This window comes from Bos javanicus, chromosome 8 (assembly GCF_032452875.1).
Source record: "Bos javanicus breed banteng chromosome 8, ARS-OSU_banteng_1.0, whole genome shotgun sequence".
Classification (NCBI taxonomy): Eukaryota; Metazoa; Chordata; class Mammalia; order Artiodactyla; family Bovidae; genus Bos; species Bos javanicus.
Window position 1 is genome coordinate 104,448,556 of NC_083875.1, and position 239,823 is coordinate 104,688,378.

Here is a 239,823-nt window from a genome sequence, read left to right on the forward strand (position 1 = left end):
CTTTCTTTTCCTGGATTTAAGATTCTTAATGCTCTGTTCCCCTCACCTCCCCCCACGCCCTGGCTCAGGTCTTCACTTTCATCTTTCCAAACATCGAAGTTCACCACCTTGTACTCCTATCAGCTTGTGTCTCTATTTCCCAGATTTGCCTGTTTTGTTCCCCTCTTCTGAAATACCATTCCCGCCTCTTCTTTCCCTTTGACTCTCAGGAAGCTCAAGCACCAGGAAACCTTCCACCACATCCCCCCAAGTTGGTTGCCAGATTTCCCAGTGCTATTGTTTCCAAATCGTGGTCTGCTGTGTGAAGCGACTGCTTCTGTGCCTGGCTCCCTGGCTAAAGTTGAAGCCACCTGGGGGCTCTTGCATGTTACTCATGTTGGCATGCTCTGTGTTTTAGCACAGACAGCTTCCTACATCTGCGTGGGCTGTGCGCTGCATCTCTATAGGGCTGCTGCCTGCCCCGCTGTTCATCAGGGCCCCGAGCACCAAATCGAGACCCGCGTAGGCGAGCAGTATTGTGCCCTCCAGCTCCAGACAGGCATTGCCACGTCTATTTAGAGCTGCCCCTCACGCTGACCAGCCTCTCCCAAGCCCTTCATCAGGTGGGTGAGGAGTGACTGAAAGTGCTTTAGAATCAAGCCTCATTTCCTTGTTGCTTTCTTTTACTTAGTTTTTTTTTTTTTTTTTAAATAATATGCAGTAGGTCCTTCATGGTTATCCATTTAAAATACAGCAACGTGTACACGTCCCTCCCAAACTCCCTATCCCTTCACCTCATCCTTCCTCTACCCCAGCAACCACAAGTTCGTTCTCTAAGACTGTGAGTCTCTGTTTTGTAAGTAAGCTCATTTGTATAATTTCTCTTTAGATTCCGCATTTAAGGGATGTCATGCAACATTTCTCCTTCTCTGTCTGACTTCACTCGGTATGACAATCTCCAGGTCCATCCATGTTGTTGCAAATGGCATTATTTCGTTTTTTAATGGCTGAGTCATGTTCCCTTGTATATATATGTACCACATCTTCCTTATCCATTCCTCTGTGGATGGACATTTATCAAACCTCATTTTGTAATCAGGGATGCCAGATTCTAATTGTCCCCTACTGAAGGGGATCTCAGAAACAGGGCTGGGAGAGGGGAAAAAAAGAGGAAGAACACAGGCCTACGATGCAACTAAGGACTTTAATTGGAGGCAGCTCCTAATGGTTTTTCCAGGAGCTGAGGCGATTCTTGCTGGTGGCACAGGGATGGCTCAGACATCACCTGCTCCTCTTGGAGAGTTTCTGAATCAGTCTTCATGGTCCCTGTTCACCACCCTCTTCCTCCTGGAGACACTCTAGTGACCGTGCAGCCTCACACGCATGCAAGGGGCTGCCATCTATACAAATCAGGGTCTCCCAGGAACACACTTCTTCAACGCAAAATTGTTGAAGTGATGGTGATGACGATGTTGGTATCTCGTTGACATATTATTTCTTTGAGGGTTTGCATTCAGATCTGGAAGAGTGGAGGAAAATATTTATCCTGGGTAAAGGCTTTGAATTACATATGAATAAATGGTCTTGGTCATATCCTCCTTGGGATATTTGCATATTATTAGTGACTTAAAAAAATATTCTGCTTGCTCAAGCTACAGATAACCTCAAATTGGGTTAAGGAATTGAGATCTTAGAATTTCTTTGTCACTTTAGCACAGCCTGTCTGGCCCTGACTCTGATGGATACACAATTACCATCTACTGAGTGCCGGAGTGGGGCTGTAGTCATTTATATACGTCGCTTCATTTCATCTTCCTAACAGCCTGAAAAGCAGGTGGTATATTCTCATGATCCTCATTTTGCAGAGAAGACGCTGAAGCTCAGAGAGAGATTCAGAGACATGCACAGTAAGTAGCTGAGACTGAGCTCTGACTGGTGTGTAGGACTTAAGTCCGTCATCAGTTCAGTTCAGTTCAGTCGCTCAGTCGTGTCCAACCCCTTGCAACCCCATGAACCGCAGCATCAGGCTTCCCTGTCCGTCACCAACTCCTGGAGTTCACCCAAACTCATGTCCATTGAGTCAGTGATGCCATCCAACCATCTCATCCTCTGTCATCCCCTTCTCCTCCTGCCCCCAAACCCTCCCAGCATCAGGATCTTTTCCAATGAGTCAGCTCTTCTCATTAGGTGGCCAAAGTATTGGAGTTTCAGCCTCAACATCAGTCCTTCCAATGAACACCCAGGACTGATCTCCTTTAGGATGGACTGGTTGGATCTCCTTGCAGTCCAAGGGACTCTCAAGAGTCTTCTCCAACACCACAGTTCAAAAGCATCAATTCTTTGGCGCTCAGCTTTCTTTATAGTCCAAGTCTCACATCCATACATGACCACTGGAAAAACCATAACCTTGACTAGACAGACCTTTGTTGACAAAGTAATGTCTCTGCTTTTTAATATGCTATCTAGGTTGGTCATAACTTTCCTTCCAAGGAGTAAGTGTAATAATAATAACTGATGTAGTTTTTAGCTGTGCTGTTATAGGTTTGAATAAAAAAAAATCCCCTACCACACCCCCAAAAGACTTGAAAGAAATCTGAAATGACCCAGAGCAGAAGCTGGGTGGGGAGTCAGAAGTCCAGAGAAATGATTCTGTCTTTTTACCAAAGCACCACAACACCCATGCGTGGAACCTACCGAAGGTCCGTGGGTGACGCTGTTGGCAGGCATTTTGACTGTGGGAGCTACCTGTGGTGGAAGACCCCTCATCAGGGCAGCAGCAACAAAAGATCCTTGACACCATGCTTTGGTGGGTGGTGGGAAGAGGAAAGGGCACTGCGGTGTCTGGTTCTGGGCCTCAATCCAGAAGCCCATTGTTATTTAAGCAGTGGGTCATACTGGACTAGCCTCCCCCAAGATATCACGCCCCTCTTCTCTCCCAAATCTCCTGTAGCGCCAGCAGATCCATGCCCTCTTCTGCCCAAAATTCACTTAACCATGGGAAGTACTGCTTCTGCTCTGCCAGTCTTTACCACGTGTGTGTGTGCTCAGTGGCTTTAGTCAGGTCCGACTCTTTGAGACCCCTCTGTCCATGGGGATTCTCCAGGCAAGAATACTGGAGTGGGTTGCCATGCTCTCCTCCAGGGGATCTTCCCGACCCAGGGAGGGAACCCTCGTGCTCCTGCACCCCCTGTATTGGCAGGCGAGTTCTTTACCACTAGCGCCACCTGGGAAGCCCAGTCTTTACCCCAGGGTCGCCTTATTGAAATCAGCAAATCTTAGAGTCTGGCCCAGTTCTCTGGACAAGGCTGTTTCCTAAATGAATAGAAGACTACAGCCAGAGAAAGCCAGTCCCTTCTCTGCCAGGACTTTTGGCAGCGCCCACAGGCCAGCCCATGCTTAGGGGTCAGATCTGTCTTTTGCTTTCTAGGTCTGTGCTCTTGGGTGGATTCTGTAATCTCTTTGAGCCTCACTTTCCTGCCTGGAAAACACTAGTGTTGAGTGGTACCCACCTTAAAGGAGTAAATGATTAACTATGCACGGTGACCACTGGGGTGGCAGGTGCGTATAGATGCTGGCTCAGCACGCATTCTTTTTCCAGTCCCACTGGAATAGGTAACTTAGCTCAGCCTTGCTCCTTCAACTCTTGCTTCCATCACTCACTTGCTCAGTAGCTCTGAGTCCAGGCTCCCGTCTGTAATAGGAGGCACTTGGGCTGCACCTTCTCTCCAGGGATCCTTCCGGCTCTGATGACACAAGCTGCAAGCCCTTGTCTCAGTCCCAGCTTCTCCTTTCTTTCTCCCAGATGCCTGGTCATCTCCTGCCCTTGCTCCCTCTTCCCTCTGGCCAAAGCCCCACTCTGGGAATTTCCGTCTTGGTGGCTGTCTTTACTAACATCACACTGGCTTCATTTCCTGGCCTCACCCGTGGGTGCCGGCTCCCCACCCTTCCCAGCCAGCACCATCTCTCACCTGAATTATTGCAATGGCTTCCTGGCCTCTCCCAGCCCAGTCTCCATTAGTGTCAACACAGCTGAGAGTGTAAGTCCGATCGTGTCACCCCTCTGCTCCTTGGCTTCTCGTGTGAGGTCGAGGAAGTGCTGAAGTCCTTCTCTGGGACTTCCCTCAAAAATTCACAGTCTCACTGCTACCCCTGCGGTCTCCTCTCATCCTTCGTTTATCCAGCTGCACCCAGCACCCCACCACGACTGCCTTTGCACATACTCCATGCTCCACCTTTGGCCTGCAACGCCCTTCCTTAGAGATCCGCAAGCTCACCCCTCCCTCCTTCAAGGCTGTGCTTAAAGGTCATCTTTCTGGTGAGGTCTTCTGGCCAAGTCACCTGAATTATTTACCCTATTTAAATGGCCCTCCCCCTCCCCTGGCAGTCCCTGTTCATTCTTCTGCAGAGCCCTTGGCGCATTCCAACATATCCTAGAGTTTATCTGCATGGGCTTTGTCTTCGCAGGAGAAATGCTGGCTGGGGTGGGGTGGGTGTGGTGTTCCTTGCACTACCAATGACAGCCTCTAGATGGAAGCAGGAGCTAAAGAAAAGGGCCGTTGGTTTGCCCCCAAGTGGGCTGTGAACTTCAGGTCTCCCGTGACCCCACAGCACTTCAACCAGAACGAGAAAGATCAGTGAGGTCAGAGGGGAAGACTCCTAGAGCTGGAGGAGCCCTTAGGGGTCATTCAACACAGGTGGGGAGATTGGGACCCAGGGAGAGAAACACTGGGGTCATGGGAAGAGTAATGGCGTCTGCTTCCGGAGCAAAGTGGATAGGTGCCTAGGAGTGATGGAGATGTTGTCGTTTAAATACAGAAAAGTACTCTTCCTGCTCTCAGGCCCAACCTTTGAGCCCCTCTCACCTGCAGCTGGCAGAGCAGAGATGGGACTGTCTGTGATGTCACAGAGCCTGAGAACCAGGGAATGTTGGGGATAGAAGGGTTTGACTGGACCACAGAGTTAAAGAAGGGGGAGGAGGTTTACTGACCCTCTGTCCCGTTGACCTTCCCTCGGTTCATGATGCCATGGCGTCTGCCCATGTTCATCAGGCTGGCTGTGGTGGTTCTGCCTCATGTAGCTCCTTCCTTGGAATAGGTTGCTGGGGCATGTTCTTCTCAGGGGGATTCTAGAGGCATGAGACAGCAAGCCCTACTGTGAAAACACATTTCTAAGCTTCTATTGGTATTCCATCTACTAGGTTTCCATTGGTTAAAGCAGGTCATATGATGAAGTTCAAAGTCAAGGGGGAGGAAAGGACACTTCACCCAAGAAGATTTGGCCAAGAAAGGTGAAGAACTGGCTAATAGTTTGCTGTGCCACAGGTAGATGTCATTGCTGTACCCATTTTACAGATGAGGAAACTGAAGCACAAAATTTATTAGGTATTTTGGCTAAAGTGATACTGCTAGTAATTGGCAAATGAAGTGATCAGAGGTGGAATTTTAAAAGGTTCAAATTGCTTTACAAGTGGGTTATACCATTTTAGTTCCTTCTCTGCTGGGGTGGCAGTGCTACTGCTACTTCCCCTCCTGTCTTGGCCTCTGTGCTATCATGGCAGTAACCAATTTAACAAGAAATTTGCAAAATGTATATGAAGAACATTGAAAAATAGCCCTGAGAGACAAAAAAGTAGGTTTGAACAAATGAAAAGCCATTTGTATGTGGATGGGAGGAGTCAAAATTGTAGAGGTGTTCGTTCTTCCTGTGTTAATTTATATTTTTTTCCTAGGTTAATTTTAAAATTTAGTACTAGTTCCAGTTCAGTTGCTCAGTCGTGTCCGACTCTTTGAGACCCCATGAATCGCAGCACACCAGGCCTCCCTGTCCCTCACCAACTCCCGGAGTTCACTCAGACTCACGTCCATCGAGTCAGTGATGCCATCCAGCCATCTCATCCTCTGTTGTCCCCTTCTCCTCCCGCCTCCAATCCCTCCCAGCATCAGAGTCTTTTCCAATGAGTCAGCTCTTCGCATGAGGTAGCCAAAGTATTGGAGTTTCAGCTTTAGCATCATTCCTTCCAAAGAACACCCAGGGCTGATCTCCTTTAGAATGGACTGGTTGGATCTTGCAGTCCAAGGGACTCTCAGGAGTCTTCTCCAACACCACAGTTCAAAAGCATCAATTCTTTGGTGCTCAGCTTTCTTCACAGTCCAACTCTCACATCCATACATGAGCACAGGAAAAACCATAGCCTTGACTAGACGGACCTTTGTTGGCAAAGTAATGTCTCTGCTTTTCAATATGCTATCTAGGTTGGTCATAACTTTTCTTGCAAGAAGTAAGCGTCTTTTTTAAATTTAGTACAGTCACAATAAAATATCAATTCTTTCTTTCTTTTTTTGGCTGCACTGCACAGCATGTGGGGGTCTTAGTTCCCCAACCAGGGATCAAACTTGTGTCCCTTGCTTGGGAAGCACAGTCCTAACCACTGGACCGCCAGACAAATCCCCCAAAATATCAATGTTTTTTTTAAATGGATCTAGACAAATAGATACTAATGTTTATATTTTAAAAAAATGGAGGAATGTGGGGAGGGAGATGGGAGGGAGGTTCAAAAGGGAGGGGATATATGTATACCTTTGGCTGATTCATGTTGAGGTTTGACAGAAAAAATTCTGTAAAGCAATTATCCTTCAACTAAAAAATAAATTTAAAAAAATGGAGGAATAAGACGAGGTGGTACCAGACCGACTTACAGTGGAATAAAATAGAAATTTCAGAAAGAAAGCAAAATACATATGAAATTTTTGTACACGAGGATAAAGGAGTCATCGCAAATGATTGGGCCAAAGATGGTCTTTGAAATAAATGTCCAAAAAGATATGGATCCATACCTAATATATATAATGATAAATGTGAAACGGAACAAGGATCTAGATGTAAGAAATAAAGGCCCACAACATGTAACAAACATGGATGAACTCCTCTATAAACTGGATGTACCGGTAAGGGGGAGGGGAGAGAGGAGGTACACAGTCCTGTGACGTCACCAAAGACTTTAATTGGAGGCAGCTCCTCCCAAGTGGCTTTTTGGGGTCTGAAGTGACTCTTGTTGGCGGCACAGCGTTGGCTCAGACGTCTTCTCCTCCTGGAAGGGAGTTTCCGAATCAGTCTTCATGGATCTGGTGCACCGCCCTCTTTCTCCTGAAAACTCTCCGCAGCTGCGCAGGCTCCCAGACCTGCGAGGGGGTTGCCGTCTAGAATGATCAGGGCCTCCCGATGAGGCATGGTTGGTACGGCCAGTGATCCTGGGAGTAGCGGCTGAGCCTTCTCTTGTGAAACCCTCTTTTGGAAACTTGTAAATTTACATCTGAAAGGAGAAAGGGAAGAACACTGAGCGAAGACTCTGCTTTGGGCCTGGATGGACTGTTGCGGTCACCTCCATCCCTGTTCAGGATCAGATTCTGGAATAGTCTGTAAGTCATGTGCCCCCCGCCCCCCCACCTCCACTCCCGGTCTGGGACGTGTTGGTACTCTTATCGGAGCATGAAGTGACAGCAGTTTGTCTTGTGAAATGCACTGGCCTAGAAAATAGAAGAACTGGGCCCAGCCTGGTTCTGACATTACCACCTCTCTCTGCTGAGCTTACCCACTCCACTGTTCTTACCTGGAGAATCCCAGGGACGGCGGAACCTGGTGGGCTGCCGTCTATGGGGTCGCACAGAGTCTAGCACGACTGAAGCGACTTAGCAGCAGCAGCAGCTGCTGAGCTTTGGGAAAGCCCCTTCCCACTAGGGACTGAAGCCTCCTCTATACAATCAGAGATGGGCTTTTAAACTATGCACCATGGAGCCCTGTGGGGGGAGGGGAGCTAGTGGGGCACCCAGACACTCATGCCCAATTCAAGCACAGCAGGACCTCTTTGATTTTTTATAGGAATTGGACTTTGAGATTTTGGTTGCAAGGAGGGTTTAGCTGTTATGAGAATTTTGTTTGTTTCAAATGTGGAATCTTATTTATCTTACATATATATGATATGTAATTGATGTCCTTTATAATTCTGTGTATTTTATTAAATGCATATAAATACATTACTCCGAGAAGGGGTTGGTAGCCTTTTCGTTGTTGTTTTGACTGTGCCCCGTGGCATGTGCGTGGCATGTGGGATCTTAGTTTCCTGACCAGGGATCAAATCTGTGCCCCCTTCGTTGGAAGTGTGGAGTCTTAACCACTAGACTGCCAGGGAAGTCCCTGTTGCGAATCCCTCTGAAGTGACTGGGCTGGAGGACCTTTACCTCTCAACAGCCAGCCTCATGGGGTGGTTGTGAGCTATGTGAGGTCACCCGGGCACAGCGTCGGTGCCCATCAAGGGAGCCACATTTCTTCTTCCTGGATATGGCTACAGTCCAGGACTCAGAGGCATCCTCCTCCACCTGGAGACTCAATGCACAGGCGTTTTTTGGCGTGTTTATCTGCTATGAATCTGGTTGAGTTTGGAGGAATGACACTCATGTAGGCCCTGCCCTCCTGGAACTTACCATCTAGAGGCTGAAGCAGACATTACACGAACACTCACACACTGTACACATGTAAGACATTGCTACGGGGACTTAGAAGGAAAGTATGGACGTGTATTCTTTCCTCTCAGGGCTCCTGCTCCTCATGTAATTCCCATGATCATCGGAGGATCATACAGGCAGGTCTTTCTCTGGGCTCTGTCTGGTGTGTTCTAGAATGTGACTGCAGCATCCTAAAGGGAGGAGTCCCGCCACTCCTGTCATCCCACTGAGCTCAGTATCGAACTCGGGTTTGGACATGAGGACAAGGCTCCCTACCCAAGAGGTTCCCGGTCAGCGTTAGGGTCCCGGTTTCGAACTCACCATACTCACTGCTGCTGAAACAAGAAGTTGTCTTTTCTGAGGGGAGCGTGGCTTTCCCCATACTCATGCAGGGTGCTGCATCACTGTGCTTGAGGCTTTGTCTGTTGAGCTCATCCTTCTGCACACCTGGCAATGGTAATTCCACGTGGTCATGCGGGGTGCTCAGAGGAGGTCACGGAGGCCAAAGTGTTTTGTCAACTCTGGAGCGCACACATGGACCGGCGGCGATACTTATGGAATGAGGTGTACCTGAATCATCATGGCTAGTCTTCTAAGTTCTCCCCCCTCATAAGCAGGTACTGGATTCAAAATATGTATTTCTTTACAAGCATTAAGTTTACTTTTCCCCATTTATAAGTATAATTCATATACATTATACAAAAGCTTAGGAAATATTGAAGAATATGAAGTAGGAAAAAAATGCCCCAAACACCACTTCCCTCAGATATGATCACAGTTCCAGGGTTTGCCTATGGATGTTCTTAACAGAGTTGGACCATAAAGAAGGCTGAGCACTGAAGAATTGATGCTTTTGAACTGTGGTGCTGGAGAAGACTCTTGACAGTCCCTTGGACAGCAAGGTGATCAAACCAGTCAATTCTAAAGGAAATAAGCCCTGAATATTCATTGGAAGGACTGATGCTGAAGCTGAAGCTCCAGTACTTTGGCTACCTGATGCAAAGAGCTGACTCATTGGAGAAGACCCTGATGCTAGGAAAGCTTGAGGGCAAGAGGAGAAGGGGGCAACAGAGGATGAGATGGTTGGATGGCATCACCAACTGCATGGACATGAGTTTGAGCAAAATCTGGGAGATGGTGAAGGACAGGGAAGCCTGGTGTGCTGCAGTTCATGGGGTGGCAGAGTCGGACACAACTTAATGACTGAGCAACAACAATTTTTACATAGTCCATCACATCCTATATGTTATGCATGCTTTTACTTTCTGTGTATCATAAGCTGTTTTCTTATGTCAGTAAGCTTTAAAAACAATGGTTGCATAATATTCTATGGATAATTCAGGATTTATTTAACCAATATTCTATTTTTGGGTGTTTAGACTATTTTCAAATTTCTCTACCATAAACACCACTGTGATGCACATTGTATATAAGACTTTGTTTATATACTCCTAGATTCTTGTGTAACACAGTCTTGTCAACAGACTAAGCAGTGTTCTATAATAAACAGCTCTGTTCTTTTCTAGCTGCCTACCTTGAACACATTGCTTCATCTCTCTCTGCCTCTGTTTTCAGAACTGCAAAATAATACATTCATTCTGGATAATCAGATCCACTTCTTAGAGTTATTATGGGAGTTAAATAAGACCACTTTTCTAGTGTTTAAGTTCTGAAACAGTCAGGGACTTACCTGGTCACAGCTGGGTCCCTGTGCCTAGACAGTGCCTTGCATCTAACAGGGGCTCAGTACTTACTATCATCTTGGAAAAAGGAGCTCACGCTTTTAAGATTCTTCTTTTTTATCATGAAATTATTTGGTTGGTCAAAATCCAATGGAATAAAATACATGGGAAACCCTGAATGAACTTTTTGGCCAATCCCATATTCCCAGGGGAAATGTTTTAAAGGCTCCTAGGTATGGATTTCTGGCAAAATATGCCATGAGAATTTTTTTCCTGCCATTGAACTGCCACGTCTCCCAGTAGGACCATGCCACCACTCACCACTCAGCTGTGTGTTAGTCCTAGCTTTGCCTGATCTTGACAATAATGCATATTTTTTTGGGTCTGAAATTGCTGATTTTGACCCCAGGTCTTCTCCACTATCATCTTTTGTCCTAGATCATTAAGAAGGATATAATTACAAACTGAAGGCCAGGATGCCTTCTTTCTCTCTTCCCTCTTATACCTGATAGTCTTGGAAACCGTGTGTTCCATATGCCTTGGCTAAAGGTGAAAAATAATATGTAACAGACTTTGCATGAGCAAGAAATACACTTCTGTTTTGTAAACCATTGAGATTTAAAGGCATGTTTGTTGCAGCAGCAGAGCCTGTCTTCTCCTGACCAATACCTTATACTATAGTCTTCATTTGTTGACTTTTGTTGAATTCCTACTCTGTGCAAGCCCTGTGCTTTTTGCTTCTATACATTCCCTCTTTTAACCCTCCAAGTGATTCTGAAAAGCAATAATACAGTATAAGTATCCCTGTTTTACAGGTAAGGACACAAGCTTGGAGTGAGAGGGTACTTGACTTGTCCAGTTCTGTAGCAGAGCTGATTGAATTTAACCTCAGCCCCAAAGGCAGGGCTCTTTCTGTTGATTTGTTTATAAAAAACAAACTTTTATAAAAAATCATAAAAAAACTTTATAAAAAATTAAATTTATTTATTTTTAATTGAAGGATAATTGCTTTACAATATTCTGTTGGTTTCTGCCAAACTTCAACATGAATCAGTCATAGATATACCTAAGGCAGGGTTCTTAAGCACTATCTTGATAGTCTTTAGACAAGTGATTCTCAAACTATGATATACATTCAGGTTTCCCTGAGGTCATATTAAAATAATGGTTCTGACTTGGCAGGTCTGGAGTAGGGTCTCAAAGTTCAGTTCTAACAAACTCCCCGGAATGCTGATGTTTGCTAGTCCAAGTATCCCACTGTAAGTATCAAGATTTTAAGCTCTATTGTTTATCAGTTTTGTTACTTAGCCGGTCAGTCTTCACCTCATTTTAGGTTGACATTATTCACTCAAAAGCTGAAGGAAATCTGAGGGCATCTCAGCAAGAGGGGGATGAGCAATATGAGGTCTCCCGAGGCCGGGCAGGGCATTCTTGCCTGGTACCTACCATGCTTCAACAGCTGAAGCTCTTGGGTTTGATTGGGGATCTTGGCGTCATCTGCAGCATCAGGTTTCTCACAGCATTTGCAGCATGAAGAGAAGATCTTCGAGGCCAGGTTTTGGTGAGCTGCTAATATGAAGAAAAAGGAATGGGGGCCCTTGGGATCCAGGGCCTGAATTCCAGATGCCCCGTTGGAAATTCACTGTGATGGCAGGGAGGAGGGGGGTCATATAGGCTCAGCCTCCCCCAAGGTATAATAGTCTTCTCCTTTCCCAAATCTTTTGTAGCTCCCCCATGGAGCTACAGTGGGGAGTGTAGTGGTTCTCTTAAAGTCATTTCCCCTGTTTTATACAAAATTTTCTTACCCATGGAAAGGAGTTGAAGCCTCTATTCTTTCAGCATTGCTTGCAGGGCTGCCTTTTTGAATCAGCTGATCTTTGAGCCCAGTTTCTTGGGCAGGGCTGTTTCCTAAATAAACATAAGACTGAGGATGAAAAATGCTCATGCTCCAGGTCGGACGTCACTGCAGCAAAATGCTGGGCCATGCAGAGATGCACAGAAACATGTTTGCAGACCTGTATTCTATTCTGTTTCTAGGTGTGGGTTCCTTAACTTTCTCGAGCCTCAATTTTATCCTGTGGGAAATGGGAATCGCAGTGCCTGCTTTGCGAATGGAAAGGTTTGCTGCTGCTGCTAAGTCACTACACTCGTGTCCGACTCTGTGCGACCCCATAGACGTCCGCCCACCAGGCTCCCCCGTCCCTGGGATTCTCCAGGCAAGAACACTGGAGTGGGTTGCCATTTCCTTCTCCAATGCATGAAAGTGAAAAGTGAAAGTGAAGTTACTCAGTCGTGTACGACTCTTAGCGACCCCATGGACTGCAGCCTACCAGGCTCCTCCATCCATGGGATTTTCCAGGCAAGAGTACTAGAGTGAGGTGCCATTGCCTTCTCCGATGGAAAGGTTTAAACATACACAAAGTGACCTCTGTGGCGCTGGGTACTCAAAGTGCCTAGTCAATGGTCATTCCCTTCATGTAGCTCGTTGGCTACAAAACTGTTCTGCTGGTCTGGGTCGCAGGAGAACATGGTGATGAAGCACACTCTTACCAACTTGCTGTGTGGCTTTGAGTAAGTCCTTGCTTCTCTCTTTGTCTCAGGCTCCTCACCAGTAATAAGAGGAAGTTAGGTTGCATGATCACTTGAAGCATCTTCCTAGTTTGGACAGTCCAGAAAAAGGCCTTGTTTTCATCCCAAAGTTCTTTCATTGTGTACCAACTTTTCCAGGTTTCTGGATGCTTCCTGTTCTCCTTTCCCTTTCAGTGGTAAAACCCCCTTGTAGAAAATTCTTCTCATGGTATTGGTTAGATGTCCCTCACAATACTCAATTCAGTAGATGAGTTGTCTCATTCGTAGGCATTTCTGTCTCACTTTCTCCACTGTGATACCAAACAAGCCACCCTGAATTATGGCAATAGCTTTCTATTAGTAAAGTGAAAGTGAAAGTTGCTCAGTTGTGTGTGACTCTTTGCGACCCCATGGACTATACAGTCTAAGGAATTCTCCAGGCCAGAATACTGGAGTGGGTAGCCTTTCCCTTCTCCAGGGGATCTTCCTAATCCAGGAATCGAATCCAGGTCTCCTGCATTGCAGGTGGATTCTCTACCAGCTGAGCCACAACTGACTTCTTAATAATGAATACAGAAATCTTTAACTTCTTGCACATAAGCTATTCAATATGTTGATAGCATCCTTTATATATTGTGGCTAGATACCCTCAGCAGACTAAACACATACAGATGTCTCCACTATGTGGGATCCTTGGACCAAGAAGGGTACTTTCTGGGCCCATCTAGACTCCAGTGTTCTTGCCTGGAGAATCCCAGGGACGGCGGAGCCTGGTGGGCTGCTGTCTATGGGGTCGCACAGAGTCTGACACAACTGAAGCGACTTAGCAGCACAGCAGCTTCAATCTCTGATAGTCCTTTGGATCTGCTGCCAATCGAGTTTTCTGTCATAATTTGAGCTGTGACGTATTTCACTGACTCTTTAATGAATTTGTTTTATTTTCTTAGGATTTATAAACAAATGGACGTTAATATGAGGCAATCAGATCTTTTGTTTTGGAGATGCATCATTTAGCAAATACGCTTGCCGTTAATACAGATTCTTCTGCTGCTTGCTGTAGTTTCAGTTCTCTTCATCTACTTATATAAACTCTTGCTTCATGGGGTTTTTCTCTGTTCTAGATTACCTCATGTATGTGAGTGTAGAAGGCAGTGCTTCATAGGAGGGAATGGAGGCTTTAAGTCTAGCCAGCCACCCCCTCCCCCCACCACCCCCCACCACCCCACCAGGCAGCCCTGGGATCTAATGGTTGGAGGTCTGTTAGACTGGTGGTCAGTTTGTAGGAAGGGAATTGCTAAAGTTTTGCCTTGGGTATCTCCAAACCTTCATAAGCACATGTCTATCTTGTTAAAGGGGCTTCCCTGGTGGCTCAGAGGTTAAAGCATCTATGAATGGTCACTTTTCTCAGCCTGTATTCTGGAATTAGTGATTTCCAGGGCATAGATCATATGAACTCTTTAAGGTTCTCCTTGGCCAAGAAATTCAAGATGCCATGCAAAGTATAAACTCTTGACTAACTGTAGTGTATTCTTTTGGGCTTCCCTGGTAGCTCAGCTGATAAAAGAATCTGCCTGCAATGCAGGAGACCCTGGTTTGATTCCTGCATTGGGAAGATCCCCTGGAGAAGGGATAGGATACCCACTTCAGTATTCTTGGGCTTCCCTGGTGGCTTAGATGGTAAAGAATTTGCTTGCAATTGGAGAGACCTGGGTTCAATCCCTGGGTTGGGAAGATCCCCTGGAGGAGGGCATGGCAACAGACTCTAGTATTCTTGCCTTGAAAATCCCCACGGACAGAGGAACCTGGTGGGCCACAGTCTATGGGGTTGCAGAGAGTCAGACATGACTGAGCTACTAAGCAGAGCACAGTGTATTCTTTCCTGTTTCTCATGGTCTCATCTATATGAAATTGCCGCCTCTTTCCAGAAAAACTCTTGCTTTGTATATATAGTCTCATTCAATGTACTCTGATGTGTTTATCTTAATGACAAAAATTTTGCTAGATGACTTAAAATGACAATGTCCATTATGGCAAACTTTCAGTGTCAAAAATAATAGATTCAAGAGGCACAGTAGAAAAGAGAGAAGACAAAAACTCAGATACTTAATAGAAGGCTTCTTTGATTGATATACTCTGACCCCAGAAAGAAGAAAAAAAATCTTACTCCTTCTCAAACCTGAAACTTGCTTCATTTCATCTCTCACTCTTCCTCCACGAAGCATTATCTTTGTGCACATGTTAATAGTGCACAAAGAGTCGTGTCCGACTTTGCAACCCCATGGACTGTTGCCCGCCAGGCTCCTCTGTCCATGGAATTCTCCAGGCAAGAAGACGAGTGGGTTGCCTTGCCTTCCTCCAGGGGATCTTCCTGACCCAGGGATCGAACCCAGGTCTTCTGCAGTTTGGGCAGATTCTTTACTGTCTGAGCCACCAGGAGAGCCCAGGTTTATCTTTATCACCCACTTAAACTTCTCTTGTTCCTTTCCCTAACTGCTTACATAAACTTTCTTTACGGGGCATTTCTATAGAAACGAACAGTCAACATTGCACAATATTCCTCTAAAACTCCTGTACAAGAAGGTGGGTCCATAGAGGTTGAATTTAAAATCTGATGAGAGCTGAGTTGAGGAGAAATATTTAGAATCATGCCAAATTTCAGAACAGAAAGTTGCAGTCCAGTTCAGGGTTCTGTTATTCAGCTACTATTGCCCTGAATTATCACACTTGTATCAGTTAGTTCACTTAATTGTTAACCTTCAACATGGGGGACGGAGAAGGCACTGGCGACCCTCTCCAGTACTCTTGACTGGAAAATCCCATAGACGGAGGAGCCTGGTGGAGCACTGGAGTGGGGTGCCATTGCCTTCTCCGCCCAGGTGACACTAATGGTAGAAAACTCGCCTGCCAATGCAGGAGACATAAGAAATGCAGGTTCGATTGCTGGGTTGGGAAAGTCCCCTGAAGAAGGAAATGGCTACCCACTCCAGTATTCTTTCCTGGAGACTCCCATGGACAGAGGAGCCTGGTGGGCTACAGTTCATGAAGTCACAAAGAATTGGACACAACTGAAGCAACTTAGCACACATGCATAATTCCTAAAAGAGTCAAGGGCTTGAGAAGTGTAGAAACAGAAAATATGCCACATAAAATTATTTCAGAAGCTATTAAAAAAAGAATAAAAACTTTTCTCTTAAGGGAAAGGTAGTTTGGACAAAGATTCAGAATTGCAAACAAAACCAAGATGAATCAATAGGAGACTGAATAAACTTCAGGACATTCTGGGGTAAACCGACAGCTTAAGGGAAACTTTTCTTTTCTTCTTGCAAAGGACTTAGACCTGAAATGTGGACTTCGAGACAATAAATTGGAATGAGAAATGTCAATTTAGATCTCTAAGTTATTTTCAAATAGTCCTAAAATATTAACTAGAAATCAAAATGACTTAAGACCTCCTAGATAAAACAGTTGGTTTCTGAAATAAAAACAGGACCAAAATTTCCTCTGTTCTTAGGGAATATGGATTCTATGGATGAAGATACTTGCATATACTTTGAGCAGAAAGACCATTAGAAGAACTCATGTTCCATTATGGCCAAAGGTCAAATGTCCAGACTTGTCTAGTGATGCCATTCTAAGGAGCCTTAGCACTCAACACCTGTCTGTTCTTCCTCTAAACTTGCAAATAAAGTTGATGAAAGTGGACAATGATACTGCTTTATTGGTGACATGGTTTATTTCTTGTAGGAACATCAGAGTCTTCAATGCTAACTGCGACTGTTTTTCTTTTTTTGATGACTACATGGACCTTTCCAAGTGTCCAGTTCCCCGGTAACCTCCGTGGACTTACACAGTGTTGGAAAGGAAAAAACGTCTTTATGGAGTTATCAATACCCTAGACTTTTGAGGACAGTGAGCCCTCCAAAGGAGGTGGACAGCACAAAGTGCTCATTTTCCTTCACGTTTACTGACATAGTACAAAACAGCTCACACCCTGCTGCTGCTAAGTCACTTCAGTCATTTCTGACTCTGTGCGACCCCATAGATGGCAGCCCACCAGGCTCCCCTGTCCCTGGGATTCTCCAGGCAAGAACACTGGAGTGGGTTGCCATTTCCTTCTCCAATGCAAGAAAGTGAAAAGTGAAAGTGAAGTTGCTCAGTCGTGTCCAACTCCTAGCGACCCCATGGAATTCAGCCCACCAGGCTCCTCCAGCCATGGGATTTTCCAGGCAAGAATACTGGAGTGGGTTGCCATTGCCTTCTCTGCTCACACCCTAGGGCACAAACCACCAATTGAAAATCCATAGCTCACAGGTTTGAATTGTCTTAGTCATCCATTGCCTCTTGTCCAGAGAGTTGAATACTTCTATGCAGCAACTGGCCCGATATATGGTTCTGCAGATAATTTAAGGACAGAAACAAGAAGACATCAGGCTGGTTGATGCTCAAACTGAACACCAGATCCCTGTAAGTGGAAAACTGGAACTGTGTCTTTAAGGAAAGTCAGTAACAGTGGTGAAGATCTGTACAATCCCCAAGAGTATCTCCTGCAATTTTGGTTTGCTGCTGCTGCTGCTAAGTCGCTTCAGTCGTGTCTGACTCTGTGCGACCCCATAGATGGCAGCCCACCAGGCTCCCCCATCCCTGGGATTCTCCAGGCAAGAACACTGGAGTGGGTTGCCATTTCCTTCTCCAATGCATGAAGTGAAAAGTGAAAGTGAAGTCGCTCAGTCATGTCCGACTCTTAGCGACCCCATAGACGGCAGCCTACCAGGCTCCTCTGCCCATGGAATTTTCCAGGCAAGAGTACTGGAGTGGGTTGCCATTGCCTTCTCCGGCAATTTTGGTTTAGGAAGGGCCAAAAGGGGGAGTTCCTACACTTCTAAGTGAAGACCAATCGCTCTGTAACCTTGATAACAGATAATCACCAGGACCTGTTTAAAGCCTTCAATCTGTTAATGAACTTTTACCTCAATGACCATTCTCCTGAAAGTAACAGACAGTAGTTAACACTTTCATGGCCGATGGTCTGCCATCCCTAGGCACTCCTGCCTCTGAAATACCACAAACTCAGCGCCTTCACAAACCCTTAAGACACCAGCCATTGGTTTTGCTCAGAGACTTTGTCATCAAAGCTTAGGTCTCCCTTGTGTAACTAAAGTCAGATTTTGTTCCACACACTGAATGGAACAAAATGGAAATCTCTTCTTCTAAAGCAGCTTATACATACCCAGTGTCTTGAGGATCTCTCCGTAGTAGCAGCACAGCAAAATTTTTCAAATATAAGTTTATCTGAATCTAATACTGATGATTTTCGTATTTTTACTCCCCAGCAGTTCACTGAGGAGACATGTAGAAGAACCACTTTCTCCTCTAAGTGTTTATAACTAAGAGTTTTGAACTTTTGAACCCTCTTCAGAAATGGAGAGGATCTTAGGAAGGGCATTGTAGCAATTACAAGCACATTTTTGGGGGTATAATTCCTAAGGACTCACTACTTATTAGCTATGAAATTTAAAAGAATATAACTCTCCTGAACCTCTGTTTTCATATCTGTAAGCTGGGAATGATAATAGTATCTACCCTTGAATGTGGTCTTGAGGATTGAATAGTAATGGGAGATGCTTAGCACAGCTGTCTGGCACATTGGAAAGGCTCAGTAATTGTAAAAGCTGATTCTGATGAAAATGTGGGCTTGATTTGGCTCCGTGGGCTGGGTGTGGTGTTTCTTGCACTGCCAATGCCCTCCTCTAGATGGAAGCAGGAGCTAAAGAAAAGGGCCATCAGGTTACCCACCCCGCCACCCCCGCCCCTCCCTGCTGTGACTGTGAACTTCAGGTCTCCAGTGACCCTGGAGCACTTTGACCAGAACAGGAAAGATTGATGAGGTCACACTTCTGTGTGATGAGGAAGACTTCTGGAGCTGGAGGAGCCCTTGGTGGGGGGTAGGGGGGGGTCATTCAACACAGGTGGGGAGGCTGGGACCCAGAGAGAGAAGCAGTGGGATCAAGGTAAGAGAGATGGCCTCTGCTTCCTGGAGCAAAGTGAAAAGGCGTGATGGAGACGATGTCCCTTTAAATAGAGAAAAAATGCCCCTCCTGCTCTAAGACCTAACTCTTGAGCCTCACTCACCTGCAGCTGGCAGAGCAGAGATGGGGCTGTCTGTGATGTCACAGAGCCTGGGAACCAGGGAATGTTGGGGACAGAGGGGTTTGGCTGATGGTCAGTGCAGGAAGGGCGAAGGGTGTCTGCTGATCCTCTCTCTAGTGGCCCTTCCCTCCGTCCACAATGCCATGTCCTTCGGGCACTTGGGATGGAAGTCTTGGTGCCTCTTGTGAAGGCTTCTTGAGGATGGCTGGGCAGAAGGGGGCAGTAGAGCACTGGATGCAGAAGACCTGGGTGCAGGTTCTGTCTCATACCCAGCTGGGGGGTAACCTCAGGCAAATGTACTTTGCATCTCGGTTTTAAAATGGCAATAATTATTATTATTTAATTGGAAATTATAGTTTTAGGATTAAATGGGATCAGGTAAACCTTTAACACGGTGCCTAGGTATAGTAAACATTCAAGAAATGGTTGTTGTTAATGATAGGTGCAAAAATAAAGTGGCATTCTCTTCCCAATCTATCTTCTAGGAAAAGGCATATTTTATATTTGAGCCCTTTGGGGGGCACTCTCAATTCCTTCATTTGGAACAACCAAGTTCTATTTGGGGAAGCCAAATTAGGTTGAAATGTTCTCAATCAGTGCTATCTTTTGATGCTTCTGGAAGCCACCTGAAACAAAAGGAACAGAAAGGAGCAAAGATTCCGCCCAGTTTTTGGTGTCCTGGTGGAGGGTGGCTAGATGTTGTTGTGGGAGTGGGAGGTGCCCTAACCGAAACAGACTTTTAAACCTCATTTGTAAAGAAATCCTCCTAAGTGTAGTAATGTTGACGGTTCTCAACTCTGGCTGTAAAGTGAGATTCATCTGAGATATTTTTAAAATGTAGAAACACCCTGGGGCTTAATTCCAGATAAATTAGAATCCTGGTTGGGGGTGGGGAGAGATGGAGCAGTGGGTGGACCCTGGCATAAGTATTTTTAAAAAGCTTTCCAGGTGATTCTCATATGTAATCAAGACTGAGAACTACTAAATTACGTTGTGGAGATTGTTTATTATATACGTAAGTGGTGATTCTTGCAAAGGCTGCAGAAGTTTTAAAAATGTCAAGCTTGGAAATTCCCTGGTGATCAGGTAGTTAAGACACTGAGCTTTCATTGCAGGGGTTGCGGGTTCAGTCTCCAGCGAGGAACTAAGATCTCACCCGCTGTGCAGAGTGGCCAAAAGAACAATGCCACGCCCAGTGCCCACTTTACAGGCCAATAAAATCACTATTTCTGGGCAATGGGAATTTTAAAAACTCCCCAGATAATTTCTCCCCACCACCCTTTAAAAAATTGAGATATAATTGACATATAAGTTTGTGTAAGTTTGAGATGTACAACAGTGTTTGTACATTTTGTATCAAATATACGGTTTGATATATTTATCTACCACAATATGATTACTAGGATAGTGTTAGCTAACACATTTATCACTTCACATAATTATTTCCTTTTCCTGTTGAGAACAATTAAGATGTAGCCTCTTACCAACCTTGAGATTTATAATATAGTATGACTTTAAAGTTGCAGCCAGCATCGAAACTACTGACTTACAGAACAAATATTAAAAACCTAACTTTTGTTGATGCTTGTATAAATGTATCTTTTAGCTTTTCAAGGACAGTATTATTGATGGGGTCAAAAGGATTATTTTTAAAATAGCTTAGAAATGAAGACAGTATACTCTGGAAACCTCTGTTAGATGAAAATTTTATGAAAATTTTAAGGATACTAATGTTAGAGATATGTGAGAAGTATTTGAATGAAATCGTTTCAGAAAACGGGAGAATGAGAATAGCAGTATTTCCAAGTTAATAGATTTTATATTATATGCCATTGTATACAAACATCCTATATTGAATCCTTGTATTGAATTAGGCAAAAATTTCATTTGGGTTTTTCCATAAGACATTAAATAAATGCCTGGTTTTTTTCACTCATAGCACTAAATGTTTATATATTCGAGTTGCCCAAAAGACTTAAAAAAATCTTTGCATGGAGAAATTGGGAGATTGTCTTCTGTTTGGGATGGTTTATCGTTCAAGAATATATGGTATGGTTGCTTCTTTCCTCTTGGATCTGAGATAGGAGTCTAATCAGCAGGCTCCTGTACTACTTCCTAGTCCAGGAAGAGAATAATGAACTCTTGAACTAAGGCAATGGCCTAAGATGAATGGGTGGATTTTGAACCTGATGATTCCAGAGGGTGTGGGCTCTGGAGTTGGGCTGCCTGCATGAGAAGCCTGCCATGGTAACTTACCCCTCTCATCCTCAGTTCTTTTACCTTTAAAATGGGAATTATAAGAGTGTTCATGTGAGTACTGCCTTAGACCATTCATGGAATGTTGTAAGTATATAGTTGTTCCTCTGTATCTGAGGGAGGATTGTCTCCAGGACACCCAAGGGTACCAAATCTGAGGATGCTGAAGTCCTTATATAAAATGGTGTGCTGCTGCTACTGCTAAGTCGATTCAGTCGTGTCCGACTCTGTGCAACCCCAGAGACGGCAGCCCACCAGGCTCCCCGGTCCCTGGGATTCTCCAGGCAAGAACACTGGAGTGGGTTGCCATTTCCTTTTCCAATTCGTGAAAGTGAAAAGTGAAAGTGAAGTCACTCGGTAGTGTCTGACTCTTAGTGACCCCGTGGACTGTAGCCTTCCAGGCTCCTCCGTCCATGGGATATTCCAGGCAAGAGTACTGGAGTGGGGTGCCATTGCCTTCTCCAAAAATGGTGTAGTATTTGCATATAATCTAAACACATCCTCCTGTATACTTTAAATTATTTCTAGATTACTTGTAATACCCAACACAATGTAAATGCCATGTAAATAGTTGCTAGAGAGTGACAAATTCAAGTTTTGCTTTTTGGAACTTTCCAGATTTTTTCTTTTTCTCTTTTTCTATTATGGTTGCTTGAATCTGTGGATGTGAAACCCTTGGATATGGAAGGCCAACTGTAGTGCCTGGTAGAGAAGAAGCATTCAATAAATGTGGCCTGTTTTTATTATTATTGGATATGGAGAGTGAAGGTTGAGTCTGGGCTGATGGTGTCACAGCTGTGGATGTGGAATTAGAGAATTCAGGAAGACTATATTTTGGATAAGGATAAATTTAGGTTTTAAAACTTTATTTTGAAATAATTACAAATTCCCAGGAAGTTGCAAAGAGCATAGTTTCCATGAATCCTTTACTCAGACTCGTCCAATGTTAACATCTAGTATTACTAATGATACCAAAACCGGGAAATTAACATTGGTGCAATCCACTAAGCTCATTTGATGTTCACCAGTTTTGTATATACTCATACGTGTATGTATGTATATGGCTATGGCTGTCACTTCAGTTGTGTCCGACTCTGTGCGACCCCATAGACAGCAGCCCACCAGGCTTCCGCCCGTGGGATTTTCCAGGCAAGAGTCCTGGAGTGGGGTGCCATTGCCTTCTCCAATGTATGTATACAGCTGCATGCAATTTTACCACATGCGGCTTCATGTAACTGCCACCACAACCAAGACGTAACTACCATCACGACCAAGTTCCTTTGTGCTGCTGCTTTATAGACACGATACTCCCTCTCCCCACCATCTCTAACTCCTGGAAACAATTGATCTGTGCCCCATTTCTAGAATTATGTCATTTCATGAGTTTTCACAAATGGAAACACAGAGTATGCATGTATCTTTGTTAGTCTTTTTTTCACTCAGCATAATTTCCTTGAGATTCATCTAAGTTTTGGCGTGTATCAATAGTTTATTCCTTTTCATTGCTGACTCATAATGCGCAGTGTGAATGTGCCACCGTTTGTTTAAGCAGTCGCCAACTGAGAAACATTTGAGTGGTTTCTAGTTCTTGGCCATTACAAGTGAAACTACTGTCAACATTCATAAACTAGTTTCCGGGTGAAGGTAAGTTTTTTTACTTCTGTGGGGTAAATGCCCAAGAGCACAATTTCTGGATTGTATGGTAAATCCATTTTTACTTCTACAAGTAAGTGTCCAATTGGTACCAGCTTACCCAAGTTGGTCCCCAAACAAGGGTCATCCTGCCTCCAATAGAATGAGACTGATTTGAGTTCAGAAGCAAAGGAAAGGCCACCACACCTCAGGCATGGCATGTAGGATCTTAGTTCCCTGAACAGGGATCAAATGAGTGCTGGTGCTTCCTGCAGTGGAAGCATGGGTTTTTAGCCACCGAGCCACCAGGAAAGTCTGTGAAAGTTTTATTCTTGGATCAAAGAATGCCTGCACTTCCACTTCAGGGGGTGCAGGTCCCATCCCGATCAGGGAACTAAAATCCTGCATGCCATGGTGGCCAAAAAATAAACAACAACAGCAATAACAACAACAGCAGAAGTGCCAGCTCCCACTTGGGAGTCCATGCTCTCTGCGTGCCCCTCAGGCCATCAGGACGCGCTGCTTTGTAGGGAATCGCTCATCTGTGGGGGGAGGGTCAAGCACAGCTTTACTGCGCATGCTCCAGAGCGCGGCACCAGGCACAGCCTCTCTGCGCACGGCTCATAGCCGCCATCTTGAATTGCAGTGCCGCGTGCAGTCCTAATAAACGCGGCCCCGAGCTGCAGTGTCGGGTGCCGCCATGGTTTCTCACTAAGAACTCTGCTGTGAAGTGCCCGGTGGAGGCCTCTGTTAGTGGTAGCCTGTGAGAAAGTAAAGCTCCATGAAGCACAAAGGAAAAGGAAAAAAGGTTAGATTTTATTTTGTTACCCAGATTCTATTTTTATTTCTTGGGAATTGTGTATGGGCTTTGCTGGTGACCAAATGATTTTCCAGAGAGACTGTGTCAGTTTATATTTCTCGCCTCTTCTCCAGGTTTTTTTTTTTCCCACTTTTTAAATTTTAGCCATTCTAATAGGTGTGACCTGGTATCTCATTGTGCTTTTAATGTTCATTTTCTTAATAGCTACTAATGTTGAACATCTTTTCACATGCTTGTTAGTCACCCACATATCCTCTTTGGTGAAATGTCTTCATGTTCTTTACCCACTTTCTGATTGGATTATTTTTTAAAATTCAGTTTTTAAAGTGATAGCTTATTGAGATATAATTCATATGCTACAAAATTTGTTCTTCTATGATGTACAAGTCAGTAGTTTCAGTATGTTCACAGAACTGGGCAACATTGTCTAATTTTCAATATTTGCATCACCCCGAAAGGAAACTCCATACCCATGAGCAGTCACTCTCCATCCCTCCTACTTTGCAGCCCTTGGCAACCCCTAATCTGCTTTCTGTCTCTCTGGATTTACCTATCCAGGACATTTCATATAAATTAAATCATATAATGTGATTTATCTTCTTAAGGTTCGTCCAGGTTGTGACATGTATCAGTTCCTCATTTCTTTGTGTTGTCAAATAATATTCCATTGTAAGGATATACCACATTTGTTTACTTGTCTATTGATGACATTTTGGTTGTCTCCAATTTTTCGCTCTATGGAAAATATTGCCACGAATATATGCAGGTTATTTTTTTCTGTGGACATGTGTTTTCTTTTCTCTTGGATATATATACCTGGAAGTGAATTTGTTGAATCATATAGTAAATTAGTTTTAACCTTTTAGAAATAGCCAAACTGTTTCCAAAGTGGTACTACTCTCAGCAGTGTATGAAGATTTCATTTGCTTTATATTCTCAACACACTTGTTATTGTCTTTTTTTTTATTTTAACCATCTTAGTGAGTATAAATAGTATCTCATTGTAGTTTTGATTTGTGTCCTAATGACTAACCATATTGAGCATCTTTTCATGTATGTATTGGCCATTTGTATATCTTGTTTGTAGATATGTCTGTTAAGCCCCTTTACCCATTTAAAAACTGGATTGCCTTTTTATGGTTGAATTTTAAGAGCTATTTACATATCCTGGATATTAGACCATTGTCAGATATATGGTTGGCAAATATTTCTTGCATTCTGTTGATTGTCTTTTCACATTCTTGATGGTGTCCTTTGAAGCACAAAATTTTAAATTTTGATAAAGTTCACTTAACCAGTTTTTCTTTTGTTGCTTATTTTTTTTTAATATAAATTTTTTTTATTTTAATTGGAGGTTAATTACTTTACAATATTGTATTGGTTTTGCCATACATCAACATGAATCTGCCACGGGTATACACGTATTCCCCATCCTGAACCCCCCTCCCACTTCCCTGTACCATCCCTCTGGGTCATCCCAGTGCAACAGCCCTGAGCATCCTGTATCGTACATCGAACCTGGACTGGCAGTTCATTTCATATATGATATTATACATGTTTCAATGCCATTCTCCCAAATCATCCCACCCTCTCCCTCTCCCACAGAGTCCAAAAGACTGTTCTATACATCTGTGTCTCTTTTGCTGTCTCACATATAGGGTTATCATTACCGTCTTTCTAAATTCCATATATATGTGTTAGTATACTGTATTGGTGTTTTTCTTTCTGGCTTACTTCACTCTGTATAATAGGCTCCAGTTTCATCCACCTCATTAGAACTCATTCAAATGTATTCTTTTTAATGGCTGAGTAATACTCCATTGTGTATATGTACCACAGCTTGCTTATCCATTCATCTGCTGATGGACGTCTAGGTTGCTTCCATGTCCTGGCTATTAGAAACAGTGCTGCGATGAACATTGGGGTACACGTGTCTCTTTCAATTCTGGTTTCCTCAGTGCGTATGCCCAGTAGTGGGATTGCTGGGTCATAAGGCAGTTCTATTTCCAGTTTTTTAAGGAATCTCCACACTGTTCTCCATAGTGGCTGTACTGGTTTGCATTCCCACCAACAGTGTAAGAGGGTTCCCTTTTCTCCACACCCTCTCCAGCATTTATTGCTTGTAGACTTTTGGATTGCAGCCGTTCTGACTGGTGTGAAATGGTACCTCATTGTGGTTTTGATTTGCATTTCTCTGATAATGAGTGATGTTGAGCATCTTTTCATGTGTTTGTTAGCCATCTGTATGTCTTCATTTTACGTTTTTGATGTCATATTTAATCAATTACCTAACCTAAGGTCATAAGGATTTACTCGCATATTTTCTTCTAAGAATTGTATAGTTTTAACTCTTACATGTAGATCTTTGATCCATTTTGAGTCTTAGTTAGATGTTACCCACTCTGTAATGCCTACGGAAAGTTGACAATCTCCCTTTAATAACAAAAAGAAAATGGCACCCTCAGAGTTTTTGCAGGTGACAGCATCATACCAGAATCTCAGCCCGTTATTTTGTTTTTATTCAACTTTTTATGTTGACTTATCCTCTTATGGTACATTTGTTTTAGTGTAAAATAATGAGATGGCTTAAAGAAAAATATAAAGGAATACTAGATAATAGGCAGATCCAACAATGATATTTGAATAAATGGAGTCTAGGAAATACTGATTTGATGTACATCATGATGTCTGTGGCCTATATAATAAATATTAAGAACTGGATTTATGTTTATTTTCTAAGCATCTTGTAGAAGGGCATCATTTTAGATGTAAACTCATCTCTTGCCCATACTATTTGAGCCCAAAATTGGGCTTATTCTTTCAGAATATTTGGGCTTCTCAATTTCCAGGAATCTCAACCCCTAGACTTCCTTCAAAGCCCCAAGGTGATGGTCACAAATAAAATCCTTTTGTGGCTCTTACATAATTGTTACTTTGGAACCTTTTGGAAAAATCCTCCTCTGTAATCTCACATTCTAAAAATAGGCTTGACTTTTGTATTGCTTCTAAATAAAAACATATTTTTCGATTACACTGGGGACAAAGAAAAAAAATTTCCAGTATCGCTTTGAGACTTGTGGGAAAACGGAGAGACTCAAAGTTTCACTGTTCTCGGTGAAGGTCTTGGCACTGAAATTTTGTCATGTTGGCTGACTTCTGAGTGCAGTGGGGGTGGGGATGGAGGAAGGGTAAACATTGTCACCAGTCATTTAATATGTCACTTATTACTCAGATCTGACACTAAATGCAAAGGCTGTGGCAGGAAGACGAAGCTCGCATCACTGTACATGCTGTGGTCCAGGAGAACATCTGAAATGCTGCGGTTTCTCTGAGTAATGCCTGAATCATCTCTTTATTACACTGAAACTTAGCAGTGACACTGTTTGCTGTGGAGCAGAACCCGAGGGCTTCCTTCTGGGGCTTCTTGGGCAGCAACTGAAAAGGACTGGCTTCCAAAGAGGCGATGCATACTCCTACACATGTCCCTCCCACCTGAGCGCAGCCTACGGGACAGTGCTACAGTGTAGGCCAGTTCTCGAGAACTCCCTCTTAGTGCTGAATTTTGTTCTTCCTCCTCTTTTGAAACAGTGGCTAGAAAAGAAGGAGCTATAGGCAGCATAGGGTGGCGTCTAATCCAGGGTTAAAATGTGGGCTTTCCCTATTCATTCAAGGGTGTTTTCCTTTTGTACCAAATCATTTGCTAGATCCATGGTCTGAAAGATTACTTACCCTTATGTGGATTCAGCTTTCTGCCTTTCCACTCATGGCAAGTCATTCACCGTCTTTGAGTCTCATTTGCTCATCTCTGAAATGGGACCCACAATTCCCACCTTGCCCAAGGCAAAAAGAATGAGCTTCTATAAAATTGCTTGGTGAATCGCGCTGTGCGGTGTATTTTGGAAGGACACTGTACATTCCCCAAGGTCTTACCAGGCTGCCTTTATGTGGCCACCCACCTCTCTGTGCTCTCTTCTTGAGCTTTTGTGCTCACAAAGCACCTGGTCCAGATGGTGATGGAGTGACAACTGGATGATAAAGGCAAGCTTGAGACCTCACCTTTTCCCCACCCCCCGATTTCTGAATATCAGTGTTGTTTATTGTGTGTCTTTATAGTACGGATCCCAGCAGAGTGCCATTTATACATGGAGGATGGTGTATAAATACACTTTAATAGCATTTGAGTAAGAAACTATATGGGGCTTCGCAGGTGGCTCAGTGGTGAAGAATCTATCTGCCAGTGCAGGAGCTGCAGGAGAGACATAGGTTGGATCCCTAGGTCAGGTAGATCCCCTGAAGGAGGAATTGGCAACCACTCCAGTATTCTTGCCTGGGAAATCCAATGGACAGAGGAGCCTGAAAGGACACAGTTCATGGAGTCACAAAGAGTTGGACATGACAGCATGCATGCACACAAGAAACTATATTTATTGTTGCCTTGACGCTTGAAAGAAACAGAGGAGACGTCAAAAAATGTATAGTGTCAAGCAGTAGGGGGATAGAAAAGAAGCATGTTACAAGACAAAGAACAAAGTCTTATGGAGAAAAACATTAAAAGAGTTGAGAAAGAGAGATTCAAGTTTTCTAAATCAGTGGATTTGGACAGTCTACTGGTGTATCCACATACCTTCTTCCAGTATTTTCTCTGGTCTACTGTTGGGCCAAGTTGCACCATTAGAAGTGACAATACATCTGTGTGTAACATAGAGCAACTCTTCCATTTCTAACACCTGACCACCTGAACTCCATCAGGTGTCTCTTCAACTAGATAAATTAGAGGTTGCTCCTTATAAAGAAAGATTGGAAAGTATCAACTTAAGACTCTGTCCTTTTCATGGTGATTTTTCGCTTAGCCTTATAACCAATTTCAGGACAGTTTGCCAACTCCCCAGGCATATTGAGATTAGTAGGCTTATTTTGGAAGAAGAGGTTCTTATACCTGTCAGATGGAAGAGGCTTTTACTCTAAGATTTGAAAGCTTTATGATATTGTCCTAACCCAGAGGGAAGTGGATAGTTTCTTTCATCACAGAATTGTAAGGCTTTAAAAGATGTGAAGAAGACCTTAATTAGACTCTGATCAAAGGTTTACTGTCTCTTTATAAAGTGCGTATCAGTTCAGTTCAGTTCAGTCACTCAGTCGTGTCCGACTCTTTGTGACCCCATGAATTGCAGCACGCCAGGCCTCCCTGTCCCTCACCATTTGATGGTGGTAAATTAAAATATGTTTGTTCTCTCTTCCCGCTCTAAACAGAGTCACATAAATGTTGCCTGGCTGGGTTTTGAATATCTAACTGCTCCTGTCTCAAATCCTTTTGGATCGTATAGCTTCTTTGCCCTGGATATGGGGCAGGAGTTGAGTGGTATAAATTGATCTTTGTTCTCTGACCACTACTAGGTGCCTGTGGGTTATAGCTAAGGTCAGACTTAGAAGCTTCTAAGCTCCCGAGAAAGCCACTTCTATGCAACTCGGAAAGCAGCAATGAGAGTACTCAGGTAGATCTCCCTCTTTATCCAACACAGGTTTATATTTGGCATTTTTCCTTTTGTTCACTAAGTGCTTTCAGACCCAAGAGGAAATGTCACCCAGGTTTATAGATAGACATATTTATAAATATATATTTAAATATATTTATATACCTATTTATAAATGGATGGCTAACCTGAGGATGGAAGGCTAAGCTGTTCAGAATCTTCAGTCTATGATTCAGGAAAGGGAAGAGGCAGAAAGAGGTTAAGAGGCCATGCAGACCAACTCTCTCCCTTGCCCTCATTCTATAGACAGGAACACTAAGGCCTGAAGAAGGAAAGAATTTTCCCAAGTTTATAAGTTGAGCTCTTCCTGGCTGAACCATGGATCAAACTAGGTCTGTTTGAGCCCAAACCTGTTTGGACTTGCAGCAGAAACTACCAGTTGTTTTCCAGTTTCCATCTGCTGCTTTCCCCTTATTAACAGAACCTCCAGTTTGTGGCTGAGCATATAACTTTCTGGAATAAAGATTTATTTTTTAGTCTTCTTTGCAGTAGAATAGTCAGGTAGTCAAGAAACTAAGTTCTGGCCAATAACAAATCCTGTACGTCTTCTGGAAACATTTCCTTGTTCTTCCTCCACCTTACTGGTTGTACTGTGGAAGTGATGCTGGAGCTTGAGCAGCTTATCTTGGATGATGAGGTGAAAGCCATGTGTTGAGCATGGGGGAACATCCAGATAGCAGAACCCTGGATGCCTAACTTTACTGAACACTATACCAGCCCTGAAATGCCCATCCCTGGCCTTTTTATATTACTGAATTGTTTTTTAATATTTCATTTGCATCTGGAGCTAATCTTTACTGATACTCTACTACCTCATTCTGCCTCCAGATAAATTTTCTTGTTGTTAGAGGATAGAAGTTAGGTCTTGGGAGTTCTGCAGGGGGATGGTGAGGTAAGATTGTCCTACACAAAGAAAGAGATATTCTGTGTGTCTATTTCAGAAGCTGGGATCCCTATGAAGGAGGACCATGACTGAATTTTCTCTGTGATTCAGGATTCAGTGTAAGACATAGAAGACACTGGTAAATGTTGTTGGACCTTACATCAGTTATTTGTTGCCAAAATAATGCTGAGTAACAAATAACCATAAAACCTTGGCATCTTATGACAATGACTATTGCTCATGTGTCTGGGTGGTCAGCTAGGCACCTCTACTGAACTTGGCTGGAGCTGATCACACATCTGGGGGAACTGGCTGGCTACTGGATGATCTAGGGTGGCCATGGCTGGGACGACTGGCTTGACTTGGCTCTGCTTCCCATGCCTGTTATATCCTACCTAGCTAGCCTGTGCCAATCAAAGAGGCCACAAATGAAGAGTAGAACATTCAGGTAATTTTTCTTGCCTCTGCTTATGTCTCATCTATTAACATCCCATTGGCCAAAGCAAATCCCGTGGCTGGACCCAGAGAAAGAGTGAGAAGAAGCCTGACTGTTACACGGCAAAAGCACTGGAACAGCGTGAACCGAGAACCAGGGCCTTAGTGGATCCAGTCTACTGCAGGTGATGACTGGATGGATGGAGGGATAGGTGGAAAGGGGGAGAAAAAGAGGCCGATGGGATCGGAAGTTCTGTTCACTGAGTCCAAAATACAAGGGCTAGGGAGGCACTAGGGGGGAGTTTTTCAAGTCTCTGAGGTTAGCCGCTCTGGGTTTGGGGACTGCCCATGCACACGGGGTCTGGACCTTTGGCACAGACCCACGCTGAGGGGTGTTTATATTATGACTTACATCTGTGCTGGGGAATCTTTGCTTCTGAGTGAGTAATTACGAAAGGCTTCAGAAGCTTCACCCGGTGCTTGGGAAGAGTCTATTTTGGAGACAAGACACTTTCAGAGAGAACTAATTCATAACATGAAGACTGTTGTGTTGTGGCCTGAGAACTGAACTGGGAAGCAAGGGGCCTTAGTTTCAGTCCTGCCTCTGCCAAGTCAGGGAAGAAAAACACCATAAATATAAGCTTCTCTTGGGCAACTTCTAAGTATTATAGTACTTGTTGGAAAGATAAAAAAAAAAAAAAGAAGTTTCAAAGAATACATTTTCCCCCAGTCTTCATGGTTGTTTGAGTTCCTATAAATAATATTATTTAGGAAGAGGAAAATTCTCTAGTGCTAATAAATTTGATAATTTAGTTTTCCGTTATATATTGAGTTGGCCATACGGTTCATTTGGGTTTTCCTGTAACATTTTTGGAAAAACCTGAACATCCTTTGTGGCCAACCCATATATTGAAGATCCTTTTTCATTTGTTGTTTCAAATGCATTCAAAATATTAGATATTTAAATGCTTAAATATTTATATGCCATAAAATGATGACTAGGGTAAACATTAAATCATAAAGTGTTGGGTAGTATGAAAATTAAACATTACTAATGTGGAAATCAATATCGATTCTAAACTTCATAACAGTTGATGTGAGAGATTTAGTAGCAAATGTAACCAAGTGTTCCTCAAAGATGGGGAAAAAAATTCAGGCGGTTTATACAGTGGTAGGATGAGCAATTCACTTGGTCATTTTCCTTCTGTTTTAGAAATGAAAGTGATTCTGGCAATTTTGCAGAATCTTCAACACAAAATAAAATGCTTTGTTTGCTTACTCAGCTTAAATGAAAGGAAAATTAGCTCCAATTCCTTGGCAGCTGCCGATCCTGCTGGCTTTTCAGGGTCAGTGACAAGAGCAGCAAAGAAGGTCACTTTGTAAGGGGCTGAATTCTGGAGGCCTGAGTCAGGTCTTTCTGATCCTCCTTTTGATCCTTCCCCTACCTTGAAATTCCAGGGCATCATGAGGCCTGGAAGGGGAAAGAGATTTGCCTATGTGAGTTTCAGAGGGCCACTAGGAATACTGGATCCTCATGTTGGTTCTCGTCATGTTCCCTAAGATCATGTCCTTCCATCCTACACAGTGTGTGTCTCTTTAAATGGTGACTTGCCGGTTCCCAGATGCACAAATTCAAAAGGTGTTTCTCTGCTTTCAGAAGAGAACAAACAATGTTGTATAATGTTGCCCTAGAGGAACGAGAAGCAATAGCTATTTCATTTCCTCATTACTTGAGCATACTCAGCCTAAACCCCACAAGTTTGTTAAGTAGATCCAGGGCCCTTCTCAATCCTTTTTATCCCTTTCCTCCTTGGCTTGCACTGAAATATAGAAGAAATGCCTTCTTTTTCCTGGTGCGTGTGATTTCACTTCGTTAGGAATTCAGGATAGGCAGGAGATTGAAGGCACCAGCACCAGGCACTGACAGCTGTGAGATGCAAGGGTTCCCGGGGCGTCTCACATTTCCCTCAGTCACAAGCCACATAGATCTTAGAAGGGCTTCTGCTCCTGCCACTTTGATTCCTGTGGCCTGTGTACAGAATGATGGCTGCATACAGGAGATGGTCTTGCGACTTATCTGCTGATCCCTTGAGTCAAAACCTCGCTGCTGGAGTCTTGCTTCTTTAGAGGGCAGCAACAGCCACCACCTCCCTTGCTGACAGTAGCCAGGATTCAGTGTGCCTCTGGTATCAAGATTCATAGCTACTTGTTTATATTTTCTGTTGTTCCAAATAGGATGAAAATGACCACCTCCAGACTATTGGCTTGGAAGGCACCCGGGGTCCTAGAGTTTTGAGTGAGTTTTCAGAGACCCTAAAATCCTATGGTTTTCTCACTGGAGTCTGTAGAGTCATTTTCCCTTCTCTGACCTCAGTTTCCCTGCCATCAAAATTGATATCTGTGTAGAGATCACCCCAGGGAATTAAGGAAAAGCTGAGCAGAAAGGACCCTGACCGCTTACATAGGCTTCAGACAGAGCACTTCCATTCTTAATTTATTGAGGATACATGTGAGTTGGTGTTTAAACAAAGGGCTCTGCTATTGCAAAAGAGGTTTGAGCACTTCCTCACCTCTTTTACAAATCCCTGCTTGACATCTGAGAACGTCTGTTTTAAATGCTCCCAGGGACAGGTTGGGTGGCAGTAGGGAAACATACTTCCACAGACTCTCTATTGTCTTTAATACCTCAGCAGTGAGCAGACTTTTGCAGTATTTTTTTTTTTTTTTTTTGTCCTCTTTCATGTGAATACTTTCTTCATATCTCTGATTGTTAGTCCTGAATTGAACCCCTGAATCCTCCTGACTAGTGATTAGCTTTGGGAGTGGGTTCATCTGATCCAAGACACTGTTGTATGAGCTGGGTGTCACACTATCAATTTACAGCATGTATAAATAAAAAAGCTGTCCATTTGCCTGTTATTATATGATATGAAAATACTGATTGAACTTAAAGATTTTGCCTTGGATGGAATAACCTAAGTTTCTGTGTCTGTATTAATTTTTTTTTTTTTTTTTGCTTGATAATGCTGCATAATAACTAATCCCACCTACTTAGCCTCATATCAGTGATTTATGATATCATGTATCTTTCTTACTCAGATTTTCTGGTCAGGAAAATGTGTTTGTACTGGGCTTAGCTTGGATCAGCAGAGCTTGGCTGTAGGATGCGGGTCAGCTCAGACTTAACCTCACATATCTGCACTTTAAGACCTGAACTGAAGGGACAGAAACTACTCGGGGGAAGCTTTTATTATGGCAAAGAGCAGGAGTGCAGGAGAGGTGAGCAGAAGCATGTGATGCCTCTTAAAGTCATTGTCGGAACTGGCAGTTTGTCACTCCCACCCACGTCCCACTGGCTAAAACAAGTCTTATGGCTGAGTCCAGTGTTGATGGGCTTGGATATACACTTCATCTCTTCTATTCAAAGAGAATTCAGTAGATTGCCAACTCACAAGGCAAAAAGGAGATGTAGTTTACTGGAGAAGGCAATGGCAAACCACTCCAGTACTCTTGCCTGGAAAATCCCTTGGACCGAGGAGCCTGGTGGGCTACAGTCCATGGGGTCACTAGGAGTCGGAGACGACTGAGTGACTTCACTTTCACTTTTCATTTTCATGCATTGGAGAAGGAAATGGCAACCCACTCCAGTACTCTTGCCTGGAGAATCCCAGGGACAGAGGAGCCTGGTAGGCTGCCGTCTATGGGGTCGCACAGAGTCGGACACGACTGAAGCGACTTAGCAGCAGCAGCAGCAGTCCTTTTTACAGGGCAGGAAAGGACTGGGAATAGTAATTCGGTCTGCTACAGTATTCTTGCCTGGAAAATTCCATGAACGGAGGAGCCTGGCATGCTGTACAGTCCATGGGGCTGAGAAGAGTCAGATACAACTGAGCGACTGTGCATAGATAGACTACTGCAGAGGTTTATGTTAAATTCACTTAGTGGGGGGCACTGGGGAGCAGGTGAAAGATACAATTGTTCACCTCTGAGAGGAGTTAAAATGGAATTACAGTGAGATCCCATGTTATGCTAACCTTTACAGTCTGTCCCATAAGACAGCAAGCAGTGGTTTCAAACATGAGCTCCACGTTGAAAATCACAGTGATAAGCAGGTAGATAAGTATAGGTACTGATTTTCAGGTGAGCTGTTTCCCACCACATGGCATCTCTACGCACTGTACTCCTGGGTTGGTATCACCAAGTCCCAACTGAATCCACACTCAATCTATGAACTTTGGCTTTTCAAAAAAAATGTGAATTCTTGTAAGGATGGCAGCTCTCATGAGTTTTATGTCCATTTGTCTTATTTTCATTCTCAGGGTTCTAGATTTGACTGTTTCTGTCACTTTCATACCCTGCCTACAGTAATGCTGCTCAATGTAGGAGAAAAGGCAGTGAAAATAGAGTTCAGACAAAGATAGGAAATCGAGAGTGCCCAGTCTACCTACAGTACTCCTGCAGACACGGTAAACAAAGGTCCTCTCCGGCTGAGCTCACGGGCACCCTCAGTCTGGTAACAAAGAGCTCCACGAAGCCACTGCCTATATGTCTGCCTGGCAGGAAAAGGATTTGGCATCTTTCCCTAAAAGGAAAGGCCCATGATGCCTCAGACAGCATTTGTCCTGAGACATTGCCACGGAGAGAGGCAGAGAGGTGGAATGAAAAGAGCTTTGATTTACGAGGGACACAGGTTCTAGCCCCAGCCCTGTAGGTGACCTTCTGTGTGACCTTAGGCAAATGGTTTCCCCTGCTCTCACCTCAGTTTCCCCATTGCTCATTGATACCTGTGATGAAAGTCGTGGGTTTTAGTCCTGACTCAGCTGCATGGCCCCAGTCAACTCATCTGGGCTTTCACAATCCTATTTTTCTCATCTGGTAAAGTACGGTCAAATGTTCTTCAATAACTAGGACAAGAAAGTGACCTGTCAATTCCGAAGTGTCAGAGGAACGTGAAGGGCTTTCATCCAAGGGGCTACTTGATCAGTCCTCGAAGAGCCAGGATTCTCCCTGCAGTGGCTTTTTTCAGTTGACCTGGTAGGAGGGAGAGGACGGGGTCCCAGAAGCTTTGAGGGTCCCTTCCTGCCTGACCTGAATGCTTTTGCAAACTTTCCTCTCCTTGTTACATGCTAGTGAGTGTGCATGTTGGAAAACAAAACAAAACAAAACCCCACCGCTTTCTAGCCTGGGCCTCTTCTGAATCTCTCTGCAGAGAGAAATCAGGGATGCCCTGAAATTGAGAATGTGGCAGAGAACTGAGACCAAATTGCTCACAGCAGGGTTATGTGACGGATGCTCAGTCATATCAGGACCCAGGAGATGCGCAGAACCCTGCCCTGCGGGCTGTTTGAAGGTCACACCGACTTGGCCTTGCTGGGAAACGAACTCAGTGTGTCTGTTTGCGGGTTGTCTATGCTGAGGGCACAGTTCGCTGGGGCTGTGCCTCCTCTATTCCTACTCCTGCCCGACCGTCTCTACCCACCAGCCTCTGGCCTCTGCCCCAGAGCCCCTCCTGGTGAATTTTCAACTTAATTATTTTTGAACTGTCCTCCTCTTTGCTGTGTTTTCCTCAAAATTTGTTATAAAGGGGCTAACATGGCACCGGAAATGCAGCTGTGGCCTGATACCAGTCCAGTCTAATTGAATCTGGGCCAGAAAGAAGCTCCTGACTCATTTCAGGGTAGAAGCTTCGGTCTTTGTTTCGTTGCCACCCTCTGGGAGAGTGAAAGCAGAGTGGCCCCTGTGACTGTCCTCGAGTCACAGGACCACTCAGGACAGTGAGGAGAACGGTTTCTGTGGAGCACTGGCTATGAGGCATTTTTTCCTATGTAAACCTCACAGCCCACAGCACAGGGAGGGAGGTATTATTACTCCTGTTTTGCAGATGTGACTCAGGGAGGAAAAGAACATATCTATGGGGAAATGAGTAGCCCCTTGGCACCTCCTTTTTCAGCCTCTCTGCCTTAAAAAGTGTGTGCTGTGGAGAAGAATAAGGTGTTATTCCATTCTGTTCTGTGTCTTTAGAAAAAACCCTTTTCTCTCCAGGCTTCCGTTTATGCTTCTGTAAAATACAGTCCTTGACATTCGACCTCTTTGATCTCAAGAATGCTATATTCCATGCCCTCTCAGCACTTCCCTCAATTCTCCTTAGCTCCAGAGCAGACTGGATAACTTCCCGGGATGTTGGCATCCATTTCAAGGAGTGGTCCCACAGACAGGTGTGGATCCAGTATTTAAGGTGATAGAGGTACCTGCCCCAATGTTGTAGGGAAGGGAAGATGGTGAATGGCTGTGACGTGGACTGAAAAGATTCCTAGATGTCGTCAGTGGAAAAATAGGTGTTTCTATGGGGCTGTTGTGATTTTCATTGCCTCTGAGCTACTTTAGAACTCTGTAAGTTGTAGATAACAGAGCAATGCAAATGGCTCATGTTCACAGATACCCAAATGATTTTTTTTCCAGTGGAAGTACAACTGGTTTAGCACACCCCTGTGGAATAAGCCACTTGAGCATCTATTTGTAGTTTCATTTCAAAACTTCTTATTGTTTGTGTATATGTGATTCTTTAAACATCTTACTGGTTCCCTTGCTAATTAATGACCTAAATAAAATCTCTGATACACACTTATTTTATATTTCTATGAAGGTCATGATTATACCCAATTTTAAGTAAACTATCTTTTAACAATATATGGCAGCTGCAACACAAATCTGTTTAGCATTGTTGATGGGTAAAGGGTTGAAGGTGTAGGTATATAAACCTTTGTACTTTCAGGCTAGAGGCTGTTTTTCTGGTCCAAACTATTTCCTATAAAACTCTGGCCCCCTGAGTTTTTCTTTTTGCATTTCCTGCAAAGGGACCCATTCTTCCTGACTCCCTACTTCAAAACTACTTTAGAGGCTTGCTAACCTACTGCCTACTTCTTTGTTTGGATTTGACCTGTCATGACTGCGGGGTGATAGAAATACTCCCCCTGGAACAGAGATGAGGACTAGGTTAGGCTGTGTACGTCTGAGGGTACTGATCTGCAGTCATTTCGGGTACCAATTGAGCTGGCCACTCAAGGGATCCATGTCTTGTGCCTGCCCCAAGTTTGTTCATGAGAATTGGGCTCCCTAAGCTCCAGGCCACCCCTCTCCCTGCATCAGGCCCTTAGCATGGTTGGTGGAACTCTCTGCCATTAGAGGTGAAATCGGGGCCTGAGGAGCTGACCAGACCTGGATGCGAGGTGCTTCTCAGACCAGGTGACAGGACCTTCTGAAGCCTTCAGTCTTTCTAGGAATGACCTTCTCCAAGATTTCCTCACCAGCACTTTCCTATTGACTATATGTTATTTCCATCCATTTGGAGCCGAGCCCTAGAATAGCTCCTTGAGCTAGGCTGGAAGAGTTTGATTGTTCCCCACTTTATATATGTAAGACATGAACTTCAGAGAGAGGAAGTGACTTGCTGAAGGTGAGTGTGGTAGGGAAAAACCCAAGCCCGGACAAGGCAGGCCCTGGACCACTGTCTTGACACTTCATTTTGACGCTAGGTGTCCAACTTTCCCGAGCCGTAGCTGTCTTAGACTTTCGTGTCTTTGACCAAAGAGAGGGTCTGAATGAGGGCGGGAAGGACTCTCTTCCACCCTTCCCTTCCTCTTGGGATATTCCTCTACCCTGACGTTAGCTACTTAACTGTTCTTTGAGATGCAAATAAGATAGGGTTGATGGCTTGAATATTATCCCCTAGGCAGTGGAGGCTCTGGGGCTGTCCTAGTCTCTCTCCCTGGGAGTATCAGTTAGAATGCTTTTGGCCCCAGTCAGGTGGCCTTAGTGGTAAACAAGCCGCCTGCCTATGCAGGAGATGTCAGAGATGCAGGTTCAGTCCTAGTGTTGGGAAGATGCCCTGGAGGAGGGCATGGCAAACCACTCCAGTATTCTTGCCTAGAGAATCCCAGGGACAGAGGAGCCTGGTGGGCTACAGTCCATAGTGTCACAAAGAGTTGGACACAACTGAAGCAACTTAGCATGCATGCATGCATCAGAAAACTCAATTTACAGTAACTTAAAAACTAGAGGTTTCTCTAGAATAATGGGCAGCTTGGAGATAGATGGCTCAGCATCAGAGTCAAAGCTCCTATGATTCTGTAGTCTTAACTGTCCAGTAAGGTAGCCTCCAGCCACGTGTGGCTATTTAAGTTTAGATTAATTAAAATTTAATAAAAGTTAAAAAGAATGCAGTTCTTCAGTCATACTAGCAACATTTCAAGTGGTTGGTGCCTACTGCATTGGGCTAGTACAGGCACAGAACATTTCTGTCAACGCAGAAAGCTCTATTGGACAGCAGCGGGATGTTCCCTGCAGTCTAGGAGTGCGTGGACAAAGAGAGGAGAAAGGTAGAACATGATGGTGCTACCACATTTTTCCTTTTTGTCAAGAATGAAACTTTTCCAGAATTCCCACAAGACTTCTGTCAGTGTCTTCCTGACAATGCCCAGGGCCCTTCCCAGCTGCCAGGGGATTTTCTGATAGCAAGAAGAAGGGGGCATGATGTTGGGCAGGCTTATCTTTTCCTGGTTACACCTCCTCTGAGATCCTGTCTCTGCTTAATGTGTTCTAAGTCCTTGAGTTGCTTCTGTGTATGTTGACACATACACAAAGTCTACCTCACTTTCCCTAGCACCTCTTCTTCAATTTGCACAAAAAACAGCAATACAGATGCTCATAGAAGTCAACTCTAGCAGAGCCCAGGGACTTGAAGGGACCTTAGATCCTATTTATGCAAATCACTTAGCACTAACACTGGGCATTCTTGGTTTTGCCAGTCGGTATGTGTATCACACTGTCACGCTATCCTGTTTTTCCCCTCTATGTACCCATCATTAGGAGCACCATCTCTTAGGCCATCTGATTCACCTCCTTTTACTAAGTAGAGCAATTTAGGCTGATTATACTTGCCACGTGGCCTGGTGGTGGGGTGGGGGTGGGAGTGGTGGTCTCTTTGCACAATAAAAAATGCTGCAAAGCAATGGCAGTCTTCTTTACCCTTCCTCCCCCAGCCTCTTGCCTTTTCACTAGTGCTAGAGAACCAGGAAAAGGTTTTGAAATTGTCCATCTATTCCTTTCTCTCTCCTTACCAGCTCTGCCAGACTAAAGATGTATCTTCATGCTGATGGAAATAATTTCTCCTGTCTTTGCAAGGCAGAAGCAACCACAGCTAGTTTTGATTTTAAATAACATTTGTTCTTCTATTGCACTCATCCACAGCATTTTTCATTATTGAATGTTGAAAATACAATTAGCCAAGCATTTTGGTTAAGAAGTAGAGATTGAGATTTTTTAAGAACCAGAATAAAATAATCTTAATTCTGGAGGCAGAGTGGCCCATAAATCAGATCTGAGTATCAGTGACAGTCCTGACGGTTGGGTAACCTTGGACAAATATACTTAAACTAGATGGTTGGATGAATCAGCAATCCATGGACCATGGTCTTCAAGCCAAATTCTGCCATTTATAATGGGAACACTGTTTTTAGCTCAGGAGCTTGTTATAAAATAAAGAAGATTGGATGTGACCTACTAAGCCTAACATATATACTGTTCGACCCTTTACAGGAAAAGTTCACCCTACCCTGGATTAGATGGCCTCTGAGAATTTTTCCAACTCTCAAGGGCTGAATGTCTGGGATCTTGGTAGCTTAGGTGATTCAACATGTGTTAAGTCCAAGATTTCGTGGGGCTCAATGACGGTGTTTTCCGTCACCTCTGGGGTCTTTCCATTCCGTATCAAAAAGGAAAATGGGAGGGGCATGACTAATTAGGGGCTGGGGCTGGAAGTCTCAGAGGATGACTTTACGGTAAACCTGCTGACGTGGTGCATGAAGAGAGATTTCCCTCAGCAGGTGAGCAGCAGGCATGTACGTCAGATACTGGAAACTGTGGGGCAGAACATTCTGGCTTTCTAGCCACAGCCAGGCCTGCCCATCTGTAACAGGTGTCAGCAGCTCCGACTGCTGTCAGCTGGACAGCTCTGGCACCGAGCTGTGTGTATGTGGGGGGAAGGTCAGAGGTGGGGGAGTCAGGGTGGGAGAACTGAGTCACAATCACTGCCCCACAAGGCCCTGAGGTCTTGAATTCCACTCTGGTAAGGACTTTGTAACGGGGACTGCTACCCTCAGCCTTTCTCTCTCTGAGGTCTGGGAAACCTGCCCCTTAGTGCAGGGTTTCGAAGGAACCCAAGTCTTCACTCCTGTTCATCCCCAGGGAGACCGCGTGCCAGTCACTTAACTTCACTGAGGCTCAGTTTCTCAGTAGTTAGAGGGCGCTAATGAATCCCAATCTACAGAGCTTCTTGGGCTGTTGAGAGGGCAAAAGGAGACGTTACCTGGGAAAATGGTTACAAGCGCGAAAGTACAAGGCCCTAAAGGTTCAAGGGGAGCTTTCTCTTAAAACTGTGGTTGTTGAACACTTACTGTGTGCCAGGCACTTGGGTAAGCTCTTTACATGGTTTATCCATTTAACCCTCAAAATGACCCTCTGGGACATGTACTGCTAACGCCATGGGATACTATACTATCCCTGTTTATGGAGAAGGTGACTCTGGGTCACGTGCCTGTGAAGCTGCAGCACTGGGATTCAGTCCCAGCTGTGAGTGAGCAATTTCCTTGTTCTTAACCACTTTTCAAGATCTGGAAAGACCAGGAACTTCTAGAATTGACACTTTTAAGTAGCTCTGAGGAGTCCTCATTCCATTCGTGGGAATGGCCAAAATCGCTTTAAACTGGCCTATTTTTTGTCTCAGAATTTTATTTTGGCTTCTGACAAATCACATGGATGATTGCTCTTATTAAAGCTTTCAGTTGGAGTATTTATACTCTTTAGTAACTTTAGAGAAAAGAAGAAAGACAGTGTTCTCTGGAAACAAACACCCAAAAATCTCATCCCCAAATAAAATAATAATAACAATGAAAAACCAGTTAAGGTGAAATTTCAATGTTTGAATGAATTTTGTGCCATTAGAAGTTTCAAAATTCTTTGATTTTTATCTTACCTCTCCCACCACTAATTCTTTTCTTTTCTGCTTGCATTCTGGATAATTTTGAGATGGAAACATTTTAGAGTTACAGATATCCAGTCATATCTGAATAATTATTATCCTTTTATGGAGTCATGCTACAGAGTTTTCTAACCACTTCTATTTCCAATAAATCAGTTGAATTTTATAGACACCTTCTGAGTTCTGGAAAGCATGATGTCTATGGTCCATGAGAGGAAGCAGAGACACAGGGAGCTTAAGTGACTTACCTAGAATCACACACCTACTCCACAGCAGAGGCAGAATTTCTAAGACTTACCATATCTGCCCACCTCTGGACAGGCAGCCTGCCCTGATTCCATCATGTATTCAGCCACTGCCGATAGTGGCTGTGCGTGTGTGCTTAGTTGCTCAGTCGTGTCTGACTCTTTGCGACCCCATGGACTGTGGCCCACCAGGCTTCTCTGTCCATGGGGATTCTCCAGGCCAGATTACTGGAGTGGGTTGCCATGCCCTCCTCCAGGGGATCTTCCCACTCCAGGGATTGAACCCAGGGCTCCCACATTGCAGGCAGATTCTTTATACTCTGAGCCACCAGGGAAGCCCAACGATACTGGGTTGGGTAGCTATCCCTTCTCCAGGGGATCTTCCTGACCTAGGAATTGATCTGGGGTCTCCTGCATTGTAGGCGGATTCTTTACCATCTGAGCTACCCAAATATTGGCTGATTGTGCTTTAATTACATTTCCTCATTAAATTCATCACATTAATTTATTAAATTTATTTATATTTTATTATTATACTATAATATGGTATTATACTATATAGATTATAATATGCCATAATATGCTATGCATATCATACTACATTATTATATATATATAACAATATTATATCATATTATCATGATATATGAATATAATGATACGTGATTGTCATATTTATAATATTAAATTCATCACAATTATAGTGTATTATTATGCTATATATGTCATAGTATTATAGTATATTTTTATACTATATTATATATAATATTTAGAATATTTATATTTTAAAATTACATTAATTTATTAAATTCATTTCACTTAATTTCATCATTAAATTAATTAACTACCTCATTAAATTCATTACGTTGATTAATGACAATCCTACAAAATAGATATTTATTATCATTGGAGTTTTTCAAATGAGGAAACCGAGACTTAGAGAGGTGAGTATTTGTTCAAGTTTACTCAGCCAAATAAAAGAAGAGGCAGGATTTGAATCCAGCTCTGCCTGACTCCAGAACCACTCTCTTGCCACCTGTCTTCTCTGCCATCATTGGCACATCCAGAGAAGGTTTAAAAGAGGCAGAAGGGCGACTATAGGATATCTCCAAAACCCACTGGGATTTTATCTGGCCCTTTGGAGAGCCCACGAGTGCCTCTGGTGAGTGACCTTAACGTAAGTCTGGTGGTGAGCCAGCAAGGTGTGTCCTGGCCTCCCTGGGAGGAAATGGGTCTGTACAAAGGCAGCCGAGAGAATGGGCTAAAAGCAGCAGCAAGCCTTGTCAGGTTGGGCTGGTGAACTTTGTACCTGTCTGGATGTCTCCTCTCTTTCTCTTTTCTAGCTAAGGATTCAGGAGTTCATAACATTTATTAAAGCTCTCAGGTATCTTGAGTTTACTGCAAGCGTGTATGATACCCATTTTACAGAGGAGGAAACAGGCTAAGAGGTGTCCTATAACTCACTTGAGATCACACAGGTGGAAGGGCTGAGCTGGGATTTACACCTAGGTCTCTCTGGCATTAAGACTGTCCACCTGCTGCCTTTGTCTGTCTTTTCATTCAGTCCTGGACCCCTTCTTTTTCAAGAAGCACTCTCTGCTATATTTCTAATCTCATTTGTCCTCAGGCCCAGCTTCCTGAGAAGTCCATGCTGGGCCTAAGTGAGAGAAAGCAATTCCCAGAGACTCAGATGCTGCCCCTGTGTATGCGCTCTGCTGGGTCAGCGAGCTCCTGTCTTCCAGTCCTTATTCCCTTAATAACAATTTGAGTGACTGGGAGGCTGTCCCCAGGAGGACTAATAGTAGCTCACAGATGCCCAGCTCTTCACGCTCATGTTTGTTCCTCATTTGAACTGGGAAGGCTCAAATAGTTCATGAATGTCACCCACTTCCTGGGTTCCTGGGTCCTGCTCTAAGCTTGGCCAACAATCTTTTTGTGACCCTGGCTCCATACCTTCCCTTTCTGAACCTCAGCTTTTCCATCTGCAAGTGAAAGAGATCCTTGGAAAGCTGTGTGTGTGCTTAGCCGCTCAGTCATGTCCAGCTCTTTGTGACCCCATGGACTGTAGCCCTCCAGGCTCCTCTGTCCATGGGGATTCTCTAGGCAAGAATACTGGAGTGGGTTGCCATGCTCTCCTCCAGGGTATCTTCCCAACCCAGGGATAGAACCCAGGTCTCCAGCATTGCAGGTGGATTCTCTACCATCTGAGCCACCAGGGAAGCCCCTTTAGAAAGCTGCCAAGGGACAAATCTGAGGCCTTTGGCTTCTATGTATAATTGTCTCCTTTGTTTTTAAAATTTTGATCTATGCTAAACAACTTTTATTTAATCTTATAGAAATAACCAAACAACAACTCTCTCAAAACTTGTTTTTACATTTTCTGTTTTTGTGGGGAGGTCATGTTTTTCTTCTTATAATGTGAACTTTGCCCAAATCTAGTTGAGTTTTCTCTACTCCACCTCCAAGAAATGGAATTTAGCTTTGAGATGACTACTTCCAACCCAACACTAAGTCTTCCTGTTGTAATCAAAGTCATAAGCTGAGCCCCTAACAGCACATCAGGATGATGACACATTTTCCATCCAGGGACCATATCTATTTCTGTCACCAACCTCATCCCTCTCCCTTTCACTGAGAGCTCAATTCTTAGGCAATTGCTAGAGCTTGTTTTAAGGAGATGCCCTGACTGCAGAGTTTACTTTTTGAATCTGCTTTGGGAACTGCAGCCTAGAGAGAAAGATTGCTCCCTTTGCTTAGCTAAATGTTTTTTTGCTTTTCCCTTTATGGTTATTTCATGAGCTTCTTTTACCCATCACTATCCCACCCTCACCTCTGTGCTCACTGGAAGCATGGGTCTAGCATGGCGAACAGGACATGAAACCTGGAATAGTGTCTTACCAGGCTGCAAGGAGAGCTGCAAGGGCAGGAGGCTCTGGCTCCACTCTCGGCACTCTGTCCCTCAGGGCTGCACGGCATCTCCCGGCCAGGTTGGGGATATTTTTCCTCATCACCTGTGAAGCATCATAAATCAGCTGCCCCTGCTCTATGTTTAGCTGAGTTCTGGAGGTTTGCAGAGAAGTCTGAAGGTCTACTTTTTGTCCTCAGGGGTGAACTGTTGAGGCAAGTAGATTTGGTTGGAAAAAGTTCAGAGTTGATTAACATTGGTCTGAGGCCGTACTGAAAGTACCAACATGTTGCCTACCCCGCCCACGAGTTCTGGGCTGCAGGCTCTTCCGGGTTTGTGCTAACCACCTGGGGCTTTGCAAAACAGCAAATTTAGCTATTTGGTCTTTGGAGGCTACACGATAGCCTGGTAAATACCACTTTCATAGTGTCACTGCTTTGCTCAAGAATACCTAGTGATTCCTCATAATAGTTTTCTTGTGTGTAACAAAATTACCCCCAAACCTAGCGGGTCAAAAATTTGGAAGCAGCTTAGCTGGGTGATTCTGGCTTCAAGAGGGTGTGACCTCATGTCTCAGCAGAAGAGACAGATTCATTAACACATATAAATGTTACGATTTGCGTTACCAGCTTTGAGTATAAACACAGTCACAAGAAATTATTAGGAAATGTATTTTAAAAGCAAAAAGCCCTAAAGAATCTTGTAAGATGGGTGTACTCTACCTATCCTAAGAAACAAACATTTCCAATCCTGTAGAAACTCCTGGGTATACCTTGCAGGTCCTTGCTAGGTTGCTTTGGTCATGTCCGACTCTTTGTGACCCGTGGACTGTAAGCCCGCCAGGCTCCTCTGTCCATGGGATTCTTCAGGCAAGAATACTGGAGTAGGTTGCCATTTCCTCCTCCAGGGGATCTTCCCAACCCAGGGATTGAACCCACCTCTCTTGTGTTTCCTGCGTTGGCAGGTGGATTCTTTACCACTAGTGCCACCTGGGTATACCTTTCCTGTTGCATATTCCCACCATCTCTTCATCCAAATGGTAGCTGATGCCTTGAATGAAGTCTTTGTCAGTCCCCATCCGTCCTCCTGTACTTGTACTGCACCAGTGTGCATATCTCAGTGATGTGTAGCATTGCTTTGCAGACTTTAAATTACACTGAGTTCTATCACAGTGCGTGTGCTTTTCTGCAGGGTGTTTTCTTCATCCAGCATCCTATAGGTGGATACCCTTGTTCATCCAGTTTTGGCTGCTGTATAATGTAACATGGTGTGGCCATACTGTAACTTTTTTATTCATGCTCTTGTTGATGGATACCTGGGTTTTTATAATTTCTTTCAAATTAATTGCCAGAGCTCTCCCTGCCACAATTAACAGAATGTTCCCTGTCACCCCCTTGAGATCCTATGATACCCCCAAAAATGGATATGAATCTTAGTGACTTTCTTAAGCTTAAGGGATAAGCTCTTTTCAAGATCCAAATCTGTCCATTGGCTGCCTTTGCCTCAGTTCAGTTCAGTCGCTCAGTTGTGTCCAACTCTCTGGGACCCCATGGACTGCAGCATGCCAGGCTTCCTTGTCCATCACCAATTCCTGGAGCTTGCTCAAACTCATGTCCACTCATCACTAACTCAATGAAAGTATGAGCCATGCTGTCTAGGGCCACCAAGACGGATGGGTCATGGTGGAGAGTTCTGACAGAATGTGGTCCACTGGAGAAGGGAATGGCAAACCTTTTCAGTGTTCTTGCCTTGAGAACCCCATGAACATTAAGAAAAGGCAAAAAGATAGGACACTGAAAGATGAACTCCACAGGTTGGTAGGTGCCCAATATGCTACTGGAGAAGAGTGGAGAAACAACTCCAGAAAGAATGAAGAGACAGAGCCAAAGCCAGCCCAGTTGTGGATGTGACTGGTGATGGAAGTAAAGTCCAATGCTGTAAAGAACAATATTGCATAGGAACCCAGAATGTTAGGTCCATGAATCAAGGTAAATTAGAAGTGGTCAAACAGGAGATGGCAAGAGTGAACATCGGCATTTTAGGAATCAGTGAACTAAAATGGACTGGAACGGGCGAATTTAAGTCAGATGACCATTGTATCTGCCCTTGCTTTCTGGTAGTTAGATGGTGTCAACGCTCAAAACTTGGTCCTCGCAGTCCTTGGTGTCCTTAGTCCTCAATATGGTAGCATCTGCAGGAGAAGAGCTGAGCAGGTAAGTGGCCTTACCTGGCCTCACACCTGGAGTGTGAGCCTGGGCCACTGCTAGTTCTGTGCACAAGGCTGTTTCTGCAGCAAGCCCTGGGGACAAAGACCCTCACCAGCCCTGAGAGCACAGATATAAACTGATCAGTAACCATGGCTATGGTCACCTTTTGAGGTTGGAATTTTCCTACTGAGGTGTCTAGAAGCACAGCCTTTTGTACATCTGTATGTGTGTGTGCTCAGTCGTGTCTGACTCTTTGTGATCCCGTGGATTGTAGCCTGCCAGGCTTCTCTAGCTATGGGATTTCCCAGGCAAGAATACTGGAGTGGGTTGCCATTTTTCCCCCCAGGGGATCTTCCTGACCCAAGGATGGAACCCCATCCATGTCCTGCACCTCCTGCCTTGGCAGACAGGTAGATTCTTTACCACTGCGCCCCATGGGGAGCCCACAGCCCTTTGTTGGTCTGCATTAACAGGAGACATATCTTCAGTTTTAAACATCAGTCTCTTAGCCTCTGTGTTTTAGTTTCTCATCTGTCAAGAGTGCATTATCCCATGCAATACAGAAAATCACAGTCACTGATTGCTCAGCCGGAAACACCCTCATCTAGTAGAGGCCCCAGCCCTGACATGCCCTCCTGCTTCCCAAGGGCATTGACTCTTCTCTGGGCTTCCCTGTTGAGAGGCCACTTACCTCCAGCACGGCCAGAATGCTGCTCTTGGAATGAGAGGACCCGGCGTAGGCCCCACCCCATCCATCTTCCAGCTGTGTGACCTTTTCAATACCACTGAACCTCTCTGAAACTCAGCCTCCCTATGTATCAGCAAAGGGAAACTCACTTCTCTTGGCAGAAAACTGCTGTGAGGCAAAATAAGACCACAAACTTGAAAGGGCTTGAGAGGCTGGAGTGGGTGGGGTGAGGGTGTGTGTGTGGGGGGTCTCTCCAGCTTTGGAGCAGCACATTCTGTTGTTGAACAGCTCTGGCATTGCAAACGCGTGAATCGGTTCTGGCTTCCCCAGAGCAGGCTCTCGACAGCCTTTTGTAAATTCTAAGACTGCTCATAGTCCAAACATCCTACCCTATCCCTAGTCTTCTCTTCTCTAGAAAATCTTCCCCAGTTCCTTCGAAAATTATATTATGGGACACAGTTTTCCTAAAACAAAAGGAAGTTGTTGAATATAAACTGCTTGTAGAAGTAATAAAAAGCCATATAGTTCTAGAGTGATATCATTGTTAATAAGATCATTTATTGTTATCACTATGATGAGAATGACAACCTCCTCTATTGGGGGCAGAGGTCACTGATGACTTTCATGCCCCTAAGTACCTTTCAGGCCTCATCTGACCTGATTTCTCACCTGGCCACATTTCTTAACATGTGCTCTTTCCTTGACTGCCAAGGGGGACACTTTTTCTCAGCCTCTTGCTATCTCTTCTTTAGACTCAAGAATTACCTTACTTGTAATACTCAAGGATAGGTCTTTGACCCTCTATTCTCTTCCCTCCTCACACCATCCCTGGAAGTTCACCCCTGCTCATCTATTCCAATGGCTCATGGGCTAATGACGTCCAAGGCCATCCAGTCCATATTTCTCTCCTGACCACCAGCCCTATAGCCCCAACTACCTGTTAAACATCTCAATTTGGATGTCTTGTGGGCATGTCAGTCTCCTTGTGTCCTCCTTGAGTCCTTTCCCTGACCCTGGACTGTCTTGTGATACACAGTGTAAGTTAACCACCATCCACTCAGTTGTGCAAGCCAGAAACCTAGGAATCACTCATGACTTCTTTCTTGCCTTTTATCCCACATGTAAAGAATTACCAAGTCCTGTCAACACCATCTCCATTCCCAGCACCACTACCTCTGTCTAGGAGTTGACAGCTCACTTATTGCAATAGCCCTTTATCTAGTTTCTCAGTCTCTGGGATTCCCCATTTCTAATTCAGTTTCTACACTAGCCAAAGAGGTCTTTCTAAAGCCCGATCAGATCACAGGGATTTCTGGTTAGATGGTTCACACCACTGCCACTAGCCCTTGTATCCTAACCCCTGCCACCACAACCTGAACTCTGGGGACACTATGGAAGGAAGGGGAAGCATGCTGCTGCTGCTGCTAAGTCGCTTCAGTTGTGTCCGACTCTGTGCGACCCCATAGATGGCAGCCCACCAGGCTCCCCCGTCCCTGGGATTCTCCAGGCCAGAACACTGGAGTGGGTAGCCATTTCCTTCTCCAATGCATGAAGTGAAAAGTGGAAGTGAAGTCGCGCAGTAGTGTACGTCTCTTTGCGACCCCATGGACTGCAGCCTACCAGGCTCCTCTGTCCATGGGATTTTCCAGGCAAGAGTACTGGAGTGGAGTGCCATTGATTGGAGGCACTTAAGAACTAGTCTAAATCTGTGGGAAGCTCCAGGGAGGACATCCTGACTTGGCACGTGGAGGGAATATGAGCCAGAGGCAGACGGGGATGGGAAGCCTTGCCACACAGATGTGACTTCTGCTCTTTCCTCTCTCCCACTCATTGCCTCAGGGTCCCAGCGCCTGCCTGCTACAATTCGGCTGTGACACGGAGAACTGTGGGGGCACCTTGGTTTCCCCTGCAGCTGATGCCAAGAAGAAGAAATGAGAAGTTGTTTTCCCCAAAATTTATATGTTAAAGTGCTAACCCCCAAGCCCTTGGATTGTGACTGTATTTGGAGATAAAGTCTTTAAAAATATAATGAAGTTAAAATGGGACCATTAGAGTGGGCCCTAATCTGGTAGGACTGGTGTCCTTATAAGAGGAAGCTGGGACTCAGACAGGTACGGAGGAAAGACCATGTGAAGATAGGGAGCGGACGGCCGTCGACAAGCTGAGAAACCAGCCCTATTGACGCCTGATTTTGGACTGCTAGCCTCTAGAATTGTGAGAAAATAAATTTCTGCTGTTTAAGCTATTCAGCCTATGGCACTTTGTTACAGATTCCGCAGCAAACTAATACAGAGGTGTGAAGATTGAAGGGAAAAGATAAAGCTCTCATTATTCACAAGTGCTGTGATCATGGACAAGGAAAACCAACTGAATAAAACTAACAAGGGGATTCAGCAAGACTGTCAGATACAAGACCAACTACTAAAAGCCGACAGCTTGTTTCCACACCAGCAAACACCAGCCATAAAACACATAAAAGAAAATACACTGCCATTCATAGTAGCTACAAAAACGATTCCTAGGAATTAGTTTATCACAGAATAAATGAGTTCTCTGTGGAAAAAAATTAAATTCAATTAAAGGACATAAAAGAAAGTTTTAAATAAATCGAGAGATACTCCAGGTTCATGATAACATAACATTCTATACATGTCAGCTACTTCAAATTAATTTAAAATTTAAAAAATGAAATTGCAATTAGAATTTCATATATGTTGAGAAACTTTTTCTCAAATTAATAAATATAAAGGTCTGCAAATAGCTGAGGCATCTTTTAAAAAGAGGAGGGATGTGTCTTCTAGATACTAAAATATTTTAAAAAGTTGTAGTAGGACTTCCTTGATGGTACAGCAGGTAAGAATCTGCCTGCCAGTGCAAGGGATGTGGGTTCCATCCCTGGTCCAGGAAGATTCCACATGCCATGGAGCAGTGAAGCCCGTGTGCCACAACCACTGAGATCCCTGTGCCACAACTACTGAAATCTGTGCGCCCAGAGCAGGTGCTCCACGACAAGAGAAACCACCACTGCGGGAAGCCCATGCTCAGCTGGAGAGTGGCGGGGTCCCCCTCCCCCCCCCACAACTAGAGAAAGCCTGCGTGCAACAGGGAAAGACCCAGCTCAGCCAAAAATGCATGTGTACATAAATACAGCAGTGGGTACATGTCACAAAATAAAGAAAATGCAGTATCTCTGGGATTGTATTTTAAAAAGTCAGGGTAATAGAGAGCTATGTGGTTTCCACAGAAGGAAGGTCAGTAGATCCATGGAAGAGTATGGAGAGCTCAGGGACAAGGCACACGTGTATGGGAACTTGATACGTGATAAACACGGCACCACAGAGCAATGGGGAAAATCTCACGGACTTGCAGATGCCTTTGAAAACTGGTTGATTATATATATCACGGTAGAACTGGATTCCTACCCAGAACAACACAAGTAGACTCCAGATAAATTGAAGATTCAAATGTCAGTAAAACAGATTGAAGAAAATGTAAGGGCATATTTCTTTAAACCTAGGCATAAGGAAGTCTTCTCAAACAAAATCCCCAAATGCAAAGTATAATGTGAAAAATGTATTTTTAATCAAAATTTTGGATTTCTAATCAATGGGATTAGATAGTCATAACCCAGTGGGAAGATGACCTGTAGATCAGTGGTCCTCAACTAGGGTTGATTTTGCCCGCCATCCCTGACAATATTTGGAGAGAGTCTGGATATGACAACAGGGCTAGAGGCACTCCTGGCATCTAGTGCACAGAGGCCAGGGGTGCTGCTAAACGAGCTCCAGTGCCCCAGTGAAGGACTCTCAGTACAAAACGCGGACAGTGCTGGGACCGCGACACTCCCATAGACAGATGTCACAGGTGCCACATCTAAAACCTGGGATATATAAGACATTATATAAAATTCTAAGAAAAAATGGGGAGCCCAATGGAAAGTTGGGCAAAACGTTGCTGTTGTTGTTCAGTCACGAAGATGTGTCCAGCTCTCTGTGACCCCATGGACTGCCGCATGCCAGGCTTCTCTGTCCTTCACCATCTCTCTGAGTTTGCTCAAACCCATGTCCATTGAGTCACTGATGCTATCTAACCATCTTATCCTGTCACCCCTTATCCTCTTGCTCTCAACCTTTCCCAGCATCAGGGTCTTTTCCAGCAAAGTGGGTCTTCACATCAAGTAGTCAAAATATTGGAGCTTCAGCTTCAGCATTAATCTTTGCAATGAATATTCAGCGTTGATATCCTTTAGGGTTGACTGGTTTGATCTCCTTGCTGTCCAAGGGACTCTCAAGAGTCTTCTCCAGCACCACAGTTCAAAAGCATCAGTTCTTCGTCATTCAGCTTTCTTTATGGTCCAACTCTCACATCCATATGTGACTACTAGAAAAACCATAGCTTTGACTATATGGACCTTTGTTGGTAAAGTGTTATCTCTGCTTTTGAATATGCTGTCTAGGTTTTTCATAGCTTTTCTTCCAATGAGCAAGCATCTTTTAATTTCATGGCTGCAGTCACTGTCTGCAGTGATTTTGGAGCCCAAGAAAATAAAACCTGTCACAGTTTCCATTTTTCCCCCATTTGTTTGCCATGAAGTGATGGGACCGGATGCCATGATGTTAGTTTTTTGAATGTTGAGTTTTAAGACAACTTTTTCACTCTCTTTCACCTTTATCAAGAGGTTCTTCAGTTCCTCTTAGCTTTCTGCCATTAAAGTAGTATCATCTGCATATCTGAAGTTATTGCTGTTTCTCCTGGCAATCTTGATTCGAGCTTGTGATTCACCCAGACCAGCATTTCACATGATGTACTCTGCATATATGTTAAATAAGCAGTGGCATATAAGTGACAGTTACAGCCTTGATGTACTCCTTTACCAGTTTTGAACCAGTTCATTGTTTCATGTCCAGTACTAACTGTTGCTTCTTGTCCTGCAAACAAGTTTCTCAGTCAGCAGATAAAGTGGTCTGGTACTCCCATCTCTTTAAGAATTTTCCACAGTTTGTTATAATCCACACAGTCAAAGCCTTTAGTGTAGTCAATGAAGCAGAAGTAGATAGGTATTTTGGAATTCCCTTGCTTTTTCTTTGATCCAGTGGACGTTGCCAATTTGATCACTGGTTCCTTTGCCTTTTCTAAATCCAGCTTGCACATCTGGGAGTTCTTGATTCACATACTGCTTAAGCCTGGCTTGAAGGATTTTGAGCATAATCTTGCTAGCTTGTGAAATGAGTGCGATCGTGAAGTAATTTGAACATTCTTTGACATTTCTTTGGGATTGGAATGAAAACTGACCTTTTCTAGTCCTGTGGCCACTGCTGAGTTTTACAGATTTGCTGGCATATTGGGCAATATGTACAATTAAGCAATCCACAGCAAGAGAAGCCAAAATGGCTTGTGAGTATATTCATTAATAATTGGAGATATGAGTTACAATGGTAAACTTTTACACTCGCTGGCAAAGATGAAATAATTGGATACTGCCAAGCATTTACAGGGATATGAGGATCTAGGGACTCTTGCACACCACTAGTGTGGGTGTAGACGGAGGCAGTGATTTTGGAGAGCCATCAGACAGAATTTAGCGAAGATAATGTATCGACTCTGATGGACTCAGCATTGTTACTGGTGAGCATCCCAGGTTTTCTACACAGGTCCCTCAGGGAACATATTCAAACATGTTCATCACAGCATTGCTTTTGGTAAGAAGGTGATCAGGAGGTCCTTGAGGTACACTGGGGGAACAGGAAAGGCAAACACAGTGTCAGCACACTGTAAAGTCCTGTGCATTCAGCAGAGCCCACAGATTGCATGCATGTATATAGCAACAAGCATAGATTCCAAACAGTTGTAAGAATTAAATAAAGTAGAACCATGCCTGACACACAGCTTTGAATAATGCTTTTGCATGTGCCACTTAGAGGAAAGTAAAACACGTGCACACGTAGATTTGATCAGAACTCGGGCACCTGTGTTGTACATTTAGTTAAATTCATTCTGTGTCTTGTTTTGTTCAGTATTATGCACTTTGTGCCAGACACTTTTTTGGTTACTTTCATCCTCATGCCCTGGTAGGTAATTATTTTAAGGACTTCGATATATACCAAGTGTGGGTAATAAAAAAGTAATAAAACTAGGAGAGAAGTGTTGTATTAATCTTCTTAGGCTGCCATAATAAAACACCACAGACGGGCGACTAAACAACAGAAGCTTGTTTTCCTACAGGTCTGGAGGCTGGAAGTCCAAGGTCAAGGCATTGGCAGGTTTGTTTCTCCTGAGGCCTTTCTCCTTGGCTTGCAGGTGCTGCCTCTTGCTGTATCCTTACATGTCCTTTTCTCAGTGTCATGCCTCCCTGGTATCTCTGGCTCTTCTTCTTTATTTGGCTGCACCTCACAACATGTGGGATTTTTATTTCCCTGACTAAGGATCAAACCTGTGCCTCCTGCATTGGAAGCGCGAAGTCTTAACAACTGGACCACCAGGGAAGTCACCTCTGCCTCTTCTTACAGAGACCCCAGTCCTGTTTGACTAGGGCCCTACTTTTTGACCTCATTTAACATTAATTACCTTCTTTAAGGTCCTATTTCCTGCAGTAATGTTGGAAATTAAGGCTTCAACATATGAATTTGCAAAGTGAAAATGTTAGACACTCAGTTGTGTCTGACTCTTTGTGATCCCATGGGCTGTAGCCTCCCAGGCTCCTCTGTTGATAGAATTCTTCAGGCAAGAATATTGGAATGGGTAGCTATCCTCCCTATCCAGGGATTGAACCCAGGTCTCCCACATTGCAGGCAGATTCTTTACCATTTGAGCCACCTTTGCGGGGACGGGTACGGGGGCAATGCAATTCAGACCAGAACAAGACTGTTGATTTTAAAGGGGTCATGAGGCCTCTGGCATGGCGCTGCTTACACAGATATGTGTATTTGGTGAGAATTCTTTGAATGACACTTATGATTTGTATATATTTTTAAAAGGTATCAGTTCAGTTCAGTCGCTCAGTCATGTCTTTGACTCTTTGCGACCCCATGGACTGCAGCCAGGCTTCCCTGTCCATCACCAACTCCTGGAGCTTGTTCAAACTCATGTCCAGCAAGTCCGTGATGCCATCCAACCATCTCATCCTCTGTCATCCCCTTCTCCCCCTGCCTTCAATCTTTCCCAGCATCAGGGTCTTTTCCAGTGAATCAGTCCTTCACATCAGGTGGCCAAAGTATTGGAGTTTTCAGCTTCAGGATCAGGCCTTCCAATGAATATTCAGGACCGATTTCCTTAAGGATTGATTGGTTTGATATCCTTTCAGTCCAAGAGACTCTCAAGAGCCTTCTCCAACACCACAGTTCAGAAACATCAATTCTTCAGTGCTCAGCTTTCTTTATGGTCTAACCCTCATGTCCATACATGACTATTGGAAAAACCATAGCTTTGACTAGAGGGACCTTCGTTGGCAAAGTAATGTCTCTGCTTTTTAATATGCTGTCTAGGTTTGTCGTAGCTTTTCTTCGAAGGAAAAGAAGGATTTAATTTCATGGCTACAGTCACCATCTGCAGTGATTTTGGAGTCCAAGAAAATAAAGTTTGTCACTGTTTCCATTGTTTCTCCATCTATTTGCCATGAAGTGATGGGACTGAGTACCATGATCTTGTTTTTTGAATGTTGAGTTTCAAGCCTACTTTCTCACTGTCCTCTTTTGCTTTCATCAAGAGGCTCTTTAGTTCTTCTTTGCTTTCTGCCAGAAGGATGGTGTCATCTACATATCTGAGGTTATTAATATTTCTCCCAGAAATCTTGATTCCAGCTTGTGCTTCATCCAGCCCAGCATTTCACATGATGTACTCTGTATATAAGTTAAATATGCGGGGTGACAATATTTAACCTTGATGTACTCCTTTCCCAATTTGGAATCAGTCCGTTGTTAATGTCCAGTTCTAAATGTTGCTTCCTGACTTGCATACAGATTTCTCAAGAGACAGGCCAGGTGTCTGGTATTCCCATCTCTTCCAGAATTTTCCACAGTTTATTGTGATCCACACAGTCAAAGGCTTTGGTGTAGTCAATAAAGCAGAAGTAGATGTTTTTCTGAAACTCCATTGCTTTTTCGATGATCCAGCGGATGTTGGCAATTTGATCTCTGGTTCCTCTGCCTCGTCTAAATCCAGCTTGAACATCTGGAAGTTCATGGTTCACATACTGTTGAAGCCTGGCTTAGAGAATTTTGAGCATTACTTTGCTAGTGTGTGAGATGCGTGCAGTTTTTCAGTAGTTTGAGCATTCTTTGGCATCGCCTTTCTTTGGGATCGGAATGGAAACTGACCTTTTCCAGTCCTGTGGCCACTGCTGAGTTTTCCAAATCTGCTGGCATATTGAGTGAAGGACTTTCACATCATCATATTTCAGGACTTGAAATAGCTCAGCTGTAATTTCATCACCTCCACTAGCTTTGTTCGTAGTGATCCTTCCTAAGGCCCACTTGACTTCACATTCCAGAATGTCTGACTCTAGGTTGGTTATCACACCATCATGGTTGTCTGTATGTGATCTTTTTTGTATAGTTCTTCTGTGTATTCTTACCTTCTCTTCTTAATAATTCCTGCTTCTGTTAGGTCCATACCGTTTCTCTCCTTTATTGAGCCCATCTTTGCATGAAATGTTCCCTTGGTATCTCTAATTTTCTTGAAGAGACCTCTAGTCTTTCCCATTCTATTGTTTCCCTCTGTTTCTTTGCATTGATCAATGAGGAAGGCTTTCGTGTATCTCCTTGCTGTTCTTTGGAACTCTGCATTCAAATGGGTATATCTTTCCTTTTCTCCTTTGCCTGTCACTTCTCTTCTTTTCACAGCTATTTGTAAGGCTTCCTCAGACAACCATTTCGACTTTTTGCAGTTCTTTTTCTTGGGGATGGTTTTGATCATTGCCTCCTGTACAATGTCACTGCCCTCCTGTACAATGTCACGAACTTCCATCCATAGTTCTTCAGGTACTCTGTCTTTCAGATCTAATCCCTTGAATCTGTCAATTCCACCGTATAATCGTAAGGGATTTGATTTAGGTCATACCTGAATGGTCCAGTGGTTTTCGCTACTTTCTTCAGATTAAGGGTTGGTTTCTTCTGAGGCCTCTCTTTTTGGCTTACAGATGGCCATCTTATCCCTGTGTCTTCATAACCTCTTCCCTCTGTATCTGTGTCCAGATCTCCAGATTGTATAAAGACACCAGTCCTATTGGATTGTGAAAATGTTGGTCATTCAGTCATGTCCAACTTTTTGTGACCTCGTGGACTATAGCCCACCAGGCTCCTCTGTCCCTGGGATTCTCCAGGTGAGAACTGATGAGCGCGTTGCCACTTCCTCCTCCAGGGGATCTTCCTGACCCAGAGTTCAAATGCAGATCTCCCGCACTGGAGGAAGATTCTTTACTGTTCCAACTACCTGGGGAGCCTGTTGGATTAGGGCCCACCCTAATGACCTCATTTTAACTGAATTATCTCTTTGAAGACTCTGTCTTTAAATATAGTCATATTATGAGATGCTGAGAGTCAGGTCTTCATGATATGATGCATTTTAGGGGAACACGTTTCAGTCCATTCCCCGTATAGCAGATTAACAAGTTGTCTGAAGGAATATTCTTGTAATACTTGAATATGATATATTTTATACATTGCTTGCTGAGTTAAAATTGACAACATTTTGTATAACAGTTAAAAAACTCTGTGGCCATACTGAAATTTGTCTTATACTTTATGACACCATCCCTGTCAGGTTTCAGTATCAGGGTTATAGTAGCTTTATAAAGTGAGATAGGTGATTTTTGCTTTTCATTCTGTTCTATAAAACAACTGCTGTAACCTCATTTTATGTGCGCCTTGAAGATTTGTGGAAACTGAACTGTAAAATTCCACTGCCTCAACAAAAAGCAAATCAAAGGTGGAAACAGAAGAGGGAAACTTGTCAGAGTGGATGATGAATACCATGAGCATATTTTTTGCATCCAAGGTGCAATTCCAGTTCCTCAGAAAATACAAAGAGAGAACAAATGGAAGTCAGATTGTCACTCTCCTGCTTAGATCCCTCGCTGACTCGCCATTGCCCTCAGGAAGGAGTGCACTCTTCAGCACAGCCTTCTAGGTTCTTGTGTTCTGGCTCTGTTGGCCTGTCCTTTCTCCTTCCTGAACGTGCAGCAGGTTCAGAGGCATCTTCCTTGGTCTTACTCCTGGGCTTTTTCCTTAGAATGTCGCCCTCCCTCTGCCCCTGTGTCACCTGTGGAACTCCTCCAGTTCCCAGCTCAGAAATCACCTCCTCCAGGAGGCCTCCCAGACCTCTCCCCTGCCAACATCCAGGATCAAGTGTATAACCCTCTTCTGTGCTCCTCCTGCCCTTTATGCTTCTCCCAACTTCAGCTCTTCCTACCCTGTCTCTCCTATTGCAGGGAGCCCTTCCATGACCTGAGTCTATAGTTGTGGGCACCAAGACAGACTCTGCTGGATGGATGACAATCGGAGACCCACGGAGTCACATCATGAAACAGTCAATCCCTTAGCTAAACATGCATATAAATAGGAGTCAGCTTTTTTTAAATGATGGCTCTCAAATTTAATCTGAAGTTAAAACAGTACTCAGCTTCTTGTTTCAGAGTGAGATGGAGTTGGGTGGGTGGGAGAAACGCAGCCCCCTCTTTCTTTTCTCCAAGCACAAAGTCTGCTGGAGGCAGTGTTTCCCCTTCCTAGTGTTGCTTCTAGGTAGGCTGAGTCAAGAGTCCCTTGCTTAGGGGAGGGTCTCAAGCCGCTGACCTTTGTATTATCCCCCAACCCTTATTTTTACCTTGAATGGGCCTGTTTAAAGAATATCTGACTCTTCTTTGAGCCCTAGGGGCATTCACCCCTTGCATTGAGAGCCTGCTAGGAGACTAGCATCCCCTCCAGTACTGTAGACACAGGGAAACTGAGACCAGACAGGGAAAGGGGCTTGTCCAGTCCACCTCCAGTGTGGCCCAGGCAGGTCTGCACACAGGGTTTTGCTACCAGCTAAAGACTCTTAGTAGTGTCGTTTCTAGGCCCAGTGTGATGCCAGGACCCCCCCGCCGGCTGGGCTGCTGTCTTCCCTTTTCCATGTCCCCTCTGCCCTCTTAGAATAGACTGAATGGTACATGCTAAGTTGCTTCAGTCATCCCTGACTCTTTTTGACCCTATGGACTGTAGCCCACCAGGCTCCTCTGTCCCTGGGATTCTCCAGGCAAGAATACTGGCTCAGGTTGTCATTTCCCGCTCCAGGGAATCTTCCCAACCCAGGGATCAAAATTGCATCTCTTACATCTCCTGCATTGGCAGGCGGTTCTTTACTAGTGCCACCTGGGAAACCCAGACTGAATGGTGTTCCCTCCTCAATTCATATGTTGAAGCCCCAGCTCCAGTATGAGTGCATCTGGAGATGGAACCTTTAAGGACGCACTTAAAGTTAAATGAAGGCATAGGGTGGGGCCCTGTTCCAATATGTTTAGTGCCCTTATAAGAAGAGATACTAGAGAACTAGTTCTCTTTCTCTACTCTGTGGGGACACAACCAGAAGATGTCTCTTCAAGCCTGGGAGAAAGTCCTTAGCAGAACCCAACCATGCTGGCACCCTGATCTCAGACTTCCAAGTTCTAGAATTGTGAGAAAATAAACTTCTATCATTTAAGCCTCCCAGGCTATGGTCTTTTGTTCTGGCAACCTGTGCTGACTAAGACAGCTCCCAACCCTGGCATGGATCTCTTTATCTCTGACAGCTTTATCTGTCTAATCCTTTAGCTCCTATTTTCCCTAAGATCCTAAATATTGGCATTCTCTGAGGCTTTGCCCTTTACTCCCTCTCCATCCCCTCCTTTCCTCCTGTTTCCTTTCTTCTTCTCCCCCCCACCCCGCCCCCGCTCTTCTATCTGCAATTCTAGCCTTACTGTAGGTAGCATCTTCCTTTATTATTTATCTCCTGACCCCAACCTAGCATCTCCTGCCATCTCCTAGATTTTTCGGCTTGGATTTCCTGCTGTCAAGGATGGACATCCTTTCCTCTTTTCAGTTCAGTTCAGTCATTCAGTCGTGTCTGACTCTCTCTGACCCCATGGACTGTAGTACTCCAGGCTTCCCTGTCCATTACTAACTCCTGGAGCTTGCTCAAACTTATGTCCATCGAGTCGGTGATGCCATCCAACTGTCTTATCCTCTATCATCCCCTTCTCCTCCTGCCTTCAGTCTTTCCCAGCATCAGGGTCTTTTCCAGTGAGTCAGTTCTTTGCATCAGGTGGCCAAAGTATTGGAGTTTCAGCTTCAGCATCAGTCTCCTCCTTTACTGACCAGAAAATTCATGCCCTCTCCTGACTTCCTTATTTACATCCTAGCACCTGCCTCCCCAAAGAATCTCACAGCCTTGGGATAAATTTCCAAGTCACACTGGCCTTGCACTCCCTCCCTCTGGACAAGAGAGGAGTGGGTGTAGGTGAATAGTCAAAAAGCACAGCTCCTCTAGCCACAGAATTTGAATACCCAGCAGGAGTGGCCTCTGTGAGTCATGAAGGATGAAACCACACAGCCCCCACCTCTTGTATTTTTCTTGGAATCGGGTGTGTGGGTGTGAGCACCCTCTCACAAAGACCTTTGAAGACTTGTGTCTCAAAAGGGGGCTGACATCTCACCTGTACAGGATGCTCTGCAGGTAGCAAAGCACTTTCATATACCTTGATTCATTCCTACCTTATGACAACCCTTGGGATTGGGATGGTCATTCCCAGGCAAGAGCTGAAGCATCTGAGCACCCGGGTGTGGCTTTCCCAGAGTCATCACTGGTAGACAGCTCAAATGCCACTCAAAACTGGTCTTTCTGCTCACAGATGGAGGAAAGAGCATGCATTGGGGATCTCCCACTGCCAGGCCCTTGGCAGTTGTTACCTTGTTGCGTGAGAGAAGTTGAGGCTCAACTAAGTGGGTTTGCTCAGAGTGTCCAGCTAGTGAATGTTATCATGAGGGTGTGAAGCCACATGGCTCTGAATACAAAGTCAGTGGATGTGCAAATTCATTCGGTGCATGGCTTCCCAAATCCAGGTCTTCCCAGATCCTGATCCCAAAGGATCAGTCCCAGGCAAACCCAGAGGGGCTTCCTAATGGGCACTGATGGCTTGTCATCCTGTTGCAGTAGTTCCCAGTCAGGAGAGTGTCACCATTTCCATCATCACCCTCACCTTTGGCACCGCGTACTGAGTGCTTGTGTATACTAAGCACTGTGCCAGATGCGTGTATGTAACTCATGTGTTCATGTTCTAAGCCCTGGTACATCAGCTTATGACTGTATTTAAAGATAGTGTCTTTAAGAGATAATTAATTTAAATGAGGTTATCAGGGTGGGCTGTAATTCAGCATGACTGCTATCTTTATAAGAAGAGGACATTATGACATATCTACATAATATTTGCACATATTTACAGAAGAATGCATGCAGAGGGAAGATGATATGAAGACACAGGGAGAAGAAGACCCTCTGCAAGTCAAGCAGAGAGACCTCAGAAAAACCAGCTTACCACATCTTGACCTTGGACTTATGGCTACTGGAACTGTAAGGAAATACATTTCTGCTGTTTTACCCAGTACCAGTCTCTGGTACTTTGTTATGGCAGTCCTGGTGAGCACCTGACCTTACTATGTTCTAACAGGCATTATTCGAAATAAGAAGCCTGAATAAGGCAGGAATGAAACGGGGACAGGTCTCATGGGATTGTCTGTGAGACCAGTTGACAGTTAGACTGGTGCCCACAAAGTGGTGGTTATCCTGGTGACGTCTCCATAGTGGGGACTGGTGGCCTTCAGCTCGGTGAGTTCAGACACCCCTGGGTCAGTCCACCCCTGAGGATGAAAGCCTCCCGCTTGTCCTTGCCTGGGCTCTGCTTCTGTGCTGGGCACATGCTTGGTGGACATAAGCCTGCTTGCTCCCTCCCAGCAGTAGTCCCCTGGGGCGATTGTGGTATCTCTTTGTAGGTGGGACTTGAAGAAGAGAGAATGCAGCTTGTAGGGACTGGAAGTAGAATGTGAACCTAGTTTTGTCCCATACCAGAACTCAGAGTGACACCAGCTACCTCAGGAGGAATGATGCGCTTATGTATACCTGATGCCAGACGCAGCCCCATGTGGTCTGGATGTCTCTGGGGGCCTGGGGCGGTGTTCCGTTCCCTGTGGCCTTGCTTGTCAGAGCATTCTCGGGGATGGTGGAATTGAAGTGAGGAGAAGGAGAAAACGTGCCTGTGCCTTTTCTTCTCTTGAGCCAGTAAGGCAGAGGCTGAGTGAAAACAACTTGGGCCAGCCTGTGTAGATTCAAACCTCAGCTCCTCACTTGCCTGGGTGTGACCCAGGACAAGTTGTGTGACCTTCTGGAGCCTTGGTCTCCTCCTCCAGGAAGCGTAGAAAGTTGTGCTCACAAAGGCCCTCCTGGGGCTGCAGGGAGGACCAGTATATCTGTATGTGTAAAGCCTCCACAGGCTTCCCTTCCTGGTGGGGTGAGGAGCGGGCACACATTCATTGACAGTGGTCCATATCGATCGATACCGTTTTGTGTATTGTTATTTAGTTGCGAAGTCGTGTCAACTCTGCAACTGCCAGGCTCCCCTCTCCAAGGGATTTCCCAGACAAGAATACTGGAGTGGTTTACCTTCTCCAGGGGATCTTCCCAACCCAGGGATTGAACTAGAATCTCCTGCATTAGCAGGCAGATTCTTTACCACTGAGCCACCAGGGAAGCTTGTTTTGTGTGTTCAGTTCAGTTCAGGTCAGTCGCTCAGTCGTGTCCGACTCTGCGTTATTACTGTCCTCCAAACAGAACTCAGTTGACAGATGACAGCACAAGGCAGGTCATCTTTCCTTGTGCTTTGGAGAGCAAGTTCTTTACACACATATTCTTCTTATCCACACAGGCAGCTCATCTCTTCCTTCATGGGTGGATTTGGTTACATGAATATTCTGTCTCTTTTCTCTTGCTTCTGGGCCTTTGTATGTGCATCTCTCTTTGCTTGGAAACTTCTCCTCCTGCCTCTTTGTCTGATCACCTCCTACTTATTCTTCGGGTGTCAGCTTAAGTGCTACCTCCCCGGAGAAGCCCACCCTGATTTGATTCTGGCTTCTGGGCTCCCACAGATCCTACTATAGAAATGGCCACTGCAGTCGCTCCTTCCTCGTAGTGGTCTGTCCCTGCGCCTTCCCCAGCCCCACTGTGCTGTGAGTTCATCAAGGACAGAAGTAGGCCCTCCTGTCCACTGTTGGATCCACAGTGAGTGGCTGACACACAATATGTGCACCACGCATGGTAACTGACTTAGCGGTGATCGTATCTGTGAGGACAAAAGTGATAAAAACCACACGGCTGGCCCTGGTTGCCCCTTGTCTGTTTTACAAGGAGCGCCCTTGGGTGGTGCCGCTCGTGGGGTGTGGAGAGGAGCAAGGCGGAAGTCCCCTGGGCCAGGCTGCTCTACTTGAGGGGCTGGCGAAGGGACAGGAGTGTGACTCTCCAGTTCTAGGCTTTGAGCAAAATGAGAATGAATAGGAAAGAGGGCAGAGATCTAAGCAGGTTCACAAAGGACAGAGCTCTGCAGAGAGAGAAATGCTGAAGGAGGAGTTGGAGGAAGTTTTGTGTGTGAGAGGCGCTGTCTGACTCCCTCCTCGACACCCTCAAAAGGCCTTCGGAACAGAACCAGCAGTCCCATCACCCAGCAGTTGTCAAAAATGCAGATTCTCTGGCTCCGCCCTGGACCTGTTGAATCAGAAACCCTGTGGGTGGACTCAGCAATCTACGCTTTAATAAGCCCTCTGGGGGATTCTGACTCACAGTAAAGTTTGGGAACCGACTGCAGGACAACCCAGTACCACTGTCCACCTCTTTCTGTTGCTCTGTAGAGCTGCTCTGGGGCTCCGTCGGGGGGAGAGCCCCCGTGTGAAGAGCTAGGCTTCGGGTCGAGCAGCAGGGCCAAGTGCTGGTCCCACTTACTTGCAGGCTCTTGATGGCATTTGCTTCCTTCTAACCTCGAGGTACTGCCAACAGCCTCTGTTTGACAGAGAAACTGAGGCTCGTGGAGGTAAGGAGCTTGCTCAGCGGACATCAGTGGACTGAACAAGTCAGGCTTTGGGGTTGAGGCCTGATTTCCAGCAACGCTTGTGCTTTTCTAAAGCGTTTGTTGCTCTGAGTCCAGGTATTTTGGTCTGGAAAATGGAAACATGGGTGCCTTGAGCCAGCAATGGGGTAACAGTTGTGGAAGGCAAGTGTAAAGAGCCTCATATAGAAGATGTAACAGTAGAAGAGCGCTGTCTTGTTGCATACTAGGAACATGGTGTCACTAATTTCTTACTTTAATAATTTGGGAATTGCTGAGTCTAAGAGGTACTGTGTAAGACTTGGGCGGGGGAGGGAGGGAGAGAGAGAGAGAGAGAGAGAGAGAGAGAGAGAGAGAGAGAGAGAGAGAATGCCACAAAGCCTTTTTGCTCATTAATGTATTTTGGAGGAAGCCCTTGTTTGTGTCTGATTTCTGAGAATTCAGGATTGGAATGAAAGTCAGCTGTCTGTGTCTTGGATGATACTGCTGCAGACCTAGGGTTTGCAAACTTGGCTGCCAGTTAGAATCCCTGAGCAGTTTTTAAATGTTAATGTCGTGGTTGCACCCTAGACCAATGACTTTAGAATCTCTGTACATGGGCCTGGGCTGCTCAAGAAAGGCTTCCAAGTGAGGCTTCCAAGAAATGATTGCCAGTGGAGATGACAAAGCATTAAAAAGAAAACTCTAAAGATTATTATAAAGGGGGAGGGGAGATTCCATTTATTGAGCACCTTTTCTTCCATGGTCACATCTCTTTCTGACCTCATCTGGGAAAGATTCTTGGCCTTCAAGAGCCCGTGTGGTTAGACCAATTAAAAGTTTAGACCCAGATCATCCAGGATAATCTTCCCATATCAAGGTCCTTAACTTAAGCACATCTGCAAAGTCCCTTTTGCCAGGTAAGATGATATATATGCATAGGTTCTAGGGATTAAGGCAGGATATCTCTGAGGGGTTATTAATCTGCATATCACAAGTGCTGAGCTCAGTAGGGGCTCGGTAGAGGCTGATAAAGTGAAGTGAAGTCTGACTCTTTGCAACCCCATGGACTGTAGCCTGCCAGGCTCCTCCAACCATGGGATTTTCCAGGCAAGAATACTGGAGTGGGTTGCCATTTCCTTCTCCAGGGGATCTTAACAACCCGGAACTGAACCCAGGTCTCCCACATTGCAGGTGGACTCTTTACTGTCTGAACCACCAGGTTAAGCTGGTTGGTAAAGGTTAGCCTTGTTAATCTCATTAATGACTTGGAGAGACGGACACTGGTATCCTGCCTACTTTCTGTCACATCCATGATGTGTGACCTTGGGCTGGTCACTTAACATCTCTGAACCTCAGTCCCCTACTCTGTATAATGGGGGATAACAGCATCTATCTTATAGTATTGTTTTTGATGATTAAGTGAATTATTTCTAATCAAGTGCTTAAATTAAGGGCTTCCCTGATAGCTCAGTTGGTAAAGAATCTGACTGCAATGCAGGAGACCATAGTTTGATCCCTGGGTGGGGAAGATCTGCTGGAGAAGGGATAGGCTACCCACTCCAGTATTCCTGGGTTTCCCTTGTGGCTCAGCTGGTAAAGAATCCTGCAATGTGAGAGACCTGGGTTCGATCCCTGGGTTAGGAAGATCCCCTGGAGAAGGGAAAGGCTACTCACTCCATTATTCTGGCCTGGAGAATTCCATGGACTATATAGCCCATGGGGTCACAAAGAGTTGGACACAACTGAGCAAGTTTCACTTTACTTTCAAGTGCTTAAAATGTTGTCTGGTATACAGTAAACTTCCAATAGTCGTGATCTGAAATAATAATGACAACAACATCATCTTCGTGTTACATGGCACAGAGAATTAGATCATTCAGGGTTTCGAGGTCTGTTGCAGATACAAGTTTGTGACCCCAGGTTCTATGCTTTCTTCCAGAGAAGTGAAGGGTTCTCTGGGGAAGAATAAAGGTCAAGGGTGGGTTTTCCAAGAAGCAGATTTCAACTCAGTGAAAGACCTTTCTGTCAGGCAAGGGGACTGGCGAAAGCATGCGTCCTTCTGTGGAGGCTTCAGGGAACCCCTGCTACAGTCTCCTCAGAAGTCTGTGAGTCTGGCAGAGGAGCAGGGGTGGGGGCCCAGGGAAGGACAGAGAGTCCTCAGAACGCACCGTGCTAGCTTCCTGGACTATAACAGAAACGGGACTGATGGGGTTCAGGAAGCTCCCTGCATAGCAGGTGGTGAGGGCTTCTGTTTCTCCTCTCTGCTCCTGTTCTCCCTTTTTCAGGAAACAATTGCCTGTGGAAACATTGGCAGGGGCCATGTGAGTGCGTCAACAGAGAAGCAGAATCATAGATCTAGCCTCTGCTAGATCGTGGGGCCCTTACCCCCATTTTGCAGATGAAGAAACTGAGTTTCCTCATCTATGATATGCCGTTGTTGTGGTAGGGGGAAGAGGCAGGGGATGGCCCCCAAAGCTCCTGCTCCTATGTCACTTGCATCATTACTGCTCACACCCCAAGGTCACACTGATCACATGGCCAAGCCTGATTTCTGGGGTGGGGAGGGGACAGGAACTGTACCAGCCTCCTCCAAGGATGCACTACAGGCCACAGGGCGATGAGTGGGAAGGGTAATCTGCCTCCAGGGAAGGCGGCCAGTAACTGGGACTGATAATTCTCTGACCACCCTCTGATCTGAGAGCTTTAGTCATTTGGGGGGCATGTTCTGATGCATCCCTTCAGTTTGCTCACCCTGATTCTCTGCTCACAACACAGAAACATTGCTCTGGAAGACTTGGGGGGCTGTCAACTAAGAATAGATACAATGAGTCGTCTCAGAGTCTTTTGCTCTGCAGGTGGGTCCATAGACTGAAGCCTTTGAAACTTCCTTATGGCAGTGTTATGTATGGTAACTGGGATCAGCCTAAAGGTCCAGCAAGAGGGTACTGGCAAAGGAACCGTAGCTAAACATTATATCGGAAGGCTCTCCAAAACCTAACAGTGAGTGGAACAAGTAAGTGCAGGATGATACCAACATAAAACATGTAGAGTTTTGGAAGCGGGCGATTCCTCAAAATGTTAAACATAGGCTTGTCATATGCAGTTTCACTCCTAGGTGTCTGCCAACAGAACTGAAAACAATTGTTCACACGATAACTAGCGTATGAATATTCAGAGCAGCATTATTCATAATAGCCAAAAAGCAGAAACAATCTAAATGCCCATCAGTAGATGAGTGGATAAACAATTACAACATATCCACAAATGGAGTATTATTTGGCCATGAAAAGAATGAAGTACTGATACATCACGGACGGATGATCATTGAAAACATCATGCTAAGTGGGAGAAGCCAGACTCAAAAGAGCAAAGATCACACATTGTATGATTCCATTTGTAGGAAATGTCCAAAAGAGGCGAATCTGTAGAGGTAGGAGGGAGGTTCGTGTTTGCTAGGGGCTGGCAGAGGAGGGAGTGATTGCTTAAAAGCCGCAATGTGCCTTATGGGGTGATGAAATTTTCTGAAATTAGATAATGTGATGGTTGTGTAACATTGTGTCATACTGAATGGCACTGGGGGTTACTCTTTAAAAATGATTAAAATGGTAAATTTTACTATGAGTGTTTTATCACAATAAGACAAAACATACAGAACAGCGTACATGTAGTGTATACAAAAAATATGCATGGAACTGTCTATACCAGTATCAGAACAGTGATTAACTTGGGGATGGTTGAAGGGGGATGGGAGAGAAGGGGTCTCAATTGTGTCTAACATTTTATTGCCTTAAAATGGCCTGGAAGTGTATATGGCAAAATGTCAAATTTTATGAAAGTTGGGTTAGTATTTGAATATTATTTTGTAGTTCTCTGCATTTTTCTGAATGTTTGAAATATATCTTAGTCAAAAGAGGAAAAAGCCCAGAGGCTTGAAAACAGTTTCTGGGCAGCTGTAAATGCGAGTGCGTCTTTTGCCTCACTGCACTCTGAGAGCAGGTGACTTAGGGAACAGGGAATGTTAGATTTCACTGTATTTCTGCCTGGCTGCATTCCATTATTTTAGATTCTATTGAAATTAATGATGCAGGAACATTATTTTTTTCCATCTGGACCTGGAACTTGGACTCGGATCTATGGATTCCATCTTCCAGACGCATACTGATGGGCTGAGGGTTTCCAGCTCAGATAATTGCTTTTTTCCCCTCTGTTTGGTGGAAGACACAATTTTCCTTTCACACCAAAACCATTCAAAGATAAGGCAGTGAACTTGTTTTTTCAGTTTGTGATGTTTTAAATGAGTTATTCCATCATCATTACAAGCAATTCTCCAATCTGTGGGACCTCTCAGAGATGATGAAGAGGGAGAGGGATGAAGCGAAGGTGCTAATTTCAGATGTTACCGATTATGTCGCTGAACAGACAAATTCAGAGTATCACTGGGGATAAGGCAAGAGATGGTTGGAGTTTGTTTTTCCTCCAAAAGATTTATACCTCTCTGGATCCTATTCTTTTTCTCTGTAAAATAAAGTGATCATCCTTGTTGTTTCAGAAGCACCTATGCAATAAAGTTAACTATAATTTCAACAAAACCTAGCTAAACTCATATATCCAGCAGCAAACATAATACCACTGGGGTTTCCATTACTCAAACTTTTCCTGAAGTTCCCTTCAAGGTCATGTTATCCAACAAGCTCACTTTATAGATGAGGAAACTGAGGCCTAGTTTGGCAACAAGTCTTGTCCAAGATCCCGAAATCTGTTTAGCTATTTCAAGGTCAGATTTCTACCTCACTTGTCAGTCTTGACCTCATATCTTATTATCTGTATCTAAAATAACTTTTCCTACCAATGGCAGTTGCTTTGTCTATTCAGAGTCTCTTTTTTTTTGGTACCATATGAATTTTAGGGTTGTTTTTTCTTTTTCTGTGAAATGTGCCATTGGGATTTTCTTGGCAAGAATACTGAATTTAAATACATTGCTTTGGGTAGAATGGACACTAACAGTGTTGTCTTTTGATCCATGAGCACAGTATGTCAGTGATTTGTGTAAAGACAGACAAATAGATCAATGGGACTAACTGACAAGAGTGCCAAGAATACATAATGGAGAAAGGATAGGCTCTTCAACAAATGTTGTTGGGAAGACTGGATATCTGCATACAAAAGGAGGAAATTAGACCTTTATTTTACACCATGCACAAAAATCAGCTCAAAGTGAATTAAAGTCTTAGATCTGAAACTGTGAAACTCCTAAAAGCAGAAAATAAGGGAAAAGTTTCTTGATTTCTTGGCAATTTCTGGTCTTGGCAATGATTTCCTTAATGCGACAATAAAAGCACAGGCCACAAAAGCAAAAATAAACAGTGGGATTATATCAAACAAAACAGCCTCTGCAAAGGAAACAATAGACAGGCAGCCTATGGAATGAGAAACAATCAATGTTTTTGTTGTTGACAGTAAAAAGGCAGCCTATGTAATGAGACAGTGTGTTTGCAAACCCTGTATCTGACAGTGGTTAATATCAAGAATATATAAGGAACTCCTCTGCATGCATGTTAAGTCACTTTAATTGTGTCTGACTCTTTGTGATTCCACAGACTGTAGCCCTCCAGGCTCCTCTGTCCATGGGATTCTCCAGGCAAGAATGCTGGATTGGTTTGCCATTTCCTCCTCCAGGGGATCTTCCTACCCAGGGATTGAACACACGTCTCTGACATCTCCTGCACTGGCAGGTGGATTCTTTCCCAGCCGCGCCACCTGGGAAGCCCAAGAACTCCTCTGACTCAATAGCAAGAAGACCAGAAATACACATAATTTAAAAATGGACAAAGGACTTGAATAGACGTTTATCCAAAGAAGACATACGAATGAAGAAATGGTGCATGAAAACATGTTCAAAATCACTAGTCATCAGGGAGGTGCAAGTCAATACCACGATGAGGCATCATTTCACACCGGCGAGGAAGGCGCTTATCAAAAGAAACCCCAAAACAAAGGATAAGTGTCGGCAAGAATATGGAAATGTTGGAATTCTTGTCCACTGTTGGTGGGAATGTATACTGGTGCAGTCATTATGGAAAACAGTATGAAAGTTCCTTAAAATTTTAAAAATAGAACTAGCATACGATTTACCAATACACTTCTTGGTATATGTCCAAAGGAATTGAAATCAGGACCTCAAAGAAATATCTGTACTCTGATGTTCACTGCAGCTTTGTGCACTATGACCAAGCTATGGGAAAAAAATCTGTGTTTATCTATGAATGAATAAATAAAGAAATGAGGAATATATACACACGGTGGACTATAACTCAACCTTGAAAAAGAAATCCTGACATACGTAATAATGAAGGTGGAGGATTCTTTACTAAATGAAATTAGTCAGTCAAAGAAGATTACATTTTGCATGATTCCACTTATATGAAGTGTCTAAAATAGTCAGTCACTAAAGCAGAGAGCAGAAAGGAGATTGCCAGGGGCAGGGGAAAGGAGTAAACATGGCGTTCAGTGGTATGCAGTTCAGTTATACAAGACGAATAAATTCTGGAGATCTGCTGTACAGACCTATTGTACACTTAAAATTTTGTTAAACAGGAAAACTACAGCAACAGGGAAAATAAGCTTGTGGAATTTCACTTTCTTGAGAAAAGGAGAGGCTGAGAGAAGTACATAGGAGAGCATGCATTTTGAAGGGATGGTTTGAAAAATCTGACCAAGATGAATGTTCCTGTTTTCCAAATTCCAGATCAGAACAACTTTCTCAGCACCATTTGCTTCTGGCCACTCCATCTGCACCAGAAAAAAAAAAAAATCACAGGTCAGTGATTTGTCCAACAGGGCTTCTGACCTCATGAATGGAGGCCCTGGAGTTCTTACTTCAGGAGGGATAAAGCCTCTGAGAAAGAATATGGGCCCTGTCGAGAACATTTTTTTGATGTTCAGCAGGGGTCCCCCTAACAGTCTTCGCACATGGTTTGTAGTGCATGTCCTCTGGATGCACTCTGGACTTCTTTATCTACTACTGTACAGCTTAGTTCAGTTGCTCAATCGTGTCAGACTCTGCAACCCCATGGACTGCAGCACACCAGGCTTCCCTGTCCATCGTTAACTCCTGGAATTTCCTCAAACTTATTTCCATTGAGTCAGTGATGCCGTCCAACCATCTCATCCTCTGTTGTCCCCTTCTCCTCCTGCCTTCTATCTTTCCCAGCATCAGGGTCTTTTCCAGTGAGTCAGTTATTCCCATCAAGTGGCCAAAGTATTGGAGTTTCAGCTTCAACATCAGTCCTTCCAATGAATATTCAGGACTGATTTCCTTTAGGATGGACTGGTTGGATCTCCTTGCAGTCCAAGAAAGGGACTCTCAAGAGTCTTCTCCAATACCACAGTTCAAAAGCATCAATTCTTTGGCGTTCAGCTTTCTTTATAGTCCAATTCTAACTTCCATACGTGACTACTGGAAAACCATAGCTTTGACTAGATGGACCTTTGTTGGCAAAGTAATGTCTCTGCTTTTTAATATGCTGTCTAGGTTGATCAGGGCTTTTCTTCAGGAGCAAGCATCTTTTAATTTCATGGCTGTAGTCACCATCTGCAGTGATTTTGTATCCCCCCAAAATAAAGTCTGATGCTGTTTCCACTGTTTCCCCATCTATTTGCCATGAAGTGATGGGACCAGATGCCATGATCTTAGTTTCCTGAATATTGAGTTTTAGGCTAATTTTTCACTCTCCTCTTTCACTTTCATCAAGAGGCTCTTTAGTTCTTCTTCACTTTCTGCCATAAGGGTGGTGTCATCTGCATATCTGAGGTTATTGATATTTCTCCTTGAATCTTGATTCCAGCTGTGCTTCATCCAGTCCAGCATTTCTTATGATGTACTCTGCATATAAGTTAAATAAGCGGGGTGATAATATACAGCCTTGACATACTCCTTTTCCGATTTGGAACCAGTATGTTGTTCCATGTCCAGTTCTAACTGTTGCTTCTTGACCTGCGTACAGAGTTCTCAGGAGGCGGGTCAGGTGGTCTGTTATTCCCATCTCTTTCAGAATTTTCCACAGTTTGTTGTGATCCACACAGTCAAAGGCATTGGCATAATCAATAAAGCAGAAGTAGATTTTTTTTCTGGAATTCTCTTGCTTTTTCGATGATCCAGTGGATGTTGGCAATTTGATCTCTGGTTCCTATGCCTTTTCTAAATCCAGCTTGAACATCTGGAAGTCCACGGTTCACATACTGTAGAAGCCTGGCTTGGAGAATTTTGAGCATTACTTTGCTAGCGTGTGAGATGAGTCTAATTGTGCGGTAGTTTGAGCATTCTTTGGCATTGCCTTTCTTTGGGATTGGAATGAAAACTGACCTTTTCCAGTCCTTTGGCCACTGCTGAGTTTTCCAAATTTGCTGGCATATTGAGTGCAGCACAATATGCTTTCACAGCATCATCTTTTAGAATATGAAATAGCTCAACTGGAATTTCATCACCTCCACTAGCTTTGTTTGTAGTGATGCTTCCTAAGGCCCACTTGACTTCGCATTCCTGGATGTCTGGCTGTAGGTGAGTGATCACACCATCGTGATTATTTGGGTCATGAAGATCATTTTTGTATAGTTGTTCTATGTATTCTCAGAAATCTACGATGCTCCATAAACCAGAAATTCTTCTGCTGGGAAAATTCTTTTTCTTAACTGCATCTTAATTGGTCTGAGGCTCTCTGTATTTGTCATTTATTCCACTCAGGGTGACTATGCATCTGTTTTGCTACAGTGTTAGTGTGTTTGAGTGTGGGCTGCCCCATACTTGGCTGGGTGGGATATGCAATAGAGTAGAAGCAATGTATAGCTTTTCTAAAATTGGAACCATTTTATTTCCAAAATATATCAAGCTGTAAGGGCTTTGGGTAAGGGATTGTGCACCTGTACGATGTACCACAGGGACTGCATGGCTGTTTCCTTGTTGCTGAGTGTTTGAGATGTTTTTAACTCTATATACTGCCATGTATAGTGTCTCTCTTCACCAAGCCCTGCTCACTTTGGGATTATTTCCTTGGGAACACTCTTAGAGTGGAAATATTTTATCAGGAGGAAAGAGCAGTTTTACAGTTCTTGGGCCTGGCACCAAGCTGTGCCCCTTTCACTGTTAGGTTCTGAACCATTCATGGTCACCCCCTTGGTACTCCAGAGAGGAGGAACTTTCATGAAGATGCTGTCAGTTGGAAGGAGTCTGTGAGGGTGAGCAAAGAGCAGGGCTCTGTACAAATAATCAGTTACCCTGTGAATGGCTTCTGGGATGTCCTGGGTGCAACATGGTCTCCTCAATCCTGTTGGCTGGATTTCCAGGGGGCAGAGGATGACAGCATAGTTATGGAGATCTTTATTACTTCATAGGACTTAAAGCCTTCTCTTAGGAGGACAAAGCTCCATCTGTTCATTCATTGTCCATCCTTCATGGGATATTTATTGAGGATCTATCCCTTGTCTAAGAACTGGGGGTAAAAGCAGCGAGCAAGACAAACAGAATTCTTAATGTTATGAAGCCAAGACTACGGTGGGAATAGGGAGCAAGAAACGGCAATAAAAAAATCAAAAAACAAGATAGTGAAGTATCATGATAGAAAGAAAACTTCGCAATAGGATTGAGGGGGCTGCTAATCTGGATAGGGTGTTCAAGGAAGGTGACATTTGGTTTGAGGCCTGGTTGGCAAGAATGAGGTCATTGCACAAAGATTTTGGGGGGTTAAGCCTCAAGTAGAAGCCGTAGCAAGTGTAAAGATCTTCAGATGAGAAGGAGCTGGTGTTTTGCAGGATGCCCTGAGGGCTGCTAGATATTGGTAAGGGGACATACAACAAGCGTCTGGAACTAATGCTCTGTGGATGTCAAAGAAGAATTTGAATGAAGAGAAGAGAACACCAGATATATCTGCCACAAGGATTCTCATGCTTCTCTCGGACCCTGGGCCAAATGTTGTTTCTCTCTGGGGTATAGGTCTCTGGGCAGTGGGTGGGTTGCCTAAATGGTCTCTTAAAAGCCTTTCTGATCTGATATTTTGATCTTTTCTAGCCTTTCAGATGTATGCCTCCCCTGCACTCATGCTTGGTCTAATTCTGAAAAGGTACAAAATGGTAGCTCTAGCCACACATGACAAGTAAAACTAAAATTAATGTTGATTAAAGTTAACACTGCAGATGGTGACTGCAGCCATGAAATTAAAAGACGCTTACTCCTTGGAAGGAAAGTTATGACCAACCTAGATAGCATATTAAAAAGCAGAGACTAAATTACTTTGCCAACAAAGGTCCGTCTAGTCAAGGCTGTGGTTTTTCCAGTGGTCATGGATGTGAGAGTTGGACTGTGAAGAAAGCTGAGTGCCGAAGAATTGATGCTTTTGAACTGTGGTGTTGGAGAAGACTCTTGAGAGTCCCTTGGAATGCAAGGAGATCCAACCAGTCCATTCTAAAGAAGATCACTCCTGGGTGTTCATTGGAAGGACTGATGCTGAAGCTGAAACTCCAATACTTTGGCCACTTCATGTGAAGAGTTGACTCATTGGAAAAAACTGATGCTGGGAGGGATTGGGGGCAGGAGGAGAAGGGGATGACAGAGGATGAGATGGCTGGATGGCATCACCAACTTGATGGACATGAGTTTGGGTGAACTCCGATAGTTGCTGATGGACAGGGAGGCCTGGCGTGCTGTGATCATGGGGTTGCAAAGAGTCGGACATGACTGAGCGACTGAACTGAACTGAACTGAACTGAAAAGAATGTTTAGTTCCTCGGTAACACTTACCACACTTCAAGTGTTCAGGAGCAAACTACACAAATCTACCTTTCTGGACAGCACAGGGAAAAAGCATTTTCATCACTATGCAAAGTACTCCTGGACAACACTGGGCTAATTTGAAATATAATGAAGCCCATCATCAGGAGGAGAAGTGGGCGACAGAGGTTGAAATGGTTGGATGGCATCATCAACATGAGTTTGAGCAAACTCCAGGAGATGGTGAAAGACAGGGAAGTCTGGCGGGCTGCAGTGTAGGGGTCGTAAGGAGTCAAACACGACTTAGCGACTGAACAACAACAACAGTTTTCCAAAGAGCCCCTGGTGACTGTTATGGGCTGAATTGCATCCTCCCCAACTTTGTATATTGAAGTCCTAATTCTCACTACTTCAGAATGTGACCATATTTGCGTATAGGATATTTAAAGAGGTAATTAAAGTTAATTTAGGTCATTGAAGTGGGCCCTAATCCCATTAGGACTGGTTCCCTTATAAAAAGAGGAGATTAGAACACTTACATACAGAGGAAGGCTATGGAAATAGGGTAAAGATACCAATCTTCAAGCCATGCAGTGAGGCCTCAGAAGAAACCCCTCTGTCAACGGCTTCCTCTTGGACTCCTAGTCTCCAGGATTGTGAGAGAATAAACTTAGGTTGTTTAAGCTACCCAGTCTATGATGCATTTGTGGTAGTTTCTTTTTTTCAATGATAGCCTTGGCAAATGAATTCAGTGACTTTTCTTTGATCTGCATATAGCACAGGAGAGTGCATTAAACTCTTTGGGAATGCAGTTCTGTCCACTCGTGGCCAGTGGAAATAAACTAGTTTTGATAGCCCTGCATAGGCGTTAACTCAGATTCTCGTTCTGGGCGCTGATCTGTCATACCTGGTCTCCAGTGCCATTTGGTTCTCCACCCTCTGTCACTTGACCTTTGAGGGATGGCTAGAGTCACCTTTGTGGATTGCTTTCTTCCTGTAATTTAGTTTATGGCCTTCCTCTTAGATCTCCAGTGGACATTTTTTTAAAGATGTAACTGAGTTGTACAATCTACTCATGGAATAGACATAAGAAAAAAAAATTCCTAAGGTGTAAACAATACAGGATCAGGGGCACAGGAATCAAATTCCTAGTCCAACATTGAATAGCATGGGTTTAAAAGTGTTATTATATAACATTATTACATCTAATATTATATATACAGGCATATATCTATAAATATAAACGTAGTTATATATGAAGTGAAGTGAAGTGAAGTTGCTCAGTCGTGTCTGACTCTTTGCGACCCCATGGACTATAGCCTACAGGCTCCTCCATCCATGGGATTTTCCAGGCAGGAGTACTGGAGTGGGGTGCCATTTCCTTCGCCAGGGTTTTCTTCCGACCCAGGGATTGAACCTGGGTCTCCCGCATTGTAGGCAGACTCTTTACTGTCTGAGCCACCAGGAAGTCCTAGTTATATATAATTATGAATTATAATTTATAATTATAAATTTATAAATGTCATATTCAAATGGGTGACCCCCACCCAGCAGGGAACTTTAAAACTATTGAATTGACCCACACATTTCTTCCTAATTCTATTCCTTCAACCTTCTCTCAGCAGTAATCAATACTATAAAATTAAAAAAAAATTTTTTTAAAATATGTTTTCACTACTTCTGTATATGTCCCTAAACATTAGGGTTGCTTGCTTTGAGTTTTATAAAGGTGGTCTTATGCTTACATGTATTGTTCCATATATTTTTCCATGAGTTGGCTCTTTTTCATTCCATATTATGCTTTGAGGATTCATCCATGTTGCTAACAGCTATAATTTCATTTTTTCTTCTATGTAGTATTTTTATTGTATAAAAACTCTTAAGTGTAATCCTTCTTGTTTGGTAGACACCTGAATTCTTTCAGTTTCTGTTACAGTGTTATTTTGAACATTCTTGTGCCTGTCTCTTGTTTATTGCAGGAGTCTCTCAGAGGTATGTACGCATAATGCTTTTATGGTATAAAAAACTTAAAGACTGTGTAGTGATGCTACACATTAAAATATGCTTGAAAATAACTCTACATTAGTTGATTAAAATTACAGTGCATTTTTTGGTTTGAAATAATCTAGATGTCTTAACTAACCCCCGAGTTTTAGGACATCCAGAGAGCTGATATTTTATTGTATTATTAGTGTTTCTGAAAAATATCTCATTTCTTAAATAAAAGCAATTTAGAATATTTAGCTCAGTAACTTATGTCATCGAAGCACCTTTAAAAATTTTTATTCAAGATGCTCCAATCTTCCTTTTGTTTTTATGTCTGTTTCCTGGTTTCCTGACTGGATGGTAAGTATCCCGGGGACACATAATATATATAATGAGGATTTATTGCCTCTGTTTATAGTGAAGGAAGTGAGACTGAGCAAAATCAAGGCTAAAATGGCAGAACTGGGAATCAGTCTAAAGCCCATGCACATCTCATTGTGTAATGCTTCTTGGCCCTGGGGTGTGTCCCCTCCTATCCTGAGGTCCATCACCACCTCTATGGCTACTGGGGTTGGCAAAGGAAGAAAATAAGTATCTGCATTGGGCAGGCCAAGAAATTAAAAGACGCTTGCTCCTTTGAAGAAAAGCTATGGCCAACCTAGACAGCATATTAAAAAGCAGAGACATCACTTTGCCTACAAAGGTCCATATATTCAAAGCTGCGGTTTTTCCAGTAGTCATGTATGGATGTGAGAGTTGGAACATAAAGAAAGCTGAGCGCTGAAGAATTGATGCTTTTGAACTGTGGTGTTGGAGAAGACTCTTGAGAGTCCCTTGGACTGCAAGGAGATCCAACCAGTCCATCGTAAAGAAAATTAACCCTGAATATTCATTGGAAGGATTGATGCTGAAGCTCCAATATTTTGGCTACCTGATGTGAAGAGCCAGTTCATTGGAAAAGACCCTGATGCTGGGAAAGATTGAGGGCAGGAAGAGAAGGGGGTGACAGAAGACGAAATGGTTGGATGGCATGATCGAATCAACAGACATGAGTTTGAATAAATTCAGGGAGATAGTGAAGGACAGGGAGGCCTGGCGTGCTGCAGTCCATGGGGTTGCAGAGAGTTGGACACAACTGAGCAACTGAACAACTGGGTGGGCTGATTGCCTGCTAATTGCTACTGTGTCTTCTATGCCTACTATATACCTGCCAGCCACTGGTAGGTACCACAGATAGGTTTGAACTAATTCTCATATCAGCAGTATAATGTTGATATTATTATTCATGTTTTCCAAGATGAGAAGAATGATACCCAGAGGGAATACAGTAGTCCCCACTTTATCTGTAGTTTTTCTTTCAGAAGTTTCAATTACCCATGGGTCAGCCATGATCCAAGAATGTTAAATGGAAAATTCCAGAAGTAAACAATCCATAAGTTTTAAACTGTAATGTGATAAAAACTCAGCTGTCAGCCCTGACCTACCCAGGAGGTAAATCCACCCAGAAGGTGATTCATCTTTTTGTCCAACCTTTTCCATTCCCACCCGTTAGTCACTTAGTAGCCCTCTTGGTTATCAGATTGACTGTCACGATGTCACAATGCTTATTTCAAGGAACCCTTATTTTACTTAATAATGGCCCCAAAGTGTAAGAGGAGTGATGCCAGCCATTTGGATCTGCCAAAGAGAAGTGATTAAGTACTTGTTATAGGTGAAAGGAGAAAGTTCCTTGCTTAGTAAGGAAAAAAGAAATCATATGCTGACATTGCTGAGATCTATGGTAGGAAAGAACCTCCCATCTCTGAAACTGTGAAGAAGGAAAAAGAAATTTGTGCTAGTTTTGTTGTCCCACCTCAAACTGCAAAGGTTACAGCCAGAGTGTGTGGTGAGTGCTTAGTTAAGATTGAAAAGGCATTGAATTTGTGGGTAGAAGACCTGAGCAGAAAACAGGTTTCTGTCTGTGGTGTCAGGCATCCCCCCCATGGATACCGGGGGATTCCTGTAAATATCCAAGGACAAGCTGGTAGTAGAGATGGCAGAGTTGGGTCTCAAATCCTGGTCTGTCTGACTGCAAAACCTTCATTTTTCCTAAAAATACCATACTGCCTTCATAGAGAGGAAACACTAAGTGTGCTCGCAGTGTGGTACCACTCTCTATCCGACGGTAATCACAGACACACACCTGTGCTGCTGGAAGGAAGGAGAGTGAGGACGAAAATGCTGGAAATGAGCCGGAAAATTCAGTCCAGAGGCACCTTTGGAGGACTGGGCTCAAACGCAAACAGAACTTTTGTGATTCTCACCTTCAATTTTGGATTGAGGTCCACTCCCTGCTATGAGTTAGCTAAGAGATGGTAAAGATTATCTTCCAAGTGGGGTTGGATTTAAAAGAATGGGCTACGAAATCAAGTGAATTTGAATTTGGCTTCAAATTCTGACCCTCATTTATTAGCTGTTTGATCTCAGATGAGTTAACTTCTGTGAGCCGCAGTTTTTCTATCTCTAAAATGGGGATAATTAATAGCACCTTCTGTATAGAGTTTTGGTGGGAGCTGGGTTGAGCCATGTAAACCTCTTAGAACATCATTACTGTAAACATTCAATACCAGATATTGCTATTGCTGAGTAAAAATAGAGGATTGAATCAGGTTAAACTTCAGGACCCTGACTAGGCATGGTAGGAATACTCAGGCTTTTGCATTGTGGGGGATTAAGATGTGTGATCTGGGATGAAGTCCATCAATTCTCTCCCTAACCCTGAAAGACTGGCAGGACTTGCTGGCCAAGCTCACTTGCTACCCATGAGACTGCTGTGGGGGTGGGTAAGTCATTCAAGGACCCACCTGCTCTCTCTGGAAACAGAATGCTGGGGGCTTATTTGAGCCCTGTCTTTAACAAAGTCTTCAGATCCCAAAGGGATTTAGAGGTTAAAAAACAGAGAGACTTCTAAGAATTGCCTTCAGTGGAATGCTTCTCCATGGCAAAGATCCAACACGACCCACATTTTTTTAGCATTTATTAAGATGGCTAACTGGGCACCATTAGAATGCCAGGAGAAATATCAATAACCTCAAATATGTAGATGACACCACCATTAAGGCAGAAAGTGAAGAGGTACTAAAGGGCATCTTGATGAAAGTGAAAGAGGAGAGTGAAAAAGTTGCCTTAGAACTCAACATTCAGAAAACTAAGATCATGGCATCCAGTCCCATCATTACATGGCAGATGGATGGGGAAACAGTGGAAACAATGGCTGACTTTATTTTTCTGGGCTCCAAAATCACTGCAGATGGTGATTGCAGCCATGAAATTAAAAGATGCTTACTTCTTGGAAGGAAAGTTATGACCAACCTAGACAGCATGTTAAAAAGCAGAGACATTACTTTGTCAACAAAGGTCCGTCTAGTCAAGGCTTGACTATGGTTTTTCCAGTGGTCATATATGGATGTGAGAGTTGGACTATACAGAAAGCTGAGTGCTGAAGAATTGATGCTTTTGAACTGTGGTGTTGGAGAAGACTCTTGAGAGTCCCTTGGACTACAAGGAGATCCAACCAGTCCATCCTAAAGGAGATCAGTCCTGGGTGTTCATTGGAAGGACTGATGCTGAAGCTGAAAGTCCAGTACTTTGGCCACCTGATGCAAAGAGCTGACTGATTGGAAAAGACCCCGATGCTGGGAAAGATTGAGGGCAGGAGGAGAAGGGACGACAGAGAATGAGATAGTTGGATGGTATCATCGACTCAATGGGCATGGGTTTGGGTGGACTCTGGGAGTTGATGATGCACAGGGAGGCCTGGTGTGCTGCAGTTCATGGGGTCAGAAAGAGTCGGAAACGACTGAGCGACTGAACTGAACTGAACTGAAGAATGTGGGGTCTTATATGAGTCAGCGGAGAAGGCAATGGCACTCCACTCCAGTACTCTTGCTTGGAAAATCCCATGGACGGAGGAGCCTGTTAGGCTGCAATCCATGGGGTCGCTAAGAGTCGGACACGACTGAGTGACTTCACTTTCACTTTTCACTTTCATGCATTGGAGAAGGAAATGGCAGCCCACTCCAGTGTTCTTGCCTGGAGAATCCCAGGTACGGGGGAGGCTGGTGGGCTGCCGTCTATGGGGTCGCACAGAGTCGGACACGACTGAAGTGACTTAGCATATGAGTCAGACTTAGGGTGGCAGTTGTGTTAAGGTGAAGGTGATTGTGTTTGATTTCTTTAGACTGTTGTATTTTCATAGATAACCACCTGTGGGAGAGATTGGTCTAGAAAAAAAAAAAAAAGGAGAAGTTAGACATTCTGTTGTTCTTTTCTCTTAGAATTACGCAGTCATGCTTGAGAATATTTTCTAAGTTTCTAAGAAGTTGCCATAGCTATAGCTTGGTCTGTTTGTATTGAAATCAAAACATTGACATGGTAGGTTTTAAAAAGAAGTGACAACTTTTTGACAATAAAACTGGGTGGGGAAATTACCCAATCTTGGGCAGAGTTCAGCTAAAGTGCTACTTGCTGACAACATCGTTGAGCTGTGCTGAGAGTTCAAGGTCATGTGGACCCTGACCACTGAGGGTTTCTGTGTTTCTCGGTCAGAGAGAATGTTCTCGCTCTGAATGTGCATTAGGGGCTGGGGTCTGGCCCTGGCTCTGAGCTTTGTTCTTGGTAAGACCTCAGGAAAGTCATTTTTCTTCTCGGAATTTTATTATTGTCCCATATTTAAATGGGGATGTTAGATTAAATGGTCTCAAAGATCCCTTTCACTTCTGAAATTTTAGGATTCGGTGAGTTCTGTTTTTGTAGCTTTGTCGCCCATTTGAAAACCATACCCTTTCCATTTAAATCCACCAGAGGGCGATATGACCCGTGTTTTGGCCATGCAGCTCCTCCTCCCACCCCCGCCTCCCCCTCCCCCAGTCTGAGAGACCTGATCACGAAGATCCAGTGCCTGCCTTTCGTGGGAGATTGATGGAAAAAGACACTATTTAAGTTGTTCCTTAGAGCTACAGTTGACAAGGGATCTTCATATCTACTGCTCTTTTGATCTCACATCAGTTCCCTGTGCCAGATGCTGTCCTCCCATTTCACAGGCTGGGGAACCCAGGCTCACAGTATTGAAAGGATGTGTCTCAGGCTACATGGATTTCCAGTGGTGGAGTTAGGACCTTATCTCCTCATCCCCATTCATTCCTTTGGTCATCTTCCACTGGGCTTCAACAGACTGCCTCTGTCTCTAAGGGGTTTCTGAGAAGACAATTTGCACAGGTATTGACTAGGGCAGAGTTTGAATCTGTATTTGGTAGAATTGGGATAGGAGCTGAATGTAGACCATGTAGACCAGAGCTTCTTTTCAGTAAAGCTCTCCTTTGGAGATTTTGGGCTTCCCTGGTGACTCAGCTGGTAAAGAATCCACCTGCAATGAGGGAGACCTGGGTTCGATCCCTGGGTTGGGAAGATCCCCTGGAGAAGGGAAAGGCTACCCACTCCAGTGTTCTGGCCTAGAAAATTTCATGGACTGTATAGTCCATGGGGTTGCACAGAGTTGGACACAACTGAAGCGACTTAGCAGCACAGCAGCAGCAGCGGCCAACAGGAGCTCTAGTGGTCCTGGTTCTAAGTTGTAGACGGCAGAATCTACTCAGGCTCGTTTAAGTAGCAAAGGAATTTTTGAAAGGGTTTTAGGAAACTCTCAGACTCTCCTGGAGGGCCAGAGAACACGAATCTGAAATGTATGAAGCCAGAATTGTGACCAATCCCACTGTGGGGGCTTTTCTAGGAAAAAACCAACTGCCACCACTGCTTGGCGTTATGGTGTTTGGTACTGGGTCCCACCACGGGGATTACCATTGACTGAGCTGCTTCTATGTGCAGGGCATATACCTTATCTCAACTGGTCCTGTGGGACTTGTATCGTTACCTCTCATGTACTCGTACTTGCCCAATTAAACCCAGGCCTCTCAAAGCCTGGACTCCAGCAGAATGAGATTAGGCTGGAGTTCAGGTCTACTCCCAGTCCTGAGAGGATTTCAGGAGAAGAGGGCTATTCCCGATGTTTCTTACTGCCTTTGTAATGCTTTTGTTTTCTACTACCATGGAAGAGTTAGACAAGGCTGTGGTCCGTGTGATCAGAGTGGCTAGTTTTCTGTGATTATGCTTTCAGTGTGTCTGCCCTCTGATGCCCTCTCACAACACCTACCGTCTTACTTGGGCTTCTCTTACCTTGGACGTGGGGTATCTCTTCACGGCTGCTCCAGCAAAGTGCAGCCGCTGCTTCTTACCTTGGATGAGGCGTATCTCCTCACTGCCGCCCCTCCTGACCTTGATTGCGGAGTAGCTCCTCTCGGCCCTCCTGCGCCTGCGCAGCCACCTCTTCTTGGACGTGGGGTTGCTCCTAATAAATATTTCTTTGACCCCCTTTTTTTTGGTGGTGGGGAGGCAAGGATACTGGAGAGGGTTACCATTCCCTTCTCCAGGAGATCTTCCTGACCCAGGGATTGAACCCATGTATCCTTCATTGTAGGCAGACGTTTTACCGTCTGGGCCACCAGGAATTTATTTTTTTGGGCTCCAAAATCACTGCAGATGGTGATTGCAGCCATGAAATTAAAAGACGCTTACTCCTTGGAAGGAAAGTTATGACCAACCTAGATAGCATATTGAAAAGCAGAGACATTACTTTGCCAACAAAGGTCCATCTAGTCAAGGCTATGGTTTTTCCAGTAGTCATGTATGGATGTGAGAGTTGGACTGTGAAGAAAGCTGAGCACCAAAGAATTGATGCTTTTGAACTGTGGTGTTGGAGAAGACTCTTGAGAGTCCCTTGGACTGCAAGGAGATCCAACCTTGCAGTCATTCTAAAGTCATTGCAGATCTCATTCTAAAGAAGATCAGTCCTGAGTGTTCCTTGGAAGGAATGATGTTAAAGCTGAAACTCCAGTACTTTGGCCACCTCATGCGAAGAGTTGACTCATTGGAAAAGACTCTGATGCTGGGAGGGAGTGGGGGCAGGAGGAGAAGGGGACGACAGAGGATGAGATGGCTGGATGGCATCACTGACTTGATGGACATGAGTTTGAGTGGACTCCGGGAGTTGGTGATGGACAGGGAGGCCTAATGTGCTGTGATTCATGGGGTCTCAAAGAGTCGGACACAACTGAGTGACTGAACTGAACTGAACCATAGAAGAGGAACAAAAAAGAATGCGAATTCTTAGTTTCTATTTATTTTATCCCCTTGTGCCTCTGGGTCTTTCCAACAAATATAAATAGCCCTGAAGGAAGGGAGTATTTTCCACTTGACACGCTGTAGGCATTACTTGGATCTGACTTTCTTCGAATAAAAAATTGTTGGAAAAGACCATGACATAGACTCATCTAATCCCATTAGTTTATTAAACAGAAAACTGAGGCCCAGAGCAGAAAATTAACTGCTCAGAGTCATGGAGTAACAGGGCAGCTTTCATATATCCAGCAATTATTTAGTGAGTGCCTACTACGTGCCAGGCACAGAGCACAGTACAAGACAGACAACTACTCTGTTGCCATGGAGCTTTATATAAACGGATACCTCAAAGGTAGCTTTACCTCTAGTTATCCAACTTTAACTTAATTTGGAGTAAAATAGTTTTAACTTTTTCTAAATTAAAAAGATAAAAGAGAATGTCATTAAGAAATGCCACTGGAAAAGAACATAACTTTATTAGTTAACAAGCAGTACAAATAGACTTTTTCTTCTCTATCACTTTGCAATATTTAAGAGAAAAACTATCCAATGATAATGAAGTTGTGTGGAGTTCTTGTCATTTCATACACCATTGATGTGGGTGTAAATTAACCTTTATGAAGAAAAAAATGCAGTATGTATCAAGACATTTTTGACCCAGAATTTACTTTTTGAGACTGTCTTCTAGAAAAATTACTATGTATGTGCCCGAAGATTTATCTAAGAAGGATCACAGTATGGTTTATAATAAATAGAAAAATCTGAAAAACCTGAATGTTTAATAATTGATTGATTATATGAAACATGCTGTAGCCCTTCTACCAGGCAGGACTGTATTTGGCTGTGTATAGCAGGAATCCCCAAATAATAGTGACTTAGACATGTATGGAATTTTCCCCCTAAAAGAAACTTGGATGTAGGGAGTTTAGTGTTGATAAAGAGGAGTGACGGTCATCTGGAGCCCAGGTTCCTTCTGTCTTTCAATACCGCAGTTCTTAGTGCATGGTCCAAAGTGGCTGCTGGAGCTCCAGCCATTGTATCCACACCTCACGTGGAAAGCAGGAATGGCAAAATTTAGTGTGTCGTTAGCTGGCATCTAGTCACTTGTCCATACATATTTGCCAGGAGAGTTGGAAGGGTGGATTTTCAGCTGGGCATATTGCCAGCAATTCTGGTATAAGGAATAAAAGGAAGAATGAGTGAATATGTGTTGGGCAGATGTAAGGTCTTCAGACATTTTTGCTCACATATTGTTTAAAAGAATTTTGAAAAATTATAGACTACGTTGTACAGTTTTAGATTGTCCCTGAAATTTTTAGCTTTTATTTTTTATCACAGTCATATAGGAATGTTAAGAATAAAATTTCTGGCTTATTGTAAATATTGGTGTAAAAAATAAAACTCTTGTGTTACTTATTAAGATAGGCCCAATGGAATGTAAATACCATTGCAAAATGATAGCTGCCATCCTCCATCTAAAAAATAAACAAGTTTTTAAACAGCTGGAAATTTTCTGTCATTCCTTTTCTCATTCTGCTTCCTCTAAAGATTTTTTTCTAATATGTATTTTCCTGCTTCAGCATTTTTATTGATCACTTTATTGTGTCTCTATAAATAACATTTATAGAAATGGAAATTTTAATTTAAGTATTAAAATGTTTCTTTGAATTATCATTGTAGCTATTGGTGCTATACAATTAATTAAAATAGTAAAAGCATAGCATATATTTTTGCAAATATGAAACAAAAATGTGTCTTTTAACAAGAGGGATGAGGCTTTTAAAAAATTAATTTCTGTATCTGTGTATGACTATTAGTGATAGGAAGTGTAAGCATAACATCAATTATATTTCTGATTTTATTTTCATAGATTCAGGCAGTGAAAAGCCTTGTTCCATAAATCAATGGAAATGGAGGGAACTATTTTAGAGCTATGTTACTCAATTCCCTGGACTCTTTTGAGGGAATGTGAAAAATTACAGTCTACCATCACAACTTATGTTTAATCATCTCTCAGTTGACATCTCACTCTCAGTTTTGTTGAAAAGAAGAATTGAAAACCACCTGGCTTGTAAAGGGGTTTGTTATGCACTTATTAGCTCCATTGATCGCAAAGTTGACTCCAACATTTAGAATTTTCCCTTTTGACGACCTGCATCATCATCACCACCACCACCATTATCACCACCATACTCAGGATGGATGAAAAGTGTGTCTTTCTATTGACAGAGAGAAAAGAGTGATTTTGAAAGGGAAAGTGGGGACCCAAAAGATAAGCCCAAAGCCTTGCCTTGACTGAAGATGCATTCTCAAGCGAGTCCGTTTCAGGAAAGTATCCAAGTGGACGTGGATTATCTAGTCACTGATTTCTTTAAAACTATTCCTGCTCAAGGGCCCCTTGAAATATCACTAACGAGGGAGCCAGCAGGTTTTGCCACATATCTCTACAAGGTTATATGGTAAAATTGTATTGTACAATGTTTGTATTCCAGGAGGTGCTGTGGTATTGAAGGAAAATTATAAGCTATATGGTTAATTTAGAAAATGACTACAAACTAATATGAGCAATATGATCCCATTTTTGTTATGTTTGTGTCTGGAAGGTTAAAAACAAGTGCTTTTGTCTAAATGAATGAATTAAACACAATTTTTACACAATTTTAATTTTTCTTATAATGCAAATGTCCTAGGCTTCAAAAACATCTTTTCCCTCTCTCCTTTTTTTCCCCCTCTCTCCCTCTCTCACTTTCTTTTTTCCTTCCTTCCACAATAGTTAAAATTGATTTTATATACTTTAAAATTTTAATTATGTTTATATATTTTAAATTATAATGTATTTTAAAATTGAGTATACTTTAAATTTTAAAATATTTTATATATTTTAAATTTATACTTTATATTTTTATAAATTAAAATATATATCTATATTATATAGTATATACTTATATAATTTATCTATATTATAGAATATATTATATAAGTAATATATTTATTTATAATATATATTTTAAACTTATTTATAATGTATATTTAATATAGATTTTAAATTCAGATCTTAAGTGTCCCATTCAAGAAATTTTGATAAGTATACATCAAGACACCAAACATTTCCATCAACCCAGAAAATTTCCTCACGTCTCTGCCTAGTCAGTTCTTGCCCACATGGTATTCCCCAAACACCCACTGATTTCACACCTACTGCCACAGGCTGTTTTGCCTACACTAGAAGGCCTTGTAAATGGAATCATGCAGTTTGTAATTTTGGTGCGTTTTGCTTGTTTCACTTAGTACAATATCCTTAAGATACAGCTATGTTATAACAGCTATTATTAATTTGTTTCTTTTAATTGTTGAATAGTATTTAATTGCATGAATTTATCACAGTTTCTCTCTTTTCCTGTTCAATTTGAAAAATACCTTCTTTTGTTAAGATTAACAGAGAAGTTGCAAAGATAGTACAGTTTCCCTGATTTAGTATGGTACATTTATTGCAACTGTGAAATAATACTGAAACAATATTAAGTAAAGTCCTTTAAAATTTGAATTCCTCTGTTTTCCCCCAAGAACTTTTTGTTGTTATTCAAGGACCCCCATTCAGGATACCACATTACATTTAGTGGTTTTTTGTTTTTTGTGGGTTTTTTTTGTTTGTTTGTTTGGTTTTCTTTTTTTAAGGCTCCTTTCTACTGTGACATTTTCTGACTTTCCTCGGTTTTGATGATCTAGATAGTTCTGAGGTCAGGTTTTTTTCATAGATATTCCTTCAGTTGGGATTTATCTGATGTTTTTCTGTAATTAGACTGGGGTTATAGGTTTTGAGAGAAAGACTGTAGAGGTGATACGCTGTTTTCATTATATCAAGGGTACCTTTTATCATTGTGACTTATCACTGATGATCCTTGGCTGAGATAATGCTTGTCAGATTGCTTCCTATAAAGTTAACCATTTCCCCCCATTTCGATACTCTGTTGTCAGGAAGGAAGCTGCTTTGCTCAGCCCACACTCAAAGTGTTATGGAATTATGCGCCACTTCCTTGAGGGTACAATATCCATGTGGGTCATCTGGAATTTCTTACTATGGGAGATTTGTCTGTCTTCCTGCATTTGTTTATTTACTCATTCATATCAGTATAGACTCATATCTGTTAGCTTATACTTTGAGGTGACTCCAATACTAACTTTCCTATTTTGCTGCTGAATGTTCCAGCTTTGGCCTTGGGAGCTCTTTTAGTCAGCTGAGTGCCGAATAATTGATGCTTTTGAACTGTGGTGTTGGAGAAGACTATTGAGAGTCCCTTGGACTGCAGGGAGATCCAACTAGTCCATCCTAAAGGAGATCAGTCCTGGGTGTTCATTGGTAGGACTAATGCTGAAGCTGAAACTCCAGTACTTTGGCCACCTGATGGGACTCATTTGAAAAGACCCTGATGCTGGGAAAGACTGAGGGCAGGAGGAGAAGGGGACAACAGAGGATGAGATGGTTGGATGGCATCAGTGACTCAATGGACATGGGTTTGGGTGCACTCGGGGAGTTGGTGATGGACAGGGAGGCCTGGAGTGCTGCAGTTCATGGGGTCACAAAGAGTCTGACACAATTGAGCAACTGAACTGACTGACTATATTCCTTGGACATGCCTCCATTCTTTTGTTTCTTGAGCATTTTCTTACTTTTTGGCACTACATCATGCTGCAGGTTCATCCTCCCTATTTTCTGCCATTGGAAAATTGGTCATTCCTCCAAGAAGTCCTGTTTTTTTTTTTTATTGTTGTTGTTGTTTTATTTAAGAATAGTATTACATACCAATATCTGGGTGCTGGGGTGTGATTAGTTTTTTATTTATGATTTTTTAATCATTCACAGCTCAGATCAGAGAAACCCTTTCTGATCACTTAGTTTAAAATAGCATCGCATTCCCAACCAATTGCTCTCTATGACATAATCTTTAATATATTTTATAGGACTTATTATGACTTGAGATACTTATTGCAATTTGTATATATATACACAGTCTTGAAACCAAGCTATGCATTGTGTTTTGCAGCTTGCTTTTGTACTTACACAATTCCACAGTATATTTTGGATATCTTTCCAGATCAATATATATGATTTTGTCCTATTTTAAAAAAATAAACGTTTGGTATTCTTTCTTCTGCTCTGGCTCTCTACACACACATGTGATAATTTTTACATTGATGGAGCAGTAAAGAATTTCAAAATTTCTGTTACAAACAGCACTATGAAGAATGTATATATGTTTGTGAATGCTTGAGTATTTAACAGTGACTGATAGTTTTTTAAAATAATTTACTAAGGGCTTTTACATGTATTAAATCATTTGTTGGTGTTCAGCTGTTTGTGACCCCATGGACTGCAGCACACCAGACTTCCCTGTCCATCACCAACTCCCAGGCATGCTCAAACCCATGTCCATAGAGTCAGTGATGCAATCCAACCATCTCATTCTCTGTCGTCCCCTTCTCCTCCTGCCTTCAATCTTTCCCAGCATCATGGTCTTTTCCAGTGAGTCAGCTCTTCATATTAGCTGGCCAAACTATTGGAGTTTGAGCTTCAGCATCAGTCCTTCCAATGGACATTCAGGACTGATTTCCTTTAGGATTGACTGGTTGGATCTCCTTGCAGTCCAAGGGACTCTCAAGAGTCTTCTCCAACACCACAGTTCAAAAGCATCAATTCTTCAGTGTTCAGCCTTCTTTATAGTCCAACTCTCACATCCATACATAACTCCTGGAAAACCATAGTTTTGACTAGATGGGCCTTTGTCAGCAAAGTAATGTCTCTGCTTTTTAATACGCTGTCTAGGTTGGTCATAGCTTTTCTTTCAAGGAGCAAGGGTCTTTGAATTTCATAACTGCAGTCACCATCTGCAGTGATTTTGGAACCCAAGAAAATAAAGTCCGTCACTGTTTCCATTGTTACCCTGTCTATTTGCCATGAAGTGCTTGGACTGGATGCCACTATCTTAGCTTTCTGAATGTTGAGTTTTAAGCCTTTTTTTTCACTCTTCTCTTTCACTTTCATCCAGAGGGTCTTTAGTTCCTCTTCACTTTCTGCCATAAGAGTGGTATCATCTACGTATCTGAGGTTATTGGTATTTTTCCCAACAATCTTGATTCCAGCTTGTGCTTCATCCAGCCCAGCATTTGGCATGATGTTCTCTGCATAGAAGTTAAATAATCAGGGTGACAATATTCAGCCTTGACTTACTCCTTTCCCAACTTGAAACCAGTCCATTGTTCCATGTCCAGTTCTAACTGTTGCTTCCTGACCTGCATACAGATTTCTCAGGAGGCAAGTAAGTTGATCTGGTATTCCCATCTCTTGAAGAATTTTTCACAGCTTGTTGTGTTCTACACAGTCAGAGGCTTCAGTGTAATCAATAAAGCAGAGGTAGATTTTTTTTTTCAGTTCTCTTGCTTTTTTGATGATCCAGTGTTTTTTGGCAATTTGGTATCTGGTTCCTCTGCCTCTTCTAAATCCAGCTTGAATATCTGGAAGTTCTCAGTTCACGTACTGTTGAAGCCTGGCTTGGAGAATTTTGAACATTATTTTGCTAGTGTGTGAGATGAGTGCAATTGTGTGGTAGTTTGAGCATTCTTTGCCATTGCCCTTCTTTGGGATTGGAATGAAAACTGACCTTTTCCAGTCCTGTGACCACTGCTGAGTTTTCCAAATTTGCTGGCATATTGAGTGCAGCACTTTCACAGCATCATCTTTTAGGATTTGAAATAGATCAACTGGAATTCCATCACCTCCACTAGCTTTATTTGTAGTGATGCTTTCTAAGGCCCACTTGACTTCACATTCCAGGATGTCTGGCTTTAGGTGAGTGATCACACCATCGTGATTATCTGGGTCATGAAGCTCTTTTTGGTACAGTTCTTCTGTGTATTCTTGCCACCTCTTCTTAATACCTTCTGCTTCTGTTAGGTTCATACCATTTCTGTCCTTTATTGTGCCCATCTTTGGATGAAATGTTGCCTTGGTATCTCTAATTTTCTTAAGGAGATCTCTAGTCTTTCCCATTCTATTGTTTTCCTCTGTTTCTTTGCATTGATCATTGAAGAAGGCTTTCTTATCTCTCCTTGCTATTCTTTGGAAGTCTGCAGCTTGTGCTAGAATGATATTTAACCTCAACAATTTATAAGATACCTGTTGCTATCGTTTTCCTCTTACAGATGAGAAAGGCTAACATAGGGCCAGACGACTTCTTCAATATGACATACTTCATGGGGACAGATTCTGAATTTGTTGGGAGCCAGAACCAAAGACTTAAATGTTATATAATTCTTGTAAAAAAAATGAAAAGGGTATATGTGCTGTGCTTCATCTCTCAGTCATGTCCAACTCTGCGACCCTATGGACTGTAGCCCACCAGGCTCCTCTGTCCATGGGATTCTCCAGGCAAGAGTACTGGGGTGGGTTGCCATGCCCTCCTCCAAGGGATCTTCCCAACCCAGGGATCAAACCCAGGTCTGTTGCACTGCAGGCATATTCTTTACCATCTGGGCACCACATTCCTAAAATTCCCAAAACACCCATATACAAACTACCTTTTCAAAAGTTCTCATCAGGGTTTCGGTCTATATTTCTGCCCCATATCTGGTAAAAATAAAAACTCCTGCTTCTTAAAAGACTCAGATGTTTAATCCTCTAATAAAAATATTTCCCAAATGTGCATATATTTCTCTGCTTTGATATCCAGGACCTTCATATTTTCAAGGAGCTGTGAGCACTGTTTATCAGATATTTCCAGATCTTTGCTTTCTGGATATATGGTAGAATTATATTTCCTCTAACTTTGAGTTTAAATGTAGTGATATTACTTTCTTTGACTAAAGAAATATGACCAGAAGTGATGTATGTCAAACTACTGGGGATCCACACTGAACATGTAGTATGAACCAGAAATAAACTCTGGTGGTGTTAAGCCATCAACAAATTTTAGCTGCAGTAATGGGTAAACCTTAAACTTTTGTGTCTTCTGATAGTAGAATTTTACTTCTCAAAGTGCAATGAGACAGTACTCTATCTATAAGGTGATTCTAGAAATCATTTATTAACATGTCATCTTCAACCTGTGACTTCCAGGATTCCTCTGGCCAAGACATAGAGATGAGGTAAAATGAAGACTCACACAGGTTTTTTGTGGGCCAGGGCTTTTGCTAGCTAGGACTCATACTTCCAACCATACCTGCAAGCGAGTCCAGGAAAAGGAGTCTACATGTATGAACAGGAAGCAGAGAAATGAATTTCTTCAAGGTCTTTGGCGCTCTGAGTCTCTTCTCCCACTGTATGTACAACATGGAAAATAAGTTCTATTTTATGGCTTATTGTGAGGATTGATGAGATGCCATGTGAGAATCCTCATATAGTATCTGGCATATAGTGGGTGCTCAAAAATGTTTGGATTCCCCTTCTTTTGAATTTATTACTTTAATTTGGGTTCTGTACACAAAACTGCCCTGGATGTTAATGAGTCTTTATCTTTGAGCTTTCCATTGCTCCAGGCATGATGGCCAGCATATGGTAGGTGTTTGATATAGATCTGGCAGTTAATTGCATTTGCTGAGAAAGGAAGAATATTGAGGCCTGCATACTGCAAAAATTCTGGAAGTTACAGATGTCAGAGAGCATGAGTTGACCTAAGCCCAGCTCTGAGCCGAGAGCAGTGGTTTAACGGTTGTGATGGCATGTTACTTCTTTTTGGCATGATTGCTAGAAGAAGCAAGGGGAGTGGATATTGCTATGACACTAAGACTTCAGCAGTGACCAAGAAGCCATGAGTGTGCAAGGTGAGTCTAGGGAGTAGGTGGGGATAATTCTCCCATAAGAGGAAGTGCTACCTTTTGCCTGATTTTCCTCCCTATGTACAGGGGCTGTTTTAACTGTGGGTAAAAGGTTGGCAAATGGTGTGGTGGAGCTAAAGAAAGTCCAGGCCCCAACCCAGTCTGGTGGGGAATTTGAGATAGACAGAAATGACGCTGGGTGATCTCTCTTGGATTTTCTTCCTTTGTTCCCCTAAACAAGAAGTGTGAGCTTCCAGGGTGATATGAATGATAATCAACCTCCAGCTGGTCTTGGCAATTTGGCCTGTTGAGGATTCATTGTTCCTGGGGGCTCTTGCAGCCAAGAGGAGTTCTTCTTCCTGACTTTATGGCTTTTTGTTAATGTCTCCGTTTATGAGATGGGAAGAGTGTTATCTTACAGGGTGGTTATGAATGGTATATAAATAATGTACAGTATTAAATATACCACCTTGCTATTCCCTGAGCCATACTTGTTTTACCCCTGGGGTCATCTAGCTTTGAGAGTAACAGTTCAGTTCAGTTCAGTTTAGTCTCTCAGTCGTGTCCGACTGTTTGCGACCTCATGAATCACAGCACACCAGGCCTCCCTGTCCATTACCAACTCCCAGAGTTCACTCAAACTCATGTCCATTGAGTTTGTGATGCCATCCAGCCATCTCATCCTCTGTCGTCCCCTTATCCTCCTGCCCCCAATCCCTCCCAGCATCAGTCTTTTCTAATGAGTCAACTCTTCATGTGAGGTGGCCAACGTATTGGAGTTTCAGCTTCAGCATCAGTCCTTCCAAAGAACACCCAGGACTGATCCCCTTTAGAATGGACTAATTGGATCTCCTTGCAGTCCAAGGGACTCACTAGAGTCTTCTCCAACACCACAGTTTAAAAGCATGAATTCTTCGGTGCTCAGCTTTTTTCACAGTCCAACTCTCACATCCATACATGACCACTGGAAAAACCATAGCCTTGACTAGACGAACCTTTGTTGGCAAAGTAATATGTCTGCTTTTCAATATGCTATCTAGGTTGGTCATAACTTTCCTTCCAAAGAGTAAGCGTCTTTTAATTTCATGGCTGCAGTCACCATCTGCAGTGATTTTGGAGCCCCCCAAAAATAAAGTCTGACACTGTTTCCACTGTTTCCGCATCTATTTCCCATGAAGTAATGGGAGCAGATGCCATGATCTTTGTTTTCTAAATGTTGAGCTTTAAGCCAACTTTTTCACTCTCCTCTTTCACTTTCATCAAGAGGCTCTTTAGTTCCTCTTCACTTTCTGCCATAAGGGTGGTGTCATCTGCATATCTGAGGTTATTGGTATTTCTCCCAGCAGTCTTGATTCCAGCTTGTGCTTCTTCCAGCCCACCATTTCTCATGATGTACTCTGCATATAAGTTAAATAAGCAGGGTGAGAATACATAGCCTTGACATACTCCTTTTTCTATTTGGAACCAGTCTGTTGTTCCATGTCCAGTTTTAACTGTTGCTTCCTGACCTGCATATAGGTTTCTCAAGAGGCGGGTCAGGTGGTCCGGTATTCCCATGTCCTTCAGAATTTTTCACAGTTTATTGTGATCCACACAGTCAAATGCGTTGGCGTAGTCAAAAGCAGCACTACTATGCATCAGTTGCTTCAACCAGAACCTGGACATCATACTTGCATGTTCTCCTCCAATCACTGTATTCTCTCAGTTGTCTAAGCCTGCTTCATATCTCTGGTCTTCATGCTCCTCTCTGTCACTCTGATAAAACTTTAGCCCAGGCCACTAGCCTCCCAATAGATCTTCCTGACTCCACTCTTGGCTCCTAACCAATTCTTTCTCCTGAGTGTAGCCAGCATAATCTTGCCAAGCTTGAAATCATATTAAGTTCTTCCACTGTTTCAAGCCCATTCATGGCGCCTCAGGACTCCTAGAGAAAGTCCACAGTCACCGACATGACCTGAAATACTTCTCGTCCCTGGCTCCGTCTACTTCTTCAGGCTCAGCTGTCTTTGCACCCCTTGGTCTCTGCCTGTCACCCACAGTGCTCTTCTCTTATTCAAACTGAACCCCCATCGGTTTCCCCAATGCATTAGTCTGCTTGGTAGCTCAGGCCTTTGGCTGTGCTCCCTCCTCTACTTGAAACTCTCTTTGCTAGGCTGACTCTTATTCAGCCTGGGAGGACCAGTTCAGTGGTCCCTTCTTCTGGGAGACTCACATGTGATGCTCCCTTCATCCTTTCCTGAATCATCTGGTTCCTTGTTCTCTCCTACACTAGGGCATGAGCTCCTTGAGGTCATGGCTAGCTGTGTATTTAGGGCACATTAAGTTTTTAGCTGATAATTGTTAGAGTGAATTGAAATGAATTTAACAACATGTAGTCTCTTTTCTCAAAGAGTCCCCAGTCAAGACAAGGACAATAAGTACAGTGTTAACCACCATATACTGACATTGCCGGGTACCTGTTTTCTTTTTCTGAATGAGGCAGGTTGGTCTGAAACAGCATATTTTCATGTCACTGGAAGTTACCAGGCACACCTTGTTTGAGACAGTTTAGTCCTCAGTGAAGGAGTTCCTGTGTGTCTCCGGATGCTGATGGAGCCTGACGGCCTTCATCAGTGAGAAGTGAAGGGATGGGGCATGAGACTCAGGAGAGATAATGGGAGGGAAGTACTGCTTCTGTGTACTCTCAGCTTTTGCTCCTCTTAACCCCTCCTCGTGGGAGGTCATTTGAGTTGTTCCTCTCCTTCCTAAAACACGGGGAAAGCCCAACATCTGTTCCCCTTGCCCTCATCTCCAAGTTGGGAGGGTAGTTCATTTCACTTCTGTAATCTCGGAACATCTGGACCTGTGTGGAACTTAGTGCTCTGAGGCCCATGGGGCTGGTTGTGGAGAAAGGGGTAGGTGAGAGTTGGTGGATCTGAGAGAGGAAGTGTGGGTGAGCTGCATTCCCACTGAGATATAGGGGATTCTCCTTTGGGCGCAGTGAACCTCCTGAAGGTGCCTGTGGCTTAAACCTTCCTGCTCATTCCTCTAAGGGGACCACTGAGGGTAGAGGGGCCTCTGAGGGAAGAGGAAGATGTCCAGCCTCAACGGGGCCTCCCAGCCAGGGGACTGGGGAGAGGGCAGTCCGCAGAGCACCAGCCCGCCCCGACCAAGAGCTAAAAACAGCCTGTACAGGAGAGCCTGCATTTGAAAACTGGCCCTGAGAGAGAAAAGTCCAACGCTTCCAGAGGCAGATGGCAAAACAGAGGCAACCAAACAGAAGGGGCGCCTGCGCCTTTCAAGATCCTTGTGGATTCGCTCATGAGAGGGAAAGAGGCATGAGCAATGAAGACAAAAACAGCCACTTTCTCCACCAGTAGCTGGCTGAGAACAGTATCAACTCGTTTCTCCCTCCTTCCCACCCCGACAGAGGAAGACAACCAGGAAAGGAAGAAGGATGGAGTGTACCGTATCCAGTTCCTTCTGTCCCACACTGCTGAAACCACAGACACAACCTGAGCTGGGGCACGAGGAAGAGAACTTTAATGAGATGGATTCAAAAATATTGGCTTGGCCAAAATGTTTGTTCAGTTTTTCCATATTATAGCTCTAGTAGTACTCAGTTGTCTTTAACTTCATTGGAAATAATTTCGTTAGATTGTATTGTGACAGCTGTCATATCAGTGTAAATTAAAAAAGAAAAACATCGAAAGTGATGAATTTTTGTGTAGCCATTTTAATATTGAATATGGAAGAAAAAGAGCAACATTTTCATCTTATTATGCTTTATCGTTTCCAGAAAGGTAAAAACACAACCGAAATGTGGGGAAAAAAAAAGAAAAGATTTGTATAGTGTATGGAAAAGGTTCTGTGACTGACTGAACGTGTCAAAAGTGGTTTGCAAAGTTTCATGCTGGAGATTTCTTCCTGAATGATGCTCCACAGTTGGGTAGACCAGTTGAAGTTGATAAAACCAAGACATTAATTGAGAATAATCAACAGTATACCACATGGGAGATAGCCAGCATACTCAGGGTATCCAGATCAAGCACTGAAAATCATTGGCACCAATTTGGTTATGGTAGTTGTTTTGATGTTTGGGCTCCACTTAAGTGAAAAAAAAAAAGGACAAAAACTTCTTGGCTGTATTTCTGCATATTATTCTCTACTTAAACATAATGAAAACATTCTGTTTTTAAAACAAATTGTCAGGAGTGGTGAAAAGTGGAAACTGTGCAATAATGTGGAATGGAAGAGATCGTGGGGCAAGTGAAATGAGCTGCCAACAACCACACCGAAGCCTGCAGGATTTTCCTGCAATGAGAGTGCTGGAGTAAGGAAACCAAGAGAGATCGAAGAAGTCCAGCAAAGTTCTGATGATAAGGAAGAACAGTCTGTGTTTGTAGAGCAATGGTACATCTCATACAGCTGGATTTGAGATAAGTATTGCTAAATTTTCCTCCATGCTTTCTCTGGCAATGTATAGAAGTGGATGTTCCCCCTGAACTGTGCCTATTTTTGGCATTCATATAAAAGCAGACCACCTGACCTGTCTCCTGAGAAATCTGTATGCAGGTCAGGAAGCAACAGTTAGAACTGGAACAACAGACTGGTTCCAAATCAGCAAAGGAGTACATCAAAGCTGTATATTGTCATCCTGATTATTTAACTTATATGCAGAGTACATCATGCCAAATGCCAGGCTGGATGAAGCACAAGCTGGAATCAAGATTTCCAGGAGAAATATCAATAACCTCATATACACACTTGACACCACCCTTATGGCAGAAAGTGAAGAACTAAAGAGCCTCTTGATGAAAGTGAAAGAGGAGAGTGAAAAAGTTGGCTTAAAACTCAACATTCAGAAAACTGAGATCATGGCATCCTGTCCCATCACTTCACAGCAAATAGATGGGGAAACCATGGAAACAGTGACAGACTTATTTTTTTGGATTCTAAAATCACTGCAGATAGTGACTACAGCCATGAAATTAAAAGATGCTTGCTCCTTGGAAGAAAAGCTATGACCAACCTAGCATATAACAACCAGCATGTTAAAAAGCAGAGACATTACTTTACTGACAAAGGTCCATCTAGTTCAAAGCTATGGTTTTTCTAGTAGTCCTGTATGGATGTGAGAGTTAGACTATAAAGAAAGCTGAGCACTGAAGAATTGATGCTTTTAAACTGTGAGGTTGAGAAAATTCTTGGACTCTTGGAGAGTCCCTTGGACTCCAAGGAGATCCAACCAGTCAATCCTAAAGGAAATCAGTCTTGAATGTTCATTGGAAGGACTGATGCTGAAGCTGAAACTCCAATACTTTGACTACCTGATGGGAAAAAGTGACTCATTAAAAAGACCCTGATGCTGGGAAAGATTGAAAGCGGAAGGAGAATGGGATGGCAGAGGATGAGATGGTTGGATGGCATCACCAATGCAATGGACATGAGTTTGAGTAGGCTCCGAGGGTTGATGATGGACAGGGAAGCTTGGTGTGCTGCAGTCTATGGGGTTGCAAAGAGTTGGACACGACTGAGTGACTGAGCTGAACTGATTGATATTTTCAGAAAATACCGTCTCAGCATTTTATTTTGCATTATTTGATTGCCAGTGAAATGTTTTATTATTCTGTTTATTGACTTTTATTTTCTTCTTTTGTGTATGTGTGTGTGTGTATATATATATATGTACATACGTGCACATACATATACACACATATGACCAACCTAGATAGCATATTCAAAAGCAGACACATTAATTTGCCAACAAAGGTTCGTCTAGTCAAGGCTATGGTTTTTCCTGTGGTCATGTATGGATGTGAGAGTTGGACTGTGAAGAAGGCTGAGCACCGAAGAATTGATGCTTTTGAACTGTGGTGTTGGAGAAGACTCTTGAGAGTCCCTTGGACTGCAAGGAGACCCAACCAGTCCATTCTGAAGGAGATCAGCCCTGGGATTTCTTTGGAAGGAATGATGCTAAAGCTGAAACTCCAGTACTTTGGCCACCTCATGCGAAGAGTTGACTCATTGGAAAAGAGTCTGATGCTAGGAGGAATTGGAGGCAGGAGGAGAAGGGGACGAGATGGCTGGATGGCATCACTGACTCGATGGACGTGAGTCTGAGTGAACTCCGGGAGTTGGTGATGGACAGGGAGGCCTGGCGTGCTGCGATTCATGGGGTCGCAAAGAGTCGGACACGACTGAGAGACTGATCTGATCTGATCTGATATATACACACATTATATATATATCCTATGTAAATCCTTTGCCTATATCTATTGGGCATTTGGTTTCTTCTTGATTTGTGAGAATTAAATAGTGATTTTACTAATAAGTTTTTAGTTTTTGGCCAATTTCTTAAATCCTAATAGAAATTTAAAATATTCATCTAATCAAAATGTCTTTCACTTTGTGACTTCTGTTATCAGAGTTTCTAGGAAGGTCCCCGTCTTTATATTCATGATGACTTTATCACTGTTTTCTTCTAGTCCTTTTGCTCTTTTATCCCTGTGTGCATGTGTGTTACGTTGCTTCAGTTGTTTCCAACTCTTTGTGACCCTGTGGACTGTAGCCTTATAGGGTCCTCTGTCCATGGGATTCTCCAGGCAAGAATACTGGAGTGGGTAGCCATGCCCTCCTCCAGGGGATCTTCCCAACCCAGAGATCAAACCTATGTCTCTTACGTCTCCTGCACTGGCAAGTAGGTTCTTTATCACTAGCACCATCTGGCAAGCCCCTGTTTTATCCCTAGGTTTATATTCCTTAGTTTTATAGGTTTGTAAAATTGGAAGTTAAACTTAGCAGAATTACTAGTAGCATCATAATGAAGGCCTTACTTTTTTTTTTCTTTTCTCTTTTTTTTTGGCCAATTTTGTCAACTTGAGTGCATGCGATTTTGAGTTGTTCGTGGGTTTCTCTCACCCCTTCCTTACCTCAAATTCTCCTCTCAACTCACTTCATCAGGTCACGGTCCTGTGGAAGAGTAACGGTGGCCACAAATTCCTTGCTAACCTCTCACTGAAAGCTGAAGTCTGCTTTCCCTCCCCTTGATTCTAGGCTTACTTTGATCAGTAGGACATGGTAGAAGCAATGCTTCATGACTTCTGAAGCTAGCTCATCAGAATCCCTTCAGTTTCTGCCTGGGTGGGTCTCACGGTCTGATGCCTCTTGCGACACTCCTTCCCAGAACTGAGATGCCGTGAGAAGCCTAGGACATGGAAAGGCCACACGTAGTCACACTGGTCCATAGCCCAAGTGGGGCTTCCGGCTGACTGTCAGCATCAGCATTAAATTCCATTCATGCTGGATGTTCCAGCTTGACTGATTCTGGATGACTGTAATCACCCCAGTTCATCACTAGGTACTCTGTGGAACAGAGGAACTGCCTGTCAAACCACAGAATCATGAGGAATAATAGTCAAATTCTAAGTACTTGATGATTTGTTATGTAGTGACATGTAACTGAAACAGAGTCCCGTCACCACAAGGAGTCATTACTTTTCAAGTGTGTTGATGATTTTCATACTGTGAGATCCATGGTTTTGGGTCTTCCCTTGTGTGGTCTGTATCCCTTCTTGGCTTCTGTGACCTCTCACTCTCCTGGATTTTCCCCTACCTGACTGGCTGACACCTCTGAGTTTCCTTTACCTTCTCTTTCACTCGTCCTCTAACTCTTCAGTTCAGTTCAGTTGCTCAGTCGTGTCCGACTCTTTGCGACCCCATGAATCACAGCACGCCAGGCCTCCCTGTCCATCACCAACTCCCGGAGTTCACCCAAACTCATGTCCATTGAGTCGGTGATGCCATCCAGCCATCTCATCCTCTGTCATCCCCTTCTCCTCCTGCCCCCAATCCCTCCCATCAGAGTCTTTTTTAGTGAGTCAACTCTTCACATGAGGTGGCCAAAGTATTGGAATTTCAGCTTTAGCATCAGTCCTTCCAAAGAACACCCAGGACTGATCTCCTTTAGAATGGAGTGGTTGGATCTCCTTGCAATTCAAGGGACTCTCAAGAGTCTTCTCCAGCACCACAGTTCAAAAGCATCAATTCTTTGGTGCTCAGCTTTCTTCACAGTCCAACTCTCACATCCATACATGACCACTGGAAAAACCATAGCCTCTAACTCTTAGTGTGTCTCAGAGTAGTCTTGGGCTTCCTTCTCCATCTAGAGCTATGCACATCTCTCCAGGTGACCTCATTAAGCCCCATGTGCTGTGCTGATGGTTCTCAGACACACAGACAGGTTGATTTCTCTCTGGGACTGTAGATTCATATTGCCCATTGCTTGTCTGCTGACTCTACCTGGCTGGTCAGTAAGCTTCCCCAAACTTACACAGTAAAAGTATAACCCTGGACTCTCCCTGTAGCCATGACCATCCCTCCATCTGTTGACTTTAGTAAAAAACAGTACAGCCATCCAGATGTTAAAGCCCAGAAAGCTAGGTGCTAAACCTTGACTTCTCTCTTCCTCAGCCCCCTACATCCAATCTAACGTTCAGTCATATGAAATCTGTTTGGAAAATGTCATCTAAAAGAATCCATCGCTCCTCTTGAATCTACATCTATAGACTATGGTCCCATTTTCTCTTGTCTTGCATCATTCAAACAATTTCCTAATTGATTGTCTTTCTTTTTTCTACTCTTGCATCTCGATGACTTAGTCTCTAAATTTCAGACAGATTGTTCTTTGAAAATATAACTCAGATTGTATCACTACATTGCTTACTTACAATGGATTCCATTTGCTTACAGATCAAAGCCCAACTCTTTGTCCTTATACTGAGCACTACGTGACTTGGTCCCTATCGTCCTCTTTGACCTTTTCTCCCACTGTATTGCTCCCTGCCCATGCCCCACCCATTGCTTGTCTTTCTGTTGGTTCCTTGAAACGCTTCAGGTTCATCACACTTTGAGCCTTTGCACTAGTTATTCTCTGTGCCTGGAGGTGTCTCTTCTTTGATCATCACTAGTTGGTTCCTTTCTGCCCACCCAATTGCTCCTGATTCCATCACCATATTTTAGTTTTCCTTGTAGAGGTTACTTTGTTACCAGTTTCCCCCACTAGAATATTATCTCCATGAGACCACAGATGTTACCCACCTGCTCACTGTGGTGTCTCTAGTACTTCCATTAATATCCAGCATATAGCAGGTACTCAATAAATATTCACTAAAATAACCGTTCTTTTTCATGTCCTCATTTGTCTCTGCTCCCCTTGAGCCAGAGATAAATAAAATGCTGTTAAAAAGGGAAAACATCAGTAAGTTGCCAGGGGAAGGAGCACTCTAGAAGAAGAGGATCTCCCAGAAGCATCATCTTGCCTGACACCATCCATGACTCTCATAACTCTTGCAACAAAGCCCGAAATCAAGGAGCACCATGCTCAGTGCCACCTGTCACTCCGATCTTATCCGCCATTGCTGCTCTAGAGTGCCACTCTTTCTCCCCAGTAAACTCATCTTCTCTGTCTTACATATCCGATTCTTCTCCCTGTCTTCTCCCTGTTTCTGTACTTTTCCATTATTCCTACAACGGAAATGCCTGTTCTTTTATTTATTTTTAATTTTTTATTGGAGTGTAATTGCTTTACAATGTTGTGTTAGTTTCTGCTGTACAACAAAGTGAATCAGCTATATGTATACCTATAGAAAATGCCTGTTCTTTTTGTCTCAACATATCCTGCAAAATCCACCCTCAGCCCCACCTCAACAGGTTGGCACACCTTTATTGGGCTCTCACCACAGGTCAGGCCTGTTGAGTCATCAGTGTTGGGCAGCCTCACAGGCCAGGTACCATTCCTTACATGCCTTTGAGAGATGACCTTAGGCTTGGTCTCTAGAGGGGTAAAGAGAGTCAGGGGGAGCTGCTTGAGGGGAGGGGAGGGGAGGCTCTTGGAAATTTTCCTAGGTCACTTAATCAGAGCAGCTCTGCTTTGTCTGTTGTATGGTAGAATCCCATTGTAACGAGGGTGAGATTTTTAAAGTCACCCTGTGCAAACCCCTTCAGAAGGCACGGCTCTGGCACGGCTCTGGAAAGTGACTCTCATTAGGCGTTGCACAGCCAGTTTTATCCCCAGTGGGACTACTGTCCCTTTAGTTGAGCAACACTGTCGTCCACTTACTGAACACGTTCTATGGACAGTGTGTATCTATACCTTTAAATGAAGGAGCTGCGTTCAGCTCATGCTCTTAAAGGAAGTGTGGGCTGAGGCCCACGCATCAAGGGTCCAGCAGCATCACACCTGCTCACTTGGTGTGGAATAACTGGCAGAGCCCCACACAGTCAAACTTGCTGATTTTGTGTTTGCGGGCAGTAACCAAGGTAGCTTGGGATTTTGCCCACTGACTGCTTTGTTTACAGAGCATCTTACATTTTCATTTAAATACAGGGCTCTGCTATTAACATGTTGAAACCACAGCTTCACATATTGCTGTGTTTCAGCAATTTGCTGAATTTGCATTATGCAATATGCATATGTAATATGTCTTGGAGATGATCTGAGGCCCACAGCATATAATTATTACTTTCAAGCTCTAGGAGCAGGGAATTCATCACCTTGCGCTATAAATACAACCATGAGAAATGTGGATACGTAGGATTAAATCAAGCTGTTTTGGCTAAAAAGAGTTATCAAAGTGCTTTTTTCCCCCTTTATATTCTAAATTCTCAGAAAGTAAGGTTATTAAATCAGCAAGGTGAAGATAAAAAAAGTTCCCAATCGAATAAGTTGAAAACAGAGTCACTGAGCATTGCATGAACTGAGTAATTAGGATTTCCAGTCCCTTATTAAAATACCCCAGTGGATTTCAGGAGGGGAATTTTCCTGAAATTTGCAATAGATCAACAGAAAGAACTTGATGATTAACTTGACTATGCATTTTAGGAGGACAGTGCATTCAGTTTATGGTGCGTGCTCAGTCGCTTCAGTTGTGTCCGACTCTTTGTTAACCTATGGACTGTAGCCCACCAGGCTCCTCTAGCCATAGGATTCTCCAAGCAAGAATATTGGAGTCGGTTGCCATGTCCTCCTCCAGGAGATCTTCCCAACCCAGGAATTGAACCTGTGTCTTCTGCATTGCAGGCAGATTCTTTATCACTGAGCCACTGGGAAAGCCCACATTCAGTCCATTCACCCAATATTTGTTGAGTACTTACTTTGCCAGGCAGTGTTCTATGTGCATTAGGCTGTAACCATTTATAGTATAGGCAGGGCCTCAACTCTCAAGGAACTCTCATTCTAGTGTGGACTGAGAGACACAGGTGATAAAAAAAATATATAATTTTTAAAAAATTCAAACACAGTTCATTCAATACATAGTTGATGTACACTATTATGTAAGTTATAGGTCTGCATATAGTGATTCTCTATGTACTCCATTTATACTCCACTTATAGTTATTATAAAATACTGACTATATTTCCTGTGTTGTACAATATATCTTTGTAACTTATTTTATACCTAATAGTTTGTACCTCTTAATCACCTACCCCTGTGTTTCCCTTCCCCCTTCCTTCTCCCCACAGGTAGCTGCTAGTTTGTCGGCTATATCTGTGAGTATAGCCAGTGGAAGGTTTTCAGCATGAGAATGGGATCATTCATTATTTGCTTGTTGCATCAACTTATTCCCCTGCAGAAGAATTAGTCAGAGATTCTGAATCTCATCACATAGAAAGATTTGAAATAATACTGGTCCAGGCCCAATCTTAGGGATTCTGATTTATCAGACTGTTGAAAACTGGAGTATTGAGTGTTTCCTTATGTTTCTGCTGTGCAGCTCCTCTGCTGTGTTCCCCTTTTGCTGAAAGTGCCTACAATAGAGAAATTAAGATCATTGTTTATTAAGGATATGTCTTCCTGCTTGGATGGGAATGACGCTTACAGTTAATGCAACAGGATATTACATTCAGAATCATAGCAGAGACTTCAAACCACTACCATTGTTTGTTTAAGTACCTGCTGTATCTCAGGCACTGCAATAGTACTTCATGCATCTTATCACATTTATACCTGGTAAGAAGCATGCAAGAAAGCAGATAAAGTCCCAGGTCTTGTGGCCAGAACATGTTTGGGTGAGCTTTGAGGTGAGAAGAGAATTGTTGCAAAGATGGGCCATCAGACAGGACTGGATGGTTCCTTACTCTTGTCCACGTGTGCATGCTGAGTCACATCAGTCCTGTCCAGCTCTCTGTGACCCCTATGGACTGTAGCCTGTCAGACTCCTCTGTCCCAGGGATTCTCCAGGCAAGGGTACTGGAGTGGGTTACTGTTTCGTCCTCTGGGGATCTTTCTGACCCAGGGGTTGAACCCAAGTCTTGTGCGGCTCCTGCACTGCAGGTGATTTCTTTACCACTGAGCTGCTGGGGAAGCCCTACTGTTGTCCATAGAAGGACCCAAGATTTCCCCATTGGATTCAGTATCTATCTCATATATTCCTTAGCGATAATCAAATAGAAAAAAGCCTCTTCCTCTATTTTTAGTTGATCTGAATGGATATTAATTGGTGTATGGTTTTAGAATATCCATGTCCTAAACCTCGTAGACTCCATTTCCAAGACTGAGCTGTCTTCATTAGTGCTAAGGGGAATTAGTGTATTCACCCCAAAATCCTATAAAATGTTCAGTTTTTGTAATACTCTTGGCCACTTTCTTAACCTTTTCAATGGGGGTAGTTATCGAGCCCTGCTAGGCAGCAAAGAGTGAGGAACTGACCCAACTGTCATTTGTGCAATTAGCAGAGGCTTCCTAGAAGATGAGACGTTTCATGTGGGTCCCACACAATGAGTTAGGAATGAGCCAGAATAGACTGAGGGAGAAGAGAGGTTTGAAGATGGGGAAAGTCTTCCCAGACCTTGGCACGAAGTCATCGAGGAGCTTTTGAGGGAGCTTGAAGTGGCTCAGCGGGCCCAGATGTTCTGGGGACAGAGTACAAAGGGCACTTTAGGAAGAAAGACTGTGCACTTTCATTCTAACCTTCAGTTCTATTATATCAGAATTGATATGACCGAGGATAATGATCCTGAGATCCAACTTTCAAATCAGTTCTTCTCCTTCCCTTGATTGGCACCTCCCAATAGCATCCTTTGAACCCCCAACAAGATTCATAAGGTGGGGCTTTTCTGCTCCCTCTCCACATGTAGAGACTGGTGAAGCCACTGGTGTGGGGGACAGTTTCTCTATGAGGAAGAGCAAAGTCTATGTGTGTGTGTTTGTGTGTGTGTGTACACATGTGCTGCAATGGGTGAATTTAACTCGATGACCATTGTATCTACTACTGCAGGCAGGAATCCCTTAGAAGAAATGGAGTAGCCATCATGGTCAACAAAAGAGTCTGAAATGCAGTACTTGGATGCAATCTCAAAAACGACAGAATGATATCTGTTTGTTTCCAAGGCAAACCATTCAATATCATGTAATCCAAGCCTATACCCCAACCAGTAATGCTGAAGAAGCTGAAGTTGAACGGTTCTATGAAGACCTACAAGATCTTTTAGAACTAACACCCCAAAAAGATGTCTTTTTCATTATAGGGAACTGGAATGCAAAAGTAGGAAGTCAAGAAACACCTGGAGTAACAGGCAAATTTGGCCTTGGAGTACGGAATGAAGCAGGGCAAAGGCTAATAGAGTTTTGCCAAGAGAATGCACTGGTCATAGCAAACACCCTATTCCAAAGACGCAAGAGAAGACTCTACACATGGACATCACCAGATGGTCAACACCGAAATCAGATTGATTATATTCTTTGCAGCCAAGATGGAGAAGCTCTATACAGTCAGCAAAAACAAGACCGGGAGCTGATTGTGGCTCAGATCATGAGTTACTTATTGCCAAATTCAGACTGAAATTGAAGAAAGTGGGGAAAACCACTAGATCATGCAGGTATGACCTAAATCAAATCTCTTATGATTATACAGTGGAAGTGAGAAATAGTGTAAGGGACTAGATCCGATAGAGTGCCTGATGAACTATGGACGGAGGTTTGTGACATGGTACAGGAGACAGGGATCAAGACCATCCCAAGGAAAAGAAATGCAAAAAAGCAAAATGGCTGTCTGGGGAGGCCTTACAAATAGCTGTGAAAAGAAGAGAAGCGAAAAGCAAAGGAGAACAGGAAAGATAAAGCATCTGAATGCAGAGTTCCAAAAAATAGTAAGGAGAGTTAAGAAAGCCTTCTTCAGCGATCAATGCAAAGAAATAAAGGAAAACAACAGAATGGGAAAGACTAGAGATCTCTCCAAGAAAATTAGAGATACCAAGGGAATATTTCATCCAAAGATGGGCTCGATAAAGGACAGAAATGGTATTGACCTAACAGAAGCAGAAGATATTAAGAAGAGATGGCAAGAATACACAGAAGCACTGCACAAAGAAGAGCTTCATGACCCAGATAATCATGATGGTGTGATCACTCTCCTAGAGCCGGACATCCTGGAATGTGAAGTCAAGTGGGCCTTAGAAAGCATCACTACAAACAAAGCTAGTGGATGTGATGGAATTCCAGATGAGCTATTTCAAATCCTGAAAGATGATGCTGTGAAAGTGCTGCACTCAATATGCTAGCAAATTTGGAAAACTCAGCAGTGGCCAAAGGACTGGAAAAGGTCAGTTTTCATTCCAATCCCAAAGAAAGGCAATGCCAAAGAATGCTCATACTACCACACAATTGCACTGATCTCACACGCTAGTAAAGTAATGCTGAAAATTCTCCAAGCCAGGCTTCAGCAATACGTGAACCGTGAACTTCCAGATGTTCAAGCTGGTTTTAGAAAAGGCAGAGGAACCAGAGATCAAATTGCAAACATCTGCTGGATTATGGAAAAAGCAAAAGAGTTCCAGAAAAATATCTATTTCTGCTTTATTGACTGTGCCAAAGCTTTTGACTGTGTGGATCACAATAAACTGTGGAAAATTCTGAAAGAGATGGGAATACCAGAGCACCTGACCTGCCTCTTGAGAAACCTGTGTGCAGATCAGGAAGCAACAGTTAGAACTGGACATGGAACAACAGACTGGTTCCAAATAGGAAAAGGAGCACATCAAGGCTGTATATTGTCACCCTGTTTATTTAACTTATATACAGAGTACATCATGAGAAACGCTGAGTTGGATGAAGCACAAGCTGGAATCAAGATTGCCAGGAGAAATATCAATAACCTCAGATATGCAGATGACACCACCCTTATGGAAGAAAGTGAAGAGGAACTAAAGAGCCTCTTGATGAAAGTGAAAGAGGAGAGTGAAAAAGTTGGCTTAAAGCTCAACATTCAGAAAACGAAGATCATGGCATCCGGTCCCATCACTTCATGGGAAACAGATGGGGAAACAGTGGAAACAGTGTAAGACTTTAATTTTTGGGGGCTCCAAAATCACTGCAGATGGTGACTGCAGCCATGAAATTAAAAGACGCTTACTCCTTGGAAGGAACGTTATGACCAACCTAGACACATATTAAAAAGCAGACACATTAATTTACCAACAAAGGTCCATCTAGTCAAGGCTATGGTTTTTCCTGTGGTCATGTTGGATGTGAGAGTTGGACTGTGAAGAAAGCTGAGTGCTGAAGAATTGATGCTTTTGAACTGTGGTGTTGGAGAAGACTCTTGAGAGTGACTTGGACTGCAAGGAGATCCAACCAGTCCATCCTAAAGGAGATCAGTCCTGGGTGTTCATTGGAAGGACTGATGCTGAAGCTTAAACTCCAGTACTTTGGCCACCTCATGTGAAGAATTGACGCATTGGAAAAGACCCTGACGCTGGGAGGGATTGGGGCCAGGAGGAGAAGGGGATGACAGAGGATGAGATGGCTGGATGGCATCACCAGCTCGTAGGACATGAGTTTGGGTGAACTCCAGAAGTTGGTGATGGACAGGGAGGCCTGGTGTGCTGTGATTCATGGGGTTGCAAAGAGTCAGACACGACTGAGCGACTGAACGGAACTGACTGACTGACACATGTGCAAGTGTAATTGTGTGTGAAAATATGTGTGTATGTGTGTGCAAGCATGGGGAACTAACGTGTGTGTGTGTTATATGTCTGCAATTGGAATGAGACTGAGAGAGGGCTGGGAGCCAACACAGTGAAACAATAATGAATATATTTCCTGAGGTCTCACTTTGTTTCAGAAGCTGAGGGGTTAATACTTATTTCACAAAATAGTACCTGTGTCTATAGAAACACCTGGCATCTTATGTCAATCTCTCTAGGATTCTTGCTTCACTCTTGTAGGAAACATTTAAATTAACTTGCTTTGGTAGTCTTTTTTTTTTTTTTAATTTTATTTTATTTTTAAACTTTACATAATTGTATTAGTTTTGCTAAATATCAAAATGAATCCACCACAGGCATACACGTGTTCCCCATCCTGAACCCTCCTCCCTCCTCCCTCCCCATACCATCCCTCTGGGTCATCCCAGTGCACCAGCCCCAAGCATCTAGTATCGCGCATCGAACCTGGACTGGCAACTCGTTTCTTACATGATATTCTACATGTTTCAATGTCACTCTCCCAAATCTTCCCACCCTCTCCCTCTCCCACAGAGTCCATAAGACTGTTCTATACATCAGTGTCTCTTTTGCTGTCTCGTACACCAGGTTATTGTTACCATCTTTCTAAATTCCATATATATGCGTTAGTATACTGTATTTATGTTTTTCCTTCTGGCTTACTTCACTCTGTATAATAGGCTCCAGTTTCATCCATCTCATTAGAACTGATTCAAATGTATTCTTTTTAATGGCTGAGTAATACTCCATTGTGTATATGTACCGCAGCTTTCTTATCCATTCATCTGCTGATGGACATCTAGGTTGCTTCCATGTCCTGGCTATTATAAACAGTGCTGCGATGAACATTGGGGTACATGTGTCTCTTTCCCTTCTGGTTTCCTCAGTGTGTATGCCCAGCAGTGGGATTGCTGGATCATAAGGCAGTTCTATTTCCAGTTTTTTAAGGAATCTCCACACTGTTCTCCATAGTGGCTGTACTAGTTTGCATTCCCACCAACAGTGTAAGAGGGTTCCCTTTTCTCCACACCCTCTCCAGCATTTATTATTTGTAGACTTTTGGATCACAGCCATTCTGACTGGTGTGAAATGGTACCTCATAGTGGTTTTGATTTGCCTTTCTCTGATAATGAGTGATGTTGAGCATCTTTTCATGTGTTTGTTAGCCATCTTTATGTCTTCTTTGGAGAAATGTCTATTTAGTTCTTTGGCCCATTTTTTGATTGGGTCATTTATTTTTCTGGAGTTGAGCTGTAGGAGTTGCTTGTATATTTTTGAGATTAGTTGTTTGTCAGTTGCTTCATTTGCTATTATTTTCTCCCATTCTGAAGGCTGTCTTTTCACCTTGCTAATAGTTTCCTTTGATGTGCAGAAGCTTTTAAGGTTAATTAGGTCCCATTTGTTTATTTTTGCTTTTGTTTCCAATATTCTGGGAGGTGGGTCATAGAGGATCCTGCTGTGATGTATGTCAGAGAGTGTTTTGCCTATGTTCTTCTCTAGGAGTTTTATAGTTTCTGGTCTTACGTTTAGATCTTTAATCCATTTTGAATTTATTTTTGTGTATGGTGTTAGAAAGTGGTCTAGTTTCATTCTTTTACAAGTGGTTGACCAGATTTCTCAGCACCACTTGTTAAAGAGATTGTCTTTAATCCATTGTATATTCTTGCCTCCTTTGTCAAAGATAAGGTGTCCATATGTGCGTGGATTTATCTCTGGGCTTGCTTTGGTAGTCTTGAGTCCACATGGTAGATGACACAAGATAGAAAGGAGCTCATAGTACCAGAAGAGGAAAAAACAAAGCTGCCGGCTTGCCCATAACTGCTGACTCAAGCCATTTGTGAGCTGATACCCCTCAAGAGATTTTTGACTTTCCTTGTTGAATATTTTGCAAAGATGCGAGAAGGGCGTGAAAATGTTAGATAGTGTTCAGCCGAAGGGAATAGAATTCTGATATAAAGATAATAGTAATGTATAAGATTCTCTGAGAACTTACAGGATGCTGAGTAGTTTAGGACAATGTTAAGATCTTTTTTTAAAAAAATTGAAGTCTAATTTACATACAGTGAAATGCACAGAACTTGTGTGCAGTTTCATGAGTTCTAACAAATACATACAGCTATGTAACTCACATCCATATCAAGATAAATCAGTACCATTCCAGGAAATTCCCTGAAATAATTGGTACTATCATTGGTTTTTTTTTTTTTTTTAATTTCATTTTGTTAACACCAAAAACATTTTGTATTGGGGAATAGCTGATTAACAATGTTGTGATGGTTTCAGGTGAACAGTGAAGGGACTCCGCCAGACATTTACATGCATCCATTCTCCCCCAAACGCCCCTCCCATCCTGGCTGGCACATAACATTGAGCAGAGTTCCATGTGCTATACAATAGGTTTTTGTTGGTTACCCATTTTAAATATAGCAATGTGTACGTGACCTTCCCAAAGTCCTTAACTAACTACCCCTTCCCCTACCGCCCCGCCCACCCTGGCAACCATGAGTTGGTTTTCTAAGTCTGTGAGTCTTTTTCTATTTTGTAAGTAAGTTCGTTTGTACCATTTCTTTTTAGATTCCACATGTAAGTGGTGTCATATGATGTTTCCCCTTCTGTCTGACTTACTTCACTCAGTATGCCACTCTCTAGGTCCATCCATGTGGCTGCAGATGGTCTTATTTCATTCTTTTTAGCGGCTGAGTAGTATTTCATTGATTGTCCAGGCAAGAACACTGGAGTGGGTTGCCGTTTCCTTCTCCAGTGCATGAAAGTGAAAAGTGAAAGTGAAGTCACTCAGTCGTGTCCGACTCTTAGTGACTCCATGAACTGCAGCCTACCAGGCTTCTTCTCCATTGATGGGGTTTTCCAGGCAAGAGCTCTGGAGTGGGTGCTGTCGTCTTCTCCGATATGTACACCACATCTTCTTATCCACTCCTCTGTCAGTGGACATTTAGCTTGTTTCCATGTCTTGGCTCCTGTAAACAGTGCTGCAATGAACATTGGGGTGCATGGATCCTTTCAGGCCACGATTTTCCTCTGGATATGTGCCCAGGAGTGAGATTGCCGGGTCATATGGTAGCTCTATTTGTAATTTTTTAAGGAACCTCCCTCCTGTTCTCCATAGTGGCTATACCAATTACATTCCCACTAACTGTGAAGAAAGGTTCCCTTCTCTCCACACTCTCTCCAGCATTTGTTGTTTGTGGATTTTTTGATGATAGCCGTTCTGACCAGTGTGAGATGATACCTCATTGTAATTTTGATTTGCATTTCTCTTAATAGCTGGGACTTCCCTGGTAGCTAAGCTGGAAAAGAATTTGCCTGCCATGCAGGAGACCCCGGTTTGATTCCTGGGTTGAGAAGATCCACTGGAGAAGGGATAGGCTACCCACTCCAGTATTCTTGGGCTTCCCTGGTGGTTCAACTGGTAAAGAATCTGCCTGCAATGTGGGAGACCTGGGTTCGATCCCTGGGTTGGGAAGATCCCCTGGAGAAGGGAACACTTTACTCACTCCAGTATTCTGGCCTGGAGAGTTCCATGGTCTGTGTAGTCCATAGGGTGGCAAAGAGTTGGACTTTTCTCTAATAGCTAGCGATTTTGAGTATCTTTTCATGCACCTATTGGCCGATGGCACCCCACTCCAGTACTCTTGCCTGGAGAATCCCATGGACGGAAGAGCCTGGTGGGCTGCAGTCCATGGGGTCGCTAAGAGTTGGACACGACTAAGTGATTTCATTTTCACTTTCATGCATTGGAGAAGGAAATGGCAACCCACTCCAGTGTTTTTGCCTGAAGAATCCCAGGGACGGGGGAGCCTGGTGGGCTGCCATCTATGGGGTCGCAGAGTTGGACACGACTGAACCGACTTAGCAGCAGCATGTCCTCTTTAGAGAGATGTCTATTCAGGTCTTCTGCCCATTTTTTTAAGTGGGTTGTTTGTTTTGATGCTGCTGCTGCTGCTAAGTTGCTTCAGTCGTGCCCGACTCTGTGTGACCCCAGACAGCATCCCACCAGGTTCGTCTGTCCACGGGATTCTCCAGGCAAGAATACTGGAGTGGGTTGCCATTTCCTTCTCCAATGCATGCATGCATGCTAAGTTGCTTCAGTCGTGCCTGACTCTGTGCTACCCTATGGACAGCAGCCCTCCAGGCCCCTCTGTCCATGGGATTCTCTAGGCAAGAATACTGGAGTGGGTTGCCATTTCCTTCTCCAGGTTTTGATGCTATTAAGTGTCAAAAACTGTTTGGTACTATCGCTGTTTTTAATTTTAACCATTCTAAGTGGGTGTACTCTGGTTTCTCATGGTGGTTTTATTTGTGTTATACTAATGATAATGGTCTCAAGCTTTTTTTCATGTGCTTATTGGTTACTTAAATAACACCTTTGGTGATATATATGGTTCACGATTTAGCCTATTTTGATATTGGGTTTTGTTTTTTTTTTTCAGTGAGTTGTAGAAATTCTTCATATATTCTGAAGTCTAACTTATTATTTTTTCTTTATGGTTAGTGTTTCCTGTGTCCTGTCTAATAGATCTTGCATGCCCCAAGGTTGGAAAGATATGTTTCTTTACTTTCAGTTTTTATATTTAGGTCTGTGACTCATTTCAAATACTTTTTTGGTGGCTGGTGTGTGTTACTGTTTTTCATATGCACATCTGCATCATTTGCAGAAACACTGTCCTTTCCCCTTTGAATTATTTGGCCCTTCTACTCAATATAAGGTATAAATGTAGGAATATTTTGGACCCTATTCCACTGATCTATCTTTGTGTCATTGTCTTGATTACCTTAACTTTATCATAAGTCTTGAAATCAGGCTAGATCCTCCAACTATTTTCTTTCACAAGATTGCACTGAATTTTCTAAGTCATTTGCAATTCCTTATGTATTAGAATCAATCTATCACTTTCTATAAAAAAGCCCATGGGATTTTAATTGGGATTATATTAGATTTATCAATCAATCCAGAGAGAAATGACATGTTAGCAATATTGAGTTTTATGATCCAAGAAGTGGTAAATTTCTCTGTTTTTTACGGTATTCAAGTTTTCTAAATGTTGTTTACTAGTTTTCAGTGTAGAGCAGAAATTGGCAAGCTCTTTTTTGGTAAAGGGCCAGATACTAAATATTTTAGACTCTGTGGGCCAACATGAAAAATCAGATATTATATATGTTCTCATGTAAGAGGAAAGAAAATAAATTTCAACAATTTTTTATTGACAAATTATAAATATTGAGTACAGTGTTTTTTGTAATACTGGTCTACTAATGAGAAGAATAGAATTCTTTTTCTTTGAGGGATAACATTTTGCTTAACTGGAGTTCAGAGTCAGTATTCTCTGTCAGCAAGTTCAGTTGCAAACGTTCATCTGTGAGTGCTGATCGGTAATGAGATTTTATCTATTTTAATTCTGAAAAATGTTTTATCTCATAGGTGGTACTGGGAATACTAACACCAGGTTGCTGGCATGTGATTATAAGTAAACATATTCACCACTTGGAAGGTATTTAATATTTTTGTTAGATTCTCCTCTTGATATTTCCCTTTTAGCATGTCATTACAATGCAGATTCAGTTCAGTTCAGTTCACTTGCTCAGTCATGTTCGACTCTTTGCAACACCATGGACTGCAGCACGCCAGGCTTCCCTGTCCATCACCAACTCCTGGAACTTACTCAAACTCATATCCATTGCACTGGTGATGCCATCCAACCATTTCATCCTCTGTCGTCCCCTTCTCCTCCTGCCTTCAGTCTTTCCCAACATCAGGGTCTTTTCCAGTGAGTCAGTTCTTTGCATCAGGTGGCCTAAGTATTGGAGCTTCAGCTTCAGCATCAGTCCTTCCAATGAATATTCAGGACTGATTTCCTTTAGGATGGACTAGTTGGATCTGCTTGCAGTCCAAGGAACTCCCAAGAGTCTTCTCCAACACCACAGTTCAAAAGCATCAATTCTTCAGCACTCAGCTTTCTTTATATGTAGTCCAACTCTCATATCCATATGTGACTACTGGAAAAACCATAGCTTTGACTAGATGGGCCTTTGTTGGCAAAGTAATGTCTTTGCTTTTTAATATGCTGTCTAGGTTGATCAAAACTTTTCTTCCAAGGAGCAAGTATCTTTTAATTTCATGGCTGCAATCACCATCTGCAGTGATTTTGGAGCACAAAAAAATAAAGTCAGCCAGTGTTTCCACTGTTTCCCCATCTATTTGCCATGAAGTGATGGGACCAGATGCCATGATCTTAGTTTTCTGAATGTTGAGTTTTAAGCCAACTTTTTCACTCTCCTCTTTCACTTTCTTCATTAGGCTCTTTAGTTCTTCGCTTTCTGCCATAATGATGGTATCATCTGCATATCTGAGGTTATTGATATTTCTCCTGGCAATCTTGATTCCAGCTTGTGCTTCATCCAGCCAGGAACTTCACATGAGGTACTCTGCATATAAGTTAAATAAGCAGGGTGATAATATACAGCCTTGATGTATTCCTTTCCCAATTTGGAACCAGTTTGTTGTTCCATGTCCAGTTCTAGCTGTTGCTTCTTGACCTGCATACAGATTTCTCAGGAGGGAAGGTGGTCTGGTATTCCCATCTCTTTCAGAATTTTCCACAGTTTGTTGTGAGCCACACAGTCAATGGCTTTGGTATAGTCAATAAACCAGAAGTAGATGTTTTTCTGAAACTAGCCTGCTTTTTTGATGATCCAGTGGATGTTGGCAGTTTGATCTGGTTCCTCTGCTTTTTCTAAATCCACTTGAACATCTGGAAATTCACAGTTCACGTACTGTTGAAGCCTGGCTTAGAGAATTTTGAACGTTATTTTGCTAGCGTGTGAGATGAGTACAATTGTATGGTAGTTTGAACATTCTATGGCATTGCCTTTCTTATTCACCACTTTCAATTGACATTTAGGGGGAATCTCCTCAACTGTCCACTTTAATGGATTTTGAAAATGGGCATTTTGTTTGCACTTGTGTTGGGGTTTGAGAAACACAGCTGGAACTGTACTTTGAGCTCAGAAAATATGTAAGCTGCAAATCTGTGTGAAATAGAGATTTTCCTTCTTAAGTTTTGAAAGCATGGGTAGTACACCAGGCAACTTGACATTATTTGTGACTCAGATTTTGTTGCTTGTTGTCAGATGACTTTGTTGCAGTACACCATCCCCAAATACAAGCTATGCTGTCTTGTAATTTTAAGTTGAATTCACTAAGAAACATGATTGAATCTTCAGCAAAAGCTGATTTCCAGTCATTCAAATGTTGGATAACAGTAGTTTTGTTTGTTATTGTTTAGTCATTAAGTCATTTCTGACTCTTTTGGGATCCTGTGGACTGGTGGCTCAGATGGTAAAGACCGCCTGCAATTCGGGAGACCTTGGGTTCAGCCCAAGGTCTGAAGTTTCAGCCCAATTCGGTTCAGCCCCTGGGTTGAGAAGATTCCCTGGAGGAGGACATGGCAACCCATTCCAGTATTCTTGCCTGGAGAATCCCCATGGACAGAGGAGCCTGGAGATCTGCAGTCTGTGGAGTCGAAAAGAGTCAGATGTGAAATTGCAATAAATGTTTACCACTGTTAAGCCATCAAACTGCTATATGGTAGGGCAAGTGAAAATATTCCCTTTTATTTTCACCAAAAATTCGTGAAACTGACATGGAACTTCATTCATATGGAAGTGAATGAAGTCTACCAGTAACACTAGTGGTTTAATAATACTTGGATGATTTAAGTAACTACTGATAAATAGCCAAGTAACTACTGATAAATAAACCATTGACCTCAAACATCTCACATTTTCTTAAGCTTTGTAAGTTTGTATGAGTAAGATATTTTCTTTTCTGCACACATTTTTACCACCATTGGTTGTAACCCATCTTATCAGATTCCACTTCAAATTATCCCAACTAGTGTTTTCTCAACCTCTTTGAAAATATTCTTACCTGTAGTTGTTGCACAAAAACTAGTCATAGAGGCCAGTTCTTTAGTCATTTCAAATTTGGCAGTGACTTCTTGAATAGACAACAATGGAGCCGTATTTGTAACATCTGTCAACTCATAGACGGCTAGGGAAAATAGCTGAAATCATTTGTCTTGTTTTTTAATTGACTGTTGATGTTGCTCCTAGTGTCCTCAACAATTCAATCAATTCTTCTTGCCAAAAGGTTAATAGTCTTAAACAAGTTTATTTCCTCCAGACACATTTCTTGAGCTGCTGCAAACATAATTTAATTAACTCATCACTGGTGAATGATCTTCCCTGCTTGTGTAACAAATGAGCCACTTGGAACTTGGATTGTGGCTTCATTTCCATTTATTATTTTTGTGAAGAGGTGGTTCTGTGAGGAGATTTGTTATTTTAAATTTTCTAATTCTTCTGACTATTGCTAGTTTGTGAATAGGGACTATTGTGACAAATGTTAGTCTAGTAGTGTTGAAATATATTGTCTTCTTTCCATACAGTTATAGTGTCATTGTATAATAAACACGCTGTATTGCCATCTATTTGACAAAAAAATAATCCACACTCCACTGCACCTTAAAGTGAGACACTGGAAGTCTACTTTTCTTTCTTTTTAACATTACAGATTTGCATTGTTAATATTTAAAAAATTGCATTGCAGATAGACTGGAAGTGCTGTTAAGTTATGACTGCATCACAGGTTTGCAGTTTACCACACGAATGTGAGAGGCGATGGGAGTGGTAAGTACTGTTCTGTTGGTCCTCTCTGCCATTATTGTGCAAAGCAGAGCCGTAGATGCTCCCCAAGCAAATGAGCAGAGCTGTGTTCCATGCAGTGTTTTTATGGATGCTGAAATTTGAATTTCCGATAATTTGCCACACATTGTGAAATATTATTATTCTGTTGATATATTTTCAACCATGCAACATTTAAAAATATAAAAGCCATTCTGTCTTATGGGCTTTACCAGATTTGGCCTTCTGGTCTTCACTTAATGACCTCTATGTTAAATAACCAATTGTCTTTAAAAGAACAAATATGGGAAAATTATTTTATAATCTCTCTTATACTTTGCTTTTCTGGTGCTTTCATTCCTTTGTATAGATCTTTGTTTTCTGTGATTCCATTTCCCTCAAACCTTAAGAAATTCCTTTAGTGTTTCTTTCAGTCCAGATCTACTACTGATAAATTATCTTAGTTTTTATATATTTTAGGTGGTTTATTTTGCCTTCATTATTCCCTTTTAAGTATTTTTATTTTCATAAGGATGAAATAAAAGAGTAGTACACCAAATAATGACAATATTAATAATGTGTTTGTAGTTCTATTATGTAATTTGTAGTTCTATTATGTAATTACTCATTGATATTCAGTCTTGGCTGTCAAAATATCCAATACTGTTAATTTGCAATTAGCATTCACAGTGCTTATTAGATACTTTTATTTTCTTCTTTCTTTAGTTCTGACTTGATGCTGATACATTTGTTTGTGTGCACATCTCAAGAGGAGTGTGTGAAAGTGAAAGTGTTAGTTGCTCAGTTGTGTTTGACTCTTTGTGACCCTATGGTCACAAAGCCAGGCTCCTCTGTCCATGCAGTTCTCCAGGCAAGAATACTGGAGTGGGTAGCCATTCACTTCTTCAGGAGATCTTCCCAATCCAGGGATCAAACCCCGGCTTCCTGCATTGCAGATGGATTCTTTACTGACTGAGCCATGAGGGAGAAGAAGAGGTGTGTGTAAACAAGTGTGTGTGTGTGTAAATAAGTGTATGTGTTTAGTGTGTGTGTGTTCATGTTTTGGTCCTCTGCCCAAAAGTTTACAAATGTCAAGAAAATTTGGAGTTCCTCTTTTCTGGATCTTCTGTTATACCTTCTCATTTGTCTCCATCTTCATCAAAGCTTTGTTAAAGCTATAGTTTTCTTTAATTCCAAAACATTATATTCCTCTGATCTTGATGTAACCCTTTTTAAAATAACTATCAACCAATTGGAGTTATTTGGTTAGATAAAAATTCAAATTCTTAAGGTTACCAAAATAGAATTCACGTGTGCTTAAAATTCAGTATATGGAACTCTCCATTAAAGAGGAAAAAGTGCAGATATATTGTGGCTTAAAAAATTTCTTTTTGGTGATCAAGTTTGAGCTGCAGTATTTTCACGTTTCATAGCTTTCATGCATCTGAGGAATAGAATTAACACTCTTTGTGGAATGTTTGTGTGCCGTGCTGTGCTTAGTTGCTTCAGTCATGTCCAAATCCTCGTGACTCCATGGACTGTAGCCCACCAGGCTCCTCTGTCCACGGGGATTCTCCAGGCAAGAATACTAGAGTGGGTTGCCATGCCTTCCTCCAGGGGATCTTCCCAACTCAGGGATCAAAGCGAGGTCTCCCGCACTGTGGGCAGGTTCTTTACAAACTGAGCCACCAGGGAAGCCCAGAAAGTTTGTAGCTTTACGTTTAAATTTCAACTTAAAATTTTGCCTTACAGAGTTGCCATAATGAATAACTATAAAACTACTCTGTAAATATTTAAAGATAATATAACATCTGCATTTCTTCCTTTCAGTAAGCTATTTTCCAGCTGAATATTTCTTCATTAACATATTTTTTGTTGCATACTCACTATAGTTAGGGTGGGCTTCCCAGGTAGTAAAAAACCCACCTGTCAATGCAGGAGACATGAGATGTGGGTTCAGTCCCTGGGTTGGGAAGATTCCCTGGAGGAGAGCATGGGAACCCACTCCAATATTCTTGCCTGGAGAATCCCATGGACAGAGGAGCCTGGTGGGCTATAGTCCATGGGGTTGCAGAGTCAGACATGACTGAAGTGACTTAGCACACATACATAGTTAGGACACTGTGCTAGGCGCTGGGACTCTGCAGTGAAAAGGTAGATGTTCCTGCCTTGTAAACACTTAAAAATAGAGAACAGACCTATGGACAACAGGGAGTGGGGAGGAGGAAGAGGATGAGATGCATGGAGAGAGCAACATGGCAGTTTGCAACACCATATGTAAAAGAGATAGCCAATGGGAATTTGCTGTATGACTCAGGGAACTCAAACAGGGGCTCTGTGACAGTCTAGGAGTGTGGGAGATGGGTGTACCTGAAAGGTTGTTGTTGAATCAAGCAAATAAACCGGGATTCTTGGCCCCCGGAGAAGAAGAATTCAATCCGGGGCCAGAGACGAGGCTTGATCGCTCAGAGCTTTTGTGTAATAAAGTTTTATTAAAGTATAAAGGAGATAGAGAAAGCTTCTGACATAGGCATCAGAAGGGGGTAGAAAGAGTACCCGCTTGCTAGTGTTAACAATGAAGTTATATATTCTCCAGTGAATCCAAAGAATGTCTGGAGGTTGTAAAGACCTCATCAGACCTACTCCCATAATTTACATTTTAAGATAACACTGTCCTCAGGCAAGATGCATCCTTGTAAAGACCAGGTCTACTCCCATAATTAACATTTTAAGATAACAGAAGGTTTAATCCAAAGACTGTCCTTAGTCCAGAGACTGTCCTCAGGCAGGATACATTATTGTTATATAATCCTAAGGAATGTGGAGAAAGAAAAAAAGTTTGTCCTTTCTTCCTCCTTGAGAATTCCAGACCCCTCTCTCCTTGGGGACCCTTAGATTTCCTATCAACCTACCTAGGAAATGACTCTCTCATACCTATGGCTGATTCTTGTTGATGTATGTCAGAAAACCACAAAATTCTGTAAAGCAATTATCCTTCAATTAAAAACAATAAACTATGTGAGGTATTATGAAGAAAACAGCAGAGATGCAGGGCTGTACATCTCTACATCTTTCCCTGATGTAGAATGACCAGGGAAATCTTCACAAAGAAGCCAATCAGTGAATTGAACAACTTTGAATAACGACTGATAAAAACATGGATGAAGTGGATGGTTTCACCAGACTACCCAAGGCAAGAGTAGATTCATTTCAAGTTGTTTGTGGCCACATGGGATCTGGTTTCCTTTCATTCAGTCTTAGAAGAGTTCCTATGTGTGGCTGCAGAAGAGGAGCTACTGCTTATTGCTGGAGCTGAGCTGCATTGACTGCTGAAATGTTAGTGCATCTGTCCCCTGAAAGAGCTGCCACTGGGAATTGGGGTCCAAAAGGCCCAGGGTGACTTCTGAGGAATCACCTGGTACCTGAATACCAGGATTGTCAACTGGAACAAGTCCAGACCAACTTGTTATAGGTATTTGGATTCTGCATTTCAGCATTTGAAAATTCTTCTTCAACTTGGGGTTTATTACCTGTTGAATTAGGAAGAGGTCACAATTAAATGGGGGGATTCATACAGAGCCCCAGATACTCAACTACTTCAGCTGAGAGACTTGATGATTCTAGGAGTACACTTAAAGCTTTGAAATCAACATCCATTTCACTTGAAAAAAATTTTAAATGTATTTCAGAATCATCATCATCTCCTTGTTTAAGATCTTGGCCCCAGCCCCATCACTCTTGACATGGAAAATAATTTGAGAAGCTTTTCCACTTCGACCCGACGAGAATATTAGCTTCTTGAGAGCAGAGACCCTGTTTATGTTGTTAAAGGTTAAATAGTCAGTGCGTATAGAACACTAAGACTCAACAAACATTAGGTTAAGGAATGAACTCAATGCATTGGCCTCCTACAGTGGTATCAAGCCCACAGGTCCCTTCTGTTGATAATGTCAGTCACAGGAAAATTCCCCTAGTGAGATTCTCTGGAGTGTTTTACAAAGGGAATCCTAGATACTTCACAGAATGCCTTCTGATCGTATGTACTATATGGTTTCCATGAAAACCCTGTCCAGATTTTCTCTGTACTATAAGCTGGAGCATTGAGTGAAGAGAAGTCTCTCAGGCAGTCTCTCTTCATTCACTGTCCCCCAAGAAATGTGCCTTTTTGTCTCTTTTGTTGAGGTTCCAAGAGAAACTTTTTCCATAGAAAAGTTTTCAAAAATTTTTGGTAGTCAAAAGCTATTTCTGGGTGAACAGCTAGAAGAAATTGCCCTTCTGATGGTGAGTCAGTAAAGTTATCATCATCTCTTTCATTCCCTGAGATTTTAATGTAAGGGCTTGAGAGCCATAATTCATGTCATTCGTAGACAGCCCTAGACTACAGCGATTCTCTCCTGTTTCGCATGCTGCAATCTAACCTCTATTTTGCTTTCATTTTTGAAGGAGAGTTTCACTGAATACAGAATTGTGTGTTGATACGTACTTTTTTTCCTTTGGCAATTTAAAGATGTTATTCCACTGACTTGTTACTGTTGAGAAATTAGATGTCATCCCTCTCATTGTTTCCCTGAATGTAATGTGTATTTTTCTCTGATTACTTTAAGACTTTTCTGCATTCATTTGAACGTGGTAAACCTTTGTTTGGTGTTCTTTCTCTCTTTTTAAAAAATGTATCTTGTCGGTGGTTTTGAGTTTCTTGGGTTCATGAGTTGTTCTTTTTCATCAAATTTGGAAAATTTTTGCTATTATTTCTTTATGTACATTTTCTGCTTCAACTAGTTTTCTTCTCTCTTTTTGGGACTCTCATTAAACATATATTGGACCTGATTTTGTCCCTCAAGTTAATATTTTCAGTATTTTTTTCTCTTTATGTCTTAATTTGATTAATTTCTATTGACCTGTCTTCGAGTTAACAATTTTTTTTTTTCTGAAATGTCCATAAACTGTTAAGCCCACCCCCCAAATTTTAAAATTTATGATGTGGTGTTTTACATTGCTAGAATTCTCTTTTGATTGTTTTTATAGCTTTCATTTACTGAGAGTTCCTAGATGTTCACTTGTTATATCCATTTTTTCATTTAAAATTATGACCAGGTATATAATATCTGTTTAAAAGTTCTTGTCCCTTAATTCCAACAACTCTGCCATTTCTGGCATGTTTCAATGGTCTTTTTCTTACTGGCTGTGTGTCACGTTTTCCCTGACTTTTTCCCATATCTGATAATTTTTATTGTATGCTGGATATTGTGGATGCTAAGTTGTTAAAGCTCAATATTCAGAAAACGAAGATCATAGCATCTGGTCCCATCACTTCATGAGAAATAGATGGGGAAACAGTGGAAACAGTGTCAGACTTTATTTTTGGGGGGCTCCAAAATCACTGCAGATGGTGACTGCAGCCATGAAATTAAAAGACGCTTATTCCTTGGAAGAAAAGTTATGACCAGCCTAGACAGCATATTGAAAAGCAGAGACATTACTTTGCCAACAAAGGTCCGTCTAGTCAAGGCTATGGTTTTTCCAGTGGTCATGTATGGATGTGAGAGTTGGACTGTGAAGAAAGCTGAGTGCCGAAGAATTAATGCTTTTGAATTGTGGTGTTGGAGAAGACTCTTGAGAGTCCCTTGGACTGCAAGGAGATCCAACCAGTCCATCTGAAGGAGATCAGCCCTGGGATTTCTTTGGAGGGAATGATGCTAAAGCTGAAACTCCAGTACGTTGGCCACTTGATGCGAAGAGTTGACTCATTGGAAAAGACTCTGATGCTGGGAGGGATTGGGGGCAGGAGGAGAAGGGGACGACAGAGGATGAGATGGCTGGATGGCATCACTGACTCGATGGACGTGAGTCTGAGTGAACTCCAGGAGTTGGTGATGGACAGGGAGGCCTGGCGTGCTGCAATTCATGGGGTCGCAAAGAGTCGGACACGACTGAGCGACTTAACTGACTGAAGTTGTTGAAATCCAGGATTTTTGTTGTCTTCTTTTGAAAAATGTTGAGTGTTTTTTTTTGTTGTTGTTTGCATGTGTGTTTTTTTCTCGGAGCTTTTGATCCTGTCAAGGCATGTTCAAAGGGCTTGATAGGATGAGACAGATGTCTACCTAAATGTGGTCTTTCTAGGCTCTCAACTGAATACCTGGGCTTACAGTCATCTGTCTCCACTCCAGTTTGTCAGAATTCCATGATATCCCAATAGTGTGTGACTTCTGTAACCCCCATTCAGCTTGTCAGTTCCCTGTAGCTGTTTCCTGATGCTTCTGCATCAGTTTAATATTTAACCAAAGGAACCTACACAAAAATTTCTGCTGCTTCTCTGCACAGCTTCCTTCTTTCTCGTATCCTTCCGCACCAATTCTAGCTGCCTCAGCAGCCCCCCAAAGCTGATGCTGTTTCCTTTCCTTGTAAGACTGCTGCTTTCTCTTTGGGCACCACTTTCCTGTCTCCATTTGAAAATTGTGCAGGCAGGAAGCTGAGATGAATGGGGAGCTCATGTCTCATATTTCCTTTCTCTCAAGATCACAGAACTAAGTTATCTGTTGCCCAATCCCCAAAAGTAGTTGCTTCATAAACTTGGTCCGGTTTTACAGCTGTTATGACAGGAAGTTAAGTCTTTTAGTCATTACTCTGCATGGCTAGAACTGGAGGGCTCAGTCTCTTCCTAATCTTTGTTTTCTCGGAGCTTAGAGCAGTGTTTCGAGCCAGGTGCTGGTGCTGGCTGAAGGAGTGCACAGTAATTTTGTTAAGTGACCAGGATAAGGGATTGTGGTGGACTACTGTACGAACCCCATGTCTCTGGCCTCCTGCTCTTGCTTTTCTATGCTGTATTGTATGGGGCTTCATTTTCTTCTCTCTCTGGTTATGAACTGGCAGGTCCAGTGTTCATTTTTGTAAAAAGAAGGCTTAAGTTCCCCATGAATGACTTCTTCTTCCCTGCTTTATGAAACTGACAACCACATTTGTGATGAAACCACTTTAACCTTTCAGGATTTGCTTTGGGGGACTACGGGGGAAGCACAGGGAAATGTCCAGTGTTTTTCAGTGCTATCTTTGTAGCTTCCTTCTTCACGTACCAAAGCCACGGGACACTGCTTAGAGCATCTCTCTGATGCAGTCAGAGGCTACTTCTCTGTCTCCCTGAGTACTCTGAATGTTTATCCTGGTCCTTCTGGAGTGATATTGATTGCTTTACATTCTTTCAAGTTGATGCTGAGCTGTTAAATTTCTATTTAAGCCATTTCCTGGGAGTGACTGTGCAGGAAGTTGGGTTAGAAGATTGCATCAGGTCAGACATGTAAACCTTGGAAGAAAAAAGGGCTCTTAAAGCTGAGTTCCAGTGCTTATGATATGTGCAGCAGTTGTCAGTTTTCTTAAGCTCTCTAAGCCTCAGTTTCTTCATGTGTAAAATGGGAATATGAATGCCTATCTTCTAGGTAGCGTTAAATGAATTAACAAGGGTAAATCACTTCTGTCATGCTTGCCTCAGGGGAGGTTCTCACTGATGGTAGACACCCTTTCCCTCCCTGCCTCTTTCTCTCCCATGTCCTTCCTTCTTTCTTCTTTTGGACACTTGGTGGAAGATGGTGGTGCCTCTGAAGGGCTAGTGCTTGTGAATATATGGACAGGGAAAATGTCTTTGGGGATTATGGGTATTTTTGCTGGGAGGTTCTTTGCTGTAAACATATTTGCCACAGCATTTTTGCTAAAACTATTTTTGCTACATAACTAATTGATTGGAAGACAGCTTTGCCCTGAAAGACAAAATAACTAGCTGACAGTTTGGTTTGACAGGTTGGTTTCAAATGGTTGGAATGAATAGTGTTTTTCTAAGTTAGCCTCGTTAATGATGGCTTTATCAAGCCGACAGAGCATGGAGGTTTGCCCCAAGAACTGGTTTCTTGTTTTGAAACACACTACATTGGAGTGAAACAGGTCAAGGGGGTTCAAGGCTCAGAGTTGAACCCACCTTTCCCATGGAATGTCTATCAACAGACATATGACAGTACTCCAAGAATAAGCAATAGGCATTCACCGGGCAATACAGAGCTCAGTGACAAATATGCATCCCAGTATTTGGAAATCTCTCTTAATGAAGGAAAAAATTTTAGCCAAAAAGAAAAAATATGACGCTGAACGAGGGGACGAGTCAATAAGCCAAAAAATGTAAAGTACATGAACAAAGGCTTGGAAGACAAGCCACAAAATAAAATTGATTCCCTGTGCAGTATTGCCATAAGTCTGCAGAAATTTTAAACATATTTGAATATTTTATAGTTTGCAATAAAGTCTTTTTTATTCATTTTTCATGTTTTAATGTTTCATTATGTCATTTTAAAATTTTATTCATTCATTTTCACATTCTGACATTTTAATTTTTTAATTTTTTTTAAATTAATTTTTTTATTGGAATATAGTTGTTTTACAATATTGGGTTAGTTTCTACTATCAGTTCAGTTCAGTTCAGTCTCTCAGTTGTGTCTGACTCTTTGCAACCCCATGAATCGCCAGGCCTCCCTGTCCATCACCAACTCCTGGAGTTCACCCAAACTCATGTCCATTGAGTTGATGATGCCATCCAGCCATTTCATCCTCTGTCGTTCCCTTCTCCTCCTATTCCCAATCCCTCCCAGCATCAGGGTCTTTTCCAATGAGTCAGCTCTTCGCATGAGGGAGCCAAAGTATTGGAGTTTCAGCCTCAACATCAGTCCTTCCAATGAACACCCAGGACTGATCTCCTTTAGGATGGACTGGTTGAATCTCCTTGCAGTCCAAGGGACTCTCAAGAGTCTTCTCCAACATCACAGTTCAAAAACATCAGTTCTTCAGTGCTCAGCTTTCTTTACAGTCCAACTCCAGCATCCATGACCACTGGAAAAACCATAGCCTTAACTAGATGGACCTTTGTTGGCAAAGTAATATCTCTGCTTTTGAATATGCTATCTAGGTTGGTCATAACTTTTCTTCCAAGAAGTAAGCGTCTTTTAATTTCATGGCTGCAATCACCATGTGCAGTGATTTTGGAGCCCAAACAAATAAAGTCTGACACTGTTTCCACTGTTTCCCCATCTATTTCCCATGAAGTGTTGGGACCAGATGCCATGATCTTCGTTTTCTGAATGTTGAGCTTTAAGCCAACTTTTTCACTCTCCTCTTTTACTTTCATCAGGAGGCTTTTTAGTTCCTCTTCACTTTCTGCCATAAGGGTGGTGTCATCTGCATATCTGAGGTTATTGATATTTCTCCCAACAATCTTGATTCCAGCTTGTGCTTCTTCCAGCCCAGCATTTCTCATGATGTACTCTGCATAGAAGTTAAATAAGCAGGGTGACGATATGCATCCTTGACGTACTCCTTTTCCTATTTGGAACCAGTCTGTTGTTCCATGTCCAGTTCTAACTGTTGCTTCCTGACCTACATACAGATTTCTCAAGAGTCAGGTCAGGTGGTCTGGTATTCCTCTCTCTTTCAGAATTGTCCACAGTTTATTGTGATCCACACAGTCAAAGGCTTTGGCATAGTCATTAAAGCAGAAATAGATGTTTTTCTGGAACTCTCTTGCTTTTTCGATGATCCAGTGGATGTTGGCAATTTGATCTCTGGTTCCTCTGCCTTTTCTAAAACCACTTGAACATCTGGAAGTTCACGGTTCAGGTATTGCTGAAGCCTGGCTTGGAGAATTTTCAGCATTACTTTACTAGCGTGTGAGATGAGTGCAATTGTGCGGTGGTTTGAGCATTCTTTGGCATTGCCTTTCTTTGGCATTGGAATGTATAGTTTCTACCATACAGCAAAATAAATCAACTATATATATATATATATATATATGTGTATATATATACCCTGTCCGTTTTGGACTTCCTTGCCATTCAGGTCACCACAGTGCACTAAGTAGAGTTCCCCCTGCTGTACAGTAGATTCTCATTAGTTATCTATTTTGTGCATAGTATCAATAGAGTATATGTGGATCTTCCCTGGTGGTCCAGTGGCTGAGAGTTCCTGCTCCCAATGCAAGGGCGTGTCAGGGAGTCACACACTCCCATAGTGTGTATGTGTCAATCTCAGTCTCCTAATTTCTTGCACTGCCCGCCCCCCCGCCCCATTAAGTCCTTTTGTAGATTTGAATTTTTAAAATTTTATATTGGAGCATAGTTGATTAACAATGTTGTCCAAGTTTTAGGTGTTCGGCAGAGTGATTCAGTTATACATACACATGTGGCTGCTCTTTTTCAAGTTCTTTTCCCATTTAGGTTATTACAGAGTACTGAGCAGCATTTCCTGTGCTATACAGTAAGTTCTTGTTGGTTATCTATTTTTAAATACAGCAGTGTGTTCATGTCAGTTCCTAACTCCCAATCTACCTCTGACCCTTCCCCTTGGTAACCACAAGTTCTTTAAAGTCTGTAGTTTGTTTCTGTTTTGTAAATAAGTCATCATATCCCTCTTTTTTGTTATTTTATCTTTTATGGCAAAATTGCCTTACAACCTGTTAGTAGTTATACGGTAAAAATGCTTGCAGCGAAGATGTCAATGGTGAAGATGCTCATGGTGAAAAGACCAGACAAGGTCTTGGAGACATGGAAAGGTCCCAGTGCATTGGCCCTTACTCCTGTGTTCCTGTCTGTATCACACCCACAAGCACTTACAGGGGTTTAATTTGGCTGTGTAGACTTCCAGAGTGGGACATCTCTGACCCGTTTGCCCAGGGGCCGTCCCCTCTAGGGAGGCACTACAGGAGCTGGGAACAGTGTACTGAGGTTGATCAGGCTCCATTGGGCCTGACAGTTTCCTCTCTAGGCCTGTTTGCTTCTCTATAAAATTGTTATTGTCCTCTGGACCCAATTCTCCTCCACATGGAACTCTTGAGAGAAGAGATACATGCCAGTGCTTTTTCTTGTGGTTTCGAATTGTGTTTCCCAGTGCCAGGACACTAGGGAAAGGTCCCTGGTGCAGGAAGCAAACTCCAGTTGGTATCATTCCTAAAAAAAAATTGGGAATTCCCCAGGTGATCCAGTGGTGAAGACTCCGCACTCTCAATACTAGGGGCCTAGATTCCATCCCTGCTCAGGGAACTAGATCCCACGTGTCACAACGAAGACCCAGCACAGCCAAATACGTCAATGAATATTTTTTTAAAAATGGCAAGAAGGGTTCTGGATCCCCACGCCTGGTGCAGGAGAAATGTTTCCCGTCTGAAAGCACGGAATGGAGTGCTAGGGATTGGTGGGGTGGTTGTGACCAGCCATACCAGAAGAGTCCAAGGTGAAACTCATTTGCTTTTGGCTCAGGGACAGCTGGCAGCTGGCCAGTGCTCAGTTATCTTATTCTTTGCCCCTGCAGGTCCTAGTAATTGGCAGTACTCGCTGGATTAGTCATACTTGCTATCAATCAGTAATTGTGTTGTATAGTCATCAGTCCAGATGTTAACTAAATCAAACACACTGAATCAACCTCTGTGGTTGGATCCCTCTTCTTGGTTCTCTGTCTTCACACCCTGTTTGTTTCCTGTGATGACTTATCAGGATGTAATGTCATTATTTTATTCCTTTATGGTTCCCCCTTCATAATTTCAATTCAGTAGCTTGGAAGCTTGGTGAGCTCAATAGCCATGTCAGTTTCACTCACAGCTCCCAACAGGAGCCTAATATATTGAAGGTGCTTATTAAGCATCAGTTGAATGAATGAATAACCCAATCTGTAGCTCATCATTTACTCTACCCCATTTCATTATAATTCCTATAACTTGGTTTTGCTTCCTTAAAGGCGGAAGAGGAGAAATACAGAGAGCATAATCTCTAGGTTATGACAGAAGGGCGACTGTCATTTACTGAGCTCTGATCAGAGGCCATGCACTTTGATGGGCAAAGTCTCATATTATCTTCAGGAGGGCACCTAAGGCAGGTACTGCCCTCCTTCTCAATTTGCAAATGAAGAAAGCCAGGCTCAGCTAGACTACCTCAGCTGTCTGAGGTCTCACAGCTGGAGCGTGGTGGAATTGAGAATGCAACACAGGTCCGTCCAGCTTCAGGACCCTGCTCTTTGCTTCCTGTGTTGGTGTTTCAACAATTTTGGTTCACTATTGCAAAGTAGAAATAGAGACACAGATGTAAAGAGGACGCATATAGACACCAATTGGGGGAAAAAGGGAATGGGATGGATTAGGAGATTGGGATTGATATATATGTACTGCTACGTATAAAACAGATAACTAATGAGAACCGACTGTGCAGCACAGGGGACTCTACTCAGTGCTCTGTGGTGTCCTGAGTGGGAAGGGAATCCAAAAAGCAGGGTTTTTGTATATGTATAACTGATTCACTTTTCTTTATAGCAAAAACTAACACAACATTGTAAAGCAACTATACTCCAATAAAAATAAATTTCTGGTTCAACTCTGGCTCCACATTGGAGTTAAAAAAAAAAACGTTTGATTGTCTTCCATTGTGTGTGTGTGTGTGCTCAGTCTTGTCCAACTCTTTGCAACTGTATGGACTGTAGCCCTCCGGGCTCCTCCGTTCATAGGATTATCCCAGCAAGAATACTGGAGTGGGTTGCCATTTCCTCCTCCAGGGGATCTTCCAGACCCAGGAATCGAACCCATGTCTCCTGTGGCTCCTGCATTGGCAGGTGGATTCTTTACTGCTAGCACCACCTGGGAAACCTCACCTTCTATTATTCTAATTTAATTAGTCTGTGATATTGCCTGGACATCAGGTGTTTTTTTTGTTTTTTTTTTTTTTTAATCTAGCCCCGTCTCCCACTTCTGCCAATGTGTAGTCAAAATTGAGATCTATTGCCCTGAAAAGCACAAGATAAACATAGAGCCGGTCAAGCAGTTTTGCTTGAGGGCAGAACTTCCTGGGAAATGCTTTAATGATAGTGCATCATGGTCCCCTGGGATAAATGCACAACCTGGAGAGGAGAGGGCTCTGGGTAGGATTTCCCTTCAAAAGCAAGACCTGACTTTACTCATCTGTATTATGACGATGATGACAATTCTGGCTTGTTTAGCTGTGAACCTAGAATCTTAGGCTGGAGGTGAACTTAGAAACCCAAGCTGGTGAAAGGGCTGCCAAGCCCAGTGGAAAGTCCAGGGGTGGGTGGTGGTGGTTGAGGGGGAGCAGAGGGGCAGGAAGAGTGCTGTCAGGATGGCACAGCACTCACTGACCCTGGAGTATATGTCTCAGTCCCAGCCACCTTTCCATTTTCTGCCCTGGGTGAGTGAAAAGTCCCCATTTGCCAAGTGTAACGTACTCGAAATATATGGTACACGGGGAATTTTGCTTTCTCTTGGAGAAACCCTCTTGTCTCCCCCAATACACTGAAAAAGGGAAGCTCACTTGAAAGTCAAGCATTATGAGCATAGAATTATTGAGACTTGTTTCTAAATTACAAATGGAAGGGGCTTTAGCTCACTTGATCCTTCTGTACTCAAGATTCTCGGGCCTCCCTAGTGGCTTAGACAGTAAAGAATCCCCCTGCATTGCAGGGTTTGATCCCTGGGTTGGGAAGATCCCCTGGAGGAGGGCATGGCAACCCACTCCAGTACTCTTGTCTGGACAGAGGAGCCTGGTGGGTTACAGTACATGAGATCGCAGAGTCAGACACGACTGAAGCGACATAGCATGCACTCACTCATGATTCTCACAGGAAGACATTGAGATTCATAGAAATAAAGTGGTTTGCCCAAGGTGGCAGAATTTGCCGGGTGACAAACCGGGGCCTGGAACAAAGTTCATTGACTCTAATCCACTGTGTTTTCTACAATTCCACCCTGAAGCATTATTATTATTGTCATTTTCATTATTATTATTTTGGTGTGTATGGGGGGAGTGGATAGAAGCAATGTAAACAGGGATGGCAGTCAAAATATATAACACTTGGTTAGTTTTGCTCTTTGTTCTGAAGTTCCTAGGGATTAGAGTCCTTTTGAGAACAAAAATTGTGTTTGGGAAGCTGGATTTGGTTCTCCAGTATTTTTCATCTGGAGAACTTGGTATTATGACTTTTGTGGACGTTTGACTTTTAATACATTTAGGGCAAATATTTCATTTTTTTCCATAAGTATAAAAAATGGTTTATCACTCCCAGGAGTTGAAAGTGAAAGTTGCTCAGTCGTGTCCAACTCTTTGTGACCTCATGGACTCATGAGTCCATGGGATTCTCCAGGCAAGAATACTGTAGTGGGTTGCCATGCCATCCTCCAGGGGATCTTCCCAACCCAGGGATCGAACCCAGGTCTTCCACAAAGCAGGCAAATTCTTTTACCATCTGAGCCACCAGGGAGAGGGAAATTTTTGAGACTGAGTTGTTGGAGGAGGATTTATTGTCTTCTCCCTCAATCCATGTTTCATTTTACCTACAACCACTAGCTGGAAACAAATGAAATTTCAATGTGACCATTTTTTGACCCACAGAAATGGCAATTTAATATGGTCCAACCTAATATTGGCTGAGCATCAGTGGTGACTCCAGATACTGCTCTGGAAATGGAAAGAGATGAATGAGTTTAACCCCTTCAGTTCTGGCTGATTGCTGTTGTCATGAGTGACAGAATGTGTGGTTTCAAAGATCTGGGTCCAAGTTCTGGCTCTATCAAATACTAATATGACTTTCTCTGGCCTTTTTTCCCTCCTTTTTTAGGGGTGTTTAGTGTGAGCTTAAACCGCTTAACTACAGAATCTCCTAATTCATGAAAGGAACTCATCATATTCTGTGCTTCTCTTCCTTTCCTCCATCTGACCAGAGTGGTACAATCTTTTGGGCTTAACAATCAATTGGTCATAAGGTTTATAATAACCTGTGAAAAATCAGTTGCCATTTTGGATTCAAATACATGGAGAACTAGATGCATTTTAAAACTTCAAGAGATTATCTTTGGACCTTAATCTAGAAAGAAAAATAAATGCACAGATGGACAAAAGAATTGGTCTAATTATTAAAATTCTGTGGCTTTCAATGCCAGTTTATTAAGTTACATCTATTAAATACTTTAACGTACAACATTTCATTCACAGTGATTGAATACATACAGTAGTGCCAGAAGACATGGGATTAGTTAAGAACATATCCAACAGCATACAATATGCAGTTTACCTTGGGTTTGTGATGTTTTAACATAAAACATAAAATCAGTAAAAGCACATGGGGCTTATCATTAAAACCAGATAAACATTTGTTTAATCTTTTCACCCCTGAAACAAAAGGGGGGAGATTACATATTTCATGACTTTACAAATAAAGTCATCTGATGAAGTTCAGCTTCTTTAGTTACTCAGCATCGTTTGTCTCCTTCCACCTGAACACGACACGAGCGTGGGACTCGCCCTTCATATTCTTTGTTGTCTCGACTCTCTAGCATCTAGGGAAGTGCTGTCATATGACAGATGCTCAAGAAAGTAAGTGAGTCGTGGATGACATGGAAAGATGACTAGTCTGGGTGTCAGGAGATATGCCTTCTAGCCTCACACTGCTACTTGTTACTGCCTGGCATTGGGCCATTCACATCACCTTTCTGAGTCTGGGTTCCTTCATCCTTAAAATGATATAACTTAGAGCAAATAAACTGTACAGTTCTCTAAAATTCCATGACATGCTCTGTTGGTCACGATCTCAGAGTCCCTTGTGTTGGACAGTCTCTGAGAAAGTAGGAAATGGCAACCACTTCTAGGCTAGAAGCCCTGAACCCTTGACAAGGCCTTCCAGGTTCTTAATAATCAAATAGAACATTAATCAATTTAAGGAAAGGAAAGGAAAGTGAAGTCTCTCAGTCGTGTCAGACTCTTTGTGACCCCATGGACTGTGTAGCCTACCAGGCTCCTCTGTCCATGGGATTTTCCAGGCAATATTACTGGAGTGGAATGCCATTTCCTTCTCCAGTGGATCTTCCCGACCCAGGGATGGAACCCAGGTCTCCTGCATTGTAGACAGACGTGTTACCGTCTGAGCCACCAGGGAAGTCCATTTAAAAATGGACTTAAAAAATCAATTTAAAAATGGCCACAAAGATTTGGAAAAGACCTCAAAAATCCTTTGACTCAATTCTTCTTCTCACCTCAACGAAAGTATGGTTTCTACAAAAACCTTAAGATGAGTCCTTTACTTGAATATCTTCTGGGACTAAATATTCACTATCTGGGAACATTCTCTTCAGGGATAGAAAGTTCATTTGGATATCAAGGCAGAAATGGTGACCCTGTAACTTCAACTTCTTAGCCTTAGTTCTTTCTTCTAGGGAAATAAGAAAAATCTCTTCCCCTTTCTACATCACCCCATTGATACTTGATATTTCTCACGTCTTCCTCTAATTTCTCCTCCAGTTATTAAGAGGAGTACTGTTTAATAAGAGCAAAGGGTAATTGGTGAGCCTAGGATTATGATTCAGGAAGCTAGTATCCCAGCTCCAGATCTGCCATTAGCTCATTGTGTGGTCCTGAAAAAGTTCTGAATGGGCTGGTATGGTACTTTTTTCTTAAAATGGGATGATGGAAGGAGAGATGGCAGGCGGCAAATGTGTATCAGAGCTTGGAAAGTTGTAAATATGGTTGTCAGAGTGGGGCAGGGCATAGATGTGACTGTTCTGACCCTCATTCTCTCACTGTTGGAGCAAAAGCATTCAGGGGTTAATAGTTCACTGAATTCTTCCCAGGCCCAGCTGCCAGCAGGATGCAATTGCTCTTAATATCCAGGATAGTGGTGCATCCTTTAAAAAATTTCTTCTAAAAATGGCAGAATCCTTCCGGGCTCTGGGTCCTGGGAGAGCAAGAAATCTTGAGGAAAGTGACTTCTGCATGTGTTTGGCAAGGTGCAGCGTATAAACAGTCCTGACCTAAAGAATTAATCCCCAATGTCACAATCATGAAAATACGACTGGGAAAGGACTTGGGAAAATACCTTGCAAGAGAAACTTGGCAACAGACATGCCTTGTGCAGTGAGCTAGTTGAACTTTTACAATCCAGAGGGGTTACTGACAATCAGGGGGGTGGCATTTCCTCTGGGGTTGTGTAGCTTTGATTGAAATGGAGCCCAGGGCTCTGGCATGCCCTGTTATTGAACTGAACCAGACGCTTTTCAGGATGTGAAAGTGCACCTTTTCATGTCCTACTGTACCTTAGCCAAACAATTTAGGAAGTGTAGTAGCTTAAGCAATTTTGTTGGGCCAAATAGACCAAACCACGTCAAAATGCTAGTGACCTCATGCATTTTGATCATGGTTCCTGTACTGGCTGAGAAACACAGGCTTTTCAAAACATCTGAGTTATCCCCAAAGTTACAATAGTATCATTGGTGTTGATGGATTATCTTCTCTAGTCCAGGAGATAATAAAAACCTTTTTCTATATGTGGCTTAGCTAGTGGATTTTACCACAGAAAGTATCTTTGTTTTCTCCCCTTTTATTTATAGAGAACTGTCCTTGAATAGCTGTTTAAAAACCACTTAGGGTAAGCACAAGTCATTTTGTTAATGATTATCCTTCATCAAATGGCACCCATTTTCATAATGAGAAAATACCCACATGCCTAAAGCTAGCAAATTAATTAGTTAATACAACCAAAATAAATTAAAAGATCTACAGACAGTGGGGGCGCTAAGCAGTTAGAATGAACACATCAGAAGAGAAAATAATTTTTCTTTGTATCCCCAGGGCAAGTAGGTACTCAGTAAATGTTTGTGGAATTGATTTGAGTTCAGCCTTCTCATAGACTTAGAACCAGTAAAACATTTTCTCCCTAAATTAACTATTTTCCAAAGCATGTGAGCATGTTCCTTTTCCCCTTCTAAATCTTTGAATGCACTCTATTTACTCCTTAAAAAGCATTCCCTCACCTCATTTTCACAACTAGTGTACTAATTTTTGTCATGGAAATAATGCCAAGGAAACAGAAGTTCTGACTTGAGTCCCACTAGCAATGTTTGGCCTACTTAAGCAATAAAAGGAATATCAAAGAGGATTTAACAAATTCAGCATTAACAGAGAAGTTAACATTTCATTTCAGCAATGAAAACTTGAGCAAAATACAATCTTCAGTAATCAAGAGCAAAACAAATATGTGGTGGGGATTTTTCCAAAGCCTCAAGTCTTTTAGGAGAGTAGGAAATTCCTATTTTTTGGATAAACTTCCAAATTCACCAGATTCCCTATGGAACAGAGGGAAGATTTGAAGGCCCTTGCTAAGGGGTTCTTTTCAGAGGAGGGCAAAGTGAGCAGGCCACTCTGGGCACCTCTGTGAAAATCCTTTTCCACATGCCAAGATGCTTGGTGCTCACATGCAGATGCAGACAGAGCATTTTATTTCCTTAACAGGGTTAGTTCTGACCTAGAGCCAGGCTGGAGTCATTGATAAAAAACATTCCTGAATTGCAAATAACTATTCTTCTAGGAGTTGGTGGAGGGAACATTCTCTTATCAAGCTGGTTTTGTAGTTACTGAGAAACCTTTCCTTTCTGCTTTAAGTAAAGGGTAATTCCTCTGACTGAGATGCCCTTTCCCCAGGCCCTCTGCTGCCCGCCCACCTCCTTTCAGGATGCAAGCTTTACTTCCCTTGTAAAGACACTTTTGAACCAGGTGGAAGGTACCACGCCCTGCTCTTTGCTCGTGCTGAGCCCTTTGCTGACTGTTGGTAGAAACTGAGGGCTTCAGAGCCTTAACCTCCCAACTAAGAAATTAATTTTTATTTACTTATAGCTCAACAAGTGTTGGTCAAGTACTGCTCCACTAGTCATTGTGTTCAGGAACCCCACACACACGTCTCTGCCTCTGCGGTAACGAGTAAGAGTGAGGTGAAGTGAAAGCTGCTCAGTCATGTCCGACTCTTTGTGACCCTGTGGAATAGTCCATGGAATTCTCCAGGCCAGAACACCAGAGTGGGTAGCCGTTCCCTTCTCCAAGGGACCTTACCAACCCAGGCATTGAACCCAGATCTCCTGCATTGCAGGCGGATTCTTCATCAGCTTAGCCACCAGGGAAGCCCAGGAAAGAGTGATGTCGTTGCCAGGCTTGCTTTCAGACCCATCTGTGAGGTCTCCCACAATAGGGGATATCTATAACAAAGGCCAAGGTGCTGGAGACCACTCCCCAAGTCACACTGACACACTCGCGGGCTTCACAGAATGCTCAAAGCTAACATGTTTCATCCCTATGAGCGCGTTTGATCCTGGGAAACAAATTGATGGATTCCTCCTTTACAGACAAATCAACAGAGGCTAAGAGAACAAGAATGTCCCTCCAACCTTTGACATATGGTTGCAGGAAAATCATACAGATTTGAGGATCATAGAGGATATGAACTCATAGAAGCACAGGAGAGTGTTCTGCCTCTTCTTCAGGAAAGACGCCTTGGCTGGGCTGATGAGCCAATTCCACATTTAAATCCCTTTGAATATTTTCAAAGTACCCATATAACACTCTGCACATAAAGTGAGTCAAACCTCAAAGCAGATCTCAGTTAACATCTCCAGATTTGGTGATTGGCATTTTCCCTCCAGGGAATAAGTCCATCATCTCTTGGGATCAATCAACTTTGTTATATGGTTGGTCTGTTTTCTAGAACTCTTGTCTTCAAGTTTCTTGAGTGGCCTAATCAGCTGGTTGTCTAACATAGTGAGGAGAGCTCCAGAAATCTTCTGTTTAACAGTATCTGGTGATACTTGTTAGGAGTTGGAATTAGACCTTGAAACACGTTGAGCGGCATTTGACCAGGAGCCAGGTATTCATATACATTTGGGTAGAGTCTGTCTCATTCTTCATAGTGTGTTTTGGTTTAGCACACACACAAAAGGTGCTCAAGAACACTGTGCTGAGCAGGTGCTGTTGTGTTTTCAATATGCATGTGGAACTCACAGTTGCTTGTTTTGATGCATGTGTACATAAGAAATAGAAAGGTAGTTTTTCTCATTGGACATAGATGGCATGAAAATTAATTCCTTTTCTTGAAGAACATTTATAAGAAATATCAGTTCTTTTTTCTTTTTTTTTTCCGGTAAGGCATTAAAGTATGTGTTTGGGGGAACTGATGCAGGATTTTGTCTCTGAAGTGTTTGGACTATTTCTGGGGCTTTGAATTTTGTTTTTAAGTTTCCTAAACTGAAGCAAATGCTGCATAATAAAATTGAACAGTACCTAGGCCCTCTTCTTGACAAATGCATAGGAGCCAGGCATGGAAATGTTCCATTCATTTGGTGATCAGTGTTTTAATGTTTAGAAACTCACCACTCTTCCAAGCAGTTCTGATAATAGGTCTGCTCTCTTCTGCCTTTTTCTGATTAGTATTCTCATCAGTCAGGTACATAAAGTATGAATTTTTGGCCCCTAAATTTCTTAACTGCTGTCTCCATCCTCCGACAAAGCCTCCTGGTTATAATTACAAGTGAGGAAAATTAGGACCTAAGAAACAGAGGACCTCCATACAATGACATCTGTCTTACCACTAAAGCAAGAAGGCTCCGAAGAAGGTTTTATCTTCTTTTGTGTAATCTACCAAAGAGATATCGCTGACATTCACCATCAGCTTGTCCCCTTCATTCAAGGAGAACATGGCCCCTAGGTAGATGGGTTGGAACCAGTTGCTGCCTATTTCGCACACTGACTTGGTCCCCATTAGGAGCTGGGTTGGTTCGGGGTAGCTGTCTGTTACCTTGGTGATGACCACGATGATGGAGTCTGGCTTGTTTGGCCGCCTCCCTTGGCTGATTTCACCACACTCGGATGTGGTCCCTCGGAATGTCACCTGGGAGTAAACAAAGTAGTCTCCCGACTCTGGGATCACCAGGAATTTGTTGGTGTAATTCATCCGGTTCTTGGTGAAGGCCAAGCCGAGTTCATGTTCCCAGTGTAGAGCTGGGAACTGATTTTTCAAGGGCTGCATGGGAGTCTGTCTCACAACTGCAAAGACAAGAGGGTGGTTTCATTGCTTGTGTCAGAACCTAAGGAATTTGCTTAGAAAAATCTTACATTATTTTCAAAGAGTAAAGAGATTGGATAAAACCAACGCTAACAGTGTCCTTGAGAAGGAATGAGTAGAGGATGTGTGAATGGACATAGACTTCTGTTCAGAGAGTAGCATCTTAGGCAGGGGACCTCAAGCAAATCACTTGGCCTCTCTGGACTTGAATTTTCCTGTTTGATAAATTTGAATTTTTTCTGAGCCCTCTGATCTTAGAAACCAAAGAAGGTTAAAAAAAATCTCCTACTCTCCTTGCTCCAGGCACCTGAAATTCTGTCCACCCTCAACCTGATCCTAAACCTGAGCCAGCCTCCTGAAAATATGCTGGCCTCAGGATAAAGCATTCACTGAGCTGATCAAGCCAAACTTCCATCCCACTTCCCCATACATGGTTCTTTTTAGCTGTATGTACTCCCTTCTATAAAAGCAAAACCCTTCAGCCTATCTCTTGAGAAACTTGCAGACTTTATGGTCTGAGATCCTTCTGTTTGCAAGCCTCTTCCCTTTCCTACCTCTCCACTTTGCAATAATCCTTTTGCATAAAGTATTAAAGAGGATTTGTTTTTTGCTGTACTTTTCCTTAAAAAACAACAAAAAAAGAACAACATTAAAAAAAAACAAACGTAAAAAGAAAAGGAGATAATACCAGTGGAAAGGATTAAGAGATGATGTATGTTAGGAACGTCCTCTAAACTACATTCACTTTTACTAGCCTTTTGGTTTCGGAAATGCTGTGCTACTGAGAGAGATGTCAGAGAGAGTCATGTTCCCTATCACTTCCTTCCAATGCCTATTCCAAAGCCACATGAAACACAGGCAGTAATTAATAAAAAATTAGCATGCAGAACGCCAGAGATCCAGAAGATTTTGCAGTGCTTCTCCCACATCAAAAGGGACAAAATGTAAGCCAAAATACCACAGACTTGAGGAGTGAAAGGAGACGGGGACTCTGGACCACCCAGGCCCTGTTCTAATCCTGACTCTATAACACGGAGGCTCTTCTGTCTGAAACTCAGTCTCCTGTCTGTGAACTGGAGACAAAGGTCTTGTTCTAAAGAGCAGATGAATGAGACGTGGACATTTTCATCATGATGGCTGGATACAGTGTTACTTCTATATATATTTATTCTCTTTCCCCAAATAAGCTAACATCTTTCATTTTGACATTAAAAAATAAACCTTTTTCATGTTATATATACTTTATATGTTTTTATGTTTGCATTATTTAAAATGGTGGCTCAGACAGTAAAGTATCTGCCTGCAATTCAGAAGACCTGGGTTTGATCCCTGGGTGGGGAGGATGCCCTGGAGAAGGGACTGGCTACCCACTACAGCTTTCTTGCCTGGAGAATCCTATGGACAGAAGAGCCTGGCGGGCTACAGTCCATGGGCTTGCAAAGAGTTGAACACAACTGAGCAACTAACATTTTCATTTTCACATACATTATATAGAATATATGAATGAATGCTTTTTATGAGGTTTTGTCTATAGCAGAAAAAAATTGAATCAAACCATTGATTCAAACCATTGATTTTGAATAAGATAACCTGCAATAAAACTGGTACTTTTCAGAAAAAAGAAAAACACATTTTAATTTCCTACAACTGCTTTTGAAATTCATAGCAATAACCATTATGTACTGTTGGCCACAGTTTGGGGATAGGTTATATTTAAAGAAGTGTTCAGCAAACTTCTCACCTGGTAAGTGACCAAAACCTGGTTCCCGGATTTTCTGAAGTGTCTTTCCCTTTGCTGACTACGTTGTGACTTCTTCTGCGATTATGACACACGTTTAGAATGTTTGTGGTCTTTCCTGATCCCTGCACTGAGTGGCCCCTGGACAGCTCTGTTGTTTCTCTGCAAAATCTGTAAAAGCCATTTTTACCAGTGACCTCTGATAGTCTCTACTCCCTCTTTGTGGGTGATGCAGTAGATTTAAAAAAGTCATCTCCTGGAACATCCCTGGCAGTCCAGTGGTTAAGACACCACGTTTTCACTTCAGGGGACACGGGTTCCATTCCTGGTCAGTGAATTAAGATCCCGTGTGCCGAGTGCAGTCAAAAATTAGAAAAAAAACAAAAACAAAAAACAAACCCCAAAACTTAATTTCAGATGATTAGAAGCAAAAGCATATATTTTCTAGACAAAGTCAGTTCTGTTAAATTGGTATGCAGTTAGCTAGGTCAACACAGCAGCAAGCAGGACTTTGAGTAGCAAGTATGTTGTAGTGGAAATAGTTGGAGTCAGTCTCAAATCTCAACTCTTCCTCATCCTGTGACTTGGGAAAGTGAACTTAGTTGTCTGAGCCTCAGTTTCCCCATCTTATTGGGCTGATACACAGGTTGAAAGAGATTGTGAATGTAAAATGTCTACCATAGTGTTTAGTGTTTCCAAGTGTTACTCACTTAGCTGTGTCTGACTCTCTGAGACCCCATGGACTGTTGCTTGCCCGGCTCCTCTGTTCATGGAATTCTCCATGCAAGAATGTTAAGAGTGGGTTGCCATTCACTTCTCCAGGGAATCTTCATGACCCAGGGATCGAACCCAGGTCTCCTGCATTGCAGGCAGCTTTGTTACCACCTGAGCCACCAGGGAAAACAGTGGTGCTTGAGACATATTAAAAGCTCAGTAAACCTGGGATAGATTCCTGTCCCAATTTCCATTCCCCCCATTCAATAGGAAAAGGAGTGGCATCTCCATACTTGGTGTCTAGGATTTTCCTGCCAAGCCTGTTCATTATCTCCCATTTTCATAGGCAAGTGGTGAGTGATAGCAACTGACATCTCCCTGGCCCTCATCCTCACTTAGGACTCACCACAGTTCCCACTTGGTCAAACATTAAGGCAAATATGGGCCACAGGGATATCCCTTTGTGAGTTGCAGACTTTGTTATAGGTCAGAAGAATATGCTTCTTTTAACGCTCTAGTATTTCAGTGGGTTTTTAACACATCCTTCTGCACTGTCTTGCTCTCGTCTCTGGAGTCTTAGAAGTATGTGTGACTCCAGACACAAGGTGTCAGGAATGTCAACACTAAACTTAGGAATCTGACTAATTGGTGATGCTAAGAGATTGCTCTTAATCTTTTACATCAATGAAAATTCTTTAGAAATACCTAGCTGAGTGTAAATGTCCAATAAATTCATCTTGAATAGAGCACAGATGGACTCAATAAATTGGCAACTCAGGTGAACATTCATCTTTGACTAGATTTGTAATTATGTGACTCTCTGCATCTGAGAAAAGTCATTTCTGAATGAGCAAGTGTGAGAATGAAGGGAGAAATGATAGAGAAGGAGGAGAGCTGATAGAATCTGAAAGAAAATGCCCAAGAAACAAAGGGGCTTTGGACCCTTCAAGGGAAGAAGAAATCTGAAAACCCTTGACTGAGCGGAGTCTTTTTACCAAGGGGTGTGGTTTCCATTTTAAAGCTACACATTTGAGTTTTGGCAAGCACTGAAAGAAGCCTCAGGTCCATGGCCCTTAGCCTCTTCAAAAACACACTCAGAAGAATTACCTGTCAGGTGTGCCCTTGGCTTCTCCCTGTCAGCTCCAGGAGGTGCGTCTGTAAGGAAAGGAGAAAAATGCTTGTATGAATGGGAGGGTGACTGGAGTGAAGACGGCGTTTGGGGAGTTGCATGGTGCCTGCAACCGGAGAGAAGCATTCCTCTCCTCCAGCTTGCTTCAGGGTTTTTGGTTTTTTTTCCCCCAGGGGCAGGGCAGCCTCAGAAGAAATAATCTTGAACACAAGTGAACCTTGACCCCATGACTTTCGCCAAGTCATTCAACCTGAAACTCTGTTTTCTCATACCTAAGGTGGGCACATCAGTTCCTGCCATGGGTGATGAGTGCTCAAAGTGACTCCGGCACGTGGTTGGGTTCAGCAAGGCTCATCTTGCCTTCCCTTTGCTTCTGTCTGTTCTGTGGGAGCTGATTGGCCTTCTTCGTTGTCCCTTCAGCTGTATCCTCTGAGCCATCTGAATGTGCTAACAGAACTAGCTGGGCACTGCTCTGTGGCTATGTGACCGTGGCAAATCCCCTTCCCTCTCTGACCTCTGTTTCCCTGTCAGTTCTCAGAGATGATGATATTGGATAACTGTGTTCTAACTGTAGTAATAAAGATGATGTTATTGATGATAAAAAGAAGAATTATTGCATACATTTGGTGTGCTAGGTATTGCAAAAATACCTTTCCAGAAGTTAATCCACACTAACCTTGGGAGGTTGGTACCATTATCACCATTTTTATAGGTGAGTAAACTGAGACCGAGGAAGGTGAAATTATTTGTTTAAAGACTGTCAGCTCCACAGGCCATACACTTGGCCATGGCACCATTCTGCCTTCCTAGTGACTGAGGAGGAGCCTCACTTTGCCTCTCAGTCTACATCTGAACTTCCCACATATCAGAACCGCAAGAAACGTTCTTGCACCCCACAAGAAATGGCATAAAATATGAACACACTTACAAGCTCGCTGATGCGAAGGTCCAGTCTCCTGCTCTTTTGGAGTCTGTTGGGAAAGAAAGACATGGTTCAGGTCATCTGTGGTCCTTTTGACCCACTGCTCATATCATGAGCACAGTTAAGATGCTGCTGCTACGCAGCCTTGGTCCTCAGAGAGAAGGGAGATGGGCGTGAGAATATGGGTTGACGGCAGTCTCGCACCCAAGCTCTCTCCTTTCCTCTTCCAGCTCCCCAGTGACCTTTCTCTCTCCTAGGCTTGTCTCTGAAGCTCAGCTTTAACATTTTGTCCTCAGAGCTTTTCCTGCTCCATTCTAGGGCACTCTGACATCTTATCGTTGCTTCTGTTATTTGAACAAATAGCCACACTTGCTTTATTTTCTTTTCTTCAGCACAATTTAAAAATTGGAACTGTTGCAAAAAATGAGACTGAAAAAGAAATGACTGTACTTTCTCATCATCACCCTCCACAATTCTGCCTTATTGCTTTGTACTATATGAAGACTTTTTCATTCTTGCAACCCTAGTTTGTGAGCCATTTCAGATACCAAAGGGTAGTTAAAGAATAACTGCTTTGGGGGGTAGACAGACTGGATTTGAGTCCTGTTTCCACCATTTATTAACAGTATAATCTTGAGCAAGATACTTCCACTCCAAGCTTTGGCATTTTCATTTGAAAAATGGGAATAATAACATCCCCAGCAACAGATAACTCCTGGGTCAGAGATGAAGAAAATGTTATGAGTCAGTGTGGAGAAGGCCTAGGAAATGAAGAACCACCACTCATAAGACTTGCATACGAACTCAGGAGCAAAACTAAGTTCTTAGTTTAGGAATAAGATCACTGTCTTACATTATCCAATGTTGTCTTCTCTGCTGTAATTTGACTCAACTCTGAGTCTTCTGATTTGGTTCTTGTAACTACATAGTCCACGTGACCACTGATCATAGTGTCACCATGAACACTTGGTTAATTTTACATTTTAAAATTCATCTGTGTATGTGTGTGTGTGTGCTTGTGAACGAGAAACTGTGTGAGTAAGAGAGAAGGCAGTTTTATCAGTGGGAGAGGGTGTAAGTCAATGTGTTTTTGCATCTGTGTGTCTACACATGTTGTATGTATGGATTCTCTGCATGTGCATATGTGGTCTTATGGATGTAACTGGGTTGTTGGTGGGTCTAGGTCTGAGCAGTTCTGTGATAACAGTGATCTTGTTAGAGCCCAGACCACCAGGCTTGTGTTACTCCCAAGACACGTTACCCAACTTCTACTAGAAGCCACCCACCCAAATTGTCTAGTGGCTTTCTCGCTTTCCCAGCACCCTTTTCTCCACTTGCGAGTTCTGTGGATGGCGCCACTACTGCTTCTCTTCAGTTACCAAGCCTGACGTTTGCGTGCTGCTTTCTTCTTCCACGAAGCCAAGTCGTATTTTTATTTTGAAAATTTTGTCATTCATGCCTCCACTCCAGGTTTCAGCACACTGCTCTCCTGGATCCTTCCCACAGCCTCCTAACAGGTCTTCCTCCACCTGGTTCCTCCTTTTCTTTAACCCATCTCTTAAGCTGCCTTCAAAGGGCTTTCTCTAAAGCATCACTTTGAGACACAACTCTGTTCCTAAACCTTTGGTGCCCCCTATAACCTTTCAGACACAGTGCTAAATGCTTCTGTTGGAATTCAAGTCCCAGCTGCCATCCCAGCCTTGTTATCCACTATTTATCCCTTTCCACGTCTTCTTTGGCTTCCGTGGTGGCTCAGCAGTAAAGAATCCGCCAGCAGTGCAGGAGACACATGAGACAAAGGTTTGATCCCTGGGTCAGGAAGATCCCCTGGAGGAGGGCATGGAAACCCATTCCACTATTCTTGCCTGGAGAATCTCATGGACAGAGGAGCCTGGTGGGCTACAGTCCCCGGGGTCACAAAGAGTTGGACACAACTGAAGCAACTGAGCAAGAGAAGCAGCAAGTTCTCTCTACTCCAGTCATTAGAGGCAACTAAGTGAATGATTCAAGAGACCTGAAAAAGGCAGTAAATGTAGCCTTATTTATTCCCTGAGTAGCGGCACTGTGCTGTGCTAAGCCCTTCATATGCGTTACCTCCTTCATCCTGGCAGTGAGTCTCTGCAGTGGATGCTCTTTATATCCTCATATTGAAAACTAGGCCTGGGGACACTAAGAAACTTGCCCAGTGTCTTATACCTGGAAAGTGGAGGAGCAGGGCTTTAGCCCAGGCCAACTGACTCCAGAATCCTAAGTCCTCAGCCATTATTCCTTCTAATCCCGGGCAAGTTCCTCATGTGCTGAGGTGGATGGATAAGTGCTAGAGGTTCCATGCACTGTGGCAGTGGGGGAAACACAGAGTCCAGAAAACAGGAACTTGGCCCAGAAGTAGGGGAATCAGGGGGGATTACCCTTGCACTGAGTCGTACAGGTATTAGCCATGTAATAAAGATAATGACCATTTTAGACAAGGCCAGAAGCTTGTGCAAGAGTCAAGAGGCTCAACAGAGCACAGGAGCAGTTGGGAAACTGGGATTTCTGCTGCCAAATGAACACATTATATGCTTTTAGCATAGCGCCATGAGCACAGTCATCTTTGAACACTTAAGCCCAATCAACATGATGACTTATCCAGCATGGATAACTTGGATGAGCTTGGTAGGTAGCGAAGCAGCCTAGAAATGAGCTCACTCTGCAGCCTGTTTCCTTACTTGTTATTGACACAGCTGATAAAGGACTTGCTCCTTTGGCAAGGTAGAAAACTGAAGGTGAATTTTCAGAGAGAACTGGGTAGCCTGGGTGCATCCCCTGGTGTAGGAAACGGTACCTTCCCCGGTTGGCCTTCTACTTCATTTAGTTCTTCGCTGAGAGATCTTTGTGAACATCCTGCTTATTTTTGTCTAAGCAGACTTTCAGCTAAGAGTCTGGAGCATTTCTCGTGGCTCAGAGTTCGATTGTCTTTAGCAAGAATTTGGGAATGAACACATTTCCCTGTTTGCTCTGCTGGATGTCTGTAACTTGGGCACACATTTTATTTTCATATATGGGTGGATGTGTGTGGGTTTGAAGTGGCCCACCCAGTATGCTACGAAACATCTGGAGGCTGTGACAGTGCCTGCCAGTTGGCAGGTTTGAAGAACAAAGCATTCCAAGAGTCTCCAAGAAGAAGGTCAGCTGGGACTCTCTTTCCAAGAACAGCATCTAAAGCCTTCCATTGCGATTTCTCTCTCTTTCTTTAAAAAATGATTTATCTATTTTTATTTTTGGTTGTACTGAGTCTTCGTTGCTGCACGCAGGCTTTCTCTAGTTGTGGCAGGCGGGGGCTTCTCTGTGTCGTGCTGCGTGGGCTTCTCATTGTGGTGGCCTCTCTTGCTGAGGAGCACAGGCTCTAGGGCACGCAGGCTCAGTCGTTGCAATGCATGGGCTCTAGAGCGCATGCTCAGTGGTTGTGGCCCGTGAACCCAGTTGCTCCATGACATGTGGAGTCTTCCTGCATCAGGGATTGAACTCATGTCCCTGGCATTGGCAGGAGGATTCTTAGGCACAGTAACACCGGGAAAGCCCACTTTTTCTCTTAATAATCACTCTATCAAGGAAGGAAGATGACTGTGATGAGAAGCAAGAATGAATAAACAGGAGATTTGAGAGGATGAAACAGAAAGTTTTCAAGGCAAGGTTTACGCATGTGTCCTGGCTCAATGCCTGTTGCTCTCAAGGTGGTTGCTTAGAAAAAATGTCAGTAAGTGGCTTACTGTCTTCCAACCCTGACACCTCTTTATCACTTTTGGTTATTCTGGGGTACCAAGGAGATGATGGCTCCTGAGAAATGCTGGTTACTGCAACATTAGCTCACAAATCTGAATAGATACGGAATCCAAGAGCACCCCTGAGAAATATACGTTATCTATTTCCCATTAAATGCCTTCTCAAATCACTGGCTGAGAATAAGGATCCAAGTTTTATTCCCCCCTAAGAGCATTTATCACTCCCTCAAGTGTTGTTGCTTATTTGTGGGCTTATTGCTTTTCTCTCTCTAGCAAGACTTGGTCTGGCTTGCTCACCCCCACATTCCTAGCACCTCAAGACAGTGCCTGGCTCCCCCACTGGATTGTCCAATTGATGCTCAGGCACCAGAATGACAGACAGAAGAGAGAGCAGAAGATGGAGTAAGATTCAGTTTCAGTGACTTTAGCCAGAATTTTACAACTTAGAAATCCAAAACTTTGCACGTATTCTAAATACGTGCAAAGTTTTGAGATTTTGTTTAAAAAAAAAAATGATTAGGCAGAAGTGGATAGACATAATCGTTTAGTACAGAGGCCTTAAAGGTTGTTTTCATCAGGCTCTGCTTGGAGCATAGTCACAGCTCTAGAAATATTTGTTGAAAGCTGGCCAGGATCAGAATCAGAAAATGCAAATGTGTCTGCACACCAGCATATATGTTGATGGGAGAGTAGGACGCTTGCTACTTTGGTATTTATTAGCCCAAGCAAAGCAAACTCATGCTTTTTCCCCTTTAGTTCTTATGAAGTTAGTTAATAAAGGTAGAAGTGAAAGTGTTAGTTGCTCAGTCACTTGCGATTCTCTGGGAACCCGTGGACCATAGCCCATCAGGCTCCTCTGTCTATGGAATTTTCCAGGAAAGAATACTAGAGTCAGTTGCCATTTTTTCCTCCAGGGGATCTTCCCAACCCAGGGATTGATCCTGGGTCTCCTGCATTGCACGAAGATTCTTTACCATTTGAGTCAGCAGGGAAGATATTTCTTTTAGATCAGGGAATTTTCACTTGCATTTGATTTTTTTTTTCCCCTTATTGCTTTTTTTTTTTTGAGGGGATGGTGCAAATAGATTCCATAGCGTGTGTGTGCTCAGTCATGGTCCACTCTTTGCGATTCCGCGGACCGTAGCCTGCCAGGCTCCTCTGTCCATGGGGTTTTCCAGCCAAGAATACTGGAGTGGATTGCCATGCCCCTCCTCCAGGGGATCTTCCCAACCCACTGATTGAACCAGCGTCTCTTGTCTTACCTGCATTGGCAGGCAGACTGTTTACCACTGCGCCACCTGGGAAACCGACTGGTAAAGAACCTGCCTGCCGAAGCAGGTGAGACATGAGAGGCCCGGGTTCAGTCCCTGGGTCGGGGAGATTGCCGAAGCAGGTAAGACATGAGAGACCCGGGTTCAACCCCTGGGTCGGGAAGATCCCCTGGAGACTGGTAAAGAACCTGCCTGCCGAAGCAGGTAAGACATGAGAGTCCCGGGTTCAGTCCCTGGGTTGGGAAGATCCCCTGGAGAAGGAAATGGCAACCCACTCCAGTATTCTTGCCTGGAAAACCCCATGGACAGAGGAACCTGGCAGGCTGCAGTTCATAGGTTGGCACAAAGTCGGACATGACTGAAGTGACTTAGCAGCAGCAGCAACTCAAACTAACCATGACCTATTACTTCAGACATTTTGGAAATTCTGTAATACGTCCAACAAGGAAAAAGGAAGGATGGAGGGAAGGAGGAGACTGCAATCTAGTTGAGGGCTCCTTGGTGCCAGGTACTATTAGTACTTTTGTGCTTGCCTCATCTAGTACTCCAGTTGCCCTCAGGAGAGGTTGTCACCTGTTTATCGTCTTTATAAGTCAAAGGCAAAGAGAGGGAGGGATCTGAACCTTTAGACCAAGTACAGACTGGTACATGTCAGGAGCCCTATAAACATTAGCTGACTACATGGTGGATGAGCCTGAAGTGATATGGTCTTTGAGATTCTCTTATTGGCATTTCTCCAGAAAAATCCCTTGAGCATGTTTTAACTAATGACCCACTTATCCTTTTTCCCATAGTCTGTACTATGGGAAATACCATAAATACCACATAAATAAATAAATACCACATAAATACCACAGTTGCAAAGGCATAAACGCTCTGTGACCCGTAACATCCTCCCAGCACTTCGAGGAGAAATACACAGGTGCGTGTTGCCTTGCCTTTTCCTTTTGCAATTTCCTGTTGGTACTTGCACAAGGATATACCCAACCAGGAAATGTTTGATGCCAAGGCCATTTCATTTCATCCTCCTCCAAGGTGTGCCGGATGGAGCTTTACATGGAACACTCCAAGCGGTGCAAGGCAAAGAATGTGGTGTTTGCAGCCCAACAAAAGGTGGAAATCTCAGCTGTATTATTTCCTAGTGGTTACAGTGGTAAAGAGTCCACCTGCAGTGCAGGAGTTGAAGGAGACGCAGGTTCAGTCACTGAATCAGGAAGATCCCATGGAGGAGGAACTGGCAACCCATCCCAGTATTCTTGCCTGGAGAATCCCATAGACAGAGGAGCCTGATGGGCTACAGTCCATAGGGTTGCAGAGAGTTGGACATGACTAAGCACATGAACATGATAACCTCAATGAGACAGTCTCATCAGTAAAAGCAAACTGATTCTTTCCTCCCAAGACTGTTGTGATGGCTAAGAAAGACCATGTGCATAGAGTAGGAAGCCGATTCATTTTCCTTCTTTGTTTGGGCTCAGTCAATCCTTATGGTATGTGTTGTTGGTTCTGAAGGAGGAAACAGAACAGGCTCTATCTTGAAAGCAGGACTCCATCTTGGGCCGGACTAATGGACTTTGAGCTATATGCCCAGTATCTATGGAAACGACACACCAACTGGAAAACCAGGCCCTCGGCAAGGAAGAGCCCCAGGGCTCTCCATCGCCTAAAAGAATACCCTAATTATCTGTGCAACTGAATAGAATCATACATTCTATTATGCTTATTGGGATATGACCACAAGCCTATTGATAATTGTCCACTGTTAACTATCTGGAGAAGGCAACAGCAACCCACTCCAGTACTCAGGCTTAAGGCGTATGAATCATGGGTTAACTTTGATTGTATCTTTCTTTTTCCTTCGTTCAGACTAGTTTCAGGGAATTTGGGGAGGTGGGTTTGGGCATGTACACTTAGGCTATATAAGGTTTTCACAAAAACTGGCCGGGGTCCTTGGCTAAGAGGAGACTGCCTTGGGCCTGCCGGTGTAATAAACTGCACTCTATTGTCTGCATTGTCCTTCTGAGTGAGTTTGTTTCCCAGCACGTGTGGCTACAACAGTTCCACATACCTTCCCTTCATCCCCACCGCTGCAGGGGTAAACAGAAGCCACCCTTGGGTCTCTTTATGATGAGTGGCACATTTGGATCCTTTTGACCCTCTGGACGGCTCTCTCCTCCCAACAGGAGGCCTCCTTAGTCCACAGTTTGCTTCTAGACTCCTGCCCTTGCTGAGTCTACAGGAGTTGAAGGATTGGGATATAGCCTCACCCATTCAAAGCCCATGCTTGTTGCTGCTTTCAGCTGCAGGGCCTTGTTAAGGACACCAGGCTGGGGGATGACCTCTGAGAGGCACGGTGCTGCTGCCGCTGGGCTGCCTCTGCTCTGTTAGAAGAGGACGCTGGCCTTGAGTGATGTGTGTTTATTTTAAAGAGGGAATGGATGGATCATGGAGTCAGTAGCCAGGAGCTCCAGCGGAAGTGTGCAATTCACATACCTGCTCAGTTGCCCTCCCTTCCTTTCATTTCTGCAGTGCACCCTCACCTCCTCTGGATTCTCTGCACTTTGCCTCTGGTTTGACCTTGGGAGTGGGCTGGGCTTCTCCTCCAGTTGTGCCCAGACTCCTTGAGGCTACAGCAGAGGCAGCCACTGAGTGTTCAGGGTTCTGCAATTTACAAAAAGCGCTTCTCTCAACTGTGTTTCCTCTAGACAAGCAAAGGGGCTTAATCCTTACATCCAACAGAGGGAACAGCTTCAGTGAAATAAAGCACTTAAAGGTGGCCTCAGCAGAGAAATGATGTCTGTGGAGCATCTATCATATGGCAATAGCTTTCTGGACATCGTGCAGAATTCTCAATGCAATGCCATGAAGAAAATGTGTTACTCTCTCTGTTTTATAGATGGGGAGTTTAAGGCTTAGGGAGGTCAGGTACCTTGTGCATTCTTCCATTCTCCTGTCCATCCAGGAAACACTTATGAGTGCCTTCTGTGTGCTAGGGACTGCCTGGTGTCTCCGGAGGAGAAAGGGAAGTCGCATTTTTGAGCACTTATTATGTGAAAGGCATTTTCTAGGGTATCATTTTTAAATCCTCTCTGACTACCCCCAGAAAGTGAATAATTTGTTGGCTTTATACTCAAAGGCAGACTAGCCTCACGGTTAAGAGGAACGAACATGCACAGGGGTTCTGATCCCAATATCGCTCTGTGTATGGTTTAGACTTTCTAAGCCTCAGATTCATCTTCTCTGAAACAGAGATAATATCAGTACTTTCTTCATTGTGTGATTTCAAGGATTAACTGAGATGATGCACTAAGCATCAACAGTAAGCAGTCACTGCACGTGTGACATGCCGGATCCCACATTAAGAACTTTATAGGCGTGACCTCATGTGCTTGTCTCAAAACTCTGAATATGAAAAAGCTTAGAATGGAGTCTGGTATATAATAAATTATAATGTGCTTAGTCGCTCAGTCATGTCCAACTCTTTGTGACCCAAGGTACCCACCAGGTACCTCTGTCCATGGGGATTCTCCAGACAAGAATACTGGAGTGGATTGCCATGCCCTGCTCCATGGGATCTTCCCAGCCCAGGGATTGAACCCAGGTCTCCCACATTGCAGGCGGGTTCTTTGCCGTTGAGTCTCCAGGGAAGCCCACAGATTATAATAAGGTCACAGTTGTGGCCTGGAAGGGCCATGGCTCTCCCTGTAGTGTGTACCATGCTGAAGCCTGAGCTGGCATCACTGTTGGGTCCCGCTGATCTGGAGCAAAACCAGGATGTCTCAGGGGCCATGTGTAGGAGAAAGAGGGGTGCAGGGAATAAGAACCAGGAGCCTTGCAGGGATTTTCAGGAAAGGCTGGAACTGAGATTGGAGGGGACGGAGGAGAGGTGAGGAGAGTACATGCAGATGATTCTAGAGGTAGGACCTGGAGGAAAGGACTGAAACTGACGGTGGTGCAGCCCTGGGAAGCCATGCCTCCCGTGGCATTCCTGACTATTCATCACACAGCACTGAGTGCCTGACCTGTGGATCTGTGCTGGGTTCGGGCTGAGCCAGTGCAGTGCATTCAGCTATGCCTGGAATGCAGACTCTGTGCTGGAGGGAAGATGAAGGCCTAGACTCCAGGTACCTGTGGGCCTGAGTCAGAAATGTAGACCACCACTAAAGGCCAAAAGAATGCCTGAGCCATGTTCAAGAGCAGCTGGGAAAAGATGCACTGGAGTGTGGGTGAAGGGGGCAAGACCAGGGTGGAGAAGGAGGTATGAAGACAGCTCACAAATATCAGAGACCAAGAAAAACCTTCCAGTGCCAGAACCTGCTCTCTGGACTGCTGATGGCAGATTCCAGGAAGGCTGCTGAAATCGTCCTCTTGTGACGTAATTTCCATGAGCAGGGAAGTTCCCGGAGCCTAGCTCCTACGACTGCTAATACTCCACACCCTGCCAGATACTTTAAGTGTTTTATTTCTAATTATCCCTATTTCATACATTAAAAAGCTTAGGCCCAGGAAGATTAGGTAACATGGCTAAGAAGTGGCTAAGCCAGAATTCAAATTGGGTTTGAATTTTTGACTCACGGTTTTTCCACAATGCAAATCTATGTAGCATGCTTCAAGAGTCTCAAATGCTTCACTGTGTCTATTTTTCTTTTTTTTTTCTGTATAGGTAACAAATATATTTTGTCCAAAATGTTATGGGTTCAAGAATATCTCCCTGTTTCCTTTGTTACCCAGCCTCCCCAGTTTCCCTACTTGGATACTAACAGAGTTATCAGTCTATTTAATCGTCTTCCTTGAGATAGTCTATGCATTTATAGACACATCCATATATATTAATATACATTGTTTTTTCAGAAAATGAAGTATTTTGCATTCTATATGCTGTTATGTACTTTGGTTTTTTTCACCTAACATACATCTTCCAGAAAGTCCCACCCGTTCATACGAGATGCTTCATTTTTAGTTTCCCATTGCATGAAAGGACCATGATATATTTAATTGATGCTATATTTATGATCGCTTCATCTAAAGGCAACTAGCCCAACCTTCTCAAATCTAATTTTTATTTCTTCTCTGCAACTTACTGGATAATATGTCACATTGAATCTTTCCTAACACATTTCCTGAAGGAAGAGTCCCGTTTAAAGTATTTTCTTTTTTTAACAGTGCTGGTGACCGTTTTTGTTGCTGCTAAGAAAAACCTGGAAGACTACTCACAAGTCGCTGTGGCTTTTCCAAAGTCTAGCCTAGGGACCCAGCAAGAAAGGAACTGGTCCTGTTTTCTGGTAGCGTGGGGCCAAGCAAACACAGACGTAGGATCTAGCTCTAGGCCTGCCCCTGACCTGCTCTGTGACCCTGGACTTTTCCTTCGCTCCTCTGATTCTTGGCTTCCTGAACTGTAAAACGAGGACATTCTACTAGATCAAAGGTCAGCAAACACTTCCTGGGAAGGGCCATGTAGTAAATATTAACTCCGTGGACCACAGGGCCTGTCACAAATACTTTACTGTTTGTATGAAAATGTCCAGTGTGTAATGTGTCCAGTGTGAACATGTTCACTGTGTAAGCGAATGGGTGTGGCTGTGTTTCCACCACACACACTGGGTGAGATTTGGCCCATGGATCATAGCTGTTGACCCTTGGACTAAGGGCATTGCCATCTTTTAATTTCTATAAATCTCTGAAGAGCCCTGCTACTAAGGGAAAGGAAGGGACAGACACCCAGCAGTGCCTAGATTGCCAAGTACTTTCGAGGGGCTTTACGAAGTTTCCTTAGCATCCTCAGGGCTCTTCTGTGGGGTGGGTATGATGGGAAAACGGAAACTTGGGGAGCTTCTGCGTGTTGCTCACTCTCTTCCTTTCAAGCCCCTTTGAGCCTCCTCTTCTCAAGCCTCAGCTCTCTTCTGAGGTAGATTAGAAAAGATCCTCAGGGATGCTGGCCTCCTACGGTTGTTGCGTGGGTGGAATGAGGAGGTCTCTCAGTGCAACCCTCACAGGGGGAAGAGGCCAGGTGAGGACCTGGCACGCAAGAGCACTGGAGCCCTGAGGGGACCTCGGGGAGCCAGAGGGGCTGAGGAGCCAGAGGCAGGGAAGAAGGGTGAGGGGTGAAAGATGAAGCCACCGTGGTGGGGCCAGTACGCAGTGCAGTGAAGAGGTTCCCAAGAATCACTGCGGCTCCCATGGGGAGAGTCAGGATCAGGCCCCTCTTTACAGGATCTCTCATTTTGCAGAGTTCTCCTATTCCCTATGCTCCACAACTCCCCAATACACGAGGGTGATCCCCTCTCTCATCCATGCAAAGGGGCAAATGTGCTTTTGTTGGCTGAAAGCTTGATTGTGGATGGGGCGGTGGAGGAGGGGAGGTAACAAAGAAACCAAGGCACCCTGGATTTGTCAACTCTGAGGCTTCGCTCCAACCCCCTACTCTGCGACCTTGGGTGCTCCGCTGAGCTCTCCCTCCAAGTTCCCCGTCTGCCAAATGCCTCTGTTCCCCCTCTCACTGCCTCTCTAGGTTGGGATGAACATCCAGTGGGATCACATTTGTGAGCTCACGCTACATGTGTAGATGGGAGCTCATAGCATATCTTCGATATTGTCTTTAACGTGTTATCATCAGCTTATCCTCTGCTGCTCAGCCAGCTCTTCAGGCCTATGAATATATTTGAAGGTCTGGGTGACCCTCCTCTCTTAATTTTTCTTGTGTTAGCATTGATTTGCCTGGGCCTGAAAAATCATTCCATAAACAAGCTCAGATCCTGTGGATCTCACTGCAGGCTGTCGGCAGATGGTGGTTGTGGGGCTGGGTGGGGGTGGTGAAGAGGAGGAGGAGGCGAGGATGGGGACACAGAGGGGAAGCCCATGGAAGGGAGGATGGGGAAGGTGGCGATTTGCCCCTAGGTGCCTCTGGGCAGTCCCCACAGGCAGATCACAGCGGGGCTTTGTATCTGCAGGGCTTGTGGAATGTTTCAGGCTCTGAGGGAGACAGATCTGGGTTTGAGATGTGGATCTAGGTCTTACTAACTGTGGCATCTACGTCATAAGGACAAGTGCAAATGAAAAATAAGAAGCTTTGTTCAAAATAAGAGAAATTTCTTTCCCTTCCTCTTTCCTCGAACATTTATGTTAGAAAACTCATAAGTGGTTTCTCTCTGCTTTGGAATGTATAGAAACTTAAAGACCACATAGGTCTCTTCTTGCCACCCTCTCCCTGGACCTGGGAGCATCTCTCTGAAATGTGAACATCAGGAAAGATAATACCCCCACCTCCCAGTTACAGTGCAAAGGTAGGTACCTAATTCAGGTGGGCACCTTGCTCCGAGTTGCAAGACTACCTTCTATCATAGAGAAATTAGAAGTTGGCTTGCCCTCTGGAGAAAGCCAATCAGCTACCACAGCTGTCACTCCAATTACAGGAAGTTTGGATGGACCCCGTGTGACAGCCGGTGCCGGCAAGTCCTCTGAACGCGTTCCTGTGGCTCTCCCCACATTTCCAGCATGTAAACGGCACCTGCACGTGCTTTATTAGTGCTGTCAGAGCACAGATATTAGAATCCTTTTTGTTAGAAAGAGGAACAGGCAAACACACACACACAGAAGCCTCATGCTTATGCACACAACCGGAAGCTCCTGAGCTGGGCTTCAAAGTTGGGCGGCTAAGAACCCTGACATTTCATTGCGATGTCTACCCAAGCTGTACTGGTAAACTGATTTTCCTTCTTGAATCCCACTGTCTTCCATCCCCTCTGAGCTAGTTATTGTCTGCTAGCCTCTCTGGGTCCACTCTCTGTCCTGTGCCTGGCGAGTCTTCCCTCCTGGCAGGCTGCCTCCCTGGCTCTTTTGAATCCAGCTTCCAGCTGAATTCTGCCCAATGGGGTGAGAGGCTGGGACCAGACACTGGTCAGAGTTTCCCTTGCCCGCTTTCTGTTGCCTCTCTGCTGCCCCTCCAGGCAGGCCCTCTCCTACAAGTTAGGTCTCCTTGGGTTTTTTTAAAGCGCCTCCCTCTGTTTGCCTCTTCGGGTCAAGAGGCAGTGACCAACTCTATACCGTTGGTAGCACCAGGATGCTGCCAGCCCTGTGGTTCCCATTAATCCGTCTGCATTTTAGCAAATTGACCTTTCTTTGAACCTCTTTTAAATTCTTTAAACATTCTTATTTAAGTCTCTTCTTTAAATAGGGCTGGTGTTTCTTTTCAGGACTCCAATTCCTGCATGCTCCCCAGCCTTAACCTCATTTCCCTTTCTCTTTCTTCTGACCAAGAACTTGTATAACCTGACCAAACCACAGCTCCAAAAGTCCCCGCATGTTCACTCTCCAGGGAGATTGATTTAGCAATGACAGAATGGAATATTAACTTCTGCATCTCTTGAGTGCCTACAACAGGGCAGGCACGTGGTTCCTTCACTCACAGGGCTTCCTGTCTAGTGCCAGCTTGTGCCTGGACTCTCTTCCCGACTGGATACATCACTGCCCCCTGAGGGACCACAGCATCCAACCCAATGGACTTTTAGATCAACACCCCCTGGGCAGAGACAGGGTTTTCCATCAGAACCAAGGAGAGCTCAGGTTGGAAAGCACTCAGTGCCTCATTCAAGAGCACCCGACTCTTTCTGGCTAAAGAGGGACAGAGTCCAGAATGTTGACTGGACTCTACAGTTTGACTTTGTAGGAACCAGCCCCACAGTGGTCTAGGGTCACAGCCCAGACCCCCATGCCCTCCTGTTCTCCTGTAATTATGAGCAGCAATTCTGGTTGTCTGCCTGTTTCTACATTTCCTGAATGGTGGTGGCATGTGGCCATGGATGCTGGTGTCCGAATCTCAGCCGGTGTCAGTCTCAGGGTCCTAATCTCTGCTGACCCTGATGGGTGGTGAGAGTTACACGCTCACCATGACTGGTTCAGCATGTCTCTGCTTTCAAGTACCAGCAGTGCTTAGAGAACAGGTTTCCAGTTAAACTAACTGAAGAACCTGTTTTCCCCTCTGAAATTTAATACTTTGGACTGAATTTAAATAACTTATCACAGATTATGCAGGAGAGTTTTTTTAAAAAGGGTATTGCTTGAATGACACATTCTTCAGGCTTTGAGGTTTTTGGAGTTCCTAGTCTGGAACTGTTTTCCCCCATCACCTGTCAGCACTCTCCAACCATTGCATCACTGTTTTCCTAGACCCAATATTCTTTGACTAAGCTCCCTGACACCCCACCCCGACCAAGACCGGAGAGATAAATAATCAGGTAGGAGGTTCTCTTTTGAGCTTTGATAAAGAATATTTCCAAACCCAAGAAAGGGGGTTGATTAAATAAATTATAACACATACATATACAGCAATATAATACAACCATCTATGTCATCATGCTGCTGTGAATTTAGTAACAATAAATAAAATCACAATATATTAGGAGACTCAAAATAAACCCATCTTATTGAAAAGTACCCCAAAATGTTAATTATAGTCACCTTCATGCATTATGGGTAATGATAATTATCTTTTCCCCTTTATCTGTATTTTCTTTTTTCGACAACTGTGTATTAGTTTTGCACTTCCTCCCCCCATAATTTAGCTTTTTTTAAAGAAAAGGAATACCCCCAAATTATCAGTACATTATAAGTATCTAAATATGTGGCTTGAAGTTCTTTCCAAAATAAACATCCAAAGGCACAATTCATACCCTGGCAATGTTAAGAGTAAAAACCAGTTTGGACTTCTCCACCCCTCACATTCTACCTCTCTTCTGCATGTGGAAGCAAGCACCGTGATGGATCCCGGAGCTCTGTCCAGAGCTGCAGTAGTGGCCAGGTGGCCTCTGGAGGTCTGCGGACCCCCAGGTCACTGAGAAGTCTCACTTACCCGGAGCTCACAGGCCTCTCCTTGGGCCCGGAGCTGGCCGACGAGCAGGTAGGTGGTGAGTGCGGCCAGGATGGGGATCGACAGCAGGCAGCAGGTCAGAGGCCAGTGTGCACTGCTCCTCCTGGACGCCAGCCCAGCCCTGGCCTTGGGCCTGCAGCCGCCATCCTCCGGCAGCATTTCCACGCTGGCCGTTTCCCTGAAGCCCAGTGTCAGGCTCTCTGCCATGCTCCTGCTGCTCCTAGAGTTGCCTCCAACTCCTTCTGGGCCGAGAGACCCCCCATTAAATAGAAGCCCAGCTCTCGCAGTGGATGAATTAATCACTGCCTACTCCTCCCCTTGCCCGCCCCCCCCTCCCCTTTCCACAACACACTTGGCCCCACCCCACCCTGCTAGGGAATGCACCGCCTACAACAGAAACCAAGTTTGGTTTAAGAAAAAAAAAAAAGAAGAAGGAGAAGAAGAAGAAAGCTTTCCCAAGCATATTTATATACAGTGTGCTCATGTGCTCCTTCCTTCATCTACAGAAGGAAGTCAGGAAAGTCCCTGGAGGAGGAGAAAAAGAATTCAAGTCAGTGGGTGGAGCCAATGAAAACATACCTGCTCCCTGGGCTGCTGGAGGCCTGCCCGCATGCCAGTCTGGGAGTGTGCGTCTTCCGGAAGTGAAAGTGAGGATGGGGAGGTGTGCCCTGTGGCTTGCGGACTGGCAGATGGAAATCATGTTTGCATCACCACTTTGCAAAGTGCTGCCAAGCCCTCTGCTTTTTTAGGTCTCCTAGGAGCTTATTCCCATTGCACAGATGGGATGACTGATGTCCTGAAACGAAAATGCACCGGCCCTAGGTCAGCCAGGGATTAAGACACAGGAGCTAGGAAGACGATCTGGTTCTTCCAAATCATGTTTTAAGCTTCTTTCACACGGTTGCTTATGAAAGGAAAGTGTATTTTTAGCTTGTGTTGACCAACCTGTGTTTGTCTGAGGCAAGAGTATGAGGTAATAAGAGGTGACTGTCTATACGGAGAGGACACCCTCTGATGAGTCCAAAGTTGACTGAGCCCAAGCTGGGCGTGCCTGGGGGCCATCACGTGTAACAAAGGGCTAACACTGATTAAATGCTGGCTTTGTGCCGGTCACTCTTCTGAGTGAGTGAAATGTATCAATGAAATTATTCCATCCTGAGATGACCTTTTGGTGTAGAAATGTTGCTCTTCCCACCTGACAGATAAGGAAATGAAAGTGCAGAGAATAAGCGAGAGAAGCAGGCTTGGCACCGGGGCAGGCTGGTTCCAGAGACTCCCAACCATTACGTTACACGGCACGTCCACGGACACCCGCACCGTTCCACCCAGACTGCCATCCCTTCCACGTGCAGGTTGCAGAGGCTTCCTGGAGAAAGAGGTGGTGTTGGACAAGACCTTGAAACTTAGGGAGGGTGATACTGGAGAAGAAGAGAGGGCCTTACAAAAAGACGGGTTACAGAAAGAGGAAAACTTAAGGGTGTCCTGTGGCATATGGTGGAAACCAGTCTGACTTGTGCCTCCATTCAGCGGCTACTTCTGCTTCTATCACAGCTGGAACCCTATAGGCTACTTGGAAAAACCGTGCATGACCTACCCACCGTCACTTCTCCGCAATGTCCAGCTTTTCTCTTGTTATTTTCCAAGCTGTGGTTCCCTCAAGTGCACTGTGGACTAGCTGCTCTGTTGTATTTGCTGTTCCTCCACTGTTTCCCCTGTCATTGAGTATTTCATACTAGACTGTGACTGTTTCATCATCCTCAGTAAAATATCAAATCTAAGACGGCAGACATGTCCCTTCCTGTTGCTTCTAACGTAGTAACTGTCACACCATAGAATCTTAACCAACACCTGTTGAAATAAGCATCTAAAATATTCTCAAAGAATCCCAGCCAAGGGTGTGTTCCTTGGTTACCTATTCTTGGTTTAACAAATCAATAAGAAACTTTTCCTTGAGATTAACCTAAATCTTTGCTATTGTAACTTTTAAACATGTAATCACACTTAGTATCGAATCATCCTGAAGTAGTTTATAAATGTGTACTTACCCTTGTAGTTCTTTTTTAGAGAGTTGGTGTGCTTGATCAAGCCACGGTCTTGTAAGTGTATGGGTTCAAATGAAGAGGTATGTATTATCATCTTCAATATAAGAAGGTCTTGAAAAACGGTGAATACTAAGAACACCAAACTGGGTATCTGGAGACCTCAGTTTTAGTCTCGTGGGTGTGCAACCTTCAGAACTCCAGGAGACGCTCCTCTTTCTGATGTATCTGATTATCTGCAAAATCTGGTAAATAAGCTTGTTATGGGCTTCCCAGGTGGCACTGGTGGTAAAGAACTCACTTGCCAATGCAGGAGACATAAGAGACACAGGTTCAGTCCCTGGGCCGGGAAGATCCCCTGCAGAGGAAATAGCAGCTCACTGCAGTACTCTTGCCTGGAGAATTCCATGGACAAAGGAGCTTGGTGGGCTGTTTCCATGGGATCGCAGAGTGGGACACGACTGAAGCAACTTAGAACGCAGCACACAGCCTCGTTATAATTCTGTTTAAAGTAAGGGTCACTGGATTCTGAATTTGTGCCCGGGGAACTTCCTGTGGGAAGAGGATGATAAGAGTGTTGGGCATAGATCTACTAGACAGCTATTTGAGATAATTGTAGACGTGCATTTACGTAGTGCTGTAAGACAGGGCTTCCCTGGTGGCTCAGTCTGTAAAAAATCTGCCTGCAATGCGGGAGACCTGGGTTGGGAAGATCCCCTGAAGTGGGGCATGGCGACCTACTCCAGTAATCTTGCCTGGAGGGTCCTCCGGAACAGAGGGAAAAATACAGGGAGATTCTTCATACCCTTTACTCAGCTTTTCCCAAAGACAGCATCTTGCATAAGTATGATAATACCATTATCAGGAAGTTGACATTGATATTCAGATTCGACCAGCTTTATATGCACTCTTTGTGTATATGTGTTTAGCCCTGTGATATTTAGCACATACATAGATTCCTGGGGCCATCACTACAGTTAAGATACAGAAAAATCTCTACCACAAAGATCTGGCTCGGATCTTTATGTAGTCACAGCTGCCACCCTCCCCCCCTTCTCCCTTCAGTTCAGTTCAGTTCCGTCGCTCAGTCGTGTCTGACTCTTTGCGACCCCATGAATCGCAGCACGCCAGGCCTCCCTGTCCATCACCAACTCCCGGAGTTCACTCAAACTCATGTCCATCGAGTCGATGATGCCATCCAGCCATCTCATCCTCTGTCGTCCCCTTCTCCTCCTGCCCCCAATCCCTCCCAGCATCAGAGTCTTTTCCATTGAGTCAACTCTTTACATGAGGTGACCAAAGTACTGGAGTTTCAGCTTTAGCATCATTCCTTCCAAAGAACACCCAGGACTGATCTCCTTTAGAATGGACTGGTTGGATCTCCTTGCAGTCCAAGGGACTCTCAAGAGTCTTTCTTCCTTAACCCCTGACAATCACAAAATTTCTCTTCAACTTGGTAATTATGCTATTTGCCAAACATCATATAAATGAATCATGCGGTCTGTATCCTTTAGGGGTTGGCTTTTTTTTTTTTTTGCTCAGCAGCATTTCCTTGAGGTTTGTCCAAATTATTACATAAATAATACTTCATTTCTTTTAATTGTTGAATGGAGTTCCATGGTATGGATGGACCACAGTTTGTTTGACCAGTTAAACATTTGGGTTATTTCCTGTTTAGAGTTTTTAGAGCAGAATAAAGCTGCTATGAATGTACGGGTGTACAGGTTCTTGTGTGAACATGTTTTCATTTCTCTAGAGTAAATGCCCAAGAGTGAAATTGCTGAGTCATGCAGCTGGCACATATTTAGTTTATAGGCAACTGCCAGACTCTGTTCCAGAGTGGTTGTATCATTTTACTTCCCACAGCAATGTGTGAAAGAGCCAACATCCTTTCTGCATCCTTTCCAGAACTTAGAGTTACTGCAGTTTTTAACTTTAGCTCTTATGTTAAGTGTATAGGGTTGTCTCATTGTGGTTTTAATTTTCATTTCCCTAAAGGCTAACAACATTGAACATCTTTTCATGCACTTTATTGCTATCTGTATAACCTCTTTGGTGAGACAAACATCTATTTTGGCTGTTACAATGTACTTCTCCCTTCCTCCTTGATTCTCAGTGCAGAAGGAGATTCTCAATTCCAAGGCAGAGGTAAGTAGCTTACAGAGAAATAATGAGTTACTGTACTTGAGTCCAAGATAGTGTTCTAAGTGATGGGCTAAAGCAGTGATGAAAACACATAAAAATCCCTGGTTTCATGAAGCTTATAGTCTAGTGTATGGAGATGGCCAGTAGACCACAAAAAATAAGTTGAATTTATGGTATAGTAGATGGCCTTAGTGGTTTAGAAAACAAATTAAAAAAACAGAAAAGAGAGCTAGGGAGTTACCCTAGTTGTAACTTAAAATAAGGTGGTCAGAAAAAGCAACTTTTCCTGAGACTGGACATTTGATTGAAGACCTGAAATGAGGAGAAGCCCTGTGGGTGTCTGGTATCATAGAAGATTGCTCCTGACCTTGAAGCAGGTGTGTTTAAGGAGCATCAAGGTGGTCATGAAGACTGGAACAGTGTCACAGGAGCCTCACCACACAGGGCCTCTGGGGTGGGACTCAGGTAGGACTTGGCTTCTCCTTCTAGGAGATGGGAAGTCTTAGAAGATGTGTTGCAGAAAGTTGGCAGGTTCTGATTTCAACTTGAAAAGGATAATCCTGTTTGCTATGTTGAGAATAGCCTGAAAGGAGAAGGGTGGAATCAGAGAGACTAAGTTGGAAACTATTGAAGTAAACTAGGTGAGGAGTAATGGTAAATTGGATAGGGTGGTGGCAGGAGGGTCACAAGAAATGGCAGATTCCAGATGTATTTTGAAATAGAGAAGACATAATTTCTTACTGAGCTGAATGTGAGTGAGAGAGAAGACAAAAATCTGGGTCCAAGTTCTTGCCTAGAGCATCAGAAGAATGGAGATGCTCTTCGTGGAGACAAGGAAGACTGTGGGAGTTCCACATCTCAGATCAAGATGTGCATCCTGTAAGGTGATTTTAGACCCAAGCAGAGAGGACATGACAAGGAGGCAGTTGGATGACAAGTCTGGGGTCCCTGGGAAAGACTTGGGAGGAGACATTCATTTTTGAGTCAGTCTTGGGTTAGAATCCATCACATCACTTCAGTTCAGTTCAGTCGCTCAGTTGTGTCCGACTCTTTGCAACCCCATGAATCGCAGCACGCCAGGCCTCCCTGTCCATCACCAACTCCCGGAATTCACTCAAACTCATGTCCATCGAGTCAGTGATGCCATCCAGCCATCTCATCCTCTGTGGTCCCCTTCTCCTCCTGCCCCTGATCCCCCCCAGCATCAGAGTCTTTTCCAATATGTCAACTCTTCGCATGAGGTGGCCAAAGTACTGGAGTTTCAGCTTTAGCATCATTCCTTCCAAAGAAATCCCAGGGCTGATCTCCTTCAGAATGGACTGGTTGGATCTCCTTGCAGTCCAAGGGACTCTCAAGAGTTTTCTCCAACACCACAGTTCAAAAGCATCAATTCTTCAGTGCTCAGCCCTCTTCACAGTCCAACTCTCACATCCATACATGACCACAGGAAAAACCATAGCCTTGACTACTGCTGCTGCTGCTGCTAAGTCGCTTCAGTCGTGTCCAACTCTGTGTGACCCCACAGACGGCAGCCCACCAGGCTCCTCTGTCCCTGGGATTCTCCAGGCAAGAATACTGGAGTGGGTTGCCATTTCCTTCTCCAATACATAAAAGTGAGAAGTGAAAGTGAAGTCGCTCAGTCGTGCCCGACTCTTAGCGACCCCATGAACTGCAGCCTACCAGGCTCCTCTGTCCATGGGATTTTCCAGGCAAGACTACTGGAGTGGGGTGCCATTGCCTTCTCCTTAGCCTTGACTAGATGGACGTTTGTTGGCAAAGGAATGTCTCTGCTTTTGAATATGCTATCTAGGTTGGTCATAACTTTCCTTCCAAGGAGTAAGCGTCTTTTAATTTCATGGCTGCAGTCACCATCTGCAGTGGTTTTGGAGCCCAGAAAAATAAAGTCTGATACTGTTTCCACTGTTTCCCCATCTATTTCCCATGAAGTGATGGGACTGGATGCCATGATCTTCATTTTCTGAATGTTGAGTTTTGAGCCAACTTTTTCACTCTCCACTTTCACTTTCATCAAGAGGCTTTTGAGTTCCTCTTCACTTTCTGCCATAAGGGTGGTGTCATCTGCATATCTGAGGTTATTGATACTTCTCCCGCAATCTTGATTCCAGCTTGTGTTTCTTCCAGCCCAGCGTTTCTCATGATGTACTCTGCATAGAAGTTAAATAAGCAGGGTGAGAATATATAGCCTTGACATACTCCTTTTCCTATTTGGAACCATTCTGTTGTTCCATGTCCAGTTCTAACTGCTGATTCCTGACGTCCATCACATAACTAGTGCCTAAAAGTGGAGGCTCCTCTTTGGATTACAGATTGTCAGTGCAAAGTCCTTAGGACCAGATTTTAGAAAAGCGTTAAGCTGAACCATAAGAAATTGCCAATATCAGGCCATTCTTGACCCATATTAATAATATATATGCTTCATCATAACTGTCCATTCCAGATGTCTTACATTATGTAACACTTTTCTGGTGGGTCTGGAACAGTGCTCTAATCAAACACAGATATTTCTGAAGCCCAACTCAAACTGAGTGAGATTTATCTACACACCACACCCACACACTTATGTTTTCAAGTTAGGTTTGGTGCCAAATGCATCATATCAGCATCTTACATTTGCGTCTCACATTGTTAGGGTTTTGTTTTGTTTTTTTTTCCTCACATTTTTGGATTGTATTATTATCATTAAGCCTTCCCAGACGGCGCAGTGGTAAAGAATCCACTTGCCAATGCAGGAGACACAAGAGATGTGGGTTTGATCACTGGGTTGGGAGGATCCAGTTCCATGGACAGAGAAGCCTGGCGGGCTAGTCCATGGGTTCCCACAGAGCCAGACACAGCTAGGTAACTGTGTGTGCGCACACACATTATTATCATTGTGCTGTTATTATTTGGCCATTCTGTGTAGCACCCACAGAGTTGAAAGAGCGGAAGGTACTGAGAGGCATATTTCAGCTCAATTTTAAGCCTATATCAATGCTCTTCAAAGATAAACCATGCTGCTTGCAAAGGCAGCAGCTCTCTGCCCAATGACTAAATACAAGACCTGAATAACCACTTATTGGGGGATATTTTAGGAGAAATTAAATTATTAGAGAGATGCTTGAAGTCGATGTCTGTTATAGTTCTTGGTCTCACTGAGACAGGATGAGCCTAAATCATTTCTCCTCTTCAGGCCTCAGTCTCTGCATCTGTAAAATGGGGACAAGGAGTTGAGCTTTGAGTATTGCTGAGGGTGCTTCCAGCATCAGTGTTTTCAGGGTCTCTCTGTGTCTTTTCACTGGTGGTTCCCCTTACCCGTCTCTACACACCCTTGTTTGCTGAGTAGCCCTTTCCCACACTGTACCGTGCAACTTCCCCACAATGTGCAATGAGGAATTAGCATAGGGAGCTGGGATAGGGAGGAGGAGGTTTTCTTGCTGCTTCCCAAATTGGGAAAACCAGTCGTTTTTTCAGTAATTACTTCTTGACATCTTAGTATGTCTTGACTTGTGCAATACCCACAGTCTTCCCAGGAGATTGCTAATCCAGGGTGCATCTCCACCTTCCTGGAATGGTGTTCTTGGCTGCAGAGCTTCCCCTTTCTGGTTCTGTTGGGAAATAAGCTATTTGATAAAAGAATTTTTCTTCTTTTAAAAAATTTGTTTATTTTTATTTATATTGAAGTGGCTCAGCGGTAAAGAATCCTCCTGCCAAGCAGGAGACTTGGGTTCAATCCTTGGGTTGGGAAAATCTCCTGGAGAACGAAGTGGCAACCCAATCCGGTATTCTTGCCTGGGAAATCCATGGATGCAGGGCAGGCTACAGTCCATGGGGTCACAATGGTCGAACACAATTGACAGCTAAAGCACCACCAGCACAGAGTTGTGTATAATATTATACAAGTCTACAATGTAGTGAGTCACAATTTTTAAAGGTGTATAGTCATTACAAAATAGTGGCTGTCTTCCCTGAGTTGGACAATACATCCTTGTAGATTATGCTTAATAGTTTGTACCTCTTAATTTCTCATCACCTCTCCCTTCTTCCCTCTCCCCCTCTGTAACCACTTAGTTTGTTCTCCGCATCTGAGTCTGCTTATTTTTTGTTATATTCACTAGTTGGTTATATTTTTAAGGTTCCACATATAAATGATATCATGCAGTATTTGTCTTTCTCTGACTGACTTATGTCACTTAGCATAACACCCTGCAAGCCTATCTATGTTGTTACAAGTGGTAAAACTCCATTCTCTTTTTTTGAGTGAGTAGTATTCCATTGTAATAAAATACTGTATCTACTTTACATGTGGTATGTTTATACCACATCTTCTTCTGTTGATGGATACTTAGGTTGATTTCATATCTTGGCAATTGTAAATAATGCTGCTATGAATGGGGTTCATGGATCTTTTCAAATTAGTGTTTTTATTTTTTTCAGATATATACCCAGAAGTATGTATCATACATGTCATATGGTAGTTCTATTTTTAGGTTTTTAGAAACTCTCCATAATGTTTTCCACAGTGGCTGTAGCAATTTACATTCCGCCAACAGTGAACAGTGTATGAGGGCTCCCTTTTATTTACATCTTTGATGACACTTATTTATTTATTTATTTATTTTGCAGTATAGTTGTTTTCTGCTCAGTAGTAAAGAATTTGCCTGCCAATGCAGGAGACCTGGGTTTGATCCATGGGTCAGGAAGATCCCCTGGAGAATGAAATGGCAATCTACTGCAATTATTCTTGCCTGAGAAATTCCATAGACAGAGGAGCCTGGCCGCAAAGAGTTCGACATGACTCAGCAACTGAGCACACACACATAGTTGCCTTACAAGGCTGTGTTAGTTTCTGCTGTGTGGCAGAGTGAATCAGCTACATAAATACACACATCCCCTCTTTTCTGAGTTTCCTTCTCATCTAGGTCACCATAGAGAGCTGAGTGGAGTTCCCTGTGCTGTGCAGTAGATTCTCATTAGTTACCTGTTATATTTTATACATAGTAGTGTATGTGTCTCAATCCCAGTCTCCCAGTTCATCCTGTCTCTCCTTTCCCCACGTGGTATCCGTACATTTATTCTCTATGTCTGCTCCTCTATTTCACTTTGCAAATAGGTTCATCGGTACCATTTTTCTAGACTCCATATATATGTATTAATATATAATATTTGATTTTCTAACTTGATTCACTCCGTGTGACAGTCTGTAGGTCCATCCACATCTTGATAAATGTCCCAGTTCTGTTCCTTTATATGACAGAATAATATTGCATTGTATATGTGTGCCACATCTGCTTTATCTATTCCTCTGCTGATGAACATTTAGGTTGCTTCCATGTCCTGGCTATTATAAATAGTGCTGCAATAAACATTGGGGCATATGCCCAGGAGTGGGATTGCTGGATAGTAGTAGTTCTGTTTTTAGTTTTTTAGAAAACCTCCATACTGTTCTCCATAGTGGCTCTGCCAGTTTCCATTCCTACCAACAGTGAAGAGGGGTCCCTTCCTCCATACCCTCTAGAGCATTTATTGTTTGTAGATTTTTTGATGATGGCCATTCTGACCAATGTGAGATGATACCTCATTATTGTTTTGATTTGCATTTCTATAATAATTAATGACATGACTGAGTGACTAAGCACACACACAATAATTAACGATAGTGAGCACCTTGTCATGTATGTGTCCATTGGCCATCTGTATGTCTTCTTTGGAGAAATGTATATTTAGGTCTGCAGAAGGAAATGGCAACCCACTCCAGTATTCTTGCCTGGAGAATCCCATTGACAGAGGAGCCTGGCAGGTTATAGTTCATGGCGTTGCAAGAGTTGGACACAACTTAGCGTCTAAACCAGCACCAACCGGCATATTTATGTCTTCCACTTATTTTTTGATGGGATTGTTTGTTTGTTTAATATTGAGCTGCATGTGATTTTTGGATCTTTTGGAGATTAATCCCTTATCAGTTGCTTCATTTGCAAATATTTTCTCCCATTCTGAAAGTTGCATTTTCATCTTGTTGATGGTTTCCTTTGCTCTGCAAAAGCTTTTACATTTAATTAGGTCCCATTTGTCTATTTTTGTGTTTATTTTTCATTACTCTAGGAGGTGAATGGAAAACTTGCTGCAATTTATGTCAAAGAGTGCTCTGCCTATGTTTTCCTCTAAGAATTTTATAGTGTCCAGTCTTACATTTAGGTCTTCAGTCCATTTTGAGGTTGTTTTTGTGTATGGTAGTAGGAAGTGCTCCACTTTTATTGTTTTGCATGTAGTTGTCAGGTTTCCCTGGCACCATTTATTGAAGACGTTGTCTTTCTCCTTGGTGTACTCCGATCTCCTTTGTCATAGCTTAGATGCCCATAGGTGCTTGGGTTTATCTGTGGACTTTCTATCCTTTGCCACTGATTTCCATTGATTCCTGTTTTCATGCCAATGCTATATTTATTGATTAGTGTAGCTTGTAATACAGTTCGAAGTCAGGAAGCCTGATTTCTCCAGCTCTGTTGTTCTTTCTCAAGATTGTTTTGGCTATCTGCAATCTTTCCCCTACATCCTCCCCGACATTCGTTGTCTGTGCTCTTTTTGATGCCACTCATTATGGCAGGCAAGCAGCGCTCCCTTGCTGTGATTTTGAATTGCATTTCCCTGATGATTTTTGATGTGGAGCATCTTTTCTCGTGCCTGTTGGCCATCTGCTTGTCTTCTTTGGAGAATAGGTCTTCAATTCATTCAGGTCTTCTGCCTATTTTTAAATTGAGTTGTTTCTATTTATCATGTGGAGTCATATGAACTATTTATTTTGGATATTAACCCTTTATCAATCATACCATTTGCAAATATTTTCTCCCATTTAGTAGACTTTTTCTCATTTCATTGATGGTCTTCTGCTGTGCAAAAGATTTAAGTCTAATTAGGTCCTATTAATTTGTTTTTCCTTTTATTTTCTTTGCTTTAAGTGGTGGTGGTGGTTTAGTCACTAAGTCGTGCATGGACTGTAGCCTGCCAGGTTCCTCTGTTCATGGGATTCTCCAGGCATGAATACTGGGGTGGGTGGTCATTTCCTTCTCCAGGGAATCTTCCTGACCCAGGAATTGAACCTGGGTCTCCTGCACTGCAGGCAGATTCTTTACCAACTGAGTTACCAGGGAAGCCCCTTTAGGAGACAGATTTGCTTTAGGAGGCAGATTCAAAAAAAATATTCCTATAATTTTATGTCAAAGAGTGTTCTGCCAGTTTTTCCTCTAGGAGTTTTCTGGTTTATAGTCTTGCATTTAGGTCTTTATGCCCTTTGAAGTGATGAAGTGAAGTCGCTCAGTCGTTTCCAACTCTTTGCGACCCCGCGGACTGTAGCCCGCCAGGCTCCTCTGTCCATGGGATTCTCCAGGCAAGAATACTGGAGTGGGTTGCCGTTTCCTTCTCCAGGGGATCTTCCCGACCCAGGGATTGAACCCAGGTCTCCCGCATTGCAGGCAGATGCTTTATCATAATTCTCAAGCAGGTTAGAGCCAACTAGTCTACTCCTAAGCACATGCCCAAGAGAAACTCTCACACATGTTCAACAGGAGATACACATGAGAACCTCTGCCACAGCAGTCACCATGGAGGCAAAAACCTGGATGTCACCAGGAAAGGTGGTGAACAGAGTGTGTTGAAGTCACCGAATAAGGCATTATACAGCCGTTCAAAGGAAGGAACAACACAGCATACCTTGATACGGATGAATCTTAGCAAAATGTTTTAAGCGGAAAGGTAAATTCCCAGAGGTTATATATAGCAAGGTTATATGAAGTTAAAAACAATGGGTGTGAGCGCACACACACCACACACAAATACATATGATACAGCTAGTTATAAAGGAGAATAAAACAATGATGAACACAGGACTTAGGATGAGGAATACCCTGAGCTGGAACAGTAAATGGGTGGTGACAAGAGGCTTCATATGATACCCCTCAAGGTCCTGGCTTTCCTTTTATGTCATGCGTTAACTGGTATTTACAATGTTATTACTAATTAATTAGCTGACTAATTAGAAGGCAGTCCAAGCATAGACTATGACGTGGGTAACATGATCCAGGGATTATGACAATTCCAATTCTGTCTTTATGAGATCCAAAAACAGACAAAAAATAAGAATCAGTGGATGCCGTGTGTGTTCCTGAAAGACTTTCCAACAAATCATGTGGATGAGCCTCAACACATAGATTTCAGAGTGACTGCTTTGGTCTTACAAAGGAATGTTTTGATTTCTTCTTAGTTCTTAATTATGGTCCAGCAACTGATGTTGCTAGAAAATGAAGTCTGGTTGAACCTGGTCCCATTGTTAAGCCTTCCCTTAAATCAGCATTCCCTTAAATGGCCTGATTGTGTATTTGTTGACAATTCGATTACAGAAAAAGAAAAAAAAAAAAAAGAGGAGACCTCTTTGGATACATGAAATGTTCTGGTTGGGAGGAGAGTGCTTGGGTGAAGACAGTGTTGGAACAAATTTGGAGCAGGGAAGATGGAATCTGAGTTGTCCTGGCCAAACAACTAGACTATTTACTTGAAGTCTTTCTTTCTTCTCTGACCTTTCTGGAATTACTCAGTTTCAACCAAGAATGTGGCTATGTTGTGAAGCCTGGCTGTGGGTGTGGGCATTCCCTGATTCCTCAGACACCTACCCCCGTGGCCCAGACTCAACCAGAAGCTGGATATGCATATTTGACCCAGATCTGAGGTTGAAGACTGGTAATATTTTGTCCTTGGCTTATTTTCTCTCAACATGGGCAATATTGGCTCCTCGTGCAGTATTGCATCAAGTGGATCTTGCAGTAGAGGAGCAGAAGACTCATCTGTAGAGCCACATCCACAGTGGCAGCCCCAGGCAGAGCTGGAGCTCCCTCCTCTCAGTATGTCCAGCCCACACCTCAGTTACTGAAGTCGTATCACATTGTATCATCCTGGTTTATTTACAGAGCTCCCCCGCCCACCAGCCTGTGAACATCTCAAGGGCAGAGAGTCTGCCTTTTTCATTGCCAAGTCTCCCAAGTTCAGGGAAGACTGGAGATGCTACTTGAAAGTTGAGGGAACACCATGCATTTCACCTTGTTGTCAGCGCCCAGTGACTGGGACCTCAAAGTAATGACAGATTATTACTGCCTGGATGGGGTTCAGGGAAGATCACAGATAAGGGAGGATGGTTTACTTTGGTGTTTGAAGTGGGTTCCCTGCGTAGAGAGTGGGTTCCCTTCCTCTCTATGCAGGGGATAGAGAGTGGGGAGGAGTGGTGGTAATGATGGGATGGGGATAGTCAAGGTAAGTAACAGCCGGAGCTGCATGCCTGCTCACCCATCAGAGCAGACTCTGAAAGCAGATTGTCGATATTGCTGTCTTGGTGTCGTGGGGCCTGGGGTTTGGGTGGTGAAGAAGTAGAACAGGAATAAATGTTTCACCATCAGCTCGGCATCAGGAACTTCCTATGCACGATCTTACTTGATTATCACACAACATTGGCAGATAGGCACCATGACTCCAATTTTTAAGAGTAAGAAAGAGACAATGGAGGGGTGAGAAACTTGCTCAGAATTACCCAAAAAGTGAGTTGTGGAGCTGGAATGGAAGTTTAAATTGGACCCCGCCCCAAGTTCCTACGCCTGTGCTCTGTTCCTGACATCCCGTCACACTGCCATCCACAGAAGGTGTGGCCATTGGAGGTCAGGCTCAAAGCCAAGGCATGGGGTGGGAGCCATTAGACACATGCAGAGGACTGTGTGGAGGAGGAGCAGGAATGAGGCTGCAGTAGAAGGCTGGGCAGCTCCTGAGGTCAGGGTGGGTGTCCGTGGTCAGGGACATTCTGTTTAGAGCCTGTAAACCTCCACCCTTCACGCCCAAGAAAGTCCACAGTGGCCACACCCTTGTCATGGGCTTTCTGGGGAATATTTCTGGACAGAGAGCTCAGGCAGTGAAGGAGGGCAAGGCACTGACTGCCATGGAACCAGGGCCAGAGATGATTTTGGAATTTAGGATGGAGAGATTGAGCACAAGGTTTCCAGCCTTTGGGGCTAGAGATGAGTAATGTTGCGGGAGGAGCTCTACTCTAGGGATGAAAAAGAAGTGATAAAAAAGAATCAAGAGATGGAAGGTGTGGCTGAACAAGCAGATGGTTTTAGTCCCAGTTTTGGTGAGAGAAGCCCAAGGACTGGTTTCATGGGGATCATCAAAAAACGTTGGAGTGGTATAAACATCCCAGTGTATGGGAGGGAGAGACAAAGTGAAGACTGAGAGGGAGGAGAAGAGACACTGAAGCAGAGAGACAGACTGAGATGGGGACAGAAATACACAAAAGAAAAACCCAAAGACACAGCCACACGGAGAGAATGCTGTGGAGATCCAAAGGTGCACAGAAACCAGGGCAATGAGAGGAAATCAGAGAGGCCCAGAGATGGGAACAGAGAATAAGAAAGGACAGTGATGCAAATTCCCAATGGGTAGCTGTGTTTCATGGAGAAAAAAACATATAAACTTCCTGAGGACTGTCTTCTGGCCCTGTGGGCCTCCGGGGAAGAGAGATTCTTTGGCTTACCTGAGGTGCTGGGGAGTCCTAAGTTTCTGGGCTTTCCTCACTGACAGGTGGAAAGCCCGGGGTAAAAGGTCGCCTATGACATAGATTTTCCCTGTAACCACAGTCCCAGAAGAGGCCTTCATGCCATCTCCCGTCCTCCCATCTCACTCCTCTGTTTATGGCCCTCCAGGGAACTCCAAAGACCAGCCACTTAGTACTAACTCCTAGAATATTATTGCTCAGGCAGCCACCTCTGCAACTTTCAGTTTGGGAACATCACACGAGCAAATTCGGTGCTGCCTTTCCACTTGACTCTTCAGGCTGTTGCTGACAATGGCCATGTTCCCATAGAGTCTCTCTTCTTCAGGACCACCATCTGCAGTTCCTCCCCTGGTGTAACCAGTCAGGACAGGCTAAGTTATGCTACGGTAACAAACAATCTCAACATCTCAGGAGCTCTCAGGAACAAACGTTTATTCCTTGTAGTAAAGAAAAAAATCATTCATTACACTTGTTAACGAATGGCAAGGAGACTTCATTCAAGGGGTATTTCAATGGGTGTAGGACCACCACAAGGCCCTGCAGAGACTGGAATCAGCTCTTAATATAGCATGGGTAAGTGGAAATGGGGATCAGTGGATGGAAAATAGCTAAGAAGAAATATCAGAAGTAAGGCGATTCTGGCTAATAAGATCTAACAGGCTTCTCACTGAAGGCAGGCCAGGGTGATTACACATCACCTGGGAAGTGGTGGAGGATAAAGACCTGACCAAATGTTGAGAGCCATCAGACATGGAGGATGGAGGAGTCTAGCTAAACTGACTTGGCGGTATTCCTGTTAAAACAGGGCAATGCAAAGATGAACACTGAAGCTCAAAACTCAAAGCCTGCTTGAGAGGACAGTTCATAGGAGCCTGAATAGAGGTGGCTGAGGAGGGAATCTTTGTCATTTGCTCATGCTGTACGTTCACTTTGTGAGCCAGATCCACTGCTTGGGTTCATCTTCGTTCTGGGATCCCATCTGGCCAAGCCTCGCCTCTCTCTGAGTGCTAGCTGGTCCACCAAGGTGGGGGCGCTGGGCGGGGAGGACTGCAGAGCGTGTGCTTTGGTGCCTGCGATGTGATGCAGCATGTGGATGGCCTTGGATGGGCCCCCGCGCTGCGCCGGGCACTGCGTCTGCACCGCGTGCTCACCGCCTGGAGCCCGTCTACCTGGTGGAGGCCCACTGTCCACGAACAAGATGGACCATGTCCCGGGGGTCTCCCAGGTGGTCGTCACCACCGTGTTGGTCATGAAAGCTTTGCTGGCTGTCATGAGTCCTCTAGCTTCTCCACTGACCTGAGGTCCATATGGGTGGCCAGGCCTTACCCTGCAGTCCACTGGACACTGTCACACCCTGGCCGCACACCCCTCAGACACCGCCAGGTGCCCCAGCCAGCTCGCAGTGGAAACACACAAATGCAAAGCCTGAAGGAGGGCGTCCCAGCTCCCGAGAGCTTCCTGGATGGATTGCAGGCGGCCTTCCATCCAGGCTGAACTCCGTGCAGCACTCACGTCTTGCGGGTGACCAAGCGCAGCCAGGACCCCTGCGCCCTTTTCACGACACCTGACGGAACTGTCCAGACCCAGTGATGGTCCGTCTGCCAGGTGTCTAGGGCCCACTCTGTGCCATCACAACCTGAACACTTGATATCTAGTTCAGGGTTTCAGAGGCAGCGCAAATGACCTCCTAGCAGGTACTTACTTGGCCGGTAGAGGTGAGGGAGAGGATGTGACACCCAACATGTTTTTGTCATTTCTTCAGAGGGAAGTTCAAGTTTACTGCCCTCTTCTCCCTGCCCCCAGATTTAAAATGAATGCATTAAAAGGTTTACAAAGCAGAGCCAACAACAACAACAACAACAACAAAAATAAAGCATTGCCAACTGTATTCGTTGAAGAAAATGAGAACACAGGCCTCCGTACCCTGATCCTGAAAGCTTCTACTGGAATTGACACATCTCACCCTCAATCCTGCTGCTTTAGTCAGAGCCTCCTGTCAGTGAGGTGAGGAGGAAAATTCTGGAGTCAGGAAGGGGCTGCAGATATTTGTGAACGAAGATACGGTTCTCCACGGTCGCTTCTCCCACACTACAGTCTCAGGCTCTTGAAGCTAGTCCCTTGATTAAGGTCTCCCAGGTTTGTTGATGTTCTTTTGATATTTAGGAGCTGGTACTGGACAAGAAGCTTGCAGGGAGGTGATGTTTATGGAACCCTTGGTGAACATAGCTATGAGTGGTCTTCTTCCATCTTGTAGTTAGAACATGTGTCCACTAGGTTTACCAAAGGCCACAGGAGAGAGAGAGAGAGAGGAAACACACCTTTAATTTGATTTTTCTACCTAGGTTTTACTGGGCTTTATCGTTCAATGCCTTTTAAAAATCTCATCTTTTATCACTTGGGGTCTTGAAGCAGTTGGCTCTTCTGTAGCTCTGAGATGGAAAAGGACATCTTATCTTCATTGGGCTTTGAATGAATGAGAAATAAACCCCTATTCTTTTAAGCCACTGAAACTGTAGGACTTATCTGTTTTGACAGCTACTGTTTATTATTTTAATGCAGAAATTGCTATAAGAAGTGAAGTGCTCCATTATAAAAACATAAAATATATGATATCTTAGTGATTGGGACAGGTAATGGGAAAGTGTGTTGGAGACTGGAAAGATGGAGGTATGAGTATTCAGTGGCAAGATATTTGTAAAGTTGTTCCTTGTGATGACTTGAAAATGTGGATCCTGAGCTTAGTGTACTTGTCTTTCCAGGGAAGATGTAGTAAAATAGAATGATGGTGGCCTGGCTGCATTTGATAAGGTATTATAAGTATGAGAAAAGCACAGGAAATTCTTAGGTGGATGGCAAGCAGAAATTAAGAAGAAAGAGTCCAGAAATTCGAGGCTTTGAAATTGGATTGCATACTACTTAAGACATCACACAATAAGAGAGGAGATTCTATAAGGATTTAGGCGGCAAAGGTCTAGTAAGACCTCTCAATTGTAAAAATGACTTGGGGGATGGATCAAATGAAAAGAGCAGATTTCTCATTGATTTTTTCCATATAGTCTCAAGATAGCTGCCATTAGCTTAAGAGGGAGAGAAGCAAGGGAGTGAGAAAGCGAAGGAAAAGGACAGATTTGAGAACTATGTTTTCAAAAGAGCTTTGGCTGTGGTCAGTGGAAATAGATCAGAAACCTATTATATTACTGAGTGAAATGCAATGCTAAAGAAACCATAAGCCTGGTCTAGAAAATCTTTCAGGCTTAAAACAACTCTTGGGATTCCAACCTTTTCACCAAAGAAAAAAATACAATGTCCAGCAGAACATAATCCCTAATACTCACTCTAAGAAAGGTCACGCACGGCTCCCAAAGGTGGACGCTGGGGTTATGAGAACAATAGACACTCACTGATGGCTCTGAGAGGACATCATTCCCTCTTACCCAGAGCAGGAGGCTTCCTGAAGTCTGCCTAGCAAGATTCAGAACCACTCCAGCCTTATGACTCGTATGTTTCCCTTTCTTTCCAAGCAGGTATGTTGATCATGGTTATCCTGCCCCTCTTTATCTATCATGTTTTGGATAAGTGGTATGGGGATGGCTGGGAGGGAGGGATATATAATTTGTCCTTTTGGATCCTTTTTGTAGGGTAGTGATCTCAACTGGGCAACATTTGGCAATACCTGCAGGCATTTAAAAATTTTTAAGTATAGTTAATTTACAGTATTGTATTAGTTAAACTGGAGGCATTTTTGATTGTCACACCTAGGGGAAGGATGCTATTGGCATTTTGTGAATAGAGACCAGAGATGCTGCTAAATCTCATACAACAGTGCACAGGACAGCTTCCCTTGCCCACCCCCAACAAAGAATTATCTAGTCTAAAATATCAATATTGGGCTTCCCTGGTGGCTCAGTGGTAAGAGACATGGGTTTGATCCTTGGGTCCCTAGTGAAGGAAATGGCAACCCGTTCTAGTATTCTTGCCTGGAAAATCCCATGGACAGAGAAGCCTGGTTGGCTACAGTCCCTGGGGTCGCAAAGCCTTGGACGTGACTTAAACTGAGCATGCACGCAAAATGTCAATCAGGTCTAGGGAATATGCTCTGGTTTAGCTTAAAGCTCAACATTCAGAAAACGAAGATCATGGCATCCGGTCCCACCACTTCATGGGAAATAGATGGGGAAACAGTGGAAAGTGTCAGACTTTATTTTTGGGGGCTCCAAAATCACCGCAGATGGTGACTGCAGCCATGAAATTAAAAGACGCTTACTCCTTGGAAGGAAAGTTATGACCAACCTAGATAGCATATTGAAAAGCAGAGACATTCCTTTGCCAACAAAGGTCCATCTAGTCAAGGCTATGGTTTTTCCTGTGGTCATGTATGGATGTGAGAGTTGGACTGTGAAGAAGGCTGAGCACCAAAGAATTGATGCTTTTGAATTGTGGTGTTGGAGAAGACTCTTGAGAGTCCCTTGGACTGCAAGGAGATCCAACCAGTCCATTTTGAAGGAGATCAGCCCTGGGAGTTCTTTGGAAGGACTGATGCTAAAGCTGAAACTCCAGTACTTTGGCCACCTCATGTGAAGAGCTGACTCATTGGAAAGGACTCTGATGCTGGGGGGGATTGGGGGCAGGAGGAGAAGGGGACGACAGAGGATGAGATGGCTGGATGGCATCACTGACTCGATAGACGTGAGTCTGAGTGAACTCCAGGAGTTGGTGATGGACAGGGAGGCCTGGCGTGCTACGATTCATGGGGTCGCAAAGAGTCGGACACGACTGAGTGACTGAACTGAACTGAACTGAGGGAATAAAAGTTGTAGCATCCTGACCTAATAGCGAGATTAGGGAACATCACCTGCCAATCAGAAAGCCTGAAATGGCTTCATTCAGTCCTTCATTCAGCACTTAACTGATTGCTTTCGAGAGGGCGGAGGTGGAAAGGGGTAGCGTGGGGATTTGTCAGGTATTAACGCTAGTTGCTGCATTAGCCAGCCTCCGAGAACCTCAGTGTCTCAACAGGAAAAGTTTGTTTTTCACATCATGTTAAGGAAAAAAAAAATCTGTTTTTCACCTAAATGACTAATGTATATTTTTTCTAATGGGCATTGTGAGCCTGGTAATAGATTGATTTTCCTCATTGAGTTGGCTTCCAGGAAGCTCGTTATAACAACTTTTTGTTGCTGTTGAATGATGTTCTCTGGCTCATCTTCCTATTTGACACTCATTTGCCCAAGACTTTTGATTTTTTTCCACCCCTCCCCAATATTGCACGTACTTTTGCTTGTTGCTTCAAAATACCAAAATACTTTTCGGGGATGAGGTGAGCTATAGAATAAATGAATGAATCAAAAGCATTCTTGCTGGAAGATGGCTCCTATTAAAGGGAAACTGGGCAACAGTATCTCTTTCCTTGTTTAAAAAGGAAAGTGAAGCTTTGGGTTCTGGCTTGAAAATTTATAGAATTGAAACTGTTGTTTGGGCTGGACATCTGCAAATAGCTTTTCTTTTTCATTCTGCAGTTTTACTTACCCCTTTTAAGTTGCTATTTTAGCAATCCAGACTCCCATTTGCTTTTGTGGGCGAATGGAGACAAGAAAACCTTTTCTTCACAATCTTTTGGGGAATCACTTCATGCAAATATCTTTGTCTCAGAAGGAAACTGTCCCAAGGTTAAGTCTCTGGCCATCTCTGAGTAAGAGGCATTAAGAGCTAGTGTTTTTCCCTTTTGCTTTTCTGTTCCAAATGGTCAAGGAGTCAGGAGACCAGTCACAAACTTGTTATTTCTGATTTCTGGGGGAAAAAAGTGGGCTGAGAACCCCACCAGATCCACAGAGAACCCCACCAGATCCACAGTTCTCATCTGTGTGCCCAGAGAGAGGGCTAATCCAGTGAAACATGTTTTCTGATGATTTTGGTTGAAAGTAGTTTTAATGACACCTAAACCATGTTTTCCGAAGAAGCTAGCTCTGCTTCTTGTAAACATGGAAGAAATGTTGGGTTTGGAGACCGAGGCCAGGGTCTCTCTGGGGAGTTCTGAGAGGTGGGTCAGTGTAAACTTAGGAGCCCCGCTGCCTGGCTCCCAGTCCTGGCTGCCTCCCTCAGTTGTGTAAACTTGGGCAGACCATGTTGCCTTCTTAGCCACAGAAGTATGACAACAATAGAACGATGTGTCCTAAAGAATAAATGACATGTTGCTCATAAAGTGCTGGACACATTATACAACATGTATTCCTGACTGCTTCCCTGACAGCCAGGATGGATTGGAGCGTGGCCTGGAAGATTGAGACCGCATGTCCTCACGCTGGACCCCTGTACCTTCCTTTCTCATCTTCAGAGAGGCCAGGAAAGCAGTGCCCTGGCCACTCTCCCCAGATGGGGTGTTGGGAAGGATGTAGAAACCTCCCCACCAGAAGCTTCTGGAGGTAGGCTCCTCTTGACTCCATGTGATCTCTCCTTGGGACACGAATCCCTTTCCGTTTTTGATCTCTGTCTTCCCTTCTGTGAAATGAATAGGTTAAGTTATATCACCTTTAACAGATTTCATTCCCCCTGGTTTAGATTTTATATTACATTGAAGCAGGATTTCTCAACCTTGGCATTACTGGCATTGCATGGCAGATAGTTCTTTGCTGTGCTGTGTATTGTAGAATGTTTAGCGGCAACTTTGGCCTCCAGCCACAAATGTCAGAAGCGGCTCTCCCCCAAGTCGTAACAACTAAAAATGCCCTCAGACATTGCCAAACATCCCAGGGAGCGGGGTGAGGGGAGCACAGTTGCCCTGGTTGAGATACTGACCATCTTTGTTGAGTTCTTTATGCCAGCCCCAGTGCTGGGATTTCCATGCTGGAATTTTATTCAGTCCTCACAATATCCTGGTGAGGTAGGTGTTAATAGCCTCTGTTTTGCAAATGAGGATGTTGAGCTACTAATAAATGATAAAGCTGGGATTTGAATCCATGTGTTCCCAACATTAGCACTTGTGATGCTTCATCACATTAAATGTTTAGAAACACAAGGGCAGTCTTGAATGTATAGCAGTGGTGTTTATTTGGCAAGAACACAGAATTGGGAAACAGACAGATCTCATCTAGAATATCAACTTCAAACTGATGAGCTGATCATCAGCCCCTTATTGAGCTCCATTTCTTCCATTGTTGAATCAAGGGTAATACCAGCCTTGTGGATCCTTGGAGGAAAGAGACACACCAGGTCCTTCCCCAGCTAGACGATGTGCTCAACGACAGTGGAAAAAACTGTTGCTGTTGCTTTCATTCCTTCCCTGAAGCCTTGGGTGTGTGAGCCCTGCGGCCCTCACGCCATAGTGTATCACCCCATTACTGGGCCCACCCTCTCTTGGTGTCTAGGCCTTCCTTCTGAGCTCCGGACCAACATCGCGGTTTTCAGAAAATCTGTACTCAGTATGACCAGAACTGAAATTGTTGTACTGCCCCTAATCTACTTCTCTGCTGTGTTCCCTTTGTCAGTGACCTCAGTCACCTAAGCCAGGATTCTGGGAGTCATTCTTGACTTCTCCCAACTCCTCACCCCCCATCGTCAAGCAGTAACTGGGCACTGTTCGGCATACCTGCGAGACCTGCCCGCATTTATCTGTATCTCTCAGCCTCCCCGGCTCCCACCCCGGCCCCAGGGTCGGGTTGCCATACCTAGCATCAGGGTGCCGAGAGTGCTGCCAAACCAGCACCTCCGCCCTCCGCCCACCCCTCTCTTCTTTTCCTCTTAGAGCATGGTTGCTTTACCATGTTGTGTTAGTTTCTGCTGTTCAGCAAAGGGAATCAGCCATACGTATACATATTATCCCCTCTTCCTTGGCGTTCCTTCCCACTTAGGTCACCACAGAGCACTGAGTAGAGTTCCCTGTGCTGTGCAGTAATTTCTCATTAGTTAGCTGTTTTTTTTTTTTTTTTTTTATATCAGGTATACAATGGTTTATTTCCTTTGGTTTTTTTTTTTTTTTTTTAATTTCAGATATACACATGCTCCCCATCCTGAACCCTCCTCCCTCCCAACCTCCCCATACCATCCCCCTGGGCCTTCCCAGCGCACCAGCCCCAAGCATCCAGCATCGTGCACTGAACCTGTTTTATACATGGTAGTGTATATGTGTCAATCCCAAGCTCTCAAATCCATCCTACCCCCCACGCCACCACCGCTTCCCGCCTTGGTATCCATGCATTTGTTCTCTATTTGTTGTCTGTTTCTGCTTTGCAGATGAATTCATAAAACCAGTCTTGCTGCCTCTACACTTGCCCTTAAAATCCATCCCGAAAGTACAGCCAGAATAATCCTTGGCTGCGTTCTTATTCTCAGGATAAAGCTTACTTCGTCAATTGGCATGGACGCATTTCTCATTCTGGCTCCATCTTTTCTTCGTCCTCACTTCTGGCCTGTCTCACCGTCTTTTTATCGGTTTCAGCCATATGGAACCACTAACTTTCTCACAGAGCCATGCTCACCCTTCCCTTCAGCTATCTGCGTCTGCTTTCGCCTAGTAGAGAACACTTGGCTGCCACCTTTGCTCTGACCTAGATAATTCCATAAGCCTCAGCTCAGAGCAGTCGCAACCCACTCCAGTGCTTTTGCCGGGAAAATCCCATGGATGGAGGAGCCTGGCAGGCTGTAGTCCAGGGGGTCGCGAAGAGTCGGGCATGACTGAGCGACTTCACTTTCACTTTTCACTTTCATGCAGTGGAGAAGGAAATGGCAACCCACTCCACTGTTCTTGCCTGGAGAATCCCAGGGACAGGGGAGCCTGGTGGGCTGCCATCTATGGGGTCGCACAGAATCGGACACGGCTGAAGCGACTTAGCAGCAGCAGCAGCAGCTCAGAGCTCCTGTCCCCTTTAGCCTTCTCTGATCCCTAGGCTGTCAGGCGTCTCCTGGGGCTTCCTCACTAAGGCAGTTACTATGCTGTGTTGCCACCACCTGTGGACAGGTCTGTCTCTCCCTACTAGACTGCGATTTTTATGGGTGGCCAGTGTGCCTTTTGCTGTAATCTCTAGTATCCAGCACAGGCCTTGTTGTAATAAATGTTTGTAGCACAAATGAATGGTACTCAGTGTTGCCCAAGTTAGAGTGGCTGTCCAAAAGAGGAAGGAAACAAGACAGTGAGGTAATAGAAACTGATAGAAACTGGTCCAGAAATTGGCTCAGAGACCCCTCTTTCCATCTTGAAATCTCCAGGGATTCAACAGGAAGATTATCTTGTTTGGTGGAAATGTGACTCAAGTAGCTTTATCTTTGACATTTAGATGGACAATAAATCATCTTCATTCCTGACAAGGAATTTCTGTTTCTTTCTGTGTTATAAATGTCAGATGGAGAGGATCAAAGAACCAGGAGTTATGTGACCCTAGGATTCACTTTCAACTTAGCTGTCAAAAAGTATATGAAGGAGTCTTTCAGATGCTGTAACTTGAAAAACTGGGTGAGCTTTTGGTATGTTTTAGAGCAGAATTTCTCAATGTTATTGACATTTTGGGCCAGATAATTCTTTTTTTGTGGGAGCTGCTCTGTGCCTTGTGGGATCCTTGGCAGCATGCCCTCACCAGATGCCAGTAGCTCTTTGTGGCACTGTGGCAAGCAGGGATGTCTTTGGACATTGCCAGATGGCCCCTGTGGAGACACAGTTGACCCTGGTTGGGAATCATGGCCCTGGAGGAATTAGCGTAGGAGTCCATCTGACAGAGCCAAGGGAGCACTGGACGAGAGTTGGGTTTAAAGTTCATTGCTAACTTTGCCACTTAAAGAAGATGTTTTTAAATAAGTTCTATATGAATCCAAAAGTAGGATGTTTGAGGGATCAGCTTGACCTCCATGGATTACAGCCTCCTCATCTGAAGTAATAAATAATGCAAGGCCAGAAGGTTTTGGATCCTTCCAAGTTCAGTTTTGGTGTTAAGAGTGATCAGGGAGATGGAGTGAGCTCAGAACTGGGGATGAGGATCTGTGGTCTGGCAGCTACAATCAGCCAATGAGCTTTGGGCTTCTGCTTGCTCAAGATGGCCTATCCTCAACTTGGGCCTCTCCCTAAAAACTCCTCAAGATGCCTTGGAAAGGACTGTCTCTTCAGTCACTTTTGGCCATTCTCCCCTCCCCAGAAGCAGAGACTGTCAGAATTGGAAAGTGCTTAGGAACATTTGGTCTGAGTCCTTTTTTAGAGAGGGGAAGTGGAGACTCAGAAGAGGGAAGAGGCTTAGCTGAGGTCGCACAGCTAGAGTAGGGCTTCTTATTGACCAAATCTCTTTCTTTCTTATTTCTTGAACTGCTTTGTTGAGGTATGATGACATGTGAAAAGGTATACATATTTTGTTATTATTGTTGTTTAGTCACTAAGTTGTGTCCAACTTTTCTACAACCCCATGGACTATAGCCTGCCAGGCTCCTCTGTCCATGGAATTTCCCAGGCAAGAATACTGGAGTGGGTAACCATTTCCTTCTCCAGGAGATCTTCCCGACCCAGGGACTGAATCTGTGTCTCCTCTTTGGCAGGCAGATTCTCTACCACTGAGCCAGCAGGGATGCATATAACTCAGTGGGCTTGGGGTTAAGTCTACACCTGTGAAACCATTACTACTGTCAAGGGCAGAGCCACATCCATCACCTCCCGGAGTTTACTCCTGCTCCATTTATCATGATGATGATGATTATTTGGTGATAACAACACGTAACATCATATCCACCCTCTTGGCAGATTCTGAGTATACAATACAGCTTTGTTAGCCATAGGCACTCTCCTATACAGTAGAGTTCTAGAACTTACTTATCAACGTCAGTTATTATTTCTCCCACTCTGTCCTGCCTATAACTCTGGGAGCCTACCCATGTCTGTTCAACTCCTGATGGGAGTCTATTTCATTGAACCTTGACATGTCTTTGGTTTTACACTTCCTATATCCTGATTCCTGCTTGCTGATAGCCATCTAATGCAAACATAAGACCGTAACACTTCAGCAAGAAATAATGTGTTTACCTCCCAGCAGAAACATTTGGCTTTTAGTTGAGCTTTAACCTAATGAAATGAAACTAATAGAAGGAATTTGAAGCAGGGGCTGGGTTTAGAAAGACTTCTGGACCAGCTGGATTCTTTTGGGAAATTCCCCATCTTTGGAGGTCATGTCATCTACCATTGAAGATAGAATTGCACACTGGGGTTGTTTCCCAGCATGTGATACAGAGGAAGGAACCTCGGCTTTGGACATAGGTCCAGATTCCAGCTCCACCTCTTCAAAGCTGTGTGAATTTACCACAAGGATAACACCATTTATGAATGGTCTGTGTGGGCTGGTCATGTTACCTACGTTATCTTATTAATTCTTATGACAGCTCTGGGCAGAAGGGTTCACAGTTTATGGGTGAGAAAACTGAGGATCAGAGAATTTATAAGCGTTGATTAACAAAGTTAGAAGCAGTGGGGTGAGGAGTTTAACCCATGGCAGCTGGGCTCTAGATGATAAGCAACCTAACTGAGATCAAAACCAAATGATTAGGGCTTCCCTGGTGGCTCAGTGGTAAAGACTCTGCCTGCCAATGAAGGAGACATGGGTTCGATCCTTGGCCTCGGAGGATCCCACATGCTGCGGAGCAGTTAAGCCTGTGCGCCACGCTGAGTCTGTGCTCTGGAGCCCGGGGGCCACAACTTCTGAAGCCCACTGCTCTGGAGCCCGTACTCTGCACCTTGAGAAGTCAGGGCAGTGAGAAGCCCTCGCACCACAACTGCAGAGTAGCCCCCACTCACTACAACTAGAGAAAAGCCCGCTCAGCAACAAAGACCTGGTACAGCCAAAATAAATAAAATGATTAAAAAAAAATGATCAGGCATAACTGCCTGGAACTTCAGTTTCTTAATATGCTAACTTGTGATGGCAACGTCTCTGCAGAAGTATTGCTGGGAGGATTAAATATTAATAAAATAACGCCTATATAGCACCTGGTAAACACTAAGTGACAAATGGTTAGTTTTCCCGTTAGCTCACATTCGTTTAGTATCAGTTATGATTTGTTGTTAACTTCGTGTAAGCAAAGTGCTAGGTAAGTTTACATATATAATTTCACTAAACTTTGCAAAAGCTGTGTGAAGGAGGCCAGTGTTATTTCCCCCTTTGCCGTGGAACAGTAGAGGCATAGAGACATGTAGGAAGCTGCAGAGTCAAACAGCGAGGAGACGGCAGAGTCAAGATTTGTTCATGCCTGGCTGACTCTAAAGCGGCGTTCTCGCACCCTCAGCTATGCTCACCCCTCTAACTTCTCAAAACCGCAAATGAGCTTCAGGAAATTGCAGATGCTCCAAGCCTTCCTCTTGGCATGCCATTCACCTTATGAGACTAAAATAAACAAAAATTTTATCTTAATTAGTAGAAACCTCTTACTGTTGATACCTGGAAGACCATCTGAGTACTATAAAGCCTTGGTTTATCTTTGGTGAATGTCTAGTTCAGACTCATATCCATCCCTCTTCCATCCTGCCCAGTATGGCCTCAGGGACTTCAGACTAATCTTCAGCCAAATTGCTGAATTTGATGAGATCTAATTAAAGCTGCTCGTGGTCTGTACCCAGCTCACCTGGACAGCCTCATTTCCTAGCATGCCGTTCCCTCCTAGAGCCCCTCGAGAAGCGTAGCTCCTTCTGTGCCTTTTAACCTGTCAGATCCCTGTTCCTCTGCTGGGTGCAAACCTGTCTTCATCTGATTCAAATTCTTTCCAAACCCATGCCGGCAAGTGTGAAAAAGTTGGGTAGGGTCAGAGCCACATCTTTTTTCAGACCAAAATGATGACACTGGAAACCAAATTTCTCTTTGTTCTTTCTTCGTAAGAGCTCCCCATGGTGCTAAAACCTGTAGGCCCTAGTGAGTGTCTGGTGCTGAAAGAGGGGACTTCATATGGCACACCAGCAAGGGCTATGGACATGGACAGACCTGGATGTGGGTCCCAGCACTTCTTAGCAATCTGGTCTGAAACAAGTCATATGAACCTCCTTGTGCCTGAAGTCTCTTATCAGTAAAGTAGGGACTGCACTGTGGCTGTGGCGAAGGTCCGAAAAGGCCACATCTGTGAAAGCACTTAGCACTGCTGAATTGGATCTGAGCAGATGTTCGCTAGGTCATAGAGGGCCCATATGTTTCTCTTCTCTAATCTGATCTTGTGGCATTTCACTGTACCTCTTTAAGCCACTGTACACTTTCCACTTTGGTTGGGATAAATGGGATGTATGTATATGTTCTCCTGCTACTTGGAGCTCCTTGAAGAGAGATCTCACAACAGACTTGACTTTGAGTTTCTGCTCCACCAGGGCCATACCTTGTATAGAGATAGTCTTAAGAAACAGAATGGGAGAAAGAGAAATTTGCTCCAAAGAGACACTGGTAAGAATCAGTCTGTGAAGGTTGGGATCAAGTCCGTCTTGGTCACAGCTGTGTCCTTATCACTTGGCACAGTGACAAGTGATAGTGTTTAACAGATGCCTACTGAATACATGAATATGAGGTCGAGGAAAATTTAACTTCTCAAAGTCCATAGCCATCACTGGGACTGGTGCCTACCTAGTCTCATATGGAGAAATAGAGGCCCAGGGAAGGGGAAGAACTTTCTAGTTTCACACAGGAACTCAGAGCAGGTATTTTAGATCACCTGATATATAAGATTATCTATAATCTGGTACAAGCATAGCTCTTGGTTGGCAGAGACTGGCTTCATGTACCAACCAGAACTGAACCTAGTTTCATTCTTGTGCCCTTCAGTGACTGGCAGGAGCTGAACCAACCAGAGGATAAAAAGGGACTAAAGCATTCAAGGGGTTCTTTTTGGATTGAGATTCAGTACATTCCTAAATCAAACTGTGTGTTTTGGGAGCAAAAAAGAGTTTTGGTTATTTTTTAAATTGTATGCCTTGACTTTTACCATGTGGGGTTCTACAACCATATTCTGCCTCACCCCCCCCCCCAAGTTGTGCTAAACCATCCAGTTATGCTAATTGGAGGCATTCTCCGTGGGAGCCGGAGTCTTGCTTTACAAAGCATCAAGGTGTGATGCGTGGTCCAACGCAATAGTCAGAATTGAATTCTCTTTTGCTTTTCTGTGACTTCTCTGAAAAAAATAAATATTTCCTGTGACTCAGATGAGCCCATAAAAAATTACATAAACTAGAACGCAAGCTTCATGAGGGCAGAAACTTTGTTTTGTTGCTAATGTCCCCAGTACCTAGAACGTTGGTAGAAACTCAGAGCAAGTATGTGAGGAGCCAAAAGAAAGAAAGAAAAAGAAGAAAGAAGGAAAATGAATGGCTGTTCCTTGCAGATGGAACAGAACCTTAAAAATCTGGTGTGGGGAGACCCTAAAGACATCTGTATTTTTGCTTGTAACCAACAGTGCTACCTTGGGCAAAAGCCCTCGCCTCTCTGGATTGTTGGTTGGTCTGTAAAGTGAAGTGGGTAAGATAAGTGGTTGTGAAGAGGATTGAGTTCAGTAATGGGTATGAAAATATTTTGGGGAAAATACTTGGCTTTCGTCACTTTCCTTTCTTTAAAGTTTCTCTATAGGACAGTCTCCAAACATGTTTGTTTTTGGACTGTTGTGGACAGCCAGCTTTACACCAGGGTGGATTGTGAAGGTGTTGCTGGAAGGTTTATGATGGGTGGGTTATAACCAGATCCAGCACGTGTAAGTGGCAAAGACCGAGGTGTATTCTGGAAGCTTGTACTGGGAGTAGCATTGTGTGCCTTCTTGATGATCTGAGCAGAATCCAGAAACCACTGAGGTAGATGGAGGTGCAGAGAGAGGAGCATGGATGTTCACTGCACTGCTTTGGAAGAGCACCTAAGTAAAACCGAAAGTTGGAGCTTCAGACTGTTCAGGTCAGATTTTTATCCACAAAAGGGTGGAAGGAAGAAATTAAGAAAGGTGAAAACATTAGGGCTGAGAGATTGAATGAAAGCAGGTGAGGAAGTGAGCTTATCAAGAGCTGGTTCACATGTGACCTCTTCTACTTGTATGACCTGGGACAAGCCAGCCCTCCGGGGGAATTTTTTGTTTAGTTGCTAAGTTGTGTCTGACTCTTTTATGACCCCATGGACTGTAGCCCAGTAGGCTCCTCTGTCCATGGAATTTCCCAGGCAAGAGTACTGGAGTGGGCTGCATTTCCTTCTCCAGGGGATCTTTCCAACCCAGGGATCGAACCTGCGTCTCCTGCATTGCAGGAAGATTCTTTACTGCTGAGCCACCAGGGAGCTCTTAGAGATGAGTGTAACACAGTCTCAGCGCTCACAACCCTGGGAGATGCAGATAGGTCAGACTGAAATTGAAGAAAGTAGGGAAAACCACTAGACCATTCAGGTACGACCTAAATCAAATCCCTTATGATTATACAGTGGAAGTGAGAAATAGATATAAGGGCCTAGATCTGATAGATAGAGTGCCTGATGAACTATGGAATGAGGTTCGTGACATTGTACAGGAGACAGGGATCAAGACCATCCCCATGGAAAAGGAATGCAAAAAAGCAAAATGGCTGTCTGGGGTGGCCTTACAAATAGCTGTGAAAAGAAGAGAAGCAAAAAGCAAAGGAGAAAAGGAAAGATATAAACATCTGAATGCAGAGTTCCAAAGAATAGCAAGAAGAGATAAGAGAGCCTTCTTCAGCGATCAATGCAAAGAAGTAGAGGAAAACAACAGAACGGGAAAGACTAGAGATCTCTTCAAGAAAATCAGAGATACCAAGGGAACATTTCATGCAAAGATGGGCTCAATAAAGGACAGAAATGGTATGGACCTAATAGAAGCAGAAGATGTTAAGAAGAGATGGCAAGAATACACAGAAGAACTGTACAAACAAGATCTTCATGACCCAGATAATCACGATGGTGTGATCACTGACCTAGAGCCAGACATCCTGGAATGTGAAGTCAAGTGGGCCTTAGAAAGCATCACTACGAACAAAGCTAGTGGAGGTGATAGAATTCCAGTTGAGCTATTCCAAATCCTGAAAGATGATGCTGTGAAAGTGCTGCACTCAATATGCCAGCAAATTTGGAAAACTCATCAGGGGCCACAGGACTGGAAAAGGTCAGTTTTCATTCCAATCCCAAAGAAAGGCAATGCCAAAGAATGCTCAAACTACCGCACAATTGCACTCATCTCACATGCTAGTAAAGTAATGCTCAAAATTCTCCAAGCCAGGCTTCAGCAATATGTGAACCGTGAACTTCCTGATGTTCAAGCTGGTTGTAGAAAAGGCAGAGGAACCAGAGATCAAATTGCCAACATCCGCTGGATCATGGAAAAAGCAAGAGAGTTCCAGAAAAACATCTATTTCTGCTTTATTGAGTATGCCAAAGCCTTTGACTGTGTGGATCACAATAAACTGTGGAAAATTCTGAAAGAGATGGGAATACCAGACCACCTGATCTGCCTCTTGAGAAATTTGTATGCAGGTCAGGAAGCAACAGTTAGAACTGGACATGGAACAACAGAATGGTTCCAAATAGGAAAAGGAGTACGTCAAGGCTGTATATTGTCACCCTGCTTATTTAACTTCTATGCAGAGTACATCATGAGAAACGCTGGACTGGAGGAAACACAAGCTGGAATCAAGATTGCGGGAGAAATATCAATAACCTCAGATATGCAGATGACACCACCCTTATGGCAGAAAGTGAAGAGGAACTCAAAAGCCTCTTGATGAAAGTGAAAGTGGAGAGTGAAAAAGTTGGCTTAAAGCTCAACATTCAGAAAACGAAGATCATGGCATCCGGTCCCACCACTTCATGGGAAATAGATGCAGAAACAGTGGAAACAGTGTCAGAGTTTATTTTTCTGAGCTCCAAAATCACTGCAGATGGTGACTGCAGCCATGAAATTAAAAGACGCTTACTCCTTGGAAGGAAAGTTATGACCAACCTAGATAGCATATTCAAAAGCAGAGACATTACTTTGCCAACAAAGGTCCATCTAGTCAAGGCTATGGTTTTTCCTGTGGTCATGTATGGATGTGAGAGTTGGACTGTGAAGAAGGCTGAGCACCAAAGAATTGATGCTTTTGAACTGTGGTGTTGGAGAAGACTCTTGAGAGTCTCTTGGACTGCAAGGAGATCCAACCAGTCCATTCTGAAGGAGATCAGCCCTGGGATTTCTTTGGAAGGAATGATGCTAAAGCTGAAACTCCAGTACTTTGGCCACCTCATGCGAAGAGTTGACTCATTGGAAAAGACTCTGATGCTGGGAGGGATTGGGGGCGGGAGGAGAAGGGGATGACAGAGGATGAGATGGCTGGATGGCATCACTGACTCGATGGACATGAGTCTGAGTGAACTCCAGGAGTTGGTGATGGACAGGGAGGCCTGGCATGCTGCAATTAATGGGGTCGCAAAGAGTCAGACATGACTGAGCGACTGATCTGATCTGATCTGATCTGAAGGCAGAGATGAGTGATGCCTGCAGAACTAGAGTCTGTATCAATACAAGATTCTGTGGAAATAGGAAAGCGGGAGGGAATTGAACCTGCTTGAGTGGTTCTGGGAGGATATTAAAGGAGAGGTGGTATTTGAGATAGGCATTAAGAGAAGCAGAGACCTTTACCAGGTGAGTAGGGGTAATGGTGGGCCAGATGGAACTGTTCTCAAAGGAGAGATTAACTTCCTGAAAGCGTGAAGGCAGGAAGGAGCGTGGTGTCTTTGGACAGTCAATTGCGAGGGGGTGCAGCTCCAGCACAGGCTGTATGGGGAAGAAAGCAGGGCAGAAGGAGGGCACAGATCATACAGATGCAGTGAAACCAGGTTCACTGGGACTTCTGTTCCTGTGTACAGAAGCTCCTAGTGATGAGATATGGAAAAATTGTAGGCAGAGGAGGAACACAGTTACATTTGCATTTCAAAATAATCATTCCCATGCAGAGGATGAGTTGGAGTGAGAGAGGTGGGTGGGAAGGCCACTGGTGGAAGCCGGTGGCACTTATCCAGGTGAGAGATGATTAAGGCAGAGGCCAGGGAGATGGAATGGGGGGCCTGGGATTCCCCGTCTATAAAGTCAAATCAAGTTAAATATTTCTGGACCCAAGTTTCTTATGGTGGCCTCAAAGGCAAAAATAAAGTGTAACTATGGTTGAGATTGGAGATACCCTGGGAAATGAGTGTCCTCAGGAGGAATGCCATTTTGTTTACTCCTCGTAATTGGCTGAGTCTGTGGTGGGGAGGGAATGTCCTAGTTTTCATAACAGCCCTGCCAAAGGGTGAAGAAACTACATTGTAAAGCCTGAAGGATGGGAGCCAAGGCTGGTGTATTTGAATGACTGTAGCAGAGTCTCAGGTTTGGAAGAATCTTGAGAAGCCAACCTGACACGCTGAAAATGATATCTCCTCTTCGCCCTTCCTGTAATGAGAAGACACTCATCTCCTGAATTGCCTGTTCTGTTGCTGAAAAGCCTCAGCGCTGAACATCAACTCATCTGTCCCATTTCTACCCCTACCTTGGCCAGAGATTGCAGTATTTTTGAAAGAGACGGGTCTTAAGAATCCTTGTATGAAAATGCCTGCTTAACAAAGGCACCCCTAAAGCAAACCATTGCCTTGATTTGAAATTGATTTTCATTTTTTTCTCATTCAAGGCCCAACACTATTTCCAGCTTCATGTATGACAGAGACAGTAACACGGTTGAGCTCAAGAAGGATTTTTGTCAAAATAGAGCTCCGGGCATCAGATAATGCTAATGCCAACTGTAGTTAAGATGGTTCTACCCATGATGAGGAAGGAATACATGTGGGTCAGGAAGGCCACAGGTTACAGGCTAAGAAAGCCATAACCCAGTCTTGGTGTTCGGGATGGTGTAAAAGTGTCCTAGATGAGCATGAAAACTATTAAGAAATAAGGCAGAACCTGCTGCAGTGAATGTGGCCAGAGGGCTGGAAAAGCACTGAGGAATCACTCCAGATGCAATGGGCTGCTTTTTGCCCTCTCTCACCCCCACTTCCCTTATCTTCCTCCCACTCCCAGCCTCTGCTTCCCGGTTTCTTCCATTGTCCCCTGTCTAAATTGGCTACCTTCTTCCTTCTTACCACCCAGCTCTTTCTCACTCTGGTTTCTGTCTCATCCCCCACATAGAAGAAATGCCTTACGTGTTTATGATGCTTTGCAGTTCACAGAGTCAGTTGGAATATATGAGCTCATCAGCCACACAGCCACACTTATAAGTAGGTACTGTCCCCATTCTGCAGATGATGAAATTGAGGCTGTGGGAGATGAAGTCACTTGCCTGAAGATACATAGCCACGTGGCAGCAGAGGCAGGTGGTGACCCACGCTTCTTTTCTACCTCACCCCAGCTTTACAGATCCAGTCTCTGGTATTCCAGTGTACTGACTTATGCTGGATTTTCCCTGAACCTAGGAAGTCAATTAATCTCCTCATTCAAAGACCCCAAAGATTGACTACTTTCTCCTGGAGGCATTTTTAGAGAAAGTCAAATTTGTCTCCCTAAAACTTGCCTTGAATTCTGGCGACGTCTTGTTGGTCTTTGAAGTCTTTTGATGTTCAGGCCTGCTGAATTTGCCCACACTCCATTCTGGTGATAGTGCTCCTGTGGGCAGAAGCAGACCAGAGTCAGCCCTGTGCTGGAGTCAGTTCACACTGGCCCATTTGTTAAAAGTTTCAGGAATTTTGCAAGCTGGTTGTGAAACACAGCCACTATTGAAAACTATATAAACTTCTAATCGAATGAATTATAATGAAAATAGAGATAAGGGAATATTCAAGACACCACTTCTTAATCATTTTGTTACATTTTACTGTTACTATGATTACTTACTCTTTAGGTTGTTTGCGTCTGTTGTATCTGAATGGTGAAAATACAATATAATCATATGTATTAGTCATCTCTTACCAACTTTGTGCTCCATATCTTCAGCAGTTTGACATTGGACATGGGGGAAATATTTACACCATGGAAACGCAAAAGCTACAAATCAAGGCCCCTTTTTCTCCCTTGCTGCTGCCGCTGCTAAGTCACATCAGTCATGTCCGACTCTGTGCGACCCCATAGACGGCAGCCCACCAGGCTCCCCCTTCCCTGGGATTCTCCAGGCAAGAACACTGGAGTGGGTTGCCATTTCCTTCTCCAATGCATGAAAGTGAAAAGTGAAAGCGAAGTCAGTCAGTCGTGTCTGACTCCTAGCAACCCCATGGACTGCAGCCTTCCAGGCTCCTCCATCCATGGGATTCTCCAGGCAAGAGTACTGGAGTGGGGTGCCATTGCCTTCTCCATCTTCTCCCTTAGAGAACCAGTTATTAAACCTTTTCTAGCCCAGCACTGGCGAAGATAGGTGAAGGTTTGTGATAAGTGGCTCTGAAATCCTGAATGCACAGCTTGGTCTTCACCCTGCCAGCAGGAACTTGGGCAGAAGGGTAATGATGTCTGGAGAGGAATGCAGAAGAATGGAGGCAGTAGACATTAGGAGGGGGGCCACTCTCTGGTCGCCCTCCCTTCCTCTGCCTTGGTGGTGATATAACACCGGCAGTGGCATATAACATTTAACACCTGCTGTGGGCCAGGTACTGTGAGTCATTTGATATACCCCATTTTGTTTAATTCTCACAAAGACCCTATGAGGTCAGTGTTACTGTTTCCATTTTACTGATGGAAACCCATAGTTCAGGGAAGTGGAATAACTTGCCCAAATTTGCCCAGAGAGAAAGAGGTAGGGCCAGGCTTTGAGGCCAGGTCCATCTGACCCCTAATCAGTACTTTTCCTGACATGCTGGTGGAAGGAAAGTTGTGGACACCCTATGGACCACCCTGCACAGCTGCACCCCCAGATGAGATGGATATATATGGGTCAGTGATATATCAGGTGTCTTTCGCTAAAATTAATCACTAATGCCAAATGGAAACCAAAATTCGGGCATATTCATCCACCCAAATTTTCAAGTGCATGTTGAGCCCAAGGCACTATCTTAGGTGTTTGGGATCCAGCAGTGGACAAGAGCGGCAAGATCCCTGCTTTTGAGGTGTTGGTCAGCCAAGAGTCAGCTTTAGGCCTGGTGACACACAGGTCTTGCTCTGAGGTTATGATGTTCAGAAAACTTGGTGGCGACTCTGTGCTCTCCCGCAGTTACCAGGCCTTGCCCAGGTCTGGCGGTATCCTCCTCTAGGGTTATCAGAACTCCCTTTCTCTCCCCTCTTTCAGAAGAAGCTGGGTCACCAGTTGTCAAATTCGATACTGCTACCCAATAGGAGAAGTGGCCCTGGACACAGGCCTCAGATTGTTTCTGCTTCCAGAGCTAGGCGATTGGAGACCAGCGTGTATGTGGTTTCCTCAAATCATGGTTTCCTGTTTGGGTTTGTGGTTTAAATCCCTATGTTTGGGAGTTATCTCAGCTACAGATCAACCGCTCACACAGGTAATTCTGTTCTACACCCGTGGACAGCTTTTAATGTTTGAGGGGAGGTGTATGATTTATTATGATTTCATTCTTCTTTGGAGCGAGGAGAGGCACAGCTAGTTGTTGGGGAAATTTTTGTTTTTCTTCTTCAAAGGAAAGGTCAGACCATTCTAGAGTGCTTTACTGCAGCCACATTGAAGTTGCTAATGAGATATTTCCTGAAGCCTATGTTTTGGCTCAGACAATAGAACTCTTGTGGTAGGTAGAAGGGATCAATCATTTTGATCTATGCAATGTTGATTTCCTTAGGCTAGCTGGGGTTATTTCCCCTGTTGTGATGGTGGGAGAAACATCTTGCAAAGCCTGGAAACCTACAGAGGAAAGTCCCTCAGGAAGCTTGCTTGTTGAATGAGTCTGACCACAGCTTTATCTGACTGTGATTGGTTTTCAGTGATCAGAAGATTTGGGCTTTCCATGTCTGCCTTCTCTTCCCCTCTTGCCATTTGTAAAGAGAGGTGAGTATTGATTCTACTTGAAAAGTATGCCCAGAAGATGGCATTCATTCCAGTGGAATGATGAGAGTGGCACTTTGGTACTAGCAAACATCAGGCTGGGAGTCTAGAAATGAAAGAGAGGAAAGCGCCCTGCAGAGCTGGTGAGGCGTGAGCTTGGAGAGTCCCCAGCCTGGCAGGGAGGGGCTGCAGAAGCAGGCATGGTCTCAGTAACCTGGCTTCCTCCTCAGGCTGCTTTCCTTGCCCTTCTATCAAGGACATGTCCTAAATCCTCTTTGATAGACCCCCTCCCCCTCCCCCAGTGGGGTTCTGTTTCAGTAATCCAGGCCAATGGAGTGGCTTCCCCAAGCTGGAGGCATACACACAGGCAGGAGCAGTGCTTCTGTCCTCTGGAGTTCTGACCATTTCATTGCCTTTGGAGGCATCCACCCCTTCTCCTCTGAAATCCCTGCCCATGACCAGCTGCCTGTAGTTCTGCTGCCAAACAAAACTATATGTCTTGAAAGATGTTTTCCATTAGTAATTTATTTCCCTAGTATATATGAATCAAAGAGCTCAGAAGGGATGATTAGAGCTTCAGAACTGCCTGAGATAATCAGAGAGACCAATAGCTATAAGATCTTGGAGATCTCGTCTTGCATAAACTGCTGTTATTTAGGTGAGCATAATAATAGCACGACAACATACCCCTCAAAGAGTTGTTGAGTGGATTTTAAAAGACAGGAATATAAAATGTTTAGCCTTGAGCCTGGACTTGTCATGGTCTCTCTGATTATCCCATGTGTGATGGATTGTGCTTAGTCTCTCAATCATGTCCAACTCTTTGCGACACCCTGGACTGTAGTCCGCCAGGCTCCTCTGTCCATGGGGATTCTCCAGGCAAGAATACTGGAGTGGGTTGCCATGTCCTCCTCCAGGTGTGTGATGGATTAGAAGAACAATATTCGAGGAAAGCCTGCTCCATGCCCAACCCTGAACTTGGCTTTGGAGATACATTGATAAGCATCCCTGCTCACAGTCTTTCTGTTCTCCTGGAATTTTGAGTTGAGAAGGAAAGAAAATCAGAGCAGAATAAAGCCAGTGGGTAAGAAAGTCTGTCGCATCAACTCCACGTGCTCCAGATGTCCCACTTTGTGGAGAGTTCTGTTTCCACCATCTTAATTCTTACTTCAATGGAAGATGTTCCAGAGCCTCTTTTCCTCCCTGTGACTTATCTCCCAAGAGTTTCATGTTTCCAACTTTCTAGTAAACATTTCCTTGGCTTTACCACCATGACTTTAAACCCGCTGTGTCTAGAAGCAAGTTTATCCTCTTCTTCTCCCTATCCTGACCTTCCCTCTGAATAGCACTGAGGTTTCCTTGTTAAGCTGTTTAGCTGGGCTCTCTGGGTCATCTGTAGTGCTTTTCTCTCCCCTCCTCTAACCCCCCTGTCCGGACACTCCTGGAGGCACTGATGTTCTCTCAGTAGCTGAGCAGCTGGGGCTCGGCTATCAGGGTCCTCCTTAGTCTTGCCTGTATCTTGGCCCCTCTGTCCTCTTTATCCCCAAACCTTGCAGGATTCCAAACCATCCTCCCAACTTTCCTGTAAGCCACAGTGATCTCTCTGCCTCTAATCCCTCATGCATACACCCTCTGGTAGATTAATTTTCTCCAAACATGACTTCATGATATGATTTGACAGTCACCATTTATCGAGCACCTATTTTATGCCAGGTGCTATGCTAAGCATTTTATGGTCATTGTCTTTTAAAATCCTTCCACCAACTCTTTGCTGCTGCTGCTGCTGCTAAGTCGCTTCAGTCGTGTCTGACTCTGTGCAACCCCATAGATGGCAGTCCACCAGGCTTCCCCGTCCCTGGGATTCTCCAGGCAAGAACACTGGAGTGGGTTGCCATATCCTTCTCCAATGCATGAAAGTGAAAAGTAAAAGTGAAGTCGCTGAGTCGTGTCTGACTCTAGCAACCCCATGGACTGCAGGCTACCAGGCTCCTCTGTCCATGGGATTTTCTAGGCAAGAGTACTGGAGTGGGGTGCCATTGCCTTCTCCCCAACTCTTTGAGGTCTATATAATTATGTTCACTTAAATAGCAGAAGCTTATGGGAAGTGAGCAGTCTAAGATCTTATCATTAAATGACGAGATATGAATACATTCTTTTCTGGGATCCCAAAGGCCATGTTATACTAAATGGCCTGTGGATTTTTTTTTTTTTAATGTCTGTTGTCAGCTAAAAAAATATTTGGTGGCTCCCCATTGCCTGAAAGGTAGGGTTCAAATAGCTAGCCAGTTTCTCTTGTTGCCTATTCTTTGTCACCGTTTTTCTAGCATGAACTTGTTGCTTGGACCAGGGCCTGGTCCTAAATTCCCCTTCAGTGCTTGGTTCATTCCAGCCTTTCTATTTTTGATCATACTGAGAGCTATCTGAAAAGTCAAGAGACTGATAAAGGAACCTAATCTAAGCACTATTCAGAGAACAGGAAAAATTACTCAACTCTACTTGAATTAGAACAAGAAAAAATCATACGTAAGTTTAGTGAAAATGTCAAATGTTATGAAATAAATTTGTATCCCATGCTGTTAAGTCATGGCAACATAAGGTCAGTCTTTCTTCTGATGTTCATGAGCTAAGGCACTTGATGAGTTCCATGAATGAATGAAGGAATTTCAGAGTGGTGAATGAGAAAGCAAAAAGACAAGAGAGATGGACATCTTTATATTTGGGGAGAATGAATGATGTAGGCATGTTTTATTTACAATGGTGAGGGCCTTACAGTTTAAGCAAATATTAAAAAGCAAAAATACAGAATTTATATGTTATATTAATTGTAAAAATTTAACAAGCTTGAACTTGTACTGCAAAAAAATGTAATACATTTGTGCTATTTGTAAGATGAAACAGACTTCATAAAAAATATTACTCTGTGTGCCCAAATACAACCTGATGTAGTCATTTAGAATGATAAGCAAATAAATCTAACCATATTCAATCATTTTTCTTGGGTTCTGCCTTCCTAGAATGTAAGTGATGGGTGAAAATTAAACAGATGGTTTTATTAAACAATAGAATTAGTGTGATTATGCTTTGAGTATACAATTATGCACCAGAAGATAAAGAAAAACAAAGTCTTCCAGTATTCTGAAAATGGAACTTGTTGCCTTGGATTGCATCTGAAGTGTGAGTATGATTTGTGGATCAGCACATAGTTCTGAAGCAGAATTATAGATGATACACTCTGAAGAACTGAGTTTGATGACTCCAAAAAAATGGCTCTATTGATGACAAAGACAGTGATGTTGAAGATGAGCATGAAGATTTTGATTAAAGTTATTATAATATACATGAGGATGGGAGATTTTTATTGCTATTTTGTCAGGGATTGTAAGCTTCTCCCTATATATGGACTTGCTTTATAGTTGGTCATATATGGCACTTACTGAGCTCCCTGGAAAGCATGCTTTTTGGTTATTGGCACAAGTTAAAAGTCACAAGATGAGTGCCATCTTTAATCCTGATAGTACTGGTCTGTGATAAAAACTACAATTGAAATTAAGGTAAAAAAGTCTTTCAGGAATCTTGAGACCTGCCGTGAATCTGAGGTCCTTCACGTTGGGACCTTGATGTGATTTTTCTGAGAGAAGATGAACCATAGGAGATGCTTAGGTGAGGAGATCATAGGAAATTTCAAGTATTTAAAGTTTTAGATCATTCTTTTCCTCCCAGGCCTAAAATATCTAAGAAACTCTGCTTCTCATATCATATGTCTAGGAATCCACCTCCTTAGTCCTGCCTCCTTCCATCCCAGCCTTTCTCAACTGGGAGCCTCATATGTGCCACTAACACAGAACATGATTTGAGCAACCAACCATATTCTCATTTCTTCCAAGGGTGGTTTGTAACTAGTACAATTCTGGATGCATAAGAGAGAGATAAGAGAATACCATAGGACCTTTATTCTATCTCTTGGGGTGTCTTTCTTTCCTGGGATTCCTAGGTATGAAGACTCATCTTCCCATTAGATGAGAGAAACTATTTTTGCACACTTACTAGGGGCTAGGACTGTGCGGGTGGAGAAGGCAGTGGCAACCCACTCCAGTACTCTTGCCTGGAAAATCCCATGGGCGGAGGAGCCTGGTAGGCTGCAGTCCATGGGGTCGCTAAGAGTTGGACACGACTGAGCGACTTCACTTTCACTTTTCACTTTCATACATTGGAGAAGGAAATGGCAACCCACTCCACTGTTCTTGCCTGGAGAATCCCAGGGAAGGGGGAGCCTGGTGGGCTGCCGTCTATGGGGTTGCACAGAATTGGACATGACTGAAGCGACTTAGCAGCAGCAGCAGGACTGTGTGGGACGTTTTGCTTACTTCTCATTTATTTTTTCTAACAAGGCCGTGGCCTGTGTGCCATTATTTGCATTTTATGGCTAAGGATATTGGAGCTCAGAGAAGCTAATTACTTGGTGATGAAGATGGTTATTTAGAAAACTAGAATTTGATTGAAGGTCATCTGGACTCCAAAGACCTTGCTTTTAATGCCTGCTCTCCATTGCATGTAGCTTGGTATCAATTAGATTTCATCCCTTTGGATGATGAAAAATTTCATAAGACTCAGGTTTATAAGAATCATGAGCAAACCTCTCACTCTGTTGTTTGGACTTTGTTTCCTTTCTCATAAATCTTACATGAGTCCATTCTTACCTGAGTCTGTCTGGATGTTTTCTGAAAATCGAACTTAAATTGATAGGGTGCCTACCATGAACTCGATGCTGTTCTGGGTAGCAGTGTAAGAAGAGAATTAGAAACTAGCCCAAGAATCGCTCTTGGGGATAAGTGGCACCTGGGGTTGTGAGTGAGCCCTCCCTAAGGGGTCTGTGTGCTGTTGTTGCTCAGTTGCTAAGTTGTGTCTGACTCTTTGTGACCCAGTGGACTGCAGCACGCCAGGCTCCTCTGTCCTCCATTGTCTCCAGGAGTTTGCTCAGATTTATGTCTTTTGAGTCGATGACGCTATCTAACCATCTCATCTTCTGCTGCCTCCTCCTCCTTTTGCCTGAAATCTTTCCCAGCATCAGGGCCTTTTCCAGTGAGTCGGCTCTTCACTTCAAGATTAAGGGGTCTAGTTAGAGATAAGGAAAAAGAAGGAGCTGAATGAGTAACAGACCAGCAGGAATTTGGGTATAGAGGGTGAGGAAAGAAGAGAGGCATGAGGGTTGATGTTGGCAGGCAGCTGAGGAACTTTTTGAAGCCCGGGGTTGTCTACCATGGAATTTTAACGTGCTTGGGCTATTGTCACGCGGCACCATCTTCACTCCTGTCATCTCTGTAAACCTCTTGCAGAGTCCGCTGCACGTGTCAAGGTCCTGTGAGCTAATATACAGCAAGTGAGGAAATGAGTCAACTCCAGACCTGCGTCGACTTTTAAGGAAGTGAGGGAGTGCCTCCAATAAGCAGGACAAGGTGTAAATGAACTGATTCTGTTGGTAGGAGCTGGGGCTCAGAGGGGTCATGAAAGTGTCAGGTCCCTGGGAATTGTCAGAAAACTCGAGGAGGTGCCCCAGCTTGCCTCAAGATGAGTGATGGGGATTCAAGACAATCTCATCCAGGTCTTAAGAGGCATAGTGTCTGTAGCTCTGAACATATTTGCCTTACTCAGTGAACAATGAGGTATAGTCTCTGTCCTCAAGAAATTTGCAGTCTGGGCAGAAAGGCAGTTATTAGTACATAGAGATTGTTTGAAAATCAAATCATGTCCCAGGCTTCAGGGGAAGGTTGGAATACTGAGCTCTATGAGTTCAAAGGAAGAGTGCAAGGCTAGGTTGTGCCAGGGCCAAGCATGGCTTTTTGGAGGCGATGACAAGAGGCTTAAAATAGGATTAGAAATTGCCCAGGTGAAAAACAGTGGAAAGAACTTCCTGGGTAGACAGTCTGAGAATTCTGCTGCTGTTGCTACTACCACAAGCACTAGTTAACATTTGTTGAGTATCTACTATACATACCGGATACTCTTAGCAATTTAGATCTACCGAAATTTGAGCCTCACAACTCTTACGAGATACATACTGTCATTGTCAGTATTTTACACACGAAGGAGCTGTACATCGAGTATAAGGATATCGAGTATAAGGATAAATACCGGAAGTGGTTAGAGATGAAGCTAGGATTGGTAATTAAAGGCCTGGTCATGGGATGCCATTGCTCTCTTCTTCTGGGGGAAGGAGTTCCTGGAATTTCCCTCTATCTGTCTTTGCTACCAAGGAATCTCTTTCCAGTTGAAACGGACCGATATTTGCATGTTAGTTGGTGTTGCATCAGCTGTGTATTGCCACAAAAATCTGTGACAACCAACCACAAAATATTTATTTAGCCCAGGAGTCAGTGCGATTCAGATGGTCTGGGTTGGACTTGACTGTCGCTGGGTTTGCTCAGGCGTTTGTGGACAGTGGTGAGTCAGTTCCGTAGCTCTGCTGGTCTTGGGGGCCCATGCTCACATGTCTGGGAGTAGGCTGGCTGATCTGGGATGGTGTGCCTCTGCTCTGCTCCACATGACTCTCATCCTCCAGCAGCCTTCTAGCTCAGGCCAGGTCACATGGCAGGGGCAGAAATAGAAGAATCAAGTTGAAATGCTCAAACCCTTTTTCAAGTCTCTGATTGCTTCCTCTTTGCTAACATCTCATTAGCCAAAGCATGTCAATAGGCCAGCCCAGATTCAAGGAGTGGAGAAATAAACTAAGAAGCTCATGACAAAGGACGTGATACATGAGCACGTTAATCCAATCAGCCTACCATCTATACTCACCTGCCCTCAGTCTGTTGCTGCCAGCCATTTATAGGAGCACTTGGGGGAGTTGCTGGAGGCCTGTGCTTATTAAAACTGGGAAGGAAAAGAAGAGAGGAGAGAAGCAAAACAGGATAGCAATCATTTTGGAATGGGAAGAAAAAGAAGACATAGAAAAATGTTGTAATTCTACATTGAGTTTCTTTTAAAAAAAAAAAAAACTTATTCTAGAAATTTTAGAATAACTTTAGATTTACAGAAAAATTACAAAGTACAAAGAGTTCCCATATACCTATAACCAATTTTCCCCTCTTACTAACATCTTATATTAGTATGGTACATTTGCCATAATTAATGAACCATTATTGGTGTAAGATTATTAACAAAATTTCATATTTTATTCATGTTTCCTCAGTTTTTACCTAATGATTTTTTTCTTTTCTGTTCCAGGATCTTATTCAGGGTATTACATTATGTTTTAGTCATCATATCTCCTCAGACGCCTCTCGGTGCTGACCGTTTTGCAGACTTCTCTTGTTTTTGATGGTGCTGGCAGTTTTGAGGTGAATTGGTCAGGTGTTTTATAGAGTACCCTTCACTGGACTGTGATGTTTTTCTTATGATTAGACTAGAGTTATAGGTTTTGAGGAGGAAAACCACAGAGATAGTGTCATTTTCACCACATCATATCACGGGTTCATGCTTTCAACATAACTTACCACTGTTGATATTAACCTACGATGAGTTTGAAAAATGACTCATATATAGTAATTTATTTTAATTACATAAACTAAAGAAGAACAAACTTGCAAATGTTTTTCCTAATTCCAAGAGAACTTGGGCTGTTTAAACTACCATTTGGATTAAATATGATGAGATGGGTTATAACAGTTAACAGTGGGTTAACTGTTACAAGCATGGAGTGTGAGTGCGTGCTAAGTTGCTTCAGTTGTGTCCAGCTCTTTGCGACTTTATGAACTGTAGCCTGCTAGGCTCCTCTGTCCATGGGATTCTCCAGGCAAGAATACTGGAGTGAGTTGCCATGCTCTTCTCCAGGGGATCTTTCTGACCCAGAGATCAAACCCAGGTCTTCTACACTGTAGGCAGATTCTTTACCATCTGAGCCACTAGGGAAGCCCTACAAAAATATTAAATAAGTTTAATTTCGCATGACAAATACAAGGTGAGTAAATGCAATTCCCCAAAGCAAACAAACAAAGAAAGCATCTTAATGTCAAGGTAAAATTATATCACCATGAACCATTGCTGTTGAAGGAGTATCTCTTATATGAAATATATTAAATATGCAAATACATATGTGTGAGGATATCTCATATTTCCTGGAAATAAGCTTCTTTTCTTGATTATTGGATATATAATAGCAGCTTTAATTTTCAGTAAGATCTTTCTTCCTCTTGACTATTGTTCTCCACCTTCCCCCATCCAGGTTGCTTCTAGTCTTTGGAAAAATGATATTGTCTACCCCAGAGTGTTTCATTCTCAAAAGAAGTCCTGGGAAGAATTTCAGGATTCTTCATTTCCTACCATAAAAGCGTGGGATCTGTGGTTTCAATGACAACTCAACCAAGTGGAAGCACAATATTGGGACACATAATTCTCTGTTTCCGTAGTTTAGGGGCACAAACAAGAAGAAGCAGATAGAGGGAGCATTCACTTATTTCAGTAACATTTATTAAACACCTGTTATGTGCCTGACTCTTACCCAAGGATGGTGAGACGGTCACTGCCTTGAAGGAGTTCAGTTGTTATGTAGAAACGATGACAAACCGGTATGGATGGTGTGATAGCAAAGAAGTCCCAGGTGTGCGGCTGTGGGCATGGCTCAGGGAAGATTTCTCAGAGCGCTGGACTTGCAGGATACCTGAAGGAGAAGTAGGATTAGGAAAAGAGGCATTTCTGTGCGTGCATATGAGCACACATGTACATGTATTCGTCTGTGCATGTAAATAAAGACTGTTTTGGTGGAGGGAAAATCATATCTATGAAACCTAGAGATAAGCATGGTTGTGGCATGCCCAGAGGTCAAGAATGATTTAATCTGAGAGTTTGGTTTAGGAGGGTTTTGTAGATGCAGAACTGTCAACCTGCTCTTACATGATGGGTGGGAGTCAGCCAGCCAAACAAGGGAGTGGGAGGCCAGGACTCTCTGAACAGGGACCACAGCTTCAGCAAAGGTGCAGAAGACATGAAATGCCTGGTGCCTTCAGGTGAACCACAACCAGCTCAGCCAGACCAGAAAATAGATCAGAGAGAGGAGGGTACAGAGAGAGGGGAGGTGGGAAGGTGACAAGTCTCAGGTCCACCACTCAGTAGCCTTGAGATCTGGGATGAATTATTTGAGATCTCTGAGCCTCAGTTTTTTTTTTCTGCCTTAAAACAGGGACAACAGACAGCAGCAGTTACGGACCCTGCTCCTTAGCATCGTTGGGAGCCAAGTGAGATCAGCGGGCAGACAATCCAGCACGTTGTTGGGCATCTAGAGAGAGCTTAGAGAGAGGCAGATTTGATTGTTCATTGCCTTTAAATTGTTAATGCACTGATCAGGAGCCACTGTTTGCTGCAGGGAGTGGGGGTTTCCTGAACTTCCCAGGGAGAAAGCCTTGGCTAGGCAGGGGGCCTAGAATGATCCTGGTAGTCAAGGGCTAGGCATAGAGGTGAAGGGAGATTATTCTCTAGGTTTTGGTCACAGGGTCAGACATGTGTCCTTGAAGGCTACTCTCAGTTCTTGTTCCAATTTTCATCCCCTTTCCTCAGATTGTTTTTTCCCCTAAAATAGAAGTGTGCATACTGGAAATGATGGTGGTAAGAAGGAGCATTAGGCAATTCTTTTTTTTTTTTTTTTACATTTATTAAAGTACTGCTCTGCTAAAAATTCTACTTGTGGTTTTCAGCTTTTCAGTTAATTGGCTGACTCTGGGTATGTAGAATGTTTAACAAGACAGAAAATTTTGTGTCTTTAACTAGGAAAGAATCTGGAGAGAGAACCTGCTTGCAATGGACTGAATGTTTGTGTCCCTCCAAAATTCTTATGTTGAAATCCTAACCCCCAATGTGACAGCATTAGGAGGTGGGGCGTTTGGGAGGTGATTAGGTCATGATTGTGAAAGGACCCTTATAACAGGACCCTGGAGAGCTGCTGCCCTCTTTCTGCCACAGGTGATCTAGTCGCTAAGTTGTGTCCGACACTTGCGACCCGATGGACTGTAGCCTGCCAGGCTCCTCTGTCCCTGGGATTCTCCAGGCAAGAATACTGGAGTGGGTGGCCATTTCCGTCTCCATCTGCCATGGGAGGATGCAGTAATTCTGAAACCCAGAAGAGGACTGTCCTCAGAAGTCTACTGCTGGCACCCTGATCTTGGACTGTCAAAATGTGACAAATAAGTAACTGCTGGTTATAAGTCATTCGGTCTGTGGTAGTTTGTCCATCAGCCCAGATGGACTAAGACACTGCCTCCCCATGGCCAGTGCCCACTGAGATTCAGACCGCTGAGGCCCCCATGGCTCTCCTCTGAAGGTGTTTGGGGCCATCAGTTCAGGGCCTTAGGGTTAGACCACTGGGTATGGAGTTAGTATTAATCTCCTACACACAAACATGAATAGGATAGCAGGAACTCACTAAAACTTCATACTTCTCTCTATAAATGAAGAAAAATGCCTAACCAGCTTTCGACCAAATCAGCTTTTCTGGCTATCTCTTTACAGTCACTGTGCTCTTGGATATTTATCAGAAAAAACCAAAACTAATCTGAACAGATGTTTGTGCCCACCTTGTTCACTGCAGCATGATTTACAGTGGCGAAGACACGGAGATGATCTAAGTGTCCGTTAATGGACGATTGGATACAGAAGATATGATATATAAAGAACCGAATTAGTAAAAAAGAAAAACTGAGAGTAGGCTGAGAAAAACCCACCTGAATAATTGTTTTATCTTAGTTTTTTAGAATAGTCTTCATACATTTTCACTCTTTATGTTAATAATATCTTAGTAAAGATTGAATTATAAACTTAATTTAAAAAATCATTTCAAAAGTAACTGTTTATTGTAAATATTTCAGAATTTACCAGTAAGGCACAAAGTACAGCCTCCTACAATTTTGCCATAATTTTATAATAGTTTGATATATACCTTTATAGTTTATCAAATATGTATATAATTCTAAATATTATACGTTCTATGACCTTTCTTTAATCACTTTCTATATCATGGAACTCTTTCTTGCTGTTAAATATTTTTGTTGTAATAGCTGCGTGATACTCTTCTATGAATCACACTTTGCTTAATGGTTTGCCTGGAAGCAGGCTGTTTAGATGGCTTCTGTTTTTTCTTTGCTGTTACCACTAGTGCCATAATGAGCATTCTTGCAGTTAAGTATTTGTGCAAATTTATGTTTTACTTTCCTGCTTTAGGATACATTCTCAGAAATAAAATTCTGGAGTCAAAGAGTGTGCGTTTCAGATTTTGACACACATTGCCGCTTTGCAGCAGCGGATGATTTTGACACACATTGCCGCTTTGCAGCAGCGGATGTCATCTACACCACTGAAGTGAGCCCCTAGCACTAGGCGTTGCCATTAGTTTTGATACTTGGCAATTGAGCAAGGAGAGAATGATACCTTATTTGAAGATGCATTTCTTTGATGACTGATGAGGTTCAGCATCCTATTTGTTAACTGATCATTTATTTTTCTTCTTTCATGAATTACCTACCTGTAATGACCTTCATATATTTTCCAACTTCTGGGTTCATCTTTTTTTCCCTAGTAGCAATGATAATACTAATATTTTATTGAGGTCCACTGTTTGCTAAATGTCTTGCATCAATTATCTCATCTAATTCACATGGTTACTCTGTGAGGACGTAAGGGACATTTTTCCTCCTGACATTGAACGTGTGATGTTTTTTCCAAGATCCCATTTCTACCTCTGACACCAACTAGGCATCAGTTCTGACGCTAACTACCTAGAGTTAGCATCAGTCACAGGTTTAAGGGTTCAGTTTCACAAGACTGCCTTCAGTTCAGATGCTAATTACAAGTATCAGGTGACTGAGAGACTGGCTGTAAATTGGGGTTCCCACAACCCCATTCTCAGGTTTGATGGATCACCAAACTGGCTCACAGCTCAGAATAGCACTGTACTTACTGTTACAGGTCTATTATGAAAGATGTAAGTGAACAGCCAGATGAAGAGGTCCAAAGAGTGAAGTCCAGAAGGGTCTTGGGTGCAGGAGCCTCTGTTCCCGTGGACAGACCTCGTGTTTACCAACTCTCAATCTCTTGAAACTCTGTGGTTTGGGAGTTTTCATGGAGACTTCATTCATTAATCATTGAGCATGGTATATTAAATCACTGGCCATTGGTGATTAACTTAGTCTCCATCCTCATTCTGCATAGAGACTGGGGGACAGGACTGAAAGTTACAAATCTCTAATCAAGTGTTGGTCTTTCTAGTGACTGTCCCCATCCTCTCTGAGGGGCCCACCAAGAGCCACTGGTTAGAACAAGTCACGCTTCTCTCACCCTTATCACTCAGGGCTTAAGGAGCTCTGTACTAGGACCTGGGGACAAAGATCAGATATTTTACTTGTTGTACTCTAAGAGGTATTATCTTCATTTTGCAGAGAAAGAAACTGAGGCAAAGAGAGAACATGGCCTCAGTCTTGCATTTGGCAAGAGGGAGTCTTGGAGCTGATTTGTCTGTCTGCAAAGCCCATTTCTGAACAAAAGGCTACATGGTGTTATTTATTAGTTCATGAAATAAGTATAGTAGCCTATTCTGTGATAGATGTTGCAAATATGTTTTCTTTCTGGAATATAATTTGTCTTTCATTTTTTGACTATGGAAGTTTAAATTTTTGCATTATTATTTTATTATTTGAAAAGCTCATCTAGGGACTTCTCTGGTATCCAGTGGTTAAGAAACCACCTTCCAATGCAGGGGAGATGGGCTCAATCCCTGATCCGAAAAGATTCCACGTGCTGTGGAGCAACTAAGCCTGTGTGGCATAAGTGCGGAAGTCCACACACCCTAGAGCCCAGGCTCTGAAACCAGAGAAGCCCATCACCACAACTACAGAGTAGCCCCCACTTGCTGCAACTAGAGAAAAGCCCGCACAGCAACAGAGACCCAGCGCAGACAAAAATAAAACAAATACATAAAAATTAAAAATTAATTAAAAACATTATCTTTAAAAAAAAAGAGAAGAGCTAATCTCCAGGCATAAAAACAGCATAGTGACAAGTTAGTCACCTTCCCACTCTTGGTTCCCAGGCTTCAGGTTTCTACTCCAAGAGTTAAAAAAAAATTATAGCTGAATCCATTCTTTTTTTTTTTTTTTTTGGTACTGTGACTTCTACCTTAAGTGCTATATAGAAAGCATATCACTACTACAAGATGTTATGAATATTGATTTATGTTTTCCTTACAACTTTTATAGTTTTTTAAGATCTAAAATTTTAAATCCATGGAATTTATTTTTACTTTATGACATAAAATTTTTTCTCTGTAGTTCACTTACATTTGAATTTTAAATTTCAAGGGAAGACAGGGCATATTTCATGTCCAATTTCAGAATCCAAGAACATGAATTATGCAATAATAAAAAGAGAAAATTCTTCATCTGGAGGGAATACTGAGGATGACACAGGGAGAACTGCTTCTGTGAGAGAAAGTGTCTGTGCTCATCATCTCCCCAGTGGAATCCACAACTTTTAACAGAACTGGTTTGAACAAATCCATGTGATGAAAGAGGAACTCACAGGGCCACTCCCAGCAGACTCTCCCAGTTGGATTTCTGCCACCATACTCTGCTGCAACCCCCAGGAAAGAATGAAGGAAGGGATTCTCCTCTGCGTACCAAGTTTGGGCACTTTCTCAATTTTCCTGGGTGGAGATCCATCCTCTCTCATGGTTAGTGCAACTGGGGCCTTTGGCAAATAGCCAGTCCTGTGACCCATGATGGCCGATCTTGACTCCTGAACCTTATTTGGCTGAACCAATGCCAAATGGAAACTGGACCTCGGGAGCCACAGTTCTGGGGGAAAGTGGTGAGTTAGACGGAGTCTGGTCAGGGGAAGTCCAAAACCTGTTCCACTTTCCATTTCCATACTGGTGAACATACTCAGATTCAACAGGATCTCTGAGGTCCTTTCCAACTTGAAGTTTATGGTCCTTCTGGGCACGCCCCTTTATCACCCTCATTTATTCATTCATTCGTCAAATATTTATTAAGCACCTACTGTGCAGATACAAATTGTTCTCATAAGTAACTGAAATGAAATGTGTTGAAAGCTCTTCAAGAAAATAAGGCTGTCTATAAACTCATGTACATAATAAGACTTAAAAAAATCTTACATAACAAGATGTCCCAAGATAGGAAGATTTCAAAATAGGTTAATTCAGCTGCCAAATGACATCAGATACCAGCTTCTTTCTGCTTTTCCTCTGTTCCACTTTCAGCGTGTTGGTTGGGTCCACTCATTTTCTCAACAGAGCTGAAGCAGCTCATTGTATCCTCATGTATCTAGGGGTACATAGAGTACTGAAATACCTTGAGCTTTCTTTTTAAGATTTAAGAAACTGTTCCTAAAGCCTTTCTCATATTTCTCAATATGTTTCTGTCAAATATCATTAGCCAGAATGGGAGCATATGTCCCTTCCCAAGTCAGTCACTGATACGAATGGAAGCTCATACTAATCCAAGTTCTTCCTTACTGGGATAGGGTGGGACTGGGATCTAGAAAAATGAAGCCAGTCAGAAGAGTCTGGATAACTCAACAAATCCAGAGTTCTGCTAGCAAGGAAAAATGCTGTTGGGTAGACAACCAAGTGTCTGCCTCACCAATCTTTGTTTGTTTTTTTTTTGGCCAATCTTAGACACAAAATGTGATATCTCATATTTTTGTTTATGTTTGCTTTTTAATTCAGTTGGGCATTTCTTCCGTATTTCTTGGCCATTTTTAATTTTTATTTTGTAATTTTCTTGTCTATATCCATGGCCTGTTTTTCTCCTGGCACATTCATTTTTCTTACCAATTTGTAAGAGTTCTTTGTTTATTATTTTTCTAGTGGTCCTGTTATTTCCTTCCCCATTCCTTTGCTCTGGATCAGGCAATCATGAGTTTTTCTTTTCCTTCAGTCCCATATACTTTCCAAATTTACCTTCTTGGAGCTGTTGCCAAAATTCTTTGCTTTATAACAGACTCATCCCTGGCCTAGTGCAGAACAGTTTCCCACCAACATCTCATCAGTCCCCAGTCCACTGTATTCTTCTTTTAGAATAAATGTCGCATCCTCTTTTCCTCTTCCAATTGCAGATGCCCCAACTACAGCTCTCTTTGGACTGTTGCCATGGTCTCACAAACGTTTTCCTCTCCTCCAGTGCCCTCTCTTTTATCCATCCTGCAGTATATCAGTGACAAACACTAAGGTGTGGATAACACAGCTTCACAGCCTTTGTGACTAAGGCTGCCCTCCGGCTTGCTCAGTGGCCTCTAGACTTCTAAGCCTAGCATGTAAGATGTGCTCTGTTCTGTTCCAAATATCCTTTCTCACTGTTGCCTTCTGCTCCTATGAGAGCAGTCTACTGTGCCGAATCCTGCTCTCTGCCATGTCCTTTCTTGCTCTCTCTCATGTCCTTATGGTGAAATCTCACCCATTTTTCAACACCTACCTCAGAGCTACCACCTTAGCAAAGTCCTCCCAGATTCCTCAAGTCAGAATGACCTTCTCTTTCCTCTTTTGTAAGCATTTTTATTTACTGCCTGTGTTTGAGTTGTCCCACGAATGTGGGGCTCTCCACAGCCCTCATCACCTCCTAGAGTTTATGTGGAGGGATGCTCAGTGTGAGTTGCTGAATCTGTTAGTGCTCAATAAATGCCTGACCATAACAATTCCTCTTGGTGTGCAATTAACCTGGGGGTCAACTTAAATTTGATTGCCATTTAGCACTTGCTGGAGCAAGGCTGATAACCACTACATACAAAAACCCTTTTGGGAAAGGAGGTGTTTTCCACAGTCTCTTTGTAGTATGGATTTTCAAGCCTCAGTTTTGATTTGTTAGCAGATGACTCCATGATGGTACTTCAATCAATCAACCCTTTTAGCTATTTTAAGTGAATTCAGCCTTGAAATTGCAACTACAAACAAATCTTTATAAGTCATGCTAAATTATGGGGAATGGAATCAATTGTAGAAATTTACATTTCTAGTTCCTCTTAATAAACTTTAAAAGATATATAATAGCCAGTAGTTATTGACAATTTCTACACATCATGCACTGTTTTAAGTTCTCTGCTGCTGCTGCTAAGTCACTTCAGTCTGTCCGACTCTGTGCGACCCCATAGACGGCAGCCCACCAGGCTCCCCGTCCCTGGGATTCTCCAGGCAAGAACACTGGAGTGGGTTGCCATTTCCTTCTCCAGTGCATGAAAGTGAAAAGTGAAAGAGAAGTCGCTCAGTCGTGTCCGACTCTTCACGACCCCATGGACTGCAGCCCACCAGGCTCCTCCATCCGTGGGATTTTCCAGGCAGGAGTACTGGAGTGGGGTGCCATTGCCCTCTCCGTTAAGTACTCTACATATGTGAATTAATTTAATCCTTATCATACTTTTAAGAGATAGGTACAGTGATCATTTTCATTTTAGGTATGGGAAACTGAGGCCAGAGAGTTTCAGAAACTTGCTTTAAGTCACAAAGCTATTAAGTAGAGGAACCAGGATTTAAATCCAAGTAGTTGGATTTCTGAACTTGCACAGTGGAATGAACTCTGAGTTGTATTTTCACTGACCACCAAGGAGATAAGTAGTCCTTTCAAAGCCATTCAATGTAAATTACTTTTTTTTTTTAAATTTTATTTTATTTTTAAACTTTACAATATTGTATTAGTTTTGCCAAATATTGAAATGAATCCGCCACAGGTATACCTGTGTTCCCCATCCTGAACCCTCCTCCCACCTCCCTCCCCATACCATCCCTCTGGGTCGTCCCAGTGCACCAGCCCCAAGCATCCAGTATCGTGCATGGAACCTGGACTGGCAACTCATTTCATACATGATATTATACATGTTTCAATGCCATTCTCCCAAATCTTCCCACCCTCTCCCTCTCCCACAGAGTCCATAAGACTGTTCTATACATCAGTGTCTCTTTTGCTGTTTCATACACAGGGTTACTGTTACCATCTTTCTAAATTCCATATATATGCGTTAGTATAAATTACTTTTTAAGCAACCTTAAGTTTTCAGGGACAGGAGGACAAAAAGGAAAAGACTTGGGTGGGGAAACTTTTGGGCTACGTCTCCAGTTATAAGAATTAAAAGCTTTATTCTTCTGCCATCTCACATTACTCTTGGTTTTCTTGCTAGAACTCCTGATGATCTGGAAGGCCCAGTTAAGAATGCAGAGAGATGATGGGAGGTAAGTTAGAAGGAACATTACAGAAACTGCAGTGTTGTGCTGCTGTGATGAATTTTCTGTTTCGCGAAGATAAGCTTTTTGTAGATTTTAACAACTATGATATTACTTCCCTGGTGGCTCAGACAGTAAAGTCACAATGTCTGCCTACAATGCGGGAGACCTAGATTCTATCCCTGGGTCAGGAAGATCCTCTGGAGCAGGAAATGGCAACCCACTCCAGTACTCTTGCCTGGAAAATTCCATGGATGGAGGAGCGTGGTAGGCTACAGTCCATGGGGTCGCAAAGAGTTGGACACGACTGAGCTACTGAACTGAACTGATGGTATTTTAATCATTTAATGAGAATGTGCCTGCCAATTTCTCTACCAATGGCATCCTAGAATAAAAGGATTTATCCTAATGGGATAAAACTGTAAATCTCTTTTGAAAAAAGAAAAATAAATCCTTTGATTTATTTTCCCTACTGTCTGTAGAACATGTATTATGAAATACGCTTAGCAGTGATTCTCAAAGTGTGGTCTGGGGATCCTTAGGGGTCCCTTGGACCCTTTCAAGGAGTCCATGAGGCCAAGACTATTTTCATAGTGATACTGAGATATTATGGAACTTTTTCACTCTCATCCTCTCACAAGTGCACAGTGGAGTTTTCCAGAGGCAGCAAGTTGAATGCAGAAGCAGACCTGAAAAACTTTTGGCTTTTCTTAAGCCAAACATTAAAGAGATCTCCAAAATGGGGAAAAAAAAAAAAAAAGTGTGACTTTTCACAGTAAGTTATTTTTGTTTTTGCTCTTTGCAACCCCATGGACAACAATGCATGAAATTCTCCAAGCCAGAATACTGGAGTGGGTAGCTGTTCCCTTCTTCAGGGGATCTTCCCAACCCAGGGGTTGAATCCAGGTCTCCTACATTGCAGGTGGATTCTCTACTAGCTGAGCCAAGAGGGAGGCCCAAGAATACTGGAGTGGGTAGCCTATCTCTTCTCTGGTGAATCTTCCCAACCCAGGAATCGAACTGGGGTCTCCTGCATTGCAGATGGATTCTTTACCAACTGAGATATCAAGGAAGCCCTTTTGAAAAATACTTTCATAAAAATATGTTGTTTGTGTTAACCCATTACAATGTAATGGATTTATTACTGTTGTTTTAAAATAAATATTCTCAAATGATCAGTTTTAATTCATGATACTTTGGTCACCTAATACAAAGAGCTGACTCATTTGAAAAGACCCCGATGCTGGGAAAGACTGAAGACAGGAAGAGGAGGGGACGACACAGGATGAGATGGTTGGATGGCATCACCGACTCAATGGACATGAGTTTTGGTAAATTCTGGGAGTTGCTGATGGACAGGGAGGTCTGGCGTGCTGCAGTCCATGGGGTCACAAAGAGTTGGGCACGACTGAACTGAACTGAATTCATAATACACTCCATATCAGTAGATATGACCCATGTAAGCAAAAGCTCTTTAAGATTAGCAATCAATTTAGGAGTGAAAGAAGATTCTGAGACCATAAAGTGTGAGAACCATGGATATAGACTAAGATCTAAGTCATGAGTTATATTTAGGTTAGACTCTTAGATTATGATTTCATCTCTGTATGTGCTGAATATTTATTTAATGCTTGAAGTGTATTCATTTAGTTATTCACAGATTCAGTGGCTATTTGTTGAATGCTTGCTGTGTGCCGGTGCTGCGTGGACCATTGAGAGTACAGTGGGGAGCAAGATAGCCTCCCCTCCCTGAGCTTAACCTTGACATTCATTCATGCAGCTTTCCCTTTACCAGTGATACCCAGGATCTGCTCTAGTCTTAGCAGAGCCCCCAAAGGATTTATAATCCAGGGAGGCAAGACACCTGTGTAGAATGCTTAAGCAAATCAGGATGAATATAGTTACATCATTGCCGGGGTCCAGCCCCTGCTGATCCAGGGTATTCGAAGCGGGGACGGCGTCGGCGACCTATTTATTTAAATGTTTTATCAAAGATATAAAGAGTAATAGAATGAGGATAGCTCAGTAGGAAAATTCAGTAGAGAAAAGAGGCTGAGTAGCTTGGTTTACGTGGGAGACCAATAAAACTTCAAGACAAGAAGTTTGCAACGCTTACGTAGGCCGTAGGCGTCCTTCCGTTCTCCCTAAGGAGAGGAGACACTGAGGCCTCCCTGGTGGGATCTTAGAAGCCCAGGCATAATTAGTAAGCATGGCAGGTTCCACGCTCCAGATGGAGACTCAGCCAGAGTGAGAGAGAGAGCGACATGGGGAGACCAGTATTTCGAGAAACTGATCCCCATTCTTTATTTTCCAGAGTCTGTTTTTATACACTGAAATGTTATACAAAAGTCACTTGGGGACAGCAGTCCTGACTTTTATTAAAGTCAGGTGCTTCACATAAATGTATACAGAGGTCTTAGGGGTGTTACATCATCTTCTGGCCAGGGGGGCCTGCTGACAATTTAAGACCCTCTCCTTGTGACAGTGGTCAGTCAACCAGAACACTTTTTTCTCCAAGGGTGATTATTCTTAAAACAGATGCCACCCAAATAAAGTTACATTCCTATAGGGTGAGGGTGTAGTGGGTTTTAGTTAAGGAAAGAATTTACTTAGCCTAAGGTCTAACGTGATTAATATCAAAGGTTAATACTTATTTCTTCTATATATTCATTAATGTGTGTAAGGGCAGGGGATGTGGAGACTTAGCAACAAACATTGGCTCAAAAAATGAAAAACCCTTCACCAATACAATTTCTAATCAGCCCATTATACTTATACTAATAGTTTTCTAAGGAACCTGTTTTTAGAAGGTTTAAAGCATCTCGTGCCTCTCATGGTTGGGAGGCTGTAAGTGATCACATGTGGCCGGACAAGCCTGTCAGGCAGGCCAGAGAACCTTCAGAGGAGTTTGTAGGTTAAAACACTCTTGTCACGCCCAGGAGTTTTTATTAACTGGAGCTCTAAATTAACTCCTTCTCCGAAAGAGGTGGTGTGGGACAGCCCCCCGTAAAGTCAGAAGTGTAGATGAGCACAAAGTAGTAAAGTAGGCAGGCTCTGGTTATGGGGGTAGATGCTCGAGGATTTCCAGGGGGACTCCTGAGGCTCGATCCCGCCTTTGCGTATGTCGAGCCTCCTTCCTCTTGACCTTTGTCACAGGTGGAGTGCCTCACTCTGGCCCCCAACACATCATCATTAGCAGCTCTCATGATATAGGAGCTCAGAGAAGGGAGAAATCAGTGTGGATTGGTATGATAAGGAATTCTGGAACTGGACTTCAACCCAGAAGGACCGTCAGGCTTAAGAGAGCCCAGTTTGAGAGGAAGGGGCCAGGCTGGGTGGGGGGAATAAGTGAGCAGATTTGTGGAGGTGAATCACTGTCACTGTCCAGCATGTAGGGATGGAAAGAGGCCTGCCTCATGGAAGAGTCTCATGGAGGGAACTCCTGGGTTTTCTTCTGAGGTTGATGGAAACCTCCTTATGTCTTCTAAGCTGCTGGTCATCTACTGTGATGGGTCTCCTGCATGTGATTACAAATCTATGCCATCATTTAGTTCAGTTCAGTTCAGTCGCTCAGTCGTGTCTGACTCTTTGCAACCCAATGAACTGCAGCACGCCAGGCCTCCCTGTCCATCATGAGTTCCTGGAGTCCACTCAAGCTGATGTCCATTGAGCCGGTGACACCATCCAGCCATCTCATCCTCTGTCATCCCCTTCTCCTCCTGCCCTCAGTCTTTCCCAGCATCAGGGTCTTTTCAAATGAGTCAGCTCTTCGCATCAGGTGGCCAAAGTATTGGAGTTTCAGCTTCAGCATCAGTCCTTCCAATGAACACCCAGGGCTGATCTCCTTCAGAATTGACTGGTTGGATCTCCTTGCAGTCCAGGGGACTCTCAAGGGTCTTCTCCAATACCACAGTTCAAAAGCATCAATTCTTCGGCGCTCAGCTTTCTTTATAGTCCAACTCTCACATTCGTACATGACTAATAGAAAAACCATAGCCTTGATCAGATGGGCCTTTGTTGGCAAAGTAATGTCTGCTTTTGAATATTCTGTCTAGGTTGGTCATAACTTTCCTTCCAAGGAGTAAGTGTCTTTTAATTTCATGGCTATAATCACCATCTGCAGTGATTTTGAAGCCCCTCAAAATAAAGTCAGCCACTGTTTCCACTATTTCCCCATCTATTTCCCATGAAGTGATGGGACCAGATGCCATGATCTTAGTTTTCTGAATGTTGAGCCAACTTTTTCACTCTCCTTTTTCACTTTCATCAAGAGGCTCTTTAGTTCCTCCTCACTTTCTGCCATAAGAGTGGTGTCATCTGCATATCTGAGGTTATTGATATTTCTCCCAGCAATCTTGATTCCAGCTTGTGCTTTCTTCCAGCCCAGCGTTTCTCATGATGTACTCTGCATATAAGTTAAATAAGCAGGGTGACAATATACAGCCTTGACATGCTCCTTTTCCTATTTGGAACCAGTCTGTTGTTCCATGTCCAGTTCTAACTGTTGCTTCCTGACCTGCATATAGGTTTCTCAAGAGGCAGGTCAGGTGGTCTGGTATTCCCATCTCTTTCAGAATTTTCCAATTTATTGTGATCCACACAAAGGCTTTGGCATAGTCAATAAATCAGAAATAGATGTTTGTTTGGAACTCTCTTGCTTTTTTGATGATCCAGTAGATGTTGGCAATTTGATCTCTGGTTCCTCTGCCTTTTCCAAAACCAGCTTGAACATCTGAAAGTTCATGGTTCACATATTGCTGAAGCCTGGCTCAGAGAGTTTTGAGCATTGCTTTACTAGCATGTGAGATGAGTGCAATTGTGCCATCATTCAGTGTTTCCCAAACTTGCAAGACCCCAAACTTTCCCAAATAACAGAATTATCTGTAAGGACTTGTTAAGGTCATAGATTCCAGGGCTTCGTCCAAGATGTACTAATCTGGAGAGGGGCCTCGTGTTATGTGTCCTTATCAGTCATACTAGGTGATTTTCTTTTTTTTTTTTAATTATATGCAAATTTGGGAAATGTAACTTACCCGATTTCCAGTGATTCCAGCCTTGATGGTGCACACAGGGAAACTTTAGAAAAATGCCACTGCTTAGGCCCTACCCACAGTGACGTAATCAATGACAACAAAGTGATGAAAGTAAACGTTGACTAATGATAATTCGAGTGAAATTAGCAGAGGTTTTAGTAATTTTTGATCAGTTGCACTGTGTTTCTGACAGTCTAAGAATCAGTTAGGAATATCACATCTGTGTCAAATAACAATGTTTATCTAGTTTCAAGACGCCAAGAATCCAGCAGTGCAGACAGGGTGTGTTTATTGGTGGGGTGGAGGTCACTTGCTTTGAAGAAGAATAAAAGAACATTTACTGTTGCTTTGGGCTACCAGTGTCTGTTCAGGTCACAGCAGAAGTTGAAAGCATCTGCTTGAGGCCCCACAGGAAGTAATCCCCTGGCTTCACTTAACTGGAAACTGTGGAAGGAAGGAGAGAAACAAAGTCATACCAGGGCCTCATTATTCCTGAGAACTTTTTGAGTAATTGTGACGTATGTGCCACTTGATCCCACAGGAAGATCAGTGTCGTTTTACTTAGAAAATGTTTGTTTTTCCATTTATGAAATCAGGGACTCTAAGTTTTGGGACGTCACAGAGTCAGAAAAATGTGAGAGGCCGCTTGTCTTTACTGCTTACTATCTCTATCTGCTCTTCCTCATTCGCTGGACCAGGCACCAGGGGACGTGAACGCTGAGCTGCCCCTGCTACTGGCTTGCTGTGTGACCTTGAGCAAACTCCTTGCCCCGTCTGGGCCTCAGCTTCCGCATCTGTTTGAAGAAAGATGTGCTCTGTTGAGCCCTTCTAGATGCATTTTTGGAAAAGTATAAACCTCACTTATAACATTTCTCTGGCTCCTTTTTAGAAAAAGAATACGTAGTTTATAGAGCCAAAGGGTTAAGCTGCACCTAGAAAGAACTATGCTTGTAATGTGGTCCAGCTGAAGAGGGTCTGTGCAGGGACTTAGAAAACAGTCTGAGTCATCAGGAAGGCGTATCTGAAATTCGGAAGGAAAGAAGCGTCTGAAGCTTGACCTTCGTGGTTCATCTTCCTGCTAGGTTGGATAGTCCTGAGCTTGTTCTCTATGGGATCTGTTTTCTTCATTCATAAAATAGGGCTGATAACAGTGATCCCCACCTCATGAAGTTGTTCTGACAGGTAGATGAAACGATATGCTTAGTATCTCAACAAAACTGGCTGTCAGGATTTCCCTCTTCTAACTGTGGTTGCAGCGGGTGCTTTCTCCTTTCTGTCCTGTGTCCCTTGGTAGGGCTGCAGCCTAGTTTTGTTAATGCATCTTTATTCTTTCTACTCTATAATTATTTTGGCTTGGTTCACCTAAGGAAAGAAGAAAGGAAATGCTTTTTATGAAGTGAAGTTTTAAAGAACAAATAATATACCTGGATGGTAAAATTCAAAGAAGGTGAAAAATTACCTGTATTTAATGGAGACAGAAATAGAGTGCAAAATTTGGAAAAGGTAACAGATCTCTGGGTGAGGGATTGCTTCCTAGCACTGTGCCTTTTGACCTTCATTTCCGGAGCAAGAACTTTCTATGCAAACCATTGGCATGAATCAGAGAACATCTGGGTCCTCTCGAAGGGCAGCTTCCAGAGCAGAGCAAACAGTCAAGACCTTCCTGCCCCCTTAGTCTGCCTCTCATCTTCCTGGCGCCCTTCCCGTGGAATGGAACAATGACGGTGAGGAGTCCACGGCTGCAAAAGAGCTGGTCCTGAAAGTCAGCTTCATATTCTCTGTGGGTCCTTGCGTGAGTTGCTTGCCCCCTCAACCTCACTCAGAATCTGTACCTGTGAATGGGTTTGTTGGAACGGATGTTATGTTCCATGCATCGGGACTACCTAATTTTATTAAAAATACAACAAGTTCAGACACCTCAGGGATCCTGGTTCAGGAAAGTTGAAGATGAGTTGACAGCCACTGCTCCTGAACCTGTAAAACCCTAGATGTCCTCCATTCATGACTCACCATCGTAATGGAAGTGAGAGAATTCAAGCAAGTTTCCCCTTGCACAGGGTTGTCATCCAGTCCATGGTTCAGGAAGTGTGGTCTCCTGTGAGCCATGAGGGTTTGTCTGAAAGTCTCAGACAGAATCATGTGTGAGTCTTTCCTTTGCTTTTAGATTTGTTGTTGTTCAGTCACGTCCAACTCTTTGAGTCATGTCCAACTCTTTGCGACCCTATGAACTGCAGATGCCAGGCTTCCCTGTCCTTCACTATCTCCTGGAGTTTGCTCAGACTTGTGTCCATCAAATCAATGATGCCATCCAACCATCTCATCCTCTGTTGTCCCCTTCTCCTCCTGCCCTCAATCTTTCCCAGCATCAGGGTCTTTTCAAGCGAGTCAGCTCTTTGTATCAGGTGGCCAAAGTATTGGAGCTTCAGCATCAGACCTTCCAATGAACATTCAGGGTTGATTTCCTTTAGGATTGACTGCTTTGATCTCCTTGCTGCCCAAGGGACTAATTCTTCACCACTTTGTCTTTTTAGAAGATTAGTGACATAAATTTTCATAAGTTATGATCTTTTATATCAGTATAATTAAGGGCTATTTGTTAATCTGATATCTTAATTTGAGTTCCCCTGAAAACAAAGCCCAAGGCAAGGTTTTAGGTGAGATGTTTATATGGAAGGTGACCCCAGGAAGTGGAAAGAAGGGATGGGAGAAAAACCAGTAAAGGCTATGTCACTGAATTAGTCACTGTTGTGGGCAGCTGGGATTAATGCCTTGGGCACCCTCTGTCAATCCATATAGTTCAGTGGTTTCTAACCAAGTGATTTTTCTCAGTGGCATTTGGCAATGTATGGAGATATTTACGGATATCACAACTGGGGAGGGATACTGGGATCCAGGTTGCTGATAAATATCCTACAATACACAGGACAACCCCCCGCAACAAGGAGTAGTTCAGCCCCAAATGTCAGTGGTGCTAATGTTGAGAACCCTGTCTCAGAACTGTTCCTCTTATGGATAATGACATCTACTCATCAACCCTCACCGCCTCTGGATGAAGGCTGCCTCTGGGAGTGTGAACATCTTCAAACCAGCAGGCTGTACTTGAATTAAGGCTGAGCAGGTTTCCATGGTTTTGGAGAAGTCCCTGAGGCAGAAAAGCATAAGGTAGCCTGATGTGTGCTAAAATCAGGCCAAGTCAAAGGGGAAGTGACTAAATGTAATTTTCCTAGCTGAGTTTTGGGGCTGTGGAGAATATGGTACAGCTGGGGAAAAAATGTAGACCCTAAAACTACCATAATTTAATTTGACCATGAAAATGGTGAAGGCTGGAAATCCAATATATTACAGAGTTGCTGTATGGAGTGGTTAAAAGCATGGTATCTGGGGCAAGACTGGCTGCATTCAAATTCTGCCTCCAACAGTTTTTAGCTTTGTGGCCTTGAATAAATTAGTTAACGTCTCTGTCCCTCAGTTTTCTCATCTAGAAAATAGGCTTAATAATGATTCCCTCCTCATAAAGTTATTGTAAGGATTAACTTTTATTTTACATGTATAGATGTAACATATATATTTAATGTAACATTTTAACAGTACCTGGCATTTGGTGAGCTGACTGCTGCTGCTGCTGCTGCTGCTAAGTCATTTCAGTCGTGTCCGACTCTGTGTGACCCCATGAACTGCAGCTCACCAGGCTCCTCCATCCATGGGATTTTCCAGGCAAGAGTACTGGAGTGGGGTGCCATTGCCTTCTCTGGGTGAACTGACTGACTGGCTATTAGCATCATCCCAGGGCTTGAGTTCTCGACTTGGGGAATTACAGCGTTAATCTAGCTTGGCCCTTTTCCATTGGTAGTTAGCACAAGTCTTTCAATTCAGTTGAAAAATGTTTATTGAGTGAGGTCTTATTATAAGCCAGATACTGTGGTAGGCTCTTGGCCAGTCTCTTAGTAATAAGGCTAGGAATTTCTCTCTTTCCTCCTCTACTCTTTGTTTATGTACTACCATTCTGGTCTACATTCCATGGGGTCGAAGAGAGCAGCTCACACACACGTTCCTTTCTTTGGTTTCGTGACGTGTGTGTGGAGAGTAAAGACTGCAGGACTTAGAGAAATGAACTCCGCTCAGTTCCGGGCTCCACTTCACCATTCACTGGCTATGGGTTTGGGAAATCCCTTTGCTTCTCATTCTGACCTTTGTGAGTGAAGATAACCCACTTCTGCGTCACTGTGAGACTGAATGCCATGGTGTAAGGAAAACTGTGGTCAGAATTCCTAAACGTGCCAGTAGTTCGTTGTTTCCCTTGAATGGCCAGTCTTCAGCATTCTGTGTGGGACTGTGAAACTTGAAACAGATTTCTGGGCCTTAGCCCTGTGGTTCTTGAGAATATCTTGAGGGATACCAAGGGACTCCTTAATCAAAAATGTTTGTTTCTAGTCAGTTTTGACGATCAGCCAAATTTGAGAATCATTAAACTGTACTATGAGTTCCATGGAGCAGAGATGATGTCCTTTATGGTTTTAAAGTTTATTTCTTTATTTTTGGCTGTGCTGAGTCTCTGTTGCTGCACGGGCTCTTGTCTAATTGTAGTGAGTGGGTGCTGCTGTCTAGCTGCAGTGCGTGGGCTTCTTCTTATGGCAGCATCTCTGTTGCGGAGCGCAAGCTCCAGGGCATGTGGGTTCAGTAGTTGCCACTCCCAGGCTCCAGAGCACAGGCTCAGTAGTTGTGGTTCAATGGCTGAGTTGCTCCACAGCATGTGGGATCTTCCTGACCAGGGATCAAAGCCGTGTCTCCTGCATTGACAGGCAGATTCTTAACCGCTGCATCACCAGGGAAGCCCCAGGAATGATGTCTTATTCAACTTTGTGTTCCCACTGCCTGACAAAGTTCTTCATATACAGTATAGTCAATAACTGTTTTCTGAATGAACAAAAGACTAAACCTCTCTGTACCTAAGAAAAAAGAAGAAAGATGCAACACTCCAGGAGTCACCCTGTTTCCCCCATCTGCATGTTTGCTGACCCACATTCTTTCCACTAAATTAGTTTCTGAAGCACCTGAGCTGACTTACATGTGGGACTATAATACTTGAGCAGCTTGCACTGTATGTTCAGATTCACCATGAGTGACAGTGTCTGCTCTTTCTACTTCAAAGGTAGTTGTGAAGATTAAGCAGATAATAGAAAAGAAAGTGATTTTTCAGACTGCGGTGTGCTATAGGAAATTAATGTTATTAAGAAGAATAGGCTAAAGAGCTTTGTGGTTCTCCAAGGCTCGATAGTTACAGTGGCTGTAGAAGAGAGACAGTTCTTTAATTGGAGTCTGTAAGCCCACAGATTCACTCTAAGCTTACTAAAGCTATTTAGAGACTAGATGTAAAATGAAGCAACATAGAGAGTTGAAAGTGTAATACTGGGCAGACATATACAGGCCAAGGAAACCCCAAAGAATCCAGAGAGATCTCAGTGTTAATATCAGGAAATTAGAACTCAAGGCAAAAGATGCTAAACAGGTCAAAAAAGAACCTTTTATAATGATGGAGTATGTGAATTCCATGCTGTAATGGAATATACTGGCATGAATATAAGCATCAATAAACATAGTACTAAAATACAGAAAGTGAAATCATCAGAAAACATCAATATAAATAGCAAGAGCAAAAACCCTGATGGAATCAAATTTGTAGTGGGAACATTTGTTATACTTTGGCAGATCCAGTAGATACAAGAGTTAAGATAAAGAGGGCATAAGGCAATCTAAAAGCTATTTCTAGTAGAAATACATTGAGACCTACAAACAAAGAATAAACCTTTTTTTTAAAGCACCTATGGAACAAAATTCTACCATACTCTAAGCCTAAAAATACTCTAATAATTTCTTTAAAAAACAAATAATATTGACCTAAGCTAACTTATATGCAGAGTAAATCATGAGAAATGCTGGGCTGGAAGAAGCACAAGCTGGAATCAAGATTGCTAGGAGAAAGATCAATAACCTCAGATATGCAGATGACACCACCCTTATGGCAGAAAGTGAAGAGAAACTAAAAAGCCTCTTGATTAAGGTGAAAGAGGAGAGTGAAAAAGTTGGCTTAAAACTCAACATTCAAAAAAAAAAAATTAAAAAAAAAACTCAACATTCAGAAAAAGAAGATCAAGGCATCTGGTCCCATTACTTCATGGGAAATAGATGGGGAAACAGTGGAAACAGTGTCAGACTTTATTTTTGGGGGCTCCAAAATCACTGCAGATGGTGACTGCAGCCATGAAATTAAAAGACGCTTACTCCTTGGAAGGAAAGTTATGACCAACCTAGACAGCATGTTAAAAAGCAGACGTGTTACTTTGCCAACAAAGGTCCGTCTAGTCAAGGCTATGGTTTTTCCAGTGGTCATGTGTGGATGTGAGAGTTGGACTGTGAAGAAAGCTGAGTGCTGAAGAATTGATGCTTTTGAACTGTGGTGTTGGAGAAGACTCTTGAGAGTCCCTTGGACTGCAAGGAGATCCAACCAGTCCATTCTGAAGGAGATCAGCCCTGGGATTTCTTTGGAAGGAATGATGCTAAAGCTGAAACTCCAGTACTTTGGCCACCTCATGTGAAGAGCTGACTCATTGGAAAAGATTCTGATGCTGGGATGGATTGGGGGCAGGAGGAGAAGGGGATGACAGAGGATGAGATGGCTGGATGGCATCACTGAGTCGATGGCCGTGAGTCTCAGTGAACTCCGGGAGTTGGTGATGGACAGGGAAGCCTGGCGTGCTGCGATTCATGGGGTCGCAAAGAGTCGGACATGACTGAGCAACTGAACTGAACTGAACTGATCCAATATGTTAACCACAATTCACATCTGGCCATTGAGCACCAGAAATGTGGCTTCCCTGGTGACTCAGACAGTAAAGAATCTACCTGCAATGCAGGAGATCTGGGTTCAATTCCTGGGTCAGAAAGATCCTGTGAAGAAGGGAATGGCTACACATTCCAGTATTCTTGCCAGGAGAAATCAATGGACAGAGAAGCCTGGCAGGCTACAGTTCATGGGCTCACAAAAAGTCGGACACCACCTGTTGAGCTACTAATAGCAACCTAAAAAAAAATCCAATATGGTAGGTAGCCTCAGTTCACATCTGGCCATTGAGCACTTGAGATGTGGCTAGTTTTAATGGAGATGGGATGTGAGTATAAAACACACAACAGATTTCAATGACTTAGTACCAGAAAAAGGAATGTTAAATATATCATTAAAATTTTGATATTGAATAATATTCAAATGTTTTATATATTGAGTTAAATAAAAATATTAGTAAAATTAATTTTACCTGTTTCTTTTTACCTTTTCTAGTGTCAATACTAGAATATTTTAAACTATGTATGTGACTCACATTTGTGGCTTGCATTATATTTTTATTGGTTAATACTTGTATAGGCCATATTTATTTTCCACAGTGTGATAAAGGATGAACCCTAAAGTACAATAATAATATAAAAATCTTTCTGCCTTCAATAAAAATTTTAAAAAATATCAAAAATCTTTTTAGGCCAAACTGACAATGTCATAACATTTCATGAAGTAAATTTGGAGGATAAAAATAATTTATATCAAAATATATGGGATTTACCCAAAAGAAAAGTAGGAGCCCTAATTATTTTCATTATTAAATAAGCAAAAGTGGAAATAAATGAAAAACAGTCAACTCAAAAAATCAGGAAAATGCAACTACATTCTCCAGGGGTCTTGTCCAAAAAAAGAAGGCTGCCAGTGTACAATGCTTGTCTGGTTGTTCTCAGTATTAAGTGTCTCCTGTGAGTCAAACAGCAGGGTCTCACCTACATTATCTCAAATCCTTTCAAACACACTGCAAAATTGGCATAATTATACCCATTTTTCAGGTGATTAGACAGACTTAGCTAGGTTAAGCATCCTTTTCAAGGACTCAAAACAGTAGAGAGGTGTGATTGGAGTTCTGGCTCTAATGCCCACGATGTTTCCAGTTCGTCACAGTTGATTTCACAGAATGTTCATCTGCATGGTTTGGAGTCCATGAGTTATGGGATAGGACTTCAGATGTGAGAGAATTGAAAAGTCCAAATCATTGATTCACTTTTATTTGGTTGGTATTCCTTGGTTTAGGTTTAGGAACTTCAGTCTCCTCCTTTACAAAGAAACAAAAATAGGTCATTGTTGGAACAGAATAGAAAACTCAAAACTATGCCCATGCACCTATGGTCAATTAATCTATAACAGAGGAGGCAAGACTACATAAGGTTGGAAAGACAGCCTCTTCAACAAATGGTTCTGGGAAAACTGGACAACCATATGTAAAATAATGAAATTAGATCATCTTTTAACTCCATCCACAAAAATAAGCTCAAAATGGATTAAAGACCTAAACATGAGACCAGACACTATGAAACACCTAGAGGAAAGCATAGGTAGGACCCTGGCATCAATCACAGCAATGTCTTTTTTGGCACATCTCCCAGAATAATGGGGGGAAAAAAGCAAAAATAAAACAGTAAGACCTACTTAAACTTAACTCAAAAGCTTTTGCATAGCAAGGGAAACAAAAACCAAATCAAGAAGACAAGCCACAGATTAGGAGAAAATATTTACAAATGATGTGACCAATAAGGGACTAGTTTCTAAAATTTACAAACAGCTTATGATACTTAACAGCATCAAAAAAAAAAAAAAAAAAAGGCCCACTCAGAAAATAGGCAGGAGAACTGAATAGACATTTCTCCAAAAAGGACACACAGATGGCCAAGAAGCCCATGAAAAGGTGTTCAACATCAGTAGCTATTAGAGAAATGCAAATAAAAACTACAGGGCCATATCACCTCATGTCGGTCAGCATGGCTTTCATCAAAAAATCCACAAACAACAAGTGCTGGAGAATTGTGGAGAGAAGGGAACCCTCCTGCACTGCTGGTTTAGCCACAAACTGGTACAGCCACCATGGAGAACAATATGGAGGTTCCCTACAAAACTGAAAACAGCTACCATTATGGCCCTACAGTCTCAGTCCTGGGCATGTATCTGGAGACAAACATGATCTGAAAGAATGCATGCATCCCAGTGTTCACTGTAGCACTGTTCATAGTAGCCAAGACACGGAAGCAACCTAAATCTCCGTTAACAGAGGAATGGATAAGAAGATGTGGTACATATATATGACAAAATATTACTCAGCCATTAAGCAGAATGAAATAATGCCATATGCAGCAACATGGATGGGCCTGGAGAGTGTCAACTGAGTGAGGTCAGGCAGACAGAGCAGGAATGTGATAGGACATTCCTTATATGCAAGGTCTGAAAACAAACGATACAAATGAACTTACTTTCAAAACAGAAAGAGACTCATAGACCTAGAAAACACACTTATGGTTCCCTGGGGGAGGGGAAAGGATAGGGAGTTTGGGAATGTCCGGTGCACACTGCTACATTCCAAATGGATAACCAACAAGGACCTATTGTATAGCACATGGAACTCTCTCTACTCAGTATTATGTGCCAGCCTGGATGAGAGGACAGTTTGGAGAAGAATGGATGCATGTACATGTATGGCTGAGTCCCTTTGCTTTCACCTGAAACTGCCACAACACTGTTAATTGGCTGGACCAAAACAAGAAGGTTTAGACCTTGAAAAAAATAGGTCATTGTTTACAGTCCTTTTCTGGAAGGTAGCAATGAAAGGTGCTTTGGGCCAGGTCAGTTTTCAAGGTATATGGTGGCATTACCGGTGCCTTCCAGAAAAGGCCCCTTCTGTCCATCATGGCGTAGCATGCAGTCTCGTGTATGGGACGTTGCTGACATGTGTTCTATTAAAAATGTCCTGGAGTCTGGGTTGTCTATCCAAGTACTGCTCTAGAAATTACTTTGGACACTTTGCAGCTGCAGTTGCATTTGCTAAAAAATAGACATCACCAGAATTTAATTTGTTTTAAAACAAAGGTAGAGTGGGAATCATAAAAAAATCTAGAATTAATCCATTTCTTAGGGCATTCTTATCAGTTGAATTCATTTCAACATAGACTTTTCAGGCTTCTACTGTGTGCCAGAACCAGGGCCAGATTTGCAAACAACAAAACAATAACCCTAAGAGGAGCCCTATGAATGTGTGATAGCTGTGTTATTTTTCCATTTGTAAGAACAGAGACTATCCCACGTCACCTCAGCATATGTTCAGTATTAGAGAACTACTTGAATAAACAACCCAAATTCCAGGGAAGTCAGGAGATCCCTCAACCTGCCATAAAGATATGTGCATGAGAAACACTGGGCTGGAAGAAGCACAAATTGGAATCAAGATTGCCAGGAGAAAGATCAATAACCTCAGATATGCAGATGACACCACTCTTATGGCAGAAAGTGAAGAGGAACTAAAAAGCCTCTAGATGAAAGTGAAAAAGGAGAGTGAAAAAGTTAGCTTAAAGCTCAACATTCAGAAAACGAAGATCATGGCATCTGGTCCCATTACTTCATGGGAAATTGATGGGGAAACAGTGGAAACAGTGTCAGACTTTATTTATTTTTTTTGGCTCTAAAATCACTGCAGATGGAGATGGTGATTGCAGCCATGAAATTAAAAGATGCTTACTCCTTGGAATGAAAGTTATGACCAACCTAGATAGCATATTAAAGAACAGAGACATTACTTTGCCAGCAAAGGTCTGTCTAGTCAAGGCTATGGTTTTTCCTGTGGTCATGTATGGATGTGAGAGTTGGACTGTGAAGAAAGCTGAGCACTGAAGAATTGATGCTTTTGAACTGTGGTGTTGGAGAAGACTCTTGAGAGCCTCTTGGACTGCAAGGAGATCCAACCAGTCCATCCTAAAGGAGATCAGTCCTGGGTGTTCTTTGGAAGGACTGATGCTGAAGCTGAAACTCCAGTACTTTGGCCACCTCATGCGAAGAGTTGACTCATTGGAAAAGACCCTGATGCTGGGAAAGATTGAGGGCAGGAGGAGAAGGGGACGACAGAGGATGAGATGGCTGGATGGCATCACCAACTCAATGGACATGAGTCTGAGTGAACTCCGGGAGTTGGTGATGGACAGGGAGGCCTGGCGTGCTGCGATTCATGGCGTCGCAAAGAATCTGACACGACTGAGCGACTGAACTGAACTGAACTGAAGAGTAAGAAGATACCAGCCTTTTACTTCTTCCCAGTCACACAGCTTGATCCCCAAAAGACTGGCTGATCTTGGGGGTGCCAGAAGGCTCAGGGCTTCCCCAGAACACTACCGAATACTATCACAGTTTCAGCTACCACCACCAAATCATTCTAATAATAGTCATGCCTTTAAGGGTCAGGCCCTATGCCAGACACTTTCCAACTATGATGAGTTTTCTTTTTTTTCAGGTTGCCTACTACTTCTTGGATATTATTTTGCCTCCCTTTACATGTGTGCTCTGGCTTCCTTCCAACTCTGTTAATAATTTCTCAGCTTGCCCTGCCTGGATTACAAATGATCCTAGAATTCCCCATAGGTCCACTTCACTAATTTATTTAACCAATATTTGTGGTCTTCCACTTATGTGCCAATATTGAATTATGTTCTGGGGATTCCAAATGTAATCAACGAGTGGTAGACCCTAAAGTGTGTGTGTGTGTATGTGGTGGGGGTAGAGTGTGTTAGACCAATACACCAATGTGATTGAAGTTTTACTTCAAGATCCATTTTCATGGATGGAGAATGCATCAGGCTTGTGGAGGAGGCAGCAAGCAAGTGACGAGAACAGGAGGGACAGATTCCAGTAATCCAGGTGAGTATGGTAGCTTGGATTACAGTGCTGAGAGTAGAAATGAAGAAAAGAGGAAAAACATGAGAGCGTGTTACTGGTTGCTTGGATGTTGGACACCAGTGAAAGGGTGATTTCTGGTTTGAGCCATCGAGTTGATGGGATGACACTTTTTTGAAGAGGTCTAGAGAACAGGCAGGTCAGGTGGTCTGGTATTCCCATCTCTTTGAGAATTTTCCACAGTTTATTGTGATCCACACAGTCAAAGGCTTTGGCATAGTCAATAAAGCAGAAGTAGATGTTTTTCTGGAACTCCTTTGCTTTTTTGACGATTCAACAGATGTTGGCAGTTTGATCTCTGGTTCCTCTGCCTTTTCTAAATCCAGCTTGAACCTCTGGAATTTCATGGTTCACATACTATTGAAACCTGGCTTGGAGAATTTTGAGTATTACTTTGCTAGCCTGTGAGATGAGTGCAATTGTGTGGTAGTTTGAACATTGTTTGGCATTGCCTTTCTTTGGGATTGGAATGAAAACTGACCTTTTCTGGTCCTGTGGCCACTGCTGAGTTTTCCAAATTTTCTGGCATATTGAGTACAGCATTTTCACAGCATCATCTTTTAGGATCTTAAATAGCTGTACTGGAATTCCATCACCTCTACTAGCTTTGTTGAAGGTGATGCTTCCTATGGCCCACTTGACTTCACATTCCAGGATGTCTGGCTCTAGGTGAGTGATCACACCATTGTGGTTATCTGGGTCATGAAGATCTTTTTTGTATAGTTCTTCTATGTATTCTTGCCACCTCTTCTTAATATGTTCTGCACCGTACAAAGTTTTAAACAAACCTTCGTTCAACCACACCCCACACGGGCCTTCAAAGGCATCTTTGCTTGTGCGTGCATTCCATTTCTGAGCTTGCTGGGCTCTGCAGCATTCATCAACCAGCCTCCAAGCGACTCCATCCACTGAGGCTTCCACTGTTCTGTCATCTCCGCTGTCACTCCACCACCCCCCACTTCTCACCGATCAAGATTCTGGTGACATCACATGCCTGTTGCTATCTCCTCTGCCACTCCCCTCATCCTGTGGGTTTATACTTTATATCTCTCTTACTCTCATTTTGGGCTTCCCTTGTGGCTCAGCTGGTAAAGAATCTGCCTGCAATGTGGGAGACCTGGGTTCGATCCCTGGGTTGGGACGATCCCCTAGAGAAGGGAAAGGCTAACCACTCCAGTATTCTGGCCTGGAGAAATCTCAGTCACATGCGACTGAGTGACTTTCACTCACTGAGAGAATAGCACTGTTATATGTACACTACCATGTGTAAAATAGATAGCTACTGGGAAGCTGCTGCATGGTACTGGGAGCTTAGCTTGGTGTTCTATGATGACCTAGATGGGTGGATGGGGAGGCAGGGAGCGAGGCTGGGGCCAACAAAAGAGAGGAGAGATGGCTGGTGTGTGCAGGCAAGGATGAAGGAGAGGGTTATGGGGAGGAAGTTGAGGGCATTTTCTAGGAAGTAATTAAAACGAAACCCAGGAAATCTAGGATGGCTAAGAAGGGAAGTGAAGTCAAAGGAGACTAAGTGATGAACCTGATGGGGACTGAAGGATAAGGTCAAAGAATTGTGTGTGTGTGTGTGTGGGGGGGTGGCTGTTCAGGAGGCTGTGATTTGAAGCGATGGGAGGTGTGTTCAGAGTATGGGTTGTTTCAGTTGACATTTCACAGGTGGTACGTGGTTTCTTTTGCGGAGATCCAGGATGTAGCTGAGAATGGGTAGCTGAGATAGAGTGCAAGAAAGGGTGAATGGCCTGAGCCCAGTGGACATGATGCAGACCTTGAGGTGAAGAGGAAAACTGAGCCAGGAGCTCAGGTCATTCAGGACTAAGTGGTCAGTAGGTCAGTAGATTATAGCTATAAGGAAAAGGTGTGAGCTCCCAAGAGCCTAAATGTTTTATAAGAATAAGGGGGAGGAAGGGTGTGGGAGAAGAAATGAGGGATGAGCAAGACACCCATCCAATCTCAGGGCACAGATGGCATGGGGTGTAGGAGAACGACGCATCTCTACTGTGAGGGCCACTGGAGGAATGGTGTCTCAGAGAACAGCCATGTTTCAACAAAACAAAAAGATTTAAAGGGCTCACCAAGAACAGCTGATAGTTTGTAGATGTTTGCTAACCCCAGAATAAGATTTCCAGTGGGTAACAGTGGAAGGGTTTGTTGGGGAGGGATTGGCTTAAATTAGGGGGTATGGAGAGCAGCACAGAGGTCTGCACCCATATGCTCCCCATTGTCTCTGTAGAGCCCAGTCTGCTATCCAGGTTCATTCATAGGTGACTGACCAGTCTGTAGGCTTGCCCAGGGGTAACCTATCCCTGGTCAAACTGTCTGAAGTCAGGTCGTGCAGACGTGGCTACAGAGTGCAGCTTCTTGTGCTGAGAAGCTACCAACTTTTCTCCGCAAAGGCTGGTAGGACAGGGCAGATGCTCTGAGGGCAGTAAATTCCTGTACAAAACCGTAACCAATCCCAACCCCTTTTCAGAACAGTAGTCTTCTGAATAGCATGGTTAGTAACTTATTTTTAAACATGTTAAATTAATATGATAGGATTTCTAGAATCCAGTTCATATTAGTGTTGGCAGTTTCCATCATAGATATGTGGTAATTTTTAAATGCCAAAGAAAATGTCAATGAAATGTCATCTAATCCCCCTTAGATTAGCCAAAATATTTAAGATTGGTAGGACCCATGACGGCATGAGTGTAAGAGGTGGGCACCACTATACACTGTTAGGGGAATAGTGAACTAGTTCAATACTTAGGGGTGATAATTTATGATGTATGTTAAAATCTTAAATGTTCATATCTGGTGACATTAAATTTACTTCTAGGGTTCTAATCTATACAAATTTCTCACTGTATCTTAGGCACTTAAAGGCACATATCTTAAGCACTTTTTAGGGGTGTTGATTGTAATACTGTTGAAACAGCAATAAACTTCAGTTTATCAATGGAGAAATGGTTTGAAAATTACCTCTTTATAAAATATTAGACAGTCATTTAAAAGATTGAAGAAAAGCAACAACAAAGACAGATCTGGAATGTAAATTGATACAGCCACTATGGAAGATGGTATGAAGATTCCTTAAAAAACTTGGAATAAAACCACCATATGATGCAACAATCCCTTCCCTAGGCATATGCCCTGAGGATACCAAAATTGAAAAAGACACATGTATCCCAATGTTCATTGCCGCACTATTTACAATCTAGAACATGGAAGCAACATAGATGTTCATCAACAGATGAATGGACAAAGAAGTTGTGGTACATATACACAATGAAATATTACTCAGCCATAAAAGGAACACATTTGAGTCAGTTCTGATGAGGTGGATGAACCTAGAGCCTATTATACAGAGTGAGGTAAGTCAGAAGGAGAAAGATAAATATCATATTCTAACACATATATATGGAATCCAGAAAAATGGTACTGAAGAATTTGTTTACAGGGCAACAGTGGAGAAACAGACATAAAGAACAGACTTACGGACACGGGGAGAGGGGAGGAGAGGGTGAGATGTGTGGAAAGAGTAACATGGAAACTTGGATTACCGTATGTAAAATAGACAGCCAACAGGAATTTGTGTATGGCTCAGGAAACTCATACAGGGGCTCTGTATCAATCTAGAGGGGTGAGATGGGGAGGGATATGGGAGGGAGGTTCAGAATGGAAGGGATATGTGTATACCTATGGCTGATTCATGTCGAGGTTTGACAGAAAACAAAATTCTGTAAAGCAATTATCCTTCAATAAACAATAAATTAATTTAAAAAATGTAAAATTAAAAAAGTACAGATCTGTAGGCAATGACTTGAGCAAAGGATGTCTTTGGTGTATTATTAAAGAAATATGTAAATTGCAGACCTATATATGTATATAGGTGGGTGTGTGTGTATATATATATATCATGATTGCACTTTTTGTAAAAGAAAATATATGTGTGTGTGTATCATATGTGTGTGTGTGTGTATTTCACCAACTCTAACGCTGACATTTTTTCGTATTTTCAAATCTCTGAAATCAAGATGTGTCTTATAACGTGTGGTGTGTTACAGTTTACCAATAGTATTTTTTTTTCTCTCTTTCTTGGTGGTACAGAAACTAATGGTGCATTTTACAATCAACAGAGACCTAGGCATGACAAAATATGGTAGATAAATAGACAAATAGAGAGAAGGGAAGATAAAAATATATGCACGTAGGAAAAAGGATTCACATCAAGTAGTTACTAAAGGTTATGTTTAGGGAGAATTTAAATAACAGCAAGTGGGTGTTTTTTGTTTTTCTTCTTTAAAATATTTCTAAATTTAAATTTCCAAATGATTAAAAATGCCCAGATCTTAAGTAAACAAAGCAAACAGTTTGATGAGTTTTTAGGGATGTATATAACCTGTGTAACCATCGCTCAGATCAGACTTAGGTATTTTCATCATTCAATCACCCCACCACCATAAATGTTCAACTTCTCTCAACAGATAGATTTGGCTGTTCTGAACTTTATATATTTGGCCAACCCAATAAATATAATGATATATGAATGTATTACATTCATCCAGTGAAATGGAATGGATTCTTTTGTATCTGTCTTCTTTTGCTTAATAAAATGTCTGAGATGCATTCATATTGCTGTACATGGCAGCAGCTTCCACCACACACCATTTTTTTGCTGCCTAAGTACATTGTATGACTATACCACTATTTATTTATCCACTCTTCTGTTGGTGGAAATCTGAAATCTTTTCATCTTGGGACTTATGAATGAAGGTGCTGCATTCTTCTACCTGTCTTTCTGTAGACTATGACCTTAGTTCTCTTAAGATTAGGGCTATGAGTGTAATGGTTAAGTCATAGGACAAGCATATGCTTGGCTTTAGTAGGAATTGCAGAACAGTTTTCCAAAGTGCTTGCACCCATTTCACTTCTCCCAGCGATTTATGAGATTTCCAGTTGATCCGCACCCTCACTGACACCTAATATCGTCAGTCTTCTTAAGTTTAGCAATTCCGATGCATGTGGTGTCTCATTGTGGTTTTAATTTTCATATCCCTGACCACTAATGATACAAAACACCTTTTCATATCCTTATTGGTGGTTTGGATTTTCTCTTTTTTTGAAGTCTTGTTCAATTCTTTTGCCTATTTAAAAGTTAGATTGGTTTGTCTTTTCAATTGATTTATAGGAGTTTTATGTATTGTGGATGTGAATTCTTTGTCATATATATGTAGCAACAAGTGAAAGTGAAAGTCACTCAGTCATGTCTGACTCTTTGTGACCCTGTGGGCTATACAGTCCATGGAATTCTCCAGATCAGAATACTGGAGTGGGTAGCTGTTCCCTTCTCCAGGGGATCTTCCCAACCCAGGAATCGAACCCATATGTAGCAAATGTCTCCCCAAATCTATGTGGCATTTCTGTTCACTTTTATAATGTTGTCTTTTGATGAAAAGAAGTTCCTAATTTAAATGAACACCAATATATCAATCTTCTATGGTTGTGTCTTTCATACCCTATATAAGATGTTTTTGCCTACCTCAAAATCGTGAGAATATTCTCCTATATTTTATTGTAGAAGTTTAATGTTTTATTATTTACATCTAGGGCCATGGTCCATCTCAAATAAATTTTTATGTACAGTGCAAGGCAGGGGGTAAAACATTTATTTTTAATACCATTGTTTCAGCATCATTTATTAAAAAGGACATTGTTCCTCCACTGAGCCTTTTGTCACAATTCAAATGACCATGTATGTGTAGATCTATTGTTAGATGCTGCTTCTTTGATTACCTTAACCATATAGCAAATTGAAGTCTGATAGTGTAAGTCTTGCAACATGCTCCTTTTCTTCAAGACTGTCTTGTCTATTCTAGGCTCTCTGCACTTCCAAATAAATTTCACAGTCTGCTAATTTCCATACATAAAATACCTCCAGGAATCTTAATGAGGGTAAAATTTATTCTTATAGGTCCATTTGAGGAGAATTTGCATCATCATATATTGAGTCTTCCAATTCATATACCAGAAATATCTCTCCTTTTAAGTCTAATTTCTGTTAGCAATATTTTATAGTGTCTAATGCAGAGGTCTTGTACATCTTGCATTAGATTTACTCCTATATATTTGATATTTCAGGGTACTGCTAGAAAGGGTGTATTTTTGTGAATTTTGTTTTCTAATTGTTGATAGTATATAGAATATAATTGATTTTTATATGTTGACTTTTTTATCCAGCAACGTTGCTAAGTTTGTTTATAGATTATTTGCAATTTTAAAATTATAATATTTATATTATCTGTTAGTTAAGATAGGCTCACTTCTTACCCGATCTTTGCACAGCATATTGGTTTTTCTTCCCCTACTGCTCTGGCTAGGACTGCAGGTCCAGTGTTGCAAAAAGTGGTAGGAATGGATATACCTGTCTTATTGCCAACCAGGGAACAAATGGTCAGTATTTCACCACTGAGTATGGTTTTAATTTTGTAAATATAATTCTTTTGTTTCTTAATATGAAGTTTTAAAAATAATGATGAGTTCCAGATGTTTCTTTCACATGAAGGAAGCTCACAGTGTAACAGCTGCTTTTGCTCTTTGGTTCATTCTGCCACAGGAGCAAAGGAGAGGCTTTATATGCTTTGTAAATCTGAGAAGAATATAGTGAACAAGTTCATCTCAAATACTCTGTTTATCTTCCTCTTGGCAGACCCATGTCCTTCTCCAGGGTTCAGGCATGCAAAAACAGGCAGTTTTCTTTAGATAGGGAATTTAGCTAGAAGAGATGGTGTACTTGACTCTGAAGCCAAGTGACATCATCTGACTTGGCCTTTCACAGTAACAGAGTTGATACTTTAATTTCCCAGCTGCCTTAATTTTTGCTTACATTTTTGTTTGTCCCAGAGCCTGGGTGCAAAAAAGCAAGGTCTTGCTATTTACTGTCTCCTCTCACCCCTGAAACTTGGACAGGACCATCAAGGGATTCTGATACCTGTTGCATTATTTCTATATTTTTTAGAATTTTATTTATTTATTTTTGACTGTGTTGGGTCTCTGTGGCTGCACAGACTTTTCTCTAGTTGCAGCGATTGGGGGCTACTCTTCATTGTGGAGCCTGGGCTTTGTGGGGTATCTCATTTGGTGGAGCGTGGGCTCTTGGACGTGAGGGCTTCAGTGCTTATGTCGGCTCAGTAGTGTGGCTCCCGGGGTTTAGAGCCCAGGTTCAATAGTTGCGGTGCGTGAACTTAGCTGCTCCGAAGCATGTGGGATCTTCCCAGAGCAGGGATTGAACCTGTGTCTCTTACACTGACAGGTGGATTCTTTACTACTGAACCACCAAGGAAGCCTACACTATTTTTAAATACAACAAGTTTGTCATGAAGAATTAAAAAAAAATCTGTTAAGGTAGGGTGTTTTCAAGGTCTGATCTTCACGAGCCATTTGAGCATCCTTCCTATTTTGTTTCTCCCGGCCCTTTTGCCTTCCCCTTTCCTGCTCCACAGTCTTCCTGCTGTGCTTTGGTCCAGTTTCAGCCTCAGACAGAAAGCTGCTCAACACCCTTCCGTCCTTTCTTTTTTTTTTCTTGGCTGCATCAGGTTTTAGTTACAGCGAGGAATCTTTGTTGCAGCTCGTGAACTTCTCTCTACTTGTGACTCCTGGGCTTAGTTGCCCTTCAGCATGTGGGATCTTAGTTCCCCAACCAGGGATCGAACCTGCATCCTCAGCATTGCAAGGTGGATTCTTAACCACCGGACCCCCAGGGAAGTCCCAACACCGTTTCCCGCTTGAAGCCCTTGGCTTCCCTCTCAGTGCCACCACACCTGCGCAGCTGATTTATCTTGTGGATTGCCTTCTTCCCCGTGGGCCTGCAAAGTCAAGGCCCTGCAAACTCACATCCCGCAGTCATCACAGAAATTCTACCCCAAAAAGGCCCTGAAGTAAACTAACCTCTCAGGGCTTCATTTCCATATCTTAAATTGGCGATTGTCATAGGATACCTGTGAGGTTTAAAGAGTTATTTGGATGCAGACCACTTCTACGAATGTCTGACTCCGTGTGCTCTCATTAGAAATTGGATATTATTATTAGCTGATATTATCACATTCATTGGGCTTTTTAATATACCATCTTTTACTTCTGTCTGGATGTTTGGGGCACATATAACTTATTTTCCAAATTAATTTTCTTAAGCTCTATAAAAGCACATCCGAGTCTTGCACTTTTCTTACATTTCTGTGTGCTAGTCAAATTTAGTGTCTGTCATAGAATAGCAAAATGGTTGTATGGGGATGTCAGTACTTCTTTTCCACCTGTATTTTTAAAATGCCATTAGCCCGATCCTTTTTGAAGTGGTGATATTTTGGGAATAATGGATGTGTCTCTATTATGTGGAGATTTTACTTCTTTAAGTATTCAGAGAAGAAGATGAAGAAAGCTTCTCTCAAGAAATAGCATAAGAACTAATTTGATTCCTAAAAATCTGAGTTAGAGTCCTGGTTTTTCTACTTAGTATTTATTAGCTAAGTGATTTTCATCTCTGATTCTTAGTGAAATACGGACAATAAGGCCTACTTTTCAATGCAGCATTTACCTTTCTTCTATATTTTAATGTTCAGATTGGATTCATTTTGATATTTGGCAAAACCAATACAATTATGTAAAGTTTAAAAATGAAATAAAATTCAAAAAAAAAGAATAGAAAAAATCTTATTTATTGAACAAAAATACTACTTAAAAATACCTGGACTACAAGAATGCTATAAATCTGTTCCACCATCACTAGTACATGTATACATTTGAGTACGAGATATACATGTATTAATATATGTAGTTCAGTCGCTCAGTCGTGTCCGACTCTTTGCGACCCCATGAATCGTAGCACGCCAGGCCTCCCTGTCCATCACCAACTCCCGGAGTTTACTCAGACTCACGTCCATCGAGTCAGTGATGCCATCCAGCCATCTCATCCTCTGTTGTCCCCTTCTCCTCCTGCCCCCAATCCCTCCCAGCATCAGTCTTTTCCAGTGAGTCAACTCTTCACATGAGGTGGCCTAAGTATTGGAGTTTCAGCTTCAGCATCAGTCCTTCCAAAGAAATCCCAGGGCTGATCTCCTTCAGAATGGACTGGTTGGATCTCCTTGCAGTCCAAGGGACTCTCAAGAGTCTTCTCCAACATCACAGTTCAAAAGTATCAATTCTTCAGTGCTCAGCTTTCTTCACAGTCCAACTCTCACATCCATACATGACCACTGGAAAAACCGTAGCCTTGACTAGACGGACCTTTGTTGGCAAAGGAATGTCTCTGCTTTTGAATATGCTATCTAGGTTGGTCATAACTTTCCTTCCAAGGAGTAAGCGTCTTTTAATTTCATGCCTGCAATCATCTGCAGTGATTTTGGAGCCAAAAAAAAATACAGTCTGACACTGTTTCCACTGTTTCCCCATCTACTTCCCATGAAGTAATGGGACCAGATGCCATGATCTTCGTTTTCTGAATGTTGAGCTTTAAGCCAACTTTTTTACTCTCCTCTTTCACTTTTATCAAGAGGCTTTTTAGTTCCTCTTCACTTTCTGCCATAAGGGTGGTGTCATCTGCATATCTGAGGTTATTGATATTTCTCCCGGCAATCTTGATTCCAGCTTGTGTTTCTTCCAGTCCAGCATTTCTCATGATGTACTCTGCATAGAAGTTAAATAAACAGGGTTACAATATACAGCCTTGACGTACTCCTTTTCCTATTTGGAACTAGTCTGTTGTTCCATGTCCAGTTCTAACTGTTGCTTCCTGATCTGCATACAGGTTTCTCAAGAGGCAGGTCAGGTGGTCTGGTATTCCCATCTCTTTCAGAATTTTCCACAGTTTCTTGTGATCCACACAAAGGCTTTGGCATAGTCAATAAAGCAGAAGTAGATGTTTTTCTGGAACTCTCTTGCTTTTTCGATGATCCAGTGGATGTTGGCAATTTGATCTCTGGTTCCTCTGCCTTTTCTAAATCCAGCTTGAACATCTGAAAGTTCACGGTTCACGTAGTGCTGAAGCCTGGCTTGGAGAATTTTGAGGATTACTTTACTAGCGTGTGAGATGAGTGCAATTGTGCAGTAGTTTGAGCATTCTTTGGCATTGCCTTTCTTTGGTATTGGCATGCAAACTGACCTTTTCCAGTCCTATGGCCACTGCTGAGTTTTCCAAATTTGCTGGCATATTGAGTGCAGCACTTTCACAGCATCATCTTTTAGGATTTGAAATAGCTCAACTGGAATTCCAGAACCCCCAGTAGCTGTGTTTGTAGTGATGCTTCCTAAGGCCCACTTGACTTCACATTCTAAGATATAGGTATATTCATGTATATATTATATGAATATATATAATGAATGTATATGTTCATATATATACGTATATTCATGAATATATGTGTATTCATATATATATATATATGATAGGGACAGAATAAAGGGACAAAGTAGGTGATTAAATAATCCCACTAGAGGAATATAAATAGAAAAATATGGGAGATTCCTGTAAATTAATGATTACCCAAGATAGCAGGTTTTTTAAACACAAACCCAAGCAGGCTTGCTTAGCAGCAAAACCATGTGACAAAGGAAGGAGACATGCCCTAAAAGAATAAAAAATATTGGCATGAGACTCACATATTGCCCAGTGAGCTCAGTAAGTTAGGACACACTCTCTGTAAACATAAAAACATAATTTTTTTTTATGGTAGACCTAGCTTGGCCATGTAGGGACAAGAAAACTCCCCTGCTCAACCTGGAGGAGGAGCTGATGATAGAAGCATGAAGTCTACTCAAGGAAGACGAAGACCTTCTTCTCCCCCTCTCTACTTTTCATTTGATTATAAAACTATAGCCCAGTACGTTTTCAGGGGATGGCGTTTCTCACCTGCCCACTTGTAAACCTCACATGCATTCTATTCTAATAAATCACTTCTTATCTATCACTTTGTCTCTCTTGAATTCTTTTCTACGCTGAGATATAAAGGTCTATAGTACTGGGGCTCTTCAGAGCCCCCTCTCCAAATGACACCCAAAGGGTTTCATATGCATACATACATTTCCACAGAATGATAATCAGTTGCATTGCATGGAGCATAATTTGCATTTTTATGGACAAGAATTATTTGCATTACTGTCATTTTTCTGCAGCTTTAGGGGTTGTAAAAATATCAGAGACAACAAAAGCTTGGAATAATTCAAATTTAGAAGCTAGTTTTAATTTCACTAAATTTAAATCTTTCATAATTTTTTCCTGTACCTCATGTTTTCTGAAGTAGAAGGCTATACTTGTCAATCCTTTATTTAAAAGGAGCCTTAAGTTAATTATTTAAAAAATATGAATATAGAGCTTACTTAATGAGTTTTTGGATAGAATATTTTCAGTTTAAAAGAGATTGAACAGAAAAAAATTTGAAAAAATTCCATATAGGAAGTTTTTTTAAGGTGATTTCAGCTTCAATTCCAGTCAATAAATACTTCATAAGTACCTGCCGTGTGATTCAAAGAGGAGCAATAATGATACTTGTCTCTTGTTGTTGCTGTTCAGTTGCTAAATCATATCCAGCTCTTTGCGACCCCTTGGACTTCAGTACGCCAGGCTTCCCTGTCCTTCACCATCTCTGGGAGTTTGCCCAAACTCATGTCCATTGAGTCAGTGATGCCATCTGACCATCTCATCCTCTGCTGCCCCCTACTCCTTTTGCCTTCAATCTTTCCCAGCACCAGGGTCTTTTCCAATGAGTCGACTCTTTGTAATCAGATGGCCAAAGTATTGCAGCTTCAGCATCAATTCTTTTAATGAATATT

At 43.1% G+C, this 239,823-nt stretch overlaps 2 protein-coding genes and 2 long non-coding RNA genes across 9 annotated transcripts; 2 read left to right on the plus strand and 2 right to left on the minus strand.

Moving 5' to 3' along the window:
* The first annotated feature begins 4,903 nt into the window (after nt 1–4,903).
* LOC133253205 (uncharacterized) lies at nt 4,904–157,539 on the plus strand. Of its 5 annotated transcripts, XR_009738227.1 has the most exons (5): nt 4,904–5,300; nt 11,342–11,418; nt 16,239–23,570; nt 60,959–61,086; nt 152,626–157,539. It is a non-coding gene; the product is annotated as an uncharacterized LOC133253205 (long non-coding RNA). The 5 variants fall into 5 exon arrangements; XR_009738230.1 differs by having other exon boundaries at nt 11,342–23,570; nt 60,959–61,152; XR_009738228.1 differs by having other exon boundaries at nt 11,342–23,570.
* Nucleotides 6,960–12,052, minus strand: TEX48 (testis expressed 48). 2 transcript variants are annotated; one of them, XM_061426633.1, is made up of 4 exons: nt 11,965–12,052; nt 11,606–11,725; nt 8,799–8,924; nt 6,960–7,288 (listed from the first exon to the last, which is right to left on the minus strand). In XM_061426633.1, the coding sequence occupies exons 1-4, from the start codon at nt 11,966–11,968 to the stop codon at nt 7,185–7,187; spliced, it is 354 nt and encodes a 117-aa protein (XP_061282617.1). In that variant the 5' UTR covers nt 11,969–12,052; the 3' UTR covers nt 6,960–7,184. The 2 variants fall into 2 exon arrangements, with proteins under 2 accessions (XP_061282617.1, XP_061282616.1); XM_061426632.1 differs by having other exon boundaries at nt 11,606–11,728.
* On the minus strand, nt 131,953–157,628 carry TNFSF15 (TNF superfamily member 15). The gene is made up of 4 exons (XM_061426631.1): nt 157,307–157,628; nt 142,437–142,479; nt 141,487–141,534; nt 131,953–137,908 (listed from the first exon to the last, which is right to left on the minus strand). The coding sequence occupies exons 1-4, from the start codon at nt 157,529–157,531 to the stop codon at nt 137,454–137,456; spliced, it is 771 nt and encodes a 256-aa protein (XP_061282615.1). The 5' UTR covers nt 157,532–157,628; the 3' UTR covers nt 131,953–137,453.
* A 42,462-nt stretch (nt 157,629–200,090) lies between these two features.
* On the plus strand, nt 200,091–203,643 carry LOC133253206 (uncharacterized). The gene is made up of 2 exons (XR_009738232.1): nt 200,091–201,310; nt 202,195–203,643. It is a non-coding gene; the product is annotated as an uncharacterized LOC133253206 (long non-coding RNA).
* The last annotated feature ends 36,180 nt before the right edge of the window (nt 203,644–239,823 follow it).

Excerpts from the sequence above, each read along its gene's own strand:
- TEX48 (XM_061426632.1), bottom strand. Across the intron at positions 8,925-11,605 it reads GCTTCAGCTGTTGAAGCATG|GTGTGCAGAAGGATGAGCTC; the intron begins GTAGGTACCAGG and ends TACCATTGCCAG. Across the intron at positions 7,289-8,798 it reads TTTCAGCAGCAGTGAGTATG|ATGTAAATTTACAAGTTTCC; the intron begins GTGAGTTCGAAA and ends TTCTCCTTTCAG.
- TNFSF15 (XM_061426631.1), bottom strand. The coding sequence starts at position 157,531 with ATGGCAGAGAGCCTGACACTGGGCTTCAGGGAAACGGCCAGCGTGGAA. Across the intron at positions 141,535-142,436 it reads ACCTTCGCATCAGCGAGCTT|ACGCACCTCCTGGAGCTGAC; the intron begins GTAAGTGTGTTC and ends CTTTCCTTACAG. Across the intron at positions 137,909-141,486 it reads GCCAAGGGCACACCTGACAG|TTGTGAGACAGACTCCCATG; the intron begins GTAATTCTTCTG and ends TTGTCTTTGCAG.